The 281,713-nt window shown below is 39.9% G+C and overlaps 5 protein-coding genes and 1 long non-coding RNA gene across 8 annotated transcripts; 3 read left to right on the top strand and 3 right to left on the bottom strand.

The window, feature by feature from the left end:
- Positions 1–8,471: 8,471 nt before the first annotated feature.
- Positions 8,472–45,683, bottom strand: PPA2 (inorganic pyrophosphatase 2). 2 transcript variants are annotated; one of them, XM_080622277.1, is made up of 12 exons: positions 45,026–45,683; positions 42,679–42,743; positions 40,964–41,008; positions 31,683–31,736; positions 30,018–30,137; positions 27,564–27,650; positions 25,870–25,996; positions 18,159–18,286; positions 16,325–16,410; positions 14,715–14,784; positions 9,689–9,728; positions 8,472–8,659 (listed from the first exon to the last, which is right to left on the bottom strand). In XM_080622277.1, the coding sequence occupies exons 1-12, from the start codon at positions 45,165–45,167 to the stop codon at positions 8,631–8,633; spliced, it is 993 nt and encodes a 330-aa protein (XP_080478403.1). In that variant the 5' UTR covers positions 45,168–45,683; the 3' UTR covers positions 8,472–8,630. The 2 variants fall into 2 exon arrangements, with proteins under 2 accessions (XP_080478403.1, XP_080478402.1); XM_080622276.1 differs by lacking the exon at positions 8,472–8,659 and having other exon boundaries at positions 8,712–9,728.
- An 8,827-nt stretch (positions 45,684–54,510) lies between these two features.
- On the top strand, positions 54,511–93,904 carry ARHGEF38 (Rho guanine nucleotide exchange factor 38; the record flags this gene model as incomplete). The annotated part of the gene is made up of 14 exons (XM_080635576.1): positions 54,511–54,649; positions 64,673–64,863; positions 66,889–67,012; positions 71,883–72,030; positions 74,994–75,011; positions 79,328–79,527; positions 80,042–80,175; positions 81,841–81,945; positions 83,117–83,239; positions 89,001–89,321; positions 90,961–91,101; positions 92,323–92,521; positions 92,703–92,962; positions 93,719–93,904. Exons 1-14 carry the CDS (start codon positions 54,535–54,537, stop codon positions 93,902–93,904), a joined length of 2,265 nt encoding a protein of 754 aa, XP_080491702.1. The 5' UTR covers positions 54,511–54,534.
- LOC308230712 lies at positions 58,962–77,247 on the bottom strand. Its single transcript, XR_013958562.1, has 4 exons — positions 77,121–77,247; positions 76,243–76,367; positions 75,576–75,714; positions 58,962–61,967 (listed from the first exon to the last, which is right to left on the bottom strand). It is a non-coding gene; the product is annotated as an uncharacterized lncRNA (long non-coding RNA).
- A 16,707-nt stretch (positions 93,905–110,611) lies between the features above and the next one.
- On the bottom strand, positions 110,612–128,005 carry INTS12 (integrator complex subunit 12). 2 transcript variants are annotated; one of them, XM_080613523.1, is made up of 7 exons: positions 127,924–128,005; positions 122,003–122,166; positions 119,862–120,011; positions 119,138–119,325; positions 115,208–115,367; positions 113,683–113,835; positions 110,612–111,553 (listed from the first exon to the last, which is right to left on the bottom strand). In XM_080613523.1, the coding sequence occupies exons 2-7, from the start codon at positions 122,156–122,158 to the stop codon at positions 110,972–110,974; spliced, it is 1,389 nt and encodes a 462-aa protein (XP_080469649.1). In that variant the 5' UTR covers positions 122,159–122,166; positions 127,924–128,005; the 3' UTR covers positions 110,612–110,971. The 2 variants fall into 2 exon arrangements, with proteins under 2 accessions (XP_080469649.1, XP_080469650.1); XM_080613524.1 differs by lacking the exon at positions 127,924–128,005 and adding an exon at positions 125,703–125,838.
- Positions 128,006–130,078: 2,073 nt separating this feature from the next.
- Positions 130,079–186,533, top strand: GSTCD (glutathione S-transferase C-terminal domain containing). Its single transcript, XM_080619689.1, has 12 exons — positions 130,079–130,205; positions 132,205–132,636; positions 134,162–134,611; positions 140,014–140,268; positions 140,973–141,066; positions 173,374–173,489; positions 173,695–173,739; positions 174,149–174,277; positions 176,826–176,959; positions 178,575–178,605; positions 181,439–181,508; positions 185,649–186,533. The coding sequence occupies exons 1-12, from the start codon at positions 130,182–130,184 to the stop codon at positions 185,783–185,785; spliced, it is 1,917 nt and encodes a 638-aa protein (XP_080475815.1). The 5' UTR covers positions 130,079–130,181; the 3' UTR covers positions 185,786–186,533.
- An 18,544-nt stretch (positions 186,534–205,077) lies between these two features.
- NPNT (nephronectin) lies at positions 205,078–249,440 on the top strand (the record flags this gene model as incomplete). Its single annotated transcript, XM_080624181.1, has 13 exons — positions 205,078–205,148; positions 206,562–206,662; positions 214,689–214,739; positions 222,387–222,479; positions 227,253–227,372; positions 228,182–228,301; positions 233,438–233,572; positions 234,740–234,862; positions 236,644–237,213; positions 244,265–244,360; positions 244,744–244,842; positions 248,069–248,325; positions 249,345–249,440. 13 exons carry the CDS (start codon positions 205,078–205,080, stop codon positions 249,438–249,440), a joined length of 1,932 nt encoding a protein of 643 aa, XP_080480307.1.
- Positions 249,441–281,713: the final 32,273 nt, after the last annotated feature.

Genomic DNA, 281,713 nt, shown 5'->3' on the forward strand with positions numbered 1-281,713 from the left:
AGGGGTCTCTCTCATCTGCTCACAAGTATAAAATTAGAGCAGTAACACAATAGGTAGGAAAAAGATCCCTCAAAAGAATCCACTTACTTCTTTCATCTCCACAGTCATCTTGGAACCCTAATCTCTCATTTTCATATATCCCACCACCACAGTGCTATCACCTCCTCTCACCTCAAGCACCCAGACAACTCCAGTTCCAAAACCGTCTTACAAATCTGTGCTCTCCAAAAATGACTGCACAAGCCCCCACCTCACCTGAACACTCACCATCCCCAGCCTCAGAGACATCAGCTCAGCAAGGAGAAAACTGTCTACAGCCCTATTGCTGCCTAATCCCTTGTGGCAAATCAATTTTTCCTCTATGTGAGTTCCTCAACTTTTCATTCTCCACTGTGCGCCCCTTCTGCTGCCTTCTTGTCTGAACAAAAAGGCAGAACTTCTCTGAGGGCAGCCATATTGCATACAAAATACACACAGAGTGCCAAAGGTCCATCTTCTGCAGAAATCACTTATGGCTGGATCATACTATGATGCTAAGTCCCTGTCAGCTGTCTCCAAGATCATCTGGAATGAGCCTACTTAGAATTAACAACTTTGGAATGCGAAAGGGGAGGCAGGGGAAAAGAAAGAAGGGGGAGAAAATGGCCTAGTGTTTGCCAACGAGCAAGCCGTAAAAGTGTTGTTGCACTTCTCCTTTCTGTGCTCCTCAGATGGTTCTCTTTTTCAGATGGAAAGGGGAACTGCAAAAAGAAAGACTTCTCATCCTCTTTCCAAACTGGCACGATGAACATCCAGGGTTTGAGGTTGTTCTTAGGGGTTTGGTTGGGGGATTTTTTTGAAGGCTGAATGTTTATTCAAATTCTGAGCTTCATGGTCACATCATCCTATCATTAGCTGTGACTCCGCTAGGCAACAACTTGGCCTTTACTGTTTAAAACAAAGCACAGAAATTTTATTCCTGCATTGCAGTCCCAGTGCTGACACCATCTATGAACAGACCATTTCCCCTGGCTGCGGCAGAGCAGAGGAGATGTCCATCTCTTCTCACGCCATGCCTTGCTCAGAGTTACCACTTCCTCAAATCTGTTGACTTGTTTAGTCTGGTTATCCTTTGTCTCTATCAAACTGCCTTGGTTCAGTTATACAATCAAAACTGTAAATCTTTGCAAGCCTGATCTGAGAGGTGGAAAACTCATGGGGGCATTTGCTACAGTTAGATATCGTGCATGCACAGTATTTTGGGCACAATCTACTCAACTGCCTTAGTCCTACCTGTAAAATCTCTCTTCCAGAGCTACTGCTTAATTTAACATAGCTAAATTGTGCATTATTTAAAACAAAGCATGTAACGTTTTCTTGTCCCCTGACACCAGGGAGGAATTACGGAATAAAACCCTGGTTATGCTTACCTTCCTATCCCTCCCTCTCAACAGTTTCAGATCCAAGCAGAATGCCTCTTGAACCCTCTACTCGGCTGCACTAGGACTTAAGACAGTAATTACAGCACAACTTCCAACAAGGGCAGATCTGCCTCAGCCTGTTCAGAAAATTAGAGGAAAAAGAAGCAAGAGATCACTCAATTGATTATCACAGCTGGGTTTTGCTGATAATACTGTAATCCAATTAATAAATCTGCAATTGAGTTTAACTTGGCTCCATGTCCTTTAATGTAAATATTCTGCTGCTGGCATTAAACATATTAACATTTGAGCATATGGTAGAAACACTACACTTTTACTGAAACAAACATCATCAGCTTGAATAAAAAGTCAAATACACAGACTCCTACACCAGAATGTCTTATTAATGGAAAACTACTAACAAATACAGTTAATTACTGGGACTCTATGAATAGTTCAACTGCAGTCCCATCACACAAATATTTTCAGTCACTCCGCTAAAGGACTTGCCCTTAGTTTACACTTTCATCAGCATGACAAGATTGAAAGTAAAAAGAAAGATGAGATCTCAGTAGGTCTGCATTAAATGCAGAAGTTTCTTGATGCAATAAAAGATTTTAACCTCCTCCACCTGGTGTGAAGCGACAGTTCTCTGCCAATGCTGTAGAAGTGTTTTACAGTAACACAGCATAGGTCAATAATCTCTAAATGCCAGCTCGAAGCGCTTGTGAAAACCCTTTCAGGTGAGTATTAGCTTGATAACTCTTTACAGTTTGGTTGCACATTAGAGAAATACATATTGGTTGGTGTCGTTCAAGGAAGCTCTAGGATTCAGCTGGCAAAAGGACACAATAGACAGGTTTCAGTTCAAGGAAAAGTACTTCCTCAAGGCAAGTCGCACTTCATTTACTTTTATCTCCTTTGTGAACACAAGACTTTCTTTTCTGGGCCTCAGCAACATGTGGTACATAGGCCAGCAAGACACTGAGATACAACAGTGTGAATCTAAGGTCCCAACATCCTACATCTTTACTATTTAGGGTATGCTAAATTTATCACCTAAACTTTAGTCTTGCTTACATGACTGTTTTTTGTTACAAGCAGCCACTATCACTCAATACCATATATAAATGTTAAACAGTAACACCATGATATTACAGTATAGAGGTTGAGGGGTCAGGATAAGTCTCTGCAGAGTTCACTTCCTTCACATACACACTGCCCCTGACTATCCCCTAACATCCACTGCTCCACAAGTTCTCTCAAAAGCAGAACAGGAATAGAATTAAATCCTTCTACCAGTTCTTTTACATATATATACATATACATATATACATAAACACTCTATAGAATGCTCTTTGAAGTGCTGCGTATATATCGACATACCTACTAAAATGCTCTTTGATCATGATTACAAATTCTAACAGATGCAGCAATGGTTATGGCTGCAAAATGATGTTTTTTTCATTCACATTCTGGTAAATAGCATCTTTAAAATCAGAAAAAAATAGCTTTCTAGTTGTTACGCAGAATAAGCATTCCATTTTTGTGGATACTCTTTCGTTTGATGGGTCAGAAGATTTCAATACAACATTGTTTCAAGATGAAGAATTTTAAAATAGGCGTTTTTTAAAAAAGAAAATTTACAATTTGAACATTCAGAAAACAAAACCCAATTATTACAGAAGAGAATGAGTCAGCTACCTCTATTCACTATGCAACTAATCAACATAAAGAAACCATTTTGCTAAACTTATTTTAAAAATCCTGTATTTAGAAAGGGATTAGGCTCTTAAGTTAAAAGGAATAAAATCTGCAAATTTAGGAGCTGGTATGCACATGTTCATTAACAGCTGTAGTTTGCCTTGTCCCTTCCTGGTAAAGGGCACTTCCCCATACCCCTTTTTTATTCCTTTCTCTTAAAAAATCCCAACTTTTGTTTTTACATGAAATCACCAGATCACACACTCAACGAAAAATGATCACATGCTGTGCAACTTGCATACATTACACTTTCAGGCAGCCCATAAGCACACTGGTATGATTCAGATTAGCTGTACTACGTATCTAACAAAGAGCTTGCACGTCACAGAAACGTTATTGTGAAATTTTCAAGAATTGTGTCACTTCTTCCAAGAAGCGTGAGTTGAAGACACATGTTGGGCTGATTTGCATTTCAGCTGGAAGTCCCACAAACCATTCCAGCTCGAGAGCTAAGTGAGTCAGAGAGCTACTTTTACAAAGCAGATTATCATAATTGGGAGCAACACCATTACATGATTGGTAGGTAACAAAGATGTTCTGATGAAACTTAGGTTCACAGAAACATGAATCTCAAATCTCCTCTTGTATTAGGATAAGGCAATGCCATTTCCTTTCCCACATTTGTGTCCTCTTGCTCTCCCAATTAGTTTCATAACAAGCTACAATTTTCTTTCTTACATATGCACTTCACAATGACCCTTGCTCAGCTGCCCTGCTCTTACCCTGACTCCTTTTCTCTTGCAGGATTTCCCTTCCACATACACATAGCTATAGAACTTTGACAGGATTCCAAAACTCCTCATCTGAACACTCAGCTTTGTGCTGCCTAGAGAGATGTGTGTTAGTAATGAGGCTTCCCTGATGTATAAAGTTTTTGATCAACTAATGCCCACAACATTGCTGTAACATAAACATACTGTCCCTATTTATAGATACAAAAGAGGCAAGAGAGAGGTTTACGTGGTTTGTCCAAATCAGAAAACTGCCCAAATAAAGGCCTATGAATACCTGATTCCCAAATCATCACATACAAGGAATAAATAATCTAGTTAAAGCAAAGCAATAATGAGACAAAAGTGTATTTCAGTGAACAGCTGTCAGGGGAATTCTGTCCTCACCTGACTGTGCCTTTGCTCTCATAACCAGCTCTCCAGGAACAGCAGGCTGCCAAATACTGCTCAACTAGACATGATTTTTTAGCACATAGTAGGCTTTCTAAATAGCAAGAACTAGCAGGGTATTTTCACTTTGACTCTTAAACCAGCTTTGTTCCCAAACCTTGTATGATTTAGAGTTAAGATGCTCAGAACTCCCAGGTCATCATGAGTTATGCTTTGAAATTGGCTTTTCTGCACTCCAGAAACACCACACAAAGGCCATTAGGGGACCTAAAGACCTGCTTAAGAACTGAGTCTGTCTCCTGCAGAACCCACAAGGACGAAGATGCCAATTTACACCTTGAACTTTCACCACCACTGATGCTCTTTTCACTCGTAAGACAATTACACCATCAGACAACCCTCAGTCTGACTAGCAAGCCTGCATCTTCAGTCAAATCCTTCAGAAAGCCTGTCAGTATAGCTAACTTTCTTACTGTAACCAAAGCTGAATGTATCCTACATTTTCCTAGACACTGAAAGGAGCTCCCTTCTCAGTGTTGTGAAAGTGTCAGGTCTCTGGAAGAAATCAGACCACTCACAGAAGAAACTTTTCTACTCATTTTACAGGTAGCATAAAGAGTACACATGGCCCAAGCCTGCAAGGTACACTATGTGAAAGTAGAATTTAAAGTTAATTCTTTGTATTCCAACCTAGGGCTTTTGACACCAGGTAGATGTTTACTCTTCAGCATATTTGCAATGTTAAATACAAAATGTTTAAGGAAAACTCCGAGCATGTAGTTGTAATAGCAGCAGTCAGACATACAGAGTAGACAAACCAGTTTCATTAACATTCCAATATTGCTGTCCTGATATATCTAGCAATAAATGAGCATAAAGCTAGTAACAGCTATAAAGTGCAGCCTTTTAGGTGACTACACTTAAGCCTCTTCAGCCCAAGACAGATGCTTACAATTCCAACTGCTGTGTGGTAGATAAACATTTTTCCTTGGCAAATGCATTCCATTGACCTCTCTGGACACATGAAATCAGCATTGTTACATATTGCTGAAATATTTAGGCAACTTTGTGTTAAAGTATTTCAGACACTCCTATTTCATATTCTATTCATTATTTTTATTGGACTGGACCACCTAGATGTCTTCCATTCTTTCTTTTCTCTTCCAGCTAACTTTTCACGTTTTTGTTCTCTAAATCCCAGATCTCTTATCCTCAGGGGGTAGAAAGTACCCAGGTTACTAAACCTGGCTAAGAAATCACCTTCACAGCAAGGGCAGAAAAAACTGTGCACCCTACTGACTTAACATTAGTTTTGCCTTTTAACTTGACTAAAATTGAACTACAACACATTAAAAAGATTCAATCCCAGTAAAAGCAAAGAAAAGCATGATGAAATAATATGTTGGTCAGTTTACAACTGCTTCATGCCATAGTTCTCAAGTGTTAATAGAAGTGACGACCATAGGCAAGCTATCGTAAGGCACTCTCCTTGCATGACATCTATGAAGAATTCTCTCAAACACACTTCACAATTACTTTATATTCTTTTGGGGGTTTTCACAGGATGTCTGTTGTTACTAACAGCATGAAAATAACATCCTAACAGTGACAACAACATACTATTTTCACAGTCCTTTTATTTCCACCCTTGAAAGAATAATGAACATTATTTCCATGTAAGTAAAACTCAAACCCCAACTGGGGGACTGAAGTGCAGATTCCTTGTCAATAAAAGGTACTATTTTGAGCAGCAGCTAATGATTTATGCACGTAAAAATAGCCTTTACCATCACAATAGAGGGAGGAGGAAGAGGGAAGTAACCTCTCCTTTCACTCCAAAACAAAGAGGAAACAGAGATGCAAAGTTACCCCTGAAAGAAATGTGTATTACATATTCAACACAGCAAATACAGTTAAGATGGAATTCCTTCCTCGTCAGGGAAATAAAAATGTTTCTCTTCAAAACATCTTCCCAGGAAATATTAGTATCAGATATAAAAAAGTTCTTTTCAGAAACCTATTGAGAAGTGGACACTGGTACACTAAGCTTCCCACTAAAATGAAACCAATTTTAAAACCAATAACGGCATATAGTACAAACGGAAGAACTAGCCTGCGAAAAAAAAGCCAGAATAAAATAAAAAGCGTTTATTGCACAGACTTGTTTTTCCTGAGGAGATTTGAAAAATATATTCTACTCTCTCTGTCCTATCCCCCTAATCCTCTTATTTGCAGACATCCTCTCCACAGATATTTTATTATGCTTCATTTCTCAAATCCATGCCAGTCACATTCAGTATATTTTAGCAGCAAGGCTACGCACAGCAGTACATCTTTTTATTCCACTTAGAAGAAGTCTTTAGAAAATGTACATAAACACACGTTGAAAGTAGCTCTTGCCTGCTAAAGACGAGTCATCTGTTTAGGTACTCCATGAGGTGAGAAATATTTTCACATTTTTCAATTTATGACAGTAGTAGGCATTTCCAATCACTTTTCAGCTTTCCCAAGTACTATTTGTTGTTTTCTTGCACAAAGTCTCATCTGATCTGACCTGCTCATGATAGTTCAGCATGGGTTACGTTTGTAGTCAATACTTTTTCAAATGCATACAGCTTTTCATTCTATGCCCCCAAAAAAGAAAAATAGGACAGCAGTGACCACTGTATAGGGAAGATAATTTGATTTTACATAGTGCCCTTCATTGTGCAGCTGTCTCTAAGCACTCTACAAAACAGGAAGCCCCCTAGATGTACCACCATAGGGGTAAATACAGCAGCTGTTCTGCACTCCACAAGAGCTCAGCTCTAACCAAAGAAACCTCTTAGAGAGGCTGCACGTGAACCCAAGATGTCAGGGAAACATTTAGCCATTGTATCTGTAGGCATAATGCTGCATGTACTCAGATTTCTGAAGCATGGGAAATCAGTACTGTAAATGTATGGTGGATGTAATGTATCTCTTGACTTGAAAAAAAAAAAAAGGTAGTCCTTGACATCTGAGATTTATGTTGCATTTTTCATACCACACCTAAACTCTGCGTATAAAAGAATGCAAAACTCTATGCAGAGGGGAGTACTCCATCTAGTCCCAACTGCTGAGGCCCAAACTGAGACCTCTGAAGTGACTGGTGCTTCTACACTAGACAGTACACTACAGGAAAGTCTCTAAACCAGGAAAATCATTGCCTAAAAATCAAAGAAACATTCTCAAAGGCAAAAGCCTTCTTACTAATAACTTAATATTTGTAAGGAAAAGTTAGTCCTCTATTTTAAACCACAGCCTTTTTCAGTTCTCTACCCTCCATTTCCATCATGTGCCAGCAATATTAACCTTTTGTTTCAGTCACATACAAAGCAGATGGTGCTCACCTCTCGTCCCAGCAACAAGCTGAGATAAAGCTGTCTGTCTGTATTACCGTTTCCTCTCTTTTTACTTAACAGCTGGCTTTTTTTGGTTTTGTTTTTCATGAGCACCCTGAGTACAGCCAGGCCAGATACAATCCTGCAGTAGAAAAAAATGGCAGATTATTTTTACCATGAAAGCACGAAGTTCAGTTCTATACACTTTATTAATCTTGTCTCACTGAATGAGAACCTGTCAAAAATCTTCATGCATACACAATACTAAAAATGGAAGCTTTCCATAAGAAGAGTCTTTCCTGTGTGATGAAATACACAAGTTAACAAAACAGGATGTAGTACAGAAAGCACACGTACATCCTTAGTTCAATTGTTATGGCATCAGCCCTTCCTAGTTGAATTAGTCTTTGGGGTGAAGTTGTACTTGTTTTTCTAAAGCACATATGCTCTGCTCCTAACTCTACGAAGCATGCAGAGACAACTGGGCACAAAAGCGAATACAACTCAGGAAATGGCACAAAGTTGTATATTAAAGAACATGGTAAACTGCTAAGCCTATTACATAAAGATTATTGTCTACTTGAAATGGATTACAGTCAGGGCAGCCAAACAAGTTCTAAAATATAAATTAACAGGCTCCTATGCACCCTGATGGATTAACCAAAAATCTAAAGAAGAAGGCTGAAGACCATCTCATTTGATACTACACTTCCTGAGTGGGTAAGAGTAATTCTGGAGTTCTGAGATTCAGAAACAAACAAGCAAGTAAACCCTCCTCTTCCCTCTGCTCCACCCTGCACAAAGACAGACAGAGAAAGGAAACATTCATTTTATAATGTCAACATTTATTTACATGAGAGAAGGTTTACACATGTTGGAAAGTTGTTTCAACAGGAACCCAACAGTTAGTTAGTGCTTTTGCCAGTCTTCAAAAAAGGGACAACTTCAAGATTTGATGATGCAGCTTCAGAACACTTTGACAATCACTTGGGGAAAAAGTACCAGGAATCAACTAAGAAAAAAAACCCAAACACATCAAGAATGACATTAGTTCTATACAACTATCCATACCCAAACACTTGAAAAAGCAATATTCTGCCCTTTCAGCTATCTCCCCTCCCATAACAATACTTCCAGGTAAGATCCATCCCCAGCCCGTGCAAAGCATGGCCTCAAAATAGTATTTGTTCACTTTAACAGTTTGGCTGAACAATCCTGCAACAAGTTAGAACACTGATGTGACCATCCCTGGAAAACATCAAAGATCAGGCAGATCAGTTCCCTGTCAGAGGTCTGAGATGTAATACTTCAGTAAATAAATGCTATTTATTGGCATGCCATATAAGGGCAAATGGAATGCAATTTACTTTCCCATGACATGGATTACACAGATGTTACTTTGCAAACAATCTGGAACTTGATTCATGACTAAGTTTCCCTTAGTGTTTCTGTCACTCCCTCCATCTCAAAAAGCACGTATTATCTTCTCTAGTGCTCCTGCCAGTAGAAAAATATCTTCTTTTAGAAGCAGTTAACAAAAATGAAAATGCAGGATACATTCTTCTTGAAGAAAAACACATGTTCTGTTAACATGAAAAACAGTCGTAACAGTGAAAAGAGAATTCTGTCTTTAGAACTTACACTTGAAAAGTATAGTTATGTCAATTTTAGGAAAAGGAGCTGTTTATTTGATTAGTTAGCTACTGTGAGGAATGACAAAAACTTATGGCAAAGCAACATTTCTCCTTGAAAAAAGGATAAATGTCATGCATTTGCCTTCCATGATCAGTGACAGAAAAACTTAGTCTTCTCATCTTTTTATACAGTCTATGCTTTTGCTCCTACTCAAAAACAATCTTCTTCCACTAACCATCTATGAATTTCTATTCATGTTCTATTTAACAGGGGACAGGCACTGCAGTCTGACAGGAGGTAACTTATCATTCTCATGTGCACAAAATACCTTTTTACAACGACAGTTTTTATGTCAACTTTTAAAGCAAATGATTAGAAAAACTGTATTGTATTTGGGGAAAAATACCTTCTGGGGAAACAGAATCTCCATTCACATGCACTGGTGCCTAAAGAAAGGGAAAAAAAAAAAGAAAACCAATAGGAATAACATATCAGTATTCAGTTTCACAGAGAGCACCGAAACTCAAAGCTGTTTTACTGCTGAAGTCAAGAGACACTAAGAAAACCAAAACTTTCTGTTGCCCCTCAGGACAATATCCTACCTTACAGTTTCCCCTGCCAGCTACTGTGCAAATTTCTTTGATGCTCATAAATGACAAAACAATCACACTAATTATGAGTGACAGATTAACACCTTACCTAACATAAAGAGGATTTTCCTACTGTATCGTCTTTCAGGAAACAGGATCTGCTGTTTGCATACTAAAGAGTAAAAATGCCTTTACATTACTATACCTGTTTCAGTACAAGGCATGCATGTGAATATATATACACACACACACAATTTACATTACATATATGCATTTTTAAATCAATGTGGAATTATACTCTCTTACAATTACATTTTGACAGAGTAGGATTCAGTTCTGTGAAAAGTGACAAATTGTTTTAAAATGTAGGTCTGACACTTCAAAGCTGGATACACCATTATTCAATTGCAGTATTACACAGTATATCTTAAAGGACATGCTGTAACTTAAAGGACAAAAATTAAAGCCAGTTTTAACACCTGCTGGAAGCAACCTGCCTCATGATGAGGATGCTGGTTACTGCATAGTAACAATACTCCACTGCCCTTCCGACATTTCCAACTGACATAACCAATGAAAAAGAAACAGAGAGCATGTTGGCACAAGGAATCCTGCAACGCTCACCCACATGCACAAATCAAGTGCAAAAATCAGGTGGATGTTGGCCTTTGTTATGAGATAAGCCCACACCAACTATGCTTACCCAGCAGATAAACCCAGGAATAAATCACTTGGGTAACCCATGCAGAAAAGAAACAGCCTCAAAGGCAGGGTTTACAGCTGTTTGAAGCTTCAGGAGAACAAAACTGCACAGTGACCACATGAATGAAAACTTTGCAGTACCCTGCAGGCAGGCAGGCAGGCTGAGCCAGAAGCTGCACAGCCAGGCTTAGCACAGCAAAGCACAGCACTCAGACTGAGCTGCATTGGTGTGAAATTCCCTTGCTAGCCTCCCTGTGTCCAAGCAGGCATGGGGCTCAATCCACTCAAGAGCCAGTTGAAGCCTAGAAGGAAGGAAGAGAAAAACAGTATTCTTTTTCCCCAATTTACCCAGGATAACTACCTGCACAGGGGGGTTATGTGACTGGTCTGAAAGGATGTGCTAGCATGACAAACGTAACACAGGTCTTCCAGGCTTTACCACCAGAGCATTCCCTCTCTTTTCAGCAAAACCAAAGCTTTATCACGTAACGCAGGAAGAACCAGTGGTCACTGCATATAAGCAGATACTTGCCACTTCTGGGGTAACTGCTCCGAAAGTTTGAGATAAGGACTCAGCACCTTCCCACCAGGACCAGATCAAAACCTCATCCCACTGAACCAGGAGTCCCTTCACTGTGCAACCCTTCCATCTCGAACACTAGTTAAAAACCAAACAAACAAATAAAATATATAAAAACAACCCCCCAAAAACTAACCAAACAAAAACCACCAAAACAAACTGCAGCTTAAAACCCTATCAATCTTTTGTTTCACAACTGGCCACTGAAGAGAAAATTTTGCCTCTGCAAGTCCCAAATGGAAATGTCCTCACAGAAAACATGTAGGGAGAAAGGCAGTTAACTGACTTCCTTGCTTAGATCTGAATTATTTGATACACATTTGTAAATACACCGATTCAAATTTTGTTGCGCTTTTCTTTGAAATAGCAGGAAAAGCCAAGTATTTTCCCTTGTAAGAAATTGTTCTGCATTTTATCAAAAGAAATGTCACCTAGAAAAACTTTCCTAGTTCACTTTCCGGTCTTTCCAGTATTATAAGGGAAGAATTATGTGATAAGTCTGAGAAACACTGCTCTACTAACTATATATAGATTGTCCTGGAGATTTTCCAACTTGCAAAGTCCTCAGCAGCTTCTTCACAGAGCAAGTGAGCAAGCAGTTCTTAGGATTAATGTTAAACAAAGGTTTGGCTGTCCTGGACAATTTTACAGATGGCAATACTTAAAAGCCTGAAATAAAACAGTACATCTTAGCACTAACACATTGAGCTACAAAGCTGTATTCCTCCTGGGTTTAATTTTCAACATATACTAACACTGGAGCCAAGAAAGAGATGAAACAGTTTTCAGATGCTATAGAACACTAGAATTTTTCCCCACCTAGTGTTAAAACTTGACTAGGTTTGCAGGAGGCTGATGTAATTCTGGCTGGTTCAGATAGTCAGTACATAGATTATGTTCTATCTCTTTGGGACTGACTGGACATGGCAACTTGACCAGCAAATCATTCCTAGTTTGCCACCAATACAGATGACAGTACACGTGCCCACCATCTAGAAATTAACTCAGGGGAGTGGGAATTCCTCAACACAGCCAAGCCACTCTAATCCCACACCTGTAAAATAATGAAAGGTCAAATAATAGAACAATAAATCCTACTGAAATCAACAGGACTTTCTTGGGAATTCCCAATCAAAATCTATATGAAATTCTGATTAGTGCACAATTTGGTAAGCATTTGGTAAGGATTTATTTGGTTTCCATTTGGCTCTTACTTATAGGGAACTTGCTCACCATAAAAATTGTTTCATAACAACACTGAGTGTTGCCTTTTGGATTTTGGCGGGGGTTTTGCTGGTTTGGTTTGTTGGGGTTTTTTGAGAACTCAAGATACCCGATCTATGGCAATTATCACCCACTTAAAAATTCCGTAACTGGAGTCTGATCCAGGACACCAAATCGTGGGGAACCACTTCTCACTGCACAAGCAGCTCAGAAATTTTGCTGTAGCTGAAATATGTTTCTCGCTGTACTTGCACACAAAATCTCTACCTCAGCCTTCACTCTTCTGGTTTTACCCAGAAGTTAATAGATGGACATAAATCAGAAGAAAATGTATCTGCTTTTAGTTTAGAAACAAAAAACACTCAAACAAAACAAAACAAACTCCAGACACAGGCAGCTTTCATTTAAAATTACCACAGCCATTAAAATTCTAAGGCCAACACTCACGTACTTTCACTTCAGTTTGAAAGACATGAATGCCTGACAACCAAAGTGAGCAGAGTAGTGCACTAGACAAAAAGATACCTGCCTTAAATATAAGCATGGAGGTTGACTTGCACATTTAGAGCTTGACTGTCCACCATTCATATTTAAAAAACATTTTACTTTTTTTAGTTATTGTAGATTGGAAATTGCATGGAGTATGAACAGTATTTAGAAGAGTAATGCATCTTTTCCCTGTCTGAAAGGTGCCAAGAGACAGTACCCTTCAAGGACAGTGTTAAAACACTTAGGCTGAACTGAAACAGAATGAGAGAAATGAATACATGATGACAACTTCACAAAAAGAGTTATCACTTAAAATAAAACCACGTGAGGCACAAAAAAGCCAGGAAGCAGTAATATTGTTATTAAAGTGTTCACAATAAAATAGACATTAAAGTCTGATATAAGGTACCTATTTTATTAACCATTTTTACTAACCTTTCTCCCAGGAAAAAAATCTGGTTTGTTATTAAGAGACAGAACAGATACTGCTCATTTAAACAGATAATTATTGACCCTACATGCTTCAAAGTACAAACACCACATAACACAAAAGGAAATGTTTCTTTGCAGTTTTGTCACCATCCAACTACGTTTGACTTTAAATTTTAGTTGCATTCAAATACTCACTAAAAGTTATTGTAAATTTCAAAGTACGGAGGAAGTATTTGCTGACATGTCTAAAACCGTATTTGAATTCCAAAATGAGTTTTTCTTTCATTTAAATCTTACAGTCCCATTAATCAACATTCACAAGTGCAGTCATATAGGTACTTTTAAAGTAGCACTGAAAGCAAGAGACCGGAGTAAGAAAACCAGTTAAGTTTGATACTTCTTTATGACTTAAACCAACTTTTCTTTGAAACTGACAGTCTTATTTGTGATAAAACACCACTCAGGACAACACATTCTTACTAGAAATGCTGTTGGAATGTTAACTTCACAGACAGTGGATGGTGTCTTCTTTGATACCTGAACTTGCATAATTACTGTGACTAGTGAAGCAAAACACTGACTGCCCAGGCAGCCATGCACACATGCAAAACACCTGCCATGCTCATGTGGTCATGAGCACAGGCTTAGTCATGGCATATGTTTAAAAACAAAAAAAAGTAATACTTGGGGGTACTTTTCTCCATGTAATTTCTGGTAGCCTTGCTTAATTTCTGGCACCCAAACTAGCATATTTTAAAATGAAAGAAATTCTCCTCCAGTAGTATTTGCACATGAAAGCATCAGACCTGCAGGACATTTTTCTTGCCTGAACAGGAAACCTGCATGTTTTAATTTTATGTTAATTCTCACAATATGACAAGCATTCTTTAAGAAACATTCAAAAAAACCATCCCTCTCTCTTACAGCAATGTATTTAATTATGCAAGTAGACAAACAAAGGATCCCTTTAGTGATCAGGGACTACAGTCAGCTAGTCAATGAGCTCTAACACTGGGTGGTAACTCATGGCAACAGGGGAGACAGAGAAGACAGCCGGCGAGATACAAATAGCAGTCCATCTTGCTATTCAGGATCACAAGAAACAGCACTACAGAAGGGAAAAAAAGAAGAAAAAAGAAAACCCAAAGGAAAAAAAACAACAACAAAACAAAAAACCCCACCAGAACAGTAATGAACCTGCCAGAAAGCAACAATTGGACCACTGTAATGAAAGGTTTATATTATAAGACTTACATTTCCCCCACAAGGTTTGTGCTCTTTTACTTTATGCCTTAGATTTCTGTTTAAGGACCATTTCAGTTGAGCTACTTGATTTCAGTTTCGGAGCTCTGAATCTTCTTTTCCTATTCATTACTTTTTAAAAAAGGGTGGGACAAAAAAGTAAGTACCCTTACCGACTGCACAATTGATCGGGCATCCTCCTCGCTGCAACAAAATGGGCTGTCCCTCACCAAAACATTTGTGCTGAAAAATAGAATTAAAAACATGTTCTATCAATCACCAGAAGAGACACACACACAATTAAGTACCTATGGGGAAAAAACACCTTCACATAGAGCTCAAGTATGTGTATTTGCAATCACATAGAGCTCAAGTATGTGTATTTGCAAGAAATGTGTATCTGCAAAAACACAAAGTAACCAATGATGCTGGAAGGGAAGGGGGTGTGGAGGAGCAGTTTTTTGTTTCTATGGGTTTGAGGGGCTTCCTTAATATACATTCTATATTAATGCAAGCAGCGCTCACACTCAGCGCTTCTGGCAGCTAACTTGGGTAAATTTCAGAGGACTACAGTTAAGAAAGTAACCTCCACCAAAAAAGTTAGCAGAGATAAACTAGCACTTCTGAGGTAGTTCAAGACCTATACGGATGGCTATGACAGATGGTGCGAATATCCCCCTGTTTCTTGTGCCTTGCAGGATGGCCAGACTCTGTGGCAGATGCTGTGGTTTGCAGTAGCCTGCCTGCAGTATCTAACAAGAAGGAAAGAACCGGTCAAAATTCTGCTCTTACATACAGCAGCAGATACCTGTGCTGCTTTCAGAGAGCAGACAAACTCTGGGACCAAGTATTTTGCAGAAATGTTTCCCCATTAATACACACTGTTTCATACCAAAAGTGAGTTTGGTCACGAGTTTTTAAGGTCCTAAAGATTAAACAGCAAGAAATTCAATCCTCAAAGGAATGGTGCAATTTTAATTACTTTTTAATTTCATCAATGTGAAGCTCAAAGTGCCTCTGAAATGATCAAGACTGACATTTGATTATTATCATATAGTATTATTGCCATGCTAAAGTAGAATGACCACTCTGTCCAACTGGTAAGGTGTTTAATCAGTTCCAAGAAAGAGAAAGTCACATTTTCCCAATAAAGTAGAAGATGACAGTGACTCTCTGAGCACAGGTTCCCCCACAGCCTTTTCTCTCTGGTTTAGCTAATGGCAACTTACAGTCCTTGGAAAGCACCAGGCAAAGATACCCGCCTGTTCTTGAGGGCCTCTGGTGCCAGAACTGCCAGAAAGCAAACCAGTCCATACAGCTCAGTAAAGTCCACTTTGACCTGAATCAGGCCAAAGGCTAGTGAAGAACACTAATTCGGTTCTCTCATTCCAGAGAACAACTGAAAAATATGGAATGATAAGCTGCAAAAGAATTCTGCAAAACAGCAATGCAGCACTGAAGCACGGAATAAACAGTGACAAGAGGATCTCCATCGGATACCAAGGTTTTCCCAAAATGGTCCTGAATGAACACTGTGGGTCCATTTCTCAGAAGCTGAAGTAATCTGTATCACTTTATCAGCCTATTTTTGTAATCATTTACCGTAAGTCATTGTCATACAAGGTGCAATTAGCCAACTGGAGTCTATTATCAATTAAAACCATGAATATTCCTGTCACCTCAAAGTTAAAAAAAAAACAACTAAGCAGTTAATGCACATGTGCCATATACTGAACACCACTAGTACTAGCACAATAGAAAAAGGAAAAGACTAGATACTCACCATTTAACATTACCTCCATCAGCTTTTTTATGAAGCAAAGCTTTCCAGTATTCATGGGTGGATTTGATAATTTCAACAGCAAAATCCTAGTTTGCATCAAGGAAAAGTTTCATGAATTAAAAAGTTGTTAAACAGAAAAAAAGCCATATAACTAGTTTATTAAAAGAGAGTGTTTCATGTGTCATTTTAAGGAGCCTCCTTTGAGGCCTCATTAAATTTCTGGAAAATATAACACCTTTTCTGTGAGAAGAAACAAACTTCACTATCTGTCAAAGGCACTGGTAACACATTCAGGACTTTCCCTCAAACTGCAGCCAGAAAACACAAAGGCTGCATATAAAAATAACCTCAAGAAATCAGTACTAGATGCTACGCAGACACCTACAGTTGGAGAAAACTGTACCAAGTCCTAAATGGGACAAAGTGTGTGAACTATGACTCCTTGTTACACATGCACATCAGGGTCAGAGTTTAGGTTTCCCCTCTAGTGGCAAAATTTGCATTTACTTCATTAATTGCCCAATCATACACTTAAACATTTAGACCAACGTAACATGTCAGCTGCCTGGCAGTTTGTGTTCATTTGAAACAAAAATAATATTGGGAAGGGAGTGGCGATGAAAAAGCTTCAAAAAATACAGTAAAATAAGCCCTTGGTGTCCAGATGATATCTAGACTGGCTTGCAAAAAGCTGCCAAGAGAACATTCACATTTCCTAACAAGGAGTGAATTGGCAAAATGCCACTGGAACATTGTGAACTTCACCAGAGCTGCTGGAGCACAGCCATAGCCGCCTCACCACATCCTGGGTTTCTAGAAATGCTTGAGAATCACTCAAGTGCTCCAAACTAGCTATCTCAGAGGGCATTTAGTGCCTTCAAGCCTGAACTCCAATGGCCTGACAGGGATATACCCATTAAACTGTCACTACAGAGCAATGCACTGCTTTACATAGCAGGAAAATCTCTAAGAGCAGTTCCTGGGAGAACAGCGGAGAGATCAAGTTATCAAGCTTTACAACTCCACATTTGATTGATTTAAAAGACACGTTTAGTGCAGAGGGGAGTTCAGGACATCTCTTTAACCAGACAAAACATGTAAAGTTGCCTGTGCTGGTTAGAAGGCATTTTATAACTTTGATAGCACACTGCAAGGCCAAAGTAGCTGACACATGGACATCACTCATTGGGAACCTGTGATTCTTTGCCAAAAATAGTCTACAGAGAGTGTGCAATACACAGTTTTCAAAGCACTTCTACTCAAATCACACCCAATTTGCACTGGAAAAATCCAGGTGTTTTCTTCAGCAAGGTCTATTCTCAGGTCCCGCCTGGGTCTTTCTTGAAGGTTAGCCTTCAACACAAAACCAGCTCAAATGTTTTCACATAGAATTACCAGGAAAAAGTATACCTTGAACAAATACCAAATATGAAAAAATACGCAGCCCACTGTCTGCTTTAAACTGCACAGCCTTAAAAAAAGTCAGGATAAATTACCATTCAGGACTGAAAAAAATACCTGAAAAGACAATCTGTTCATTCCTCTGACAGGAAGAACAAAAATGCTGTGGGGGAAAAAAAACAACCTACAAACACACAGATGTGTGTGTAAGCCTTGTCAGGATTAGAACTTCCTTTAATAACCTATGCATTTTCTCCTGATAAAATGGAAGACAGCAAACGTTATTTATTCCTAGCCTAATAAATTGTATTCAAAGATTCCTCATAAAAATTCTTTTACTTAAACTTCCTCTTTTACAATTCCAAAGCCTCTAGAATGTATTAAAGAGACCACATGACAGAACGATGCATCTTTAATTTTGTATTATCTTCACCTTGTTTTTAAATTCTCCATTAAAAGCGAAGTGATTTTGTGGTTTACCATCAGGGACCTTATATGCTCGGAACCAGTCAACCGTAGCCTCGAGGTAACCTGGTTTGTGCTTCCTGACATCATCAATATCTGTAGGTTAAAAAGAAGAGGGGGGGGGGGGGAAAGAAGACCACTCATTTTTAGTCACAGTTTTGTGTAACATTCATTGTAACATTCATCTTTTAAAGTCTCATAAAGGATCTGCAAGCAATTTGATTTCACTGAGCACTTTCAAAGTCATCGGGGAACTTCATTTTATTACATTAGCTGCCCATAGTTGATATCTTATGATTTCACAACCACACAAACAGGTAAACCAGTTGCCTCCTGCCCTTCGTTAATTAAGACCCAAAGGGACAATGAATAAAAGGACCATACTTGATGACAGGAGAGGAAGAAAATTCCATATTTATAGGCTTTCATCTCAGTAGGTACCTCTTGCAATAATACTTATTCAGCGAGGTAATTTTTTTTCCCCAGCAACTGCAGGGACTACAAGCATTCATTTGATAATGAAAGACTACCTAGTAAAAACAATTTCAACACCTGGATTTTTAAACCAGCACCTCAAACCAAAATATAGGCTTGACTTCTCCAAGTTGTATTAAAGGCATCCCTTCCTCACATTACTTTCAAATTCAGCCCCTTAGATAGAAAACAGGTATGCGCCAGGAGCACTAAACACTAACTCTATTGATAAACTTGTGATATCCGCACACTCACAGTGATAAGCCAATTCTACCTTTACCTATATTATCTTACTATGTAAAGATGGAACAGGACACAAAAAGGAATGCATGCCATCTGCAGGACACCCCTGGGAGGCAGCGATGAACACTGCTACAGATCACTGCCACAGTGGGTACAGAGAGATTAAACAGCCACTCAGTAGTTCTGCTTGAGGGCTATACTGCTTTAGCAAAGACGCAGTTCAGGATCTTAAATGCTTACTTCTGTTATGCATATCCAATGTCACCCACTTGCCCTGTGCCACTACCATCACTCCTGTTACCTGCAATGAGTTGGTCCCATCAGCCCCTTGGTAAATTAACTCCCCAGCAGTATGTTGACAATTTTAACTGATTTTGATACAATAAAGGATTTTGTCCTTTCCAGAAGCCAAGTACTTTCTGTAGTTGGTGTAAGCCTTCTCTTTCGATCTCTGTCCCTCCTATAGTCACTTCTGATGAAAACAAAAGCCAACTTCTTATTGCTGTACTTTGCATGCAGTCTTCCAGCTGTTTAACCTCACTCTGTCCAGGCCACCTTCCATGGTGCTACTCTCCTCCAGTGTTTTGCAAGCCACTTGCTCACTCTCCCTTCCCAATTCCCTCTTGCTCTCTCTCAATACTGCTTGGCTACTTCATTCTCTTCTCCCATAGATATGCCTCACTGACATCTCCTGGTTGATAGCAATTCTTGCTGAAACTCTTCTGTCTATCCAGTCCTATAAAAGAGATTTTCAGAATCGCTTAGTCCACAGAATGGACATATAGTCATGTGCTTTCCATCTTTAGGTGCCTAAATGTCTTTCAAAAATCTAGTCTGTGAACCTCAAAGACAGTTGAATATCTTTAAAGAGAAGTGTTAAGAGAAGGGAAAAAGTCTTGTGCTACAGACCATTCAATTCTCTGTAGACCACCAAGACAGATGACAAGTGGACTGAACTGTGAAATCAAACCTATATGAGAACATAAGCTGAGCGTTCACAGACATCTGATAGATGCCACTCCCAAATTCCACTGGATCACACTCTACTCAAAGAATAAAACACAAAGCTTTGAAGAACCCTATGTAAATTTTTGCTTCAGCACACACTTAATAGGGTTACGTGTTTATGGACTCAGAGTAACACACATTTTGAACTTGGCTGCTGGCCATCTGCCTGTAGAAGATTAGGGAGTTTCATTGGCAGGATCCCAGAAAAAAGCACATAAGGCTGTGCTAGAGGCAGGTTTTCTAGCTGGAATGGATGTTTAAGAGTATAAGCCTTTCACTAGGGTAGGTAGGTGAGACCAAACAAGAAGGAATGATTTAGAAGAGGACACAGTCCTGGACAGAGATAGGATGCTTCATTTGGGCACTAATAAAACTGCAGCTCCAATTCAAATCAGTTTCAGTGTTCCAAGTGTATCATCCTGTTCTTTTAAGCAAGGGAACATCCCTCCTCCATCTTGAGCCCTTATCACCTCCTCCTCTTGTAAGGTTTGAACTCACATTTTCTACTACACGATGAAGACACAGTATCTCGCCAAGTCTGTAAAGCAAACCAGACTGCGACAGCAATTTCTTGGCTCCTAGTAGTGAATGAACATCAAATCTTCATCTCCAGACACTACTTAAATTCAAGCATACTTTCTCAGACTGCTGCTCCTTCCTTCTGGGTCCTGTTCCAGCAAACTTCTTCCCTAACTCTGCTTCTCCACCCTTCCTACTTGGTTATTTGCCTCCTATTCCCAATAAAAATTGTTCATCAGAAGTTCTTTGCTGTTTGCTAACTGACACTTGGGCCCTTCCCCATCTGTTGTTTATAGACTTTGTTTGTATTTCTCTAAAGGACTCAAATATTAGAAGAGGATTTGGGGCAGGCTTTCATTACCTGGATGGGATGACCATCTTTATGGACTTAATCTCTCTGAATTATCTCTCTGAATTTCACACTCTCTCTACTGGAAAATACCTTGTCTAGGTAAAATGACTACACATAATCAGGCTACGGCTTTTTTACATGGCCCCTAAAGTCCTGGCTCTTACATATTCTGGTTTTGAGGACTTAAGAAGGGGGACAGTGGCTGCTTTATTTCCTTGGTTCCTTGCAAGTTATTCTTCTTCATCCCCATGTTTCACTTCATTATTCTTTATTATGAAGGGCAGCTACTGAGCAGCAAATGAAGCTTAAATGGCTGAAGGAAAAAAAAGAAACCAACCAAAACACCTGCATTATGAGGGGAGCTGGCAGCAAGCAGCTAGAAACATGCAACAGTGTAACAAAAAAAAAAAAAAAAAAAAAAAAATCAATCCTGTTGCTGTGGAGTCAGCACATAGCACAAAATACAAGCTCTCGCATCACTCAACAGCTACCTCTCCAATTCATTAAAAGGCAGCATAGAAAAGCTTTAAATACAGCTAGCTTCTCCTCCTTTTTGAAACCCAAACAGCATATTTGGGATATCAGGGAAAGAAACAGAAATAACACTCAGAAAACAGAAGAATAAGCCAAGAAAGGTAAAAGAAAAGATCACACTGAGAAGCACAGTGACTTACTGCACTAATATCTATAGAGATTAGATGCATATTATGATTTAAAAAAAAATATTTTGATGTCTTTTCTGAAGCAGACACTGTTAGGCACTTTTATCTGACCCTGACTGCTTACCTTCCCTTAGAGCTATGTACTCACATTGATGTCAAAAGGGGCTAAGCAAGTATGGGAATAGCAAGCATGTACCTGGCTTAATGTGATTTCTCATCTGCAAGCAAGTCCTGCTCAGAGTGACACAGCAGAAAGGTCAGGCTCCTGCAGGTATATTATCAGCAAGTACCCACTGGGCTCTAGGCAGCAATTTCTTTACACTGCCTACATACCACCACAGGCCCCATTTTTCTTGGAAACAAAATTAAGCACCAAGTGTTAAAAAGAGATGGCTAATCACATTAAGGGTTGCAGTTTAGTCTCAATGAGGAAAACCTGTTGAGGATGGTAAAAACAACCGCTGTTAGGTCTCTGTGAAGGGAGTGCGCCAATGCAAACGTGGATCCCAATTCTATCTGGCTTTCCAAAAGAGAGCAACAAAAGCATTTGTACAAAACTACCATTTTTAGTACAACAGATGCTGCTTCTTGCAAGCAAAGCTAAAACAACAGCAAGCTTTCTAAACAAGGTCTGTGGGAAGAGAGGACATATGTTTTTAATAACATCTTATAAACATTTACAGGAAGCAGCAGCTATATTCCATATAAAGGCATTTGGTGTGTTTTTTGCAGCATGGTGTGAGTGAGTAAGAGAGGAGTCTCAGTACAGATAATTTCTTTATATTGAATGCTTACACAAATCCACAACAAAGGTTTTTCAGGGCCTCTGCTGCTTCTCTGCATATAAATACACTCACATGCAAGGGTCTATAACAATATATGGTACAAAGTATGCAATATGATTTGGTTTTGCCATTTAGGGTTTGATCACTTAAAAAAAGGGCAATCTTCAGTTGCACATCAGAAAAGAAGCGTGGCAACACAGCACAGTTAACTACACCAGTACCAGCAAACAGTAGTGCAACAAAGCCAGCAGACACCACCAACTGCTGTTGAATATATCCAGGCATCTTTTCAGTCAGCAACAGCAAAAAATTGTTGCTAAGTTTCCAGGCCAGTAAAACACCTCCATCCAGAATACATAATTTGCCCAATGTGCTCAAGGAAGGTAAAGATGACCTTTTGAGAGTCAGACTTTTCTTAAGCTGCTTCAAACACTTCCCGCTTCAACTGCAAGTGATTTTCAAAACCTCTTGTCCAACATGAAGATGACCAAATTCCAGCATGAAAATATCGCTCACCCTTTCTGAGACCAATCTTGTGAAGTACATCAGATATGTATGGAATTCCAACATACTAAGTTAAATCCCAATTATGAGATAAGCAGACAAGCAGCCTTTCTACTCCAAGAATTTGCTGCTTCTTCTGGCCAGGATTTTACAAAAAACAAACAAAAAGCAACAACAACAAAAGCAGCCAGGCCTATTATACCATCACGATTTAATGTTTCATTGATTTTAGGCCCTTTCCCAGACTTGCTCGATCTGGAGTTGCTTTGCTGGTCTGCTAATGGTCATCTGCCTAACAACTCCCTGAGCAGAAAGACAACACAGTGGTTTTCAGGTAGCCACAAGAATAGATTTTACTGAAATAGATAAATCTCAAGCTGTTCAGTTTTAGTCTAAAAGAAGCTTTCGCATACAGATACACGCATCTGAAGTAAAGCTTGTGTTTGGAGTGAGACTGTCCCCATATCCACCAGTACAAGTGCTGTAATTTCAAAAAAATTACCTTCCAAAGTTAGTCCAAAAAAACACTAAGTCCCCGCTATTCCCACTGATGAGACAGTTCCTGCTTGAATAGGTACAAAGGATTGCTTATCATTCCTGGGACTGTCGCTATAAATTAGTTTCTCATTTCGCTGTGTGAAAGACTGAGTTCTAGGCAGGGTTCCCAATTTAAACCAGTATTTATCAATAAATGCCTGCAGGACATAGTACAGTGGAGTGCTATGAATAAACAATGAGAACTGCTCAGAAGTTGGAACTGTTCAGTTTTAAGTTCTGTGAAGTCTCAGAAAAATTAACTGCACTTACAAGAACAATCACAATCCCAGAAGGAGAATATACAGAGTACCTGGGGTGTGCTTAAAGCAGCAAGAGGAGTTAACACACTGCGCGGGCTCAGGATGGGGTTTGCAAGTAATCACCACTCTGGTGTCTTGGAATTATCTTTTCCAAATGTTCACTGGGGGCTGTGCACATACTGAGCTGAAAGCAAATGTGATGATTCTTAGTCCAATTCGAAATGTTTAACAAATGACATAAAAAGACTGGACAGACTTAGAAGGCAACACTTAACCTCATCTCTTACTAGGAGGCCACCACTGTAACACAGCAGCATGTCAATTACTGAGGGAGATACTGGTTTTATCTGTAGCTGCAATCCCCTTATGCTGAAAAAAATAACATCTTTGGGAAGGGGAGAAAAGAAGTATAAAAGGACATATTGTACCGCCTACTCCAACAGATTTGTTTGTTTTCAGATTGAAGAAGGATTGCTGCTAAGCAGTGAAAGCTAGTCATGTTTTGTGAAAACAGAGGGGGGCTTTTTTTTTTCCCCCTTTTTCTTTCCTTTTGTAAATCCTGGACTGCAACCCTAATCCCCAAAAGGAAAACATATTAAACTGGATAAATATTTCTGTACTTCTTTGAACTTCAGGACAGTTCTCTTCTTGAAGGTTTGCACCTACTCACTGCTAAGAAAGGATACACACAGGAGCTACTAGGCAATAGCTTGCCCATTGTCCGCCTCCCCCTTTTGTTTTTTCTTTAAACAAGACTAAAACTCTGACTTCCGTTTCAAACAAACTGAAGCTGTAACAGAGCTAACAGAAATCAGTCATTACCTGAAAAAACAAAACAGAGACTTCTAAATAGAGCTACTTAACCTAGTGGCATAAACTGTCCCACTCTTGCCTTACTTAGTGGACTCCATTCAAATTCTCTCACCTGCTTTTCTGATTAAACTCTCACAGAAATTGTTAAGGACAAAAGGCAAAGAGTTAAACAGAACAGTGCATAGAAATAAAGTGCTCAATTACTTGTCTTTTAACTACTGATACATACCATTTCACTGCACATTACAGATATTACTGAGACCAACATTAACAGCAAACTATTACTTACTATTTCCTTAAGCTGAACTTCTTAATCTCTGTCGAAGTAGTTAGTCATAAACACTAGTTAGTAATTCATCTGCCCAATGATTTTAATCAGCATCAACCCCAGTTTCCTTTTCCTCATTTCCTCTTCTCCCTTTCTTTCCCCAGAAGCCAAGTATTCTTCATGTGAAAGCAACTTGCAAGAAAACTGAGAATGAAGGGCCAGACCAGTGATATATTTACTTTACATTCAGAAACCAGGAAAAAGACTCAATGGCTGAGAAACACAATTCCTCAAAACGCTACTGGATAGCCCTATTCCTACAGGAAGACCGCTCTGTGCCTTGCTAACAAAGAAGAGGCTCTGATTGCACATAACCTGATGGTATATATGTTTTTTTGTATCATAACAACCACTAACTTTCAGACAAACCTGCTCACTTAATTCTCACGTAACACTGCATTTCAGGAAGTGAACCTCCATTTACCCAGGGAAAAGCTGTACTTCACCTGTGCTGCAAAAACCTAACTCCCTGCAGCTTTAACACATCTGTATCATTGAACTGTCTGCAAGCAGAATTACACCTCATGTGCTAGTCACATATCCAAACAGAATTCAGGTACTAAAATGTGTCTACCAGAAGCATGGTGACAAAGAGTACAAGTCCAGATAAGCTATTTCCTCCTGCACAGCTAGTCATCATCAAATCTGATATTAGGTAAGCTGCATTAGCAGTTTACTTTGCGTATTTTCAAGCTAAAAGGTGAAACCTATTTAGGTTCATACTAGGCAACAAACCCTGGAAGCAACCCAGTTACAAGTGACAAAGCACTGGAAATGTACAGCCCTTTTCAGAATGCAACACAATGCCTGCAAATAAAAAAGGAACAAGCACTTTCAACAAGGAAAATAGCAGTGTGCCATGTAATCTGAGCGGGTAAATATGCACTATTACACAGCAGATAAGCCCGTCATTTTAAGAGTTCACTTTCTAAGGCAGTTGTGTTTCAGAAGTCAGAAGATTTTCTGCATGACAGGTCCTCTTGAAAATCCAAGTGAACCTTTTAAAAAGCTTAGCGTGAAAGCATATATGCCCTCCTTGAAAGAAGCACCTGTTTTAAACAACAAAAACACCCAGAAAAGTCTTTGCCTTTCTGCTATCTGTCTCCTCCTATCCTTAGTGGCCTAAACTCAGGTACCATTCTACTGTGCAAGTTGCTAACATAACTTACATTAAGAAAGACAAAAAATACTTGCCATGGATTTTGTGAGCATCTGGGTCATCCACACTGATAGCAATTATCTTCCAATCTGTCTCTCCTTCATCAACAAGAGCTAAAACACCCAAGACCTTCACCTGAACAATCTCACCAGAAGAACGAATCTGAAACAGAACAGTTCACAAAGACTTGGAAAATACTACATAGAACTTCTCTTTTACCTTACACACAAAACAGTTTTACTTTATTTTTGACCAGGTGCTAACAGAATTGCAAGACAGATCTGTAAAGCCAGTACACACCTATTTAACATTACTAGCTTTTCTTCCACCACTGCTATTCTTCAACCCTCAATTCTTCAATCAGTATTTAAGTAGACAAGCTAGAAATTTTTTCCTTCTGTTCTACCCTACTTCCTCAAAACTTTCTTGATCTTCACCCAAACTGCAAATCAAAAGTATCTCATACTCATTTTTCAACTCCTTCCTGCCCCTTGACTCTCTACTTTCTTAGCTCTTGGCCTTAATCTACCTGTCACTGTTTCTTCCTCTAGACTCCAAAATACGCATATAAACACACACTCTGTCCCCAGGAATATCAGCACAACTTTCTCTTATGTTTTCTTAGAATCATAGGATCATAGAATAGTTAGGGTTAGAAAGGATCTTAGGATCATCTAGTTCCAACCCCCCTGCCATGGGCAGGGACACCTCACAATAAACCATGCCACCCAAGGCCTCATCCAACCTGGCCCTGAACACCGCCAAGGATGGAGCATTCACAACCTCCCTGGGCAACCCATTCCAGTGCCTCACCACCCTAACAGTCAAGAATTTCGTCCTTATATTCAGTTTAAACTTCCCCTGTTTAAGTTTTAACCCATTACCCAAAGGTAACAGGTTCTTGGGAACCTTCTCCCTGCCAGCTAATATTCCCTTTGTAATTCATTCTGGAACCCCTGAGATTCAGCTTTATGCTCCTTTCTACAAATAGAGCCACCTTCACCAAGGTCACCAATTAAATTTCCCCTTACTCAAAATATCCCAAAAGACCCCTCTTCCAAACTCATCCATTTCATAGCCCCATCTTTGATACCACAGAGAACTGCTCCCTCCTTTGCTGCCTCCAGATATGTAGAATTTTCTTTCAGTGAGCTAAACCCTTCCCCTATACCTACTAATGGTGTTAGCTGCACCTCTTTTTCATCCACCCACTCCATGTATCATAACTTTGCAACAGTACAGTAGGTTCCTGTCTTCTCCTCTACAGAAATGGGATCTACTTCTGTTTGCACCCATGAGAAAACTCATCTACCTCCTTTGTGGGCCTGACCTTGTGACTTTATGTGCATGACGCTGACACACCTCCTCATCTTTCAGAAATTTACTTCTAGCTACAGTACTGCTAAGAGGAAAAAAAAAAAAAAAAAAGGAGAAATCTTTTTCTTCTCCAAAAATGTAACCCCTTTCTCCTTCACACAAAATTCACTGTCTGGCCATAGAACTTCAGGCCTCTTCTCTTTACCACGGAGACTTTACAGACTTTACCAAATCCTGTTTCTTTTCTCCTTTTTAAAAGTTCACCATTTTCTTACCTATCCCCTCCTCAGACTCTCTAATCCTACTTTTGTCATTCCCTGAGACTCTTACCATCTGTCCATCTCTTCCAAAAGTTGTTACCAGATTATTAAACTAACTTTGGTAAGTTAAACTCATGAGGATAAAGACAAACCTTTGAACCTATTTCACAAACATCAATAGGATCATTATCCCCACAGCATCCTGTATTGTTATCTGTATGGTTTGGATCTTCCCAGGTCTGTTAAAGGAAAGAGAATTATCAGTTACCAGCTGATCTGCAATTACAATTCATCTAACCACTAAATTATTAGACTAATAAAAACAACAATAAGAACATCAGTTTTCTGAGAACAGGCTTGCTCAACAGGAAAAGAAAAAACAAACAGGCAATGGATTGATGTTGAGAAATTCATCCTCATACTCAGGACAATGGGAATTACTGAGGACATGGTAAGAAACATTAACTGCATTCCTACTCAAGAGATACACTTTTCCAAATTGCAGTGATTAAGGCATCAGAGGACCCTGAATATGTATTTTTCTGGTTACAAGTGGTTGTGGGATTAAACTAAGACACCCTACAATTACAATCTTCTTATGCTCTTTAAATACCATGGCACTAACATAAGTTGCTTTCAAAAACATCCAGACTTTGAGCTAACCAAGCTCCTGGGTATGGATTTGTGAGCACTTAATTAGCTTTTTCAAGTTTTTAGATTAGGTACAAAATATTTCTGATTATTTTGAGATGTGCACATTCCCAAAAACAGCCAACATCTTAAAACCAAAGCAGTTTCTCCAGCAGGCAAGTTCAAATCCCAACTCCGAGCTCTGTACAACCAAGGAATCATGGCCAAGTTATACTAACTCAGTTACCAGACTAATACTTGCTTTGTCTCCTACTGGCTAGTAATGAGTAACTCATTCTCAAGTTGTGAAGCTCTCCTGGAGTCCAATGAAATTTTTTTGAAAAGGTGTTAGAAAACTTTTTCCAAGGAGCTGTACTGTTAGCTCCTGCTGTCCATAGTCACACCGCCACCTCAAACTTGTTCTTGAGAACTTGACTGCTACTAAAAAGGCAAACCAGTGAAACCTAAATTCTCAAGTGTTTAAGTAGTAGAATCATTACTAAAAAAACTGTTGAAATGGAGTCGAGAGAGTTTCAACTTAAAACCTATTTTTCCAATACTCTTCCAAAGTGCTTTTTATCTAAGGCTGCATTATACCAGTAGTACTCTCCTGCCAACTGCATCCTTCTACCTGCAGGTTAGCAGGAAAGCTCACTAGGAATGGTATGTTCTCTGGACAGTACTGCAACTCCTGCAATGAGAGTCCAACTGTCATTATTTTTCTTCTCTGTTCCACAGCATAAAAAAGAAGCCACAAACACGTATCTTTAAGCCATATACTAAGGTTGAACTTCTACCAATTGCTGATCCTCATGAAGAATCCTCTTGTGATAACGGAAACACTAAGTTGGATTTTGCTTGCTACAGTTGCTGGTCAGAACCTGGAGTATCATCTAGACTTCAACAACTGGAGTTGTAATGATCCAACTGGTATTTTAAAGTAATTACAGAAAATGAAAGTGACAACTATCTCCAGCCCTCTCTTACTCACAAGGTAACAAGTGGAGCTGAACATTTCTCCTGGGGAACTGTCACCAGTCCAAAATGATGCACTTTGTGCAGGCAAATACTCAATGTTTAATTTTGGCTTTATAGTAAGGCACACATGAATTTCAAAATATTAAATGGAATTTCAGGTTCCTGACTATACCTACTTGGAAACCTTGCCTACTGAGACTGCTGACTGGATAAGAACTTCACTGCTATACTCCAGCATCTGCCTGGTATCTCCTCTTCAGGGATCATACACATCAAAAGCACATTTTCAGGAGTAAACTCTCACTGCTTATGTAGTTAAGTGTGAAGAAAATAAAATACTCTTTTCTAACTCCATCACATTCATCAATACTAATCTAAGTCCAATGTGATATTCACAGAAATGAAAGAAAGTTCAAAACTTTTCATTATGCTCAAAATTTCAGCCATTACTTGGGTTTTTTCAAGGCTCAAAGTTTTAAATCTGTCATAATCAGTAAAATCTCACAGTTCAGAGAAAAGTCAACTAAGGCAGTTAATGCTTAATCTAAAAAAGAACAGCCCTTGCATTCCTCTTTGTTAAAGATACTAAGAAATCACAATTAAAATTTATGCTGCAATTCCTGAAACTCCTAAATTAGGTTTGGTTTTTTTTTTTAAATGCCCTTTTGAGCAGAAAAGGGCTACCTGACAACGTATTCTTCAATGGCAGAACAAGACAGCTCAGTTCTGTCACTGCAGTACAGGGATGCTAATTAATGATTTGAGATTTCTTGATCATTTAACTCCTTCCTGAAACACAGTACATATATAAACCCACACCTAAATACTGATCTGAATTTATGGACACAATAAAGCTCAACATAAAAAATCCTAATTTGCAAATGTATCGAAAAGAAACATCTCTCTTGCAACTGATTTGCATTCAGGCAGTACTCAAGATTTACAAGGCAATTTACACAGAAGACAGAAAACTTTCACCATTATAACAAAAATGTTACCTGTGGGAGGGCACCGTAATTCCATATATAACCCTTGTGAGGAAAGATATTTGCCACATATCGAAGCTTGCCTTTCTTTATATCTTGTTTAATGGGATTCAACGGCTCCTCAGTGGCAATCTAAGCAGATCGTGGCAAACAGAGAGAGAGAAGGAGAATGGTAAAATGGAAAGCAATTCATTCTGTACACAACCAGTTGGAAAGATCCATCTGGGAGCATGTACTTGTGGTTTGAGAAGTATTAAAAGTATGATGGCCTCACTCAAAATCTCAAGGGTCATGTTCAAAAAGCAGCTTATTAAAGTTTTAAATAACGTTGTGAAGTATGCAAGAAAAAATGAATCTCAAAGAGAAAGTCCTAAATTTGTAAAGAGACTGTCATGGTCAAACATAAATATTGAAAGGAACTTCAGTTAGAAGCTCTTGCATTTTATAGTACAAATTTAACAGATGTGCAAATGATGGCACAAGTTCTTCTGACAATAGGGGCTTTGACAGCAACCTTACCATAGTCTGGACTGCAGAACTGCCAGGACACAATAACAAGGCAACCTCCTTAATAAATAGGACATTTCAAGAATATTAAAACTTGCATATTAGAGAACTACATCTGGTCTCTTCTATCAAGCCAGAGAAGTCTAAACCCTCCAATTTCTGAACCTAACAGGACAGCAAACTTTTCTACCCTTGACGTAATGTGCTGAGAGAAGGGGCAGGAGAGCAATTTGAGCTTTATGCAGAGTTAAAATAGTGTTGTCAAAAAGAAAAGCTGCAAAAGAGAAAAAGAGAACTAAGCTTCTACAATTACGGTGTCATCTTAAAATACACAGTAAATATCCAAGGTAACCCTGTTTCCAGAGTGTGGTAAACAGTTCGAATTATTTCCTACCATCTGGGAAAGGAGAAAACAAAATTCTGAAATAAAATACTGGGGAGGTTCTTTGGTGTTATTTCTAATACTCAAAATAGTTAACAGCTCCACCACAAACTTCCTTGAAAGCATCCAGGAAGCATTCCTAAAATTAATACAAATGTTCAGGAAGACAGGACATATCTGGTGAGATCCCTTGTTTCACAAACACAACAGCTGACGCATTATTACTCAGCTTCTGCACTGTAACTGCAGAGGAACAACCCACTAGATTCTTTTAAAATATGCCCCTGCAGGAGCAGATACTTTCAATCAGTGAGGTCCCCAAGTTGTTTGTTTGGGTTTTTTTAACACAAGGAAATGCTTTTTCATTTGCAGCCCCATTTATCAGGGTTTGGCCTAGCACACTATACTACAGCACACTATAGCAGAAATGAGAAAAGTTAAATCCTCTGAGTGGAACGCTCTATGAGCAAGCAAAAGTAAGACTAAATGTTGGACAATGTTCTGCAAGGCACTACTTTAGACTCTGTTGCATGTATGCTGCACTCTGCAGTCGGAAGACTGTCAAGAAACAGTGCTCGCCTGTGGAAAGGAAACTAAATTAGAACCTCTACGTTTTTTGTAATAGCAAGGAAATTGTCTGTATGCACAACTTCAAATTCATTTTTTAACAGAGAAAAATTTACGTGCAAAGAGTAATTCACACTCTGATCAAACTCTGATGATTGGAAGCCACTGCACTGCCATAGCTTTCACAAATACTTATCTAATCATGGTATTTTCTCAATTACCTCCATTTTTGCATTTGTCCAACGAGGCACTTCTACAATCATGTTAAACATGACCTAAAACAAAAAACAGTGACAGACTGAAAATAAAACCCATTCTGCAATTAGTACTTTATAATTAGACAAATTCTCTTCTTTGTATTCAGCAGCAACGTACATCACATCTCTCTGCTTCAGCTGTTTTTACGTTAAGTACAATTTGTTTAGTTACACACAACGTTCAACCTCCTTGGTTCATCCTTTCCTCACCCCTTTGAGAATATGAACAACTGTAAGTAGTGGAAATCTACATGACATTATTTATTCCTCTATCAATATTACTCCTCACAAAATGTTCAGAAAGTCCAGGGAATGGTTTGCCACAAAGCAGTGGTTCAGTCTACCAGTCAAAGAGGATTGGACATTTCTACAGGATAGCATTAGCTTCCCTCAAGCATCGGAAAGGACAATCTTTTGGGGCTTTTTTTCCCCTGAGGATTTATTTCTTCAGGTCCTCCTCTTTTGCCTCATTCATTTTTTAAAACCCCATGCAAATATAACAACTGACACTTCTGATTCTCAGTCAAATCTGGTTGAAGTTAGACAAACTAAATCCAAAAGTGATGGCAGAGGAAGGACATGGACACAGATACTTCACGTTTGCATTAGCTTTCTTCCTAATAGAAATGAATTGAAAGTTGTTTCAAGAAAGAGGGTGTGAGAGGAATAAACCTAAAACATGTAACTTTCATGCATTTTTAGAAAAAGAAAGTAAGTAATCTATGCCCTTCTTAACGGAAGGTTAAAGTGACATTTTCCAAAGGAAAAAACCTGTACAACTGCCATAAGGTTTATTGTTATGAAGCTGTCAAGAGTTAAGCACTACCAAGGAGTATTTATGGAAATGAGTAACCAGACCAAACCACGCAGCAATGTCTACAACCTATCTTCTCCCTGATTACTAAAATAACCCCAAAATACCATGTTGCTTGGGATATCTCTTCATAGCCAAAGAAAACTTGCACTGATATTAAAAATCACAACAGTTCAGGAAGGACAAAATATGATACGTTTTTGCAGAGATTTGTTGGAGGAAAAAAGTTAAACCAACTGAAAACTTGCACTAATTCTTTAACTACAGTGCAATTAATGTTCTAGAGGACTCTTAAATACTTGTATTTTTGCTTCTTGTATCCTGCAGCTGCAACTAACAAATAACATTTCCAGGTTCAACACCACAGTCTGATTAAAGTGATTCCAAAGGTTCTATGATCTTCTCCTCCCAAACAAACCTGGAATGTGAAAAGCAAGAAAGCAAAGGAAAAATCCCAACTGCCACTCAGCATTTCTCCCATGAGATCACAAGCTCTGCACAATCCTGACAGCAAATTCCCAGTAAATTTAAATTATATTCACCATCCACAAGTACTGTGCCCATACTGCAATCAGTGGCATGTCAGATGGAATCACTTTTCCCAATCAGGTCATAACCAAACAAAACGTGGGGCAGATGGAGGGGGAAGTAAAAAGACAAAACTGCTTCAGATCAGTTTCATAAAGTATACCTTATATACAGAAGAACAGTTGAAACAGACAAGTAATGAGAAAGAGAACTCAAAGCTGTCAACGTTAAGGAAGCAGTCAGAACAAAGCAACATACGTGCAGCAGCAGGTAACGGAAGGGTTGGAAGACAGCCAAATAAAGTCTGCACATCCATCTGGGAAACACTTAGAAAAAAAGAAGTGCACAGCATGAAAACCAGTGCTGACAAGAAACTCTTCGGGAACTGCCAACCAGGTCAAAGAATTGTTCTGACTGGTAGCTACAGGTAGAAAAACTTACAAACTACTCTGGAGTTAGACACTCTCCAGCACCATCCTGTACTTTTTTTTGTTTAGATGTCACTGTACCTTTTCCTGACCAAGTCTATTACAATGGCTTCCACAGCTTATAAATCTTGGGTTTGTGCTTTAACTGGTCAAGGGTTATTCCAGGTCTTCACCAAAACAACTCACAGGGCTGGCCAACAACTGAACTGAAATACAATGTTGCTCTCAAAACAAAAAACCCACTTGGATTTAACACAGCTCTAAGCCCAGGCCTTCATAATTTGTGGTATCAATCAAATGTGAATTGTCAAGAGTCTTAAATGTGACAGCCTGACAGATTAATTTGTACGCAAAAAAATCCCCCAAAGTACTCTCTCTAATACTGAGCTGCCACAGGCACTTACAAGAGATTAATAACTTCATGCAGTGCTTACATTTTAAAATAAGAAGTTTTATTTATAGGGCAATCACATTTTCACAGTGCTGAGACCAGATTCACTGGTGTGGAAAGCAGAGCAAACGCTAGATAGTTTGACAGATAGAGAGCCAGAGGAGTATACTTCTTTTCTCTTTCTTTTTTTTTTTTCCTCCTCTTTCTTATCCCATTTCCTTCCTTACCTAAATGTCACCCTGGAATTTTTCCATCATTCTCATTTTCCCAGACCAAGCACCTACTCCTTTCGACCACTTGACTGTTCTCCCTCATCCCTTGCTGCAAAACTGTTCCTGCCTCAGCTGCAAACAGAAATGCAAGTGTCAGGCACCACCTGTCTTCACAGATTACCATCTGCATAAGCTATTCAGTGGTTAGTTCTGGGTGGTGAATGCATCTGGTAATTGATATTTTTATCTTTATTTTAGATCAGTAAAACAAAAAATTCCACATCACCAAACCCCTCAAGGAACAGTGAGACTTTCAACAGTCCATTTGACACACATTCCAGTGCTAGAAAAAAAGATCTCTCATAAAACAAAAAGTATTGCTTTGGAAAGTTTGCCATCTAACTGCCTTAGTATGACAGCAAACTGGTCTGCCTGTGAGACTGCTGCTTGCTGCAGTCCAGATTTAATCCAATTCTGCAAGTGCTTAATGTAGAAGGAACTCCGCTTCATGACAACAGACTGTACAACAGGCCAGATGGAGCAGTTCCTACAGGCTAGCCTCATGCCAACACTGCTGGCTGACAGCTTCTTCAGAAGGACAGCCTCCTGGAGCACACAAGAAAAGAAAAGGAAACAGTTTCCTAGATTCAGGAAAAGGGACAGAACCCATCTGCTAGGGGAAATGACCTGACAGAGCACGAGGGAATTTCAACCCAGGGTATTACGTAGCTTGTTTGACTTTGGGTTAATGTGAACACAAGTCAGACATTTGTACTTGCGATTTATTATACCTTGAGGAGGCAATAGGGAAGAAAAAATAATCCATTTGCTCAACACAGAGAAGTCAACACTGCATTTCCTAACCCCTAAAACTGAATATGAAAATCAGCATAAAATTACATCATAAAGAATAACCAGTATGTCTAAATTACAATCTTTATTTCCTAAGAACCACACACTAAGTACATTACATGGGAACTGACAGAGGATGTGTTTGCTTTATCGGGTGTTTCCTTTAACACTACTTGGCAACTTACTTCATTCCATTTCAGTTCAATGTCATTTGTAATGCATCATAACATTGGTTTTGATGAGACAAGCAAAACTGTCTTTCACACAGAGGACAGAAACAGTTTTTGGTTTTCTTAAATAAGAAAGCCATGGAAAGATAAAAAGATACACAAATATACTTCAACATATTCCTACAGTATGTATTGAGCAAAGCAAGGAAAATAGACTGCTGTACCCAGCTAAACTGTGAGTCAGTGTTCTTTCCACTAAGCCTGATGGCCAAAAATAACTGCTAGCTCAGGCTGTGCAGATTCTTACAGAAGCTAACTCATTTTGATCAGAGTTTGTTATTACAAACCTGAGTATTACCAGAAGGAAAACAAAATTAAGCACACTTCTGACACTATTTCTGCAACCTGCCCTTCTGGACTCCCATACGCCCTTCTCAGAAGCAATCCTTCCTTACCTAACTTTCCCTTTCTTGTTCAACTATTTCTTTATCCAGTCTTCCCAAGTTCCTTAGCTGGTGCATTTGAGGGATGGGTTTTGTATAGGTATGATTTTGCCCAGGGGCTGCCATACTTAATGCTCAACCCTGGAGGTTCAGCTAATTTGAAGCAGAAGTGGAGCAACCTATGCAGTGAGGAAAGTGACAAAACAAGAGAGATAAAGAGAGGAACAGAAAGTCAGTATAATTTCATAAAATGACAAACACCACCACTATTTATGGCCTGATTACCATTCACCATGACAGGAAGAAGAAAAATGCTAGCGCTTACAATTACTTTAGTGGTTTTTATAGTAGAGTGCTTAAAAATACAAATAAAAATCCAAATGCATTAGAGGCAGCATATGGAAGCTGCTGACCCTTCCTCACTGAGAAGCCTTGAGCTCACAAGACAGAGAGAAGAAAAAGCAGTTATAATTTCCATTTATTTTCTGTCTGTTCATTTGCAGTCTCGCAAGGATTCTCATCAGCCATCAACCAAACACGGCAGCATGCACCTGACGGCTAACATGAAAAGATGAGCTGCAATCCAGCAGCAGGGTGAACGAAGGGTGATGGCTAAAAGCTAAAAAGGAAGAAAACAAAAAAAAAAAGAAGAAGGAAAATAAGGACTGCCATGAAATGTACCCACAAATACTTGGAGAGGGGCTTGTTTATAAAATGAATACCTATGTTATAAGCATTTCGAATGTAACACTTGTTACAAGGTATTTGCCAATGCAAACAAGAAACCAGATGCCAACAACATCTGGAGACCAAATATACTGTATCTAAATGAGAAGTCAACGGAACTCTTCCAATATAAATTAACATGCCACACCGCAGAAAAGGAATATGCTGCGCCCAGTATAAATACAAAGTGCCTGTAGCCTCTTCATAGTGTACTTCCCTGATGTTAGAGTGAAAAAGGAACCACGCACACTGTTTTTACCCACAGGTGTCCCAAAAGTGGTGTCGGGGATACTCTGATAAACCAGACATCTGCAAAACTACTTAGTGCACAACCATTACGTGAATGAAAATGAAACACTGACTTTCTCAAGTTTAATGACTCGTTTATTTGAAGTTAAGCTTGATCAAATCACTGATGGAACTGTCTCAGTAAATTAACTCTACTCCCACAGACTTTAACTGGACTGCCGAGTGAAAATTACTTCTATTCTCAGTATTTGTTTAACTACAAGAACACTAAGCAAAGCTTACAGCTATTGGACCCATTCACAGAAAAAGGCTGGGCAAGTTCAAGCATCAGGATGAAAACTTCACTGATAATCAAAAATTTGGAACACACAAATCCCTGAACAGACATAACGAACACACTACAGCCCAAGTCAGATATACCAAAAAAAATACTTACCGTGACCAAAGAAGGTTACAGAGGCTGTTGTTAAGACAGAATACAAAGACATTGCAAAGGTTGTACCTGTGCTTCATGAGAAATGATGATAGCTCTTCCTTTCTTATGAAACATACCGACTTTACCATAAGACAACTCTGGCACCAGTTTTGAATACTGTTCCGAGCATGAGGCTCCCTATCAGATCATCCATTCAGATCGCATGACAACTCTGATGACCCCTTGTACCTCACCTAACTGGTTAATTTACCAGAAGTCTTTGCCTGACAGCAATTCAGCTGAAATCTGCAAGGGTATTCCAGCACTGTGCAACCCACAGGATGCAACAAAAGCTGTCCAGTTTCTTTGTTCAGGTTTTGAGATGAGGTTTTTTTGATTTTGCTTTGGTTGAGCTTTGCTGGTTTGGGGTTGTCTGGTTTTGGTTTTATTTTTTTGGTTGGTTGTTGTTTGTTTTTTTGTTTTTCCCAAATGCTCTTGTGGATGTCTGTAAATCAGAGGACTACAACAAGGGAGATTCCTTACCAATGCCAACATTTGGAATAAGGCTTCGTATTGAAGAACATCTGAGTCCTCTGAATGAGGTGACATGAATACTTTACAAAAGCCACACAATGACAAGTAGATTAGAAACCCTTTCGCTACAGCAGGAAAGCAACATGTCACATTTTTCTTGAAAAGAAAACTATGACTTCTTCAAACCTCCTTCCTGCTAGACATGTTAGACCATATTCAAAAATCAGCTTTTGACAGTTTTGACTCTTATCACAGTGGGAATATCCACTCTTCCAGACAGAGATGTGAAATTTTCGATACCTTTAACCAGAGGTTTACTTGAGCAGAAGTGGACTTCAAGTGCTTGCAATGCTTAAGACAAAGCAGAGGCTCAGACTGCAAGCTGGTAATAATTTTGAGACTGAAGCTGAATATGATTCCTTTCAGCAGAGTTTCTCCTTCAAAATAACTTCTCACTAGTCTTCAAATAGCCAAAACATCTGTGAAGGCAAAAGGGTCAGCTGCCAACAGTGGCTGCAGGTTTAAACTTAACTGAGATTTGGGAAGGTCTAAAACGTTGCGAGAAACAGTGGCACTACTGAGAACAGTTCATTCAGAAAAACCACAGCATTTCCCTTACAACTACAAGCCAAGACTGCAAACAACACACAGAGAGTTGTACACTGTGCATTCCCCTATCCCACAAATGCTGAAAGCTGAAGCTCCTCTATTTTCAGACCTTCTTTTCTGGCATCAGGAATGCCAAGAACAATTTGAAGTAGATTAGACAGATTGAAGAGAGTCATGCAGAATTATCTTAATTTTCCATAGCTAAACTGCCATCTGATGAACACCAGCTCAGCATAATTTAACGCACACTCTTAAGAGGGCTTGCCCTTGTCAAGAGTAACATATAACTGCCACCCTAAAAGCACAAGTTTTAAATATTTCACTGTGTTTCCAGGGCAAGAGGAGACTTTGAATTCTGGCCAAATTTAGTGCAAGGATCAACTGAACACCAGGTATAAAAAGTAGCCTTTTTGTCCCTACACAAGACTATGGAGTGCAGTGCTTCAAAGGTCTTCAGAAATCAGTACATAGCATTAAATTCCTCGTTTTCCTTTTATCCCCTGATTAACCTATGCTTTCCCTACATACAAGCACACAGGGATGCATTTTTCACAAGGCCAGCATGAGGAGAGCTGCTAAAGAGCCCAGCGTAAGAAGAAACTGCTTTCCTGAACACAAAGATCTATTTTCTCTCTTCTTCCCAGCTCTCACAGATCATGTTGAAAAAGGGTTTTCTAAATGATTTGCCCTCTCACATTTCACCATCTAAGTAAAGACCAAGCTTATTTGGGAAGCCTAGAGCTTACACATTTGTTTGCTTACATCAGAAGTCCATGAAGACTGGAGTGTACATTTGCCTTTGCTCATTTTCTCCAGTTCTATTAAACCACAATCCAGAGCTCTCTCACAGCAGGAGTTATGTGAAGCAGTTCTGAAGTCTACAGAGCAAGAGCTGCTCAGCCTCACTGGCATTTCCCACACACACACTCAACAGGCTGATCCAGAGATCAGAATAAAGGTACTAGAAACATGGTTTTCAACAAGCTATCATGCTTCCCACTACACAGAAAACGCAGTTTTGAACAGTTTTAGAGTCTGCATAAAACAGGCTTTGCATTTTCACAACTGGCAGGCATTTTCACAGTATTCATAAGCAGGTAAGAAACAGAGTATTTGGCTTCCAGAAAGCAGTAATTAAGAATTCATGTTGCACAACAATGATTTTTGAGAAAGGCTACTGGCACATAGCCTTTCTCCTCAACAATTCATCTTTCAGGCACGATTCCACATCTACTAAATAGTACTTCAATGGGCATCAAGCAATAGAAAATCTGAAAAGTGTTACCCAAGCACTGTAGCTTGAATGAATCCCAGGGCAGAGGGAGAGGAAATATATAGAGCACGATTGCCTGGGGACTGTTACAAAGTAGAACCACCAGTGTATCACAAACTAATTGCAAAACTATAAGAACCCAGACAGTTAGGGCAGTTCTTTCACATGGATGTGCAGTTAAGAGTTTTGCAGTATGACTGGTCAAACAGATACAACATAAAGGTTGGGATACACACATGCCCACACGTCATAGACTTAAAGCACAGTTTGTTTCACTTTGACTTTCTTCTACTAAGTTTTACTTTTTAAAGTTTTATTTTCCTATGCCAAGGAAAGTATTGCAAAAAATGCTACATTTTGGAAAAGACACTTGCATAAACAAATGCTGTTTCACAGCAAAAGCCTCAGCAGATCTTCCACATTTTTCTGGGCTTCCGTTAGGTTTAACTTCAGTGCTGGTTAATGCTGAACCATTAGCAGATGTGATTTTTCTCCTTGGGCTTTCCAAATGAGTATAGAAAAAAAAAATAAAAATGTATCTTCAGATCTAAAAAGCAGAGACGAAGTCTAATTCCTGCCCTACCATTCTTAAGATTTTTGAAGATTTGTAGATATACCAATACTCAGAGCATAATGAAAATTACATTAACAAAGGTTTTATTGCAAATGTTTCTGAGTGCAATAGCAAAAAAGTAACATATCTACACTGCAACAGTCATAAACTTTTCAAAGAGTGGTATGGAAGTGTTTTCCTTTGAGAACATATTGATGAACAAAAGAAAGCTGACATTTCTGGTCCATGCAAAGACAAGAGTATAAAATCATGACCAAGCAGTGTGCACTCACAGCCCAGAAAGCGAATCACATCCTGGGCTGCATCAAAAGAAGTGTGACCAAGAGGCTGATGGAGGTCATTCTCCCCCTCTACTCTGCTCTGGTGAGACCCCACTTGGAGTGTTGCATTCTGCTCTGGGGCCACCAACATAATAAGGATGTGAACCTGCTCTAGCAAGTCCAGACGTGGGCATGAAGATGATCAGAGGGCTGGAGCACCTCTCCTGTGAAGACAGGCTGAGAGAGCTGGGGTTATTCAGCCAGAAGAGAAGCTCCAGGGAGACCTTGGAACAGTCTTCCAGCTCCTAAAGAGGGCCTACAAAAAAGCTGGCGAGGGACTTTTTATAAGTGCATGAGGTGATAGGACAAGGGGTAATGGCTTTAAACTGAAAGGGGGTAGATTTAGATTAGACATTAGGAAGAAATTCTTCACTATGAGGGTAGTGAGGCACTGGCACAGGTTGCCCAGAGAAGCTCTGGCTGCCCCATCCCTGGCAGTGGCCAAGGCCAGGCTGGATGGGGCTTTGAGCAACCTGGTCTAGTGGAAGGTGTCCCTGTCCATGGCAGGGGGGTTAGAACTAGATAACTTTTAAGGTCCCTTCCAACTCAAACCATTCTGTGATTGCATGATTTCTTAACAATAGAAATAGAAGAATAGGGTTGGTTGTTTTTTGGTTTTTTTGGGTGGTTTTTGGTTGTTTTTTTTTTTTTGTGTGTGTGTGTTTTTGTTTTTTTTTTTAACAGTAAAAATAAACAATTAGCAGTACCTCAGATTCAGTAGTTCTTGACCTCTTTGCAGGAATCTCTTTATCCTAGAGAGAAAGAAAGAAGTAAAGAAGTATATATAAAGAACATTAGAGAACAATACTGTATTCACATACATACAGACAATGGTAGTTTTCAATGCAATTGAAACATCCCTTTGTGAGCGTAAAGACCTAAACTGTAAATTTTAAAAGCACTCAGTTCTGTTTTACTGTGAAATTATAACCTTCCAGATGTTAACAGAGGAAGATAAAAGTGTACAAGGACACATCCACTTCTCCTGGCTACTAAAAAAATTAAACGGCAATTTAGGCCTGTCCTCAACTGAACAAAAACACAGTTATACATCCAGTTGAAAGGGATAAAGAAACTAAAGAAGCAAATAAAACCAGCATGGAAAATAAGGCTGAAGTTATCCATCATAAAAGTCCACAAAGCTTAGACCAGGGTAGGGAGAGAACAAACAACTCTGTAAGTCATCCTCTTGCAAAGGCAAAATTAACAGAGATCTTCATAATGACTCTCTTTCTTGCTCTCCTGTTAGGCCCTTGTATCCTTGAATGCTCTCTGCTTGCTCACACACCTAAATAAAAGCCTCTCCACATTGACCAGACACTGTAATTTAGTCTACAGAAAAATCACAGACTATAATCCAAGCCTCCAAAGCTTAAACTCTAGATACAGGTACAGTAAGGCTCCCAGGGAACATGTGATAATACGGATTGCTTTTATAGTGACAGCACCCACTTAACAGAGCATCTTAGTGATGACTCTCTGACTGAGACCTCTTTGTTGACTAGCATGCTCAGGGGCTGCCAATCAAAAAGTTTAATGGATATTTTTAATCTCTCGGTTTAAATAATTCAAGAGATTGGTTCACTAGCTCAGAAGTCTCAATCTGAACATATTACAACTGTTGACCTTCCTCACCATTTCCATCATCCATAGAGATCCAGCAACAAATCAAGGAAACAGCCAAAACCCTCCCAAACTGTTTGTGTAACAAGCATACCATAATAAGCAAACCTAAGTCTAAACCAAAGACTGGCAGCTCCCACTGGTGACACACAAACCAGGCATTTCATTACTGGTATAATGAAACTCCAGGGAGTGTGGCTAACAAGACGTGAAAGTGCTCAGCCGCACCTCAAGCCTTGTAATTCTCCAAAGGTGCGATTACCACTTTTCTCTTGGGCATTATTGTTGGCTTCCAATTATAATACTTCTTTTGGGAACTACAGAAATACACTATAAGTTACGTAAGCATGTGTTGTACATCTCCTCCTGCAAGGAAATGTACTTTCAATTGCAGATGTAGGAATACGCTGATTTGAAAGGAATAATAGTAGGAAATGAATTCAAGAGCACATAAACATAAAAACACATAAACCTTAAAACACAGAAGAGAATTAACACACGATACAGTGAGGCTTTCCCCCAACCTGCAGTCACTAGGAGACTCCAATAGACTCTCAGGCTTGTTTACACATTCTGTTTCACTGCAAGTTACTGAACTCAGCAGAGAAAATTTAGTGTAGCTATTGTGCCTATACTACATAAGGAATCAGGCCCAGTTAAAGTGGTCCTTTCTGGTGTTAAACGTTTATCTGCTAATTGCTTAAAAAAAAGCTTCTACAAAACTGCATTTTTCCCTAACGAATGCCAACAAAACTATTCTTATTTTTAAATTAATAGTGCTTCAAGGCATAATACATACCTCTTTAGATCCAGCAAACAGTGGAATGTCATGAAATGGGGATATATATTTACCATCTGCATTCTCTGAAAAAAACAAAACAAAAAAGTAGCATTACAAATCTAAAGATATGACATGTTAGCATTGCTAGCTGTTATGCATTACAGAAATGTATGATATGCCACAATTATGCATCAGATGAACTTTTCCTGAAGTTTAATTCCAAGGACTAAAAAAATAACCTACATGCAGGACTAGGATTTTGACTGGTAAGAATTCATCAGAATCAAAATTATTGCTTTACTATTCAACACTTCTCTTCTGACTACCTGGCAATACAAGCTATGTGAAAATGAGATGCTTCCATTCTCTTTTCTCCTTTTCCCCACCAATACAAAACCATTAACAGAAGAAAACAACAACAACAAAAAAACTCAAACAAAACAAACAAACAAACAAAAAACACAAATGCACACACACACACAAAAAAAAAAAACAAAACAAAAACAGCAAGGGAACTTTCTTTCCGTAAGCGATCAAATAATTTATCTGGGTTTCTAGCAATGCTGCCCCTGGGACTTCTCATTTCTAATAAACTGAGTTTCACAACCACAAAGAGAATCATAGAATCATAGAATAGTTTGGGTTGGAAAGGACCTTAAGATCATCTAGTTCCAACCCCCCTGCCACGGGCAGGAATGCCTCACACTAGACCATGTTGTCCAAGGCTCTGTCCAACCTGGCCTTGAACACTGCCAGGAATGGAGCATTTACCACTTCTTTGGGCAACCTGCTCCACTGCCTCATCACCCTCACAGTAAAGAGCTTCTTCCTTATACCTAACCTGAACTTCCCCTGTTGAAGTTTAAACCCATTCCCCCTTGTCCTATCACTACAGTCCCTGACGAAGAGTCCCTCTCCAGCACCCTTGTAGGCCCTCTTCAGATACTGGAAGGCTGTTATGAGGTCTGTCTTCAAGTAGCCTTCTCTTCTCCAGGCTGCAGAGCCCTACCTTGCTCAACCTGTCTTCATACAGAAGGAAGGTACTCCAGCCCCAAAAGACTGACCAAAAGTGAGGGATGGGATAATTGCTCAGGCCTTAGACATGAAGCACCACACCTGGAAACCAGTTGACGTTAAACTCAATGGGGACCAAATCTGCACCTTAGCCTTGTTTACACTGTAGAAAGGAACAAAATTCACCAGAGTGGATGCTCAAGCTTTTCCATCTACTCAGAAATCTTTTAACATACTAAAAACCCAAGCAATGCATCAAAACAGAAATATCAACAACAATCCAAGGTGCTAACACAACTCCCAACGAAGTTTTCTGCTAGCACTCCTATTCACAGTAAAGGGAAAAGCAGATGAAGAACTTCATTTAGCTTTGGACTGTACTTGGATCACTTCAGAAAAGGGGAGTAAATGGTAGTTGGTTTTGCAACTCCTGGAAGCCTTCCAGATGCTCCTCCCAAATAAAACAAAGTTTAGTGGTAGGCTACTTATTTCCACTAAATAAAGGGAGTTTCTCTAGAGGAGCTCCTGCGCTGGCAGCCCCTGGGGACTGAGCACAAGGTAGCTTTGGCAGGGTACCGCTGACAGGGCACGCTACGCCTCCGCTTCTCTCACATCAGCAGACATTAGAATTAACTGCTTGTAACTCAATGGACTAAAACCATACACCACCACTGCTAGAGAAGTGGCATACAAATATACAACACTATTATGAAAACGTGTAACACCAAGACTGCACACCGCCAGCTATCACTGGGTTTTGCTGGAGCGCTCCTGGGAGCGCTGCCCATGCCCTCCTGCTTCCAGTTGGTGCTGCTGGCTCCACAGGCCCCATGTCTGGATGCCAGCCTCCCCTCACCCTGACGTTTGTGGCGGGAAGGCTGGCCTGGTCACTGGGGACAGCCAATGAATGCTACTACCGGGCTGTCACACTGAAAGGCGAGATGAGGCAAGGCCAGGCGATGCTCCCACAGCCAAAGCCGTCCTTGGGGTACCAAAGCACGCCATGGCCTTCCCACGCAGACTACTACAACACTGCACCATGGCGCTGCTTCACCCCGGCCTTCTCAGCACCTCTACAAGGGCCTTCGCAGGGCTGGGAAGGGCACGACTGTGCCATGTACATCACCCCCACCACTGAGCAAGGTCCAGCATCCCCTCCAAATGCAGATCTGCCAGGAAACCCCCACCCCACTCTCCACAATAACCTGCTTCCCGGAACTGGGGGGAAAGGGGAGGCTCAGGGGCGGCCGGCTCGAAAGGCCTCGGCGGCAGCAGTGAACCGCCGTTCTCGCCGTGCACCCTGGGATGCGGGGAAGGAAGGGGTTCGTAGAGCCCGGGGGCTGTTACTTACTAAAGTAGAGGCGATAATCGGCAGAGTTGGGCCGGCCCCGCTGCTCCGTAACGTACCGGGACATGGCGCCGAGACAGCAGCGCGGCGCTTGCCCCCAACCCCGCACCGCCAGCAGCCGCACCAGCCCCGGCGGCGCACGCATGATGGCGACGGCGGCCGCCTTCCCTCCCCTTCCTGCGGCTGCCGGGCCTGCGCTGCTCCGCTCCACTCCGCGCCAGCCCCGCCTGTCCCCGCCGGGAAGCCTCGCATGGCGGCGGGAGGTGCTGCCGGCCTCGGGGAGTGCTGCCTGTCCCGTCCTGCCTCACCGGCGGGGACGGAGAGCCACGGCTGTCACCTGAACACGGGCAAGACCACTACGTCCCGGAGGCCCAAAATGGCGGCATTGGCCTCTTTTTCCCTGGGGTCCGGAGGTGACTGCTTCCACGACTGAGGCCAGGATCGGCATCTGGGAGGAGGAGTCGCTGTAGGCTCTCCATGCAGCCTCATCCTGAAGAGAGGGGTCCACCGAGTTTAAAATAATAAAACCAAACGTGGTGTTCCCAAGCGGGAGCCAGGCTAGCCTGGGCAGGCAGTACCTCAGCTCTACCCACGCTGGGGTGCTTCCAGGCCACTGGCACTGCTGAAAGAGTGGATGCAAGATTAGGGGTGGTGGCGGCAGGGCTGTTACACATACCCAAGGCACATGTTGGTATGGAGACGCTAGCCTGCTGCACGGCTCCAGCCACCTGAGCCAGCCTGTGCCTGCACCGCTTACAGGCAAGCTATTTGCATGGGTTCCCAATGGTGGATGCATTTTTGTATTGAGCCCTGCTGATATTTAAATTCAGTTCTCATCTGTATTCAGGTGGTGCTGTTTTTAAAGCTTATTACCCCTATGTATGATCTGATTCCTTTGAATTCTCTTTTCATTGATTCTTGAGGAGTATTTCAAATAAATTTCATCTGTTGATACAGGTGGTAGTTTGGAGTAGTGCTTCTTATTCATGGATCTTTCAAAAACTACTGAAAAGGGGCGCATACCACTATTTGCATTTTACTGACGGAAAAACTGAGGCAGAACAGCTTTCATTGCTGTAGTCACTCTTAAATCCCAACCCAATCATCCTGTGTATCCACCTCTGAAGGTGGTAATATTAGCTTTGAATTTTAGCTCTGATTTGAATTACCCTGACAGATTTCTGCAGGGTAACTCCATGTTACCCTGATTATTTTATACAGTATTTTAAATGTTATTGAGAATGATTATTTACAACAGAAAGGCTAAGTCAAACTCTTCCGACAGATCAAAAAGAGTAGAGACATTTTTTATGTTATTAAAAAAAAAAAAAATCTATTCTGTTCTACCCTTTCCTAGAGTTGGCCTGCTGCTGAAAGAGGCGAGGTTAAGAACAAACATGTGCCATAAGCCTAGCCTTCCACCTGTGCTTAGTTCTGAGGAGTCTGGATTTCATTTATGAAAGGTCAGAGCCTTTGAAAATCACTTACTGAGCACACACACAGTATTTTTACACTTTGCAAAGTTGGCAGTTAGGTGTAAGGTTATTCTAGAAGGAGTCCAATGTGTATGTATTTCCCTGTACAAGCTGGCAAGTGAAATACACTGCTGTGGCCTGGAGTCCCTGTAAGATGCACAAAGTGAGCGCAGAGTTCTCCAATGCCTTGCGTTGTGAACGTGGTCTTATCTAAAGCTTCCTCACCTGCAATGGGAAATCAGCTGTGATACGCTTGGAATTTATGAAATATAAACAAGTTTCTGTGCAGGCACTTTTTAGATGTGTAAATAGATACCACTGTGTTACCTAGCAAGGGCGGATGGTGTAGCAGAGAAAATGGGTTAACACTGCCAAAGCAGAGAACATGATGTTTTAGTACTCTAAGGTACCCAAAATTTTCTTAATACTGCAGAAATAATAATAAAGCTTTAAATAGATTTTACGGATCTAATATGCGGAAGTATGCACCATAATCCTCAAGTCAGATTTGGGTAAAACCAGCTTCCTGGTTAGAATAAATTTACCTAGCATTCTTGAATCTTTGAAACAAATGAATGTTTTGGTCCCAGTATCTACTTTAGCAAATTCTCCAGAATTACCAAGGCTTTTATTACCAGGGTATTATTTCACCTCTTTTTATTCCCAAGCATTTACATCCAGCTCCTTGAGGTATCACTCTAATTGGGCCAACAAAAAGCATGTATAGGTCTGATCCCATTTATTGACCTTGAAACAGCTCCCACCGAAAGGCAATGAAAATATTGCTATTTATTTCAATGGAATTAGAACCAGGTCCTTAAGACTTAAGTAGGACTTACATGGTACTTAGGTTTTATGCTTGCCCTTTGTACAGAGGTCAATCTCATTCCAGCGGAATGCCACTGGAGTATAGCAAAAACTCAGCGGCAGTATAATCACCTAAGCCTGAAGGACATCTCTACTTTAAAAGTTTGTACTCTGCGTTGTACATTTACATTTATTTTATATATATTTATACACACACACAGTAAATATTTTTCCTATGAAAATGCTGTGCAAATTAAATGCAGAAAACATACTATAATTAAAAACAAATGAAAAAATAGCAGTTTCCCTTCCTCCTGGATGAAAATCATTTTCATTTTTTCAGCTAATAAGGCTTTGAAGAATTTCATTAGTACCACTATGTGCTGGTTTAGTACGTTTGCTCTTGACTGGTGATCACATCATTATCATTAAATTTTGCTCTAATATAACTTTTATCTCCATGGTTTATAAGACCATTAATCTGAAGGAATCAATTCTTGCCACCCTTCTGTTTTGCTGCTACCTGTGTGCAAAATCCCAGCAGTCACAGGACGGCTGTCCTCCCTGTCCAGCCGCCTCAGTGGAAAAGGTCACTGCCTGTGCTTGCTTAACAGTGCTCACTCGCTCAGCCATCACCATCTCACCAGAGTGCTGATGGATCAGCTCCTATCAGTGCTTCCTAGTTCAGACCTAGCCAAGCAAGGCTGGCTGAGGCAGTTCAGGGGTGTTAGGCTGTTAGTCAGGCTGCTTTTCAGCTGGAGCAAGTTAAGGAGCATGGGCAAGTCCTTCTGCAGGTCCTTGCACTGACAGTCTGCAGAGGATGATGAGTCATTAGAGTCAATAACCTCTTTCATTGGCACAGCTGGGTTTGGGAGAGGATGTCTACACGCAGCCTACTCACACATGTATTTGCATTTTACGCACTGATGAATGCCTGATGGCAGCAAAAGGCTACATCATGTAACTAAAAGGAACAAATTATGTATTCCAGTAACTAGAACTAGGTTTATCAGGTTATGTTACTGTGAATAATGACAGAGGCTCCTGTCCCAAAGAAGTATGTTGGGTCAGACTGTGAACCTTTTTTTTGTAGTGCTGAACTCACTTCAGTAACCTTGTTGCTTTAAAAAGACTGATCCTCTGTATTTATGCAAAATTCAGTTTTAGTTGCAATATTCACTATCACATATAGGACGATGTAAAGTTTACAGCCTGCTTTTTGTTTTCTGAATATATTATTTATCTGAGCTGTTAGTTTCAGTTTTAACCATGCTTTTTATTAGGCTCCCTGTAATGTATGTTAGGATTCACTTGCCTGATTAACTTCTCTAGACCCCTGCCTAGAAAGCCACAGAGACCTTGTGGCTGAGTCAAGCTTTGTAGGTTGTGCCAATTTCTTCTCTCCTGAGTATCTCTACCGAGTTAATTTTAAGCCCTGTGAACCAACCATAACTCCCACCAAAACTTGGTTGTATGAGCTGAAACTGTTATTTTTTTCTAGATTCTTATCTTTATTACTCCAAAGCAACTTCCCATTACAAACCAGAAGTTACCCAACAGTCGTCTTTCCTGTTCATTCATTCTTTCGTTTGTTCTTGCACATACATGACATACACAAAAAGAGAGAGAGAAAAAAAGGTTCCAGTTCAGCTATAAAAACACTGTCTGGAAGCATGAAGTTTTAGTGCGAAGTTACAAATATATAATCGTTCTAAATAGGGATCTAGAAGGAAAATCTTGCCTATTGCTCATGACAGTCTTTTTTAGGCTCCATTCCCCTCTTGATTTGTGAATTGCCAGACATAAGGTTCCAAAGAATCCCACAGAAAATAATTCCTTTTTGGTAATTTCTACACCCCTGCTATTTTACATTGAAATAACAATAACGAAGATTCATCTCCCCTTCCTTTTATCTGTGCCTCGCTCCCTTGCTTGTCTTTCCTCATTAGCTTTGATATCACAGTGCCATCTACTTGATCAACAGAGTCGGGTTATTTTCTTTAGAAAATAAGTGCACTGCTGTAACCCTGTAATCAAAGGGCTGCTCGCTTTCTTAGTAAGTTCCCCACTCCTCTGCACCTCCAAGCCCTTTCAAGGCAGCACTGCACTTAGATGCGTGCCTTTGGGAGCTGGATGGGTTCTGAGGCTGTTTTCACAGTCTGACACAAAGCCCTGGCTGGACAGTGGCAGATCCACTGGTGCTGCAAGGACAATTCAGGCGCTGCTGACCCTCTCTTAGCATCCCCTCTCCTCTCCAGTGGGTGCTTCATTTGAGAGCCTGGCCCCTCTCTGTAGGCAGAAAATACGTCAGCCTTTTTTGTATGTGTAAACTGGGGCAGGGGCTTTGTTCAGAGTAAGAAAGCAATACAGCAGCCAGAAAAGATGTATTGCATAGCCTGACAGGTTGAACCATCCCTTCTTAAAAAAATCCACAGCCTTGCCTGGGCCCCTGCAGTCATATGCTTTATTAATTTTGCCTACAAATATTTAGACAAGAAACACTATAGACATGGCTAAAAGGAATTATCACTGTGCACTTACTTCTAAAGACCTGCTTCTCTACAGGAATCACCAGTCTGGCAAGATCAACAGTAGGAGTGAAGGTGACACTGCCACACTAAGTAACTTTTTACCTGCAAGACAGGCTTTTTTCCTTTTTCCTATGGAAAGGTGTTTGAAGGGGTTTTTTTTTATGTATATTTCAAAGTAGTTTTCATTCATTCATTGTAAAAAATCAACGTGTAGACTCCAGTTTTACCTGTCCTATTGCTTTTATCCTCACCCATCACTTTGTACTTATCTTACCAGTATAGCTGCAAACAGGTAGTGTGTACATACTAGCAGCTTTCCAGTGCTCAAAGTCCTCAGTGGGCCTTATGCATGATTGTGCTTATCAAAGCCTCAACTCTGTCCCTCAGAAGACATCTTTGCTGTGACTTGTGCATGCAGGCAGAGTGACAAGAGATACGGGCTTACTATTACACGCACCTAGTCTTCTTTGTATGGAGGTGGGGAGTTGTAGAAACATCTACATTCTCTGCTGTCATGCTTCACCTGTGAGTAGGGTAGGACAGCTTTCTGCAGCAGTACCATGGCACCTTTCTGTTTCTCCACTGCCTGTCAAGTGTAATTGCTTTACATGGCCAAAATTGACGCTGGCTGTTTAAAGTCTCTCTGCAGTTGTGTATTGAGACTCTCTTTTAGGTTAGACACAAGATCCCTGGCAGTGTTCAAGGCCAGGTTGGACGGGGCTTTGAGCAATCTGGTCTAGTGAAAGGTGTCCCTGCCCATAGCAGAGTGGTTGGAACCGGGTGATCTTCAAGGTCTCTTACAACCCAAATCATTCTGTGATTCTGTGATTCTTTTACCTCTGTGGCAGTGCTGACCATTGCAGTGAACAAACTTGAAAATGGCAGTATGGTGTCATTGCCTCAGGACTCCAGCCTTCACTCAAAAGGAACACGCACGGTAGTCAGCCCACACCAGTATTTTTCATATATGCTCTCGGATACTAAGTTATAAAGAAATCTTCTGTAACAGCTGTGAGGTATTACAAGGAAGCAAATAACTGTTTGCTTACTTAATGGCCATCAGTCTTGATGGCGCTCCTGGTTCGTTTATGGCTGGGGACAGAGATAAAGGTTAGCATTGACCGTAAAACAATAAGCTGTTATATGTGTCTAATACAGTTGCTTGGGAACACAATGCCAATATTTTCCATGTTGACACCAGCACCTGTTCTGTCTCTTAAGCAGGGTGGCTTCCGTGCAAATAACTCTCATGTGAGTGCTCACATCAACTGGATTCCAGTTAGCTTTGTAGAATTAAATGAAAAGAACATAGAGTGGTTAAAGAGATTTTCACATTAATTGTGAAAAGAGGTGTTTTGTACACACAGATGCCAAATATTCCCTCTTGTCTTATGGATTAGTGACTTTGATACCACTTGACTGTCAGTTGTTACCAAGGCAGAAGGCAGCAGGAATAATTTGGAAATTGAGAGAAGGCTGCTGGTACCATGGCAAGTGGCAGCTGAACTCAAGTACTTCACATGCAGTTTTGACTGTGCTCTCTGTGACATTTGTTGGAGTCAAGGAGCCCAGTAATAAGAGTTTATAGGGGTATCTCACTCAAATACTCATCTGATTGTTTTTACCTACTCCTCCTACTGATTGCACTGGCACAGCCCACTAGTGTAAAACAATCACTGGATTTAACCTGATGATGGATAAACCAGGACATGGTTCAAACCTCCCTACTCCAGAGGGGATAGGGAGGCTGCTGGTCCTAAATGTGTCCCCTTCACTTGTAGTGTTACAGAAGACACGCTATTTTTAGCCTTTTTCATGCTGAGTGGCACAAAGGAGAAACTCTAAGATTGCAGGAAGTACTCGTGTACATTTCCAAACTGTGGTGTAAGCTAGCTCTGGGCTCCTGGCTGCCTCAGGAATAGTGCTGCCAGCTGAAGCCAGGTAAACCATAGCAAGTACAAAGGCAGCAGCAAACTGCAGTCAGCTTTCCCTGCAACTGTTCCCTTGCTGAACTAACACATACCTTTTCACACCCTGTGACCGAGTTGAGGAGGAAAAGGAAGACAAATTTTGTATGTGGGTAGATTGCTGTCGTAATAAGCACCTGAGCAAACTCTACAAATCCTATCTTGGCTGTAACTCTGCATATGTGGCGGAGTGCCTACAAAGCCAAGAATTTCATGAAGTTTGCTTGTCCACCTCCAAAATATATTCCCCAGTTCTCCCCCAAACCACCTTAATTTAAATAAATGTAATGAAGTCTCATATAAATGATGGGACCTGTGTCTTCTGAGAAGCATGACACAGTAAAATCCTGGCTGGGGGACACACTTTCCCTGGGCAATGCTGGCTTAAGCAACCACCAGCTTTACCCTCATCTGCTTACATGCTGCATGCATGCATGCTTACCCTGCATCATAGAATCATACAATCAACTAGGTTGGAAAAGACCTTTAAGATCATCAAGTCCAAAAAATCCATCATCCCCTGCCTCATGCTGCCACAACTGCTTGCATAGCTGGATGATGAACAGATCCAGATGGAAAATAGCCCAGGGAAAAGGCGGGAGGGAGGGATTTTCCAGCCAGATCAGTTCCTCCATCTCTTCTCAAATGCAGGTGTTTATACCCTGCAGCAATAGTGGGAACAAACGTATCTGGGGAAGGGGGGCAGTCAGGGCAGTGACTGTTTAAACCAGTTTTACCACCCTCGCTGAATGCCAAGCCATTGCTTTGGAAAAAAAAAAAACCAACCCCAAAACCCTCAGGAAGTCCCCAGTGTAAGGAAATGGGGTGGCTGATTTCCCTCAACTCCCACCTTCATCTGTGTAGTTGTTGCTGGGGCTTTGATGCTTGTCAAAAGGCCATCACTGCATCTGTCCCTGCCTCTGCCTCTCCCCACTGTCGCTGCTGCTGTGTCTTTCAAGGAACTTCTGTGGTCTGACTTGCAAAACAAAGAGTTTCTCAGGGAATATCAAAGAGAAGGCAAGATGTAACACATGAATTGCCTACGTAATATATGACTTCTCTGTGTGAGCACAAAGTCTTCCCAGTATTCCCCTCTCCCCTTTATTCCTCTGCCAGGCTGTGTTTGGGCTGGACACTTTGTGCAGCACTGGCATGGTGCTGCAGTTTGACCTAGTAAATTGCTAAACAGTTTCATAACCTTTTCCTTTCACTGCTGGGTAGAAACGATGGGCTTTGATCAGGAGCTTGCATCACAGGGAAAATAAAAGTTGGAAACAAGTTTGTGCTACTACGTTGCATCCCCGTTTGTTGTTTTTTACTACACGTCCTTCAGGGACAGAGCGTGGCAATGCTGAAGCAATACGGTCCGCCGGTGTATGTCAGAGGGACATTGGCTGTGTCCCCTAGCAGACGCTGTGGCAATGAGCGTGTATGAGGTTGACACCGATTAGGCTGCACCGCGGGGCTCCTGCCAGGCGTTTCCTAGGGCAGGGTGGGCCACAGCGGGTGCGTATCACAGCCGTGGCAGTGATTGCTACTGATGGCTGCTGGGGCTCTTCCCAGGATAAGTCCCGTCCAAGCTTAGATGCCAGCAGCTCCTGCTGTTTTAACATGAGCTTGATTAGACTGACGCTACAGAGGATCACTAGACAGTGCATGCGTGCCAGAGGCCTTTGTGACAGACAGGATAATGAGATCTCTTCCAGGGGCTGATCCAGAGGTGTTATGAGCAGGTGTTTTGGTGTCCACTTCGTCGGCCATCAGAGTGTGGTAATTTGTTCCAACAGCCTCCACAGGTTCTTGGCAGGCTTTCATGTAGCCTCTATGTGTGTAGTGTGAAGTAGGACTGAGACTGGCTTGAGATAAGCCTCAGCTCCACACTGCTTCCCATCTCCTGGAGGGGCTTTCATCTCCTTCTCAGCCCTTTTCTTCATTGTCCTGGGGTTTCCCTTCAAACCTGTAGATCAGGAGTTAATCTACAGTTGTAACCTAGAGGCTACGCCTCTCGCTGGGGTGGGAGCCTGGCAAATGCAATTCCATATGTGAGGAGTTGGGGTCCTGACCACGCTGCCAGTTAGGCACTAGCGTTTGGGAAGCGCAGAGTGTCAAGGGGGTGGCTGGCCTCCCCTTCCCACTGTCTTGCCCTCTGGTTCTCCACTGCCCCGGCAGTGCAGAGAGAGGTGGTGTCCAAAAGGGAAGGCATCAGGTGAAAGCATGTCATTGCTCTGCCGCACTCGGGCATCTCCCTGCCAGCTCACGGCCCAGGCAAAGCCGGAAGGATGCCTCCCCGCTTCAGGGTGCCGGTACGCACGGCCCCCGCGGCGGGGTGAGAAGCGTACCCTGGAGCAGGGAAAGGGGCTGTGAATGGCTGCGGTTTGGGGCTGGCTCTGAAACCGGCCCCGCCAGGCGTCCTTGCACACAAGGCAGGTGAATGCAAACACCGCCTGGGGCGTCAGCTTCCCGGAGGTGGAGCTGCTCCGCACAGGTGGCAAGGCTGAGCCCAGGGCCCTGAGGAGCCTGGGCAGCCCTGCTCCAAGACCAAGCCCAGAGCAGCCAGCCTTCACCTGGGCAGCGGGTTCACCAGCATAATAGTCAAGCTATTGACCCCCTGCCACCACCACCATCACCACCACCATCAAGCAAGGCTGGCTATGATGAGCATGGACTGTTCAGGGAAGGAAGGTGCAGGGAGCAGGAAGAGGAATTTAGCCTTGCTGAGGAGTAAGCTATACATGGGGGAGAGGAGGAAGACGGAGCCTGTGGTGGAGAGCACGGCCAGCACCGGAGACCATGGCACCTTGAGAAGGAGTCAGTCTGACAGGACAGAGTACAGCCAGAAATTACAAGGTACCAGGGAAGCGTGCTTGGTGCCTGGTTGTGAGGGATGCTGTGGGCTGGGGTGGTACCTCAGGGATGCTCTGGGCTGGGGTATCTTGATGCTGTCCAGGCTACAGCCTCCAGTTAAAGAAGGGAATGGCAGTCTCTGCCCCCATGCACTCACAGTGACAAATTGCCCCCTCTCACCCTTGCCCCTCACTTCCAGGGTGGAAATGTCTCCCCTATTTTTTTCTAAATAATGTTGAGTAGACAGGATGTAAAATGCAATTGAAGGGTTTGGGGTCTTACTGCGAAATGTGTACGCAACCCAGATCTTTCTCATTCATCATCAGAATGCATTTGCAACGCTAACAGTAACATGGAAATATGGTGGCTCTATCCTCTCTGTCTTTTTTTTGGCTGTCGTATCAAGTGGGGTATATGCTAAGTAATTAGAAGCACCGAGGGAAGTTTTTCTTTCAGTTAAAAATACCACGATCTATAATGTGTTTATCATTGCTCAGATTGTGCAAGCCTAAACTGAACTACGTCCAAATACATGTTTTGATGGATATGCTGATTGAAACTACACCACTATGGAGAGGGTTTCTTTCCAAATAACCAAATTGCATCTGGACCCCAAATTGGTAAAGTATGTCAGTACTGGGCCTCTCAGTGAAAATTTAAATGCGATGCCACAAATTGAGGAAAAGCATGAAGAGTGTGTATGGCTATTTCTGGGAGTGCTCTGGAGCACAAACTGACAAATTTCTGTGGGTTTCCAGGGTCTGGAACAACAGGGCCCCATCACAAATGGGGGGTTTGAGTATTGCTGTAATATAAACATTTATTGCTAATAGTGATGTAACTGCCCCGTGACAGTCACTCTTGTGGCAATAATCCTTTATGGGGAGATAAAACAGGAAGATACTTCGGGTTGCTATATTATGGTTTTGACACACTTAATTAGGAAGTAGCATTCCTTCAGAGAGATAATAAAAGCAGAAAATATAATAATAAACCTGAAAATAATGGGATTTCTGTGGGGGCTGAGAACAACAGAGTGGCCCATTGATTATGCTGTTCCCTCCTGTGATAGCTAATCAATGAGAAGGGAAAAAATTTTAGTTAAGTCAGGCACTCGCTGCAGGGATCTGGCTGGATTCTTCAGGGTACAAACACAGATTGCTATGGCTGGTCAGGCAAGCTCCTGGCACACGTCCCACCAAAACAGTTCTTTACTTGTGAAGGTGGTTGCCCAGGTGAGGTCAAGGTTATCAGAGCTGTATCTAGCAAAAAGACAGGTTTTCAGTCCTGTGTCAGCTGTATTCATGCCATTAACATCTCCTGTTTAAAATCTGGAGCAAAGAAGGCGGGGAAGCCTAGGTAGTCATGGCAGAGCATGAGGTTATGTTTATGGCAGCAGTCCAAGGAGACAGTAAATCCAGCTTTACAGCTCCTGCCACCAGCTGAGGCTGCCGTGGCCACCTATTGCAAAACATGGGTCTGGTATCAGCTTGCTCACGTTTGCTCAACACAAATGGTGATGGGTTAACAAGGTACCTGCAGGCTTTATATTGGATTAGAAGTTGCCTGTCCTCAGAGCGAAAAACAAAGTCAGTAGAAATTCCTGTGAAGTGTATTTACAGTCACAATGGAAAGAAATATGGTTGTGTGCCAAGGCCTGATCTGGATCAAGTTTTGGATCATGGATCCCAGACCTAATGTGCTACCTGCCAATAGTTTATGATGTACTATGGTTGTATGCCTTTATGTTCTTCATTTTTCTCACTAGCACTTGGATGTGAAGCAGCTGACTCCAAGGTGAGGGAAGTGGTTTTGTTGGCACAAAGCTTTTGATTCTCTGTTCTTGGTAAGAAAATCCGAACTGCTCTATTGGTGACATAAACAGTCCTGCCAGGTTAGGACTCCCTGATTACCCTGAAATGGTAAATGCTTGCAAAAAGATACACATGGTAATAATTTACACTTGCTTCCCATATGAATTGAAGGGAAAGCTCTGTGTTTAGGTGCCCCTCCATTCTCTAGTCCCCTGTTCATATGTTTTCTAACACACAGGCTGCGGTAGGTATTAGCACAGACATGGGTGTGTAAGACAAGGAGGTGCAACAAGAGCAAACTCCACTAAGAGGAATCTCCTGTGTGTGGGGCAGGTTTCCACAGCAAGAGTCAGAGGCTGCAGGGCCCCCATCTGTGGTAATGGCAAGCAACCCAGGCTGAGCATGGGAAAGAAGGTGTCTTTACGCCCCAGTGCCTATGTCAGCATTGCAGCATGTTTGTGCAAGGAGAAGCATGGTCCAAACATCTCTTGAGGGCCTTCCAGCCCTTTGTGTGCTTGAAAAGTTCTCTAAGTATAAACCAGGCTATTTCCGCACCCCCCCTCCCCCCCAGTCTACAAACATGAGCACAATAGCATTGTCAAAGGTGCAAACTTCTGTGACTGCTTTTCACTTCAAAATTAAGGATTCATTAAAAACACAAGAAAGCATTTTCATGGTTACTTATTATACTAGACACATCTATTCAATACCTTATCTGGTGTGAATGGTCATGCAACACCTCCTGGCTTTACTCTTCTTAAAAAGGAAATAAGATGCAAAGTAACTATTATATTCTCAGAGAGCTTGGCAAGCATTAGTTCATCCATTTCAACTCATCCTGTGAGATAACCAATTGCCTGCAGCCCCATTTTAGATAGGGGAAAATAAGGTGATTGCTAACGACTGGCAGGTTTGTGATACAACCATGCAGTTATCTACAACTCAGGTTGTAGTTGCAGTCCTGGATGAGTCCAGGAATACCTTGATCAAGCCATACATATATATTTTTCTTTCATAGTTCTCCATCAACTGGACAGAAGCATCACTTTTCTAAAGGGGGAAGAATGAGGTTAAGGGAGATATATTGATTAGCATTTGTGGTGGGTGCGGAAATAACATCAAGGGTCATTATAAGAGCTGAGACAGAGTTCCTGTGATATTTCTATGCAGTGCTCTGCTCTACATTGACTCGGAAATCCTGCACATGTCCTTTCAAGAGGAATGAAGAACTCACTACTATCCTTAAGCAATGGCATAAAATGGTATTTAGCAGGTCTGTTTTCTGAAGCTGTTTAGCTGGTAGGAATCACTCTCTTTTCTGCAGTGAAAATCCATCAGTAGCAGCTGTAAAAGTAACTGTAGTAATATCTACATATTGCATTAATGTTGGGATCAGTCTTCGAATTAACCTAAAGCTGCCATTCTGTAGATACTTATATATTTCATTAAGAGTTGTTTGATGTCATTTTTTGCACATAGATGTTTGCAAGATCAGGGCATGTTAAGATACAATGTTTCATGGGGATAGATGTTGTCAACCAAAAAGGGCAGACCATAGTTCCCAGGGACAGGTTGTTCCTATTTTCCAATGTAAGAAGGACGTAGGCCTTTTGGAGCAAGTCCAGAGGATGCTGTGAGGGCTGGAGCACCTCTCCTATGAGGACAGGGTGAGAGAGCTGGGCTTGTTCAGCCTGGAGAAGGGAAAGCTGTGAGGAGACCTTAGAGCATCCTTGCAGGATCTAAAGGGGGCTGGCAAGAATGTTGGGGAGGGACTTTTTAGGAGGGCATGAAGTGATAGGACAAGGGGTAATGGCTTTAAATAGAAAAAGGGTAGATTTAGATTAGATATAAGGAAAAAGTCCTTCCCTGTGAGGGTGGTGAGACACTGGCACAGGTTGTCCAGAGAAGCTCTGGCTGCCCTACCCTGGCAGTGTTCAAGGCCAGGCTGAATGGGGCTTTGAGCAACCCCGTCTAGGGGAAGGTGTCCCTTCCCATGGCAGGGGGGTTGGAACTCCATGAGCTTTAAGGTCCTTTCAAACCCAAACCATTCTGTAATGCTATAATTCTATGATTTTTTTAATAATCATATACCAAACTCGTGCTTGCTGTGAAAAATGAGCCACAGAAAATGGTGGGTTTCCAGAAGGAATCAGAGATCCCATTTGCATTGTTCAGTGAGACCATGCATACTTTGAAGATACTCCTTGTTTTACAAATCATATTAACTCCCTTATAACTTTAGCTGTGAATGGGCCAACTGTGCTGTTAAATGACTTGCACATGCTTCAATTTAAAATACATCAGTGACATATCTGTAATAGACTGATTCAAATCACACAGCTACCACAATAGCTCACAGCTTGTATCTGATCCTCAGATTTCACATTCTGCCTGTGTCTAATGTAGTTGCAAGAAATAACCAACACCAAAAATGGCACAAAAACCTGCAAGCTTATACAAATTCCTGGAAAGTTGCTATCCCTTGATATACTAAAGCCCAGTCAGAAGCAGCTCATCCCCCTTCAGTCCATCACGAGCAGGGCACCTTTCTTCATCCTCTCCTCCTCCCTGCCTGAAGAGCACACCACTTTTCTTGCATGGACTGCCAATGCACACAGCTCCTCGGCATCTCCCACCAGGAGTAAAGATCCTCCACACCTCTTCCCAGTTCCTTATTTGCTTTGTGCTGTACTTATTAACTTTCTATGGACCACAATGCAGATAGTATCCTATTTCGCTGCAAAATGTGAATTGATCTTTGGAGCGGTTGATTTGCTGGAGTACAGTAGGGAGCAAAAGTCCAGATTATTTCCTGAAGTGTAGGAGATGGCTTGATGAAAACACCTGCGTGTCCTGTGACGAGAAATCACAACCTAACCAATACCTTTTTCTCCTGTGCAAATTTAAGCTCAGAGGATCTAATTCTGTTAACTTGCACGGCAATAAAGCTGCAGTTACTCCTTGAACTTTTGCAGTGGCAGCCAGGCTGGGAAGCAAGCTCATCTTTTCAGAGCAGAATCCATTTTGTGCTGCTGTGTTTGCACAACGCTTAGCACAACCAAGTCCTTAGGCTTAGGGCTGTCAGGAGCTACTGCAGCATAACTAGTAACAGCAACTGGGATAAAAGAGTGAAGACTAGGACCCAAGGAGCTTTACAGATCCTCCTCTGATCATATTAACAAACATTATTAATTGGGATACTTTGGGTTGTGCCAGATCCTGAGGTGCATGTGTCCCAGGGGAAGTGGTTCAGATGCAGCCCTTCTTCAGTTCTTTATTAACATAAGCTCAATGCCACAGGAGTGGTATAGTTATGCTGGTATATGACACACTGGAAAGGTTTATTTGTAAGTACTGGCACTAACAATAAGGGCATTCTTCTGTCACCTGATGATAAGCTTTCTTCCTTTCCCGTGCGGTCACATGGGATCTCTCTGTAGTCCTGTCAGCACACATATAATTAAAGAGGTCTGCTGCCAAGGAATTGAAAACAGAACTTGTGCATTGAATGTAAATATTTTTCTGTGCCTTATGGAACAGAGAAGTGATCAAATATCGAATGACCTAATTGCAAAGAAGTCTCTGATGCAGGTTTTGCGAGCGAAACTGTGGCCTAGGAAGACTGGTGCAAGGTCAATCTGGTCCTGCAGTGTTCTCCTCCTGTGCTCAAAAAAGGGACTTTTTGCATGTGAAACTCACAGCCCCTGTGCAACAAACCCACTCCTGAACAATGCTGCTGTTACGTGCGGCTCTGAGTAAAAGAAAAAAATGTATTTTCCACAACCTTCTCACAATCCTTTTGTATTTCAATGCCCAACTTGGAATACAGTAGATCCGATTTGCACCATGTTTGCACTGTATTGTACTGTAACAACTCTGGTGTAAAACCGTAACAACACTCCTACAAAAGTGGTCCCTCACAAGGGGAGTGGGATCTGGAGTAAAACTCCTGGTGTGTTAACTCATGTGATAAACTTCTCCCACACACAGCAGGACACTCCATCCTTTCCCACTGCTTGTCCCATTTCTGTGTCTCTTACTTCAAGGATCCCAGTGTCCCTGTGCCTCGCTGCCTTCCTGAAAGCCACAGTGGAAGCAGGAGTGTAAGGGGCAGAGCTGAGGCCATGGTACAAGCAGATGTGTGGAAGGAGAGGGGAGCTGCCACAGCAGCAGTCTCTAAACTTGGCTGCCTGCATTTCCCAAATCCAGCTGATAAAAGCCACTGTATATTCCCATGAGTAATAGCTAGGTTATTTGAGGGTACAGGCTATCTGAGGACTTGCTTTCACGAAGGAGTAATTTTATCCAGGGTGGTATGAGGCTCAGGTTTCATACATGAAAACAGTAATGCTGTGATTTGTTTGTTATACCTTGATAACCTGTGCCTTCACGGCTCACTTGTGTCAGGCAAAATCCCTGTGTCCACACAGCGCAAGTGTAGAACTTGGTGTTTCTTTGGCGTCCTCCAAATGCTGCCTCAGTAGTGAAAAGGCCTGCTACTCACTCCATGCACTGACATCACTGTACTTGTTGCTATATTCTGCACCGGTATCTTCACTTCCAGAGGGAAACCATTGGATGAGGAGAGACCTGGGTTCCATACCCAGGGGTAAACATAATGTCTAACCTGAGCATTTTACCTGGAAGGAAGGATGGATAGAGCAGGCCTCTCAGAGCTGCTCACTCTCTAGGTGGGAAAGTCAGGTAAATTTGCACACATTGATCTTGCAGATCTGCTATGGCTGCTCATCTGGCCACTTGCTGTGGATCCGCCAATAGCCTAGAAGAGAGCTGCTGCATTTGCTCTGTTCAAGCTCTTTCCCTTTGGAGACATTGCTGGATGTCTCCATCTGGGGGATGTTTTTAGATTTCACACTTGCAAGAAACTTTTGTTAAGATGTGTGGCTGCTTTGTCCATGTCATCACATAGTGAACCTTTCGTTGAATGCAACTAGAGCCATGCACTTCAATACACAGCTGGAAAGCCAAAGTCATCACTTTCCAAAGCAAAGTCCTCCAGAGAGGCAGCTCCTGTAGGTAACTGACATTACAAAGCAACAATTGCAAACATTACCTTCTAAATGACATTTTTATACCCACTAAAAGTACCAGTTAGTTTTCTGTAAACTGGCCTTAAGAAACAGCTGTCTAATAAACCCTTCAGCAAACAGCTTTTTCTTTTTCCTAAACCTGGTATCTCTGAGGATGAATGAGTCAAATTCTTACCGTAACAGTTAATCCTCAGCAATGTCTCTTCCTGCTAATCCTCTCTCCCAAACCGTTCTGGGGCTGGTACATGTTACCAGGTAGAAACAAGTCTGCTTATATTCCAGATATGCACTTGCTGTTTGTACATTCATTAAACTTTCACTTATTCCAGAAGGATTTCTGCAGCTACTAATGTTCTCAAGCTGGTCAAAAGCAATCAGCTGAACATGAAATCACAGGTTTTGGCTGTAATCATCACTTCAGGTTCTTGCTGTTGCATTCTATAGAGACAGACATGCCTGAAATGAAAAAGTGAACATATTGAGTGAAAATGGAAAATTATATTACTTTTAACAAAAGAATACATTTATTAAAAAACATGTTTTCTACAAGGAAACAGCTTCTACCTGGTATTTCTCATGGTTATTTCTTCCTGTTGAGAATAGTTTTTCTTTCCTGGCATTATTATCTATCATGCAATAAGGATAATAGATGAACCCTGACATAATTGAGGAATCAGATTTGATCAGGGTGATCTAATGACATAAACTGAAAGAACAGCCTCTCAAGGGATTGTGACTTCAAGCCTGAAGTGGGATAGAGTGGCTTTATTTTGCTCATATAATGCCATCCCCTGCCACCAGTATAAAACATTACAAAGTTCTTTCACACATCATCTTGTGTTTACCTTAAAATTCCATCTGATATTGTAACAGTGCTGCATCTGAGATGAAATGACAGTTCTGAGGTCTTCCGGGACGTCTGGTCCTCTCTGCACTTTTTCAGGAGCCGCCCTGAACTCTCACAGTCACACACACACAAACATTTTCACACCCAGTCTTGAGAAAAATGCTAATTTTGGCGCAGAACTGGAATGGAACCGGATTGTTCATGTGGTTCCTTGTGAATTTATAAGTGTGGTTACGTACTGTAAGTTTCTAGAGGAACAAGTACCTGCCATTTTAGCACATAAGCAGCAGTCAAGGTGGTCTCATTCTGCATCCCTAGGAAAAATTGCTCAGAAAGAGCTGTGGAATTATACTGGTACCAGTTTTGCTCTGCTCCTCACTAAAATAAGGACAGAGTCTGATTTGTCTGGCACACTGCACCTTCGGTGCATGAGCTCTGCAGGACTGAGCTCCTGTGCATTACGTGCACACCAGCACAGACTCGCTAGGACAAGTTTCAGTTTAAAATTCATTTGATACTCAAGCTTTGCAGAGGGAAGATGTTTTCATTTTATTGTCTGTGTACAAACTTGAGGACAAAGTGTTCCTAGTGTTATACACAGACTTCAAGGCCAAAATGGTAAGAAGTACATCTAAATACCAAAAAAGCTGAAAAAACAGCCCCTCTCCCCCAGGTTTGTTTTGGCTTCTTTTCCTCGCTCTTTAAAACGATCAGTAAAGAGGCAGAGGTGCAGCCCCAAAAGCCGCTATTTAAAACAATAACTGTGGTCACATCAGTCTCACCAGAAAGGCTGATGGAGAAATACTAATAGCAAAACTATCCTTTCTGAGTATTAGCAGTCAGCATATCTGTAGAAGGGGCTGAGATGACAGTACACTGGATTTATAATATTTTACACCTCTTAGCTAAAGACGTCCCAAAGCTGTCTGTCTCCTGAAAGCTGCTTGGTTTTCCCACAAGTCCAGCTCCAGGTTATCATTTACAGCCTTGGCCGGTGTTGTCTGAGTGAGCTGCACACTGTTCAATGCTCACTTGAGTGCTCCTGACTTCACCCTTGACAATCAATTCAAACAACTACAGTATATTCAGTATTGGCTATCAGTGAGCAAAGCATCAGATACAGCTTGCTATTGCCCCATTATACAGTGTGCTCCCTGCAAGAAGTTGACATGAAGGCATAGCTGTCTGATCCTCAGCAGAGATTCCTGTCCTTTGCCACTAAGTGCAATAAAACCCGTGCTGTCAAAGCTCAACCTGGGTAATGCAGAGATGAGTACAGTAATGATATGTCCATCTTTGTTGGTGCTCTGCACCATCTTGTGGCTATCAGAAAAAAACCAGAATAACCTCTGAAATCTTTCACTTGATGTTATTTGTGTGTGTGTGTGTGTGTGTTTCCTAATGAAAAATACAGATTGTCAGTGTACACAGAAAAAATTCAGTGCCCTTTTAACAGCTGATGTGGATGTCTGCAGACTGGCTTATGAACCAGCAAAAGGGAAGACCATAATTACAGATAAGTAGGTTATGTGCAGGTCCTGTGTCATACATAAATTACCTGTCTGTAGAAGACTCACTTGCATTTCAATGTATTTGGAATAAATCAGATATTCTAGGTCTTAAGTATGGAAATAATTTCTGTTGTTCTAAGAGATGTTTTTATTGATTATTAAAGGTTTTCCATATTTTCCTGTAATTCCTTTGCCTCTTTCAACTAAATCTGTTTAAACAAAATTACAGGTTTCATCGTCATTGTTATTAACATTGTCTTCGTTTGAAAAGTTGTCTTCCCGTATCTGCAGCCCTCAGCTTCCCATGAACAGACTCAACATTACATTTTACAGAGCAAAGGTTATTCCAATGAAGCTTATTTACAGTAAACACAGTTTTTTTCTTCCACAGGAACATACTTTCTCCCATCCTCCAAATCATAATAGATGTCTGACCCAGACTGTGTTTTTCAAAGGAGTAGAAGGGCATCAGCTATCTTTGAGTTTCAGTATGATGAGAATCAGACTCTCCTGCGCTGGCAATGGAAATGGAAAATTTCTGCTGACATACATAACATCAAAGCCAAGAGAGCCAGTGATGGGTTATCCCCTTATTGTCAAACCTGTGTTTGGCATGAGGAGGGGGATGGAACAGCAATTGGTGTGATCCAAGATTGCAATTTCTTATGCTTCTTTTCCTGCTCCCCATGGTGATCGGAAACTTTTGAACAGGCACGGCTTACATTCCCCTACAGTTGTGCAGGGCAAGCTGGGTGAACACACGGGATTACAATGCTCCTCACAAACCTCCCTCTTTTAAACAGAAAAAATGGCCCCGCAGGCGGGGTCCGCAACCCCTGCTGCTTCGCTGCAGGAGGATGAAGAACAAGTCAGCAAACGCATGATGGCCAAGAGGGTGAAAATCATCACAGAACTCATGCAGACAGAGAAGGATTATATCAGCGACCTGGATCTCTGCATCAAGGAAGTGATTCAGCCCCTGAGAAACAAGCAGGTGAGCTGGGAGTGGTGGATGAGTTCATGATGTCAAGGTTTGAACTCACCCACATTCTGCTGGCAGATAATGTTAATGCAAGCACAAGTGTCAGCGTCAGAGTGATGTGGTACTGGGAGCTGTCCGGTGGTAGCTTTCCAGAAAGGGACACGCCAGGGCTCTAGCTGGGAATTCATAGAACCTTTTCCTCAGCAGTATTTACATCTGTAGATAAACTGTGCAGCTGAAAGCTGGGGATAGAAGAGGCTGTCCAGAGAAAGATTTGTGGGGCCTGCCACATAGCATTCACTGAGGCTGCACAAATGATATCTGCTGCTGATATAGAATAAAAAATATTTTAAGCATACCTTAAACCAAGTATTCTGTACCTAGGGTTTCTTATGAGATTGGTGAGAAAATACAGGTGCAGAAGCCAAAGTGTCTTTAGATGACATTGGCACTGTCTCTTCAGGGAACACTGTGGCCAGCTGAAGCCTGTGCTGTTTAAGCTCCTGCAAGATCTTTTTTCTTTCTTGAAACTCTGTCAGAGTTTGTTCCAACCCATTTTCAGAAGAGCTGACATCTGCTGACATACCTGTAAGACTTACTGCTTACTTGTTCATCCACTTAGAAGTAGTCACATCTTGACTCCCTCCCCAGCCTGGCCAGCACCAAACGAGAGTATTCCCTGTTGAACTTGCTGTATTCCTTTGCACTTTTCCAGCCAACTGAAAACATACATTTCAAATCTGTCCTTTGTCACTGTATTAACATGTGTAAGTGTCCATGCACAGCATAGTTCCAAATATCATGTAGGCATTGTGCTGGAGTGGAGGTCGGAAGTCCTGTGCTAGATGTATACAGGAAAAGTAATTTAGAGATTATAACAGTCTTAATTTAATAACCTCTGCATTTTTTAAAGGCTTTCAAGAATGTTGTATGGTTTTAAGGCTAGTTTTCAGATAAACTACCGTATTGAAAGTTTGTAATGTATTTAGAGAAGGATTGCATTTAGAAAATTGACCTAGTAACGAATCTGTTTCATATTTCCAAGCAGATAAAACCTCTTTTCGCCCCTATAATACTATAAAGAAATTAACTGCATTAGTAGTGAAAGTATATTTCTGATTCTGTTACAAGGCATGCAATTTGATCCTCCTGGCATCTGGTAAGCTGCTATGTAAGTCAGCAATTTGGTTTCTAATGGAGAGATACATTCAAAGGCTATCAGTGTAGATGGAAATCAGTCTTGCCTTTGTTCTCAGTATTAGCACATTACCACTGGCTATCTCCAGTTGTCCCTGAATATTAACTATTGCCCGGCCCTGCAAGATAATAACTGCTGCATGAAAAGTATGTGGCCTGGATATTTTTTACTTGCTCTAAAATGAGTAGGGACATGGAACCCAGTTTTCTACTGGAGTAAATGGATGCAGTTCACTGAAGTCAATGTTGTGTGCCCAGCCTCTGTAGGAAGCTCTTTAGGTTATACTAATAGAATTGTAAATGTGTTTGCTTTAGGGGAAGTTATATGATCTTGACTGTATTTTTGGGCTTACAGAACAACTAACTTAAAATGGTACCACCATCTGGAAGTTTTTGTACCTGGTAGCTGGCACCAAAGCGTCACAGTCTGAGTTTATGTGGTGGCCTCTATTAGCAACTGGGAATCAAGCCCATTGTCAACTATTCTGTTCCTCAGTGGGAAAGTAAATAAATATTTGAAAGCCAGCTAAGGATCTTTTCTGTATTCAGATGATAATATTTATTTCCTTCCTAGGTAAGCACTTTCAGATTAGGAATAGTTCAAAATAAGGTTAAAAGCACTTGATAACATGCCCTTTGTTAACTGCATCAACCATATTATACTAATCTGAAAACTGTGTGTGTGTCCTTGAAGTCACAGGGAGGATGTTTATATGAGGTTTTGCAGAAGTGGGCTTCCTGGAGTATTAAGCATTGAGGGCATAGCAAGAGTAAGTCTGTAATACACAATGTCCTTCTTTATCCTTCATCAGTAGCTGCTTAATATTTGTATTCCACTAGATTGCTCGCTTTGACGTGGATGGCTTGTTTAGCAACATTGAATTGGTCCATCAAGTATCAGCCAAACTGCTGTCATTGTTGGAAGAAGCCACGACAGATGTGGAACCACCCATGCAAATAATCGGTATGTTTACTGTCCTCTTGAGTTCTACAAAGCTATGTGAAAGAATAAACATAACACTCTCCTGTCCTCTGCCCTCATCAGACTTAACTAGTACCACTTCCAGAGGCTAACATGCTATAAAATACCATAGTGACATAGGAAAAATGGCATGTGAAACCTGTCCAGTTGTTCTATGATACTCCTATGATCATGATGCTCTTTTTCCATTCATCTGGATGTTGAGGAGGAGAGAATGAGTTTACCATGAGTAAAAACCTGCATCACTGAGTTATGCCACCTACTGATAATGTAATAGAACCACAGAATCATAGAATGTTTTTCATTGGAAGGGACCTTAAAGCTTATGTAATTCCAACCCCCCCTGCAATGGGAAGGGACACCTTCCACTAGACCAGGTTGCTCAAACCCCCATCTAATCTGGCCTTGAACACTTCCAGGGATGGGGCAGCCACAACTTCTCTGGGGAACCTGTTCCAGTGCCTCACCACCCTCACTGTAAGGCATTTTGTCCTAATGTCTAATCTAAATCTCCCCTCTTTCAGTTTAAAGGCATTCTCCCTTGTTGTATCACTACATGTCCTTGCAAAAAGTCCCTCTCCAGCTTTCTTGTAGGCCCCCTTTAGATCCTGAAAGGCTGCTCTAGGGTTTTCCCAAAGCCTTCTCTTCTGCAAGCTGAGCAAGCATCCAACTCTCTTAGCCTGTCTACATAGGAAAGGCGCCTCAGCTCTCTGATTATTGTTGTGACCTCCTCTAAACTTGCTCTTTCATCCAGGAAGGTCCACATCCTTCTTATATTGGGGCCCCAGAGCTGAACACAGTATCCTTCTCATCTAGTTTGATACTGTGTAGCTAACTCTGCTCACACTTAACACTGACTCTTAAATTGCATACTTGTAATTGTACTAGTCAAGAGAAACGCTAAAAATTATTTTGAATAATAAATATGTCATAAATGTTGTAAACATTGTAAACATGCATCTACTAGCAATACAATTTGTGTAAGATGTGGTTAAATGTGCTTAACAGGGACATGGTCAGTAAAGGCAAGAAAGCTATATGATAGGGTGTTTGTGGGAATCTGTGCAGGAATGTGTGCAGGAATTGTGGGTATTTTCAGCAAATGGGTATCTCATGACAGCCATACATTCTGCAGGTCAGGCCATGAATGTTAAGGCTGTGATCTGTCCACTTGACATTCTGGCACAGCTGGAGAGATTTAAGAAGTTACCACTCATGAGCTCCCCCATAACTGCTTCTTCAGTGCAGAGGCTGTAGGTGATTCACCTTAAGGGATCAAGTGAGAATTCTTAGCTTGCTTCAGTGCAAAGTCATCCAGTCTAGTTTAAAAAACTTCCAGCCATGATAAAGAGGTCAGAGAGGTTCTTTCTTCCCTAAGCTGACCACATGCAACAGGCAACATATTATAGAAAGGACCCCTATTCTTACAAATGTGGGGTAAAAAATTATTGGTTGCCGTTTGACTAAGAAACATGGTATTAAAGCATATGAGTCTTAGGAAAAGTATTAATCCTAGCACGTCTCAATCTGGTTTGCCAAGGCAACAGCTTAATGTAGTTTGATGCCACTGTGTTGTTTGGCTTTATTTCAGTAAAAGTGCATCATGATGACTCATACCCTTAATAAGCAATGTTCTATTCTAGCAGGAAGTGCCTTTCTCTCAGCCAAGAGAATCATCCTTTTAGGTTCCCTGCCACATCCAGAAGTAAAGACAACAATTTGATCCATCTATTGGGCTGTATTTCTCCAGAATCAGACAAAGAACTGTGAAAATGTATGGGATAATGGATCACAGAGTTGTCTAACTTATGGTAGGCAAAAAGATGGCAAGTAAGGTGTGAGACGTTCTTCCAAAAGCTGAGACAAAATCAGGGAGAATAGTTGCATCACTATAAGCAATAAGTTTCTCATCCTCTAAAAGTACATCAAGGTGATAATTTTTTTCTCAGGATTTTCATAATCAGCATAAAAGTCATTAAAGCCAGTCTGCAGAAAAAGCAGGCTGAGAATGTTTAACACACCCATCATACTCTATCGTGTTTATGTCATTTAAACATCTTGCATTGAAATACCTTAACTTTGGAAGGCAACCCAGGCATGGTGAGGTTGAGAAGAACTGCTAGTTCACTGGTTTGAAATTAAAACAATGGAGTTGCTCATATTCGCATCTTATTTTAGTCTGTGTTCTCCATACCCTATGCTATGTCCACACTGATGAGTAGTAATCTCCAATAGAAGCAGACTTGTAGAGTGAAACAGTTGCTGCAGAGGACCTGATATCCATACTACCTGTTTCAAGAGGTTGTACTTCAGATTGCCTGTAGCCTGTTTCTGTGGCTGGAGAGATGCCCTTTATAATTGGACTGCATAAGATGTGCCCTTGGAGTGCATCTTATGGTAATTACCATCCTCAAAGGGATCCAGTTTGTGTGTCTGTGGCTGCTCTACTACACGGCCAAGGATGGGAGATCAGGGGTCCTGAGAGACTGGCTTCAAAAGCCCTCTCCTAATCTGAGCTAAAATGCTAATGTAGACAGACCTTTTGAGGTGCTTGGTCTTCTGATGCTAAACACTGCCGAGTTAAAAGCCCTTTCTGGTTCTCTCCTATATTTTTTCTCCTCTCTGGTCTGGATACTGTATATGGAGGAGTATGAAGACTTAGTAACCTTACCCTGACTTTAGCTAGTAGACCCCTTCTTCCTCCACCTCCCAACGCTCTCCTCACAGCACCACTGAAAGCCACAGGGAGAAACTGTTTCTGTCACTCAAACCTTCCTCCTAGGATTTTCTCTTTGAGACTGATGATCACCACACTCAAGATGAGGCATCAGGCAGATCTGTGTCTGTCATAGTCTGCAAAAAAACTGTAGTTTTAAAGCTGTGCCCAAATACAATGTGGTTTTAGCCATAAAGCAAGTTTCCACAGTGATATGCCCAAAGCTCGTCTGATTTGGTCCATATGGCTCAGAACCAGGAAGAGCTTTAGGCTTAAGAAATCTGTCTGCTCTTAAAAAGCCCTATCCGTGAAATTAGCACATTATTTTTCTCATCATTGAGCATCAATGAAAATATCTGTCATTGTGGCACAATACATCACTGAAAGATCTTGCTCATTCCTTTCATTGTGGAGAACAGAATGATAATTTCCAGCCTTTAGTATATGCTGAAATGAGCTCTAAGTCTACAGTTTGCATTTTTGCTACTGAAAACATAACCTCACTTCATGGCTAGGCACAGTACGGGCTGTGCTAAGCACTTGGAGCTCTGCTTAAAGTTAGGGAAAAATGTTGAGAGCTCAGCATCTCTGAGAATCAGGCACCAAGGGAGCAGGATCAAGATAAAGCTTGTTAGGGTTTCCCCTTTTGCTGTAACATTGCCTGTATAGAGAGTTCATGGGAAAGTCAGGATGCAATGTACGTTGGTGGCCATGAGCATTAGCATTAAGCACAAGACAGAGAAGACAGACAGCTAAGGAGCAATTAACTATAGGATGCTGGTGCTTTTCTGACTGTGGCCTTACAGTAACTAAAATGAACTCGTGTGGTCTTAGCTCCAACATCGTTTCCTTATTCGCACCTTGAAACCAACATGTATTAGACAGCCCAGTTAACCTTTGCTGGTAGGGGAAAAAACCCAGAGCTGTGTTACTGTGGTAACTGAATCATTTTTCACTTTAAGAAGGAGCAGTTCAATGCAATGTATTATGAAACAGCCCACTCTGGTCAGGATGAAACATGCAGGATGCCTGACAGCTTGGTGCTTACTCTGTGAATGAATAGAGAGCTCCCAATTAATGTGGTGTTTGGCTTTTAACTTTAATAATCATTGCTGTAACACAACATGAATGTTTATAAAACATTGGACTGGTTGCCACATAGATGTAATTTTCAGTAAATGCCCAAGACAGGAGTTTTCACCGTTGCTGTTGTTTCTTATATGCATTTGTGAGGATGCTGATCAGGGCACTGCTACATAAGGATGTAAGAACTGAATGAATATCTCAGCAGAAGAGATGAAGCATAATATCTCCTACGTACACAGGAACTGACACAGGGTTTTTAGGCTGAGAGAATGAGGCACCGGAATTAAATGGGAAATGGATGCAGGACTACTTTAGTGCCTCTAAAATTCCCAACTGTTCTTTGGGGGGAAATGGTGGTGTGGAGGACTGGAAATGGAAATGTTTTCCCCCTTCAGTTGTATATAAACTTAGATGCTATATAAAAATGGCTGTAATCCACAGTTGTTTTATTCAGTTAGGGGAGGGGTGGAGGTTGTTCCTCTGCCATGTGAAGAAAAAATCTCTATTCTGGGCCATAACAATTTCCATTTCAGGATTTTGGAAAACAGATAAAAGTGGAATGGCTGATGGGAGATAGAGTCATTATTCCTGTTATAACCTATTTAAGTTCATATTCAGTTGGAAAAAAAAAAAGAAAAAAGTCAAAAGGAAAATTAACAGGCTTACATTCATCTCCCCTGCCAGCCCACGACACAAAAATGATCTCTCCTTAGCAGTCAAGCTCTCCTGTGTAGTTTCCACTGAAGGGGCATTAAGCTGGGGCAGTGAATTAGGGGGCTGTGTACAAAGGGTGCAAGGTATAGAGATTTCATGTCTTTTCCTGAGGGAATTTTTCTGCATTAATGCTGATATAATGGTGCCTGGCTATGACAAAGATGAGCAGCTGAGAAATACATGTAATAAATAATGCACATAAACACACAAGATCATTTCTAAGGGAAGTAAAGTGGAAGCCAGCCTTTTTAGCTCACGGCTAATGTGATGGAATAATAAAACTCCCTCTAAGATGCTGTTGTCTGGCTTGACATGCTTTGTTTTTCTCCTTAACAGGGGAAGTGTTCTTGCAGATTAAAGGCCCACTAGAAGACACATATAAAATCTACTGCTATCGCCACGATGATGCACACACCATGCTGGAATCCTATGAAAAGGATGAAGAACTGAAGCAGTATTTGAGAGACTGTGTACAGTCCTTAAAGTAAGATCTTTTCAAATGATGCTTTCCGTCCATAGTCAGTTGCCTGGCAGGGAACATTTTAAATGGATGTAGATGAAAGGTCCCCTGTAAATCCAGAGTTTTATGAGGCTTGCTGGGAGCTCTGGCTTATGCTGCTTTCATGAAAAGATGACAAGCCAGGGGCCATGATTAGATTTCTTTTTCTCTAAGACGGCCAAAAATAGCTCAGGAAAGGCTGCTCTTCCCTTAGCTTCAGTGCCCCATACTGGCAAAAGAAATGCTGCATCATATCATGGGCTATTTGTAACACCTTGCTCAGCTGCCAGGAAACTTGCTGCCTCTGTCTTCAGCAATTCTATCCCTTGGATTTAAGTACCCTGTAATGGAGATATTCACATGCATTGGTGTATCTGGGCCCCTATGGTAAGGCCCCAGGGATCTGGAGCAGCTGTGTGGTGCTGGACCCCTCATGATGGGGATATTTGAGAGTAATCAGTGTTTGACCAAGCTGCCAGGTCCCACCAGTGGAAAGTGCTTTGTGCCACCATCTGCAGTGCCAGCCCCTTGGGGAAATGTGTCAAGAACTGTGGATATTGCAGAATAACAGATCCATCCTCCTCCTGCAGCCAGCCACAGGAACCAGCTCGTACTCTCCATGGAGAGTGCTTCTCTTCCCACCCATACCTCCCCTTGCCTCCTCACTTTCCCAAAAGCATCACAGAGAGCTGTCAGGAGGGAATGTGCCATGGTCTTTGAGATCAGAGGTCTAATTCCATCCCCAGGAAAGTGTGCTTATAGGAGAGATGTAACACTACCACAAATAATGGAGTGTTCATCAGGAATAGATATTTCAATCACACCCCAGTTAGTGATCGGTCTGCAGAGATGTGTAAGGACCTAGGAGATGGGAAGTACGGCAAAGTGAAATCTAGGAAGAGTTGTAAAGTATTAACAACATTAAAAAAGAAATGTACACTTTGAAGGCAGGTTATATTGAAAATAAGGTTTATCCTGTGCAATATATCCAGTTATTAATTACATAATAAAGTGTATGTGCAGAGTACTTAGGTTTTAGTTACCCTGGAAGCTGAAGGAAATAGATTTTCATACAAACTCAGGCTTTCACCCTAATGGATGATCAGATATCTCCCCTAAAGGGGTGTTTTACTTGCTGATGCCTACAGTATTCTTTTCTGGCTAATCAAGAGAAACTGCTACTGTCATTCATTCATCCCTGCTGCTGAGGCAAGGGGACATGGAAGGAAATAAAGATAAAAGATAGCATTCCCCTACATCCTAGGGTGGATGGTGCTACCTGAATTCCAGAGCCAGCAAGAAGAGCTCCTGTTCCAATGTCACAGCTGGGATTTGTGAAGAGAAAGGATATTTTGTGCTGAGCCGTTATGGCCTTTGCTAGCAGGAAGTGCAAAGCCTTCTTTTCACAATGAAGCCTTGTTTTGTTTTGTTCTTTCATGATTAGCCTTTAAACAGGAACTAATGAAAAAAACACTGGTGTGTGCATACTACGCTGTGTTTTTTTCCTAGTGCCTAGAGATTGCATATGAAGACCTGAAAGTGCATACTCAAATGCAGAGCTGTGGTCATCTAAACCTTTACTACAGATTGGAGAATTCTTGCCCTAAGAAGAAAACTACACAACATTTTTACCAAAGAAGTTGTAGGCTGTCTTCCATTGTGAGACATAATGTATGCAGGGGCTGGCGACAACTGTTCTTGAACAATGTTTACTGAAACATTTCTTTTGTTCCTTGGAAAGAATATTGTTCCATTTAAAAAAAAAATAATTCTAATGGGCTAACGTCAGCAGGGGCTTCTGTTTCTCAGATGAGTAATATCTGCCATGTGAAAAACAACTTCTATATCGGGAGCAATTTGAGAGTGGCTCTCTGCACATCTGTACAGACAAATCAGATTCAATTAGCCATGCTGCGATGCCTATTCTTCCTGTTGACTGAAGAGGAGAAATTCCATCCCAAACTGTAGGTGTCTGCCTTGGAGTCATGCGCAAATCCCAGTTTTGTGAAGTCCTGTGTTTCAGCAGCAATTATGCAAACTGGGGATGTTGTTTGCTAGCTTAGCCAAAGAAATGCAGCTGGTAAAAATGAAAGGATGCTGGCAACTACCTGCTCTGCTTTCAGCCTGAGGTAGCGTGGTCAACTAGTACAGGGACAGAGGGATGTCATAAGCATGCAAAGTGCTGACAGCGCAGAATCAATGAAAGCACCAGCTTCCAGGTGCTCAGTTAGGCACCGGTGGGCAAGGAGGTAAGAGTGCAGGCAGTCAGAAGGCAGTGACTGATGATGTGATACCAAGGAAGCCTAAGGCACAGATGGAGTGACATTTTGGTTCATCCACATTTGAGCATATTCATACAATAAGCAAAATATTCTATATGCGTGCTTGCATGTTTCCAAACTTGAATTGGAAACATTGCTTGTTCCAGTATACGTATCAGCACCATCCTACTCTGAAGAGGTTTCAGCCTACAAAATACTTAACAGATTAATTGATTCTATATCCTGAAAATCTGAAATGTATTCTTTGACATTTAAAAATACATTTCTATTTAAAGAGAGTAGATGGAAATGTATGTAAAGTGTAAGAATTACTGTTTAATTTTACTTTTTATATTAAGGACTTGATGTTACTTACCATTGCTGGCACAGTGACCCAAACTTCCTAGCAGTGTTAGGACAAGGCTGGGTCTTGTAGCCAAAGCCAGGTTTCTGACAATCCTTTCTTATTTGGGGCTGTCCTTTCAAAAAGATATAGGGCCAGATTCACCAGTACCCTCTGGCTGTTTTGTGCAGGTCTGCTGACACACAGCAGCCATAAACCTGAGTTAATGGGGCCAGTTACAGCTGCTCTGTGTCACCAAAGTGTATCTGAGAATCTGGCCCCTGATCAGTACAAATCCTTTTGGGAGGAATCTAATATATGTTTTGTTTTCTTCTCTTTTCCAGGAAGATATATGAGGAAGAGTAAGTACCATGCCTTTTTTACATGAAAATAATCTTTAAAATATCGTTAATTTATCTTCAATATGCATAAAACTGTGCGTGTGGAAATTTTAAGAAGACAAGCCTTTTGTATGAGTATAAACCATAGATTTTTTTCCAGGACAGATGTGATAAAGAATCTCAGTTTTAATTTCCCTAAGCCTGTCTAGTTTTCTAATTACTACTACACTGAGTTGCAGTATCTTTGAAAACTTGCGGTTTATGAAGCTACTTAATTTGGTTGCCCTTTCTTATCACCTTGCTGTCTTATCCATGTGCTCAGAGAGCTCTGAGGTCTGCAAGAGTGCTTGTCAAAAACATATTATCATCTGTCTTTGAAATCCAAACACTCTGAAATCATTTTGCATAGGCCTCTGTAGACCTGGTGCAATACACATTAGGTTCACAGATAAAGCTATTTCTAAGGTGATGACCTCTCCGGTAGCCCTATATGAGATGTCCACCATAAGGTCTTCCCACTGACAGTGACTGGAAGAGCATCAGAAAAGGAACAAGCTTGTTGCAGCACTTTGCCAGAATACTCACCCAGCCACTGATAACTTGTGGTTAAGGAACTTCTGTGCCAAATGCAACATCTTTGAAAAGCTGTAGAGTTTATCACAGCTGCAGTTTCTGGGTATCCAGCAGGTTGGGATCATTGAAATGCAGCATCTCCTGACCATCCCTGCAGGGAGAGGTCAGAGGAGGGGTTAGCTGAACTGAAGAAGATGATTGCAATCCCAGATAGAAATGTTAAAAGAGAAAAGAGGAGCAAGCGTGCTCTGTATTGGTAGAGGAGGAACACCTGTCAAGTCAGTAAATTTGTTAGTCAATCACACATAATAAATAACATCAATGTAAAATACACTTTGAAGGATTTGCATGTTGAAATTCTACATCAGGGGGTTTCAAAGTTTAGTCTGTGACAGAAAATAGCTTTTCTTCCTTTTGTTTTGAGAAGGGACACTCTTGTATACTCCTGTGTCCCAAGGATTGGGGCTCCAAGAGGAACACAATATCCAGAGTCACAATAAGACCATGTGAGACAGCAATGCATATAGAACTGACTGCTCTGCTTTGCATGATGGATGCCTAGTTTTCTCCTTCAAAAAGTTTCCAGTGGTGTGTAGGATACAACTCACTTTCTGAGTTTAAACTGGCCTTTATAAAGCAGTGCAGAATGCCATAAGACAGGTTTAGATGTGGTACCCACCTTTGGCTTGGCTGCCTCCCATGGTGTGGTGGTGTTTGCCTTCCCCACTGACTGGCAGGGCACTCAGAAACACCATCTGCAACTCAGTCTAGAGGTTGCAGAGCCTCAGCAGCCCCTGGGCAGGACTGAGCCCAAAAATCTGGTTAATGTTGAACTGTAAAATACAGCATTAACTCACCCCAAATGGTCTGTGATGTTCCTGCTCCCAGATTGCTTTTCACTCAAGCATGATCAAGAAAACAATTCCATAAATATCAGACAGTGCTGCCCTCTGCTAGCAGCAAGATAGGTTAAATTCTGCTTGGCTTAACAACTGTGTCCCTGGGTTTGCATGGGAGTCTTACAGCACAGTGAATTATTTGCCCTACATGTCTTGTACTAAAACAAACTCACGCACAGTAAACCACGAAGCTTGAGACTTTTAAGTTGTGCTGCAGCCTATGATGCCTGCACACTGTTTCAGAACTGCCGAGCTCAATATGTCACCAGCCTCAGCCTTGCTGTACCACACTGGCTATCGTGTTTGCACTGGACCTAGTTGCTGTGTAATGACAGCAAATGAAACTAAATCCTGAATCGCCTGTCTTTGCAGAGCTCACCACCATGTGTGTTTTAAACAGGTGGGAATCTTTCTGCATTTGTGATTTCGTTTTGTTGGGAGGAGGGAGGAAGGGTATATGCTGTGAAGCTCACTGCAGCTAAGCCAGCTGCATGTACTGCAGAGCTACAGTAATAATTTACAACGAGATTAGTACAGCTATGTATGACCTAGAATACTTGCTAAATTCACAGTAACATGGGGGGACGGCTGAAGGAGCATCACAAATGAATTATCAACTTAATTTTCTGCACAATAGAAGCCACAAGCCGTTACTCACCTGTTTCGGTTGCGTGGCAAAGCCGTGTCCTACCCATGTCCAGGTGCGTCCGAACGAGGGGCATTGCGAATGGGGCCTGTCCAGGGACAGTGGCTATCATCAGCTAATCTTGCTAGGGAGAATTAGATGAGCTGAACTTTCTGGCATTGAGTGCCCTAGGGAGTCATTATCTTATAACAAACCAACTATCTCTCCAACCATATTGCAAGACTGTGTCATGCAGATACGCGAACAGAGGGCTGTTTATCACTTGGGCAGCTGTCCAAAGTGCAACTATAAAAAGAGAAGACACTTGAAGATTTTTCCATTCATGAGGCAGCTTTTATAGATTTGCATTCATGGGCCTTTTCAGAGAAAACAATAACAATTTAAGATATTTTTTTTTTCATTATTGCTGCCAGAAGCTGAAAGAAGGGAAAATAGCTCTCTATTTAATGTAGGATACAGGGGAAATGAGGGGGATTGAAATGATGAGAAGGTTTGAGGACATCAAGAAGCCTTAAAAGGCATCTACTGTTAATTTTTTTTCATGCAGAACTTTTTTACAGATAATGCCTGTGCGAGAGAGATGGTTTAAATATGCAGATGTCTCTTCTCAAAGGCATTCAAATTGTTATTTAATTCGTCAGCAGTAAGGATTGGCTCTTGTACTTTTTATACATATAAAAGTGGAAATGGAAGCTCTTTTTTTCTGCTCTCTCTTACTGTTTGTACTGCACAAAACAATAGATGTCAGCCCACAAAACCAAGTGGCTGTTCCCTGGCTTTTGTACTCTCCTACTACATTGTGTTATTCCATCTTTCCACATGCAGAAATCCTTCTTTCCTAGCATTAACTCTTGCATAATTAACACCAAACAACCTTTTCCCCTCCAAAGCAGCCCTTTTAGGCTTGCAAATGGAAGGCTTGCTCTGCTTTACTGCCCTTCATCCTGTTACCAACAGCTGACGCTCCATACCAGAAGGGAGGTCTGTGAGTCACAGGTAGTCCATGCCAGCACTGGTGCTAGAGCATTGCCTGGTTATGAGAAGAGACAATGAACATGTTAAGCAGGCATTGAGCCTGGAGCTGCAGAGCTGTGCCTGTGCTGGAAGCTGTAACTTTCCTACCCTCATCCTTCTGCCACCTATGGCAGCTGCCTGCTTTGCCTTTGTGTAAGTGGCTTTCAGCAGGTTGGATCAAGCCTGGGTGAACATCCTGTATGTTGAGTGTTTCCTGAGGGTAGATCTGGTACCTTTTGTAAGCCCGGGCATTATTAGGCATAACTAACAGCAGCCAAACCACAGGTAAAAGACAGTAAAGCTTAAGAGTCACTGCGGTGAGTCAAGAGATCGTACAATCGTAGAATAATTTGGGTTGGAAGGGACCCTCAGAGGACATCTAGTCCAACCTCCCTGCAATGAGCAGGAACATCTTCAGCTAGATCAGGTTGCCCAGAACCACATCCAATCTGAATGTGTCCAGGGATGGCGCATCCACCACCTCTATGGGCAACCTGCACCAGTGTTTCACCACACTCGTAAAAAATTTTCTCCCCTCTAGCCTGAATCTCCCCTCTTTTAGTTTAAAACTACTACACCTCATCCTATCACAACAGGTCCTGCTAAAAAGTCTTTCCCCATATTTCTTATAGGCCCCTTTTAAGTAATGAAAGGCTGCAATAAAGATGTGAGAATGGGTGAATGGGCATCCCAGCTACTCACACCAGGGAGATGTTGTGATTTCAACCCTGAGGGGCCAGGATGCAATAACCCCACTGAGATTCGTTTCTCAAACTTCCTGTTATTTGTTCTTCCACCTGCATCTCCCTTCCTGGGTGTTGTTGAGTGTAAGTTGTACCACACACACCCTCAGACTGAGTGAGACAGTTTCAGAGGTAATGTCTAAGCAATAGTCTGGTAGGTTGCTGAAAATACAGCAAACTCAGACCCCGTGTGTATTTCTTATTGAGGGGGTAAGAGGAGGGTTTTGTTTACAACTGCCCCTGTTCCTGACAGATGTATCTTATTTTTGACTTGAGTGGTAATGACTATGACTTGGTGCAGAGCAGTGCTCTGGTTTTGATATTTTCTGTGGTTGAAAGATCAGCTGAAGGATATAAAAGGCAGTGGCTTCAATGACTAGACAGAAATGATGAGAAATTTTTGTCTTCAATGAGTTTCCCATTATGTGTCAATTTTTTATTTTTTTTTTTAATAAATTGTAGAGGAAAGCCAAATCTAATGGACATGGGATCCCTGATGATCAAACCAGTGCAACGGGTGATGAAATACCCCTTGTTACTCTGTGAACTCTTGAATGCTACTCCTGCTTCTCACCCTGACCACAAGGTGCTACAAGATGCCCTTTCTGCTCTGAAAAACATAAATGTGAACATTAATGAACTTAAAAGGAGGAAAGACTTAGGTAAGAAAAAGGAACATCAAGTTCTTCTGTCTTTATAGGTTTGGGCTGGCGATTATGAGAGAGGTTTCAACTCCAGTCATATCACTACAACAGTTTTGGCTGGTGCTACCCAACTTGTGTAGTATGCTGGGTTTCAAGAGTGTAACAGATGCCTTAATGTTACTTGTCCTTAGCCAGCTATGTTATCTGACTAGTAACTTCAGAAGCATGAAAATGATTAAACAATTCATGTTATAGCCATGTTCATTGTCCAGAATACAATTGCAAACACTGGTAATAATTAAGATGCACTAATAGCAATGTCTTAAAGATTTGCAGTGTTGAAGCCCTAACTTCACTCTTCCCAAGGCTAGCATTGATAACAGAGTTTTCATCATCTCAAGCATTTTCACACAAGATTACAGCAAGTGACATCAAAGTGTCTGCTCTCAAATGGTTTCATATTTGTGTGCCTATCTCTGTGAAAAGACCTGTGAATACAGATTATTAGTGTCATGAAATCCTCTATCTGCAGTGCTGAAGTATAAGAGGAGTGATGATGATGAAACTCTTAAAGAAAAGTTTTCCCGACTGAATATCCACTCTATTAGCAAGAAATCCAAGAGGGTTACCAGCCACCTGAAAATACTGACGGGGGGAGAACCTCAGGTACTCATCCAACTGCAGATTTGCATTGACAGCTTCAGTTCTGCTTTTGCACTGGGCTTTTTTTAAAGAACATGTTGGAAATGGCGTTTGTGGTGTTGCTTTTTTTTTCTGCATCATTTATAAAGTCATTTTCTGATTGTCACAGAAGACAGGAAAGATCTTTGCAACTGAAATAGAAAATAACATAATGTGTTCCCCACCTTTTCCTTTTTTATCTCAGAGTTTCTCAGACTTCTGATCTTCAGCAGAGAGGAAGTGACTGGTAGTTTTGTGAAGCTCAGCCTGAGATCAGTGCTTTGCAGGATAGACTGGCAATCGTTATTGTTGGTGCTGAGACTGCATTCAGTCCACCTTGCTCTACGTTGTAACATTCAGGTTCTGAACCCACCAAAGAAGATGAGCAATACTTCTGATTAGGAAAGGCCCGGGTGTTTGCCTCTCTGTGTGTAAGGATATGGAACCATTGAAAACTACCAGAGGCAAAGAACTCTGTGATAAGACTGAGGGGTGCTGGTTGCCAAAAGTAAAATGCTCCTTCATAATTTTGAGGTTGTAATTCAAAACCTAGCAGGATAAACATTTTCAGGAAAGCTTAAATCTAAGTCGCAAAGAAAATCAATTACAACTGACCTTGAAAATGATATCCAGTGCACTTCGCTGCATGAGATGGCTGATTATACAAGATCAGTTGCCTTTCTAGATATGACTTTACAAGATGTGCTGTTTTTTCCTGTTTTGTTTTTTATCAGTGTTTTCCCCCCTTCTCTGATGCAAACTACCCACATATATATTTTCTGTTCATTTATTTGTACGGTGGGAATTTTTGTATTCAGAATGGGACATGAGCAAGGCTACAAAATCTGAGAAAAACGGGGAATTAAATTCAGTTAAGAGGAGCTGTGATTTTTCTTTCTTTCTTTCTTTTTCATGAGAAGCTTCTGTTTTATGCTTTGGGTTTTGTTTTGTTTTGTTTTGTTTTTAATTAAGCTTAAAACATTTGAGAATAATTTGTGAATCAGGATACATCTGTTAAATATTCAGCCCTCTGTCCTGCATAATTAGACTGAGAAAGTTCCCCATTCACATCTCTGAAACACACTGTGACCACTGAAAACAAGACTTGATATTTCTCAAATTCCCCAAATAAAAGGTAGGCAGAAATAAACGTATTTTCACGGTTTTTTCAGCTAGCATAAAAAAGTAGTACAAGCCCATTTCCAGCTGCTGAGGTTTCGTTGCTCTAGAGGTAACAGCTCCATCTACAGCGCGCCGGGGGGAAATCTCTCCATCACCCACACATAAGCACCCAGAGAAGCAATGCCATGACATAAAAATATCTGAAACAATTTTCACCATTCTTTCCTCAAATTGAGCAATAACATACAGAAAATGAGGAGTTTTATTAGTAAATGTAGGTGTGCTTTTAATAAAGCAACTCCCTGCTTCCACAAGGATTAAAAATAAAACTCTCAGTCATGTTGCCCTGTGCCTTTGGCTTTTCTTGGATTAAAATTGGAGCTTGGAAGAATTAGGGGCCAATCATTCTGTTTTCAAAAGGAGGAGTACAGGGAGGGTTTGGGTTTTTTCCAGCAGTGCTCTGGATGTTTCTTTCATTAGCCAGACTCTTTCGGGCTGCCAAAATAACAGTGCAAATATCTATTTTAGGTGAAAGATCAAACTTTTAATAAGGAAGAAAAGTTGTTCCGAAGTTTAGAGAAGACCGTGAAACTGTGTGTGAAGAACATGTCACTCTTCTCACAACATCTACAGGTAGGTACAGGCCTTTTTGAAATCTGTGGCAACAAGCCATGTCCGTGACCAGTTTAACACTGGTTAGGCGCCACCAAATTACAAGTAGGCATACCTACATAACAATGTTAAATAAATGAGCTGTGCTGCTGCTGCATTACTGACCCCATGGCAAAGAAGTTTTGAAGCCCACAGTTCTCCATTCTTCCTCTTAGAAAAGCAGGCTCTGTGGAGACCCATGGCTGCAGAGCAGAAAAGAAGATGCTGTCTGGTGGCAGTTATGGCTTTCAATCACTGTGAAGCTGTCATATGGGTCATGCACCTCTGCTGCAGTGGTGCACCAACTCCTCAGTAAAAATGGAAGAACTGAGATGCAGCCACATGAATTAAAATGTCCTAAAATACATGTTTCAGCTGTGAGGACTCCTTTTATTCTGTTGCTAGGTTGTGTTGAGGACTAGCATTAGATGTACAGAATTCTCAAGCCCAGTAAAAGTCTTTGCTTTTATCCTCTCCAAGAATGTGGGTTGGCTTCTAATTTAGCAACACTTCCCCTCTCGTGGAAAACTTACCAACTCTGTAGATGGCATGAGGCCCTTCAAAGTGTAAGTGTGCCCAAACTGGACATGCAGGTTGCTTGAGAGGTAGGTAAGATCAATAGCCAGCTGCCAGAGCTTATAGCAAATGCATGTTGTTTTGGTTCAGCAAACAGGGAAAGGCCAGTGAGGTTAGCCAACAAAGGTTGTTGCCTTGAACAGTGCTAACAGTTCCTTATTCAAACAGATGCATACTTCATTAAGATTAAAATTCAGAGTAAGTGAAATAAATACACCACTGTAGTCCTACTTAGTCCTCCAAAAGAGGCCTTTGAGGGTGCATGGTCTTGACCTAGATTCTTTCTGAGGAGTAGCCAAATTCCAGCAGGACATTTATGAGGTTGGGGCATATTTTTTTCAGTTGAACATTAACTACTTGATTCTTAAATAGTTTACATGAAAATAGACAAAACACAGGAAAATATTATCACAGTAAACAATTCCACAATGGCTGGAAACTGCACAGCAACTGCATGGGTGCCAGAGATGGAAAATATTTCTGATTCCATCAGTATTATGGCAGCATTTGCATGAGTGAATGAAGTATATTAAAACAGATCATAAGAGTTTCATCTTCCTACCACCTTCTTGATTAGGATTCTATACATCTGGCTGCACAGAATATAACTGGTCTTCAGGAAATCTTGCAAGACAAAGATGATGAAGTCAACAACTGCTTGAAAACAAGGAACAACAGTACAAATCTCTGCAAAGACCTGGTAAGTTTATGCAATGTCCAGCATTATCCAGCTATTTGTATGTGTGAGAAAACAGGTGGTCTATGTAAGGAAGACTAGGACAGAAAAGAGCAAAAAACCTTAGGTGTCCTTTGGAAAAGATGAGTGATTTTTTTGGCTGAGTTCCTGTAAGAAACAAGATAAAATTCAGTGCACTGGGTTTTCCTTTGAAGAAAACTTATCAAGCTAAATTCCTGAGTTTAAATGAAAATCTTTACGCTAAATTTGCATGTTTCACCTGAGCTTCAGACAAGAGCAGCAGATCTTTACTTTGCTACTTTTGTTACCAACAGTTGTAGTTTTAGATTGACATTTGTGATCTTTGTTGTGCTCATGAACAGGCTCCTGAAATCAGAGATCTGTGCAAATCTCAGCTTTATTACATTTTCAAGTAAGTTACTATCCTTCATGTAGGAAAACCATGAAAATTCTGAATATAGCCCATAAGAATTACATAGCAATTAAAAAAAACCCAACAAAGTAATAGTTTTTCCACTAGTCATTGCTTTCAGGGTTCAAATGAACTCTAATGCCTGGCTCTACTAAGATAGAATCATAGAATAGTTAGGGCTGGAAAGGACCTTAAGATCATCTAGTTCCAACCCTCCTGCCATGGGCAGGGACACCTCACACTAAACCATGTCACCCAAGGCTCTGTCCAACCTGGCCCTGAACACTGCCAAGGATGGAGCATTCACAACTTCCCTGGGCAACCCATTCCAGTGCCTCACCACCCTCACAGTAAAGAATTTCTTCCTTATATCCAATCTAAACTTCCCCTGTTTAAGTTTTAACCCGTTACCCCTTGTCCTATCACTACAGTCCCTGATGAATAGTCCCTCCCCAGCATCCTTGTAAGCCCCCCTTGAGATACTGGAAGGCTGCTATGAGGTCTCCACGCAGCCTTTTCTTCTCCAGGCTGAACAGCCCCAGGTTTCTCAGCCTGTCTCCATACAGGAGGTGTTCCAGTCCCCTGATCATCCTCGTGGCCCTCCTCTGGACTTGTTCCAACAGTTCCATGTCCTTTTTATGTTGAGGACACCAAAACTGCACACAATACTCCAAGTGAGGTCTCATGAGAGCAGAGTAGAGGGGCAGGATCACCTCCTTCGACCTGCTGGTCATGCTCCTTTTGATGCAGCCCAGGATACGGTTGGCTTTCTGTGCTGCGAGTGCACACTGAAGCCAGCTCATGTTCATTTTCCCATCGACCAACACCCCCAAGTCCTTCTCCGCAGGGCTGCTCTGAATCTCTTCTCTGCCCAGCCTGTAGCTGTGCCTGGGATTGCTCCAACCCAGGTGTAGGACCTTGCACTTGGCATGGTTAAACTTCCTAAGGTTGGCATCAGCCCACCTCACAAGCGTGTCAATATCCCTCTGGATGGCATCCCTTCCCTCTGGCTTATCAACGGAACCACACAGCTTGGTGTCATCAGCAAACATGCTGAGGGCGCACTCAATCCCACTGTCCATGTCACCGACAAAGATGTTGAACCAGACCGGTCCCAACACCGATCCCTGAGGGACACCACTCGTTACTGGTCTCCAGCTGGACATTGAGCCATTGACCACAACTCTTTGCGTGTGGCCATCCAGCCAGTTCTTTATCCACTGAGTGGTCCACCCATCAAATTGATGTCTCTCCAATTTAGAGACAAGGATGTCGTGTGGCACAGTGTCGAACGCTTTGCACAAGTCCAGGTAGATGACATCAACTGCTCTACCCCTGTCCGTCAGTTCTGTAGCCCCATCATAGAAGGCCACCATATTGGTCAGGCAGGATTTCCCCTTAGTGAAGCCATGATGGCTGTGTCCTGGGTTCAGCAGCAGCAGTCAGTTTTTCTCCTTCTTAGTAGCTGGTGCAGCACTGTGATTTTGACTTTCGGCCTGGGAATAATACTGATAAAGCCGATGTTTTCAGTTGCTGGTCAGAATGTTTACCCTGACCAAGGACTTTGTGAGTCTCATGCTCTGCCAGGAAGGAGGAGAAGCCGGGAGGAAGCGGGGACAGGACACCTGACCCAAACTAGCCAAAGAGGTATTCCATACCATAGCACGTCATGCCCGGGGATGTAACTGGGAGTTACCCGGAAGGGCACGTCCTCTTCTCTGTCGGGCTCATTTCTGGCGGGCGGTTTTGTATTCTCTTCTTGTTATTTCTCCTATCATTATTATTATTGGTGGCAGCAGTAGTGATTTGTGTTATACCTTAGTTACTGGACTGTTTTTATCTCAACCCGTGGGAGTTACATTCTTTCGATTCTCCTCCCCGTCCCTTCGGGCGGGGGGGGGAGGGGGGGGTAGAAACTGCGTGGCTGACTTGCCGACTGGCTTAAACCACAACAGGCTGTCACCAACCACCTCCTTGTTTTTCATGTGCCTTAGCATGCCTGCCAGGAGAATCTGCTCCAAGAGTTTGCCAGGCACAGAGGTGAGACTGACTGGTCTGTAATTCCCCGGGTCATCCATTTTCCCCTTCTTGAAAATGGGGGTTATATTTCCCTTTTTCCAGTCGTCAGGAACTTCACCTGACTGCCATGATCTTTCAAATATGATGGCCAGTGGCTTAGCAACTTCATTCGCCAGCTCCTTCAGGACCCACAGATGGATTTCATCAGGTTCCATGGACTTGTGTACGTTTAAGTTTTTAAGATGGTCTCGAACCAGATCCTCTCCTACAGTGGGCCTAAGTTCTTCATTCTCACAGTCCCTGTGTTCGCCTTCCAAGACTTGGGTGTTGCAGTCAGAGCCTTTGCCAGTGAAGACAGAGGCAAAGAAGTCATTAAGAACCTCAGCCTTCTCCAAATCCAGGGTAGCCAGTTCTCCTGATAGCTTCCGGAGAGGGCCCATGTTGTCCCTAATCTGTCTTTTATTTGCAATGTAACTATAGAATCTCTTTCTGTTATCTTTCACATCCCTAGCCAAGTTTAATTCTAACTGGGCCTTAGCTTTCCTAACCTGGTCCCTAACTTCCTGGACAACATCCCTGTATTCTTCCCAGGCCGCCTGTCCTTGCTTCCACCTTCTATAAGCCTCTTTTTTTCCTTCGAAGTTTCCTCAGCAGCTTCTTATCCATCCAAGGAGGTCTCCTGGCCCTCCTGCTGCACTTCCTTCTAGTTGGGATGCAACACTCCTGAGCTTGGAGCAGGTGATCCTTGAATAACAACCAACAGTCTTGGGCCCCCCTGCCCTCTAGGGCTGTATCCCATGGAACCTTACTAAGCAGGTTCCTGAAGAGGCCAAAGTCTGCTCTCTTGAAGCCCAGGGCAGTGAGCTTGCTGCACGCTCTTCTCACTGTCCTGAGGATCTCGAACTCGACCATCTCATGATCGCTGCATCCAAGGCTGCCCTGGAGCGTCCCATTTCCAACCAGCCCTTCCCTGTTGGTGAGCACAAGGTCAAGCGTGGCCCCTCTCCTTGTCAGCTCCTCTATTACTTGCAGAAGGGAGTTGTCTTCCACACAATCGAGGAACCTCCTGGATTGCTTGTGCTGGGCCGTACCATCCCTCCAACAGATGTCAGGGTGGTTGAAGTCCCCTAAAACATCTCTTCGATATGGGGCAGCTGCTCAAGCTGGAAAAATTCAGAGATGAAAGTTTTCTTACACTTTCCTAGTTTTTTTCAGAGTAAAAAGTAGCCATCCAGTCCTTTCCAAAATACTGGAAACGGAGTCTGCCAAGAAACTGAAGAATATTGTGTCCAGTTCTGGGCCCCTCAGTTCAAGAAGGACAGGGACCTGCTGGAGAGAGTCCAGCGCAGGGCGACAAAGATGATTAAGGGAGTGGAGCATCTCCCTTATGAGGAAAGGCTGAGGGAGCTGGGTCTCTATAGTTTGGAGAAGAGGAGACTGAGGGGTGACCTTATTAGTGTATATAAATATATAAAGGGGGAGTGTCACGAGGATGGAGCCAGGCTCTTCTCAATGGCAAACAATGATAAGACAAGGGGTAATGGGTATAAACTGGAACACAAGAGGTTCCACTTAAACTTGAGAAGAAACTTCTTCTCAGTGAGGGTGACAGAACATTGGAACAGGCTGCCCAGGGAGGTTGTGGAGTCTCCTTCTCTGGAGACATTCAAAACCCGCCTGGACACATTCCTGTGTAACCTTATCTAGGTGTTCCTGCTCTGGCAGGGGGATTGGACTAGATGATCTTTTGAGGTCCCTTCCAATCTCTAACATACTGTGATACTGTGATACTGTGATCTTTGACACGCCACATCCTCCCAGATAATGACAGGGAAGTAAGATGCTGTATTTCCTTTCCCTTGAAGTTTTCACAGATGAAAAGAATCTCAAAAAATAATCACAACAATCAGAAAGATATTTTCAATGTCTTTGCAATGAATGAGTGCATAAAGTACAGAATACTGCCCCTCTGTCATTGCAGTGGTGAATGTGTGTAGTATGGTTGATGCCCCCATGTTCAGAAACATCAAAGAAAAGCAGAGGTAATTCCACGTGCTATTAACCATGTTAATTCCTACTTATTATCTATTTATTTCTGTGTCTTAAGTTTACAAGATCACAAAGATTCTCTATCCTATGTATAAGAGTTTTTTTAAAAGAAGTTTTGTCCTGACATTGCACAATGAGTAGATGTTCTCACTGAATAACCCATAGTGTTCTTCACATGTTTTCCTGAAAGGCTATTATCAATGGAGATCTCAGCAGTGAGCTTAGGTTATTATTCTTTTTTCCCTTTGTGCATTTGTCAATAATGAATACCTTCCTCTCTCATTATATTTTAGTGAAAATTTTAGGACAGAAATCCACAATAGCCTCTTCTCTTCCAGAAATCAGCAGTCTGGAAAAACAGTTTTCTTAATGCATCAATCAAAAATTTGCTAAACACAGCCCAGTTTTTCAGGTAGAAATAAAGGGGCTATCTAGCAAGTATACATCATCTTGGCCTTGGGAGAGCAATTGTGGTGCCAAAATGGATCTGTCCTCAACAGTGCTGTGTTATGGAGGGTAGAGGGACAGACGCTCTTTTATTCTCACATTCCACCCATCAGCTTAATTCACATAGAATGTGCAAGAGCTTTAATATGATGATGAATTTTACTCGCTACAAGGCTGTGCTGTATTTGAACAAGTGACTTACAAAAATAAATTTTATTTCATGCAATATTAATCCCTTGAGACAATTAGAGACTAATGGAAAAGTCTGAGACTTTGTTTTTTTTACCAGGTGTCTAATTTTGTTGATTACTGGAGATAAAACCAACAAGCATAACATAATTTAATCAAATCAACTGATTGTTTGTGTTTGCTTAAACAGGAATTGAGTTACAGCTGTCTCCAGGAAAAAAAAAAAAGGGGAAAAAAAAGAAAGCTACTACATGACTGACATTTAACAAGACTCCATTGCCTCTAGACCGTACACTGGCATGGGCCTTCCACTTACAGAAAGCCCACTTTTATTGCACAACTTCACTTATACTTGCCCAGTTTTTCCTCAGTGGGAACACAATGAGGGCCACACCACAGGCTGCATGCTCCAAGGGACCATAATGATTACTAGACATTTTAAGCTACAAAACTGTTACCTCTCCTTTACAGTGTTATGAAGAAGATTCCAAGTCATGATAGATGGTGCTTGAAGCTGCCTCTAACAGCAGTGCTTTGTGAAGAGTAATTAACAGGTTGCTTGATAGGCTACCATTGGGCTTAACCTTTACTGGGCCTGAAGGAGTGTATGAATAAAGTAATAAGTAGGTGTGTTTTATACCTTTCCAGATGGCTCAGCTGGACAAGCTTGTTTTGACTCCTCTCTCAACACTGCGAGCCTTGTTTTCAGGCCCACAGAAGCTCATCCAAAAGCGCTATGACAAGTTGTTGGACTATAACAGCTACCTTCAGAGGTCAACAGGAGAAGAGCTGGACCTGGCAAAGAAAGACTATGAGGCTCTAAATGCACAGCTAGTGGAAGAACTTCAGGTATTTAACAGAGCAGCCAAAAAAATTGTGCTGAACTGCCTGCAGTGCTTCATCATCCTCCTCAGGAATATTATGTCTGCAGCACTTCAATCAAATTCTGCTGTGGTGGTGCCTGTTCCAGTAAGTAGCTTAGAAACAGGTGTAGCTCTGACTTCATTTGTCTTTTTTCTTTCTGTATGATTTGGCTAGAGTTATGTAGGACACATGCCTACAAACTACACTGATTTTGTTTGTTCTGCTGAGTATAGTTTTGGGGTGTTTTTCCCCTTGCAAGCTCAGCAGAGGTTAAGTTCTGACCTTAAGTTTTGTCAGGCCTGGACTTTTGAATGAGAATGATCCAAATGCAGCTGTTGCAGCTGTTACAGTGATAGTAATGACAAGAACATTACAGTAAGGCAAAAAAGGAGTCAGAGGCTAGCAGTTTAGTCTTTGTTTCTTAGCATCTACCCTGAGTAGCCTGGAAAACACAGGAAGAGAAATTCTAAGAAAGTACATGCACACTCCTGTTGCTGCTAGACCTGCAGAGTCACAGATTACTTCAAAAGCCAAACAAGTTAGCAGATCTGATTAAATAATTTCTATGAAAAGCAAGTTGCTTTTAAGCCCAGTATACTGCAGAAATCTCTAGGCAGTAAGGAATAGCTTTGTCTATGCTGGCATTTTTAAAAAGTTCAAATCATTTCACTTACGTAGCCAAAGGTATTGAAGATGCCTGTGTGAGCTACATAGAAGGGCAGTAGTTGTTCTTCCAGCCCACACTACTCTTTCTGGGCACTGTCATAGAATCATAGAATCAACTAAGTTGGAAAAGACCTTTAAGATCATCATGATAATATCCTGAAGAATGACGTTGAAAAATTATTCTTAATTTGTGTGAAAGTCATATGGTGTTTCGGTTTTGTTGTACTTTTGCCTAAAAGACTTGAACCGCTGGAGAAACGCAGCTGCAACAACACCTTGCGCACATCCAGATCCACTCACCTGAACCAGAGCAAGACTCCATATAGGAAACACATTGTAGTGAGGCAATTCTGGAGTATTGCTTTCCATCAGCCTTGAACACAGCACATTGCAGTCAGGACTAGCTGAAAAATTAAGCAAGCAAGGTCATGATCAAAACATAGAGCTGCACTGTTTAATGGGAAAATGAAGGCTTTTCCTGCATGAAGAAATCGCATCACTGTAATTTGACTATTTCATGTTTTGAAAGCTGTTGTATTGAGCATTGTTTTCTGTGAGGCTCTGCCTACAAAATTACCTTATTTTTCTTTTTTTTCTGTTTACATCAGCAAATACCTTTATGGTTAGCACAAACCAAAAGCACTTACACAGTGCCACAGACAGAGCTTCAGCTTTCCATACAATTTTTAACCTGATGGCAGCTTCCAGTAGCACAAACACACAGCTGTGATGTAAGCTACTCCAAGCCTTACAGCATATTGGCCACTCCTGAGAGCTGCTGAGATGCACATTTGCATCTGAAAGCAGGTGGCTCAGTAGCATAAGAGCAAGGCTGTTCATTTTCATCACTGTTTAGAATATTTTTTAATAATTTAACTTAAATTAGTATGTCTTTTAAATTCAATAATGACCTTTTTTATTTTCCATCTTGTACCTAGCATGCCATGGTCTCTGCAGAAAATAGAAGTAACTTGTCAGATATCCTGGCTCCTAGTGTTCAGCCCATTAAGCCAAATCTGCTCTCTCAAATCTGCTTACCATTTTGTTTGTGAGATCTAACCCACCTTTGTGTTTGCAGCTGTCTTCCACAAGCATCTGTGAAGTGCAGAATCAATTGATGGAAGAGGTTCACAAGCTGAATTTTGTAAAAGAAAACAGCAGTGCCACTTTTATTGAGAGAAAATTGAGCTTGGAAAAAAAGAAAGTTGTCCCTTCTCCAGTGAGTACCATACATCCAAACTGTGCATGATGCATCCTCTTTTGGTCACTTTCGAAACAAATCCATCTTTATGCCACCTAGAGGTCTGGGCTTGATGATTTCACTGGGACTCTGAATCAGCTTGTTGTAATTAAGCTGTTCCATTGACCGGTAACTTCTGAAGATCTTCCACTCTGTTTTCATGTTACTAACTTGAAAACCCACTTGAAATTATCTCTGATTATCCTTAGGTCTTCAAGAACATGTTAAAACAAATGTTCTACGTGTAAACTTTGATTATTTCTTTTATTAAATACTCTTACAGTGCATCTTATTCTTCTAATTCAGAACATTTTTTTGCCTCATCCTCAGCTGTGGTTATGTGTAGTGGTGTTTACACACATACTCACACACATACACTCCCATAGCAGAAGGTTCAGAAATTCACCAGGAAATCTGTGTCCCCCTGGTTCCCAATCTTACCAGACACTTCCAGAGCTTTTAGGAGTCTAGTTTGCAGTAAAATAAAAACTCAAGTGCAGTTTGAGTTTTTGGGAGAAGCTGAGGAAGCTGTAGGATTCCTTTTATCATCAGTAAGGCACAGGTGCTTTTGCTCCCATGATGCATTAAGGTCACATTGATGTGCAGCACTTCCCTCCCTCCTCTCTAACCAAAACCTGAGTGAATGTGCTACCAGCAGTTAATAGCACCTTGCCCTTATTTAGCGAGGTAGTTTCACACAAAAAGCAGACTGTTTGGGTACTACTGATTTTATTGTCTCATGCCTTACCATGTAAGGTGTTATGTGACCTTAGCACACCTCAGCTGATTTTTGCATTGTGCTTTTTTTGGCGCTATTACATAGATATTTGATAGGTATATTTTACATATATTACAAGATCATTGCTGCAGGAAAACAATGAAGCTAGTGACAGTTCACATACAGAACACCAGCTCTTTGAGAGCACAGGGCAGACTAAGAGGTCTTTAATTAGTGCAATTCCTATGTTTCTTTAAAATCTGCCCTTTATTGCTCACCTATTAATATAGCAGTTCCACAGGTCATTGCTACATATGCAAAGGAGATTTGGTTACATATAGCTGTGTAAGTAACTCCTTGATTTGCACTTAAAAATGTAGGGTCAGTTGCTGCATGCAACATACACTGTTTTTTATGCACCTGTATTGCTCTAGAAATGGCCTCAGCATTGTTTCCAGTGAATAACTTTCTTTGATTTTAAGCTCGAATCCCTGCGTCAAACAGAAGGCCACAGGTCCAAGCTGCTGTCTACATACAGCACAGAAGTGCTATACCAAGCTAAGCGTAAGTGCAATGCCACACAGGAATTTGATATTGATTTACATGAAGGAGAACTGGTGGCTGTTGTGGAGCAAAAGGACCCCTTCGGAAGTATGAGCAGATGGCTTGTTGACACAGGAAGTAAGTTCTTTGCACAAACATCCCAATAACAGCTTCCCTTTGGGATATTGTTTTCTTTTTATTCTGACCCCATCTGTTTGCCTCTGTCACACTGACAGCTGCATAAAATGGTTGGTTTTGAAATGCTTTTAGCAGTATTTTGCTGTTTGCTTATTTTCTCTCTTTTCATTCTGGTGTCTAGTCCTTAAAGGGTATGTGTATTCCTCCTTCCTGAGGCCTTACAATCCAGCCAAAGTGCAAAAGGACATGTCAGAAACCAGCTTTGGTGATGATGATTTTGATAATATCAGCCTCTTTGTCTCTTCACGGCCCTCTACTGACAGCAGCACAAAAAGTCCGGGGCATGAGAAGAGAGACAGCACCTCGTCTCTTCAATTCTGCAAAAATCCCACAATTAATGGCACAGGGACTGATGCTTTTCAGGATACAGATGATCAGCATGTATGTATGGTACACACTGTGCCTGTCTTCTTGTTCCTATTTCAAATCTAGAATTATAATTTAAATGTTTTCCTTTTACACCAGAAGAACTGGCACTAGTCTGTTAGTATGACATGGGAATTAATTATCCTCTGTTCTTTGCCTTTCTTAAATAGCTACAGGGTAGGAAAAGATAACCAGTTAAACTATGAATCGCAGTCCTTGCTCACAGAATACACACCCCACCTCATGTTCAACACCTCAAGGTTCTCCTATGGAGCAGGTACCTGCCGAATAGCTCAGTTTGGGGGATTTTTTTCACTTACTATTGACAAGAAAGCTGTGGAAATGCTGATCAGCAAGGCACAGAAGTCATAGACAGGTTTCACATTTGAGTACAGGAGCTTCCGGAAAGGTGGTTCGCCCTCAGAAAACCTTGCTGCAAAATTCTCCATCCAGTTCAAGGCTGCTTGGTGTGACAGAAACAGGCACCTGGTGTGAGCTGACAAGCTTACTAGTGTAGTAATGTGATGAGGTTTCAGAGCTTGGTTTGTTCCTCCCCATGCAGAATTTCCCAGATCCTTCAATTTTACTTTTGATTTTGGCCTTGTTCATTGTAGCCTGTCTAGCAACTGCAGACCACATAGTTCTGTACTGGTTTGTATACCTTATTACACATTTTCTGCATACGGAATTCATACTAATACACAATGACAAAGTAAGATGTGGCTACATTTCTGAATTCAGATTTTGGTTTTTGTGGCTTTCCTTTTTCAGACCTTCTATGCTGTTTATGCATTTCAAGCAAGAAATGATCAGGAACTCAGTCTTCAAGAGTACCAGAAAGTTAGGATACTTCAGTTTTCTGACCTGAGTGGCAATAAAGAATGGTGGCTAGCAGAAGCAAAAGGTCAAAAAGGGTATGTACCATCTAATTATCTTGGGAAGATGACATATGCTTAGGAACAGAAAGGCCCATTGAGCCACTTTCCTTGAAGTAGACAGAATAATAATCTATCGTGGTTTGCATCAAGCAAGACAAACTCACAAGTGATTGACAGAAGCCATAGTATCTGGTACAGCCCACAGGTGATACTGAGAACCTCCTTCCTCTAAAAGCCATCACCTTGTCAAGACCTGAGGGAGGAAACACTTCACAGGAAGACTGATTCTGATTAATATCCTGAAGAAGTTGCTTTTCTATTACCCCCTGAAGAAGTTGCTTTTCTATTACCCCATAATTTTCTCTTTTGTCAAAGCATCCTACGTCAAGAGTAAACCTGTAAGTACAAATCACAGCTAAAATTATGTTTTTCTTCCATGATATTTAGCAAACAATATTCAAGATGAAGAGAATTAACCTTGAAAAAGGACAAATTCAGACTTCAGGGATGCTGTAATTCTGCCTTAATTGTTCCTGAACCACTATATCAATGAACGCAGACACTTCTTAAATTTCATGCTTTTTGATTGTCTGTTTTTATCCTCAGCCACTTTTGTGATGAACTTTTTTCTCAGTGGAAATTATTGGAGTGGGTAAAGAAAATGGGCTTTATTTCTGTATGAAACATTTCAACTTAAAACATATGAAATGTAGTGTACCAGTGCCTGGTCCCAAGGCAGAAAGTATATTTAGTTAAATATGGGAATGGGGGCAGGGAAAGAGGGGGCACAAGAAACAGGTACTGTGAAACAAAATTTATAATTTTTAAAATAGTTACAGAACTACTTCGTATGGTAGGAAGCAGTTTGCAACAATATGGAAGTGCCTCAGGTTTGAAATTCCACGTATGTCTCCACACTAACTGCTTTATAGCAAGTAGTGAATTGAAATGTGTTATCAGACTTGGGAAATTTATTAAGATTAAAAAGAAGAAAAGTCAAGCAGTGCCTTTCAATGAATATATGCTGCCTATCTGATTCCTTAGGTCAGATACAGGGATCATAATGTCTGGTGAATAAGCTAGGACTTAAGATTCATTGTTAAGTTCTCTGCCAGAAGAATAAGAAAATCATTATTCCCAAAGTGTCTGACATTAGATTGAACAGTGAAGAATGTATCCACGAGCTGATTCACTGTTTACAGAATTCAGAATCAAAAGCCCTGTATTTTGCTAAAGTATCTTCAAAATGGTCAAGGCTGTTTTAACAAATTAATACAGTTCACATTGCATCCTCAATGAGCATAGAAAACAAAAAATCCCAAGGAAGGATCCGAATGCCAGGTTCATTAGGTTCACCAACTACAGCAATCCTTGAATCAGGACAGTGCCCTACACTTGAATTAGACTGAATAGTGATATAAAAACACCTAGTCATAGAACAACATCTCAGTGCTGTTACCCTCGATAACTGAGTGTTCATCACAGTTTATTTCAGTACAGCAGTGCCTAGGTCATCTTGTGCTAAGCGAGGACCTTCTTGTGCTAAGCATTGCAAAAAGGAAACAAAAAAAAATGACTATGCCTGCAGCAGGTAGTGTGATTGAAGGTAAACTCCTGTCAGGTATTTTCTGTATTGATGCATAATTGCTTATTACTGACTTTTAACATTAAGGAAGAAGAGGGGTGTGTGGTTGCTGATCAAGGGTGTTGTTCTAGATTGTTCTAAAGCCTTTGTGTAAGTTTCTACTTCCTGTAGTTGAAGTGTGGAGCATGAGGATGAAATGATTCAAAACACTTACTTAGATGTGATTGGAAATAACGTGTCAGCAAAGAAAGGATGAGAAAAGCTAGGGCAGTCAATGCAAACAATAGCTTTTGTTACACTAATGAACCCAGTTTCATTTTCTTTAGTGTCCCAAATTTTCATACTATTTTCCAAAGAATGTAAAGAAAGTTCTCAGCCTTGCTCAAAAGGTGAATGCAGTGGATCACAGAGATGAAAACCTGAAATTTGTGCTGGATTAAATCATATGATAGAGAAACCTTTTGCGTCCTCTGAGATGGACATCCAGCAACTGGTTTGTGAAACTCTGAACTATTGCAATCCAATGAGCAGTGACAATAGATAATGCATTATTTTGCCTAATTGTACATCTCTTAATGCACTTACATCTTGCTGTTTCCATAGCAAACAGAAAGGTTCTAATTCATCTTATTAATGGTGTATTCTCTTTTTAAGGAGAACTCTTCCTTTACTTAGATGAAGAAAATAAAACTTTGGAAAGGGAGCATCAGTTTGGAAAAGTGAACTGAAAGACTCTCCCCTCCCAAGCTTGCACTGTTTTGGCTTTTGTATTTTAAGATTACAGGGAAGATGCACATAAGAAACTTCAGTATGTCTTACAATTTAGCATATTTTATTTGGAGATGATCTATACTTTGCAATAGTTGAAACAGTTTTAGAAATGGCTGAATTGTACTTAATAGGCTTAGTGCCATCATGTAAGCACAATGATGACGTTTTGTATTTCATACTGTGAAATTAATTAAGGGTAAGAGTTGGAAAAAAGATTCATGAAGTCCTAAGCTCTGAGAACTCTGTTTGAGTCATAGGGAGAGCTCTGATTTTGAGTGTTTAGTATATTCCGTATGAAAAATCAGGCTCTGTGAAGGTGTCTCAAAGTGTACTCAAATGCTGCTCTCCAAAAGGTATCCTGAAGTAACAAGGAATGAAGGATTAAATAAACTGTAGCTGGCCACCTAAATTTCATTGAACTTTCGTGGGACTTGGGAACTCCTAGTAGGCCATATGAAACCCCAGTGTATGGTTAGGACCCATAATGATTTTTATATTGTGGAATAATTCGTATGACTTTATTATAGCCTCAAAAGTTGGGATCCAGAAAAAGTACTTTATTGCATTCCCATGTGGATTGATTTACTTCATTTCAGAAATTCAGTGCTTTAGCTGTTATTATTTGATATTACAGACATGCTGCAAACTTTTACTTTGGTTTAAAACAGATGAATGCAAACATCAGTTGCAAAAACTTAAGAGATTCTCTTTGAATCTAAAGCCTTCCTGTATTAAAGAGATTTGCAACAATTCATTTTAGACTTGCTCAAACACATTTTTGTAAAGTTAGTGCTTCAAGTATAAGAAACTAAGCTATGTTATGGGTCTCAGAAATTCCTAAGAATATGCAGTGGTTTTGCAGCTGTTTCTTTAATGTAGTGAATGTTACAGTATTCTACAAGTTTTCTGATTGTGATTAATGACAAAGCTAATTTATTTTGATTGAATCAGGGACACTCTGCAGTTTAATGGACCGATCTTGCATTTATTCAAGTGTGTGTTTTACTTACTGGAATTGTTGTGACAAGAAGAATGTCCAAGTACTTCCAAGATTGGGTCCACTCAAACTGAAGTGTTTCTCCGTTCAGGGAATATTTTTAAGTGTTGTCATTGATAACCTAGAATCCAGAAAATGTCCAAGCTGATGAACAGCACAGTGTCTCTGGCTCTGACCTCTGCCAGCTGCGTGCTTCACTATCTTCCCTCTGCTTGGACGGTGCTTGTGAACTTTAAGTAAGGATTCACTTTTTCAAAGCAAAAACAGATTGAAGAATCGTTCCTTGACTTTTCATCTTAGGAAGCTTTGCTGAGAAATTACGTTTTTCAGACACTAAAGCGTACTTTTGCTGTCATTTTAAGATAGCTTGTAAAAATGTGGATAAATGAAGCAGACCTAACACCAGCAATGGGAAACACAACCACGACAATTCTTGTGTCTGTAGATCTACTATTGATAATTCCTCTAGCAATATTGTTTGTCCAAAATAGTGGGGGGAAAAAATATCTTCTTTTAAATTATTATAATAATAAAAATCTATTTTTATAAAGTTGAAGTTGTCTTCCTTTTTTTGTTTTTTTTTAACAAGACCTTTTCCAGCAAGACCTTTTCCAGAAGCAAATTGCTTTATATGCTATCCAAGATCTGCCTTCTCTTGTGAACTATAAAAAGCATCACTGCAAAATTAGCAGAGGAAATAGACAGTTTCCTCAGGTAAAAAGTTGCATCCTAGTACACATCCCAGTTTATCTATCAATTTATTAGAACTTGTCAAACACTATCAAAATACTGAGCAAGTTTCAAAACACACTTCAAGTTTCCACATGTCAGTTTAGGTCTGTTCTGTCTTTTTCTAGCTGCTCCTGAGGTCGTGACCATTATTTACTGTGTGTCCAGCCAGAGGTCTTGGTGAGTTGTAACAGATAAAAGCTGGTGTTACTAAAATAACACAAAGTTAGATCTTTTCTCTTAGACATCACCAGCGTCCCCTTGTCCAATCAGAAGGAGGACTCATGGAACCAGAGTGAACTATCATTTCACACTACTAAGTGTGTCAGAATTAGAGCATCAATAAAAAAACATATTTAAGTGGAAGTTTAAGTATTACCATGCCAATTTATAAAATGGATAAGGAAACTCGCATTGCTATTTTTTATAGTAAATCACAGAGCAATTTGGTTTGGGGATAGGAAAATCACAGGACTATTTTCCAGGGTTTTTTTCTGAATACAAGGTATGCTCCTCAAAACACGGAAGGGCTTTTCTTCTTTCTGCCCTACACTAGATTCCTCAATCTGATGTGCAAATTCAAACAATCCTGTAGAACAGACTTCTTTCCTGAAAATATAGTTGTTAATTCCATCCTAACTAACTTCAAAGCAGAAAGCAACTGTTCCCTTCAATCTACTCTGGTTTTCAGCAGTGCTCATCTTACATATTCAAGCTAAACACTTGATTTAAAAGACCAGGTCTGTGATACAAATCCTACATGATACAATACTTCAAAGAACCACAATCCTAACTGACATTTTTATCCCAACAGAAGGAGACTTCATATTTCATTTACAAAGCTGGGAAAGTTAACCGTAGAAGAGTTTTTTGCTGAGAAAATTGCAGCTGTATTGCAGATTTTGCTAATACAGTCATATCAGCAAGACCAGCTAGACTTGGCCTTATTAAAGGGATAAGACAGACACACATAAAAGTTATAGCATAAAGTTATTTTATTCTAAATGAATAAGAGATAACTTACAGTCAGTGTTATAGATGTAGAAATGTCAGAATACACTTGAATGAGGTCTCAGCACTAGCTGCCACAACTTGCAAAACAAAGATCAATTTTTAATGCCTTTGTTCACTTCATACATGTACCTAAAGTAACCTGCACAGTTCATATTAAGCCCTTGGACTCCTACAGGCAAAACTCCACTGGGTTGTGGAGTCTCCTTCTCTGGAGACATTCAAAACCCGCCTGGACACATTCCTGTGTAACCTCATCTAGGTGTTCCTGCTCCGGCAGGGGGATTGGACTAGATGATCTTTTGAGGTCCCTTCCAATCTCTAGCATACTGTGATATTGTGATATGCAGAGGCAAGAAAGAGACAGATAATACCCTCACCCGTCCTGTGGGAGCACATTTTACTGCTAGAATGTACACTTTACATAGGAGCACTCTAACCATTAAAAAATCTACTCTCACACTCTTGATTCATAGTGCAGGCAACATTCTTCTGATTAACATTTAGGAAGAAAATATGTGTTCTGTTTGCTAATGGAAACTGCTTCAGTGTCTTTTCCTACTATACCACCATTAAAAACCTTTTCTGCTAGAGAGGAAGAAGGATGGGCTGATCGTAAAGCAATAGAAGTTCTGGATTCCTCCTCCTTCTGCTGTTATTTTTAAATTACCCTGGAAGCTGCAGGCACTACAAAGACAAAGCCTTTCTTTTTTTCCTCCTCAGGAAATAATAGTCAAAAAAGCATGCAAAGTCCCCAGGTAGATAAAGCAATCCTATGTAATTGAAAATATTCCTTTGGATATTTAAAGAACCTTAGCCTAAATCTTAATTGTGGAGAAGGGAAAAGAGGTATGAGAAATAGCTGTATGTATCAGCTTTATACATACTTAAAATACAGGATGGCTAAGATGCAGCTTTTACCTACCTACAAATATCTGTATGGGTTGACCTTGGCTGGATGGCCAGAGCCTTCCAAAGACACCCTACCACTCCCCTTCTTCAGCTGGACAGGGAGGGGAGAAAATAAGAGGGAAGGCTCGTGGGTCAAGATCAGGACAGGGAGAGATCACTCACCAGTTACCAGCATGGGCAAAACAGACTTGACTTGGGGAAATTAATTTATTACCAAACAAATCAGAACAGGATAATGAGAAATAAATCCATATCTTAAAAATACTTTTCCCCCACCTCTCCCTTCTTCCCAGGCTCCACTTTACTCCTGAACAGGGAATGGGGGTTGTGGTCAGTTAATCACATGTTGTCCCTGCCACTCCTTCCTCCTCAGGGGAGGACTCTTTACTCTCTCCCTGCTCCAGCGTGGGGTCCCTGCCACAGGAGACAGTCCTCCACCAACTTCTCTGACATGGGTCCTTCCCATGGACTGCAGTTCTTCATGAACTGTCCCATTGTGGGTCCCTTCTGTGGGGTGCAGTCCTTCAGGAAGAGACTGCTCCAGTGCAGGTCACAGGTCTGCAGCAAACCTGCTCCAGCTGGGCTCCTCTCCATAGGGCCACAGGTCCTGCCAGAAGCCTGCTCCAGTGCAGGGGTCACACAGTGTTACAGCCTCCTTTAGGCATCCCTCTGCTCTGGTGTGGGGTCCTGTCCAGGCTACACATGGATATCTGCTCCACCATGGACCTCCGTGAGCTGCAGGGGCAGAGCCTGCCTCACCATCACTGCACCATGGACTGCAGGGGAATCTCTCTGCTCAGTACCTGGAGCACCTCCTTCCCTCCTGCACTGACCTTGGTGTCTGCAGAGCTGTGCCTCTCGTGTTCTCACTCCTCTCTCCAGCTGTAGTTGTGCTGGAGTGCAGTTTTCTTTCCCACTCCCCACTTCTGAAACTCTTTATCCCAGAGATGGGCTCAGCCTTGGAAAGTGGCGGGTCCATCTTGGAGCCAGCTGGCATTGGCTCTATCAGACAAATTTCTCTTCCACCCCCCTTTCAAGTTTGTAGTATTATTAGCAGTTAGGCAGAGGACCCAAGATGCTGGTAGGATGCAAGTCAGCTTGGACACCAACAATGTCTGGATGGAAGTCTGCCTTGGCACAGCTTCTCTCCTGTACTAATCCCATGGCATTTACTTCATTTGCTCCTGGAACTGAGACACTTATGTCTCTAACCTGTCGTGGTCCTTCTGTCCAAATTGCATCTGTAAATTCAGCCCTTCTCCCTAGGCTTAAACCCATCTATATACAAACCTTGACAGACACAATGCCAACATCCAGTCCAAAGAAGTTCCACAACAAACACTTGCTAGTAAATTCAAATACAGGGTTTTCCAGATTTGGGAAAGCGTGCATGAGCACGGTGTTCCCTCTAAAACAGAAAACACTGAGGGGAAGGGGAAAGAAACTGAACTTTTAGATTACACAGAATCCATTTGCTACTTTAAGTGTCATGAATGAAGACATGCACTCGTATATATCTACTGTCTCCCACAGAAGTTGCTGGAAAAGGTTTTCCATCTGATTTCAAAACTCTGTAGTAAACATTTTTTAAAAGGCAACAAACAGCTACCTCCCCTTAGAAACTAGCTGACAGGAATACAAAAGGGATTTTACCTATCCGAACTGTTGAACAGTGACCAACACTGTCACTAACTACTAAAGAGATTTCTGCCTTTGCTCCTTCCTGGTATGTAATTTCAGTGCAGTAATTGCGGATAATAATCATACAGGCTGCATTAGAAAAGTTAAGAGACTAGAGTCTTTATTTTCTAAAATAGGCCGGCAGGCAATACTACTGTGACACATGCAAGGTTGTGAATATGATTGCAATACTTAACAGCATGGAATACCTAGGTAATCAAAAGGTCTTCTGTGTTCCTGTGTTCCTGTGTTCCTGTTCTGTTAGCCAGAAAGGAAGCTAACTTACTGAAACATAAGACAATTCCCTTAATTTTCCTCTATTCCCCCCTAACCCCTACATCATCAAAACAGTGTGGTTCAATTGGACTGGGTTTTAACTAAAATGTATACTGCCTGCCACTTGTTTTCCATCCATATTCAACAAAGACAGTATGAAGACTCTTTACAGATTAAGAAAGATTGAAAACACTTTCAGCTCTCTTCTGCACTTTTTGCACTTTAGAAGCCATTTATCTTCTGTCTATGCTCTCTCTTCCTCCCTCAAGGAATTAGAACAAGATGCAACATGAACTTTCTCATAGCCAAAGGCACAGCGTTTATTCCTGGGCAGTTTTCCCAAGTAGCCCTTCTCCCTGCAGTCAGGAAAAGCTGGGATATTTCACATTAAAACACCTCTGGGTTGTTGTCTACAGCAATCAGCAGGCAGAGCAAGCCCCTGATAGCAGAGTTGTTTCTCTGCTGACGGATGCAGCTCCCATCACCCAGGCCTAGAAGTGAAGATTTGACCCAGAGTGATGCAAAGAGCCCAAAAGAATTCCTGCCCTGGCATGCAAAGGGCACATGCTGAGTCTGCAGGGCCACAGTAAGTCTTCAAGAGTCCTACACCAAGGCTGCAAACACAACCTTATCTCTAATTCTGCTTTGCAGGTATCTTAAGGCCAGAGGCAGGGTGACAAGGTCAAGAATATTGACAAAGGTATGTAGGCCTTTTTTCCTGTTAAAATAATAGGAAATTGGACACAAATACCTTTGAGTATCTAGCCCTAGGTGGCTTAGCAGCCTGTTTTCCCTAGACTTGCAATGAGGTTAGGTTCACTTGTCCACATCTGGTTTGAAGATGAGTTACCTGGGGACCTTGGAAACCTCACTGCATCTATCTGTGCAAGTCCAGCTTGTCTCTGCTTTGAAAATGACAACACTGACCCTGTGCAAAGACTGAGCAGGACAGATTATTGCTCACACTGCACAAGCTAATGAGGGAATAACGATGCTTCGTGTTCCCTAATGCCCTTCCAAGGAGATCAGGGTTACTGCCCTCTTTTCTCTGTATGGGGCACAGGGTGACAGAGAGACCAGGCAATTTTCAGAGCCTGTATATTCCAGAACCCCTCTGCCACATGGTGCATTACAGAAGTTTTTTATCAGAGCCTGCTGAGGAAGCTGGGCAGATTTGGTGTCTACATCAACACCACCAGGGGAGCGCTGTTGGTGCACCAGATTTTGCAGCCAAAACTGATGGTCCTGCACAGGGTTTTGGTGGTGTGCTTCTCCTGGCAGAGGCAGCAGGCCGTTATCACTGGGGAGCTTGCTAAAGGGAAAAGGTTACTGGAGAACAAAACAGCATCTCAATCCACGTCTCCAAGTCCAACTTGTGTAACACACAGATAACAAACGCCAGCATGGTTTTGCTTCAATTTCTTCTATAGCTCTGGAAAACTTCCAGTGGATGATTATGTTCTCCTAATTTCTCAGAGAGGTTTCAAGTAGAAGGTAGGCTTTGTCATTGGCATCAAAATGTTGATTTAACCTTTGAAAGTGGAACTAGTCCCAAAATACAATTTGAAACATAAAAGCACCTCACCTTGATTTAAAACTTACCTTTGAAAAACCTGGAACATGTCATCAAAAAGGTTGAATTCTGTTTCTCAGCAGGGAATTTTGGGAGGTTCTTAAAAATAACCAGCTAACCCTAAGCTTACTGGGGCTATTCTGATTTAGTGACAGGCAGGTTTGTTCCCAAGCAGACCCCTTGTTTCAGCAGCTAGAGTTGCTGGCAACTGGGACCCTGCCCCTGCACTCTCACAGCATTTCCAATCTGCCCGTTGTCAGGAGGAGCATGAGCAACGTCTGCAAAGACGCAGGTCAAAGTGAATTTCCACTAGATCATCGCAAAATATTTCTGTGATCAGTGAGCTTTTCCTGTTTGCCAGGTGTCACAGAACCTAGCAATTGTTTAATTCTGTTTTATTGTCCAGGGTTTGTCCCTTATTGATGCTCAGTATCATCAGGTACTGCAACAGTTCTTGCTAGCCACCAAGCCCCTAAGAATTTAACATCTTGTCTGGGACCTTGGCATTTGGAGGGTGGAACATTTAGCTCATTTTTATTCACTAGAGTCCAGATGGCTCCAGCCTCTTGCCCCACTTGCCCTGTATTGTCTCCACCAATTAGGATATAAGCTATATATTGGTATATGTGGACCCCTGCTGGCACCTCTACCGTATGGAGGGACTTGGCTAAAACATTGTGGGTAATTGTGGGGGAATGTTTATACCCTTGCAGGAGTCAATTAAAAGTGTATCGCATCCCCTTCCAAGTGAAAGCAAACTCAGGTTTATCTTCATCCCCATAGAGGAGCCATAAAAACATAATATCTAGGGTGCCCATGTACTCCTGTGACTACAGAGGTTACGCTTGGGACAGCAGCAGTCAGTGGTGGAGTATTACTATTCAGTTTCTTATAATTAAATGTTAAACACCATTGGCCTTACACAGTCACCAGGCTGGATAGTTATAAGGGAAGTGCATAGACTGATAACGTATCAAAGATCTCTAGGTCTTTGATTACTTCAGAGATGCCCTGGTTGGCAGCAGTTTGCAGTGGATATTGAGAGACACAGGTTGTTATAGATTGTGGTAGTACAGGGGCAGTCTGCAAAAGCCTCACATTAGTGGCTTCTGCCTGTCCGCATCCAAAACTCCACACCCTTCCATTGGGTAAACACTATTGCTTGCCTGCTAGCATGTCAAATCTTCATATATTTTCCTTGTGAGGACTTAGAACCACTTCCACAGCTGTCATCCTCTTCTCTCAGGTAGCTAGAGTTGATTTTGAGCTATGGGGAATTTTTCCACTACAGCAGTTACCTCCACTATATTTATAGCTTTCCTTGTTGGTTTCATTCCTAACCTCTCGCCTTGCTGTTTATTTAAAACACTAATCTGGGCCCCATATAAATAAGAATTTCCAGACTTACTCGCTTTGGCCCCGCGGGGATATGTCCATCGGGCTCCCCATCGGCGGGCCATAGGCAGGTGTTCACCAAGCCAAGTGGGCGGCCTGAGACCTGAACTGTGGTTTCCAGCATTTTAACCCCTTCAGGTCCTCTCTCCAAGGTGCGAACGGTTAAAGGCACTGTTGCGGGGGGCGAGGTGTCGCCTTTGTGTCTTTCTGGCTGCGAACCGATCCTCCCGACAATGCCACCGGTTTCCAGACGTGATTGGTGGGTTGACCGTGAAGACCTGCTCAGGGTAGCCCTAGCAGGAATGCTCTTCGCCAAAGATAATGTCTTTCTGAATACTAACTCTGTCCCGCTCTATCTGTTGGAAGGTTTGAGATCCCGGTAGATGGTGGCGGCCGAGCCGAGCGGGGCCGGGGTTTGTGTCTGGCCTGTCGGACCTCTCTGCGCCCGCCCGCTCCACGCTCTGGATTAGCCCAGCCTGTCTCGTGTCCGCAGGTGACCATTTTGTGTGACATCTCCGCCCAAGTCAAAACCTGCACGGGGATCATAAGGGCTGGGCATGCTCAGTGGCTGAATTCTCCCCCCAAGAGCCTGAATGAATATTACCAGGGTGTCTGCTAATCCTTTAAGGAGGAGTCTGAGGTGGCTGGGCTCTCCCGGAGCAGCCACCAGTACTCCGTGTTGCTCTCATAATCACTCTCAGACCCCCAAACCCAGTCATTTCTCCACAATACACACTGTCCCCCCGTCAGGGTGACTCTCCACAAAGATGTCGTTGTCTGACTTGCGCCGTTTGCAATTCCCTGAGCTCAGGTCCTGACCAGCAGCCGCGCAGACCGTTGTTCTGGGGTTCCTGCCTGCGGACCCGTGCCCTTTTGGTTGCAGTAAGAGCTCTCACATTCCTTTCATTGAGCTCCTCCACCTCTTCAGAACTGCTCTCATGAGAATCTCCCCACGTCTCTCCTTCCCAGTCCTCCAGGTCTGTGTCTGCAGTTCTGAATTTGGACAACACTGGGGTCTTTTTTTGCTGTTGCCAGCATAATTTGAATTATTTGTTTCAATAAATGCATCCACTCACTTTCTCTTTTCAATTCCTCTTTTAAACAGTCCATCTCCAACTGCTTCTCCAGGTCATTCCTCGCAAAATAGTCCTGTGGCTGTAACCAAGCAGGAGCCCAAGATGGCGCACATGCTCTCTTTACCATATACCCCATAGCACAGCTCTGTTTCAGTCTCTCCAGGACCACCTGTGGGCGGAACTACTCCTACACCCACGTTACACTTAAGGGAGAAGGGACCCACCAGCACTCCATAACAATTCCTCTACGGACATCCTGCCGACTACACTAAGCTAAATGTCATAGAAGAGAAGGCTGCGTGATGGCCTTCTAGTATCTGAAGGGGGCCTACAAAGATGCTGGAGAGGGGCTCTTCCAAAGGTAATGGGTTTAAACTGAAACAGGGGAAGTTCAGGTTAGATATAAGGAAGAAGCTCTTTACTGTGTGGGTGGTGAGGCACTGGAGCAGGTTGCCCAAAGAGGTGGTAAATGCTCCATCCCTGGCAGTGTTCAAGGCCAGCTTGGACAGAGCCTTGTGCAACATGGTCTAGTGTGAGGTGTCCCTGCCCATGGCAGGGAGGTTGGACCTAGATGATCTGGAGGTCTTTTCCAACCCTAACTATTCTGTGATTCTACAGAACAAATAAACTGAGACTAAATTAAATTGATTATTCAAGCTCAATTAAAGCTCCACCAACATCAGCTACAGATTCAGGATGTCACATGAGTTCATCACTACACTGCTGGTTCTTAAAGTTTATGGCCAGTGATCCAAAATGTGAAATCACTCATCTGAAAACGGAGAGCTCTCAACCTCAAGGAGTTTCCTTGGCCAGCATCCCGACCCAAGGGGAGAGTCCCTGACTGCAGACCCACTGCTCCAAGGAGTACTGCCTTCCAGTGGCCCTCTGGCAGGGCTCCTTTTATACCCTGGTTGAATCTGAATTGTGGTCACATATGGTCATGTAGCCCCCCACAGGCTCAGGACTGAAATTCCTTGTCCCTGTACCTGCTGACCACCACCTTGTCCTCCTGGGTGGGACAAGAGCCATGCATGAGGGGAGCTGTTTGAGGGTTCTTGTCTGTGGCTGGAAGCTTTTGTGGGTTTTTGTTAGCGCTTTGTCAGGGCTTCGTCAGGGCTCTGTCAGAAATGCCACACCTGCATTTCTACCCTTTGAATATCAGGGAAGCCCAAGGGGAGCTGTGCCTGTTGGACCTGATTACAGTGGAATTAGATTGAAATCCCCTTTCCAGGCTCAAATCTACAGGGTGAGTGGTGTCAGGAGGTTTATGGTGGATAAGGATCCAGCTGACTTTTGCAGATGGCAGATGTGAATTTGGCTGAACAATTTATACTAAGCCTCCCCAAACAATTTCCTTCCATGTGGAGAGCAAATACAGGAAATTTCAGCCTGAAGACAAACAACTGACTCAGTGCTACACATGTGAGCAAGGGCCTGGGATGAAGGCTAGAGGCAGGACCAGATGCTGAAGGGCTGATTCACAAAATATATCAGGTCCAAATTAATCTCCTGATAAAAAAGCAAAAGTCCAGAAGGGCTTCTTCTGGAAAACACAATGTCTGTTTCTTTCATCCTCAGCTCATGCCTTCTCTTTGCTTCCCTGCACTAGGCCTTCAGTGTTATTTTGGAGTCTTACTTTCCATATTTTCTTACATTTCCACTGTCCATAAACTTTTACTCTTTTCCTGCATGCAGCCAGGCAAAGCTCTTGCCTACTTCTATAAGAACTGTCATTCATAATTCATTCTGTCACCTGTTTGGTGTATGGTGTGAGAAGCATTGCACTTTTCATGAGAGCAGGGAGACTGTGGGCTTTTCTTTATGGATATGAACCCTTGGTGGGGAGGACAGGCTGCTCACTCACTTCAGGTCTGGATGGAAACAGTGATCCTGTGCCTGGAAGGGCTTCTTTATAGAACCGACTATGGATTAAGTCACATTTTCTCAAGACACTGAAAGAAGAAAGATCCCTTCCTGTGGATGTTTTTGACACCCTTTACTTTTAAATGCAAATATTTCTGGATAGAAATCTGGGTCACACCCCATTGTCCTCCTCACCCTGCCTCTTCTTCCTGCAGCATTTCTTTCTTGTTCCCTGGGCTCCCATTGCTGCTGTTGAAACCTGCTGCTGGTGAAAGGAAGTAATGGAGAAGAGGCCAGGAAAAAGCTGCTTTCAGGCTGCAGACTCCTGGTAGACACCAGATGACATCTGTAGTAGGATTCAGTACTTTCCAGAGAGCAAATCTGCTCTTCCCTACTGTCACTGTGGAGTCTCACTCTCATCTACCTTTAGACCTTGTTATACTTGTAGCATCTGTAAAAACTGCATTGCATGCCATGCCTAGAAAATGTCATTCCAGATCTCTGTGATGGGATTTCCATCAAGGTTTCTGGGTAAAAAGATCACAGAAATTAATTGGGTCTCTCCTACAGGAAGCTGGAGCAAAGCAGTATTGCTTTGTAGGCATTATGAGAATCCAAGGTAAAACAGGGAGGAGACTGACGTTTTATCTGTTCCAGGGTACAGCAAGCCTTTGAGAAAAGGCTTCTATTATGGCTGTGTTTGGATAACCATGCTATGATCTCTCATCCTGTTGTGGGTCATGCAGCCGTGCACTGATCTCTTTAGCTCAGTAGGCCTTTTAGCAGGAGAAACTAAGTCATTGTTTCAAAACCAGGAAGATTTTCTAGCACAAAAAGGGTTCTAGATGCAAACAGACTTCACTAAATACACTAGAAAGAAACTTTTGTAACTCTATAAGCTTCAGAAAACAAAATGTCTCAAAAGCACATTCCTCAATCAACTGGATTTTATTGAAAGATAAATCCCTGTTAAAATGAGAGCACAAAATGTTAATGACATTTGTAGCGTCATGTTTACTTTCATTTGCTTTTACACTGACAGCACACATGTTACGTGGCTCTCACCTCATGTGGTGTTTCTGTCTGATATTAGCTTGCAGTCCTGTGTAACCTGTGATAGCACTCCTGACTGGAGGTGGCCTTCATCTTGGTCATTTTCTTCCTAGCTCTGATCCCACCAATTATTTAAGGGTTTGATTTTCCTCCCTGATAACAGAAATGATACTTTATGCAAGCACAGTCCAGCAGCTGAGGATACATTTGCATGGACCACACTGATATGTAAGCCTCTGGATGTGCCAGACATGCAACCTGCCTTCCCCTGGTGTCATGAGTAATTGGCTTGCTGAAGTCAAGTCAGAAAAGCCTGAAAAGCATCTCTTGTTTGAGGGCTCAGGGAGAGGTTGGTAACCACGAATGTGACCCAAATGGTTATTTTCTTCTTAATCCCTCTATCCTGCAGCACTTTTGGTGTCCCAGGAGTGGCCACCAGGAGTGAAAAGCCAAGGCAGGGAAGATGGAGGGGGTCTGCTTGGTCGGACTGTATGTGGTATTCACAAAATGGAGAAGGCCCAGTGGTGGGTGGCTGGAGGCAAGGCAGGCCAGGGCAGCATAGATGTAGTCCAGTCAATGCCACTGGCAGCAGCAGGGGCCTGGGTAGGGTCCCATGGGCTGCCCCAGGCAGGGAGCCATCGCCAACAGCAGCACCAGCAGGAGTGGGCCCGTGGTGGAACAGGCCTGGCCAGGGGTTGTCAGGCAGTGGGAGAGCAGCAGGGCTGGGGCCTGGCACAGGCCTTGCTACCATGATCCGTCACCTCATGCCTGAGAGTGGGATGTGGGGCCTCTGGTGACCCTGTCACTGAACAGAACACGTAATATAACACGTCATAATAGAATCTCCTTCAGAGAGCTTGCCAAATAACTCTAGATTCTGGAGCAGCCTAAACCGAGAGCAGCCCAAATCCGAAGCATCTTATCCATGTACTGCACCAGCCAGTCCTGTTGTAGCAGCAGGTCAAGAACTCTTTAGAGACAAAGCCCTGATTGATCCTCAGTGTTTCCGGAGTTCACAGACAATTGCATAGAAAAGGAAACTTTTCAGCACTTGTCCTATGGTTTCCTCTCTTTGAGTTGCAACACAGAAATGGGGCAGCACAGTGATTATTGACCTCTGGCTCTGCTGGGGGCACTGCTGGGGTTTTGAGGGGGAGCGAGGGCACATCTCAGTGACAGCAACGGCTGATGCGGACCACAGAGAGCCCTCCCCATCTCTGCCTCCTGCATGGGAGGTTCAGGCTCCTTGGAGAGCCTTTCCCCACCACCTCGTGCATATGTAACCCTGCAAAGAAGTGACACAACCTGCTCAAGACAAACTCAGGGTGCATGAGCTGAGTGTGGGACACCTAAGAGTTGGAGAAGCAAGCTGTGGGCACAGGGTGGCACTTCTCAGAGAAGAAGCATGGCTGTTTCAGCTGCAGGACTGCACCCAGTTTCTTGACATTGGCCACCCCAGTGTCCCCAGTCAGTCACAAGGGAGAGCGTGACAGCAGTGTCCTTATAAAGACTCATCCACATGCCCCATCCCTAGAAGTGTGCAAGGACAGACTGGACTGGGGTTCACCAGAATCATGGAAAGATGGAATAGAAAGGATTAACAATCCCTTGTTAATCCTCCTCCCTCAGAGAATTGCAACTAAGTGACACATGAAATTTCTCACTGTAAAAACCAAACCAGGCCACTTAAAATACTCAATTTAAACAGCTAATTGTTGAAATTGTTTAAAATAAAATACACTTTTCCCTAGGGAACTGTGTGATTTGCGGTAACTCTGCACAATATAGACAACTCTAAACAGCTGAAGCATTTTAAGTATTGGAAAACGAGATGAAAGAGAAGCAGCAATGATTTCAGAGGTTAACAGCACTTTTATTAGTAACATTTAAGAATGACAGTTTCAGTAAGTTCGATTTAGTAAGAGTCCACAGAGATCTTTCTTTCTTTTATACTCTGAAATACCCAACTTTTACAATGTCACATTTCAGTGCTTTGAGCTAAAAAACCAGGAGTGAATTCCTCCAATATATTCAATTCACAGATTTGCAAAGTCAGAAGGAATACTAGGATTTATCAAAGTTTGACCTCCTGTATAACACAGATTTTGGGTTTCCCTGATTTGACTACCATTTCAGTCCAGTAACCAGAGGATTTTCTTTAAGAAAAACACCAATGATACTGTTTCACAGAACACAACCAACAAAATTAGCAAGCAGCCATACTACTTCTTCAGCTTCTTTTGAGCAGCCTTCTTCTTGACCATTTGTAACCTTTTCATAGCATTGAGCTGAGATTCCTGAGAAGTTGGGCCTTTTAGGGAGGTTGACTGATTACCAGTGTCTGCTGAGGTTTTACTTGCGCTGCCCCCACTGCTACCTGCAGTCCCACTATTGCCATTCCCACTGCTCAGCTGGCTGCTGGAGCTTGGCACAGTACTGCTGGGACTAGGAAGACCTGCTTTGCTGACATTGTCGCTGCTTACCGAACGGCTGAGTGTGGTCTTCCCCAGTGTCAGAGGTGGAGGAGGTTTCAGCTGCCCAGGGTTTGTGCTGTTGTTGGCAGAAGCTATTTTTGACCCTAGTCCAGTTTTGGAAGTCGCTAACCCCGATAAACCCACAGGTTTCTGGTTATTTGAAGAAGCTGCAGGTTTCCCACCGGTGCTCTGTGCTGTTGATCCTAGTTTGGCAGTTGATGGATTGGCAGAGGAGGTTTTGGCTGCAAAAGCAGCCCATCCCGTAAGGCCACTGGTTGCTGAAGAGGAAACACTTGTACTGGCTGAGTTCCCCGAAATTGCTGCTGAGGTCTAGAATAAATAAAGCATTCTTTTTATAGTAGCATCTATTTGTGTAACACACCACAGCAGGAATAGATCAAGCCTCTGTTGCAGTTCTTTTCCAAGGAACACCCAGTGAATAATATTTCATCATTGATCATTACAGTTAAAAGTATTAACAAGAAAAGGAAGGGATGCCAGGCACAGCCAACTTCCAATTTTCCAGCCACATAAAGCCGGTATTACATTTTCTTCCCTTTCTTCTATACAGTTTGCAGGCTACCATATGGGTGATCCACCCAGAAATTCTGAAAGATGGTTTAACTGAAGTAACTACAAAAAGCTAAGATTTGTAAAGTGTAAAAAAGGGAGGCAAGCCATCACCTTTGATTTCTACTGTCATTACCTGCTGTCACTTTTTAATAAGATGGCAAATGCTCAGGCAAAATTCAGACACTGAGCAATTAAGTACAGCATTTATTAGTCTTTTGGTCAAAGTAGAAGTGTTTAAACTTTTTAATTTCCTTTCCTCCCCTCCTCTTGGTTCTTAGCAGCCTGTACCATAGATAGAATTAAAAAGGCACTAGACTTTTTTCCTGTAGTCTACCCATTCAGATATTGCAGATGACAAACTTATTGCGAACACTTTTTTCCTTCTGTGCAAAGATCTATACACATTAACTGCAGTTTCCACACTTTAAACCCTATAATCCTCAGTTTTCAGGTGGGGATAATACACAGTTGAAATACTACACCAGAGTTACACCAAACAACAGAGTCAAAGAGGAAATTAAATTCCTCTATTCAAGTAATACCCTTTCCATAATACATCCAGACAGCTTCTAAACAGTAAAGATGACAAATGAAACCGAGCCTCTTACAATCCCTTTAGGCACAGAAATAAGTACGGAGGTGAAAAAAGTTATTCAGAAGTGCAAGTGCTTAAACAACAGCCATCATACTATTCATGATGGTTTGCATCCAGGCAGAGCAATGGCAAACATAACATTGAGCACATGAATAACTTTAATTCTGAGTTAAAGATGTGTTTTCCTAGGTAAGAGTCATGCTTTGGTAGACTACTATGTTATTTATTACACTGCTTCTGGTTTACCAGCTTTGGCCAATTTGTGACTATTTATTAAATAACTTGGAGAAACAGAAACATGAGGCAACACGTAAGAAGCAGACATCTCTTAAATTAAATCTTGCAGAGTCAGCTGTTTCCCTATTATAGAGTCATCCATCTAGGCCGGAAAAGACCTTAAAGATCATTAAGTCCAACCATTAACCCAGCACTGCCAAGTTCACTGTTATCATGATGAGAAACCTTCAAACTATCAGAAAGTCCAACCATTAACCCAGCACTGCCAAGTTCTCTATTATCATGATGAGAAAACTTCAAACATATCAAAATATGCATATGTTATGTGACCACACAGAAAAATTCATGGAATCATGGAATTGCTTGGGTTGAAACGGACCTTAATGATCATCTAGTTCTGACCTCCCTGACACTCCTAAGAAACTAGACCAGGTTGCTCAAAGCCCTGTTCAACCTGGCCTTCTAGTATCCACAGGGGCATCCACAACTTCTCTGGGCAACCTGTTCCAGTGCCTCACCACGCTCATAGTAAAAAATTTCTTCCTAATATCTAATCTGAATCTACCCTCTGTCAGTTTAAAACCTTGTCCTATCTCTAGACCACCTGATAAAGAGCCCCTCCCCATCTTTCCAGCAGGCTCCCTTTAGGTACTGGAAGGCTGCCACAAGGTCTCTGTGAAGCCTTCTCTTCTCCAGGCTCAATAAGCCCAACTCTCTCAGCCTGTCTTCACGGTGGAGGTGCTCCAGCCCCCTGATCATCTTTGCAGCTCTCCTATGGACCAGCTTAAGCAGGTTCCTGTCCGTTATATGCTGGGGGCCCCAGAGCTGAATGCAGTACTGCAGCTGGAGTCTTATGAGAACGAAGCACAGGGAGAGAATCACCTCCCTTAACCTTCTGATGCAGTCCAGGACTGCATCCAAGACTGGCTTTCTGGGCTACTAGTACACATTTATTAAGATAAAATGTAATAAGAAGTAAATAATATAATTGAAAAAATTATAATACATGCAGTAAAATGTAAACTCTTCCTCTGGAAAATTTAAATGACATTACCTTGACTTCTGTTCTCTTAAATGCTAGAAAAGTTGTTGGGGTCTCAGGTTTTAACTTGATTTCTGGCTTCTTGACCAGTGGATCCTTCACAGCTGGTGCAACTGAAACCACTGCAGGGGCTGGTTTTTGAGGTGGCTTTTGTGTCTTCTGAGCCTGTATAAGTGGGAGGAAAAAACCAAAACAAACCCAAATTAGTTATAGGCCCAGTAACATTGACTGTTTGGTCAATGGTTAACATTGACACAAACAGTGGTTTGACTGTTAGCAAAAAGCACGAACATTATCAAATTGTAATCTAGCCTGTAAAATTTCAAGTTGAATGATGCCCGAGAAATAAGGGAACAGGGTATGTGGAGGTAGTCCTGATTATGGTACTGGGGATGGGGTCCATCCAAAAAAGGATATTGAATAGGACTTGCTATTTCAGCATGGAAAGAGAGGCAGTGTTGGCACTTAGGGAACAGGAAAGCACTTGGCCTTCACAGAAATAAGGTAAAGACAAGTGATCTTGAAGAAGACAGGCATAATCCAGCAGTACTGAGATGCAGGCTGCAAGAGTCTGCTAAGAAGTAGCAGGTAAAATGGTGGAATTTATGACAAAAAAAAAAAACCAGTAAAAGGCATATTGAAGGCAAATGTTGAATAGCTGTAATGGCTATCCTTTGCAGTAACTGACCTCAGGCAAACACTCCTCTGAGTTCAAAGGCCTGACAATCATCAGAATAATCATGTATTTCAGTCAGTGACGGTAACTCCCAGGCTAGGATCTTACATGGATGCCTCCTTCTCTTGTTTCTTAGTAGAGCCATTTCAATAGGTTACAATTTGCTAAGTTGTCATAGAACAGTTCCAAAATAGAACACACTTTCTGCTGTATAGAGGGCTTGTTTTTCAAGCGTCAAAACTAAAGTCATGTGAATTAATGGTTAATGTTTCCTGCAGCCAAAGAAGCTTTCTTACTCTGATGTTTTTTTCTCTTAATGAGTGGGATCCCTGTGGGATCAGGAATAATTAGTCTGTTTAGTCAAGAAATTAACACACAGATCAATCAAAATAAAGGAATTTATTTCCTGGAATGTGCTACCCCCAGCTTGTTGTTGAGCCTGTCAACACTTGTGTTGAGTGTTAGTAGTTGGACTGAAATTTGCAGTTTTGGCTTACAGGAAAACAACCATTCCTGTCCAAAGCTGAGAAGAAAACTAAACCTGTAGGGCTATTTGGTAGACATGTACTAAAACCTGAAATTAAAGAAAGTTTTAAACTGCTGCATAGCAGGCAGGAAATAATCCTATTTCACTCTTCTTCAGTTCTGCTTTTTAAAAAGCTTTGTTTAAGAAGCACATTACAGAATACTGTTTGAGATGCTACATTAAAAACCACAGCTGCAGCAAGGGAAACACTGCTGAGAAAAACTGCTCTCCAACATGCCTCCAAAGATTTCTGCAACCCATAGAATACTGTCATTGATCAGAAATAGCCTGCTGTATTCAAATACAGTCATGCAAGACAAAAAACTGACTCCTACCATTCTTTTCATCTGCCTGGTACAGCGGGCACAATACCATACAAGTCGAGGATCATTCGCTTCCTTGTCTGTCACCTGAGGTTTATGGCAATCCTGGTGGTAGAGATTATGGCACTCCTGACACTCCACTAGCTGATTCCCAGAAATAACTGTCATTTGCCTGCAGAGCAAATAGTTGAGAACAGATTATAGAAGAAAGCACTTAAAAGATTATCCAATTGTTGCAAATTTTGCAAGGCTTAAGATAAAACTAAAAAAATATTTGCTTTCACTTATATTTTCTACCTGTGAAAAATGAAACATTCCTTTCCTTCCCATGCGAGTTCTTCCCAACAAATATTTTAGAAATTTTATATTTTTTTAAGGTAATTTCTTTCAAGAAAATTTAGAACTTCTATACTATTAAACATGTGTAGATGACACTTTTGATTTCCCTGCTTGATTTTTGTATTACAAATGTCTCACCTGCTTTACTTCACCTGAGCATTTTATGGGTACCTCACTGTATACCAATTCTGACTTCCTCATTATGTTAGCATGTGCAGGCCTAGTCTACATTTGGATAATTTTGCTATAGGCTGTACAGCAGTACAGTTCGAGAACAAATAATTTCTCAATTACAAGCCTTTAAGTGCTTTCTGCTACAGGATTTAAAACCATCATCATCCGAGCTGTATAGTGCTTTAAAGATATTTTAGTAGCTATCCTTTTGGTCCCTACTACATAGACAGATACTTGAAATCTGAGATAATACCAGAATCATGGAAAGATGGAATAGAAAGGATTAACACTGCAGTCCTGCCTTGAAGCAAACATATAAGCTGGTGATGAGGACTTCATTTTGCGTGGGCTTCTGGTGAAAGTAATCATGCTGTATAAATGACAAATTAGTGAGATACATATGACTGGGAATATGTCTGTGAATAAGCCAAATACCATTTTCCTTATGATTTCTTCTTTCAGATGACAAATCAAGCTATTTAATTGCTAAGTTGCTTTTGCTCATATCCCCGAGGAGCAGGTATCCAGGTAACCATGGAAACTCTATTTGTACATGGGTGGGGAAAGGTAATCCCTTATTTCTTTACATAACAGGAAAATGAAGTCTGAAGGCATTGTCCATATGGATACTAGAGCATTTTCTAAGAAATATTTCTCTTTTAAATGGGTTATGTAAAAAGAGAGGGAGAAACCTTTCTGAAATTCCAGGACCCATTATTTTAGACACATGATATTTCAAAAAGCCATGTTTGTTTCTTATTCCTAAGTAAACTGGGTCAGAACAAAGCAGTCATGTTTCAACCCCAAGTTTCAAGGGGAGATACTCATCCTATTTTAAAATTACATAGAACAATCCCAGACTGACTGAAAAACCATGAACTCTTCATTCCCAGAAACAAGTTAAACTGGAGATACTTTAAAATTATATGATAACAGAGAAACGAACCTAATGATTTTTTACCTTCAGAAAACAAATAGACAAAAAGGTATTTACAAAAATTAAGGTTGTCCTTTCAAAACCAGGCTTTCTAAAAGACATTTTTGGTTTTTTTTGTAAGAGACAGAGTTCACTATCACCTGCAAATTGCATGTAGTATTTATAACTGAGCAGACATGTAACTGGCGAGTCTTGTTTTTCTAAGATCTGCAGGTATTAAGAGTTATTTTAATACTCACTCTCTCCTTATTCCTAACTTGGTATAAATGAAGAATAAAAACATCACAGGCATCAACATTTGACACTCCTAATCACTATGAAAATACATTTGACACTTGGCAAATCTTGAAGAAACATCTAATTTCTCTAGTTTTCACATCTACAAAAAAGGAATAGCTAATATTCAGATGCACTCTTTTTGCATTTGTGAACCCAGAGCTGGGTTCCTGTTAATTTGTCATCTTAAGCAACTTAAAATATAAACTCTTTGGCTGTGAACCTCACCTACTCTGCAATCAGACACAATGTTTTTATTCACAATTGACTGAATAATTTATTGAGTTACTAAACCATGCCATTTTCTAAATACTACTCATACTTGAGTTATTTTACAAAGTGCTTTTGTATTTCCTATTTACTGGGATGTTATAATTTCAGCTTAAGATTGCCAACCCCAAAAAGAGCCCACATGTTGACTGCCGAGCAGTAAATAGCGGAATACTGTCTAACTAGTGTGCTGGATTTGGAAAGTCTGAAGCGTATTTCAAAAACATCCTGTCCAGCAGGAGCTTGGAGACTGAAAACCACTTGACATCAGTTTCAGCAGGTTTCATGTAAAATGAAAACAAATACTGAGTGGTGGGTGGCTATTGCCAGCCCTCTATAATGGGTTGTTTCTTTCCATGCTGTGCTTCTTCCTTTTGCACCAGCTTAATGAGAGATATTTTAGTTAACCAGGATAGATGTGTCTTTTGCAAGAGCACTATGAATTTGTGACCATGACTAGCCAGAAGCAACACCTTCAGCTGCCTGGTTAAATGCTGAGTATGTAACAGCTAATGGAACCATACACCTTGCTGGTGCTTTTTAAAGCAAAGCCTTGGCTATGCTAGGCACAGTAGTTGCTTTTTCTTTTTGTACTTGGCAGGCATTTCTCCTTATGCCTGTATGTTTTCTTTTGCCAGGGAAGATGCAGAATTAATAATCCACAGCAGCTCCAGACTATCTAAACAAAACTTTTCTTTGTCCCCTCCTGCCAAATAGGTTCATAGCATGCTGTTTTAGTAGCATTTTAACATACTGCTGAACATGGCTTTGGGCCTTTAGGAGACAGCAAAAATGGAATTTGCAAGAATACTTAATACTTCAAATGTTGTAACTGTTCTTCCTTTTTCAATGTCTATAATAAGAAATTAAACATTTGTGCTAACACAAGGGAATAAGGGGACATGAAACATCATCAGTCCACAACTGGTTAACAGTATAACTAACTGTAATAATTCTTCCCCAAGCATTGGAGACACCTCCTTATCTGCAGAACACGAATGACCGTAGAAATGACTGAAGAACAAAGTTATGAAGTACAGTTTCCTAACTGACTTAAGCTGAACTAAAATACATACTGCTACCAAAAGCTCAGTCCAATGTTCATCTCTGTCCTGGCTCTCAATTCCTGCATCCACACATGTGCCAGCATAAACATTTATACACACTAAGCTGACTGAAACCTAAACCAACTGAAAAACCCAAGTGGACAGATGATCCAGAAGCTGATTCAGCTGATCACAAACCTATGTGGGTAATACATCCTCTAAACAGGAAAGAGAAGGAGGTACAACTGGGATAGCCAAACTGTTCCTTTTGGCAGCAGTGAGGACATACAAGGATAAATAATCTGTGAAACCAAAGACTACTGTGATTTGATCCCAGGGTGGATATTCAAAAGTGTATTTTATACTCCTCTTAACACTAAATGTATTGTTAGCAGAATGCTACTAAGATCCAATTTTAGAGCCCTTACTGAAAAGTAAAAAGAACCTGTCTTGACTGCAAGACGTATTTACACTATTAACTGAAAAACATTGCTATGTGTAAACTACTGTCAAATGATTACAAAGAGGACCAACACATACCGATCTTGTAATAATGCCTCTTAAAAGGTTTTAATTTCAACTGATTTGTTAAAAAATGCTTATCATTGCCATTAATACTTTAACTTGTTTTCCAATAATTAAAAATTAGTGTTTGTCATGATAGGTTTGCATCATGTCTAGCTATTTTATTTGTCACTTACCTTTTCCTGAAGAAGAAAAGCAGGTTTTCTCATTAAGAGTTCTATTTTCAAGAAATCATTCTTATTCATAAAGATTGCTTACATGTATTATCAATTTTGGATATGTGCTTAAGTGATTTCCAGAATAAAAACTACAGAAAGTATTAACGCACAACATGAACAGAAAAGTGACAATTTCAATGAAGCAACGTTGACTGACCTGCAAACAACACAGGCTAATCCCATTTCCATAGCAAAGTCATCAGCACTGGTTTCCTCAAAGCTAGACAAATCAGGCATGGACAAATCCTTGCTTGTCTGAACTGTAATAGGAGAAGAACGAGCCTCTGGCTTCTCTACTCTGGGCTTCTTTGGTGTATCAGCTCCTTCAGCGGAATCCCCTTTTATCTATTACACACACACACAGAATGTGAAAATGCAACAAGCTAATGGATATTATCAAAATGAAAAAACTACTGGGAAAATTAGGTTAGCAGTATAAGAAGATATACTTTACACAGCATACACAAAACGTTTTCCTTAGATATGCATTTTCTTCAAAATATTTATGAACTAGAAGCTCAAGTCCACTTTTTGTACTTCACCTCAACATCTCTAACAAAGTTTTGGGAATCCCACATTTCATTTTGCTATATACCAGTAACCTCTTATTACCAGGACATTTAAAACATAGGATCTCAGATTGGAAGGGACCTTTTAAAGCTCATATAATCCAAACCCCCTGCAATGATCAGGGAAAACATTCACAGAATAATTATGGCAAGACTTCTGTTGGATTGCGTAAATGGCAACGTGACCGGGTAACACAGCTCCCAGACTATGCACCATTAGGTAAGTCGACTTACACAGGTTAAAAAGGAGAGCTTTTGTCTAAAACACCTTCAAGTTTATTAAAGAAGTTATTTTGAACAAAAATTACTTACTTTATCAGCAGACCTTTTTTCTGCTTCTTTTTTCACCTTTTCTGATACAGTGGGCTTGCCATTGTTGTTGCCAGAAGGCAAACTAGAAGCTTTAGGCTCTTGCTTACTGGAAATAGGTTTGCTAACAGATACTTTTGGTTGCTCTACTTCCTAAAAACAGGAACAAAAATTGAAGGTAAACCCTACATTGCAATTAATTCCTAGTTTGCAATTAGTTAGATAACAGGATATACAGATAACATGTCATACAACATTGATCATTGATTTAACATTTCTTAAATGTCTTCATATCACATTGACAAATTAGTGTGTTTAAGTTGCAGTCAATTATTAAAACCTCCCCTTATCAGTCACCTTCCAAAGGAAAAGGACTCCTTTTCCAAAACCAGATGCTCTTTGGAACATTATTAAAAAGGAAAACCTTTCTGCTTTGAAAATTTAAAGAAATAATGAACATGAATATTCAAATTAATTCTGAGGTCAAAATTCCATATAAGCTGAAAACTTAAGTTGACATCTGACATCACTAGACATCTATACTTCATTCCCTCATGGAGAAAAACATTGACTTCTGCTTAATCTCAGTCCACATTCACCTATCAAATTAATAAATTTAGCTCTCAACAGAAACCAGTAGTTATTAATGATGCATTAGTGGCAGCAGTGGATAAGAACCAAGCGAGTCTGTAAATGAGTGATTAATCACACCGATATACATAACCCCCTCCACTTGGTAAGATGAGAGTAATTGCCCGCTGTTTACTGGGACAGGTCCTGACCCCTGAGCTTCAGCCCCATCCCCACCAAGTCTGCTGACTTCCTGTTGCATCCAGAGTCAGAAATAGATTTCCTCATCTACTCGACAGTGGTTATCCTGTGCTCCTTACTTTGTTCTTCGATTTCATGGTCAACCACAAATTAATCCTGCAACCTGAGAAGGCAAGGCAAGGAATTCTTGTACTTTTTTACCATTTCTGAGCTTTGCAGCCCAGCTGATACTGAAGACACACTGAAAAGAAGAGAACAAAAGATTTCTTCCTCTGGCATGAGCTTCAGTCTCACCTAAGGACAGGCAATTACCAGCCAAGCTGTTACCAGAAATGGCTCCCAAGCCTCTCTGCACTATGATTTGGCTCCCTGCTTCCTCTTTAAATGACAAACTAATGCTTCTTTGAGTTCTGACATAGAGGGCACCTGAGAGTTTTGAGACCCGTGTTAGAAGGAACTGCAGTTTAGGTTTCAGGGAGTTAACAATTTGAATAGAAAGGAGTTAGACCAAACAGTACAAGCATGATGTATGCTGCAACAGTAATAATGCCTTTTAGTTATTTGGAACCATGTACATGTAGAAATGAAATATTACTAATGTATCAGCATACAGACCATCATTTGCACATACCCGGCTGACTTCTAGGCATCCTAAGGGAGAACACTACCTCATTATCCATATGGCAATATGTAGCAATATGAGGATCTCCCTGCTTGGTTATTTCCATACACTAATCTCAGATTCAAATAGTCTCTCTAGCAGGTGTTTAGTGATTTCCAGGAGATGAAAAATAATGTTTATCCATTGGATGGCAACGGTTTCAGCCTGCAAATCACTTCTGCTTTGAACCATTTGGTGTTCTTCATTCTCATATGACTTCATCAGCAGAATTTCAAGAGAACAGATCCAGCTTTATCAGTAAATAGCTTGTTTTGCTGCATATTTATCTGTGGCATAAATAATCTGCATTTTAAAGACCTTTTAGCTCTGATTGTAACTGGAGAAATACATATTTCTGGGCTCACTTTAGTGTGTACGATGTCTTATATACAAAAATGACAAAACTGATATAAAAGTGAACACAAAAAGTACTATTACAAAATTATGACAACCACAATATAGTATGGAATATCTTTTACAGATCTTGGTACACTAAAAATGTAAAGAGGGGTTGGATTTTTTTCCCATTAACTTTAATTTAATGGATTACGTTGCATAAAAGGGGAATGATGAATATGAACATTCCATAATTATTGTTATATTTTCCTTCATTTCTGATTCTCTTTCAAGTTTTCAGCTATAGAAGACAGACCAGGAATAGTAGGAGCTTTAAAAAGGCATACAAAAAATACATGCTGTCTTATACCAATACCTTCTGAGATGGACGATAGCTTGAGTCAGTTCCTCTGGCCAAAGACTCATCAAGAAGTGCCTTCAGCTTTTCAGCAGAGTCCTTACTCTTCGAATGCAAGAAGCCCAGGGCTTTCAGAAAAATGGGATCAAGCTCCAAATTTACTGTAGCAGCCATAGTGTTACCTTTGGAGAAGAAAAATAATGACAACTTATATGGAGCATAACTCAAAGGGCATGTGGCTAACTATCTCACAGATTTTTGTTTTAATTGAAATTATATTAAATCACAGCAAGGATGATAGGTGAATTAATTATCATCATTAGAAAATAACAGACTGTGAACCTCAGAGCTGCAGAACTTGAATTTGGCTTTATATCCAAAATGCTGTCAAACTCATTCTTCGGCGTATCTGATGTTCAGAAACTAAACTCATCATACTTTCATAAATGGTACAAATATTCCATATTCTTAATATTTCGTAAGTACAGAATATTGAAAAGTATGTAAAGTAAGTGTAAACTTCAAAAAAAGCAGTTACTACCCTCCTCCGTAACATTATTTGTATATATGGTGATTTTTAGCTAGTTGGTCATTTAAGAATTACAAAGGAAAATCTTACTTGAAGAATACTTCTGAAAAGAACAGCTCATTGTAGCATACAATATAAGATACATAAACCAGCTAGTGTATGATTTTTATAATACTATTAAAAATCTGGGAAAAAAAATAGTCCATTTTTAAATTCAGCTGAAACAGTGAGAAAGTTTGTAAGTCAAAGTCCCCTTGTAACAGCCCAGGTTTTCATATCAAGTAATGATTATCCAGAGCTCTAAGATGCTTGCACTTTGGAGCCTTCTCTGTGGAAGCTCTAAGTAGTCCATTTACATCAATAATTGACCCTACAAAGATAGATAGTTCTCTAAGTCAATCAGGAATTAACAATTAATAATTTAAGAAATAACCTGGGAAGAAAAGTTTCCTGCTCTCTTCCAAAACGGTTGAGAAATGGTATTAATAATCCCTTCAAATCTCATGTGAAACATATCAGGACATTTCAGTGGTTTGTTGTTAGTGGGGGTTTTTTGTTTGTTTGTTTGTTTTTGTTTTAATACAGTAATCAAGAAGACATTCTTGAAAAGGCTTTTATCAGTTCTGCTCAAAAGCACTGCAAGGACAGCTTGTTCAGCTGGAGCTCCCAAGGTTTTGTCTGATGAATTCCTTTTCACATTCAAGGCAGTGAACTTTTACCTCTCTGGCCAAAACACCAGCAGTGGCAGCCTGCTCCCTCAGCACTTGCCTAGAAGTCTCCAGGAATCTTTATCTCATGCTGAGCTTCTACAAGACACCAGAGAATTGCTTGACTGAAAACATCAAGGAGTTTGAGATACAGTAGATTTCATAGGGATTTCATCAATGGACCCAGCAGAGAGCTAAGAATCTTCTTCAAGAGTCTCTTCTCTCTTCCTTAATCTTAACTACTTGTCAAATCACATTCTGATGGCCACAGAACTTCTAGTAAGTACCACACACCAGTGACCCTGCTTTTTCAGTGACCAAGCAGAGACTGTGGTGTGAGCCCCATGCAGATGCATGATGTTTATAAGAAGTGAATTCAATGTGCATGGAAAGCACAAATCCTCTTTTTTAATGCATCTACCTCTGATAAATTTTCAGGCTGCTCCTGAGTTCTGTGGGTAGGTTCTCTCTTCCATTTCTTAAATTAGGACTCTGCTAAACACTCTGCTGAATGAAAACAGTAGAATTAAAAAAACCTTCAGAAATGTGGAAAAATTCTCTGTTAAAAACCAAAAACCAAACAAGCTTTCAGGTTCCTTTCTGAGGCTTCTTCTAGGAATATATATTTGTGTATGTAAGGAACAGGTAACCTCAACAGTCATTAGCAGCCAATTCAGGATGCCTGTAGTATTTAGAAAGCAAGTGTAAGCAAATTAATTCCATTTTCATCTTTCTGAAGGTAACACTTCCCAGATTTATTTCTAGCTTTATCTTTTTAAAGACATATACTGTAAAGGAACTGCTAAAGCCCAAATTTCAAAAAGGTTCTCAGTATTTCTTGTTTTATTTGCATACCAAATTGCAGCAATTCTTTCTCTGTTCCTAACGGTGAATTATAATATCATAAGCTACTGCAGTTATAACTGGCATATCACAAGAAATTTCTCATGAAAAGGGAAGGAACTGGGCTTATTAAACAGCTGTTATTAAACAGTTCAAGTATGCTCAGTTTAGGCATATATTTTAAAATTAAAATCTACTGTAAGTTAAAGAAGGTAAATATATTTAATGGAAAGATGAACATATCAATTAAAATTGATGTGTTTTAAAATTGCCATAATCTGAAAAAAAGTAAATTGACACAAGGCTAATACCAATACCTGTCCGGGTACAAAAGGCAACTTATTGCTTTTGCTGTTGGAATTTTCCATGTTTACAGATCAGAACACTGGTTTGACACTTATAAACCTAAGATCCAATTGTATTCATTCATGTTTTCATTCAAAAACTGCTTCTCCGGTAGTGAAGTCTGCATATAGCAACTTGATAGCCTTGGAGCTGTACTACAGTGTTTTAACAATGCTGCCGTAAGTTATTCTGTGCAAGAGGGCTCCTTGACTTTCCTGTTGAAGTGGTATCTTTATACAGAAGAATTCAAATGTTGCCTAGGAAAAAAAGTGAGTAGGATGATTTTTTTTGTGTATCAGTTGGATAACGCAGCTCTAAGATTAGAGAGCTTTGTTATAATCCTTCAACCCAGAGGAGAACTGGTTTTGCACAAAGCAGTAATAGAAGTGAACACAAAGGCAACTCATGGAGCAGGGACAGGAACTCAAGCACACCCTCTTGCAACTAAGCATTAACCCATTAAGAGAAGGCTGCATGGAGATCTCATAGCAGCCTTCCAACATCCGAAGGGGGCCTATAAGGATGCTGAAGAGGGACTCTTCCTCAAGGGCTGTAGTGATAGGACAAGGGGTAACAGGTTTAAACTCCAGCAGAAGTTCAGGTTAGATATAAAAAAGAAGTTCTTTACTGTGAGGGTTGTGAGGCACTGGAACAGGCTGCACAAAGAAGTGGTAAATGCTCCATTCCTGGCAATGTTCAGAGCCAGCTTGGACAGAGCCTTGCGCAACATGATCTAGTGTGAGGCATCCTTGCCCATAGCAGGGGGGTTGGAACTAGATGATCTTAACATCCTTTCCAACCCTAACTATTCTATGATTCTATGCTCTTTCTTAACTTAGGTGTCTGTCTGACACTTCTTCACTACTGTATGAGAACTTTTTGATGATGGATAGACAAGACCAAGTATAAGGTAACAAAACCCTCTGAAGTATCTGAGATAACATGAAAAATCCTACAATGGACAATCATGGAGCAACCTCCCAGTGAGCAAACTACTCTAAGTGGTTTAAATCCCTGTGGGTGAAAAGTGTTAGTTAGTGGATTGTTATTCTTAAAACATCTATGAATTTTTTTGAGTCTCTCATTTCTTGAACATATTATTGTCTTCTGCCAAATACACATAAGCTTAATTGAGCACAATGCAGAATATGTGGCCTTCCAATTTAATAGACTTCTTAGATTTCCAGGGTGTGAGAGTCCCTTTTTTTTTAATTTATTTGACAGCTACTATTTTGCATGCCTACACATGTATTATCTTATTCATCATAACTTTCAGTTAAATGGATCTACTCACATTACATTTTCAGACATGACCATATTTTCATCTATTTCGGAGCTCCTATGGCTGAGACAGGTATACAGTTCCAAGATATTTTTCCAAGGAAGTACGCACCTTAAATTTATTGCTATGCTATTATCAAACTACACTGCAATGCTATTATCAAACCCATTCTTTATAAACTCAGCAATACTTTTTCTTTGACACTGAAGATTAAAAGGACTTTCACATATCCTCTTTAGCTACCTTCAACATCTGTAGCACTTAACTTAAAACCCAGTAACATGAATCAGTAGCACAAAATTTCTTCCAGTGCACTGAACAGTGTTCATCAATAATTAATTTCACTTATCACCATAGTATCAATTAATATTTTCTTTTTCTTTCTCCTTTGGATTCTTCTATTCCTCAAGATTTTCTCTCTTCCTCACCAATCTAATGTCTGTGACAGTGGCAGATTTTGCTTATTTACCAATAACACCTTTTCCAGATCACTTTCAGAGTTAAGTCTTAATAAAGTAGATCAAGAAAAATCTTAAAAGGAAAAAAAAACCTTCTATTTTCAGTTTTTGTTTTAGTACCTTTATCTTGATAACATAATTAATGATAACATAATTTCTCAGTTATCTCCCATGAAGGATATTTCAGAATCCACACACTTAAGTAGTCTGGACAATTGTATTAAGAAGCTCTTATTTATTTGACATCTTCTGAATCTTTTGAAAGGCTTTAGAAGACTGGACTAAATCTTCTGCTATTGAGTTACTAGTACTGCTGTCCATTTTACATTCTAATTTACTATATATTTTATACTGTACTTTTTAATAGTTCAATCAATATCATAGTAACTTTGTAAGACTGCACTAGTGCCCTGTATTTGCTATTTTCAACTCATCACAAACAGCACATTATTTAAGAATCACAGAATCATTAAGATTGGAAGGAAGCCCAAGTGGTCACCCTGTGCAACATCCTGCTCAAAGCAAAGTCAACACTGCATTCAGACCAGCTTGCCCAGGACTTTGTCCAGTTGGATCTTGAAAATCTTTAAATGCAGGAATGTGACAAACCTTCTGGGACACCTGTCCCAATGCTCGATTCTCCTAATTTCCTTACTTTGAATTGGAAGCTGCAACTTCTGCTATCTCTTGTTCTCCTGCAGTCAACATGAGTAGAAAGACTAGCTCTGTCTTCTCTTAGGTATACAAAGGATTCCATTAGGTCCCTCTAAGGCCATGGTAGATGACATCCAACACTCGCCCTTCACCTTCAGATCTAGTTATTTTGCCACAGAGGGCAAGCCAGGTAGTCTGGCATGATTTATCCTTGGTAGATCCCAAGCTGGCTATTCCAAGTCACCACCTTCTTATGCCTACAAATGCTTTCCTCATGCAGATGCAAGGAGTGAAGCTGACCAGCCTGTAGTTCTCTGTATTGTCCTTCTTGCAGATGAATGTAAGATTTGACTTTCTGCAGTTTTTAGGGTACCTACCCAATCTCATGGCCTTTCAAAGATGACAGTAGCTTTTGTTCCTATAGTTGTGTTGCCATAAATATCAATTTTATAAAAAAGCCTTTATTCAATTAAATGAGATAATCATCCCTACACAATTGAGATTTGCTAATTCCTGCTACCACCAAGCTTCATTATTCTGCAAAAAAAGGCCTAGAAGATGCTGTTCAAACAGTTGTCACTGCCCATTGGTTTAAGTTACTGGTAAATTGATTACATTGCCACTTTTGTTTTCACCTTTCCCTAATTCAACACCTACCAAAATTTATCAGGTTTATACATTCCCTAGATACCATTCTCCTAGCCATTTCTCGGTGGAAGAACCAAGCTTTACTTAAAGCTGAACTGTCGAAAAAGTGACAACAAAGCCACCACTCGATCCTTCGCAACATTCCTGCTGCAAATTTCTCACTGACTTTCCCCTTGAGAAAAACGGAAAGTAACTCCTTGAAGACAAAATGCTTAGAAGACCAAAACGCCGCCACCTTTAACACCAAAATATCCGCACAGTGCCGGACACGCCGCCCCGAGGCTCCGGCAGATCCCCGAGAGCGGGTCCGAGGACCCTTCCCCGCTCCCGTTACTGCCCGGCCCGCTCTTCCTTTCCAGAGCCGCGGCACCGAGAGAGACCGTCCCTTCAGCCGCCAACAAGAGGAGCGACAGCACGCACCAGAAACAACGAACTCCAAGTACAAACCACACTCATCCCAAATCCCCTCTTACCGAGCAGCAGGAAATACACACCCTCCCGGACCCGAGTCCGCCACCTCACCACTCCCCCCGCGCAACCAGAGCCCCAACACAGCGGTTCCGGGCGAGGCGGAGCACCGGCGAGGAGCGCGCGCAGGAAGGGGCGGAGTTAGGGCGGAGTTAAGGCGGAAGCGTCCGAGCCGGTGCGGTGTGCTCGGGACCGTGTGCGGGGGCTGGGAGTGCGCTGCGTGCGGGGCGGGGTAAGCGGCAGGTCGCGCCCGCCTCACGCGTGGGGGCCGGAGCGGGTCTTGTCTTGCTGCGGCGGGAAGGGGTCGGCGCTCCAGGGAGCTCCCTGGGGGGGGGGGGGAGCGGCCGGTGGGACTGCGGCGGCTCAGGGAGCAGCACCCCCGGGGAGAGCCTGAGCTCCTTCACAGAGCGGCCGAGGTTGTCCTCTTGGCTGCTGGGTCTCTACTCAGTAAAGAAAGGTTGGCTGGGAACTCCCTGCTGAGGTGCTTATGGGGGAAGACCAGTAATAGTAGCTGAGGGGAAAGAGATTTGCTGTCGTTCAGTGTTGTCCTCTTGGCTGCTGGGTCTCTGCTCAGTAAAGAAAGGTTGGCTGGGAACTCCCTCCTGAGGTGCTTATGAGGGAAGACCAGTAATAGTAGCTGAGGGGAAAGAGATTTGCTGTCGTTCAGTGTTCACTACCATGTCCGATTTTCCTGGGCTGACAAACTGCTGAGAGAAGTTTGGATGAGGGTTTGATGGAGTAGGTCTGCAAAGGAATTTCACCTCAGTAATATTCTGCAATAACTGTGTTTTAGTGTGGTGTTATTCTGAAGTTTGGCTTCTTTTCTTCATAGCCTGTATCTTACTTTCTTGACTCGTTAACAACTCTTACCTTATTGATACACCTGTCTGAAATGCTGGTTTGAAGCGCCCCATGAAAGCTTTTATGCTTTTCTTTGGTTTCACTTGAGGATAGAGTTGTAGAATCAGAATCCCAGGTTGGAAGGGACCTCGAGGATCATCTGTCAATGGTGGTCCTAAACTCATACAGCAAATTGATGGTCTGGTTATAAATATAACTCCAGAATCCAGGGTTTTGGCCTTAAAGCACATTGCTTTGTATTAAGTTAGATGCTTGTTGGAGGAAAACTACGTTTTCAGCTTACTTATTATGTTGAGAGTTTTTTAAATGTTCATTCAGCAGAAGTTCTGGTTTACCATCTAGTAATTAACTTGTTGGTTGCATGTAGTGATCAACAAGTAAATGAAATCTTTTTCAACAACTAAAAGGAAGAGGATGTTTATGTATTTATTTACTTTTTTTTTTTTTTTTTTTAAGTTTAATTTCCCTAGGAAACATTCGTTTTTAAACCAACAATCTTTTCAATTACATTGATAGCTCAGTGAAATTCATTCAACTGTTGCACAGTGCATCTTGAAAAGGAAAACGGTAGCAAGCAGTACAGTTAGTGAAAATTAAGTGATGTTTATTAGTTTTAAAAAGCCATAGTGATCTTTATACCAAAGGCAGACAACATAGTTTATCTTGTCTTTAAGTTACATTGCAATCTTGTGATGTTTGTTACTTCTACCTTTCCCTCTTCCAACAGTGGCTACTGTAAATAAGGCCATTATAGTATAAAAAGCATCTCTTCCCTCAGAATTTAGTCTAATTAGAGAAAAAAAAATCAGGAAAATTATTGTAAGTGAATAATGTAATAAGATCTTGTAGGTTTTGTTAGTTCTGTGTTCCGTGCTTTGTTTTATTGCATGTGTCTGTGGCTGCTTTTGTAAGACTAAAAGCATACTCTTTAGTGAGCTCCAAGGGATTCATAAATTTATCACATTTAATGGAAGGGTGGTAGTTATGTAAGAATGGGCCACCAGGAAGGCCGCTAAGTCTTTCAAGCTGTGCATAAATCCACAAGGCTGATGTACTCCTCAAAGCCAAAATAGTGCAATCAATAGTTAAGAGGCTTAAAAATACTTAGTTTGATAATTGGTCTTGAATTATTATGTATTTAAAGATACATAATCTAACATGTTTGTTTGGGCTCCCTTGGAATTTAGGTGCAAGTTCTTTGGCAGCTGTAAAGGAGATGTGTCCTTGGGCCACCATGGTGGGCATAGCAAAGGCAGAGAGAAATATCTGGAGGATGCAGACGGGAAATTCAAGTGCAACATTTCTTTTGTTTTCCTGCTGAGTGAAGCTCATCTTTTCATCCCTTGAAGGTTAGCTGCAGAAACAGAGAAATGTTATTGTCCCAAATGGACCCTGATTAAGAATGGACTTTGTTTCACTCCATGCAGTAAGTTTAATAACGCAGATCTAAATTGACCGTATCAATAGCAGAATAGGGAGTATGGTCCTGGGAAAGCAATTTCAGTGGCGTAGCACTGCAAATCTGAGAAGAGAAAGGGATTTTGATAGGAAAAATAGTAGTAATATATGAGAAGAATTTAGGGCTATATTTGGAAATAACAGGACAGTATATTGCAAAGACACCTTCAGGTCAGGTACCATGAGTACTTGCAGGATCAGGGCTCTTATTTGAGAGATCTGATTGCCTGTATGAACCAGAATGAATCACTGTCATATAAACCATGAAGTGACAGATGGGTTTGTCAGGGTCTGGAAGTCATTTGTGTGTTTAAGTACCTTTTCTCAGATTGAAGACCTGTTCTTGTGAAATGGGCAATGTTCCATGTTGAAGTAATTCATAAGGTGAATGTCTGAGTGGCTAGAGTGGCCAGGAAAAGATGGGGTTGTGTGCTTTACAGATTGCTGTGGAAAATAAAAACCACCCAAATGCATATGAGGGTACCATTTTATAATGAAAGAAGTACTGTAGTTGAGGATATGAGTTTAAATGCTAGTAACTGGATCTGGCAGATAAAAAACTCTTCTTGACTAATCTCCTCAACAGTACCTTCACTATATAATTTCTTCCACAGAGCTGTACTTAGGTCATTGAATCAGTCTTAATTTATATGCTGTCAAGATTTATCCAAATAAAATAGCTTTTAGGGAAGTAGGTATTTCATTATGTATTGTACTATTGTGTGGCAGATGTATTAATTAAAAAAGAAAGCAATAGTAGTACTGTTATGTTGAGCCACTGTTGTTCTGAGACAAAGCCATGTAATGGTTTAAAAATACTCCAGTATAAGAGTTGTTATTATGATCTTTACCTAATTTTAGGTGGACTTTACATATTCATTTAACTGTATGAAGTCCTTCTTAATCTAGACAGTTATTTGGAAGACTGGTGCTGTTCCAGTGTTACTTGTGAGTTTTTTTATATATATATGTGTGTGTATATATATATATATGCATCTAAAACCCCATAAATTTCTTTCTCTTATTATAATAAAGCTTTCTTCTATAATTTTTGTTTTAAGAGTGCCATCTAGTGTCTAAAGCTCTTCAATACCAGTTGTGATTTATCAGTTAATGGGCAATTGTATTGGCAGAAAAGAAAAATTATTGAATCACTGTTTAATAAAAAAATGGTATGGAATCGTTTAATAGGAAAAATGTAATTTTCAACCAAGTATAAGGAAAATGAATTTAAGTTTTTAATATAATGAGAAAACATTAATTTCAGCTGTGTTACTGTTGCATTTAACTGCTTAAAAGCAATTGTGTGTTTGAGGAGTTTGTGTAGCATTCTTGAAATGAATGGGCTTTTTCTTGGTATGTGTCCTCTTGACCTTAAATGAGTATGTTACCAGGCTCTAGATTAGTATCTAATATAGAAACCAATAATTATTTCCCATGGTCTAAATACCCTGTATATGTGAATTCTAACAATTACAAGAACAGAAAGGGAAATGTGTGTATTAGGAAACTGACCGTTGTAGGTATGTGCTCAGGGACATTTTTTCCAGTAACGGATGGTTAATGTTGTGGGAGATTGTTGATTTCAAAAAACAAAACAAAACAAAAACAAAAACAGCCTGGCTATAAAATATTTATACGCTAAAAAAAATAAAATAAACTGAAAGGTTTTCTTTTGGTTTTGAATGTTTGCTTAATGCCAGAAATGCTCTAAAATATAAAAAAGAAGTCTTACAAAGATCATTTCCCTATCAGTGACTTGTATGTGAAGAGGCAGTAAATATGTGAAGCCATTCTTTTCTCTTGGGAAGGGCCTGCAGTCCACTTGTTCAGGCAGAATGTCTTTAATAGTGCCTTATGTTAAAATCGGGTTTAGCAGATAGTGATAGGACCACTGTTTCAAACCTCTTTATTTGTTCTAAATTCTTTATTCGTTTATGAATATTGTATTTTGATTTCTGTTTCAGGAACTTCAGCTCAAGAGGAAGATGAAAGATAGTGTCATTGAAGAACACCTATATTTGGGGTTTTCTCATCAGTATAGAGATAGTATCTTTCCCCTTCATACATCTATTTCACTGTTTTTGCTATCCTACTGTGACTGCAAATTATTCAAAATTTTCTTAGTGCGGACTGGTGAAGATGTGGATGATCAGTTTGTGACAGAAAACCTCCTTGGTGATCTTGATGTCCATGTAATTTCCAGAAGTGAGCTTCCAGTGGTTGTGCAGAGCTGCTGTTTACCTGCTGTTGTTGTAAAAGATGGGAAGTTCTGCCGAGCTGGGCTTTCTGTTGTCTTAAGGCATGTAATACAGAAAACATATGAGACAGATCCATCTAAAAAGGATGTTTTGGAACTCTTAGGCTTTAAGCAGACCTGCTTAAAAGCCTGTGCGGAAGTAAGTGCGTCTCTCTTTTACATACATGAATAGGATTTTTAAAAAGCATTAATTATACTCTGAAGTGGACTTTTAATGTTGATGTAAACTAAGTTCTTTTAGTAAGAAACTTTAATTTGCTTAGAAGAGAATGGAGAATTATCTGTATTTTGGTGTAAAGAGGAAGAAGAATTCTTTTTAAAGTTACTACTTTTTAGCAGCACAAAAAGAACACTGAAATTAAAAAAAAAAAAATAGGTCAGATCCTTGCTTCATCTGCAGCGTAGTTTCAGTGAGTTGTAAAGCACAGCTTTTGCAGTTTGAAGGAAACTAGGAAGCACCTGATTTATTGTTAATTTTGTTTTCCAGGGCACCATATACTGTTAGCTTTCATCATTGCCAAGGTGCTAGCTTATGCTCACCAAGATATTCAGGATCTTTTCAGCAGAGCTGCTACATGGTCAAGTAGTCAGTCCCTAGCCTGTACCATTACAGGGATGTCCATCCTAGGTGCAGGGTGTGATTGGGTTTCGTGCTGGTTCGTATCAGCCTGTGCAGGTCCTTGTGGATGGCAGCTTGCTGTTGGAGTTTGGTGACTGCTCTGCTTAACTCACTGTTATCTTTGTGAGTGTATTCCATCTGCCCCTCAGGTCATTGGTAAAGAAAATTAAATAAGATGGGCCTCAGCACAGGTGCTTGAATAGCTCCACTTCTAAGTGACCTTCAGGTAGAGTGCGAGACATTAACCACTACTACCCTATGAGCTGATATTTGAGCCCATTTATCTGTAGCGTACTCATCTGGCAGTTCATCTATACTTGCCCTAGTAACTCCTCTCAGGAGGCTGAACACCATTATTTCATGATCGCTACATCCATGGTTGCCACTGATAAGTGTGTCGCCAACTCAGTTCATCCTTGTTGGCGTGTAGCAGGTGTGGGGAAGCATATCCCTGTGTTAGTCCATCCAGTACTTGAAACTGCTGGCAAATTTGATTCCATATTTCAGATGGCTGCAAAGTGAGTAAACTAAGTAAGAAAAGACAAGAATTTGAAAGTTCAAAGCCTTTAAGTAGAGATAATAAGAAAAATAGGACAAGAAACAATAACATGAAAACAAATTTTTTTAAGGTGCTATTTGGTTAGAATAAAATTTTTTGATGTTGCATGCTAAAAAAACTGTAATAATGCATTTCTGTAAAGTAAATGTGCTCAAAATCTGTTTGGTGCAATTTGGTTTTACTACTAGCACTTGGGAGAGATGACATGTGTAAGCTTTCCTTCTCATGAGTTACGCAGCCACTCTAATCTTACACCAATAATAAGGCATAAAAATATGCAATTCTGGATAAGTGTTCATTCTGTTATATGTAAAATTTAGCTTCCTAGTTCTGCTGTTGCAAAAATAATACAGAATATCTGAGTTTCTAAGATTATCAAAGAATGTATTTAAATATGGAATTTCTTTGCTTAAAATGGATAGAAAGGTACTTAGGATTTTGTGTCTCTTTCTGTAGAGGCATTAATTACATATATTTATCTGACAGGTTAGCCAGTGGACTAGGCTCTGTGAGATCAGCATACCTCTGGCTGTTGAAGAATTTTTGATGGCATCTCCTAATCACTGTCAGACTATTCCTCCTGCCATTTTACAGCTTGAAAGGAAGCTTGGCGAACCTGTCCGAGTACATAATGATGACAAAATTCGAAGGCAGAAACTTCAACAACAAAAGGCTGCAGTGCCTCTACTTGCTAAAGCAGTAGCAGAGGAAGGAAGGACCATGGAAAGGCATGAACATCCAGTCCCAAGTTTGGAACTGAGCATAGCTTTCTCCAAGCTGCTTGTCCAGGGAGCGTCAGATGCAGTCAACAGGGAGGCTGCTCACATCAGGAGAACAAAAACCTCAGACCTTCCACTTTTGGACCACGTTTTTGCAGAAGGGCTTTATTTTACCATTGCAGACATTGTGCTTTTTCCATGCATTCATCAGTTCTTGGTAAGATACAAGTTCTGCAAATATTAAGTTGTATATATGTGGGGTTTTTTTAAGTATTGTGAAGTTGTAAAATATGTTAATTTAAAATATATTGTGACATTCGCAGTGTGAACTTAACCCAAAAGAGAAGGTTTGTCTTTGTTTCTGTATGAGCAAAGAACAGGGATTGGTGAGATCACCAAAATTGCTTTTAAAAGCATAGCATATGAATGCTGGGGAAACACTGATAACTGTGAAAATACTATGCTGAAATATTTTAGTACCAAGTTGCCCAGTAAATTTCTCCAAGAAAATACTTAAAACTGACACTTAAAGTACATTCTAATGTTCATAAAGCAATAATAGATAAACATGAACCTATTTGTTGCTCAAATTTGGTGTACCAGATTTATGACCGTGGCTAAATGGCTATTTACTAAAATGAGACCATTTTATGCATGAGGAAGTTTTTGAGATTTGGAATTTTGATTCCATCATAAATTGCAAATTTTAAAAGGGGGAGGAGAGTTGAGAGTGGTATAATAATTTTAAAATACTAGAAGGGATGTACCTCATGAGAAATTTAAAATGAACATTTAAAGTATGTTGTAATATGCATAGAAAAAAAGTAGGAAAGCATGAACCTATTTTTGATTTTGGTTTCAGTAAATTTCTATCCAGTTTGTTGTACTTTTACTGCATGGCTTTATCTAAATTGAAATTCTTTTCAGCAAAGATTTGAAACTTTATGTGACTTTATTTGACTTCTGTTTTGACTTTTAAGCAGATGTGCCTAAAAGAAAGCAAGCATCTTCTAAGACAGTAAGAATCCCTTTTAGGGCGGCATGGAATAGAAAGAGATTCAGGGACTATGATGGCTTTTCATAGGTGTAAATCCTTGACTTTCCTTACCCGTACTAGAGCCAAAGAGGTACTCCTTTATTGACTAGGCAGAGACTTCCAAAAGCTCATTTGTTTATGCTACTATTATATAATCTCTTGAGAATCTTTTGTCTACAACTCTTTCCTTTAAAATACACTGGGCTATGACTTCCAATTTGCTCATTTCTCTTCGTAATAGGTTAATTATTCTTTATCTCTGCTGTTCTTTTCTTTTTGTTCCTAGGAATGACTTTTCTGTTTGGGGGGAAACATTCCTGTGTAGCCAACCCAGCTTTTTATCAAGCCCACCTACAAAATAAGGCAGTTTTGTAGCACATCTGTGGGTAAATTGGGTGCCTAAGGCAGCATAGTACCAATGTGTCAGCAAACCTCTTATTCTTTGTAGTTTTGTTTTTACAAAACTATCTGTATTCTTCTTCAAGCAAGCACTGATTACTGTGAGCCTGCTTGGAAATGAAATGGTGTGTCTAGGGAGCCAGCTTTATTGGGATGTGCTTCAGCCCCTGAAACTTCAGTAATCTGTAGTTCTGTCGTTCATAGTATTGTTGCTACTAAACTGTTTTCCACAGGTTATGGGAGGTCCTTTGTTTACTGCAGTGAAAGGAGAAGTCGCTTGGGAAAGGTTACTTCGCTAGAAGCTGTTGGAGTGAAGTTTCTAACTGGAAAGTTACAATTCTCCTTGCAGTCCTATGAGGTTCAGTGCTTAATTTTTTTAATTTCTAATAGAATCCTATGTTACCTGTATACTAATAGAAAGTCCACACTTTCCGTTGAACATCTGTATATGGAGGAATTGGAAACCTTCCAAGAGTTTCATGAAGATAAGACTGAAAAAGCATTGACACAGGTGTCCGTCAGGGCACCACACTGATTATAGAAAACCCGACAAGAAATCTTTGCTCCCAACACAGAACAGCATTACAGAAACACTCTCAGAAGTGGCAGTTCATGCACTCCAGTATGCAATTTGCCAGATGTTGGTCGTATTGACTGTTAGGTTGAATTAGTAAGGTCCTCATGTCTCTGCACCTTTAGATTAATAATCTGTTAAAAGTTTATTTCACCCCTGTTGTAGGGGAGAGCCATAGTCACTTGTTATTGAATGTTATATCTTTGTACAAAGCTTATCTGTGCCTTAGAAGGAGATTCTGTGTGTGTGTTGGTTGTTATTTTTTTTTTTTTTTGGTAAGACTTACTTAGTAAGTGCCAGTGTCTTGCAGATCCTGTTGTACAAATATCTTAACATGGTAACATGGGGAAATAGGAAAATATATCAAAATATGTATTTAGCTTAATAAAGCCATGCAGTTTTGTTTGGGTTTTTTTGTTTGTTTTTGTTTTGGGTCTTTTTTATTTATTTAAAAACAAAAGAAAATACCACAACACCGCCTGCATCCCTTCTCTCCCTGTACCCTTTTCTCACCTCTGGAAAGAGGTAGTACTTAGTAGTACAACTGATGTGAGCTCAGCTTCAAACTGAGTTTTACAGTGGGAAAAAATTCTGTGACAAGACTGAGAGTCTTGTTCAGCACAATCTGCATACTTAGTTTTATGAGGATGTATACACAGAAAAGAGTTAAGGAAATGACAACTGTGTCTTGATTTCCCATGACAATAAAATGATGCAAGCTTGCCTACTACCAGTATTCCTGCAGTTACTCTATGAGATTGATAGTTATGCTAGTGTCTGTTGCCAGGAAGAGTTCCCGAGTGAAGCTGGCATTTGCATTTTGATTTTGCAAGTTGGTTTGCCAAATTTGCCTTATGGTGTTTGAAAACAAATAGAAAACTTGGAGAAGATGCTGTCAGTCAGATTTAGAGAAACATTTTATTAAATCAAGATAATTCCTCGCTAACTCTGAAATGTGACAAATGTCTGATTTATCACTTCTTTAACCAAGATGATGTCCTCAGTGGATTTCTGTATGATGATAGCAATATGGGAGACCAGAGGTAGGTTAATACGGCTACCTTTGAACTGGGGTGCTTAATCTCTGCTTTGTTTGCTGCAAATCATGTAACAGCAGCTTCTGTGTGGATGATACTAAACAAAACCAGTAAGACAAAATACTTTCCTACTGTTTAACAACATTAATGTATTTCAGTTGTCTTTATTTTTCCAAAGCTGTTTTAGTAAGAAGAGCATATTCTGTACATGGAAGTGTTTAAACACTGTGTAGATGAGGCCCTTAGTGGCATGGTTTCATGGTGGACTTGGCAGTCCTGGGGTAAAGGTTGGACTTGATGATCTTAAAGGTCTTTGCCAATCTAGTTGATTCTGTGACTTTGCATACCATGAGCAGCTAAGAATACTGTATTTATTTGCTTTTCATGTGTGACCCTTGAGTCCTGGTGGTCTGCAACTTATGAGCTATATATTATACAATATATTTGTGTTACCTTGCACCAAGGATAGTCCTAAAAAATTTGGCCTTCAGTTTCATTTTAACCTAAATTATAAGAACTCTGGGATAATGGGACTTTATTTCTGTTCTCTGGTCAATTATTGTCTTCTGAGCAATTATACCCTGATTCCTCCAGTTATCATCAAAATTAGGTAACTTGCATCTGAAAGCTTCTTGCAGGCAGTGGATTGAAAATGCAACTGCTCTTGATGGAAGTACTGGAGTTTAATTCTGTATTAAAATGTTATTTGTCACTTACATAACAGAGCTTCCTTGATTGTTAAAATAAAATCATGGTAGTTGCACTTCCACTTTGCTTTAAGGGCATGAATAATAATGAATTCCTCGATGGGTATGTGTCTGGAAAGTATCATACAATAAATATGAGGAGACCTGTCTAGGAGATTGTAGTTGTAATTACCAAAAGTAAGATAATGAAGCTGAAGAGTTGTTTTTTATTACCTCATTCCATTTCTGTTATCTGTCTGAGGTTAGCTTTGTTACGCTTTCTATTAGTTGTAACTGTTTAAAATTAATGGAAGAATAACAAAAGCTGTGTTCTCCATCTGGGAGAAACCACCGTTCACTTTTTGAAATACAATTTAGAACACTTGTTATCAAGTGTAACGGTGTCTCGTAGAATTGCTTTCCAAAAGACTTCTTCCTTAACTGAATTAATGTATTTCTGCCTGTGTTACTATTAGGATATTGGATACTAAAATTACCAAGTTCATCTTCCTTTGGTTCCTGTAACTGTTACTAATTGCTTGTGATTACCCTAAGAACATTATAGACACAGCATGCAAGAAAGCTGCTTGAAATTTTACATCATTTCGAGTGTTCTTTACCAACTTCCACATTCACACTGAGGACAGATACGTGGAGGAGCACTGCTTCCTTATGGCCTTTTCTGCCTTTTCCTGTAATGGTGATATTTAATTTTCTGCTTAAAGCAGGCACAGCATCACAGAATAGTTGAGGTTGGAGGGTGCCTCTGGAGGTCATTTTATGTAACCTTCCTGTTCAGAGCAGAGTCAGTTAGAGCCACTTGCCCAGGGCCATGTCCAGTCAGGTTTTGGGTGACTTTAAGGATGGAAACTCCTGTACAAGGATGTTCTTCACCATTGCAAAACATTTGGGAACCTGAACAAAAATTGCTTAAGTTCATCACTTGCATCCTTTTTAAAATTAGCTGATCTTCATCTAAAAATATGATTTGGGTATCTTTTTGAAATATGTGCATTAGATTCTTAATTAAACAGGTTGGGGTTTTTTTTGCACTTAAAATTCTGTTTCTACTGAAGGCTGTTTCAACTCACCATCGTGTATACTTAATTCAGCAAAGAAGTCTCTTAGTTACCATTTTTGTGTATGAAGTTAAGATGGTAAAAAAGCTTGAGTAAGTATATGACCTAAATAAAAAGTTTTGGATTTGGTGCTAGTAAAAAAAAAAAAAGTCACAAACGTAGTGCAAGTGCAAAGACATCCATAAAGATCAGGGACAATGTGTGCCAGTGCCTGTTGTGCTGTTACCACATAGTCAAAGGTGTTTAAGGTTGGGTTGCCAGCAAAACAGCTGTCAGTGATGAGCTTTTAAGGGCTGTAGGGTGCCTGTGGGAAGCAGCAGCATTCAGGTACCGTAGTGTCTTGCATAGAGTTCAGTATTTGTTTCAAATTACTGCCTGGGGTTTTGTTTTGTTTGTTTTTGTGGGTTTTTTTGTGTTTGTTCTTTTCTTGGTTTTTTTGGGGGGTTTTTTTGTTTACCTTTTTATGATTACCAACAAAAATGAATTATTGCCTTGCTAAGAAATAGCAGATAATTAAGAATATTATTTAAGTAGTGTTTTCCTGTTACTGATTGAAATTATGATTAATATTAGTCATGTAAACCTTTGCGTCCTATTAAGCAAATGGCAATTGCAGGTAAAGTCTAAATAGCCAACTGGCAGTTCCACTGGCAGGACCGAGCTTTTAACTAGCTAGCTTTTTGCATTACCATTTTGCTATGGGTAAGCATGCTTGGCATGGAGCTGAGCTCACTTCTGTAGTTCATGCCTTCCTGTGCCTTGTAAGAAGTTTACAGTAGCAAGTAACCTTTCCATTTTATTTTTCTAGGTTTCCTGCAAAACCCAAGGTAAAAATCTTTTAAATTTGCCTCTGATATCCAGCTGGTATCAAAGAGTTCAAGAAGTACCTGGAGTAAAGACAGCTGCTGCCAAATGCAATATGGAGTTTCTCCAGCTTCCAGAGTTGATGTTTGCTTCAGAGGAACAGTTACAAGACTTCTCTTCAGTTCCTGATGAATTAGAAGAGGATAATGAAGACAGTCATTTTATAGGTGGTCCAAGGCCAACTATGACTAAGTTAATGGTAATCTTTGCTTTTTAATGAGTTATTTTTAATAGTAACAGTCTGCTTGATTTGGAATAGGTAAAATTTATTAGAATAGCAAAAGCAAAGTCTGACAGCCATGAACAGTTTAATACCTTTTGCCTATCTTCTGTCTGATATGCATTGACATAGAAGTGATTTTACATTTTTGTTTTGACAGTCGATTCAGGAATTGAGCAAAGATAGGACCGCTGGAAGCCTTTTCAATAATTCTGAATAATCAAAGTAAATTGTTGTTTGAATTGCAATATTATGTTCCTCTTTTAAAGTTATTTATATAGCAGATGACAAAACCCATTGCTTCTATGTTTGGCCTCATTATTCTATCATTTCCGTTGGGTTTTTGCTGTTTGATTAGAGCTTTGAACATCTGGAAACCATAGTAAGTTTTGTTAAAGAAAATTCTCTGTTGTGTTCCATAACTCTCAATATTTTAATTTTTTTCTTATAGAGGCTGACAGCATTTCCTAAAGAAAATTAACAGAGCTTTCTTGGGAAAATGAAAGAAATACATAATTTGAATCCAATAAGCTGTAGACTCAGATGTGTGTTCAGTTTCAGTTAGGCTGAAAGTTAGTTGCACAGTTTGATTCGATGCCATTAAATTCAGTAGGAATTTTGATACCAACTTTGGTGGGTAGAGGATCAGAGTCTTAAGTCCTGTCTCCTCTCTTTTCTTGTAGGAGAATGGTGTTGAAGCAAAGTTTGCTCCTCATCCATGCCCCACTTGGACCCTAGACTGGACCCATCTGCCATCTGCGGTCAGTCCTGGAGAAGGTAAGGGGTTTTATGTGTATGTTTACGTATTTAACAGTGCTGTCTTCTGGAAAAGCTACTTAACTGTTTCATGGGAAGATACATCACTTCTCAATGTATTCCAGAGCTAGGTAACACAGGTAAGCGGTTTTAAATCTGTTCTAAAATTCAGTCTCTTTGAGACACATGGTGAGATGACTTCCCTCAGGTCATCAACAGCTGGTGGCCAAACTGGGAGTAAAAGCTTGACCTTGTTTCTGAACCATATTTTTTCCCCACTGTTTCCTACTTTCCTGAACTTATCTTCATATATAGAACAGTAAATTCTGACTAAATTATGTTACTATAATTGTCATGAATATTGTACATGGACTGTGTCCCCCAAAGCAGCAGCAGCTGATTTATTCTGATGAAAATAATATTCATTAGCAAAGTTTGGTAGCTACATATGAGTGAGTCTTTCGTTTTGTCCTGTCCTTTAGTGTTTGTTTATTTTGCTGGATTGCAGGGCAGTTTGTTGCCTAGTGGCTATTGTTCTACAGAGAAAAAAAATGGTTTATCATAATGTTTGTTGTTTTCATTAGTATTGTGAATGTTGAATACCTCTTCTACTACACAGTAGAGTTTCATCTAAAAGTTCTTATAGCCGCTGTCAGACAGTAAGAAGTTAGTGGACAGTAACTCCTTCATACAGGGAAGAAAAAAGATGGTGTTCTTTGTGTAAATAGCATAAATTAGATACTGCAGTCATTCTAACCTCAGTGGCATAGTACTTCTGATTTAAAGAATACAGAAATATACATGCAACATACAGATACTCTTTGATGACTAATATGTTGTTTAATATCTGTCTGAATACAAGCATGTATTCCTACCTACAATACACAGGCTATAAAAATAAGATTAAATTTGAAGTTGGTTTCCTCTGGTTTGGATCCATCTAGTGCCCAAAAACCCTTATGTGTACCATGAGTAGACTTACAGTTTTATATAGTGTCCATCCTCCTAACATCAACTGTTTACCTCTGGTTTTGTCCTGAGAGAACACTTACTGGGAAGTTGCACACCCTGCTTCAATGATTGATCCTTTCTTTTGTTCTGCATGAAAGGAAAATAAAAAACCAAAACTTGGGTTTACGTCTGTCAGCATTATGTCATGCTTGTTTAGACCTTATGTGAATGTTTTGGATATGCTTCTTACGTTAAAATAGCTCTGTAGTCTGACTGCTGAAATGCTTAGGGAGGATTACGTGTGTTTAACTTCTGTGACGAGTTCCAGTATTTTGTTGGAAGTGAATAAACATTTTTGCTCGTTTCCAATGCTCAGGGTTTTGGCTGTAAATTTTAGTTCATACTTTTGGCAAGATACCTCTTCTATTTGAAAGAAAATTTTGAAGAAGATGCATAACATGCAAGTACACATTTTGAATATATATTTGGAAATTTTGTGCTGGAAGGACTAGATTTTACTAGAGGAACAATCATGTCCCACTGTTTCCTGCCTGTGTCCGTCCATGCTCGTTCTCTTTTCGCATTCGCTGAAATAGTTACTAATGATGTCGATATCTGAAGTTGGGTTTCAGTAAATTTTGGGGAAGGATTTGCTAGCTCAGCAAGTACTGAGAGGGAGATTTCTTTTTTCTCCACCCAAGATTAGAGTGATGCTGATGCCATTTTCTAATTTAGGGAACCTCCCAATCATTGTGGTTTTAGTCCAGGAGCAACAGAGTCACATAGGACAAAAACGAATTTCCTGATATGAGAATTGATTTTACTTTTCAGTTGGATACATCTGCATGCTTACCTCTGCTGTTCTAAGTGGTACCATTCTCACTTTCTTGATTCTTCCGCTAGTACAGCCTAATCGTTGTTGTATGAATTGAATTTCTAATATTTTACTATTAAATCCTACCTGGTATGATAAGAAAATAGTCACTGAATCTGACAAGGTTTTAAACTAGATTTAAGTAATGGAATTCAAGCTTTCAAATACATTACTCCTATAACTGGTAAATAAATTTCCTCTTATTTAATGTTCGTAGCAGCTGAGACAAAGTGGAGATGTTTCTGTTAAAACTCACTTTGGTTCTTTTATCCCCAGGGAATTTCATTTGCTGAGAAATCCTAATTTAATAGCATACGTGATGTACTTTATTTGCTTAGGTAACTCAGAATTTGTGTTATATGTATGTGGAAGTTCTGGGATTGATTCTACTGGAGTCACGTTTACATTTAGAAGTAAAGGTAGATAAGGTTGTGAATGTATACAGACAGTAGAAGAAGAGCGTGGCAGGTCAGAATATAAAAGTGTAGGTGGTCACAATGTGAGACTGAAGGGAAATGAGGTACTTGCATCAGTACTACAGGGAAATAATCATGTGGTATAAGTCAGTATAGAAAATGTTTTCATTTTTTCCCAGACAGGGTAGTGACTGAAGTTTTGGGAAGAGGGGCTTGCTGAAATAAGAATGCCGAGTGGAAATTGTGTGCTACTGCTGATTAAACCTGAGGCCTTGGAAAAGGGAGGTTATATATAATTAGATTTGTGGCCAACAAAGAAATGGGGCTGTGGTTTCATAGTTCAGGTTAGGCTGCAGTAGAAAAGGATTTTTTTTTTTTTTTTTTTTAATCCTTTTGGAACTTCAGTCAACCCTGGAGTTTTTACTTTTGTTCCTCATCTCGTGTATGTATGGAACTGTTCCTTGTCTTCGGGTTAATTTCCTATTCACTGCAAAGGCTTTGTGGATATCAAAATCAGTTTGATTTCTTATGATCAGAGATGCTTCCTTTGGCCTTACTCAAGGCACATTAAGGGGAGAGGGAAAGTGAATGTATGTGGGGATGGAGAGCGATAACTCTTGTTGCTGCTTTATTATTGTGACAAAATACGTGGATGTAAGCCTTTGGTACTGGCCTTTTTTCATCAAGCATTGTGTTCACGGTGACGCAAAGGGAGAAATATTTTTTTTAACAATAATCTATTTTTTTTTTCTTTAAAACAGCAACTGTGAAATTTGAGAATGGGAAATAACTGACCCACAGTCTCACAAACCCTTCTGTTCTCATCAGTTGAAATACTTGTTAAGCAGGAAGTACTTGAAAGTGCTTTGCTTGTCGTATCTTATTCTGAAATTACTAGCTAGTGTGACAAAGTGTGCATGGGATAGTATTTACTTAAAAAAGTAGTGTTTAACTTGCGCTTCTCTTTCCAAAGCGGGAAACTGCTCACAGAATGAATGTAGCAAGTAGTAAACTACATTCTGTAAGCTTATGAGTAATACCCTTTTCCTCATAATTTTTTTTTTTCTTAAATGAAGGAATTTTAGTAGACCAAAAAAGAGTGCCTTAGCTGTAATACAGCTACTGACAGGCGAATGTGGAGGGACCACTATAATAAAAACTAGGAGTGCGTGCACAGCAGGAGATACGAGTTTGAGGTGGAAGTTGTCAGTTTAAAACATGTAGGCAAATAAATAGGACTAGATCAAAATAAATGAATGCATTTTACAAGTGCAGCTTGCTTTTAACAATTAATAGAAGACACATAGCCCTTTAACATTGGAGATGGTCCTGTTCATAGGGCTGGTTTCTCCTAAATAAGTGCACTTTAATGGATTATGTATAAACATGACTCCCAGGGGAGCATGTCAAGTGTTTTAGATGCTTCATTATTCCTAGTGAAAAATTGATTCCTTGTATTGAATTGATTGGATCAAATGTTTCATTGAGGAGGTGAAATTTTCCATGTACAAATTTAAAATAGCTGGTAGGGAAAAAGAAAAGGACTTTAACATCTTTTGCTTCCAGCACTCAGGTGTAAGAATGGGTGTTGATCTCTTGCAAGGCAATGTATACCTGCCTAGCTGAAGACAGAATGACTCTGATTGAGTTTGATTTATGCTTGCTTTGTGATCAGTGGCAAGTTGATGACTATATAAAACTGCCATAGAAACTGCCTGAATAAAAGTAGACCCTGATTGATACTTGCCTCTTGTTTCCATTTAAGTCTTCATACTTATGAGATGAGAATGCTTGGCTTTTGAAATGAGACAAAATTTGGAAAGCTAAACATCCGCTGTTGTGACATAAGGCTGTCCTTTAAATGGTTGTTGAGATTTGTTACCTTGATTTATAAGGCACAGAAGAATTTCCTAATATATTGCAAATGGTTTCTTGGGGGGTTGTGGTGTGGCTTTTTTGTTGTTGTCGTTTGGGCTTTTTGCTTTTTTGGGGTGGGGGGTTTGAGTGGGTATGGGAGAGAAGCAGGAAATAGAAGTATATATTTGAAAAGTTGGCTTTATGTCTTCTTTTCCTAAATAATTTGTCACATGAGAATTTGGTCTTCAGTGTTTCTTTTCTTTTTTGAGAGGCTTGCTTTTATTAATAGGAGTATTTTAATATATGCATGAATATGAATCTTACTAAAGATGCCATCTTCAGTTATTTATGTATAAAGTACAAAACGTTGACATTAGAAATAGAGAGCTTGTCTGATTTGCAGAAATAATGGTGACATAAGGATGAAGCTGTTCTTACTGTGACACCTTTCTTTATGTTTGGTAGTGGTGGTAATTTTTCCCAAAAGGAGATGCTACATTTTTGGGGATTGGGATATTGTTTTATTTGGCAAAAGCATAGGTGCAACTGTTTGAGCATAATTTCTTATGACTGGTTATGTCAAATCATTGGAGTGTGATAAGAAATGATGAGTAAGTCTAGTATATGGCTTTGAGAACTGACATCACAATATGTATGGTGAGATGAAGTATAGAAAATTTCCCTTACATTATTTTTAAATAAACTGCTTATGAATTAAGAGCATGGAAAGATGGCAATTTTCACCATCTTTGCATTTCACTCTTGCTGGAATATGTCTGTAGAGGAGATGTTTGTCACAATGTATTCTCTTTCAAAATGTGTCATGAAACCACAAGGCACTGAAACTTGCTTCCGTGTAGGAGGAGGAACTTTGTGTTCCACAACTGTCACACAGAGCTAATGCTAATGTTTTCTTTGGAGCATTAATTATTTGCAAACCAGGTTTTGTTTTTTAACCTACTGACCAACATATATTAGGGTTATTGTAATAGAAATCTTTTCTAGCAGAAAGAAAAATGAGCTACAGATATTTTGCTGACACTGTTACATTGGAATTGTTAAAATACCTTAGGGTGGCAAGAGTGTTTTTCTACATTGGCAAAGATGAATCTGCTAAATAAAAATTCACTGGCATATGGACCTCAGATTTTTTTTACAGTTGGACAAGTGTTGATCTTGGAGATTCATTTATGTATATTATTGCAAAGCAATTTGGTTTGTGCTCTGGGGTCAGCTCTCAAGGACTGAGTTCGTTCATTGTAATTTTTGAGATACTGAGTACTGTGTCAGGAATTCACTACTCCATACCTGCTGTTCTTCCCTTCTCTGGCTTCCAACTGAGTTCCCTGTATTGTGGACATAATGTTGATTCCTCGGGTTTTACTCTTACACCAAATGACTATCAATAATTCTCTAAATTCATGGGATTAGAGATTATTGATGATTTAATGGTGGGTGTTTTGGTTTTTTGGTTTTTGTTTTTAACAACATTGAAGGAAAACAGCGTTAAGCAATGTAATTATCTTTTAACCAATTGTAAAGTTTGTGGACTTGAGTCCATGTTAAAATTGTTTGTAATTGCTAACGGAACTAACATAATAACTGTGGAATAAATGCTTTATGACATGCAGATTGATTTGATTTGAAGTTGTGATCAAGCTTGATTCAATATATCCAAGTTGCTTCTAGGATCATTTTGTGAAGACAGGCCACAGTTATTTTAGTTTGTTCTGCTTTTTGTATTGGTATTACCTTTTGGAGATGCTTTCTGAGATGAGAATATATGATGCTAAAAAATCAAAGCTGTTTTAGAGAATCTGGTATTTTATCAAAATCTTGCTAATTGAGAGATGCACATTATGTGTTTTACTTCAAATGTTAAGAGCAACAGTGTTTCTAAAATGAGATCCAGGCAGTCATTTATTCTATAAAACCAAAGAGTTAAAAGAAATGCTTTAAAGTTCTCTATTTCCCTTCCAAGGCTGTCAGAACTTTCTGAAATACTTTGAAGATTTTTTTTTTTTTAATAGTTTGTAGCCTATTTCAGTGTCTTTAGCATCCTGAAGCAGGAACTCATCCTTCTTCAACTGAGTTTTCTGTATCAAACAGCTCTTTGCCTGCAAGCCACATGGGTAACAGTCCAAGGCGAACTCAGCTGAAGCTGTTTCTCATTAACCTCTCCTTAAAGTTACAGTTTTTAAGCCACATTTATGATTGTATTGGATTGTATTTTGCAGTTCAAGACCTGGAAAACCTGCAGTGACAATGGAACCAGGTTGTCTCATACTCTATAAATACTTGTGAAGTAAATAATTTTCAGTTACAAAGGAAAAAGGGAAATACTCATGACTTGAATGTACGCAATATTGATAGCTAAGAGTGATAAGTGTAATAAAATTGAAGCCTATCATTGCAATTTCACTCTTCTTTTATGGGGCTTGTCTTAAAAAGAGGATTCTTGCAAATTTTAGATTTCACTTACATACGTGAGTTCTTTGGATTGTTTGGCTGTTCTGGGATACAGCATTGCATAGTTGGACTGAAGACAATTTTGAAGGGGGCTTGAGTGCAATTTTTTAAACAGAAATTCTTTATGTGTAGCTGGAAGTAATAAATTATACATGCCAACAAACCAGAGAAGTCTTCCATGGCAATATACACTGTTCCTATTCCTATTATTACTGTGCTACTGTGCTTTCCCTAAAATTTTTTGTCTGTGATTGGCTTTGTTTACCAAACTAAGCAAAAAAAGGGCTTGCAGTATTTTGTATTTTTAAGATGCCTGTTTGGAGACAGAAGGCAAAGCTATTATATGAATAAGTTAAATTAGTATGTAATGGTGTTTTTTAAGTACAATGTGCAACTGAAACTAACACTTCTGGAAACACAGAAGGTTTGTATGCCTCATTGAAACAATGCAACTGCATTATGAGGCATACAAGTTCAGTTTATTTATGTTTGCTCAAAGGCTGTTGTATTCTTAAAGTGAAGTTTTGGTCTAAATAACATGCTTAACCTCTGAAGTATTCAAAATCTTCAAAGAAAACCAGCAGTTGCTAGTGTATCTTAGTGAAAAATCATACAATAAAGAATAATATCAAGTTCTAACAGCTGTGTGTTGGTTCAGTTGGAACACATTCTTTGGTGTTTGGCCTGTTCTGTAAGAAATTACTATGGTGGGGGTGATTGATGGGCTTTCCATAGGGCTTATAATGATACTGAAAAGTGCCACCTTTATTTCAGGGCCTTGCCTTGTACAGTAGGTGTAAATCCTCAGAGAATTACTGAAGCCTTAGCCTTTCATACTGAATATGCCTATAACAGTTCAGTTTTTGTTGAAGTTTAATCGCTAGAGGTGTGGTTTTAAATTCACAAGCCCTGGTTAATTGTGAGTATATTAGGCTTCTGAGATTTGTTTTATAGAATGCAGTATATAAAGTTCAGTGGAGGCTTTTTTTTTAGTCCCATTGTGGTTTGTGTTTGTTTACTGATCAGATCTCTAGAATTAAAGTTAAATACTGCAATTTGCCAGTGGAAATGTTTTAGGGATTTATGAATTGGGAACTGAAAGCAATTCGTCATGATCTGTTTTTGTAAACTTACAAGTAGTCTTAGTTCTGACAGTTAAATTAAAGTATGTTCTTGATTAATCACTGAACTTTTACCAAGTGTCTGCATTTGACAGTCACTGGTTTAAGTTGGCTACATGCAGATCGAATTTGAGTGCGATCTGCCCTAGATAGAAAAAGTGGTTTCATTGATTAGACTGTGGGTTTTTCCCTTTTGTTGCTAAAGTTCTCACACAAACAGAAGGACATAAAAACCAGAACCCCTAAGTTATAGACAACTAGCAGGTTGGTTTGTTTTTTAATGGGAGTGTTAAATTAATTTTCTATGTCTTCCTGAAGAATCCTTAATGAATATTCAATAGCTTGCTAAGTAACTCTGGCCTTTGTTTCATTTAAACTATCTGGTCTTTCTTCTCCTACTGATATCATTGTAGTAGAGTTTACTTGTTTCTTTTCCCCTTTTTAATATTTCTGTGTTCCTTTTTCATGGAATAACAAAGCCCCAAAGTTGTATTATTTATTTCTTAAGCCAGAGGTTTAGAGAACAAGTTTCTGCTAAGTACTCCATAGCATGGATGTACAAGTAATTTTTTGCATAAGGTTTTGGAAAGGGCATGTCCTGTTTATAGTGTTGCCATTTTATAATATATGCTCTCCAATCTGAATTACAGAGATACCAACCGTGTGCAGTGCTGGCCCTTAGAAAGTCCTCATGGCAGCTGGATAACTAGTTGTCAGGAAAATCTGCCTGTTTTAGACCTTCAGCAAAAGTATATAAACAAATAATTAGATGGAGGAATGCTGGCTTTTTTGTTCATGTTCCATTTATTTTCCTTTGCTTGCTTCTGAATAGGTCAAAATAGACTGTCTACACTTGCGAGGAAGAACTGAAATCCTATTTCAGGAATTTCACTCTTTGCGCTAGCAGATGTGAACTTTACTGCAGACTATATATAGTGTTTGAACTTACAGCAGATTCATTCTTATACTTTGTCCAGTTTTAAATGTATATACCTGATTTTCAGCATGCTTTTGTAATGATGTGCCCACTTTTGGAATATGAGGACAGGGAGTTAATGCCTTTCTTTGTCTGTAAATATGATGAATATGCTATTGCATAAAATATTAAATTGTTGATGACATCAGTCTTTTTTCTTCCAGAATATGCCAGTAACTTAGTATTCCAGTTGCTGTACAATTTAAATTGATCTTTTGTAGCACCAGCATTGTCTTTATAAGAGAGACTTAATCTCCTTCAGTATTCTGTTTTTTCTTGGTGTAAAATGTCTTTACCGCTTATTTGAAGATTGTTTTTCAAGTTTTGTCACTAGGCTTAAATCCCAACTACATTGATGATAGAATGTGACCACTGCACAGTTTGCGTCCTTTAGCTGTTTTGAGTGTCATTCAGTTGCCGTATCTGAGTGCATGGAGATTCGTAATTCATATAGCTATGTAGCATAATCGACACAAGGATCTAAAGTTAAGTTTTTTCCCTTTTTTTCCAGTACTTTTATAGGTCACTTGCATTGATGTTTTCTACACGTTATAACTGAAGGACAGCTGAGTTGTAAGTTTGTCAACTCAACTGTAAGCATGACTGATCTCTCTGTTTCTGCTACAAAGCTTAAGCAGGCCTTTCAGGCAGAGGCATCAGGAGACTTTCGTTACCAACAGCTCTTTGGCTTTTTTACTTTCTTCAAAGTGTGATGTTGAGCTGTGCAATCAGTCTTTCAAGAAAAAAAGTCTGAACTGGTCGAGTGGAATAATTTTTTTGTAGCTGTTTGGCCAGTGCGGTGGGGGTGTGTGTGACTTTGAGAGCTTAAAATCTTCACAGGCCACAGGAGGGCAGCAAAATCTCTTTGGATAAGGATCCTGGATGGATGGAGCTGTGCCCTGCGATTATGAATCGCCCCAGAGAAAGCTGCTTTTTCTGAGGCAGTTCTCAGCTCAGTAATCCCTAATCCCAAAATCTGGGACCACCTGCTGGAAAAAGTGATTTAAAACGTTTTTTTTTTTCTTTGAATTACAGTTGATTTAGCAGTTGATGCATTCATTGAGTTGGAATAGGACCCAAAAGCATTAATTTCAGAGCCTATTGTACTAGGTGCTGTATAAGCAGATGGCAGAGTAATGCCTTCTGCCTTGAATGTTTTCAAAGACTTGTACCTCAAAAGAGGTAACAGTTGAGCAGGGTGTGATGGAGACTTGATCAGCCTGTTTCTTCAGCTGGAGTTTTATGTTCTTTGGGATAAAGGAGAATGCTGGGTATAAAGAGGTGAATTTTAAACAACTAACCAGTACTTTTTTTTTATTTTTTATATTTTTTATTTTTTTGAAGCAGCACTCTGACTACGTAACCCTCTTCATCAGGAGGGGAGGGCATTAGTCAGCATGTGAAAGAGCTGTCTAGCTAATGCTTCAAAATATTCCCCAGAAACAAGTCAGAAAAGATTCTTATTTGGACCCCTCACAACTTCTCTTCTGGTGTAATCCTGCTTTCAAAAAAGGAAATGTTGGCACTGGGAAATCACACAGAAGTTAAGATTGGAAGATTAACTGAATTTGAGAAGGAAAGCATAGTTTCAGTGCTTGGGCACAGTAAAGACTGCAGCCCACAGAATAGCTGAAACTGAGCCTGAGTGTGTCTCTTTCTCTTCTTCCTTGGTAACAAAATACTGCACATGTATAGAAAGAATTTACATGTCTTACTCAAGTTATTTGATATTCATTCATATTTTGTTCTGGGGATAGGTTCTTTAAAACAATTATTTGTTGCTGATCTGGGAGAGATGGAAGAGATGATCTGCTGGAAGTTGAAATCATTAATAGCTGATTTACGTTATCTTTATTGTAATGGTCTTTTGGAGAACCCATTAGATTATTTGTAGATTATTTGTTAACAATAATTCAACCTGTGTTCTTATTTTGCAGCTTCATATTTTACTGGATTAATGAAACTATTAAGCTCTCCTACTTGGTATTTAATATCCTTAAGAAGTCATTTCTAAGGCTACTGATTGCTTCCAGAATTCATGATTGCTTAGATTGTAAGTCAATTTATAAATGATCATAATAAATAAACCAGAACTTTGTTTTGTGGTTACTAAACTATATGGTTTCCTTCAGAAATGTAGACAAACATGTTTTGAACCTTATTTTGCAGTGTCAGTTTTGTACATTGTGAAGATGGGAATGCCTCCTTGTAATGTAAAATGCATATCACTGTTGAGGTGCAGTGAAGTTTTGTGCAGCATTAGTGAATTTCTGTAAGTCTAATGGACATTTTATAAGGAGTTTATGAATCAACAGCATTTCATCGAGGCAACACAATAGGCTTGTGTTTATAAAACATACTTTGAAGCTGATGTGTCTGCTTAGAAACACAGGTGTTGTGTGTACTTTTAAAAGTAGTAAGCATTGTGCAAGTGCCTGCGTATACCTTCTTCTTCTATCCCCCAATCTTTTATCTGTTGCAGATTTGAGGTACAGAATTCATTTCTAATCCATGCATCATTTGTGACAAAACATGAGATAAGGAGGAATTTTTCTGTCTGTTGAAGTTACTTGTGGTTTCTATCTGCACTTTCAGTGTTTTTAGAATTCCACGTAAAGAGCCATGAACACATTACTTGATTTAGTTATGATTTCACAATGGATGAGGTCAGGAGTTTCGTTTTTGCTTTTCCTGAAAGTGAATTTTTAGGCTACAATTGTGCATTTAAAGTTGTAATCAGCAACTTGAAGGAAGACAGCACAACTATGTTTAAGAAAAAAACCCCAAACCTAATAGTGTAAAAAAAACCCAAACCCAATAGAATTATTTTGTTTTAAGTGATTCATAATCTGGTCTGAGCAATCTGTTACTTTTAAAGCTTTTAATTGCACAAAGGAAAGGCCAGACTACTGTATGCTTAGTGTTTTAGTGAAGGTGGTATTAATTATTTTGTACTTGAAACGCATCTTCTCCAGATGGTCTGGAATAGCTTCTGAAAAGTTAATTTTTGGCACATGTCTCATGTCAAATTTCTGGCATCATACCATAGTAATATCAAAAGGAATTCATGTCCTTTAAAAACTTAGAAAGTATTGAAGAGCGAAGGCAAGTAGAAAATTCAGCTGTTTGTAGAATTATCTTGTAAGTGTAGAAGAATTGGAGAAGGATAATCCCAATATTAAGAACTGTCAAATCAATAAAACTTGTCCCTTGTTGTAGTGGACATTGACCTAAAATGCCAGAGATAACAGAGAGAGATATGATGCTTTTAATTGCACTTTGTGCCATGAAGTTACTTTAAAACTTTTGCAGATCTGTCACGGAGTTGTTGGTCTTTGTGTTGATGTTTAAATCTCTTGTGTAAGTATTGTGAGTAGGCCATTTGAGATAGTATTCATTTAGTCATTCTCTCAGCACACTCTACCTGGAATTTTCTAATATGTCTGATTGGTGAAATTCTCTTGAATCTCCTTAAATGCTTTTGAATATCCCATTTGCAAATCTTTTCTGTGTTCTTGCATTCTTAGTGACAAGAAGTAAGAAACAAAAAAGCATCTCTTTGACCTTGAAAGATTAAGATACCTCTTAACGCTAAACTGTTCTGAATGCTTCCATGAAGAAATGCTAAACAGGACAAAGCTCTCAGTTACATTGCATGTGTTCTGCAGTCTTTCCTTTGTTAGGAAAAGTATGCTGGAAAAAATAAATTACTCATTGCTGTTCTAGGCTTTGTACCTGATATTTTGAAGACTGCACTGAAAGTTAGCTCAGGTTGTAAATGGTACTGGGCTGTATACGTGATGTTCAGGACTGTGGAAACTGGCTTCCTAAAGATGTTGCGAAATACTGGTATATGTCATGGACTTTCATGAGTTATCATTTCCTGCTGCATCCTCAATGGGTTCACGTATTTTTCTGCAAGTTCAGTGGGACTTAACTAGCTAATATCTTTAGGAAAGAACACGGTGCTGTTACTTGCAGAGTGACAGGCTTATTTTATGCAAGAAATAAAGCAATTTGTAGATAAAATACCTTGAATCATGCCTCATATTTCCATTGTATTTTATTGTAGCATTTGTTACATGTTGCTTGAAGTATTATTTAGCTATACGTAGCATTCTTATGCTTTGGTATCACCAACAGAAGCTACTTGTACATGTGTTGCCTGTTTTCAAAATGCATGTTTCAGTAATGAGAGTAGGGATTTGCTGTTTGCAGCTCATTTTTCATCATACAGGGAAAAAGTGTAATTAAATCTTTTTTTCATAAGTAGTAGCTCGAAAAATGAACCATAGTATCGTATGTATATAGGTAGCTTGAGAAACCAGCGCTGTGAAGAGTGTCCTCCCTGGACGCTCCTGAAAAAAGATTACTTTTATATTTAGCAAACTGAAAAAAGGGATGAAGCAGCAAAGCTAACACTGAAAAACTGTTTGTTTAGTTCTATATTCTCTTTGTTCTTGTGCTACATGTCTTCTTGAGGGCATGGCTTTAAATTGTCCTCTCTTGAGCAAATAGCACTGTAACATACTTCTGCAGTGTAATGCTGCAGAACAGTCCAGGTAAATAAGAGAGACTGCCTCAGTCTTTCCTTATTGTGAGCTTTCCAATCGTAGTAGGCATCTGTTGGGTCTGCAGAGTTCTGAGGCCAGAGACTTTTCTGATTTTTGTATTCCTGTAGTTCTTAAGTTTCTCAACAGAAGCAATGGCTTCACTGCCAGATCTCTGTGCGATACAGCAGCATGCCAGCGTCTAATTCAGATCAGACTTGTATCTGTGATAAATTAGCACAGTTTGGAACTTATGTCTAGATACTGCTATGCTAGCTCTGAAAGGACACCTGAAACCTGACCTGGCTTGAAACCAGTGCTATAGATAATGTTATATACATTAAAGCTTTTCAGTACAAGCTAAATGTCAAAAAATGGGGCTTGGTGGTGGAATTAGATGCGTTATTTAAGCCCCCAGAGTGGTGTTGAATCAGTGTTTTGCAAAAGAGGAAGCTGCATTTTTGGTCTTGTAGTAGTAGGGTATGATCAGGTGTGATTCAGTAACTTGTTTAGCTTCCACCTGACCTAGAATCCTTTTTTCTGTTTAATACTGCATGTACCCATAATTAGAGCCCTTGTCCTAGAAGAGCTTGTTGCCTGGAAAAATCCTTTTCTTATTCTTCCTAGAAGAATCTGATTCTGCCACTTCCTCCATATATTGAATTGTTCTTTGATTTTTCTTGGCTTATTTCCAGAGTTATTTCCTAAGGAAGAAAAGATACGGATGTAGAACTCATCAGGGATCTATAGGTATCTCAGTTCTAATATCAAATCCTTCTTCATTTCCCATTCTGAACATCTGAAAGGATGTGTGACCAGTCTGTTCATTTCACCACCTCATTACTATCAAATTTGTTTCCCGCCAACTCTATAAAAACATTCTGAGCCCAACTCTGGACTAACACAAAACCAATGTAGTATTTTAGGTTTTTGACGATAATTCAGCAGAATGACTGGTTTTGAAATAATTTGGCTGAGATCACTGCATCTCTAATCGCTGTAAATCAGTAAATTAAGAAATCCAAGGTCATATTAAGGGGTTTCATGATTTAGTTTTGTGGAGGTTTTTTTGAACCAAATGTCTGTATTGTGGCATCAAGTCTTCATTCTGTCTTTATGCAGGTTATTGCAATTGTTTGCAATACAATTAATATATATCTGCGCATATTCAATTAATATAATCACAGGGATGTACATTTGTAACATTTCTAATTACTGACTTCTGATTTCCCAGAAAATCTTGGTTAGATTTGTCCTAGCACTAATTAGTGATTTTTAAGGGATGAAGGAGGAAGAGGTTGCAGAACAGAAGGAGGTGGATTAATGTGTTTAGTCTTTCAGCATACACTGAGAATAAAACTAAAATAAAAAATACCACAGGAAAGCATTCATAATGTTCATCTTAATCTCTTTTCCTGTTTACTTTGTTCAATCAAATTGTTGCATTTTTCCTCCTTGTTTGTGCAGCCTCTGAAATACTTCAATTGTCTGTACCTTAAAATCTTTTCTGATGAGTAGGTTGTTGCAGTGTGGTTGTTCCTTGATTGGTCTTTTCCAACATAGCTCTCTTTCACAAGTTTCTCCTGGAAGTGGTAACACTTAATTTTATCTTTTTATTGTACATGTCTACCACTGCTATTGCTGTGCTATATAGTTTACAGCTTCTCAGCTGTTAAAATTCAGACATGGGATAATAGCGATATGCACATAACATCTGAGGCACTGCGCTTAGCTGATGTGCCTGAGGAGGTTCACAAAAGAAATATGAAATAGCCAGAACCACATTTCCATGTTCACATAGTAGCTAATGACATATCTTTTTCTCCTCAAATGAAATTGAAACTTTATGATTTGTGGTAACGTAATAATGCCTATATTTTAATCATTCTAGGCTCTGAATACTGTGGTTGTGCTGGACTGTGGAATTTAACTGGTTTTAGAATAATTTTTTCCTCTCCCATTTTTTCACCTTTAAAGGTTAAGAGAAGGAGGAATATCCAGGAAAATATGGGCAAGCTCAGTAAATAGCTTAATCTGAAATGCACAACTGTTTAGTATTGGGATTTATAGATCTCTTTCTATAGTAACACAGCCTAAAAATTTAGGCCTTGCTTTTTGAAGACTCTATGGAATCCTGATAATAATTTAAATGGTTTCCAAAATAATTAGTTGGGGTTTTCAGGCCTAATTTACCTGTAATCCAGAAACTTGTTACTGACCAGTGTGGCTTTATATTAAGCAAGTAGGAAGAACTTACTTTTAGCATGAAAGTGTATCCTAAGATATTTATGACATTCTTTACAATAATTATGTTTATGGATCAGTGTGTATGTGTATGGATAAACGTTCTTATTAATAATGGAAGTACAAAACTGTAAGTAAATACTGTGAAAAGTCTTGTAGCCAGGGGTTTTAGAGTTATTTTTTTCACATGTAACATTTAGAATCAAGGCTTAAGAAAGAGTGTTTACTTTTGAACTGCTTCTGAATTTATTCTGGTAGCTCATTTGGCTCTTTAGCCATGAAGTAGCTGTGCAGTTTTTCTATGTATGCTAATCATGAAATTGTTTGCATTCTTTGGTGGTTTGGTGGTAGCAAAATAGAAGTAAGCAAAAATAAATGTCACTATGCTTGAAGTATAGGAAATGTGGAAGCACATCCCAAGTTTTACGTCCCGATCCTGTAGCTTCAGACTATTAGTTACCAAACAAGACATTTCATTTGTTAGTCACTTTAAACTTTGAATTTTATTTGCTCTGTCACACCACTCACCAAAAATCTGGCAAATCTGAAAATAAGTCTGGCACTTCAGATTGTGACAGCGTTTTATTCCATATTTTTTTCTCCAGGTTTGCAGAACCTCATTCTTGAAATAGACCGCGGGTGAGATAGTTTTGGACCGCTTTGTAAAACATTTGTTGATGGTGCTAGTTTTTGGGGGAGGCAGTTATACTTTGAACTAATAAGTAAATCAGGTAAATGTTTCATGCTTTCTTAAATTAGCCATTGTGGCTTCTAGTGATTTTTTTTCTTGTTAAGTATATAAATGTAAACACTAAAATTCTTTGTATGAAGACTTCATTGCTTGCCTGTTGCTAGACTCTCGTGCTTTTTAACTCAGGTTTCTCATTCCAAAACTTTGTCAGATTTATGTGAAGTAACCATATCCCTGCTAGGAAATGCCATATCAGTTTTGAAGAATTTGAACACTAGAAATTAATTTTGTTCATGCGGTTCCTCTCAGTTTACCTGATCTAAAATATGAAAGCCAATATTACATGGGTATATAGCCATCATTCTAAATTGTTAGTGTCCCCATATTCTGTAATGTGTTTTCTGAACACGACCTATTGCTGTAAAATTTTTGTGAGGCATTGCCATTATTTGTTTGGTATACTCTTATCTTTCTTGAAAGACTGGAAACGATTTCTTAATTAAAATAACCTGCTTCTCTAAAAACACCCAAAAAACAATTTGAGCTGAGACCAGAACACTTCTTAATCCTGTGTGCTGTGCTATTCAGAAAACATCTGCCAGATGGATTACTTTCCATCTTATCTGTAGCACGTATTCAACATTCCTCTGCTTGTACTTGTTACCGAACGCTTTGGCCCAGTTGTGATCTCACTTGATGTATACTGGAATTATAAATTCTCTTACTTTGGATGATGTTAACTAAGATGTGATGCAGAAAATAAGCAATACCTTCAATCAACCTTTCTTGACTTTTTGGATCTTAACTGCTTTGTAAACAAAGGTTAGATCATTCCTTCTTTATTTGTTTCCCCTTTTTTTTCTTGTTTCATGGTGAACACATACATTTTACATCTCTCTGTTTTTAATTGTGGCATAAAAATTACAACCACAGTTGATTCTCACTTGTAGGGAACAAGTAGAACATATGGAAGAGATTATGAATATTGAACTCCTATTTGAGCCCTCATGTCAGAAGTTTTGGTTTAAAGATTGGTTTGTAGCTGTTGCAATGGCAAACAGTAGGACTGAAAATCACTGCAGTAACTTTCTGCAGAACACACCAACTGTTTGTAGATGCAGCTTCACCTGGTTTGTGTCAAGTTCAAAATGTGCAGATCTGAATGAACTTATATGATCATGATTTTGTTATCAGAGAGATGAACCATAATTTTTCCTGACGTTCCTGCGAGAATAAATTAATCCCTAATAATTTGGTAGTATCTCATTTCTAGTTTGAGGCATTTTATGAATGTAGCACTTTTTTTGCAGAAGGTGTTCATCATTTTAATAAATACCATAGTGAAATATTTGCTTAAAACCAGTGATTTCTAAAGTTGGTAAAAAAGGATATAAAGGAAACTTCCTTTTGAGGTGGTTTTTGTTTCATTTTTTAAATTTAATTTTTACAGTGACTTGTAGAGCATATACTTGTCTACCCCAACGAATGGGTTACCCAGGGGCCTGCGGTATTGTCGTGGTTTAAGCCCAGCGCTGATAAGAATGTAACTCAAACGGGTTGAGCAAGAACAGTCCAGTAATTAAGGTATAACACAGACCCACTACTGCTACCACCACCAGTAATAATGATAACAGAAGTAACAAGAAGAGAATACAACCTCTCACCACCCGCAGACTGATACCCAGCCCGACCCGAGCAGTGATCTAGCCCTTCCGGGTAACTGCCCCCAGTTTATATACTGGCCATGACGTGCTGTGGTATGGAATACCTCTTTGGCTAGTTTGGGTCAGGTGTTCTGTCTCTGCTTCCTCCCGGCTTCCCCTCCTTCCTGGCAGAGCATGAGACTCACAAAGTCCTTGGTCAGAGTAAAACATCACTGAGCAACAACTGAAAACATCGGTGTTATCAGCGCTGTTCCCAGGCTGAAAGTCAAAAATGCAGCACTGCACCAGCTACTAAGGAGAAAAATGACTGCTACTGCTGAACCCAGGACAGATATTTGCATGCTTGGTGTTTTTAAAGACCCAGCTAGGCCTGACCAAGTCTTGATGGTAGCTGTAACCAGAGTAGGAGGTTGTACCAGAGTTACTCCAGAGGTCCTATCCAAAAAAACATTGCTGTGATGATTTGTTGTACTGTTTTCTTTGTGTGTTTTCCAGTTTTTGGCTCATTTGAGATTATACTGGCATACAAACTTCGTGTTAGAGACCATTTTCTACACAGCACCCTGCAAATATTTGTCTGTTGTTTAAACATCTTAGGTTTATGTTCTATAGAGCTTTCAAACTACCTCATGTTTTTACTGTTTTCTTGTGTTTAGTTGTGTATGTTTCCTTAAGGCAGATGTTTTGATGAACCTGCCTTCTGGCAATTAGTAGGAGGCTTAACTTCTTTTTAAGTTTCTGAAGACAGCTGTTTCTTAAGCCTGAGTCTTTGTTTAGTTGTGTGAGATAATTAATTTATGTTGGGAAAGTGTTCATTATTTTTCATTTCTAGTGGCTTCAGACCAATTTCTGAGATATTTATGGAAATTCAGCAAGCTGTTTGAATGAATTCACTCCATGCTAACCAATTTTTCTATCTTTCCATCCCCTCAAAACTGCCTCTCTGATTTTTTTAAAGAATAATAAAATAATTAAAGTATCTTGGGCAGAGCAGCAGGAGAAATGAGCTGATGTTTTCCCTTCTGCAAAGGGAGAATATTAAGAGCAGGAAGATACTATTGGACGTTTCCTTGTCTATATTAAGTAATACAGAGTTTTCATGTTGGATATAAGTTTATGAATGACCTTACTGTTTTCTTAGATGGCCTTAAGTATGCATATGCTTTGTATAGTAAACAGGAGTGATGTGTAAAGTTAAGCTGGAAGTGCTGCTATTTGTCCAGCAGCCAGCTGTTCAGAACTGCTTGCTATGGGAGGGCTGAATGAAATAATGTCTTTGCTTCCTACTGTTCTTTACATGTAAGGCCTAGGGGACTGGAGTACAGTTCTGGGCTAGTGCCCACAGTTTCATTAACTTTTTTTTTTACATTTAAATCCTGGTCTCTGTTTCAAAGGTGGTTGAAGGGATTTGCGGATTTTCCTGACTGTTTGCTTTTATAAAGCATGTAAAAATAATGCAAGAGGCCATCCAGCAAAAAGCTGTTTAAGACACAAGTAAAAGGAGCTTTTTGTTATTAGAACCATTGATTAGGCAACAAGTGCCAATTGTATTTATTCATTGTCTTGGAAACTAAAGTTTTGCCTCTGCTTTGGATTTCAGGAAGATAAGTTAACCTCTGACAAACTAATACTTGATAAGCTTGAATACTTATAATTTTGTCCGAGCCATGTGTGCTTGTAGTGAAGAACTGGGAGCTTTTCGGTAGTGTTTCTGAAGTTACCTTGCATGCTCTTAGCCAGAATTAAAATATTTTCTGTTGTTAGGCAGCTTTCTGAATTGATATATCCAGATTGCTTCTATTGTTATTTAATACTTGCTCTGCAAATCTTCTAGGATGTATTTAATTGTGAATCAGTGCTGTGTTATGTGAAGGGCATTTTCCCTTACGCATAGTCCTTCAGACACATATTAAAATGTTGAAATTTTATTATATTTCCTTTTTATAAGCTGTATAAAACAGGAATGTTTACATGCTGCATGTTTTTGACCTGTCATGAAAAATTTCTATTTATGGCAAGATTGTTTAGCTTCACAATCTTTCTGTCATAACGGGTGCAGTGAAATAGCATTTGCTCGTAATGGATGACTGTTGCTATGAAGTATGATCCAGATCATTATTTTTATTTATTAAAAGGAAAAAAGTAAGTATTCTTTGTTCATTCCATTGGTTTGTCTTCCACTGAAGTATAATTACCTTGTGCTGATTATAGTCAACTTGTGCTTTACCTAATTTGGAAGGGTTTGAATGGGTGGTTTGGATTACTGACAACAATAAAAAGGAGCAGTTTGAACAGGAGCATTCTGCAAGATGCCCTGATTCTATTAGTGTGGATAAACAATGTGTCTATTGCCTCTCTAAAGGTAGCAGGAGTACCAATGGACCGTCTTTGTGAACACGTTTGATATGAAGCCTGGTTGTTTAGCGTGGTTTTTTTTTTTTTTGTCATAATAGTAAATTATGACAAAGAAATATCAATTATATCAAAGTAGTAAGCCGGAGTTGCTTAGCAAGTGGTCTGGTTCTATATAGTTACAGCGCTCTTCAAAGCTGAGAATGCTGAGGTTTTGGTTCTGACCCAAATTGTTTATCCAGAGAACTACAGACATATCAAAAGACTACTTGGTAACTGTGCTTGGCTGTGGTATGCTACCTGCAAAATTGCGCAGCTGGCATTCAGTAACAGGAACTTAATAATGGCTAAAGGGCTGTCATCTCAGGCACTTGTTCCTTATTAATTTTGTGCTTGTAGTATGAGAAAGCACTGGAGGGAAAAGACTAAGGAAAGAGAAATGCAACTTGAAAATAACTTTTAAAAAAAAACCAAAACAACAACCCCAAACTGTCATATCTACTTTTAATTGAAGTTTATTTATTATTGAATGCAATTCTGCAGGTTATACAAACTTTAATGCTGATCATCAGCATTTATGGTGGCAGACACTTAACATGGCAGAAACAGATGCTGATCTTCAGCATCAGAGGTTAAAACAGTACGTACCCGAAGCTGGTGACTCACTTAAAAGCTATATAGGAGAACATCCTAGTTAGCTGGATATTCAAGGGAATTAATTGTTTACTGTCTAAACTGCAGTTCATTTTGGTTGCCTCCCACCCCAACTTTGGTAAGAAAGTTAATTAGAAAAAAAAAAAGGAAGGAAAACAGTTAATTGATGAAGCAGCTACTATGCCTGAATTAAAATCTTACAATGGTGTCATGTAATTTCTGTATTACCTATGAACTCTTGAATGGTTTGGGGTTTTTTTTTCCCTTTTAACTAGCATGAACGACGTGAATACCAAAGATGCTCATTTAATACAGTAAAATTGATTGAATTGGCTGAAATGTTCATAAATTTCAGATTTAACGGGCTCAAGCTGTAAGTGCTGTGATAACTGCAGTGTAGGTCAGGCAAACTACAGTTCTGTAGCCTGGATTTTTCCATGTGCTGTTGTTTGGAAGTCATACCTAGCCACTGTGAAACGATGTGGTTATTTGCATATTAAAATGTCAACAAATTATGACTCAGTCATCAAACACTTTGCAGTGTGGGATTTAATTTTTGTAATGACTCAAATGCAAGATGAAATTTCAAGGATAAAGTTCCTTTTCATCAGGGTAAGTGTTTTGGAGGGATTCCTGCAGCCATGAATCTTTGTACTGTAAACAGACACGGCATGTCACGTTAAGCAGAAAGAACTGCTGTTCATCCAGCAGCCAGCTGTTTGATTGCTTGACACATAAGGGCCAAATGAAGCGTGTCTGTCTTCTAAGCCAGCTTTTCCTGTTTCAGAATTATTAGTGAAGGCTGTCTCTTATTGATAAGCAAATTAGATACAAGAATCATCCAAATTGTTAATGTATCTAATATTTAAAATTGTTTTGGTTATTTAGAAGCTGTGGTTGGTATTAATGAGATTTTATAGATATGTATATATGTGTATATATATATCTCCATCTCTCAGAAGGTGTCCTTTGGTCTTTTCTTCAACTACTTGTGATTCACTACTTCTTACTACACAGAGGCACTTAGCTCTTACCTTTTCCTTTACGACCAGTTGTAGCTACTCAGCATAAGGAGCTCAGAAAGGGAAATCTGTGTTCTTGCATGCACTGTGAAAAGGCTGCCTTATAACTGCTGAGAGCTGATTCCCTGCAGGCAAGATCCTGCTGAGCAGCTGTGAGTGTGAATGGCAGGGGCTTCTGGCCCTTGTTCTGACCTCAGCAAGGAGCCTGCCTCTGGTTCCTGCTGGGGAAGGAGCTCTCCTGTTTCTGCTATTATCAACCTGCTTGTAACTGTTCTTTCTACTCTTTAACAACCACTCTCAGCCTCTGGTGAGCGCTGAATTCAGCAGGAATTAGCTGTTCCCCTTTCTCAGCAAGGCAGTAGCTGTCAATCAATATATTAAGCTTGTGAGAAGTAAAGAAACCATTTGATTCTTGTTTCGTTGTCAGGCAGTGACATCTGCGTCTGAAGATGAAGCCAGTCCTTACCTCACAAGCCTGAATGTTGCTGAGATTTGGCATAATATTGTGCATAGATAAACAAGCACTTCTTTAGGGGTTAGAGGCCTTTTTCACATCTAGTCCAGTAGGGTCAGTTATGAGGTCCTGCAGCTGCTCATGAATTCTGAATAGAATCAACCAAGTTGGAAAAGACCTGTAAGATACATTGACTACTCTTTGTGGCATCATTACCTTAAAGAAGTGAAGGTAAGGGAGAAAGCTGAAGGAAAAAAAGGAAGGGGGGAAAAAAGAGAAAGCAGTGCGGGAGAGGCGATAGATGAATAAATGTGAGAAGTGACAGAAAGGGTAAATGCAATTTTTATCTCACAGTTGTGTCATGACATATTTGATATATTCCTTGAAATCCCATGATTATATAATAATACTGCTTTCATTTTAAAACAAAACAGTTCCCTAATCTTTGGGATTCTGGAAAAATAGCTTGAAAATGTGAAGCTCAAGGGCTTCAGAATGAAAAAGAGGATGAACAGACATTGTCAGCTGAAATGTATGGTAGCTCAGAATTTTGGAACTAATCTAGTGTTTTAGGAGAGGTGCTGAGATACAAATTTTCTAAAGATCGCTGTTGGCAATCTTATGTGAAAAACTTAGTAGAGCATGACTGTAGCATACATACCAGTGTGGATAACACTCATTAATTTGAGTACATGTAAAGGCTTCATAATGTAGTGCAAAAATGTTCAAAAATCAGATAAATACTAGATAAGATGTGTAAAAATAATTCTAGCTGTTTGTGTCTGGATTGCTTTTTGTTGAGTATTCAGAAGATGGGTTGTGAAGATGAGCAATTGGAAGAAACCCAAAACCATTTATAAGTAGAACATAGTTACATTCAGGAGAGCCTAGCATTAATTTTAGTTTCTTTTTACTGGCACGTGTTGACCTTTTCTTTAAAAAAGGTGATTTATTCTTTTGTTGCTTAATATCCTCTAATACAGAAAAGGAAGCAGGCCAAATTCCTGCTTAGGTTGTCAAAGGTCAGTTTTCATAGCTGTCTGACCTTTTTAGACTACACCAGGATAGTGTATGTGGGATGAAGGATTTTCTATGCCTGAAGTGATGAAGCTATTTTGCAAAGCTTGCCTTAATAAAGAGCAGATTGGTTAGTAAGACCAGGAGGAACTCCTATCTAAAAGTGCAATAAAACACTCATTCAGTTGTCTTTCCTGTCCTTTCTATTATTGTCCTATATCTATATATTTTAAACCATGCATCATAGCTATCTCTTCTCCTACTCCCTTGACTGTAGCTAAAATTTGATCATAAAAGCATTTATATAGTAAAAATGATGTGTACTCTTGAGGTTTTCTTTTCTGGCCTTATCTGTTGACTAGAAGTGCATGCTATACATTCTCCAGAAGGATAGTTTATAGGCTTGTGATGTTTGGGGTTTGATATTTCTGGTTGGGTTTTTGTCCCTGTCCCATGTCCTCTCCCAGCCCCCTGAATGCTAAAATGTTATTTTACATGTGTGCACATTAGTAATTTCATGGATGCTGTTAGTTCTGTTAGGTTTGCAGGAACATTCAAGTATGCAAAGTCTGGTCTTTGCAGAGTGAAGACTGATGTATTCTGAATTGCGAAGTGCAGAGCGGCTATGTATTCCCAGCTGTATTGAGGCTCTGGGCACCAAATGTTGGCTTTTGTGAGTCCATTTGTTAGTCCCATCCTTCTCAGAGGATAGTTAAAAAGTTAAAAACCAGAATACCCCAAGCCAGCACAGCTTTCCTGAAAATCTAAAGCTTGTTATAATGAACTGGAAAAGTTAAGATAGAAAGTAACTATGAAAATATCCAGTGATCTTGTAGGAAAAGGTAAATCGACTCTGTGCCAAGACACCATACTAGCAATTTTCTTCATTTAGTAGGGGTTGTTGCTTTTAGTAATATATGTTGCGAGCAAATGTGTTACCTCCTTTAAAAATTAAGCATTTACATGCCCTTTTGCCAATAATTAAAGGCATGTGGGGTGTTTGCAGACCTCATAGTTCCTGAATATGTTTTGATAAGCATCCACTCAGGGGAAAAAAATGAACAAAAGAAGCAAACAAACAAAAAAAAAAAAATCAAACAAAATAATAATAAAAAATCCCCGCTCCTTTGTCTGAACTGTTTGGCTGAATGTGGCTGCTGATTACTTCAGTTCGTAAAACTGCACTCTGGGCAGCCAGGGTCTCCTTCTGTCTGCTTCAAACAGGCATATTATAAAAGAAGTTATTTTGTAAATGGTTAGTAGCAAAAATAGAGGAAAGTGAGCTTTTCTCTAATGCAGCCTGATCTGTAAAACAGTGTTTTCCTTTAATCTTTAACTCATGCTTTTGTTCTCCAAGAGTGAATTGAGAGAGAGCTTAATAATGGAAGGAGGTGGGTTGTAGAGAACAGCAATGAATGTACAGTTCATTCTTAAGATACAACCAGTGTTGCTGGTTTTTATTACTCACTTGCTCCATTTTACTTATGTCTGTGTAAAGTAGGATATTTCATGATAGGATTAGTGCATTAAAATTCTGATTCAGAAGGAAATATTTACACCATCATGCAATCAGAACTAGATTTTTTTATTATTATTATTTTTTATATTTGACCCAACTTTGTTACTTTTGAAATGAAATCAGATGGAAAACTCTCTTAAGAGGAAATCTAGTTAAACCAATGCAGGAAACCCAAGCTGAGAAGAAACGGACCACTGGCATTTTTCTAGTGTACCTATATTATATTAGCTAATGTTGAATATCTGCATTGTTTTTTCTTAAAATACTTTTCTATACAAGCATGTGCATATATATATGTAAGTATATATCTCTATATGTACATATCTCTGTATATCTCTCTATATACATTTTATAGGTGTATCTATGCATATATATACATCTATATATATAAAAATATAAATGCATTTTCATATCCAGTGTGTGGTAAGAAGGTTTAGAATAGCAATTTCCAGAAGTAAAGGAAAAGCAAATGAGTAAATAGTAATACCGAGATACCTAATCTTGTAGCCCATTGAACGAATGTTTTAACCTCTGTAAAGAAACATGACAATTTAAATGGAATAGAATGGGCTCCTGTTTCTCTGAGAACGAAAATGATGGATTGTCTTGAGTTACACGTGTAGGAGAGTTAGGAAGTAAGTGATTGCTCATCATAGGTGCTGTTCTGCTTTACTTACGATTTCTTTTGAGAATTGTTCGGTGAACTTACCTGAAAGCTCTTTTTTGTACCTTAGGATTCTTTTTATATTATATCCAGAATTACGGAAAAGGATGGTTAGTGTTGTTCCTTGGTGATACAAGTAGTAGAGCTTATCTTTTAGTCTGATTTTTGCATAGGAATTTATACCTGATTAAATAGAGAAAGTGAGTTACACTTTGAGGGCTTCAGTCATGGCCGTATGCATAAAAAAACCTACAGTAATTGTTATAAGCAGTCTTTGTAAGTCCAGAACAATTCTGTTCTGTCCTAAAATGCTGTTTTGTTTTCTGGGACAGCGTCACAGTGTCTAGAGAAAGCTGAGGAGGAAGCTGAAATGTGTGTATACCATGTAAATGTGGAGTACAGCACTAGGGCATACTTGAATCAACGCTGAGACATACTTCATGAGCACCTTACAGAGAAACAAGCTGAGGATCCCTAAAATGTGGTAGTAGAGACAAAGAAATAGTAGACAAAGTAGTAGCAGAGACAAAGAAATTTGAGTTTAACACTGCACTAACAGGGCTTTTACTGCTCAAAGAGCCAGTACTGTTGCCATCATCTTGTGTAACTGGACCATTTTGCCTTCCCTTGTAGATATGTCCCTTGAAAACGCTTGAGCATTTAGTTCTTCCAGTATGGAGATCTCTGGCCTCTCTGTCTTGATATCACATTGCAACTCTTTCAGATGGTCTGCGGAGCCACCTGCAAGCTGCCTTTTGGGTGTATATACATATCTTAGGATGAAGGTCTTGGAAAGGCAACAATATCAGTAGAAAAAAATGGGGGGAAAAAAAAGGTTTGGTGTAGTTTTCTTTACAATAAATTGTAAATTGTAGTGATTTCCAGCATAGAGCATTGGCTGCAGAAATACTTAATACTTCGTGATGCTTCAAAGGAGGTCTTTTTCGTTTCTGATGATTCTGTTCCCTAGCTTGCCAAAGTGTTAGATTCTTAGTCTTCATACATTGCTGTAGGTAGGACAACCCAGAAATATCTCCTCAATATGATGAAAATGCTAACGAAATAGCTGCTTAAAATTCTTTGAAGCTGTTCTGGGTTAAATGTAGCCATTAACTTTTCTAATAGAGTGATTTGAAATATTCACCTATTGCGCAAATTATATTAAATTTTAAAGGGAACTGATGTAGTGGAATATGAAAAACAGTGCCTTTTTTTTTTTTTTCTGTTTACTAATTTGACTGATGTTTTCCTTGTCATTGTTAATTCCAGCAGATTCAGTATCCCACATTGCAAGAAAGACTTTTATGACCAAATTCAGCACAGTTTGCATTTCTGTTTTTCAGCCTTGATTCATATCTATTTCGTATCTTCATAAGTTCATAAAATTTGATTTTAACATGTCAAATAATTTAGCATTGGGCTGGACCAGACTTAATTTTTTTGAGTGGACTTAAATTTCTTTTTCATATTTAGGTGTAACTTTAATACAAATGTTGGCAAAGGAAAGACAGAGAATTCTCAAGATGGAGAAGCAAGATTATTGCTTTGTCTTGTGTGTCAATATAAAATAGTAAAAAAAAATACACAAAATCCATTTTCAAACCTAGCTGCTGTTGAGAGCTTTTGAATGCTGCATTCGTGTCAGAACTCAAAGTGTGACCCTTAGACTTTATGCACTTAGTGAAGGAGTATATTCTTTGTAAATAAGAGGCAGACTTCCAGTGACAGACACTTTCTAGTCCAGCATCAGTGGTAACAGCCAGACTGAATTATTTCACAAAGCTATGCAACAATAAGGGAGTTGGACATAAAGAAAACAATTTCTACTAAGCCCAACAAGTGGAGGGCCAAGGTCAGTGTCGTTCTACAGTCTAGACTGCTGTGAGGAATCAGGGACATTTTGTGGTGTTCATCTTTTTACAGCTACTCCAGAGTAGGAGCCTGTTTCAGTAATGAAACCATACTCAAAGCAATGTAAGTTTTTGCTTTTAAATGGGCAGATGTTTATAAATAGGAGATACTCAGGTCCCAATGACAGGATGTGGTCAGTTTGCGGTTCCATTCTTGGGACGGGGAGGAAGGGAGACAGGTCAGTGCAGTGAAAAGGGGGAGGTGGAAAGTGGCCCCAGACTGGAGGAGGGGAGGGCAGGTCTTCAATTTTCAGCACTGGCTCACACAGATTGAATTCAAGCATCTGAAGATGAAGAAGAATATTGTTCAAGTAACCAAGGTGATCACTGGACTACAGCAAAGTTACTGTCCTTGCTAATTACATTTATTGCAAGATTTGGAAGAATTCTTTAAAAAAAGTATTATTATTTCTGACCAGTAAGAATATTTCTTTGTGACTGAATGCCAGCTGAGCTGGCATCCTTCATCTGTTTGAATTCTGCTTTTTCTACCAGTTGTATGGGAACCACTGTACAGCTGTATTAATCTGATGAGTACTATACGTAAAAAGAAAAAACTCACCTATAGCGCAAACCCACAACAACCACCCCTAAAACAAAGAAGCAAGCAACCTCTCTACCCTCCACTAGGTATCAAAAATAGTGTGGCAGGAGACAACACTATCAAGGTGAAGGAGATAGGAGATGAATGTTAAGAAATAATTAGAGTTTGATGAATTATCATGAAGAACTACCAGAAAAAACCCAAACCAACCAAACTTTGTTTTCAGAAAAACTTGTTCAGCTTAGTATAAAATAATAAAACTGTCACTTTTGCTTTATAGTTACTTCATCTTTTTGCGGTACTAAGATTAACTCTCCTTAATCAATATAGCTATAAATATACCCTACCTGAATTTCCATGAAAAGTAGATTCACTTTATCATTTGAATTATTCAGTTGAGGCTTATGGAAAACCTAGTAGAAAGATACTTGTGCTAAAATAGTACAAGCTTCATATAGCAATTCTGCTATATGGAACAGGTGAATGTATGTATTATGTGTTACATATAACGTGTTTTGGTAGTGGTGCATTTAGTCATACTTTGCTATGACTTAAAAGTTCAACAGGGTTAAAGTCTTAAAGGTGATACTTGGGGTTTGCTTATTTAAGGAAACTTTAATGACTTTTCATGTTTAACTTGAGATATACGGAAGTATTATTTGAGGACTAAACAATTGTATGAGCTTGAACACTGGCAAAAGGTAATATAAAAATAAAGGGCTTTTTGCCTTCTGAAAAGTTTCTTTGTGCCAAAATGAAGACTTCGAAGTGCTACAGAGACTTTAAAGCTCTGCTTGACAAGAGCTGAATTAACAGTAATGTTGGATTTGTGAAAACAAATAAAATATTTTTGTATGACCATTAATTCAAAATGAAAATGAATCTTTCTGGACTGTATGGCAATCTGTCAGTCAGGTTCCTAAGAAGAGAGCAAACCATTTTATGTGGGCCTTTCAGAGTGTTGTAGGAAAAGGTCACGTTCATTAAGGTTTTGCCTTGTAGGGCTAAATTTCAAGCTACTTTCTCCCTCATTGACCTTGGAGACCACAGTTGGCATTATTGATCATCACAGGGCTTAGAAATGCGAGATGAGTTGTAGCATTTTTAAATGCAGAAGTTTTAGTTATATTTATTGCCTGTTGCTCTAATGAAGGTCTAGTTAGCCCTGCTAACTAACACTATCTACAGGCTGCACCACAGCTTGCTGTGTTTCTGTAATTCTAGCTACCAAGCTCAAAATACAGAGGTAGAGCAGACAAAAGACATACTGAATCCAGCCTGGTTTTCTCAGTTTTTCAGGGGAATGTATGCTACTTACTTGTCTGCACAGTAAGGGAGGATGAGACCTTATTTGTTGGTGGCCATGAAGAGTTAATTTTCAGAGGGTTTTTAAAGGCTATAGGCTAATGTATTTTTTTTAATATTTTTTATTAATTTAATACTCAGGAGGTGGACTGAGCACTCAGGAGGTGGGTCTGTTGTTGCTGATGAAGCTGGTTACCATTTTACGTTTGGATTTTAATGATTGTAGGATCTCTTTGGTAACCTTGCACAGTATGAAAATTCGATGGCATTTTGCAGGAGTTGTACTTGGTATTAATAAATCCCAGACGTCACAGCAAAACCGTAGATTTTGAGAATAAGAACAGAGAAGTGGATAAGGAAGAAAGATCATTTGCATACGTGGATTTTTGTGCTGCTTGTGGCATGACAGGTGTGGTCTGTCCTTCCCTGTTGTACAGGAGAATGGCTCAGAGCATTTCTGCTAATTGCTGTTGAGGGGCAGGAATTGGAAACAAAATTGTCTACCTGGTCCCTCTCATAATTAGGAAAATGGAAGTTGAAATTGGATATAAGAGAGCAATTCAAAAGCTACCAGGGGAAAAAAGCTTTTACAACAATCCCATTAAATTAATTGTGGCTGTTACTTGAGCTTGGGAAGCCTTGCAACTTTATACTGTGAATGAGCTTTAAGTACTTTTATTACTTGTTTTCAACAAAGACAAAGAAAATTTATGAAGGCTGAAATTTGTTGTTGGTTGGTTGTTTTTATTAATTATATTTTTAAGGTAACGCTGTGAGAACCAACCCCTGTTAAAAATTAGTTACAGTATAAATGGAGCCACCTAAGTTTATTTGGCAGATTTTGTTTTACATTTTGGACAACAGAGCTCACTTTTTAACTTCACAGTGTATTTCTAACTAAGGGATTCTGTGTGCTTTGGCTGACTTGAGATTAAAAGGGGAAGTTCATACTGAATCTGGTAATAGATAAACTCTGTTTATGCTTTTATCATGCTTTCAGAAACCCTTTCCTGGTTTTAGCTGAACCTAAAATTTTATCCAGTACTGATCAAGAGTTATGTACACAGAGAACATCCTTGTGTGCTTTTTAGTACAGGATTTTCTAGGTATTAATATCACAATACCTGTTTACCTAACAAATTAGAGATTTGACCCCACAAGCTGAATTTCTAGCTCAAACACTGTGATAGCACACGGTTTTGTACATGCTGGAATGTTGCATCTTGCATTGACTGCAGTTAGAACTGTAGGTGTTGAGAATGTTTGGACATTAATCAAATAGAAGCATGAAAATTGGAGGTGAGCTATGGAGCACTTCAAATAGATATTTGGCACGCAAGGAATGAGGTTTTACAGCATAGTCTTTCATAGAAGGTTTTTCCAAGGATCTACTCATGTAAAGGAGATAATTCCTTAAAATGTATTTAATATTTTATATCATGTGGTGAAGGAGTCGTATCCACAGTCCTTGTATACATTTTTGTCTTTAGAAAGCTTAATTTTTGGAGACTCTTCTTTATGGTAACTTTCACAAAGTGTAAAAAATATTTGAAATGGAACAGTGATTTTATTTTTATAAAATGTACTATTTTATACTTACAAAGTTGCTAAGAAGTGAGGAGCTTGTGTTCCGTCTCTTAATTCCCATTAGATAGTAATACACGTTTTAAGATGTCATTGTGCAGTTACCTAGGAATATTTTGTTATGTCATTACTCTTTTTTAATTACTGTGCAGTAATTGTGCCGAATGAACTCTGCCCTACTTCCTTTGTCTTCTGTTGTCAGTTTTTCTCCTCTCTCTGAGTATATTCTCTCTTTTCCAGTATAGAATGTAACATCTTGAAAAGTGATTTTTTTTCTTATTCTACCCAGAGCAGTGTAGTGATGTTATCTGATGAGTTTTTTGAATTTGATGGATTATGTGTAAAGTGAAATGTTATTTACAGTAAAATACAATACAAACCATTGTATTTTCAGGGTAGGGATTTAAACAATAAACTGTATAATAAATGCAATTTATGATGATGATAATTGAACTGCTTTTGTAGTAACCAGAAAACTTCACTGATTTGTGGGTTTTATTCTAAACTGATCTTCAGTACTGGGAAAAATGTATTTTTAATAGGCAAAGTTAATTAATTTAATACAAAACTTGAGAGTGCCCATACTCAACTATAATGTGATGCTCCAAATAGGAAATATGTTCATATTTCAGAAAATATTAGGATTGTGTGGTACACTTAAACCTCCTCCTTCGTGAAAACTCATTCAAGATAGTTATTTCAGTACTTTTTTTCCAATTGTAAAGATGAGCTCCTGAATATTTTTACTGTCAATATCTATATCAAACTCTGCTTTCTGAACGAACAAAGAGTATTAAATAGGTCTGTCAGCATTCTGTTAGCCCCACTGAGACAAAATGCATCTTTACAAATATGTGAGTGCTGACTAAACAGATCTGTTGTATCTGAAGCACATTTGGAAGAAATCAATAGTTTTGCCATTTGTGGCTGTGTTACAGATGTGATGAAAAGCCAGACTTTGCTATGTAGGAGTAGTATCTTCTTGTACACACAGTAATTAAAGCAAACAAACCTGCTTATTACAAAAAGTGAAAATTGACAGCAGAAGGAGTAGAACTTTAAAAATCAAGATGCTTTAAGGATAGTGTATAGGTAAAGTAAATAGGAATTTATTCTGGCACCCTTACTGTGAATGTGCTTGAGCTCTGTTTCTGAGCATGATTCACAGGTTTGGAACATAATCAGGCTAGAGCTTACACTGAGTTGATTACTTTATATGAAACTTATATGCGTCTGTTCATAAGGATACATTAAAGCAACAACTAGAAAGTAAATTCTTAAATATGCCAAAGGTATAGAGAAAGATCTACCAAATATTTGTGAATTTAGCTAAAAGTGGATTTGAATGCCCAAGAGTTCCAGGCAGTTTTTAGTCTCAGTCATAATTTTCAATTGCAGTCCTTTGCCATTACCTATCACAATTACCATTTAAAATTATTAATGTTGAGAACTGCTGATCACTACCTAGGCATTTTATTTGTCATCCCCAGGAAAGATGTCCAAAGACCGGGCTCTAAGGAAGCAGCAGCAATTGAATAATTTGGCATCAGCAGTGACAAAGCTTGCTAAGCCTGGAGATGTGATTGTGGATTTTTGCAGTGGAGGGGTAATGTATATTTTTGTTTACATGATGCAGTTTCTTTCAGCTTTCATCTTTGCAGTTCCAGCTGGTTGCTGCTGCAAAGCAAAAGAACACATGCTGAAATTTTAGCTGCTTTCAAAGGTTCTGTCACTGGTTAGGAGATGTTTATCACGTATGAGTCAATAAGAGGAGACACTGAAAAGTGACTCGGATGTTTTTCTTTTCACAGGGCCATGTTGGAATTGTTCTTGCTCACATGATGCCATCATGTCAGGTAAATTCTGAATAAAAAATAAAGAGGGTATGAGCTTTGGGTCTCTGGTAATCATCTTAGAAAGACGTGCATGTAGAGAGAATAAATACAAAGATGTAGGTGTCTCAGCAGAGGACTTAGATTTGAAACATGCAAATTTTTAGCATGATCCCAAATGTGTGCTGTGCTTTCCTGAGAAAACAGAAGTTATAGGAAAATATAAAATATTTGCAAGCTGATTGATACCGGCAAGTATTAAATGCCTTCCACTGTTGTTGTGCTTCCTACTAATAATTTTGGAGATCTTGAGCTCTGCCACAAGTAATTTTGAGGTTTTCTCAACGAAACTACAAAGTTTTGTGCTAGTTGATGATGTACATTGATTTCTTAGTGTTATTTTGCCTTACTTTCTCCTGTTTATTTAATCTAGGTGGTGCTCATAGAAAATAAGGAGTTGTCTCTGATCCGTGCTAAAGACAGAAGTGATGAATTAGGTTTAAACAATGTTTGGTTCATTCAAGCAAATTTGGACTATTTTAGTGGGGCTTTTAACATTGGGGTAAGCGATTATAATTTTTCACTTCAAAACTTCAGTGTCTGATGAATTGTTCTTGAAACAACTAAAATATGTGGGAGAAGAAAATTCTGTATGTCCTTACAGACAGGTGGTTTTGACATTAGGAGAGGTACCATTGTTATATTAATGTGCATTAAATTAGTTTTATATTTTTTACCTGTTTCAAGTTAGCACTACTTCTATATCGTATGAGTGAAGAAAGAGGTAATGTTTGTATCTTGTTCCTTTGACATCAACTCTGCATTACTTGGCTGTTTTCTTATTTGTTATCTGGCAGGAGTTCAAAAGTAGGTTTTAAAAGTGTCGACCACTTCCTTGTTGCTCCACATAACGTTTCTGCCCTTATGAATTGTTAGGGTAGTGAAGACCAAGGTTCTGAAACAACCTGTTGGAGTGCCAAATGAACTGGTACATTGCACTGTTACATGTTGTAGTACAGCCATCAGCCACAATAAAGGATTTCGTTCTATAAGTGAAGGCTGCCAAATACTTGCATGCAATGCTCATTTACATGCTGTGACACCCAGAGGAGTCTGTGAAATCTTACTCTGTTTTAATACTTCCATAGTACTCACAGGATCTCAGCTAATTTGCGAGAACAAGTTGAAAAGTTTAAGGTTTGGTGGGGGTATATATTTTTGAACATGTTGAGTTCTTTCCTTTTTAAGATCACTAAAGTGAACCTGAGGTTTCATGAAACATTCTTTTGCCTTCACTTTTCTGTGTGCAGTGGGCTGTTCTGTGGAGTTGCAGCTCCAGAGGTGTAAGACAGGGCAATGGTCTCACACTGCATTAGCCATTAGCTCTGTTGCTGTCTTCAGGGTCTACTTTGTTTCTGTATGTCTACAGATGCATGGATTTGTGAATCAAATGAATTATCTGCATTAGGCCTCACTTTTATTTTGTTTCAGATGGTGAGTTCAATTTATAGGATATCCTGAGAAAGCTTTGTCTTAGATTTTATTTGTGATTTTTCGCTTATCTAAATTGATTCTGAGAAACCCAAAGAAGTAGTCAGTTAGTGTAAAAGTTCATAGAGGCTCAGCAAAGCTAGTGTTTTTATCTGCTGCTGTTTTAAGGTCTCTTCTCCAAATGTGCAAGTAAAGCAAAGCAGAGGTCTGTGTTTTCTGCTTGGATAGATGACCAAGTACTGTAATTATATTCTATGATAATTTAATAGCTGTGATATTAAGAATCTATTTCTGACATTAAACTAGTTTTATTTTTGTTGTTAAATTCATATGTACAGAAAACTTTTGTTGTGAGATTATTTTCTTATCAATGTTTTAATGTTCTGCTTGAGACAAGAATATTTGTTACCATCTGTATGCAGTTATAGTTCAGTTGATGATTAATGGTCTGCTCAGCTGAGCTTACATCAAGCAGTCTGCAAACAAAAAAGTCTTCGTTTTGATCTACATCTTAGAGCAAAGTTTTTATTTTCCAATTGCTGTACCTGGAAAAACAACTTTGAATCGTGAAACCTGAGCTTTGCAGCTTTAAACATTTTTCCTAAATTCATAGTGAACAAAGAAAACAATGCAGATTTACAAATCCACACCAGTGCACATAAAGGTAAAAACGTGCCTCAAAAATGTCCTTAGTTTAATGAAAACAGAGAGCAATGTGTATATGCCAGGCCTACTCTTTGAGCTACTGAGTACATTGGAGAAGGCAGAGAAAATAATGCTTTCATTTCACCTGGTCCATTTTGTATCACAGGTTTTACAAGAGACTACTGCTTGCCTTTTCTTGCACTATATTGAGTACATCAAGAACTTGCCTTTTTGTAGGAGGGCAAGAAGAATTTGGGTGCAACCTGTGCATTGCCCAAACATTCATCAATGTTTACAGGTATTCAGTTCTTGTGACTGAATGGCATTCTAGTTTTAGTTTGAGAGCCCATCACTGAGAAAAAGAAATGAAAGTATAAGAAAGAAAAAGAAAAGGAGGGCAAGTTGTATTTGATGCTTCATCCTGGCCAATGTTTAGTTTCTGAAGTTTTTACTCAATACCTTGCATTCAGATGATTAAAATTTATGCAAAAATGTTGTCCTTTAAATGTGACCTTCAGGTGTATCTTTTACTTCTCTTGCTGCTAAGTAGAAATCCAATTTTGAGAGAGTTCTTTATATTTCTTAGTAGTTTTTGCTTAACAAAAACTTCTAACTCATCATGACAGTAGTTGTTCTTTTAATACTTTTCTGGAGCTTTGCTTTTTATTTATTTGATATCACAATGCATTACACCTACCTTTTCAGTGCTTTTGGTGAGTGACTCTTGCTCAGTGTTGATGGTTCCCTTGTTAATGGAATACGCCTTAAATACACCTCAGCATAGATACAAAGGAGAGAAATGAAAAACTGAGGAATTGAGGAGCGGGCCTTTGTCATAATAGCTTTCATTGCAAAAACTTCCTTATATGTTTAAGTAACTCAATCAACAAAAAAACTACTGCAGTAGGGTTGTATTTAGAATATTACTGTAAACAATTTGCTTTTTTCTCTGTTTTTTGTTTTTAACGTTGTAGGTGGCTCTGCATGCATGTGGTGTGGCAACAGACATGGTGATCGAGCACTGTATCAAGGCACAGGCAGCCTTTGTCATCTCCCCGTGTTGTTACGGCTTCATTCAAAACACAGTGAAGTTTCAGTACCCACGAAGGTAAACTAGAGCTAACAAAATAAGCTTTAAAATGTCAAATTAAAAGAAGGAAAAAAATAATAAAAGAATATAGAATTAACCAACTGAAGATCATTGCAAGTATATAGGCAATGATAAATGATAATGCAGCTGTTCCCTCCTGTTTCTCTTTGCAAACCCATTCTGAAAGGGAGACAGATTGGTAATTCCTGGGTTATTTTTTCTGAATTTATCTATTCATAGTTCAGAAGACTTTTTACTACCAACATAATAAATGGAGTATGTGCGAATCTGTGTAATATTCAGACCTTTTACCTTAAAATAACAAAGTTAATATAAAACTCATGAAAATTGCTGTAAGAAGCGGAATTGACATTTTAATGTTGGAGAAAGATGTTAGCAATCAGCTTAAAGAAATGGATCTGCTTTATACCACAGTTTACTCCTTGTGAAACTCTACTGATTTATTCCCAAGTAGACAAGCTCTTCTGTATTTCAGTTCATAGTTTTAATACTTTTTCAATGGACATGTTATCTTGAAATCTGCCGTGTTAAAGATACTTAGGCTTGAGAATTTAGATGCCTTTGATATAAAGAAAAAATTAAATGATAAGCATAAAGTGGCAGAAGATAAGACACTAGCAGCTATCTGAGGTGGAACTAGATGGGGGAAGAAGTTTGTGGTTTCCTCAGAACAAGAAACTAAGGCTATCTTAAAAGGAATCAACAAAGGGAAAAAAAATATCTTATGCACCCATGTTAAATACTTTGCATATTTTATCTAAGTGTGCTGTCACAGAAGTGCACAGAGAGTAAATATAATGATTTTGTCAGTTTGATAAACTTTGCATTTAACAGTGTTTTCTTAGTCAGTTTGGTTCTTTCATCTCTTTGTGTGCCTCTTTTTATTTTCTCTTGTGACACAGTAAAGCAAGTAAGTATTGCTAAAGAAAAGGCAATAAAATTTTAAGCTTGCTACTGTTTAGCTTTTGACCAATTATGTTTTTAGATCATGAAGACTGGAAATGTTCACTATGTTAGAAAATTTTTGTTGCTGTAGATGCTGTGAGAATGTAAATTCTGTGTTTGTTTCCTGAATTCGAAATCTAATATTGTAAGCCTATGTAGAAAACTATCAGCCTTCACTTGACCTAGATTTTAGGGTTTGCTTTTTCTTCTTTCCTCATTTGATATGATCATAAAACCTGATAGCCTGCCCATGTCCCTGTATTGCGTGTGTTCTATACTCAGTTCTCTTGCAGAGGTACCTTTTGTGATATGAACAAAATATATGCATGTCTAGAGGTTGCATATGTGTAATGTAAAGTATTCATGTGACAATGTGGAAGCACCAGTAAATCTATATTAGCATTTATAATGATTTAAAGAGAGATTTTTTTCTGAACAATACAATGGGTGGGGAGGGTGAAGCTGAAGATAACACCAAATATGCTGCTTGTTTTCTAGTGAACTGTTAACTGTAATGGTTTCTGGGGGTTTTTTTATGCCTTTCTGTAGGATACAGATATTGCTGTTTTGTTTGAAATATGTTCAAGTATGTAATGATTGCTTCTGTTTTACACCTCTGCTTTTTTAGATATTAATTAAATTGGTCTATTTTTTTTTTTTTTTTCAGTCATCAGTTCAAAGACATTTTGTCCTATAAGGTATGTAAAAGGTGGTGGTGGTGGGGAGAAGGTTATGTGCAGTTTGTGCATTTCACTGGATCTCTTATCAAATAAAATATAAGTAGTTGTATCGTAATTGCAAGGAGGAGCATGTGTTATATGAAATGTTCATTAGCAGTGCAGATATCATTGTGTTGCATTCTCTCCACCATACTATTTTTTAAAGCTTTTTTCTTCAATAAAATTAAGTAGGTTCTCCACAAAAGATCTTTTTTATCATGAGGTATATGCAAGCCATTCCTAAGATGCTTCAACATGTATCAGTTAATTATAGGATACCAACTTTTTCAGGTCTTAAATACAACTGATTATACTGTGGAAATGTCTGATCATTTTTTAGGTAAAATTCCTGCTTTTATAGATACAGTTTTCTGATAAACATTAGATTTCTCCCTCTAATTTATGTCTGGAAGATTGGACAGAGTGAGTAGGAAGAGTTTATACTTATCAGCAAGAATTTTATTACAGTATTGTTTTAAAAATATTACTCAAAATTGTTTCAAAATTATTCAAATGTGTTTTGACCCTGGGGAGCCAGGGTCTTTGTGGAGATGGTTGGAGAGAAAAATGGGAGGAAAAATAAATGAGGCATGCAGATCTGGCAGAATGAAGATAACAGGTAGCAGGGGAGTGAAAAAGGACAAGAGCAGAGTGGTGGACAGCAGACCACTGGTACTGATCTGTTAAGCTTTGTCTGGTGCATTTAAACTAGTTAGTGAAGAGCAACCAAAAATTTGAAGGTTAAATGTGCTCAATGTGGAATGGAAAGAAAACATTGACATTTGGGAATAGTGGGGCTATACAGAAACTTCACTAGGTTTATATGTCAAATCCTAAACAAGAGTCTTGGTGTTTGCAATATAGAAATAAAATTTGGAGATGCAGAATAATAATTTGTAACAGAAATGTGAGACACATGTTATTTCTAATGTTCAAATGTTTTTTGGGACAGTGAGCCATAACAAAGATGCTCTTTGTAATAAATTATCCTTTTTAATCTCAATTAAGAAGGCATGTTAAAAATACAGAAAATTTCCAGCCATCTTATATAAGGAAGTTCAGTTATCTGGTGGTATGCTAATCTTATTTTCCTGACAGTCTGCTTTGTGTACAGTTTACACATGGAAATAAATGTTCATAGATGGAGATTATAAAAGTGAAACAGTGAATTTGGACCTGCCGTTATTTTTTTCCCTTGGTTAACATTCTTCCAGCACATTTATATGTTTCTAACACATAACCATGAAGAACTTGGGTTTCACTTCAGAGAAAAGTTTATTTACTTTTATTAAAACACAGTAAAAGCAGACCTGTTGACAAAGGGAAATGGTGGCAATTACGAAGTCAAGATGCCTAGATTAGGATGGTACGTATAACCTCATTAAAGCTCAGTGAATTCTTTTCTTAATCTGCTAATTCATGGAGGTTTAAATCACAGGGTTTGTCAACACCATAGAAGTTTCAGCATTTTATTATTTGTGTTGCAGAAGGGTACAGGGGCCAAGGACAAGGTTAAAAAATATTATTGCTCTTAGTAATCTAAGATTCTGTACAAATGGCCTGGGCTGGTTGGTGCCTTTAATAATCCTAGTTATAAATAACTTTTGTTATACAGCTAGCTATATGCATTTTTATGTTTCATATTAATAAATTGTTAAAGGTTATTGGCTAGTAGCCAAAGCTGCCATGTGTTAGCCAGACATTGTTTGTGTCACCTCCCTCCAGTTCCCATTTGAGATTCATTTCTCTTATCTTTCATTTTACTGAGATCTAAAAAGACATCCAGAAGTCTGGCAATTCCAAAACTTTTTTGATGAGAACTTTTTACTGTAATTCATTAGTTTATATCTGCAAGGAATAAGGTTATGATAGCTGTAGATTTCTACCATGATACATTTTGAGAGTTTATTTGTCAGACACTCTCCCTGTAGGAGAATTGGAAAGTAAAACTGCGTAACTTTGCACATACAGCTTTGAAAACTCAATAGGCATTGAAGGTGTGGGTGTTCTGGTAAGCAAGTTAACTGTTTATGCACACAGAAAGTTTGGGCAAGTTTTAATTATCTTTGTTATTTTAGAAGTACTTTCTTCTTTCTGCAGCAGGGAATGTGGCAATTTAATGACTGTCATGGGGAAATGATGTAGTCATAACTTAGGCTCTAGTTTAACTAGAACAGGGAGAGTTTGAAAGTGGATTGTTCTCATTTTGATGTAGGAAAATTTATTGTTCACAGCCAGGTATTTTCTGCCTTCAGGATCAGTTTTTCCTTCAGGATCTTTTAGGTTGATCCTGAATGGATGTATTTGGCAGGGCCGAGGAAGTTTGACCGACAAGGTGATTGATTCTTCTGGGAGTTAAAAATCACTGCTTGGGTGACGTGCAGTAGATCAAATCACCTATGGAAGTATTTTGTCTTGGCTGTTACCGATGCAGAGATGCTGCCACATGCTAGAAGAAGACTGTTGCTAATCAGTAATTGAAGGCAAAATTATTCTGCAGAATGTCTTTGAAGAATGCTATCTTTTCTGCATTGCATCTAATTCAACTGCTGCAGAGAATTAGAGAAAATTAGCAAGAATCAGATACTCATTAGTAGCCATGTGGTTGTGGTTACAAATGCTTGATTTACACATACACTAACAAGCCAAAGCAGTACCAAATCTGGGAGTTGTATACAGATAATTTTCCTATAAGAATAGTTATCAACATGATTTGAATCTTTGAACCGTTTAATTAGATTTTTCTTTCTTTATTTGGAAGAGGGAAATGTGACCGGAACAAATTTATTTACTTTTTCATTCTTTTTTCTAGGAGCACATGACCCTTTGCAGATTCGCAGATCAGACAGCTGTTCAGCTTCCACCTGAACGCAAGCTAATTGGTATGAATTTCTGCAGTTGTTGTGTAAACTAGCTCTGTAATCATTTTACCTTAATACACAAAGGAAGAAGTAGTACTTTTATAAACAGGACATTAAGTTGCTGTCTTCACACAACACCTGAAAAATCTGAGTTTCTTCACATTTCGCATCTTGCTGTTCTACTCTGTGGAGTAGAATGGTATAGAAACTCTTCTTTCAGAATGATCAATTCTGAAATGGATGGTTTGTCTTTTACTGGTTTTTAATTGTTTCACTTTACTTCCACCTGCCCATTCCCTTCTCCCACCATTCTCTGGCAAGAATGAGGTGTTTGTAAAGTTCACTGAAGTCTTGCTGTTGCCCACATATTTTACATTAAAAGCACAGATCCCTTTATCCTGCTTGTAGTCACTAATGATAACTCTCTTACAAGGGCAAACATCTAATACAAACAATGAGGCAGAGGTTGGGTTAGTTTTGGTCAGAAGGACAGCAAAATACATAACACTTAAAATATTTGGAGTAAGCAAAATCATTTATTCATTATGCAGAATATTCTAGTATTCTTTGACTTACAAAAGGGTATCATGTGCTCCTGTCTGGTATTAATGTTCTGACGGAAGCTATAAACTAGCTTTCAGGTCAGAAAAGACAGAAGAGAACTCTTGGGATATAACTGCATTCTTGGCTTACATGAAACACTGAAAAAATATATTAAAGCAGGAGTAGCAAGTAATCATAGTGTTTTAAAAAGCTTCCTTTGAAGAATTCAAAGTTTTTCTTACACTCAATGCATAAAAATAATATAGATTCTGAGATATAGATAAAAATACCAATTTTTTTTATAATGAATTTGTTCTTGCTTTTGCTATCATCACAGTATTTGAAAAAAATTAGTGTTCAATTACCAGTGTAGAACCCTACATTGTCTCCTGCTGAATACTGGAAAAGGACCCAACATAGTTTTGAAAGATTGTAATTTATCTGTTCTCTGTCTCAAATGTCAATTTTTTTCCCCACAAATGTAATTTTTATGTGCTTTGCCCTGAGCAAAGCCAAACAGAAATTTTATAATCTTATTTGTGTCCATTTCCCTATATCATTGCTTTTTCTGTTTTAAAGAAATTATATTTTTTTCTTTTAAGTTCCGTATAACACAGATCTGTTTCAGTGAAGATCATTCCCACTTCAGTGTTCTGTTTCAGCTTTGAAACTAGTTTTATGGGAATATTGTTGGGATACTTGCAAATAGTTGAAGATTTTTTTGTGTTTTGTGCAATGCATGATCAGGTATTGAGAAAACTGTGTAGACTTCATTTAATGAAAATATTCCTGAACAGGCAGAGACTTTTTCTACTGTATTGCAAATGGCAAAATTTTTTACTATTTTAGGATTGTATTGTAAACTGTATTTTAGCAATTACTACTGAATATATGCAGCTCCAATGAAGTGACAAATCATTTTGTTTCATTACATGTAAGTGCCTAAAGTGTTCAAATACAGCATTCTGTCTGTGTCTGTTATGGCTGAAACAACACATTTGTCAAAGGAGGTATCACCAACTTCTGTAGTATCTCTGAATGTAAAAATATGCAGTTGTGCCCAGTTCTGCTACACATGGCAATTCCCTCTTAGGTGAACAAAGTTCTCTTTCCCATTTTCACTGGACATGTGCGCTTTATCAACTCTATGCAGCAGTGGGATCTGAGTGCAAGCATGCTGAATGGTCTTGTGAACATCACTACGGCCCTCGTGATTTATTCTGTCTGATCACAGAACTGCTCCATGTACTTCACACAGACTTCCTGAGAGCACACAAGGAGCCAGGCCCCAGTTGTGGCAATCTCAGCTGCACCTTAGTGTGTACATTTTGGATAATAGTGATACTGCCGTCAGTGGCAGGAGCATGTACATGCTACTTTATTCAACCAAATGCAGAAGGTGATTTCCTGTAGAGCCACAAATATAGGAGAACACTGCCACAAGAAGTAATTTACAGAGATATAATAAACTGGTGTATCATAGAATCACAGAATAGTTAGGGTTGGAAAGGACCTTAAGATCATCTAGTTCTAACCCCCCTGCCATGGGCAGGGGCACCTCACACTAAACCATGCCACCCAAGGCTCTGTCCAACCTGGCCTTGAACACCGCCAGGGATGAAGCATTCACAACTTCCCTGGGTAACCCATTCCAGTGCCTCACCACCCTAACAGTAAAGAATTTCTTCCTTATATCCAATCTAAACTTCCCCTGTTTAAGTTTGAACCTGTTATCCCTTGTCCTATCACTACAGTCCCTGATGAATAGTCCCTCTCCAGCATCCTTATAAGCCCCCCTTGAGATACTGGAAGGCTGCTATGAGGTCTCCATGCAGCCTTCTCTTCTCCAGGCTGAACAGCCCCAACTTTCTCAGCCTGTCTTCATACAGGAGGTGTTCCAGTCCCATCATCATCCTTGTGGCCCTCTTCTGGGCTTGTTCCATCAGTTCCATGTCCTTTTTATGTTGAGGACACCAGAACTGCACACAATACTCCAAGTGAGATCTCACGAGAGCAGAGTTAGAGGGGCAGGATCACCTCCTTTGACCTGCTGGTCATGCTCCTTTTGATGCAGCCCAGGATACGGTTGACTGCAGGTGCACACTGCTGGCTCATGTTAAGTTTCTCATCAACCAACACCCCCAAGTCCTTCTCTGCAGGGCTGCTCTGAATCTATTCTAATGTATACATTATATATATGTATATATTACAGAGATATAATAAACATGTAAATCCATACAGTTGAAAAGTTCTTTTTCAGGCCTAGTCATATTATTGTATCTCTCACGTGTCTCCTACGCAGTTACAACTCCTCTCAAATTCCAAGCCACAAACAGAACCCAAACAGTCCAAATGTCAATGTTAGTGAAGTCAAACTAGGGAACTTCTTTTGTAACTAAGGAATTCAGCTGAGGAGGAGAAAATACTTCGGGCCATTGGCTCACTGTGTAAAGACTGAGTAGATTGGGCTGAGTACTGTAGAGTGTGATGTGCACCAGCTGTTCTGAAATGCAAGGATGCTGAGGAGCATATTTGTGCCACCTACTCAAAACTTCTGCGGGCACCACAGATGCATGTCAGGGCTTGTCATGGTACAGACACTCACACTCTGTATATATTCAGGGAGGAGAGATAGGCAGTTCCAGAAGGTAGTTTGGAATGACAGATTTGTATCCTGATGGTAAACAGAATGAGTACTCCTGTCTCCCGTCATCTCAGACCCCAAATATATTTAACTGTATGGTTCTGTCAGGAACAAGCAAAGAGGCAGGATCATAGGCTTTTGAGACTGAAGCCTTGTTTGTGATTTGAGACTGTATGACTGTTCGTGGTAAAACATTTCATGGAAGTGCTAAATCTTTCTTGCAAGAGAGTTTCAAACTGATGAAAATACAATCTGACAAATCAGTTCTGTATTTCAGAACATAATAATTGTAAGGATTAAATATGTAAAGACAGATGCCCTCATCAGCTTGTTATGGCTGTATCATTATACAAACTTTTAAGCAGAAAAAGCCCTGGAATTTATCCTTTTCATTTTTTCTGCAGGTAAATCTGAGACAAGTTTAGTTTTCGTTAGTAATTTAGTATTTTTTTTTATCAGCAGTTACATTCATATGTCTCAGTTACACTGGATCACTGCTTGGTATTTTAGCCTTTTGTTGGTCCTCAATAACCAGAGATTTTCAGATTTTAGAGGAAAGTGTGAGAGGAAAACAGTTATGGATATAAAGGGAGTACAAGTTTGGCAATTCAGAGGGCTAAGCTGTAAACCAGGCATATTTTTTCTTCTGTGGCTTTTACATTAATGCATCGATTTTTCTGTAAGCTTTGGGAACACTTAAAAATAATTGTGCCTGTAACATTTCTCCATATATAGAGTTAATATTTTTTCTCAAGAAACGCTAAAAATGAGGGTTACAAGTCACAGATGTGATTTAGAACTATTAATGATTGTCTATTTGAAGTAAACCAGATGAAGATAGTTTTTAAAGTAAATTTGGAACTTATTTTTTAGATAACTTACTGATGTGTTTTCCTAACATTGAATATTGAAGTGTATGTTTCTGATAGTTTCTACATTTTTGTTTTGCATGCTTTCCTTTGCTCTCTTTTTAGGAAAGCAGTGTATGGGGCTTGTGGATTTGGATCGGGCGTGGGCTGCAGAGGAACAGAACTACTCTGTCCAAGTTATATCTATGGAGCCAGAGAGTTGTTCTCCAAAGAACAATATGCTTGTGGGCATCCCTACTTAAGAGTGTGAAACTTGCATTTGATTTGAAGTTGAACATAAATCTTCAGTGCATAATGGCATCCAGCAGATACAAGCATAGCTGGGAACCAGACGTTGGACCCATTGCATTTGAAAAAGGAAGCAGCGTAGAAAGTCTTAAAAAGTGAACTGCATACAGAGCATCACAAATCACACTTGTAATGTGTCATTAAGCAACTTTTGGTTCTCTTCCTGAGAATCTTCTGGATCTAATGACTGGCGTGGAACCATATCCATCTGTAAAGGTTTAAAAAACAGTTGGTCTCATTGAAGAGAAGGTGATTTCCTTTTTAGTAAAGCTGTCTTGGCTGCTTCAAAATTACATCCGTGGTCAAAACTGCATTTGTGTTCCTAAGCAGGGCAGTTATTAGCCAATAATGCAGATCATTAGAGGAACAAAAAAGATCAAATGTATGGTGTCAGTGAAAAAGACTGTGCAACAGGAGGTGGCCTGACTTTGCTAAAGAATTCCATACTTCTATAGGAATATTATTTTTAATAAAAGTTCATCGGAATACTTTGGGCATTGTTCTGCTTATTGTATTCTAACTTACCAGTCTTTTTAAAAAGACTTAAAAATTATCTTTAAATATTACACATGGATTCTGTAACAAGGCATTGGAAAGTGTGTTTAATTAAAGAAAGCAAACCCATAATTATCTATTGATCTAACAGGAGCTAGTGAGGATGTCAGTGAATGGATACTTCACTGCCGCCTCTGCCAGCCGAAGTGTATAGCTTCCCGTTCTTAAGAACCTTGCTGTCAGAAGAAATTTTTAAGGACAGTTCATGTGTCTGTGTACATCACCTTCATTGATTTTATATTCAGTTTAAAATGTGAACAAAATTGCAGTTGTGCAACAATTTGAAAAGATCAAACAGTCATGGTACTGTACAGTAAAAATAAATGTTCTGTGCTCTGATTAGTAGGTGGTGTTCTACCCTAATTTAAAATCATCTGTTGACACTGGCACAGTGGAAAATAGCTCCTAATGAGATTTTACTGCATGTTTATGAATTTGATACATTTATGAATTCTGCTATGGTTTAATTTAAATATATCTGAACTTTGGTCATTGTGAACATACCTTCACTGCATGTGGCAAGCAGAATTACAAACAGTAGGTATTGGAAGAAGAGGAAGGGTTCCTGAAATAATTTATTCTTCATGAAGCTTACATCTCTAAAAGATCTAAATACTTGGGTGTGTTTTAATGCGAAGACTGAAGGAAACTGCAACTCACCTGGAAGCACGAATGTTAGCCGGTAGGTATGAATTAATACCTTTAGCCTGAGTTCTTTGGTAGATAATGATTGAGTACTTTTTCTGCAGCTTTCTATAGTTACAGGAATAACTGGAGGTTGGAAAAATATATAGCAAACACAAGAGACATGGCAATAAGAGTTGCCTCCAAGATTTTCTGGCATACTTGCCCAAAGATTTCAGTTTTTAGCAGTGTGTCATGTCTGAACATTATTCATGTTAAATTACTTTCTTTAAAACTCCAGATACTACATTTGGAGTGAGAAAATGTCTCTTTATTACCATTTTGTGCTGAAGAAAGAACCCATCAAGGTGAGACGTCTGATGCAAGCTTTGATACTGTTTACAGTAAGTATTTTCGCAATGTTATGCTCCAGACATATTTTGATGGCATCTCATAATATCTGTCATCTTGATACCTTATGGCATAGTGAGCCTGCATCCCATTTGTAATACTGCTTTGTGACTTTGTCACACATGGCATCTGTTTGCTCAGGTTCTTCTTGGGAGAACAGAATCTTCCTCTTGTCTAAGGGTAGAGTTACCTTACTATGAATAGTAAAGCCCGAACTATAAGTGAGGTGAACTGATGTTTGTTGAAAACTAAAGAAAAGGAGATGAAAAAAGCATAAAAAGGAGAAAGTATTTTCAACAGCTGATAATAGCTAAGTGACCGCAGATTAAATTGCCACTCCATGCCATATATTTCTCTCTAGAAATGTGAGCTCAATTATATTAATTTTTAGGTATGTTAATTTGTTAAATGTTTCCATATACATAAATGGCATGGAATTAATAGAGCCTGGAATTCCCTGAACAAGGTGGCTGGACATTGTGGTCCTGCTAGTAAACAACTGTTGTTTTTCTAGTAGCTTGTTATGCAAGGAGCTAGCTTAATGTCCCAGATGCAGACCTAAATCCTGTTATTGTTTTATGTGTTTGGCCCCACTGAACCAGCTGTATGGTAAACAAAATTTTGTCCTAACACAGTCATAATTTTGTGTGGTCTTGCCAGTCTGCCTTTGTATTACTCTTGTAGCCAGTAATACTGGAAAAAAGTAACAGGAAACAGATGACCAAACTGAACTGAGCTCCTCTGTGTGTTAGTCATCTGTGTGTACCATGTATCTTTATTTTTGCCTTTACCATGTTAATTATCTGCTTCCTCACGCCTATTTTAAGAGGTTTAAGTACTGCTGTATTTAGGAAGAGGTAGTAATCTACAAGGGAGGCTCCTAGTAGGTACATTGTTTCCTGATTTTCCTTTGGCTTGATCTTAATAGAAAAAGTTAGAAATGTTAGTATTACTCTGCTAAACCAATCTATTGATTGTTCTCACAAAGACACATATAAAATACCTCTTTCATAGAGATGCCATAAATCTTAGACTGGTGTTTTCTGTTTGTGATTATTGCTTGACTTTCAGCTACCTGGTGGATCTATCCTTTGAAAGGGCAAGGATAATAAGCAGAAATGTCTTTTCAAATAGCTGTCTTCCTAGGACAAGTACTACTTTCAGTGTTTTTGCCTGGGAGCATTTGCCTGTCATAACAAACTTCTGATGGACAATCTCAGCCCAAGTTCCTGTGATTTTATTACTAATTTTTTTTCTTTTTTTTAAGGGAAGATCTAGATATCATACAGGTACCTGCCTGTATGTCTGCTGTCAAAAATGTTACTTACCTGTCTCTTTAATAAAATGAAGAAAACCTCAGAACTTTCCATGCTCAGACTTGCACTGAAAACTACCTGGCTATCAGGGTTTCAGTTCAGTAGCTTGTCCTTAGCACGTTTCAGCTTATTACAACTATTATTAAAAGGCATTCAATTTCCTGAGTTAATAATATAAAGATTACATACAAATAGTAAAATTAGAACCAAACTAATTTTCTCTTTGCTTGTAGCTTTTATTTACTCAGAAATAAAATGATTAATGAAGTGTTCTGGTTTGCATTCTTCTCCTCAAAGTGAATTTAAGAAAATGGGAGGTTGTGAATGCTCCATCCTTGGCGGTGTTCAAGGCCAGGTTGGATGAGGCCTTAGGTGGCATGGTTTAGTGTGGGGTGTCCCTGCCCATGGCAGGGGGGTTGGAACTAGATGATCTTAAGGTCCTTTCCAACCCTAACTATTCTATGATTCTATGAAATGGCTGTATTCTCAAAATTCCCCAGATATGCCTTATGGGTAAGGAAGAGTGTTTAGGGTAGTTTTATAATAAGCCACTCTGGTAATTTCTGAGTGAAAACAGAACAGTTTTTAAACTTTTTATGTGTCAAGTGGTGTATTTCTTAACTTGTAATTTGAAATAATTTTACTTCCATGTTTGAATCCTTTGCATATTTTGAGTTGGTTTGGTTTGGTTTGTTTTTTTTAAGGTGCTAGCAGAAGTGTTCATTTTATGGAAAGTGAGTGGTAGTGTTTGAGTATTCTTGTTAACTAAGTAATCACAGATACTATGAATTAAATTATTGACTAATTGTATGCTTTCTCCCCTTCAGACTATATTTTATTCGATTGTTGCTGATCTTTCATAAGTTTACACAGCATCAGCTCTGATGGAGTCCTTGAAACAGGTTTGCTAAATGTTATGGTTTTGCTAATATTGAATATGATAACTAATTTTAGTGCTGATCTTTTATTAAAGGAAAACAAACAAAATCCACAAAACCCCCAAAGATGTGTTCCAATATGATTGAAAAATATGAACCTGTTATGTGAATTGAAATGTGCCTATATCACTTCATCAGCTTTAACGTCACATTCCTTGTGATAGATGGGTCAGTCTTCCTTGAGTGAAAGATTTGCCTTGAGCTTTATGAATTAGAAGAGTACTTATTCAGGATACGCTTATTCAGACTGCCCTTAAAATGGCAAGATCTCCATGATACTGAGGACAACAAGTTTTCATGCACTGACTTTCAAACACATGAAACATCATTTTTAGACTCCATTGCTTGTGGGTATTTGAAAAGTTTTAAGGGGCTTCTTTTTTAAAAACATCTGCATTAGCTTCAAATACTAATTTTTTGGGGGTGTTGAATTGACCTTTTGAGAGGTTGAGTAAGCTTTGGCTAATAGAAGCTGTAATACCATATTGGAGTTGTGACCTGATGAAAAGCTCTTGAACTGTTTTATATTGGACTTGAGCAACGGCAGAAATCTTCTGTAGCTCACTATGGTAGACATGCCTGCAGCAGAATGGAATATGGATATGCAATGCAGAGCTAGAAAAAGAAATACCGGGCGTGAGCTCTTTGTACTTTCCCAGAGGGGTACAGCTGGTAGTTGCTGAGTGGAGCACACATGGAAGCGAGACGAGTCATGGGGTATGTAAGTACTAAAGTGTAACAATGCAGTGGTAGCCCAGAAGGTGTGTCACGTGTGCCCAGTACAGTACAAAACACACAGATGCTTTCAGCTTTTTGGATCTGCTGTACCTAAACGCTTCTCTGCCACTCATGGCTTGGTTAGTTCACAGAGTACAGAAATAATTTATTGCTGATCATATTACTGCTAATACTGTTTGGTTTTTTTTTAATTACCCCCCTTTATTTTCAATGGATGTCTTTTTGAGTTTGGAAACCATTCATCAGCACCAGCACCCAGTGTGGTATTTATGTATTCGTGAGGATTGAGTTACATTTCTTGAAGCTTAGAAAATAAATCTCTGTTTTGACTGCCTTCAGAATCGGGGTACAAGTAAATGAATGTTGGAGTCAGAAAAAACTTCCATATGTGAGAACTAAAGTAATGTCAGCAATTGTATTATATAGTCATGACATTTGGGTAAACCATTTGCTAGTTGCGAAAGAATTAGAAATAGATACATCATACAGAAAAAAGGCATTTGTGCTTCTTAGCTGTGTTCCCTTAATATGACAAAGCCAAAGTCGAATTTCAGAAACTGTTTAAATATTTTTGTGCACTTTAATTCATCAAAAACATTAGTTCACATTAAAATTCTTGTATTTCTGTCAGTCCTAAGTAATTTTATGTAACTTTCTATTAGTGTGTTGTTATAGCTCCCATTTTTCTTGCTTTCCCTTCTCCCAGTGCTAGTTCTCCAACCCAGGTCAATGCTGTCCCAACACACCCAAAGTATTTCATGCATATTTTTAATTGTTAATGGCTTTTTCTGAGCGTTGTATCAATTTAAAATAACATGCCAATGTACTTATTGTTCCCTTCATTCTAATATGTCGTTGTAATTTTTAACATTTTCATTAGTATTTGGTTGCTTTTGCTGCATTTAGTGTTGTAACATTTCATTTAATGTTATACTTAGGATTTGAAGGTTTATGGAAGGACTGTATTTTTGAATGTATGAGGATAGAGTAAGTTACTGTGTTTTGAACTGTTACCTGTGCAACTGTGTTGTAGCTCAAACACCTTCAATTATAGCAATACAATTCTAAGTTATATTCAAGAGAAATGCAATTGTCCAGTCATGGATGCAAGAGACAAAGGGAAATCACCTCTGTTACATGAAAGTAATTAAAAGGAAAAGGCATATTTAAGGTAAACAATGCAATGGTAAACTCATCTGCACCATGGACCAGAAAACTCAAAACTTAACTTTCCTTTATCTCCAGTATTGCTTTGATGTCCAACTTCTGATGTGTTTCTTAGTCTTTTCTTTCTTTGGATTTCTGTAATTTTGTTCTTCCCCAAACAATAGCACATCAAAAGGCCTTGTCATGACTCCAGTTAGACAGGCATCATTTTGGAATGATTAGGAATTGATCTGCCAGAACAAATGTTCCTAAAATGTTGTGGGTAAGGAAAGGGAGAGAGAATTTTTTGCAGTTTTAAAGCTTGTGTGGGGAGGTGATACCTGCTTCTGAAGGATGCTGCAAAGTTAAATGGAAATCATAGATGTACTGGGTTGAAGGGCTTTCAGGAGGCCTTGATCTGTGATTTTCCCAGGGATGGAAGAGACCTGCATGTAGTTCCCTTTCTGAAATCATTGGGGAACTTCCCCAGGCTTCACAGCCTTTGAAAGACAATAAAGGACAGCTTCCTGATGTCAGCCACCTCTTCCAGCACTCTCAGATGTGTCCTAGCTGCTCCTATGGACTTCTATAAGGCAGAGAACTGCATCCAATGGGGGGATGTCCCATACTTGGATGAGGTAGAGAACTGTGGCCGAGAGAGAGTCCAAGTGAGGGCAACAGGTTGGGTCTATGGTATGATGGGAAATGTTAAGCATGGAGGAAATAGCTATATGCCTATAAAATAAACATGAACAAGTCTAAAATTAACTTTAAATTAACTTGTTTAAAAAAAAAAGCCACACTGACTACTTCACCAAGGAACATCTGACTTTTACCAGATGGTTTAGCCTAATATTTTCAAGACAGCTGGGGCACTTTCAGTGCAGGCATGTGGATGGGAGCAGTGGGGTGTAAATGTGGAGAGGGAAGGGTTAGTTGCGTGGAGGATGGTTATTTGAGATACTCCAGCTGCGGAACTCACTCCCTCTAGCAGTTTCCTTTCCTTGCCCCCCATATGTTTGTAGGGACATTTTTCATCTGGTATTTCCTGGACTGTGGACCAATTCTGGGTTATCTATGGCTATTTGAATTTATAAATGTAAAAGCTGCTTATATATTTTCTGGAAACAAGCTGACCTACTATTTGGTTGCATTCAGTCTATATAAAAATACATACCAAACCACAAACTTAAGGTGAAGAAAATTATGATTTTAATAGCTTGTATACAAAATATCCTGTTATTTTGCAGAGAAAATACAAAAGTGATGGCCTGGAATAACATAACTGACTTACAGTAGAACTCTGGGGGTACCAGTAAGTTTGCAAACTTAAAGGTAATTCATCCTGTTTATAATATGCATGTTTCTTTGTGGCATCTGTATTTAGCTAGTGCAATTCTGCATGACAGGCTATTACTCAGCCAGGTTTTAAACTGGGGTTTTAAAGAGAGGTTTTTAAATACAAGTTTTTAAAATAAGGGTAATGAAGTTATCTGTAGTTAAAATAGACAATCAGGAAGGATCATGGAGGCTGGAAGCCTCATGTTTTAGAACTTAGTCCAAGAACTTTGAGCCAACTCCTGTTCATTAAAACATTGCCTCTCCTTTCTCAGAGGCCTCCACTCTGGAGGGCTGTTGGCAACCAGGAGAATCAATGTTCTGATTCACTGTTGCAAATCCCGGATGCCTTCCTTTAATTGATGACTGCAGTGGCTGACTTAATAAAATTGAATAAGAGTTAATTTTAATCTTTGACTACTAAAAGGCTGTTCAGCTTCTGGTTATTACAGTTTTTGTCCAGCTAACATTATTTTCATGTACTTCAGCATAAACCATAGATTACTTTAGACACTCATTTTCATGCCCCTGCTGTGCTAAAGCTGCTAAACTATAATACATATATATTGCTGTGATTCAGTATAAGTTTGGATAATGACATAATGAACTGGTAATAACTACTGGTGTATTTTATTGGCATTGCTTTCTTAAACAAATTCACATCAGCTGTAGACTAGGGGTGTTGCCTGAGAGGCCAGTAGTTATAGTAGGTATGTGTAATTTTGCACATTGCTTTTGCATGCTTTTAGCTAATTCTGTAAAGTACCTAATATTTGGCACCCATGAAGGTTGTTTTTATTCATCTGGCATTTTCCCATGCAAATACCCATTTAATGTGGTCACCAACTATAGAAATAGTTAAACAATGCTGTAAATGGAGATGTTTTCTTTGTTGGGATGATTGCTGACACATTGAATTCTTTTCATTAAGTAATTTGACCACAAGAATCTCTTTACTTTGGAAGAAGTGGAGGAAAAAAGCTCTAGCAAATAGATTTTTCTCTCAGTTGTCATATTTGCAGGGCTTATATATAGGGCGATAGAATTCAGGATAAATTACACAAGGTATTGGATGAAAATCAAGACTAAAACAAACATTCAGTTCCTCTTTTTCGCATTTGACCGTTACACACAAACATTTGGTTATAAATAGATACCTTGTCCATACTGGAGTAACATTTCATGTTCAAAGGAGGATTCTGGAAAATGAAAATCCTTTTTAAAGTGATTTAAAGCAATTTGAAACCTTCAGTTAGTTTGTGAGTCTTTAGTACAATTGGATTACTTTTATATGTTTTGTAATAAATACCAAAAAGCCCTCTAAAGTAAAACACATTTGATCTGAATAATACTGAGAGAATTTGCAGCTGCAGTTGTTTTTAACTCTTGATAATCTTCCATTAGCAGAATATCTGTATGCTATGGGTATATACAATAGCTACTGTTACAAGAATAAATACTATTGACAAGTATATGTCAACCTGACAGACATAAATCATCTAATTAACTTGCTGTTAGCACCTACCTTGCTTAAAAGAAGTAGGAGCATTCAAGTTCTGAGGATAACACAGCACATTCTGTGTCTACCATCCTTTTCAAGATAGTCTTGTAGGTCTCATCCTGAAGTTAGTGTCTTTCTGAAGGTCATTTTCTAACCATGAAATATAGGCATACATGTACAGAATCGCTGTGACTTAATATCTGCCTTTGTCTACAGGGAAGAGTCAGTGCAGAAAGTTGCAAGACAAAGTTTTTAGCTGTTGCTCTCAAGCTGTGTTTGGACAGTAACACTTTATGCCTGGGTAATCAAGTCTACCTTATATGAAGGTTTTCTGAAAGTGCTGTCTGGCTGTCCTAATTGTATGCACCTTTTGCACATTGAGAAATAATAGAAAATACTTCTTTATTCCTTAATTTTTTGGTTTGAACCAAGAAAGTCAAAGCTGAAGTCAACATCCATGAAGCCAAACAGGAAGAAATGACTAAAAGCGGTAAATGCCAGGGGGGACTAGTTTAATTCTAAGCTATACTTCAGACTGTTGTGCTGTCACGGTGTGAAGAATGAGAAAATCAGTCAGGTTTTGACATACAGGAGGAATCTGTAGGAATTTCTATGACACATCTGCTTAATGAAATGCATCCCTAGTGCACACCGATGCAGTGTTTTTAGGGTTGCACATAATATAGAGAGTTGCCCTACATGAGTGCACACCTAACTTTTTATTCATTTTAGAAATTATGTTCATGTGAGGTAAATGATTCATAAACTAAATGAACTAACAAGTTCAGTACAGCTAGTTTTGGTTTCAGTTGGTTCTTGGATTGAATCCCAAAATCTTAAGCTTCTGGGAGCCAGGAACCAGAGATGAGCATCTTCAATGTCATTTACAATATAAATCTGACACTTCCAGTGGACTTTGTCTGATAGCTTCCTGTTTTAACGTATTTAAAGTGTATTCCTTTTTCATTATATGTTCATTACTTTTATCGTCCATGAAAGTAGAAACTGTGTACCATGCAAGCTCAACAGTGTAATTTTCTGATGGGCAGCTGACATTCTTTAACTGCACTCAAAGGAAAAATAACACCTCGTTTATCTGGATAGCTTCCCTCTGTCTTTTTGAGACCTGACAGTTTGTCAATTTAAAGGTGCGGTTTTTACACTATTCGAATTACTGCAAAATATTTTAGAGTAGTTCAGGCTGTAGTTCTTGAAAGATGACAGAGCTTTTTATAGACATTCCCGGTCTGTCTTTTTCAAATCAAATGCTTCCCCTACTTGACCAAGCATTAGTTATCAATCATGGTTATTTATGTGTTAGAACTAAAAAGAGAAGAATAAAATGTGCTTTCTGAAATGTGACATGAACCAACTTTTGTCTCTTTGCCCTAGTTGCATCTTCTGTTTGTCCATACAACTGTTTGTTAATTCTGCCATTAATTCTTTGACTTGTGGATTCTGCTATTTAAGGCTCTACAGAGCCCTTTAAAATTTAGACTGTTTTTCATTTGTCCTAGAACATTTTGATGCCTGCCAACTAGTTTTTTAGATTGTCAGCAGAGTTGCTCTGGTCTCATTCTTCAGTTTCCCCTCTCCTTTCATGCTAGATGTTACAGTTTGTTTTCTATTCCTGAAATTTTGTCACTTTTCCTTCTGCAGAGTATCTTCATTACTAATGGAAGAAGCTTCTAGTCTGGTGCTCCCACTCTATCTCAGCTAGAGCTATTGTATTTCTCTACATTATCAAAATTAGAGTTCAGGAGAATTCTGATTCATTTCAACAGTTCAGGCATGGGTTAAATTGCATTTTAAAGCAGAATCTCAAATTTCTTGTCTTCTCTCAAAAGGTAGCTATGAAAACCCACAGAAGTGTTTAGAAGTGTTGTTTGGATTTACTTACCGTATCTAAACGTACAGCTTCAAGAAGAGAATAGTACAAATTAAAATGGAATGTTGCTGCATTATTTTAGTAGAACATGGAAGAATCAGTAACTGTCTACCAAAACTGGTAGGTAATCCCAAAACTGCTTCATTTCCTTTCATGCTGAGCACTTAAACCCATCTTAAATCTTTTCCTTCCTCTTGTCTCTCACATATATTCTGAAGATGTGATTTTCATGCATGTTTCAGTCTCTCAGATCCTACCTAATGAAAAACCACAAATAAAATCTATAATGCTGAAAGGCACTGCAAGGCTCACAGGCAGCTACCTGTGCAATCGTACCACTTGGGTGCTCTATTTAACTGTTACTACATGACACTTCTATGAGATCTTTTTTGTGTTTGATGAAAACTTTGTTGGTATAAATTATTTCACACAGGTCAGTACTGGGTCCGGTTCTGTTTAACATCTTCGTTAGTGATCTGGGTGATGGTCCTAGTGTACCCTCAGCAAAGTTTACTGATGACACATGACTGGGAGGAGTGACTGATACGCCAGAGGGTCATGCTGCCATCCAGAAGGACTGTGACAGGCTGGAGCAATGAGCTGACAAGAACCTCACGCAGTTCAACAAAGTCCTACACCTGGGGAGGAGCAGCCCCATCCTGACATCTGCTTGGCTGGAAGGCAGCTGTGCAGAAAAGAGCCAGGGGGTCCTGGTAAACACCAAGTTAGATACGGACCAGCAATGTGCTCTTGCTGCAAAGGCAGGTGCTGGTATCCTGGGTTGCATTAGGAGGATTGTTGCCAGCAGGTAAAGGGAGGTAATCATTCCCCTCAGCACTGGTAAGACAATACTTGGAGTGCTGTGTCCAGTTCTGAGCTTCCCAGTGCAAGAGAGAAGGCTACTGGAGACAGTCAAGCAAAGGGCCACTAACGTAAATAAGGGGCAAGAGCATCTATTCTATGAAGAAAAGCTGCAACTTTTCAGCCTGAAGAAGGCTTGGAGAGAATTTCATCAGTGTGGACAAGTTTCTGATAGGAAGGTGCAGACAAGATGCAGCCAGGTGCTTTCAGTGGTGTCCAGTGACAAGAGGTAATGGACACAAACTGGAGATCCATCAGGAAACACTTTTTCACTGCGAAGGTGGCTGAGCACTGGTATGGATTGCCAAGAGAGTTTGTGGAGTCTCCTTGGAGCTATGCAGAAGCTGCCTGAACGAGGTCCTGGACAATGAGCTGTAGGCAACCCTGCTTGAAGAGGGGGTTGGACCACGTGACCTACAGAGATCCCTTACAACCTCAACCATTCTTTGATTCTGTGAAACAGTGACAGAAATAATCAGCTGTCCATACTCCATGTCCATGTTCTAAGTTCTGAAAGTTCTTTCAGAGACTGCAGTTATGTAGAATTGAACAGAGGAGCTGAGTCAACAATACCACAGCTATGTAAAAACTCTCCCTCAGACCATCCATAGTAGGTTTTTCTGCCCAGTAGTTCCCCTTGGCATCTCAGAACATACTAAGAATTTTCTATATGTGAAAACAAAATGGAAATTAAATAAGGAATTCAGTCAATTAGACATGCCCATTTTCCCCTTGAGAATAGCAATTTAAACTCATTTATATAAGTAGTTCTATGTCAATTTATCAACAACCAGTACTAGAGGATCCATCTCATTACACAGATGTAGCTCAGCTCAGGCAAGTAAAGTTACAGCACCTGAAACCAAAGGAAACAGGGAAAATCAGGACCCCGAGTGATTTATATATTTTGAGCTAATTTATTCCATCTTTGCCAGAATTTATGTAGCAATTCAGGTTCAGTATGAAAAAAGAATAATAATCTGCAGGATCAGGTTAAGGTAGTGCTTGATCATTTCTCTCTGGAAAGTCATAATTTATAAATTATAAGTTATGTAGGTAGTCTGAGCAGAATACCCACTCTTTTTTTTTTTTTTGTCTTGATATTGGCAATGAGCCCAAAGCATGAGGGAAAACAAAGTTACTGTGTGATAGTCAAGGCTGATAGCTTAGGCTACTGTAAATCATTTACTTCTGGTTCTGTATCTCCCAGGGTATTTCTTACTGTAAGGACTGTCTTTCATGAGCAGACACAATTGAATCCATGCTGCACCAGATTATTTGCTGCTTTTGTCTTAAAGACAACTCTGGTAACTTTTCAGGCTGATTTATGGCTGTTTCTTGCATGTTAAAATTCTTGCATAGCCCAAGAAGTCCTAGCTTTCAGTCTGGGCTCTTGAAAAAGAAAACTCATGTAAAGTTCATAATTATTTTCAGGTAATACACAAAAGAGCTGGCCTGCTTAATTCAAATCAGTTTACATTAGAACTGTGGTCAAGAACGTGTCTTCATGGAGATCTCCATTCATGTTGCCTTTTTCTTTTGTTGAAAGTTATAGCAGAAAGCATGAGGTTAAGTTTGGTTTCAGCTCACGTATTTGTGGTTTTTTGATTCTTAACAACTTTTTTTTATAGTTATTCTCTGTATGACATATGTGGCTTTTTTTTCCTGGTTTGTTTTCTTTGTGTTTTCTTTTACTTGTAGATAGTAGTCTGGTGATTTGATTTTTGCTTCATTTTTTTATAAAGAATCTGTCATCAGCCTTTAATACTGTTGAACAGAAGGTTTTTATGCATTTATTTTCTTTCCATGAAAGAGACAGTGCATTGTTGGTTTTGCGTGTTGCCAAGTTATGGGTATTTTCTTGCCATATAAGTAGTATTTCATTGGTAGTTTCCACTCAGGCTAAATGTCCTGCTTATGCCTCAGCTCTAGTCTGTTCACTCTGACTGCAAAGTGTGTGTGAGTGTAGCCCATGGAGATTATAATGATTTGGGTGACTTATATTGGTGATGCATAGAACAGTTTTCTTGTGTTCAAGTGTTTGGTTTCCTGAGGAAAGGAGACAGCCTCGGACATTTGCTGCATGATGTAAAACTGGACATGAAGAGCTGTAGTGCTATCTGCAAAACACGTGCCATAAAGCTATTGGAGTTGTACTGGACTTAGTATATTTTTAGAACAGTAGGACCTTACAAAGATGATGTGGGAAACACTGTTACAGAGGTATGACTAAGCCAGGCTCCTTAGGAAACTTAGGCCTGCTTTTCACCAAACTTAGCTGGTTTGTTGTGAAGCTTTCCCAAAGGCTTTCTGCACACTAGAGCAGTGAATGCTGAGAGCTAACTGGCTGGAACCTGGAGCAGATAACAAGGATGCTAATGTGTACTGGAGGCATTCTGTTCAGTGCTGACAATCTGATTGCATAAAATAGTTTGTCAGTCATATAATTCAAGAGGTTCCTAAAACTTTCTCCCTTTTTCAGGCAGAGTCAGAGGCCATATGTGCGTTTTTCTGCTCAATCTGTGAGAACAGATTTCACTCACATGAGGAACTCTTCCCAGTTCTACCCTGCTGCCAGCCTTCAAATGGGGATCAATGCAGTGTAGTTTCCCGTCCTGTCCACAAAGAAATTCCTTAAGCCTGTGTTTTCCAGCAGTTGGCATCTCTTTTGATGCTGGCATAATGGAAAGGTGCAGGATGTGCAAGGCTGGGATTAGTGCAGGCAGTTTAGCACTATTTTTTGAAGTTGGCTGTGCTGTCATCACCGTCTTTTACTGCATTCAGTGATTGTGTTGCAAGTGAGGCCAAGTAGACTTACTCCCTAATGTTAAATTTGGGGGTTATCATTCTGATCCCCTTTCTGATCCCCTTGATGCCATATATCTTTGTACAGAAATTGGTAGCCTGGACAGTTAGAAATCTGTTTAAAAGACGTATGCAGAAGGGAAATTTTACTGAGCTTTGAAAGGTAAATTATTACTTGTTTACAGAGGAAAATAAATTCTTTACAGTGTAATGAAATATAGGAAACTTCAACACAAATGCTAGTCACAGTTTTGAAAGAAGTATTAAGTATGTGTGGAAAAGAAATGTTGTAAAGGCAAATTAATTTGGAAGGCCTGATGCAGAAAAAACATTTGGAAGCTTTTGAGTTTGTATTTCCGCAGAACAATGTTTATCTGTGCAGAAGGTAATTTGATACTACGGTGTCTGATAGTTTTGATTACTTTCTTTCCCTTTCAGGTAGGTTTTCTAAGAGGAAAGTGGAGTACCAAGATTGATTTAGCTGATTAAATTGCTTGATTTTCTTGATGCCTCAGAGTTTTCTTGTTAGCATGGGACTGACAGAGATTATTACCTAACATATGACAGAGGTAATATTTACTCATTAAATACTACTTTTAAATGTGCCAGATATAAAGTTGGTTGAAAAGCAGAATTGAGTAGCTTCAGGGGAAAGGTAATGATATTGAAAGTTTTGAGGATAATTTGGACTTGGATTCTTCTGTTCCATTTTGCAAGAAGTATACATGTTACAGTAGCATCACTAATGCTAATGCAGAATAGAATCATGCATGCCATTAAGTATGAGTGTCTTTTACATACATCATAGTGTGATTTAGAGACTTGCAATTGTGTGGTATTTGTGGTTAACTTTCTTAGCCTCAGTGAGGGTGAAATACTCAGAAGAGAGGAAATATAAATTTGTGGTTTAAGTATGAAATTGGAAAATAGGAGATCTGTTTCTGATTTGATGAAAGATGATTTGACTTGTGGGAAAATCCTTTTCTCTTCCTTAATCTCTGCTTATGTAAATGAGAGAGTTACAAAAAGTATTGCCTGATTCTGCTGAATAGGGGACTTAATTCATTAATGTTTGTAATGTGTTTTAAGACCAGAAGGAGGAAGTTAACATCAAAAAATTGGACTTGGAAGAAGTTACTCATTTAATGCCTCTCTCAAAAGTTAAATGGCAGTAGATTGCCCTCACAGAAACATGTTTTACTGGTGTGATTATGTCCAGTTCATAGGTACCTGTAATGGTGAAGATAAATTTATAGTTGTTTCTGTGGGATTTCTGTCGTATCTGCCATATTTTATCATCTACCATCTCTACCATTATCTGCCAGCCTGACATATCTGCCACTTGTATCTTTTCAGCTCTTTTTTTCTTAATATTGCCTGTCCAGTTGATGCCAGGGAGTATTCCAGAAACTGGGTTTTTTTTCTGTTGCCTTTTTCCCCACAGGAATGGTTGTAGCCACAAAATGTTTATTACAAACCTGTATTTAGCCCTGCAGCTCAAGTTTTAAATCCTAAGACCACTGGGTACAGTCTACCGCAAGTGAAGTAAAAGTATTACTGTTAAAGAGGAACAGATCTCATGCATACACAAAAGGTTTATCTCACTGGAGTAAACAAGTAAGCTTCATTTCAACAGAACTGGGTGTCCTTTTCATGCTTTTTTAGTTGATGATACTTGTATCAACAGTTACATACAATGCTCATGGTACTGTTTTTTTAATTGAGTTTAGCACTGCTCTGTACTGTTCTTTTGAAAAAATACGAGTACTGTGCCGAGTGGTATGTTGAACTGAGCAGCATGTTGAACACATTCCTGTGTAACTGTACTGTGCCAGGCATCACTCTGTCACACTCCCCACCTCAGAAGCAGCTGTCGTCATCACAATCTTTATGTTCCTGCAGCAGAATTGGTAATCCCCACTCTTTAGAGCACTTCTTCACTGCCACCTTATCACCAAAATTCAGTTTTGTGTGTAGTCAGATGTGCCTTTATCACTTACAGGGCACGATATACCTAGGGCTTTGTGCCCTGGGAAATTCTAGATAATTCAGAACCTAATGGACTTTCCTAGTGACACAGGCAACTGCAAGTATTTTAGGCTCTTCCTCTGCTCTCAACACAGAATATCTTGACAAGTTTAAGGTCTTGCTTTTCTTTGAAGGGTTTCAACACAAGCTAAATATATCCATGAGACTGAAAGTCAGAGATGGCTAATGGTATGGCTTCTTTGGCACAAGGTATTATTGAAGGGATAGAAAAGAGTAAATAAGCATGGTGGAAAGGGTCACTATGCTTCCATAAAATAAACAACCTTTCAGGCAAAATTTACTTTCCTACCTGCAATTGCTGCATTCTTTTTGACTTTCATACACAAGGGTACAGCACTGTTCAAAATACTATGTCTTCCTCTGTGTTTCTGCTTCACTGTTGCTAATTTGCAGCTAAAAACCTGACTATCATGTCACACTCAACCAAATGTCTCACCAGTGTCTTTGAAAAAACTTTCTTGGATGCTTGTTTTTTTGCCCGTGCTCCACTCCATCCTCTGCTTGGGAGCTGCATACGTGGTAGTCATTCATCCGAGTGCTTGGTGCACAGCTGCTAGACTTTTATTACTAATGTCTTGCTGAACATCAGCTCAGCCCAGCTGTGGCTTCAACATGTGCCAGGTTTTCATACTGCTTCACAAAACATAAGGCACAAAAATGCTTCTAGTAGTATTTCCAACAACTTCTCCATCTCTGTCTTCTGTATGTTACCTTGATGCATACCCCCACAACACCGGGGTATGGAAGACAGCTTTATACCCCTTTAACTTGTCAAGAGATTTGGTTCTTTGCCAGCTTACTCAGTAATCCTTGTAGTGTCCTGGATATGAGAAACTACCTCGTTAAGAAAACACCGCTGGCATTGATAAACATTGTTAAAATAACTGATTTCAGAAATGACTGGATGGTCAATCCCATAGATGAGCATGGAAGTGCGATACATGATCTTTCAATGGCTGGTTAACTGTTTTTTTCAGGCTGATGTTCCAAAACAAATTGTAAAGGCAGAAGTTAACCAAGAGCAGACAATCAGAATCGGGGTAGGCACCACATCTGACCAGTGCACTAGTGTTAATGTACAAGAGTGCCAAACAGGCTGCTGAGGAAGTCTTAAATACTGAGTGCAGCCTGGAGAGATTAAACAATCTTACTAGCATTTATAAGTGTAGATGTTATGAAGGAGCAACGTATGCTTTAAAGTTGCTGTGTACATAAGTACCGCTGTGCAGCTTTGTGAAAGGAATTGATTTTATGACATGTCCTTTTGGACGTCAGAGAGTGTCGGGTTGCCCTAGACTTTAATTCACAGTGACATTCAAATGTTGCTTTTGGCACCTGTCCTGAACTTGGCTGAAGTATAATTTATGGACACTTTTTTTCCTGCAAGCTGGAGAGATGCAGGCAGGTGCTGTTATCAGAAAGAAACCCCTGTGGTTATCGCAAATAGGATTTCTCCCCTTTTGCCCATAAAATCTTGACAGTGATTTCATTCTGCATTGTCTGTTATCCCACATCACACACACCGGTAGAAAGAAAGTGATTAATCACTCAGGAGCTGGAAATTGGCTCTGTATTTCAGCAAGAATCTAACCTGAGCCAGGTGCTTTCCTGTCTTTCCCAAATACCACTTTGTGGTTGTCTTCACTGTTTGGCTATTGGCTTGTCATATGAATGAAGAGAACCAGATTTAGTCCTTCCTGCAAATGTCTGAGGGGGCTTTCTTGTTATCTAAGCATAGGTAATGAGCACCTTGCAGAATCAGCACCTTGTAGCTCTTAGCAGTTGTTTTTTCTCTCTCTCTGAAAAGTGCTGGGTTGAGGCTGTGGACAGAAAGCTTGGAGAATGCATGGTCCTGAGAAGATGACAAAAAGAAGGGAAGGAGAATTGGAGGGGTCTTTCTGCTGCAGAAAGTGGTAAAACCACTCTGGGAAGGGCTGTGATTTTCAAAAGCTCGCTGGCACAATTTGTATCTTGTGCAAAAAGCAGTTCCCTTTGAGTTGTGTTACTTGAATTATCTGTGAAGCATTTTGAAGGTGGAAAATGCTCTGTACAGAGCTACCAGCTTGAATCTAAAGCCTGAAGTTGTGTTTGGCATCCAGATGCTCCCTAAAGGCTTTGGCTTTGTGATACAGCACAACCCAGAAGATCTTTGTTTTCTGCTTCGAAGCTGCAGCTAGACCATTGTAAGTACAGCTGATGAGCTTTAGCCTTGATATAGGCACAAATCAAAACCAATGCTGCAGCCTAGTCCAAGTTATGGCCCCATCTGTCTGTAATCAGAGGGATCTCAAAGCAGTTCTGACACTAAATTGATGACAGGATGTTATTAGAAGTGTCCCTCAGTAAGTCCTGAGAGCCGTAGTTCATAGAAATAAAACAAAGGTAACTGCTATATGTTTGCATGTTGAGTACAGATGTGGTTGTCGCTATTGGCAGCGGTGTGAGGATGTTGTTACACACTGCATGTAGGTAATGTTTAAACTTGTTGATTCTTTCTTTTGGACAAAGGCTTGGGACACCTTTTGTCAGACATCTGAGAGCTATTAATAGGAGTATTTGAGCCAGAAAAAACACATACACCTTGTAATTATTTCTAAAAGCTTTTTTCTGGGAGAAGTTTGGTTGGCACAGGAAAGCCAAATCTTAATGCTCTTGGCTTTGGTTGTGGACTGCTCGCAGAGAGCAGTGGGTGGCCGCCCTACTTGATGAGAAGTCCCAGCTCGAAGTGCTTATAAGAACAAAGCCCACCCATCTTCGTGCCTTCAGACCGCAGGTCTGCTTCGCCTGGCCAGTGTCGGCAGGAGCGGGGGCTCATCCCCACTACCTCCTGTACCGGGAGTTCACCCGCGCCGCTGGGTGCCCCTCAGCGGGAAGGCGGGAGGGCCGACCGCGGGCGCCTCTGCTGGGGGCGGCCGGTGCTGCCGCTCCCCGTGCGGCGCCTCCTCCGCCCGGCAGCGCGGCGGACGGGCAGAGGGACGGGAGCTCGCCGCAGTCGCCGCTTCGGAGCTGTGCCAGAACAGCCGGACCCCGCGGCCCGCCTTGAGCGCGGCGGTGGGGAGCGCCTCCGCCACCGGCCATGGAGCTCTCTCTACGGCTGCTCCTGGCGTCCTGCCTCTCCCTGGGGGCGGCCGGAGAGTTTGACAGGAGGTAGGCGCCGGCTTCCGCGGGCGCTGGTCGCGGCTGGCAGCGCGCTTGGTGCTGCCTCGGGCAGGTCGGAGCCCCACGGGGCGAGCGGAGGGAGCCCGGGCTCACCCCCGGCTGAGCGAGGGGCGCCGTCGGTAGTGACGGCCCGCGGGCTCCTGACCGCCTCCACACCGCCGGGGCGCGAAATGGCGGCGGGGGGCTCGTTACCGGTCCCGGGACTCCCGTCCCCCCGCCCGGCCCAGGAGCGGTGCCCGCGGCACGGCCGGTTGGCTGAGGGGGCCCAGCCTCCCGGCCCCATCCCCGCGACCGGCCGCAGGTAGAGGCGAGGGTCCGGCGGGACCCGGAGCCGCCCCCGGGGCTCCTTGACGGGTTGTCTCGGCCCCGCGCCCCCCCGGCCGGTCCCCGCGCGTTACTCGGCAGCCTAAGTACGGGCTGAGGTACGGAGCGTTTAGTACTCCGGTGGGGTCGCGTCCTGCAAGGATTAAAACCGAAGCACTTTGCGTGCTGTGAAAATAAAATCAGTTTATTGACGCCTCGAGGCACTGAAACAGAATACAGTGAAGATCACAACTCAAGTTTTAACATGAAGCGAGGTGAAAATGGATGCTCGGAGACCGGGTGCCTCATGGGTCGTGCCGAGCTTGTCAGGTGTAGGGAGCGGCTGCGAGGCGGGCCGGGGAGCGAGCGGGCGAACCCCGCATGGTCCTGCGGGGAGGCGGCGCGGCGGCTCTGTCTGTGCGCGGACAGAACGGGCAGCGAGATCCCCCCTCCAGAGATTCCCTTTGGGCTTTGTTCTAAGGGAGTGGGTTTCAGCTTGCCGTTAAAAAACATTAACGATTTATGTCAATACTTTGTAATTGCTTGGGGCTGTGGTGTCTTTTCCTTGGAACAATGGAAGACTCAGCTCTTCTGTTGTATTTAATTTCTGTTCAACAGTTCAGAAAACTTTTGTTTTGATTTTTTTCCCCTTTAATGTTTCAGTGAGAAAAATTGGCCATATGTTGAGAAATAAACTAATGCTGAAACTTTCTGATGGTGGTTTATTCCAGTTAACAAATCCTTTCAGACTTCTGGAATTATTCAGTACCAGCCTGGAAGCGGCAGCAGTGAGCACACTGCAGAGCACATCAGTGATTTCAGGCTTTACAAAGTCACCCTAATTATCTTTTTCTCTCTTTTGCCTATCGTCGTTTACATTTTCTACACTAAACAAACTATTAATAATAGAAATATCATATGCTCAGCTTAAAGCAGTTTCTATTTTGTTTTGCTTTGGGCTTTTTTAAGATTTATGTATCTCCATGCAGGAGAGGTTTTTGCTGGTGTTTGTCTTTTGGTTGTTTTTTTTTTTATTCTAAAATTATTTTAGCTACTTTGAAAAAGTTTCACTAGACTGTTTTGAACTGTCTCGCTCAGGTGGCCCAGGCAAATAGTCTCCTCCACAGGACTGTGTCGGTTTGGGAGTAGAATTGACTGCTGCTGGGGCTGGGCCCGGTTGTCCTGGGGACAATGCCAACGTGAGTATCACTGCTGCTGGGGCTTCTAGTCACTTGTAGAGAAGGCTTGTACACACCTCATCACCTCTTTCACGTGTTCACACACATCCTTGCAACACATGGCTTAGGCTTTTGCACGTGTGAGCCTGACTGACTTAGAAGGATGTTGTCATGTTAAAATTCTGCCTATGATTAACAGCAGTACTGAAAATCATTGTGTTCGAGTAAGATAAACTTTAGCTGGGGCAATGAGAATTTAGGGGTTTCTGTTTGGTTTCTGCTTCATTTCGTGCTCTGGTCTAGTAGACTGACGTAACACTACACTGTGTCATGTTACAAGCACTGCAGGGCAAGAATATTTGCGTCCAAGAGGGAAACCAAGCTGTTGATATTTCACTTAGAAGGTCGATGGAAATGTTCCAGTTAGTGTTAAGTTCAAACATTCTTTCAGTTATTTATACCCTAAATTAAGGGAATAAATCCAACTGACAGCATCCTTTTACTGGGTCACACGTGAAGAGAAACATCTCTGAGATTCTCACATCTGTCTAGAACCTTTGATATGATTGCAGCATAACTAAGGAGATAAGTCTTCATCATTAACTGTATCTTCAGAAGGTATTCTGTGGTGGCAGCTAGCACTGTGTAGAACCTAAAGTTGTTAGGAGTGTCATAGAGATCTCAGCTTGTTAAAATTACAGCCTTTGATACCAGGAACACTTGCTCATGTGTTTAACAGTGCACATATGAGTGATATCCCCTAAGTTTTTGCAGGAGTGAACCTATAACTACTGGTCTTTTTTTATTTTATTGAGATGCAAATGTCTGAAAAGTAGATAATTTTCTGCCAAGTCATTTTTAAAATAAACCAGGTATTAAATACTGTCATTGCTTAATCTGCAGGGCAGTGACTATAGGTGCCAAATATTAGGCAAAAGATAGAAATAGCATTGGCAATTCAACTGTGGACTCTCAGCAAAGGTTTTGTTCAAATCTGTAAACAGCAAGACTGGCTTTTTTCTTCCCAAGTGTGTTAAAAGCCTACAATGTTTAATAGGTATATAAGATGACTGCTAGAAAAAGCTGTGTAAATAAAGTACTTCTGAAACATAATGTAGCTGATACTGGTTTGTGATGCAGAGTTCTCAGGTTGGTACCTCTCAGGCCATACCATGAATCGTTTTGATTTTTAGGGCTCTGATTGGTACCAAGTAGTCGGTTCCTTGGACTGAATGATTATAGAGAAGGAAGGAGAATGTGAAGTAGGTTTATTGAGGCTGCTCCAGAGCTGATAGCATGTATGTCCATCTTTTGTAATGCAGTTTTATTTGAAAATCATTGAGCATTTAAATGTTTGAGGCTACAAAAGCTGAATTGGCAAGTATCAAAAATTCACATTGTTTAAAAACAAGACCAAACCCAAAAAAAACCCCAAAACATTAAAAGGGTCTCCCTGTGGCCCTTTTGTTACACAAGTTGTTGCCTGTGTTTTGACCATAAATTGCAGCTGGAAGTCAATTTCTCGCTATTACCAAGTCTGATTTGAGGTTTCTTTTTTATGATCTTGGGAGACAGCAATAACAAAAGTGATAGGAGAAAAAGATTCATAATTAAAAGTTGAAAGCAAGACAAAAGTAATACTGCACCAAAAGTATATTTTATTCTTTGAATTTTGTCAATGGGGTCATTTCTAGTGCAAACTTTTTCAGATATCATAAATGTTCTTTTTGTTTTTTAAGGTTAAAGCTGGGTGAATTCTCACCTCCTTCCACTGCATTTTAGTCCATTATTCACAGTTTTACTCTCTATGCACATTTCCAAGAAGTGCAGAGATGGATTTTACATGGTTGTCTCCAGTAGCTGAGACCAGACTTTCAAAAGAATACAATTATCACTTAGGTGTCTGAATACATTTTTTTCCCCATCTTTTTTTCACATAATGGGTGCTGATCATTTTTGAATCACTAGTTCAGAAGAGTCTCAGGTATTTGGGCAAAGACCTTATCAAAAACTTAGAAGCTCCTTCTAGTTTTCAGATGGCAGCCAAAGTTGGCAAAATAAAGCAAGAAAATCTGCCCCAGTTGTGGGTGGTGAGAATTCCAGTCATATCACAAAGCGGGAGATTACACTAAATGAAAGTGAATCTCTCTAGTGCTTGAAGTGAATCTTTCTAGTGCTTGCAGCCAAACAGAAAATCTGTAGTCAACTCTCCACCTTGGGAATGTGGCATTCAGTATGAAAGATTAACCTGGCACGGAAGGCAGCATTCCTGGCCTCAAAGGAAAACTCGAGTGTTTTTACAAAGGGCCAAGTACACAATTATTTCTCCTATTTTCTCTATGGAGAAAGGCATACCTCCTAGTCCTGTCCCTGAATTGATGACATAAATGCATGTCAGACTTTCTTTACTAGATCTATCTTTTCTTTGCCATTTCTAGAGTAAACTGTACTTGCACAATGAAAGCATGTATAAAGTCAGATCTAAATATTAGCGATAAGACTCAGTTTACAAATGAGTCTAAAAGAGGAGCTGTAAATACTCAGGCAATAATGCTGAGCTCTTCATTAGTAAGCTTGAACTGCTTTTCTCAAACTAGTTTGAGACATCCTTGGTATGCCTGCAAGTGCTACAGCACCTTTGGACTCTCACCTGCTTACTCAAGCATAATTTACCATGTAGGCACTAATTACCTCTGAATTTATCTTTCTGACAACAAATGTAAGGTAAGAGCCATGCTGGAGCCAGAGTGTAGCAAGAATACAGGCTCTGGTACGTGATAGGGTTGTCCCAGTTTAGAACCACAATGAGCCATGGAGTGGTGATTGTTAACATACCTGGATACAGACTCTGCTATCTAGCTGAGATGCACCACTAAACATGTGTGGGCATGCCTTCTGCCCACCTTTATTGAGAAAAAGGTGTGTTAGTTTAAACCAACTGTGAGATTTAAGGTCTGTCGCAACTAAACCATTACATTTAAGCCTGTATATATCAGCTCTTAACAGGGTAGCAGTGTGGCACAGCTCACATGTGGTAACTCATCAAGTGTTGGTAATTCATTGCTCCTCATCCTCCATCCATAATCCATCCATGCAGTTGCAAATGGAAAATGAACTGTGTTATCTAAACTTGCTTTTGTGAAATGTGGAGCAATTCTTTCTATGTCCCTTTGACTGAAAAAGGAGTGCACTTAGAGCATGATCATGCTTACTGCTGCTTGGTAATGCAAGTCAGCATAACTCAGCTATCTTTTCACTCTAAACATGTAGGAAGAAGTTGAGATCAGGCTTCTCCTTTAATTTACACTCTTCCTTTAAAACATTCTCTGTCTCCTGTTAATAAATTACACCAAGACCTGTACATGTAAGGGAGTGCATATAGGTCTGATCTGTCTGTAAACTGTCAGTGTCAGCTGTAACATCTCAGCTAGTACAAATATTCTCTCTTCCGTGAGATGAAACTGCCTTCACAAATGCCCTTTCCAGTTCCACTAAATGCACTTAGGTGTCCTTCCGACTGAAGTAATCAAGAATTTTGAAGGAGGTTGGACGAAGCGGTTTTTTTTCTTCTTTATTTCTTGCATGTTATGAACACCAAAGTGGGATCCACGTTTTAGACAACTAAATCCACTCTGAGACTGATATAAAAATAGGCATATTTTCAAAGGGGCTGAACAGACCTAACTCAAATTGATTGGCATTTCTTAGTCCCTGTGGATGAAAATTCATCCACACTTATTTAATGGCCTAGTCTAGATTTAGAACTGTGAATATATCTCATCAGTAATATAACGAAGTAGCTTTTCTGAGGTTTTGATCTGGTGTGTAAAGCACGTTTATTTGTTAAACCCCGAGTGTAAAAAAACTAATTTGGAAGCAGCAGAAATGTTAATAGCAACAACTCTTAGTTTATGTAAAGTATCCTGCTCATTGGTAGAGGCTGATCCTTTACACTGGTGGACTCACAGCATCAGTGCTTTAAAGTTAGATATTAAATATCCCAGTTGAAATCAGTCCAAAAATCCCATGTTGTAGTCCAGCTTCTGGGATTTACTTGCACCTTAGTAAGTAGTGGTGGGAGTAATACCTGTAGGTGGGAGTAATCACACAAAAGCCTGCTTCTGTGAAAAATGTTATGTTGATAAAGTAGATGTGTATGTAAAAATAGGGCTGTTGACTTGCATTTTTTATGTGCTGTTGTTGTGCACACAGCAAGACTATAACCCAGAGCAGAAGTGAGGGTAGAAAGTTTCTTCTGGATTTCTTCTTTCTGAGTAGGGGGTTTTGACTTCTTATGACAGAACGTTTTTTGGTAAGAGCAGAATATCAATGGTGCTGTTTTAATTCGTAATTCTTTTTGCATTGTAAGGCAACTGCATCTGTGTACTGAGTGTGTTGTCCTAACCCAGTACCCATTCAATGGGTTTTAAAGCATACAGGGAAACCCAAGTTGGGGCACGCATCATTGCACACATCTTGCACAAATACACATTTCTGTGTGCCTTAGGAAGTTCATTCAACCATTTTTTTTTTTTAATATGTTATTCAGCATTAATTTTCACGATTTGACATCCCTTGGGGAAGAGGACTTCGTGCAGTGGTAGGGCTGGATGAGAAATGTCAACTGCAGAATAGAAAACAGTTGTGTCCATTCCTGTGTTCTAGCTACTGTAGTCTAGGAAACCTGCTGAAGCCTGTCATGTCCTCCCCCTAATGAGATGCCTGTGACAGCATTCCGCTGTCAGGGATGGCTGTTTTCTGGAGTGTTTCTCAAGGAAAGGATAATCTGGGCCTTGCTGTCCAAGTGTCTCTGCTTGGTCAGAGGTGGGCCAAGCAGTAGGGAAGTCCTTGGGACCGCTGCTGACCTACCCTCACTGATAATCCAGTGCACAGAAATGAGCTGTGAATATATACCCACATAGTGAGCTCTGGAACCTTGCTAGCCTATCAGAACACTAACATAGGGGATAAGAGATACACTCATTTCATGCAGAGACTTACGTGGGAATAATGTGATGGTTTTTATTCTTCAGCATGGAAGTGGAAGTTCTTCCTTCAGTTTCCAACAGACCATGCTAGGGGTTATCTGAAAAATGGGATTTTGTGGACATTTTTGCCGCTAATCCATCTTGGTTTCCTGAAAGGTGTTCTTAGAACTAATGGTCCACCTGCCTTGCTTTTGGCTGGTTTACAAATATCTCTGTAGTTTTTTCAAAAACTATAAAAATGGTTTCCACATGTTTGTCTTTCATATACAAAATACACCTGCTTTGCACTTGGCTGCATGTCTGTAACTGATTTGTATGCTAGTTATATGTCGAGGTACAAAGATGTAGGGTACCTTTTGCTTCAAAATTTTAGCTGCAGTTTAACAGCCAAGAACTGTAGAAAGAGATAGTAATTTAACATAGATTTAAAAGGTCAAGCAAAATTTTTTGCAGAAAAGCAATATAAGCCATCTTGAATTCTCATTCTGTGTTACAGTTTGGACAACTCCTTTGCTAGAGGTGATGGCAAAAAGGGTTCCTTTTGGTGTGTTCACGTATGTACAAAATACAAGGTTGGATCTGCAGCGGTTTTAAACGAATGCAGCTCTACTGTCAGATCCTCAGTCAGCAGAGAGTACTTTGAGGTATTGTCTGGTGGACAGAAAGTTCAACCAACAGCAGATGCTTAATGGGAATGAAATCCCACTAAACATGGATGTTACAAGTAGTGATGTTACTTGATTACTTCACTCATTTCAATATTGAATTCTCATTAAACAATAGCAAAGTCGATAAAGTCTATCTTGAGAGGGGATTATGAAGATGAGTGTGCTCTATCAAAGCATACATCTGTTGTAACTCCATCTGGTTATCTCCCCGTACTGAAGTTTGACCTAGGGGAGCAAAACCAGAGTAGGTCAGCTAAGTAGTTTCCTCGCAGCTTAAATGATGACAATTGGCTTAAAAGCCCAAGGATAGAGCATTCAAAAAGGTATACAATAAAATAGCCTATTAGTAAAAGCGGAAGTCAAGCCATCAGCTTACACCTCCTGTTGGCAGTGCATCATTAAAAAATGTAAATTGAAGGGTGTCAGGTTAACATTTAGATTTAGGTGAACCTGGTGGGAAGCACATGATTTCAGGAGGTTTGTAATAGGACTTACAAGAGGGACAGGGGAGCTTGTACAAGCTGATAAAGCAGATGCAGGCATAACCAAATGCTTTGCTGGGAACTGTGCATGCTGCTGCCTTCTTACAACACTTGTGAAGAAACTTACAGTGTCTATGCTGCTGCTCCTCTCCTAACAAACTTAAAGACTGTGTATCTGTACTGTGCAGAGCTGTTTACAGAGATGCAAAGTGGTGGGAGGGGGAGGAAGAGGTGGCTGTGCTCTCACTGATGCCTAGAAAAATATTTTGACCAATGTTGATGAGAGTTTACCCATATAAATCATCCCATACATCAATGGGAGGAGAGGCCATGAGCTGCTTAGGACTTCTGTTTCTTGCACATAACAATGCTTTCAGTGGAAATGGCAATTCTGTATAGTCCAAGATGCGCAAAAATAAACCCATTATTTTGTCAATGAGGAGCCATGAAAACACCAGCTATCACAAAAACCGGAGGCTGGCCCAGTAGCAGAAACCTCCTTAAAGTCATTAAGAGTTTGCTACTGAATGAGTTTTTGTTACTGAATTTGTGGTTTAAGAATGTAGTCTGTATTAATGCATTGTGTTGCCAGTGTTTAATTAATATTGATATACAGCATGTCTGCTTCTTTATCAAATGACCAAAATTTTTGTGCATCTTTTCAAAGAAAAGACATTTTATACAGAATTGCAATACTGCTATGCAAGAAAATGAGGTTTTGCTATTTTTATTCAGTTGTTTTTGTTTTCTTTCTTTTTTCAGTTTACAGCTTTATGCTTTTAAAGCAGTTATGACTTTACTACGTTAAAGATACAGTATCCTTTTTCACTTGTCTACTGCATCTCTCCTGCACTGCATACATAGAATAATAGTTTTGCAGTCCATTTTTTTCCAAAGAAATTTCAGCCGTAACATGCTTTGACTGTTTCCAACTGTAGTGTATTTGTATTTGATGCTTCTCTCAAAGCCCTGCAACAACCTGGGAAGCCTCCCTCCACTGTAACAAATGCTAATGGACTTCTGGTTAAAACTTATTTAAACCAATATAATTTGCAGTCATAGCAAACCGCTAAGTGTTGGTTACATACTACTTAAATTACAAAGCGATGCTGTTGCTTAAGTTCCAGTCTTTTATAATGAGGCTGTATAGCCTAATGAGCTATGCTGCTAACATTAATTTTATTGGCATATAAATTGATTGAAAATAAGCCCAAAACATAAATCTGTGTTTCCATCTTATTTAACTTTTGTAGCGTATCTAGTTTCATATGGTAATAAGAGCTGAAAAGGTCTCTAAGCATTAGTTACAATTTAGGTGACATTCACAATTTAAACATTATAAAAATGGCCAGTAAATTTATATGCCAGCATGTTTATTGGTTGCAGATGTTCAGATACTTATAAATGGGTGTAATTTTAATTACTCTCAAATTAGCATCCAGATGCCAACCCTTTATGTTTGCTATGTGGAGATGCAGCATTAATATATACCTGTATTTACACAAAAGGATACTGTCTCTTTAAGAAAAGCATTTATGTTTGGTTGATGGAAACATTGAACCTAAGCCATGAAATATGAGAATTTTTACAACTATGTACCAAATGAAACATGACAAAGTGTAGCTCCATAGTTAATTGAATAAGAATAGCATCACATCATTATATTTAATTTCTCTTCTGTATCCGAATGTGTTTGTTAAATCTCATGATGAAATACTGATGTAAGGTATTTCCATTTTTAAATGTGTATCAGAATTTTCTTTATTTCAGAAAAACTCTGAATGTTCAGTGTGTGTAAGTCTCCAGGAATGTAACAAGTTGATAAAACCCCCAGCCAAGTCCATCCTCCTTCCAGAATTAAAAAAAAAAAAAAAGCTGGAATTTCTTTTTTTGGATATTTGTTTTGCAGCGTTCTACGTCTTAAGGCAGAGAATAGCCAGCCTAAGGTGCCAGCCCAAAGGTTAGCTGAACATATTTCTTCAAATAATTTTGGCATGATTATGACTTGGAGTTATGGCCTCCAAGTCATAAGTTTACATGAGAACTATAATATGTGACAAGAAGATGTAGATGTTCTTTTGTTCTTTCTCTCTTTTTTTTTTTCCTTTTTTAAATATTTGATTTGGGGAAGATGAAGGGGGGAAGGAAATTAGCAGGGCTGTTTTATCCCAGTCACCTATCCAGTTAGATATTTACTTTCTAATCCACACTTTTTCCTTTTCACTCTCCTCCTTTTTCTTTATTTTACCCTCAAGCCCCAGGCAATATTTTTTCCTTCCTGAAAATTGTTTGTACTCCCATCATCATATTTACAACCTGTCACACTTAGGAGACCCAATATGCTTTCATAGGATTGGATCATATGCAGTGGGAGGCCACTGCACTTATTGCCCCCACTGCCTTTTTTGCACCTCCACTACAGGCTGTCATTTCCACAACAGAGAAACTTTACAGCCCCTGCTCTACAGCAGTGTACAACCTGCATGTTAAAGCAAAATGAAATCAGCACTAGCTTACATTGGTACCTAGGGCTGTAGTTTGCTGCTGCTTAGGAATTGTCCTATGTCTTGTTTACATACCCCTGTGGTGGGAGTACCAGTCGTCAGAAAGAGAGCAAAGCAATCAGCTGTTCAACTGTCCCTGAAAGTCAGCTTTGTTATTATGATACAGAAGTTGCTCTGCTGAAGCCAGTGGGTGTTGTATTCTAATAAACAAAAGAGCAGTAGCGCCCACTTTGTCTTCCACCACCGCACAGAGACATTCATGCCAGGCTGCTTCTACCTGTTGGAATTCAGTAGACACACAGAAAGATTCGGGTAACAAACAAGCATTTGAGATGATAGAGTACCATTCTTTAAGCAAATATCATGAAGCATTTGAAATGCAAACATTAAAAGATTGGCGAGGCATGAAATCCTACTTGCTTTTCTAATTTTGCATTCTGTTAGATCGAATTTTCCCTGATTTTTAAACAGTATTTAAGTGCATAAGCATCAGATTAACTTTCACTGGCTTCGTTAAGACCTATTGATTTCAGTATTACCCATGCTTAAGTTATGCATGCTTTCAAGTGCTGTTCTGAATAGCAAGGCATTCATGAACCATGGTCTGTGCAGTTTAGAAACACATTTGGCAGCAGTCATAGACAAGCAAAGAATTCACTGCACTGAATAGCCCGCACTGGCTGCAGTTTGTTGTGTTAAAGTGCTGTTCCAGAATCTTGTGCAAACTGAGTAACTGATTTACTCAGGCAAAGTTATGCGTGAAAAACGGAGAACCGCTTACTTAATGGAACTGTATCTTTTAGATGGAAGCTCAGGCATGCATTTTGACAACATTTGTTATCATGAATGTTACAAATAAGTAGAAGCAATTTATGAAGAAATGTACAGGCGTTAGATACTGCCATTTTATCTGATGATATTATCAGTCTCTAGTTACAGAAGTTGGTTAAGGACGTTTACTGTCTTTCAGAAAATAGAGTAAAGAATGTTTTGCATATGAAATTATCTGAAAATTAATACCCTGTTGCCCTAGTCAGGCTTGTGAAGCTCCACAGAGATGTGTGCTGTGACTGCTGGTACAATTATTTGGGAAGCAAAGTTATTTTTTCAAAAGTAATTCTGTAATGTGAGTTATGGGTATGACATGGTTTTACCACCTACCGATAACTGCGGTAGGTTAAGCTTTACGCATTCTCCTGTGTTTGTATGTAGTTGAACAAAAAGAAATATGTAACTCTGAAAGAGCTGCAATGATTTATTTTACAGATTAGCTCATACCTTTGGGATTGTAGATCAAAATCACTGTGAATAAGGCAGATTTACTTTCCTGAGTATGTTTATGCAATTGCATAATTTGCAAAGAATGGCAAAAAGTAAATAGAGACAGACATGAGCTGAAGGGAGCTGAGGAATAGAAGTATAGAACTGGAGGCTGTGATCTGTTAGCACCACAGGAAAAAGGAAGCCAGTTTCAGGTGAAAGAGGAAGCACAGAGGAAAGCTTGTTTCACCAACATGCAAATCTTGTTATAAAGTTGGCACTGGGGGAATGTAAGTAGTGAGCTTAGGACTGGAAGTCTGTTCTGCATTCAGCAGTGTAAGAGGATCCAGTAAATGTTTGTGAAGCTGAATAGTATGTAATCATCTCTGAGCTAACACATAAATTACTTTCTGTGTTTGGGCAAACTGAATTTTAAAGAGCTGAGATTTAGTGTCAGAATAAGTAAGGGGCTATATGTTACTTAGGAAGAGAGAGCAGAAGCAGGGCCATTCAGGCAGAGGGTCAGCATAGTTTTTTTAAGATATGGGTACTCATGCATATTTTTAGACTTCAGCGGGGTGAAAATGGAAATTCAGGGGCAGGTTGGATATCTGCAGTCTGGAATTTTGAGGCAGTTTTGAGTGGAAGGATGCAGAAAAAGCAATTAGACTTAGGAAAGCTTCTGTTAATGAAGCCCTCTTGAGGGCGTCATGCAAGAGGGAAAATGCAAGGAATAAGAAATAAGCAATTCTAATGGAATTGTGTGCAGGGAGAAAATACAGGTGAAATATAAAAACTCAGCATTATAGACCCGTAGTGAATTGATTGAATGTGTTTTTCATTTGTTGTATTTGTGCAACTCAACAGTTGAGTCATTCTCAGACACCACCAGCAGCTAGTAGCGGCTAGGAAGACTGGTGGCTTCTGGCTTTTACACAAGCACAATGTGTGCTAACAGCCAACATGTGTTTCACCAGAAGTTATTTCTCCCTCTCTCCCACACTTGAAAAAAAAAAAAACCAAAACCAACAACCCTAAACCCAAACTTCTCATTCATCTTTCAGTTCCTTGTGTAATTTTTACAGGAAGTTTAGTTTGTCCTGAAGCTTAAGTGAGACTTAAAATGGGGTATTCATCTTATTTTGGAGTAAAAAGGAACTCTGTTAGAATTATGGTCAGATAAAAGGCTTCAGGATACCTGCTTGACTCCGTTGAAGTTGGTGGGAACTGAGAGAGAGCAAGTCTTCACATCTGGCTCAAAAAAAGAATTTAAAATAATCAAACTGAAATGCGTAATTATGAGACCAGAGTTTATTTGCTGTTGTTTCTTGAATGAATTGGGCAACAAAACTAAATGGAAAGTTTAGTTGTAGTTTATTCTGTGGCCGAGATCAATAAGCAGCGGTTGACTAAAGATGAAGATAGTTGTGCTTAGGATTTCTTTCTGTTTATCTCAGTCTGCATTACTATCTGATGGGAGTGCCAGTTTAAATGCTTTCAGAGACAAACCCTTGGAGGAATCCTAGGTCTTTGTTGACACTGATTCAACAATAAATTAGCAATGCAGATTTTAATGGCACTTGTCTATACAAGTGTACTTTTAACTTTTGTTTAAAGCAGTTACTATTATAAAGAGTAGAATGGTTTTGCTTCTTTTTTGGTAGGCTTTTCAGACTCCTATCCTCTGGGCTTCATTGCCATAAGTGTGTAAGAAGGGTACTTTCTCAGCCTCATGTAACTCTCCACTGTCTACATTTCCTGCTTCTTTAAGTGAGTGTTACGTAGCAGACTCAAGTCCATGGACGTGGCTTATTTCAGTCATTGTAAATGCAGGTTGATCAGAGGGAAGTGATGTTCCACTGGTTGTTGTGGCTGGTTCTAGGGAAATATTTAAATTATCAAGATGCAGAGGATATTAGTTGAGAGACTTTTTTCTCCAACTACTTACGAGTCCAATTGTGTTAAAGAAATGGATAAACTCCATGTGAGCAGAGCAAATAAAATACTCTATCTGGAATTTTGCAACAAAATAAGTAAAGTGGAAAATTAAGAGAAAAAAACCCAGTCACATCAGCACACAGTGTATGCCGAGACTCATACCAAACAGCTGAAATAACTGCCTGCTATTAAAAGAAATGCCGAAAGTTGGGCTCTAGTTTATTTTTGTACCTGGATCTCATTGTTGACCATGTTCAAACTGAACCCTTCAGGAGTCAGTGAGTGTGTATATCTCTGCTGCCGTGCAGGGGCAACTCCTGTGGAGATGGGATTACTTGCAGATGGCAGAGCCTGGGCCAGCCCACCTCTCTGACCTGGTGGCTCTGGTAGAGGACAGCAGGAAGGGCATATCAGTGTTCCTGGTGGAACCCCAGCCAGGTGTGCAGACTTGTCTGAATGCATCTTAAGTCCCAAGTGCTCTGCAAAGCCCTGTACAAGTTGATGGGAAGATATACAGTTTGGTGAGGGTGGCTTGGTTCCTAATCAGAAAAGCCTGTGGTGTTGGCAGAGCTACAGGTGTTGCTAAGCTTACTGCAAAGTGCTTGTCTCTTGCGTATAGAAATCCTTCAGTTGTAACACTGTATTGCATTTCAGCAGCTGTGTATAAATAAGATGCCTAATGTTTAAGTAGCCAAAGTGTGCAGAATGTACACTAATAAACAGGATTTCTTCAAGTACGGTGTTTGGCAGCAAGCACAGGTTTCTGAATGCCTGTTTAATGTGAAAAAAAAAAAAGCATTTTGAGATGACTTTGGCTTTATGGATAGTGGTTGCCAATCATTAGGAAATTCTTCCTCGTGGTAGTGGATATTCTTGATCTGTAGACTGCTGAAGGGCTGAGATCTTTAATGGAGACTTTTAAACAGAAAAGAGAGACCTGTTATGATTTAAGTGCATTTCTTCATTACCTTTTGAGACCAGGAGGTAAACTAGATGAGGAGTTAGCCACCTATGTGTCATACATGACATTAAATACTGCAGTCTGGAGCTGTGTTGAGATGTATTGGACTAGATGATCTGTTGAAGATCCTGTAGATTGCTTGATTTAATAAAATGGCCTATATTACAAATTTTATATCTGTAGACAGTTGTATACTATTTAAACAAATGCTAATACATAGGTTTTTTTTCTGATACAGTATCTGACTTACTTGGTTAACCAAAGGAATTAAGGAAAACGTCAGATTCCCAATATAAGCCTATTTGACCTTCTGAATTAGAGGAACGTTTTCATTTCTAAATGAAATTAAAGTCTTATTTATTTCATTACTGAATTTTATAGGTTTTTCATCTTCAAGTGTGAGATCTTTTTCTCTCTGAACTGCTGCTAATTTACAATCTGTGCAATTGAGGGGGAGGGACCAAGATGTTGAAGTCAACTGAACTAAAATTGCCACGGGGTCAGCTACTGAATTGTAGCACTTCACACCAAGTTGATCCCATGGTGCTATGTGTTTTTGCAAAGAGTAATTATTACCTAACTGTATCCAGCTCTACAATATGTTTTTTTCTCTAAAGTGCAGTTGAAATATCATGGAAGCTTTCAAAAACATATTGTAGTAATTTCTGTTTCTCTGTACTTTAGATCACATCTTTTTCTTTTTCCCCCTGACTTCAAAGTCATGAAGTTGGGTCTTCACAGTCTTAATTTTGCTGCCATCAATTCTAATTAGACTTGAGTCTATGACGTGAGGAAGACATCCGTGATGATGAGCTCTTACACAAAGATCTTTTTTTTTCCGTTTATAACTATAGTGATTAAAAAAAGCAGTAATTGTTTCCAAGTACAATGTTTTAGAAGTTTTTCATGATGTATCAGTTGCTCTTCAGTCAAATCTGTGCATTACCCAAGGGGATACTTTTTGAAACATACATTTTACTAGTGTAAGCAGCCCCTTTTCCTAACCCTTTAACTGAGAGGTGTTTCTGAAACTGAATCCTGTTTCTTTGTTTCTGGACAGTGTTTATTGGGGAAAAATAAATTTCTTGCATTAACTAGAAACATCCCCCTCTATCTTTTAAGATATTCCCTTAAGATAGTTTTCAGAAAGAGACTGCACCATTGTGTTATGAAGATGTGTCAAGAGCAGTGCTATAGATTTAAAACAAGGTTTTCTTTTCTCAGGGGATAAACCTGGCCATATATATATATCTATCTATATATCTGTAATGCTTAAATAAAGAAATGCCCTGATAATAAAGGGCAAATGCAATCTGAAAACTGGGGCAAGCGCCTATGCTAATAGATGCTTCCGTTCATGTGTTTGTGGGAATCGCTGATTCTGAATGCTTTGAATTTTATGGGAAAGATTTTAGACCATAAGAGACATGTTTGCATAGTTCTTCCACAACCAGAACTAATTTCTTCTTTGTGTTTTAATTTTGTTTAATTCAACCCTGTTGAGCAACTTGGCTAGAATGCAAGCTACATTTTTGAGTGCCTTCTGGCAGTTTTCTGTTAAATTACATCCTTAATACATCCAGTTATATGATACAGCCTGTTGTCAGGTTAATTAATATTACAACTGGATCTAGTTAGTTCTTTGCAAATTTCAAATGATACTCTTAGTTTAGAAAATGAACTTGAAGCCAAGGTAAATAGTAAGTCCTGATTACAGAGTGTTCAGGTTATGCCACCCTCTGATTTCTGTCTAATTCGTGTCCATCTCGATAAAATAGTAAGCTCACCAGAATTTTGCATCTGTATTTTGTGATCTAGTGATAAATAACATTCTACAGCACATAAATACTTTCATTTTCCAGTGAGCTGAAACAGTACATTTAACAATAGAAAGATATTTCTCATAAAAAAGATTTGGAAATGTTGTTTCAAATTTTCAGCTGTAAAACAGTTTCCGGAGTCACGCAGGATTCGTTGCACTCTGAAATTATTCCTGTTAGCTAATCCTGCATCTATAAATACATTTGTGCATGAATTGTATTTATTTAAAAGCAATGTTTGATGTATCATTTAAGTTTTAGAAGTTTGGTTTGAATTTTTGTGTTCTATTGAAAGAGGTATCAAAAAGTGGCTTCCTAATTATTATTTGTTGGAGTTCTGTGTTTATGCTCCATTTGGGGAATTAGAAATTACCTGGCAAATTTGATTCTGGAAGCAGCATAGACCATAACTTCACAGTCTGAGACTAGGTCTCTACCGAAGATTGGGTAATAAATGCTTAAAATGTTCTGAGAAGTGACTTGGATGTGTGCTGTGATAAAGCAGCATATTACAGTCAGTGTTGCTTTCACTTTTACCCAGGCCTTTTTGACTCCAAAAGAAAAAAAGTCCTCCCCGTGCCAGAATCCAAAATTCAGGCAAAACTTGCTTAATAAGGGGGTAAAGAGTGTTGCCTTGTAGTCATAGAAGAAAACGGTGAATCCTGGAATCTGTGCTACTGCCTATCGGTGACTAAACAATGGCTTTGTTTGTATGTTGCCTGACATTGATATACACATTTTCTATATAGCTGGGGTGTATTCCAGGTTTACCAAATTTAATGGCATGACTCATAGTATATACATACAAGAGAGTGCAAGAGAAGGCACAGTGCCTGCTTGCTGATAAGATATTAAAAGGGTTTAATATCCCAGAAACAGCACGATGTAGTATTGTACAAAATAGACTACTAACAAATATCTCGCTCTTCCCATGTGTATTGAGGTAGTGATTATTTTTGAAAGAGCATCTGATGTTTGAACAGTGGTATTTAAAGATCATATAATGATGCTGAAGGGAGGAACATAAATGGTATGATTTGTTAGGTCATTGCCATTTGTTTCAAACGAAAGCACTGTCAGCCATGACTGGAGTGGAAGAATAGTGAGTCTTCCTCTATTCACAGCTATATGCCAGCCAGGATGCAAACATGGTGAATGTGTTGGGCCAAACAAGTGTAAGTGCCACCCGGGATACACTGGAAAAACATGCAACCAAGGTAAGAAAATGATGTCCAAGAAAGAGTTTTTAATATGTACTAATTATTTTAACAATATCAACAGGATGCTGTAAAAATTGCTGGAAGCTATGGTCTTGAACTAAACTATTTGCTTTCCACTAAACGATAAGGAGAGAAAAGAACATGGTGATAAATGATTAAAGGAAAACTTTTAGGCACTGTTGATCAAATATGCTTGCATGGTATTGGTGGCAGAGTTGCCCTAGTAGATGTGCATGAAGTTTCTGAGATGCCTGCTGACTGTGGTGTCCCAAATATTTATCAATTCAGGTGACTACAGCCTATAGCTATTCTATTATCTAGTGAGACCTTTGAGCTGTGCCTGGGGTCAGGGTATGTGTTCTTGCTGTGTGCCAGTTCCATGTTAGGATGAGAGCTGAAAGTGCAGTAGTGGATGGAGAATTTGCTTTTTCTGGGAGGAAGTTCAAATTGCATATGGTAAGCATGACCTATGTTGTTATGCCTTTTTTATATAGTACCCATTCTGTTCAGTCCATGGGCCACCTTTCTCATTTCTGTTCTAGAATAATAATTAGCAATAACAGAAAGTAATGGTGTTGGCAGAGGAAATGTTGGAGTTTCGCTGCAGAGATGTGAGGCTTTCTAAGCTGTGTGAATGGTGCTGGTCTGTGAAGTACGCTCAAGTTCTTGGTGAAACGCATTCACAGACTGCAAGCACTGATGAACAAGCTTTATATCTCATCTGCTCATGGGCCTCATGGATCAAGCCGTATTCCAGAGATCAATTCAAGAGAAGAGCCCGGCCTTGTAGGAGAACTGTTGAATCCTGACTGCGATGATGCTGCTGTGGCAATCTAGACCTCCCTTTAGGTCACTCGGAAGTTAGCACTTGAAATTTTTATATATACTTTTTTTTTTTTTGAGGGGGGTGTGAGGATTTGTTTGTTTGTTTGGGTTTTTTCCTTCTTAATGGTGAAGTACTGCGTATTACAAAGATCTGGTAATTTTGTTTTTATTATGGCTTCTTCCCATCCTGTGAAGATGAGCAGCTATATACAAGTCCACCTGGTCACAGCAGTGAAGCACTTCTGTTCCACCCCCTGGATCATCATGCGAGAAATATAGGATCAAGGGGTGAGATGGTGCTGTATTTCAGGTGGTGTGCTCCTTCTACCTGCACAGCTTGAAACACTAGTACAATTTCTTGCAAAGGGGTTGGAGGCTAATAGACTGATGGCTGTGATGCAGAAGCTGAACCTGTAGCATCATTGGCATGCAGAGCAAATAACTGACTGTATTTCCTTGATGCTGTGTGCCCGTGTTCTGCAAAGGCTTGACTCTCCACCATACTCGTGGTTGTAACTTGCTTTTGTTTCTTTCCTCTGCTCTTCTTTCAGGGGCTGTACTTTTTGTTTGTTTTTGAGTTCCTCTGTAAAGAGAGAGTGATGGAGATTGTTTATCAGGTTAGATAAACACAAAGCTGTGATTTACACAAAGCTGGAAGTTGAAGAAACAAGGGTTGTTAACCTCTGCATTTGGCAGCTGTTGATTAATCAGATTGAATGATGGGAACAAAACTCTCTCAGAGTGATACAAGTCTCTCATAAGTTTGACATGGTAGTGTTATGGTAGTTGCTGGAAATGAAAGCTGTACTGTTTATAGTACGGTGATAACAGTTCAATTTTTTAACTTGGTTTCTCATACCTGGTTTTCTATTTTCAAAGTCTGAGTGAATTTCGTATTGAATATTTGACTTCTGTGTTGCCTGATGCAAGTTAGCTAATAGGCAGAAAAAGGCAGAAAAGATCTGAGTGCTAGAGTCTTCTGCAGAAGCTAATTAAAGAAGATGGCAAAGTGTATTGCATCGTCCTAGGAATAAGCCCCCCATTGTTAGGTGTGCACTGAAGTCACTTATTATTAAAGATCATGTGTGGTGCCACACAGTAGTCAAAGAAGTTGCATTGAAATTTGCCAGCACAGCAGTCTTGCCCTTTCCCTGCATTCACATTTTCATTTAACTTCTTTAAACCTAAAATACGTGTGCTCAGCAGCATGCACTTATGCTGTAGACCTGCTTTCTGTAGTGCCCACAAGAGTCAGTTTACTTTTATGTGCTGTCTTACGCTATTTTGAAATTAAGAATGCTGGTTTTGCATTGACTGTAAACCTGTGGGCAACATGGGAATTTAAGTGGCTGAACGATGAAATTCTCAAGTGTGGTACAGTGAGTGGACATTCCTGCAAGGAAATTAAATGGTTTGGTTAAACTTCTAGTAGTGCTGGGCCTTGTATTTTAATTTCCAGTGTGAAGATAATAAGTGACTTAAAAAATTATATTTTATTTAAGAGAAAAATGATGTAAAAATGTTATTACCCTTTGAGTATATAAATTTTAGATTTCAGGGGGTTTTTTTGAGGCAACTTCTGCTGTTTTCTTATTTCCTCTTTTGGCACACAGACATTTATATTGAGATGTCTTTATAGACAATGCTTGAAATACTTAATCGATAAGTGAACAGTGTTCAAGAGGTTTGTTGCTACAGCTCATTTTTTAGACTGCTAACATTAGCCTGAACCTGTTCTTGAAAAAACAGACCTTACTTAAGGAATAGTAAACACACAAACTAATAGAGTATGTACATAGCAGGAAAGTTTCAGTACTCCCCCAGTCCACGTGCAGTGCATCCCGATTCTTCTTAGGGAAGCACGCTGTTAGAGATTATGGGTGCGTGGGGGTGGATCAGGAGAGCTGTCAGCATTTTCGTACAGGCCTTTACATAGAACCAGTAGGACCTAATCATACAATGTGCCTCCTAGGAAGCTGAGTGATACTTGTCATGCAGTTTCCGAGTGTGTGCCTATCTATGCTGGTGAAAAGAAGAAAAATTGCATTTTGGGGAAAATAAGATGGGCTGAGCAGTATGCTCTTAACACACCTATTTGCAGGCTGGCTTCTCCTTTAAGCAGCCACAGCACTGCCAGTATTTGTTTTCCTAAACAGTAGCATTCATTTGACTCTGTAAGGTTAAAACCAGCATTCTATCAATAGCTCATTTCAAAGGCAAAATTGAAACCCCATGACCCACGAGGTTTAGGTTTAAGTGGTGTTGTGCTAACAGCCTATTTCTGCTGCCTTGTGACCTCAGCTTTCTGTTACCTCAGCCAAGGTTAAAAATTTTTGACTTTTTCATGGCACAGGCATTTTATTTTCAGCATGTTTTTGAAGATGTGAATCAAAGGAGTCAAAAGCTGAGGTAACAGCAGTTGTTCACAGGCAGAAATAGAATGAAGCGAAGGCAATAGAAATAATTCAGTCAAAATTCCACAAACAGAAAGCATGTGATGTGATATCCTAATACTTTTTAATATCAGGTTATTCTCAGAGTATGTTACTAATAAGTGTCTATTTGTCAGTTCCAGAGCTTTCATTTCTGTACTAAGAATATTTCATAGCAGATGGTGGTGTAGTATCCAGAGTTCTATAGAAAGATCCAATTATTTAAGGCTCATAATGCAATCTATGCTATATGCAAGACAGCACATTGAGAACAGTCATAAATTCTTATCAGCGTCAACTCTGGATCTGTGATTGTGGCTCTGGAAATAAGCACAAGACAGTTCTTAAGGGTAAAGTCTTCAAGAGTCTCTAAACTTAGGAGCTGACGTGCAGTGGGATGTAAGCACTAGAAATTAGCCCAGGCCCTGTTAAATTCCTGCTCTGTCAGCTTAATTTCAGCATTCCCTTTCCTCACTCTGTCCCTGCTTTTAGTTAAGTATTTTATACTTAGCTCTGTTACACATTTAGTTTGTGAAGTATCACTTGGTGAGAAAGTGCTTAATAGTGGAGATAGCTCTCCGGAAAATTCCTGGAAGTAACAGAGACTCCCTTACTGTAACAGACCTCCAGACAGCATTGTGCAATATTGGAGATGAGGGTTGGTAATGCAGTTGTTTAAGTACTTCCTGGCTGGAATTATGAGCAGATTTATTATTTTCACCTTTATTGCCATCTTACTCATCAGCACACAAATAAGGAAGTAACAAATTATTCTGGTTTATTCAGAGAAACCCAACATGTATTCTTGGAAGAGAATTCTGAAGGAAATCCTCACTCAATCTTTACTTCTTGTTAGAAGCCTTGTCTACTAATATGAAAATTGTAGGCTGAATATTTTCAGTTTAAGTTGTGAACTCTGTATTAAATTGTAATAGCCTTCTTCGATTGTCCTTGACAAATAATCACTGATACCAGGTGGGTTTTTTCAGTATTTTCTTGATGGTAAGGAATAAATTTTTGCTGTAAGATCATTTAAAGTAGGTTAGCATCAGCTTTCCTACCTTCCTCTGCGACTAATTTTGAAGCATGATAGAGAATCACTGAATCACTATCAGAATCACTGATAGTGATTGCAGCAGTAACATTTGCTTTCTCCTTCCTCTTTCTCCACAGTTCTGGCTGGCCCTGAACATGGCATCAATTTGAATAGTGGCAAGATGTGGGCAGCCTGAGCTTGTGCGTTCCTTAATGACACTTCTGTTGGTGTTTAATCTAATGCATATACTGTCATTTTTGAAAGGATATCTGTGAAACAGAAAATACACCACTTAGCAGGAGGGCTGCAAAGTGCTTCTTGCAGGATGTTCTGGACACTTACTACCAGCTGGACTGCATATAAAAAGCTCATTGCCATGTTTTTAGTTCTTTCCTCAGGAACTTGAACTAGTAGTTTTGTCACACATACTTTGTATGTTTTCTTTTCCCACCCCTCCCCTTGTACCCTTCATTTTAGATCTAAATGAGTGTGGACTAAAGCCACGGCCGTGCAAACACCGGTGTATGAATACCTACGGCAGCTACAAGTGCTACTGTCTGAACGGCTACATGCTTATGCCAGATGGAACGTGCTCGAGTACGGCAAGGCTTGTTGCTTGCTTTTTTCCGAGCTCCTCAAGACCCCTGTTTGAGTTTCCCTGGGAAACTTTTATGAAATGAAGATGAGTAAAAGACTAATCTTGCTGGAAATTAGGCGGTTGCACAAGATGAACCTCTTTTTTTTTTTCTAATGAAATTAGGCTGAACAAAACAAGAGCAAATATTTTGATTTTATTGGTTTTATTACAAGTTTTCCCAGAAGCGTTCTTCCAGATGTAGTATTAGTGCTGTAAATCATGTTAATTGGCCTTCAGGGACAAGTGCTTGCAGTTTTCATTGCGGCAAGACATCTGCAGCTCTGCTGTATTATGCTCTTATGAATGTAAAATCATTAAAGCTGCAGATGTTGGTTGGTTGACTGGTATAAAATTGTACTATCATCTCGCTGGAGATCAGGTTCCTACTTGCTCCCATGGAAGTGGATATTTTGAGTGTCTGGACAGAGAGAAGGGGAGAGAAATTACTTTTAAGTAGGAATACTCCTATTTTAAAATGGCAGTATGGTCCAGGAGGCTTCATGTTCCTTATGGGGGCTGCATTCCATGATGAATATGCTACAATTGTGATGATTTTATTAATTTTATTTCTTCCCCCTAGAGATGCAATTTGTGGAAAGTAGAAATTTACTAAGTAAGTGTTTGCTCTTTAAAGCCTGAGTGGGTACCTGTCACATTCAACAAGCATGTTCCCACTTCTGTCGTAATTAAACAATGTCTTAATTCTCCCAAGTTTTCAGTAATTTCCTGGTACTGATCAGAGCCCTTATCTAAATACGTTTTCCCCTAGATGCTCTTTCTTGCTTGATGGCAAACTGTCAGTATGGCTGTGATGTGCTGAAAGGGGAAGTGCGCTGCCGCTGTCCGTCTCCAGGACTACAGCTAGGGCCTGATGGCAGGACTTGCATAGGTAGGTGATCAAATACAGGTTAATTTTCTTTTTTTCCCCAAAATGTTTTTATCCTTACACTGAATGCAGTTCAAGAGAGTTTATCAGATAGATATATTTAGCATGCATCATACATGCAGTTTAAAGATATTATTAATGAGAACTGGAACAGGTGTGTTGCTCAGGTGCTCTCAGGTGGTCTGTGTCAGAGATCACCAGTGCTTGCCTACAGTCCTGCAAGTTTCACTGACTGCTTAAAACCCACACAGGCTGCTTGGTATCCAGGCTGTTGGCCCTTACCACTCTTGTCACTGGGTCATTTTAAACTGTTCCTAACACAGACTCCAAAATACCAGCCTGCATAAAAAAAAAGAGGAATGGGAAGGTAATTTCTCCCTCATACCCAAGAGGGTGGTGCCTAGGCCCAGTGAGTGGAGAGATTTGTGTTAATCATTGAGATTATTCTTGGATAAGGTGGAGGTCCATGCACACTCCCAGTATTAATGGGATTGGAGCTACTATCTTTCTTCCATACTGTGAAAGCTCCAGATTAAAATAAACTCAGGAATTCAGACTGTCTGAAAGTGAAATGTTTTGTTCCCACATTCATGAACATGGAAAAGGTGCTTATGATTAATCAGAGTGTGTTGTGCCACACTCTACTGTGTCTGAAGAACAGTGTGACATGTGATTTCATTAGTCATTAACTATACATCCTGAGTGGATATGATGCTCCAGTGATTTTATTGTTTATATCTTATGCAGTGCTACAGTTCCATAGCCAGTAACAACATTTGGACTGAAAGAATATAAGAGAATGTGTATGCCCTAATCATCTATGTTGGTATCATGGCTGTCTATAGGGGAGGTGGTGGTTCGCCAAGTGGCTGACCCATGCTGACCAAGAATTTGTTGGCAGAGCAGGGAACAGATTCTAGATCTTCTGCTATTAGGAGCAGGCTGAGCTCTAAGTCAGAGGCTTTCTGAAGTGCATGTTTGGCTTGTCTGTCTGTGCCAAAGAAAGGGATGAACAGGAGGAAAAATCCGTCATTGCAACATGCTGAAGGGATTGAATTGTGATTAATCACTGTAGACATTATGGCAGAGATCTTTGAAGAGGCTTGTGCTGTGCCATAGTGAGCTGAATGATTTAACTACAAACTCAGGGAAATTATATCAAATACAGAAATTTACCAGAAAAATACTTGCAAAATCCTTTTTCTTATTTTTATATTCAGGCTAACTTCATACTTTAAAATAAAGTGCGCTTTCAGTGCTGAAGACTGGCACTCAAACCAGTTATATGAAGCTCTTTCAGTTCTTCAGTGTAGAGTTTTTAAATTACTTTTTTCCCCCAGAAAGGTGAAGAACCAGGGTATCCACATTTAGTTGGGTGTGCATCATTCAGATTGAGCTCAAAAACTAGTTTTTGGAAGTTCCCAAAAAAGCTTCAGAGCAGCCTTGTACAAGGCAGAGAAAGTAGTCACAGCAAGAGATGTCTGACTGTTCTTCATGGGTCATAACATGATCTACTCCCCTTTTTTGGTAAGAAGCCACTGTGACATGCACCCTTTTTGTTCTCTTTCAAGTTTGAGTTGTAGTAAATACCTCCAGGAGTTGAAGCTATCTGGGACTATTAACTGTGCCTTTTCCTTGCATGTGTACAAGCCCATCCCTGTTGGGGAGGTTGTCAGCTCCGGCGAGGGTCTGGACATTGCTGCAATACAAACAGAAGTGTAGATGATGGTAAAAAACCTGAAGTGTGCATTGTCTGCAGCTTATAAAATCCTTGTTTGAGGAGAGTCTGAAAGACAGCTGGGAATGTAATGCTTATTTTTAGCATAGGTGGAAATTCCTCTAGGCATTATTCTATCTTAGTTTAACCCATGCTGATCATTCTCTTGTTGACATGTTCCCTCGAGACAATCAGTAAAAAAACACAAAACAATATAACTGTGAAGGTAAATCATATAAACTAAGTAATGAATTGAAAAATAATCCAGCAAAGTACAGAGTTAAAAAATGGATTAACTGACTAATTGACTCTTGCATCGACAAATCAATCACTGTTGCCAGCTTTTTGGATTAGGATTTTCGTTTAATGAAATTAAGCTGTTTACACATTTTCAGAAGGTCTGAAGTTATTTGAGGACTGAAAATAATTATTTTTACTGTAAAATAAATTCTTACTAATTGTTTTGTTTGTGTAAGGACAAAAATATGGCTTTAAATTACTATATTAAAATCAATCTCATAGTTGTTTAATACTTGTGTATAAAACAAGTATATTATGGTCATAGTCACAGCAAAAGAGAAGCAAGACTTTGTAATTTGGCTTCTTTGTTGAACACTGACCATCACATTCATTAGGTGCTGCCTGTATTATGTGCCTTTGGAATGGTTCCCTGGCTCTAAGTCTGGGTGTGCACCTCTGTGATGGACCAGACTGAGATGATGAGAATACAAATCACTCCTTCATGCCCTGGTTTTCTTAGGAAGCAGGTATGAGCCACAACATGTTGCAGCAGACAAACAGCCTTACACCATTTGTGTCCAGGTGTGAACTGGCATGGGTCCATTGACTTGAAAGAAGCCACAGTCACTGTATCTGAGAGTATCTGAGTATCTGAGAACTGCAGGAGACCAATTTGTAAACACTTGAATACCATCTACTAGCTAATGATTGAAAAGTGTTTTTTCCACTAGTAACAAGCATCCACGCACCTCTCATAATAAATGCAAGTGGTAGACTGTTCTATTTTCCACTATTTTTGTGTCAGTTTTCAATAGTGTATTGGTTAGCAGTTCAGTCCTGTATCTTGAGGATGTGTAACTGCCGAGGAAATTAAACAGTACCGCTACAGTGCTGTTAGCATCTAACATACTTCTTGATCTATGGGAATTTGCAGAAGCGTGAGTATGTACAGAGGGAAGACAGACAAGCTACATTTGGTTTGAAAGAACATAATCCTTGCCATGAAGAGGTCTATTCAGAAGCTAATCTCATTCTTACTAGATTGTTTTTGAAGTTGTGGTTTAAAGAAAACAAAAGCCCCAACAGAGAACCCCAGCTAAACAGTAATCATGAGTCTGAAATTTGCAGCCTTGAAATAACATTTTAATAAAGGGTAGAAAATCGTAGCTTGTAAATCAAATGGCACTGAGAAACATAGTAGGATTTGTGCAACTGTTAATAATGTACTCAAAGACTAAAACGTTCATAATAAATTCAAATCAAGAGGCAGTTTTATAGGGACATTCAGGCATGTGGAGAGATGCCCAGTACTGGCCTTGTTTTCTTTCTCATTCAGGCCTCTACCACAGCATTGCAGAAGTACTCTCTATGGAGAGTAAAGGAGAGCTACTATGTCAAAGCACTCTGCTAGGCCTGGAGCATGGCAGCTCAGGGGATGAATCCTTGCTGTACTCAGTAATTCTTCATGCAAAGTGGGACAGTGCCAGCAGGAGCCACTGGGCAAGCCCATCTAGGCAGTGACTGATGGCTTTAGGTCACTTCTCTTGGCTGTGGGAAACACAGCGTTGGAAATTTTGAAGCTACATCTCCCCTGTCTTGAATAGCTACCCCTAAGCAACTGGCAAGTTTGTGGTAATGTTTTTTCTCTGCAGTGCAAGAAACTCAGGCTTCTCTCTGCCTTGTTCGGGCCTCTTAAACAAGTAGCAGGGCATCAATCACTCAGCTTTGTTTTGCACTCTTGACACCTGCAGCTGAAGTGCTCCTTTTGGGAAAAGAATTGCATGGAGAAAACCTTGCTTCCGCATAGATCAAGAGCCTGATAGAGCTGCAGAGCAAAGGCTTGAACTGTGCCCTGTAGATAACCAACAGACGTCAGGAATGGCATGCGTCAGAGGCAGCCATGCATGGCAGGTCTCTGCCTCGGTGAAGATTTAGGGTTTAAGCACTCAGCAGGCTTCAGCTCAACGTACAAGCACTACAAAGTGAGTGGTAGCTCAAGCAGCTTTTGTCTATCAGCCTGACCTCATCTGAGAGTTTCCCAGACAGTGAAAGCAGCACTTGGTGAGCATCAGCTGCTCCCTGGGCCTCTGCTTGGTTTGTTAGTCAGCATGAAGAGCAGCGGCTTCTGGGAGGTGAGGGACACCAAACTTTTACTGAGCATCACCTGTGTCTTCCCAATCCTCTGTCCTTGCCTGGATGTTGCTTGCTGAAGCACTGCTTCAGGTCCTGCTGGGACCCACTGACAGGGCAAAGGGGAGCTGTTTCTCAGCACCTCAGAGAGGTATAAAGGTCACTTAGCCAACTTCTCTGTGAGAGAGGGGTCTGCTACAGCGCTGGCACTGTGCAGGGTAAAAGATTGCAAAGAGCATGTACTCAAAAAGTATTTTGCCTGTGGCAGGTAATTGGTAGGAGACTCAGAAATACTGCACTCCTGGTGTTAGCTTGAACTCCCTTTGTTTAGAGCAAGTCCTGAGCAGATGAAGATTTCCTGATAGGCAGGTCATGGATTAGGGACACCTGAGATTTTAAAAACACAAACCACTTCCTGCTGCAGGGTGATGTACTTTGAATATGTCTGTATGATCTGTGCTACAGGAACAATATTCCAGTCATGTTTCAGAAAATGAATTATTGAGGCAGTTTTTATTATTATTGCTTGCCTGTAAATCCAGGTGCTGCCTTTATAACTGGGCAGGGCTTGGTGGGATAAAAGAAAGCTATAGAAATAACAAAAAATAGCTTTTCTTCAGACAAATGTCATTAAAGTTTCAAGGAAGAGTGTTTAGAGGCCTTGAAGAAGCTTTTGTGCATTCTGTGGGGAATTGGAGAACGTCTCCTCTCTTAAGGAGAAGGGTACCAAGATAGCAAGAGCATAGAGCAAGCATTCCAAATTCAGTAGCAATGCTCGTTATGCCAGTGCATCTCGTCACAGTATTTGTAAAGGCTTGTGGCACTGGAGGCATAAAAATTTGAGCATGTGACCAAGAGCTGAACTGAGATGGCACAGCCAGAGGAAGTGGTGAGATATCCCTGCTGGCTGGGCACCGTGTAGCCAAAAAGACCTTATAAAAAATACTTTGCCTATTCTTCAGGTTTTCATTATGTGAAACCAGTTTAATTTAGACAGTATAGATTGTATTTTAATTGCTATTAAAAATAATTCAGTTCCTTTCTTTCCACAGATATTGATGAATGTGCTACTGGAAGAGTCATCTGTCCACAATTTAGGCACTGTGTCAATACTTTCGGAAGCTACATTTGCAGGTGTTATAAAGGCTTTGATCTAATGTACATCGGAGGCAAATACCAATGTCATGGTACTAACAACTTATTATGTGCATGTAATACAGCTGCATATTCTCAACTGAAATACAATGTTTACTTACTATGTTTGAAATGTTGAAGCAGGTTGTTTTAGGTTGCATTGCACCTGATTTTAGGAATGGGTGGATTATAGAAATAGTCCATGGAAAAGAAAGTGTGTATTTGGCCTCCATTCTTGTAACTGGTTCTCCTGTGAAAGCTAGTGGGAGAGCAGAGCTGATGACCTCAGAAATTCCTTTCCAAAGCCTTTGTGCCCACAAGTTTCACTGTGCACAGGCAGTTCTGGGTTTGAAGCAGTGTATAAGCTTAGGCTATGTCTAACACAGGGGTACTCTGTAACATGCCCCAAGATCCAAGATAAGATGAGGTGGCTAGAACAGACCCCAGCTCCTTCCAAATCTGGCTGCCCAACTTTTGTTCCCCTGAAGACAGGTGGGAAAGAGGCAGGGGCTGGGAAATAACCTGTCTTTGGACATAAGACTGGAATGCAGCTGGTGTATGACCTTCAACAAAGATGTTCCCAAATCCCATTGGCTTAGTTTCCCAGTGCCTCAACTGGTTATGATCCTTTCCCTGAAAAAAAGATCATGTGGAGACAATGAGGCATTGCTTTATGTTTTTTTAAGTATATTTTTTCAAGAGAAATCTCTGTGCAGAGCACTGGAATTCGGGGATTTTGCTTTCATCACCAACAACAAACTTGGAGATGCCAGATGAGATGTTTCAAGCAGTTTCTACTTGATGTAGCGATGTCTGCGCAGATGTAGAATAGAGGAAGCATTTAATGAAAAAACGGTTTGATGCCTGTGTGATTAAGAACATACAAATTCCTATGCTCAGTTTTTCTTGTGTCAGCTGTAGATGTGTTTATTAAAATTGTGATCTTCATGATCTCAACTGCAATCTACCCACATAACTGAAACTGATGCTAAGATATAAGCTGAGCAATACCAGAGTTGCACAGTAGTCCCTTTTACCCTCACAATTGTATCACCACATTGATTTGTGACTATCTTCTTTTTCCCGCTGGCAATTCAGTTTTATTAAACTTTTCAAAAGTAATAATATTTTCCTAATGACCATACTACTGTCTGTGGTTTTGCAGGGGAAAGTCAAGTTTCTTTGATGTAGATGATTTTTTATGTAACTTTCCATTGCAGATATAGATGAATGTTCTCTTGGCCTCCATCAATGTGGCAGTTTTTCACGATGTTACAATATCCCAGGATCCTACAAATGCAAGTGTAAAGAAGGGTACAGAGACAATGGAACAGACTGCATACGTACGTAATGCTCCTTTGAAAAGAAAGGAATTCTGAGAGTAAATGTGTCCTATGTTGTAATTCTTGAGATACAGCACTATCAGGCTCAGTTTCTCTTAACTATTCTTAATGCTTAATAAGGGGCCAGGGAATGTAGTCAGGGTTTTCTGAATCTTAACTTCCCATGTTAAAAATACCTTTCCCTGAGTCATTTTCATAATTAGAAGGAAATTCACCTCTCCCTATTCACAGCTGGATTCTAGATATTGCTTCAGGATGAGAGCAACTGGGTAAACAGGGTAGGTCTGGTCAAACAGTGCGTATTACTCATCCTCTGTTGTTAGGTGCACTCTGCAACTGGCCCATTTCAGCTGCTCACCCCATCCACACCCCCATTGCTCCCCAGATGTGAGCAGAGCCAAGAGGGAGGATTTCTCTCGACAAATTCCCTGTTGAAAAATTCCCTTCCTCACTTTTCTCCTGGGAGAAGCAACCACCCTTTTTGTACAGAGTAGGCCATTGGAGCTCCCCCACATCTGACATCCCTCCAGACTGTGCAGCTCTATGATATCTGCTTAATCTTTTTGAGAACCCTGGGTTCATACCAGGGTTTTGATCTTTGGTGACTCACTGATCTCTTTGAGGAGCAGTACGACTGTGGACTTGTTTCTTTCAGCTGTAGCTGTGTTATGGTGATGTGTTCTGCCTAAGGTGATTTTTCCCAACCTGAGTGCTTGCAATTGTATGTGGAGACACTTCACATGTGTTACTGGATGCAGTTTCAAGGTGCATTTTATATTTTAATGTACCATAATGTAAAAACTGCAGGGTATTCAAAAGAACGGTAATAAACAGGTGGCCAGAGAGAAAACCTTTTAACCTGCTATCATCAAACAACTAATTGTTCACAAACAGTATTTCTTCATTTTAGCTGTGGGTTATACTTGAAACATTTGTACACAAAATATGTGACTGGAGTTCTTAATGAGGCTTTTAAGATCTCCAGTGAGGTATAAAGGCTTATAAACAAATAGAAAATGATAAATAACAAAACAGATGTTCTTGTGTTTCATGTCTGCAGAAACTGTTCTTGTGAAACCAAGTTAAAATTTGTTGTCCTTTCTTTATAAAACTCTGGTGAGATGGTACTTTAGGCACTGTCACTGCTGTGTAGGTTGTGTTCAGTTCACGTGTACTTCACGGAGGTTGAAAAAGTGCCGTTTACTTAGTTTCCTGGTGTTTGGCAAAGGGAAGGAGCTAAATGAAGGCTATTGGCTTAGGTTTAATCTCTGTAAAATGATTAATGCTTACTGACAAGGAGAAAAGTTTAGAAGAAGGGAGAAGGTCTGAAAGATAACTTTCTTAAGCCAAAGCTATATGCCCATCCGTGACTAAAGTAGTTGTAACACTGGAGTCTTACTAAACTTGCCTCTGCTCCTGAGTACAAACTTGTCCAGTGTAGAGGGCTGCCTAACACACATCTTCCTGTCCATGCGTTTTTACTAACAGTGCTTCTGGGTAAGTTTTGCCAACACTTGCAGAGAGCTGATGCTTGGGAGGACATGGGAATGGCTTTCAGCCATTCTAAATCATCCTAAACTGGTGTAATGAGAAGTGCTTTCTAAACAGATGTGATAATTCAGCAGTGGTGATGCCAAAGTATGTTTCTAAGTAGTGGAAACATTCAGAAGAAGAAAAATTATTTCAGCAAAGACTCTTGTGTCATAATGAAACATATTGCTAAGTTTCCAAAGCGAGAGACTCAGATGTCCATTTTGGTCCCATTTTGATTCTTTTTGCAGTTATTCCTAATGTTATGATTGAACCACTTGACCCATATCATATATTCAAGGGAAGCAGCACACTCCCTAAGGGAGACAATGGTATAACCAATAGGATTCCTGATGTTGGAGGCACAAGGCAACCCCTCAGACCACCATATGTGTCTGCTGTTGTTACAGAAAGACCAGTGATCAGACCAACGACTCAACCTACGCCCAGGCCAACAACTCGACCTACACCCAGGCCAACGACTCGACCTACACCCAGGCCAACGACTCGACCTACACCCAGGCCAACGACTCGACCTACACCCAGGCCAACGACTCGACCTACACCCAGGCCAACAACTCGACTGACAGCAAGGCCAACCACTAGGTATGTGCCGGTGACAACAAGGCCAGTGACAAGGCCTCCACCTCCAACACCACCTCAACCTACAACATTAAGACCTACACTACCACCACAAACAACTCCCCTGCTAACAACTGAAGAGCCTTCACACATTCCCATTGAAACTACATCTTCCCAAGGAATTACAGATGACAACAGGATCCAAGTAGATCCTCAGAAACCCCGAGGAGATGTGTTCAGTAAGTAATTTTACATATCCTTCCATTTATCAGAATTGTAGATGCAGTGAGGTGAAAGCATGCATATACTGTTTGAGGTTTTTGGAACACTTTATCAGTGAGAACAAAGACATGAAACTGAAAATGGTCATAAGGTAAAGCTGCACAAATGATTTCATTACCTACCAAAAATGTGGGGAGAAAGTTCTGAATCAGTTCAACCAAAACTTTAATTTTTCTTTTCTTCCTGTGATTATTTGTGTGTATATTGTCTTGTATAAGCAGTTAACCTGATTATGCCTGCAGACACAAGTTTTGGAGAAATTAAAGACATCTTACTGAAGAGTATTGAAATGCAACATAACTCATAAATGGTAAATGGATTAAAATTCAGGGAGCTGGGAGTCACTCTTGGCATATTTCCATACCTTTAAGAATGGTAAGAAGTAGGAGCATGTCTGATTACCTAAAGACTGTTATATCACCTGTAGTGTATAAATTCAAATAGGTTTGGATGTTTATGACTAGGCAATGGGAAAATTGTATAAAAATAGCAGAGGCTAATTTTATAGACCGCAGCTATGAAAACAGATACATGAAAAGCTGAAGATAGTAAAGCTTTTCATAGCATGAACACATATCATTTTAAGAGCTTCTCTGAAATCAGCAGCACCATTTCTACACCAGCTTCAGTGCATACCACAGAAGACATTACTGGCATATGCAGGAGTTACACATATCTGCCAAGAAATACTCAACACCCGATTTCTGCATCTAATTTTAGAGCCAGGGAGGGTGGTTGGATCAGTCCTTCTCCTTCAGCTTGTAGTACAATAAAGCTGCTGAAGCGATGTAGTAGGAGGAAAAGTTTGCTGTCTCAGAGCAGGTGTACAAGCAATGTGGGAGTGTTTTCCGGTTGTTTTGGCATCTGTGCCTGTGCAGTAACTTCTTGGGCTATGTTCTCATATGTTATTACACAGGGAGATTTTTTGTTCCTTGTGAGAAATGGTTTGTTTTCCCTGTTGACAATCTATTGCAGACAGTTCAGTAAATTTAAAATAGAGACAAAAGCTGATGTAGAATTTGGGAAAATAAATCCTGGTACTACTCATAGGAGTGTGCTTTTGGTTTTTTCAAGGTTATTTTTTAAACAATCTCTATTCAGTTAGAAGTATAAAAACATTTTTATGAAAGATTCTAAAAACAAATATAGTAAAGACTCCTAAAACTCAATGTAATGGGAACCAGTCATTCTGTGGCAATTATTCTAGACTCTAGCGTTACACTTCCCAGGTGTCTCATGTTGCAAGTGTTATCTTGAATTCTTAATCAGAGGGATAGTTTTAAGCTATTTTCGTGGCGTTATAACAATCCCCTGTATAAAGCTTATCATGTACAATTAGTCTTTCTGGATTGTCCCTAGAGGCTAGATTTTGAAGTTAATGCTTTCAGTACGTATGTTTCAGATATGGCGGTTTGGGAAGTAGGAAGGTGGAAGTGTTTTAAGTTTGGTTTCTGACTGTAAGCTTACATTATGGTACATATAACAAACATGGCAAAAAATAATCTTTGCAAAGTGTTTAGCAACTATTTAATTAGGTCAGCTGCCACCCTTTGAGGCTGGTGATATATAGCTTCAAAGCTTTCATGCACAATACAGCAGGATTTCATCAGGTCAAGCTCCAACAACTGTTACGGACCTCAGTAGGTAATAAAGGGACAGACAGCTCCTCAGATCAAGTCAATAGATACGTGTCATTAATCCCATATTATTTTTGCTATTCCCTGCTAAAGATATACTTGATACACACATGTGCATGACATAACCGTGTGACTAAAGGCATACTCCACTTGTGCTCTAGATTATAGGAGTTTGCATGATGCTAGTAATGTGATCCTTAATGAAGCTGATGCCTTTCCTCCTCTCTCTTTTATCTCTTATTCTCTCATTTCCACTCTTTTTTCCCCCTCTTTTAACTTCTGTCCACTTTGAAAGTATCATCTAGGTAGTCACTTAGTCCCCTCCCACCTTCTTGCCCTCCGGAGGCATTTATATAGTGAGTGCATAAAATCCTTTGTTTAGGATGTGAAACCTATAGCTGGGTGCAAACCAGTTCTGTTCCAGAAGAATGTGCTACCGTGTCAAGGAAAGCATTGCTTGTAGAGTAAGGTATTAATTCACCTACTGAATCCTGTTACTGTAGAAGTTTGTGGGGAAGAGAAGTAGGACTTCAGTTTTGTACAATATTCAGAAGAATTATGGCTGCTTCCTCATGTTGCCAAGGGCTGTTGTGTCCCAGAGATACAGAATTGTTGTATCACAAACAGTAGCATTTTATCACATAAGGATGGGCAAAACCCAGCACAGAGGGTACTGTAGCCAGCAACCACCAGCGATTCTGACCTTCCAGGTCTTAGTGTCTGCTGAGGACCTCAGTATTTGAAGTTGTGGTTTTAAACCAGGTTATCTTACAATGCATGGACTTCTTCCTTCCTTTTTTTCTCCCTCAGGCTCTAAACACTTAGACTTTGATAAAGCAGCAGGACAGTAAATGCTGCATTGTGTAGTGATCTGAATAGGTAGTACTTCTGTTAGGCAATCCATGGCAAAGGGGTTGTTGGTGTGCTGTGCACTAGCACAGGTGTACTAGCACAGTAAACCAAATCCTGCAAACATACTTGGTGGTCTAGGATTGATCCACATCAAATCTCTCAAATCTTAAGTTTTCATTATTTAACCTTTTTCTGAGCTTACCCTTGGTGACTCTTTATTTTCTCCATTGTTATCTGACCTGCAGTCCCACACGCTAAGTAGACTTGTCCTAAGCATTCATTTCAGAGCACTCTTGAATGTGCTGCTCAGCTGAAATCAGTTGAGGACCAGTGAAATTGGTCTGTTCAGTGGCTGCAGAGAGCACAAATTATAATAATGCTGATGTTATCTAAATGCCTTTGCAGTTTTTGAAAGCTACTGGGTTGTTGCTTTTCTTTAGATGCTTTACCCCTTTTCTAATGAAGCTGCAGTGACTTTAGGGAGCTCCTTTTTAGAGAACAAAAAAATGGGTATTTTTGAAAATTGAATTCCTACACTTGGCCTTTGAACCACTTAGTCAGATGCAGACAGTGGAATCTGGCACCAAGGATAATCTTCTCCTGATATGGATATGGGGGGAATGGCAATGAGGGAGGAATGCAGCAATAGCTTAATATTTAACTATTTCAGGGCTGACAGAAACTCCAGTGAGGTACAGAAGAATCTTTCCTGGTTACTCAGATGGGTAAAGTCTCTAACAAATAGAACAAACTGCTCAATAAGACTATGAATTTCTGCTGCCATCAGGATTTGTGTGAGAAGATGGAAAAGCATAAACTTAAAGCATAATATGAGATATCAGCAGACCAAGAACAAAACCCCTTATCATTGTTTGGCAGCTTTCCTTCTTAGCTCCTAAAAGCTAAGAAGGAGCTGAAAAGATTGGAATTAGGAGACTTTTATCATAACAGCTATTAAAAAATTAAAGATTGGATTAAAACTTGATTCTTTCTGATCCCCTTTCAGTAACTGAAAAGTCCTTAGTACAGTAAATGCAGTTACGTGATTCTTGAACCTGTTGAAAAAAAGGGAAATGCTAAAAGCAAAGAATGTGAAGAGGTTTTATTCCTTGATACCATTAGAGTAGCATGATTTTACAATAGTATTTTATTTGTCTTCTATTAAAGAAGACATTTATGAAATAAATAATGCATCAAATAAAATGTATTTGTCTTAATATTTAGACATTTAAGATGATAGATACTTTGTTCCTGTTTGTAATCTGGACCTAAACCATAGGATCTAGGAGTCATGCAAATGACACCTTCTGTCAATCTTGCACCTAGATCTGATACTCAAGCTTCTGTAGAGTACTTATTTTAGCTGTGTTACCTTGGAACTCGGCACTTTTGCACCTCCTGAATAGCTGCTCATAGAAAAGCACACAGGTTACTTTTCAGAAAATCTTCTGGAAAGATAAGTCATAAGATGTTTCGTTTAGGTAAAGGTAATCAGCCTTGTAACTGCCTGAGAAATGCTAAATTGGACTGCAGAGTGGTCACACACTAGCACATCTCTCCCCTTATGTGCAAATGGTACTGTAAAGGGTGAGTCAGTCCACAAAAGCCCTTCCTGAAATAATTCCCACTGCAGAATTAGAGGCTGTGGAGTTTTAGGCAACATATCCTGGACACTGCGGGTGTCCAGATAAAACGGGTGAAGTGTAACTCTGTTGCCCTTCTTTTTAGCCCAGCATATCTCAGTGTCTTCCCTGGAGGAACACAGGACGTATTCTTGTTTACCAAGTCTGACTGACCTCTGGACTACCCTTCCTTTTAGCTATTTTCTGCTAGTTCTGTGTGACATCTCATCACTTGTGGGTTTTTTTGGGGGAAGTGAAATTTAACAACTTTCAATGGTAACTATTCAGAAATCTTTGTCCTTTTTTTTGGTTTTTAACAAATGGGAAGCTTGGTCATGATTCTTGGGTGGAATGGAATTGCATAAGAACACAGTGATTGTTGTAAGGCAGAACACTGCATTCTTAATAGTTAATTGGTAATAATTATTACTAACATGAAGCTGTGCTGCACATTTTGGTCTGGGTTTGTAACACCAAAACAGTGCTTATTCTGCATTTACAAATAACCTGGCTTGTACACACTGTCTCTTATACCCCCAAACTGAGCAATTAGCAAGGAAATGAAACAAGAAAGTCCTACTGTTTTCCCAAAGGATTAAGAAACTGAGAAGAAAGCAGTCTTATGCAGTTATTAAATGTTCTCCCCCCACATTCATGTGTCTGTGAAGAACTTAGCTCATGAACTTTGAGAATATGGTAGTGTTGATGTATTGGCTCACTCAAAGCTTATAAAATTCTCCAAGAAAAAGAGGCCAAGTTTATATTTAACAAGCTTTATCAAACCATTGAAGTTAAGTGAAAAATACACTGATATGCTATATAAAGTACACAGAAAGGGCTTGGAAAGCTTGCAGAAAATAAATGAGCCAAATACTCTCTCCCACGATCGCCACTCAACATATTAGTTATTGCAGCAAAAAAGAAGTGTCCACATGAGTTGTATTTAGAGTCCTGCATCTCTCATGGTAATTCTTGTTTCGTATCGAGTGCACATTCCTTTAATTGGGTCTGAGCACTGAAGTGACCACTTTAAAGCTTTGCAACACGTTCTTCTAGAAGTTCATAACAACAGTGTTTGGGGAGGAATTTAGGGAAAAGTTTTAAAGAAATTTGTGGAGCTTTAATTATAGGCAAATATATCAACTTCCGTTTGGAGAATGCTTGTGTGTGTGCACAGATGTCTAAAATAGCAGTGCATTAGAAATGAAGATAGCATTTGTGCATGAATGTACTGCACACCTGTAAGGCTTCTTCACGTTGGTTTCAAAATTCTAATCATTTAAGCAAAAAAAAAAAAAAAAAAAAAAAATCACATTAAACAAAGCAGCAAAAAATACGATTGCGAGCAATTAACAGGCCATTACTGCCCAAGCCAGCCGGAAGTCCTTGAGGCTGTGTGAGCATTAATATCCTAGACTGCAAACAGACATAATCCAAAATCCACAAAGGATTAAAAAAGGAGATGTACTGATTCTTAAAATTACTGTAATATGAAGGTGTTAATCGGTTTCCTACAGACTTCAAGCATTTTATTTATTTAATTCTACAAAATTTCCATCCAAGCTCTGTAGCCTGTAGTATTGCTTTTAAAATACATTAGCATTTGGTCAACCTCTTTATCAGGCTGCTCATTTTGTCCTAATTCCAGAAAGCAAGAAGGTCCTCAATTCTTATTTTTTGTTTCCCTCTGTCTCCTACCTGTAGAAGAGCTCTTGCAGTGGTGCTATTTCATGTTCTCCTGGTGCAAAAGAAGTTCCTTCTTACCTTTGATCTGATTTCCTGAAAACAAGTCTTTTATTTCAGCTTGGAATTGTAAATCATCTCAATTCTTGTTCTCGCTTGCCTAAGGAGCCTATAAAGACATGAAGAGACTTAGTTTAGCAATGCAAATGGAAAATGTGTCAAGTTTTTAATATATATGTCACTTACAAATACTCTAGGTGCCAGAGGTGTTTGTAACATCTAAGGACATGCCTGAATTACTACGGTTGTTAATTATGCACCAGACCTGCCTCTAAAAGAGGAATTTCCAAGACAGCTCCATCCAGTGCTGTTTATCTCTAGTTGACAGCTGTCCATCAGGCATGACATCGATTTGTTGTTTCTGGAGACGTAGCCTGATACAGGGTCTTCAGAAGTAAGTGGAAGTCTTTGTAACCACCTGACTTTGGCAGCTATTGTTCCCAGAAAGACCTCTTAGATTTCAAGCTGTCCTCGCTGCTGAATGCTGGGCCTGTTAACCATGGAGAGGTTCCTTCTCCTAGAAGCTGAGAACAGCAGCTGAAGAGGCTGTACTGGAAAGCACAAAGTATGATTACAGTTGAATTCCAGCTTCCACTAGAGCCCCTCCTCCTCAGCTCTTGGTGCAATCCTGACCGGGATTTAGGGAGCTCTAATTCTTTGCAGCTAGATGGGTGTACCTTCAGTGGTGTACATGTGGGCCCCTCCAATTACAAACCTTTTGTTGAGATTCTCCTGTAAACATCTGTGGAAGGTGAGTGGCTCTGAACGTTTGAATAAGGCCTTTAGTATGGCTTTATTTTATTGAGAAATCACTATATTTAAAAGAGCATTTGGAGGGGAATAGTGTGCTTCAAGGTTAAAGCTTTTTCCTTTCTTTTTCTTTTTTCCCCGGTTAAAAAGGAGCTCTCATTTGAAAAGCCTTTAGCCGATTTGAAATTACCTTTTACAGTGCCCAGGTAAATGTTAGAATATAAATCATAAATCACATAGGCAGAAAGTTTATGAATCTTCATGTCAAATATAATTAAATATATTGACTTCTCCAAGAGAAGCACAATGCCCAGAGCTGCTCTGCTGTTTTTTATTGAAGATAAGGCAGTAGGTTACTAACCTCCTTTATCTCATTCATTTCTGAAAACCTACTTTTCTCACAGTTCCACGCCAGCCTGGAGTGAGCAATAATCTGTTTGAAATACTTGAAATTGAAAGAGGGATTACTGCCGATGAATTTGAAGCAAACGATGACCCAGGTAAAGATCATGTCTTGTGTTCAGGGCCTAGGGTTTAGGATTTGTTGAGATTTCTTGGGGGTTTATATGTTTTTACAGGACTCCTATGTCTTATGCCGCTTGTTTAAACTATGCTTTAATAAAAAGAAAAAACCCACCACATACATGAACCTTGTAGTTTTATTTCCTAACAGATTTAGCACAAAAATAGTGTGAATTGTTAATAACAACACTAGCATCCTTTTTATTGTTTTAGTTTTTCTTCTGCTGCATTTAATTTTTATTCTTAGTTGCTGGTGTCAGCCACAAGTGATATTGCTGTAGTTCCCCAAGCAAAATTATCCAAATCACTGCATTTTGGGGGTTTTTAGGGTGTTTTTGACCCATTTCTCTGTTGTGCCTAGGTGTGCTGCTACACAGCTGTAATTTTGACAGCGGACTGTGTGGATGGATCAGAGATAAAGAGGATGATTTGCACTGGGAGCCAGTGAGAGATGCGACAGGTAAGATACCTTTGTACAATCACATCCTGTAGTGAAGAACCGCCCAGGCTTGGGCTGGTGACAGTTCTCGCATTATGATGAGTTCACACAGCTTCTGTTCCCTTTAATTCTAGGACATATTTCACACTCTCACCTCTTCTGTGTGTGAAAATCAGAACTGAGGATTCCCAACATGAAAGAGCAATTGAGAATTTACACTTTTATCATACCTGGTATCTTCACAATAGGAATGCCTCTGAAGGAGTAGAAAATGTACTCAATAAGAGGTTATCTGTCTTAAAAGAATAAAAAAGAACAAAAAATGTGGACTAGAGAACAACTTTTATTTACGGTGAAACAAAGCTTATTTTTCAAACCACCACACAAACATAATTATTTCCATATTACTAACAAAATCACAGAATGTGCTGGGAATAGTCTCTGTTCTGCTGCCAAATATAATGTTCTGCTTTAACCTTGCAGTTTGATTTTATTGAATTCTACTCCAAGTTACAGCAACATGTATATAGGAAAACTGTTGAGTAACTGGAATGAAGACAAGTTAGGTGCTCACATGCAGAGATTGGGTATGTTTGGGATGGTAAAAAAGGGACCTTGCAATGAATATCAGAGGGAGTGCGTACTTGCCACTTGCAATATAGGTGAAGCCAAAGCACTTGTAATTGCTCACCTCTGCCACTGTAGCCCAGCAGAACTGCACATCTGCACTGCTGGAAGTTGGTTGTACTTTGTCCCCTGCTGATATTACTGTATGGCACTGAGAGGTTGGTTGTCCCTGCCTGTGAACCCTCCCCCCAGCAGAGCTTGCCCCACAGTGCTGGGGATTAGACACACATCTCTGGCTCCCCATAATGATGGGATTACTTCATACCCAGAAGAGCAGCCTTTGAAGTGCACAATGCTTACATTATGCGAGGGGATGGTGGACTTCGGAAGGAAACGTGCTGTCAGGCGGTAAAACATTACAGGTTAAGTTGAGGGAGGGTGAGGGCACTGAGAGCCATTTCCTTACGCACCACCTCATCACAGATGTCTGCTTTACAGTGCCATTGATGGCACAGTCATTTGCCACCGCAGCAGGTGACCTGGCACCTTTTCCAGGCTGTTTAGCTGGCTAAGTGGACGTGCTGTCTTCACTGACTGGGCAGGCCCCCTCCCCACCACAGGCATGCTCTAGTGTCTCCTGTGCTGCTTACAACACCTAGAAAGTCTCAGGAATGGCTCAGAGAGCAGAGCTCCTTCCTCCTGCAGATGAGAGAACAGGCAGCTGGCTCCTGCTTGCAGGCTTGCATTTGTAAAGATCACACATAATCCAAGCATCTTCTTGGTAAATGGATTTAAAACCACTTTGAGAAAGTCACTCAAAGCATCTTCATTACCTGTGCTCAAAAGTTGCTGTTAATACGTATTAAGTTCCAGAGCTATGATTTTTAACTGGCTTTTTTTTAGCCTTTTTTTTTTTTCCCCTCCTGTGCTGCTTCCCAGCCAGGGACAATCCCGGCTTTTCGTTTCCTGTGTATGTTCTGCTGCTGTTGACATAACCTGTTAAAACTAGTCCCTTGAAGTCACCCACCCACACCCTCCTGTCTGCAATACCTTGTTGCAAGGATTTATTTTCACAGCTTGCTCCCGAGTGTTTGCTTTCACCTTTCAAAGTTTGCTATTTATTGGTTTATCAGAATCTGCATTTTGAAAGGTGCCATGCTGAATGAAGCCTTACAAGCTTATCTTGCATGCAGAAAATGCTGATGTGAGGGGACCTTTTCCTGCAGGCATACATTGGCTTTGTGCTTACCTAAATCTGTTTCCCATTGATTGGATTCAGTCACTGTAACTATCTGAAACAGATGCAGTTAATGAGTCAAGGCAGTAGTTTTGTAGTGGTATAATTGTATCTACAACAAACAGGTACAGTTATTTAAACTCTATTATGCTTATTTTAGCAGTTAGTGACCTCGAGGCAAAACCAATGCATTAAAAATCCCCACAAAAAAAAACCCACCACCAAAAACTGTAACAGCTCCTTGGGCAAATGGATCCCACTTCATGTCCAAGTGCAGATCTGGGGGCTCAGACAGCACTGTAATACTTGGCTTTGTTAAATCTCATGGAGACTGAAGAACTTAAAACCCTATGTAGTAGTAGGGGACTGGAGACAAGGTTGGCTTTCCTTTTCAGTGTGCAACAAGCCCTGGTTCAGAGTCATTAAATCACACCTGAGGTGTGAGGTGGCTTTCAAAAAGAAGTTTTCAAAACCATAAAGCTCTGGTTGAGTAGTGGCAGGGTGACAATTTAAATGAAAAATATTTTTCTATCCTATAATAAAGACTGCGTATGGCAACACTATTACAGCCCTCCCAGGATTTCTATGTCATTAGTTTCAACTAAAGAGCCTAACTGCAAACTTTACCTTAAGTTCATTAACCTTAGGTTTGTTGGATGTTGCCGTACCTAGGATCTTCTAATTTTCATGTTCATGTTCTAGGTGTTTTTATGAAGGCACCTTTATTTCATACGTGATCAGAGATAATAATATGGTTTTGAATTAAGTGTGGAAGTTCAGTGACAAGTTACTGTTAGAGAAGACTTCAGGGAGTGCATCAAGTTAACAGCCATTTGGAAATCAATACTATTTCTAGCTTTCTGTATCTACTCCAGATTAGGAGTTTAAATTATAGTTAAACAAAAAAGCTATCTGTGTTTGCAAATGGATATGCTTTGAGACTTAACTTGTTAATACAGTTCCCAAAACAAGGAAAGGGACAGAACCATAGCTCAATTACATGGTATTGTTAATGCTGGCTGCCTCATTCATATGTCCCATAGCAAAAACCTGCAGTTTACAACGTGCATAAAAGTACACAGTAGCTTTAATGTCACTGTGGGTTTGAAACCATGCAGTCACCAAGTGGTTGTCAGAAATGAAATTTCCATTTTCAAAAGAGGTTTTACTTGCTTTGTAAAACAGAAATTAGATTGGCAAGACCTAACCTGATACTAATGTAAACAGAAGAGCAGCGCTGTAAAAGCCTTACCCCGCAGGAGGCAGGTGCATCAGTTCTGGTTCATGTTCCATAAACTCTCTGCCTGTTTAAGGCTCACTGGACCTTGTGGAGCCCTTTTTCAATGTTTTGCTTTTTTTAGTGACTCTTGTGCATTTGGTCCTGCAACACAGTAGCATTAAAACCCCCCCAACCACCACAGCTAACTGCTTTTTCTTTTGCAGGAGGGCAGTACCTTACCATCTCTGACCCCAAAGGCAAAGAAGGAAGAGTAGCGCGTCTTATCCTGCCGTTGGGCCACATGGCTCAGACCGGCGACTTGTGCCTGTCATTCCGGCATAAAGTGCCTGGGCTGCATTCTGGCACCCTCCAAGTCTTTGTAAGGAAAAACGGTGCTCACGGACCAGCTGTCTGGGGGAGGAATGGTGGCCATGGCTGGAGACAGACACACATAACTTTACGAGGACAAGGCATTAAGAGTGTGAGTACCAATACGGGAGCTGCCTTTTGATTTTTTACGTGAGACACTGAAGACGCCTAAGATGGGTGTAGCACTTGACTGTTTGTCTTCTGGATCCAATTTCAGCCTTTAATCCCAGCCAATGGAATCACATGAAGCATAAAAGAGTCATGCATTTTTTCAAATTAGTTTTATGCAGAAAAAAATGTCCCACCTGTAGCAGGAGACACACAGGAAATGACAAATTATCTGTATTGATCTACCTCATGAAGTTGGTGTTAAGGTAATCACCATGTAGTAAAGAGCAGTCTAAGGATAATGGCCTGGATCGAAGGTTCCTCATGAACAATGCTTCATGAATTATTCAATCATGAATAATGCAGCACCATGAAAGAGGAAGAATCATTCCCTGTGGATTCATAACTGGCCAAACCAGGGCAAAGATACTGAAAATGTCAATTTTGATAATGCTGGGAGGTTACATGTGCCATCTCCCACAATTTTTTGCTCTTTAGTATACCTGCAGCAATCAAACGAAGCTGTCTCTTGTGTGTCTCTTATATCATGGAGAATCTTTTAATACATGGAAAGCTTAGAAACACTGGGTGATAAACCAAAATCAAAACCTTAGCATTTTTCTTCAACCTCTGCTCAGTTTTGAAAGTAGTTTCTATTTCAGATCTGAAGAAGGGACTTGGGTGCTTCAGGACCTGGTTTGCTCTGAGTTATATATAAGCTGGTCTAAAAAGCTCACACATCATAATGTTCACTGTAGGAGCAGGCTACAACACACACACACTGTTTAGCTCCAAAATTTATATTAGAGCTGTAATTGCCACAGATAATTTTCTAAAAACTTCACCTTAGCAATAATAACAAAGAAACAGAAAAATCAGACATAATTCTAAGCAAAATGAATGGGCTTTTGTGTGAGTCAGTTCTGATAGCCTGGGCTTCCTTACTGTTGAAACTTATCTTGACCAAAGCTTCTTTCATTTTAATTTATTTTTGCATTCAAATCGTTCTATTTCTCTTCCCAGGTTATCTTCAAAGGGGAGAAAGGGGAAGGAAGAATTGGGGATATTGGACTAGATGATGTGATCTTGAGGAGAGGACGCTGCTCTGAAGATCATTAGCAAAGACAATGGACCAGTACAGTCATTCTCCTCTAGCCCTTCTCATGCTATTCCTGCCAGGCTTTGAAACAACTGCATGAAAGAGAAGAAAAAGTTGAAGAGTTGACAACTTCACAGTGGTCTGCTAAGTGCAGTCTCACTGAAAAACATGGAGGAGCATCTCCCAGTATTCAGGAACTCCATTCCCATGCTGGTTGTTTCTATTAATCCTTACCCCTAAATCATATTTTGTATGTAATAACTTTATCACCCGTTAAGCCTGGTAAGTGCTCATGCAAAGAGCACTTGTGAAAAAGGGAGAATTAAAAATGGTGGCAAAAGAAAGCTCCTGCTCAGCAAGTTTTAGTGTTAACTGATAGTCTTTATCTTCCCATTGTGCTACTCTTTCATTGCTTAGATTTGGCACAGTGGGATTGATCTAGCTTCAGAGTCACCTCAGATTAATCCTGGACCTGAACTTTGGCTTACTGCCACCATCCTTTGAAGAAGGGTTTGCTTCATATTCAATAGCATTTATTTTGGTGTTGCATCGGTATTAACAAGAAGCAGTTATAGAGCGTAGGCTCTGCCTCCTGTAATATTGCTACTGCTGTGTTTTGTGTATATGTGTATGGTTATAACATATTTATGGTTTTAATATTTACAGACTGTAGTTGCAAGGTAATTGGCAGCTATGCTTTCTTATTGTACAAGACAGGAGTTCAGCATGTTCTTTGATCCCGCTGGTCATGCCAATAGTTACATTACCAAAGTCAGTTAATGGTGCTCATTGAAAAACGCTGGTGCAGTTTTTCACGTTGTAATATGCTGAAGGCAAAAAGACCAAACCCTTAGATGTAAACCAGCTTCTGATTAATGCTGTACAGGTTTGCATTTAGCTCAGGAGCAAGTCCCAAAGGGCTCTCAGTCCTGCAAGAAACTCCTGGTTCAGTTGAAAACTGAGCAGCCTGGAGAAGAAAATGTGCTGCGTCTTGTAAGTCTGCGCCTGTTGACCCCATCAGAAATATTCCCTTCCCACAGGAGACACAAGCCGAAAGGGCAGCCACATTAACAAATACTCTGTGAACAATTCAGACCGTGAAATGCCTTCAGTGATCTTTGTTAAATGTCCGTATTCCACCCAACCCTTCTGTACATAATAAACACTTTAGAACTAGAATAGCTATTAGACCTAGCTGGGACTAAATATTTATCAGAACTTTGGACTAATTTTTTAGGTATGTATCATGCATGTGGTGTGCAGTTTCCCAGGGAATTCTGCTGTTTGGTTTGGGATATTTTTAAATGAGGGTCATCACCATCAGTCATTGCTGCTAACAATTGAAATTTGACAAAGTAATTGTAACATTGAATAAAACGACAAAAGATTGATAAAGTGTTGTTTAGTGGTGCAGCCTTAAAGCTTCAGAACTAGATGATCTTAAGGTCCTTCCCAACCCTAACTATTCTATGATTCATAATGTATATATAGAAGGAATGAGTCTCAAATCTTTTTAATACTTAAATACAATATAAAGGAAATACCACTTTCATATCATGTTTTAAAATCATAATGAATAAATATTCATGTTAAGCCTTGCACAAAGTCCACAGAGACAAAACTGCAAGACTGTTAGAGATTGTATTTCCAAACCCTAAGTACTGTTCTGAAAGGATTTCTGCAGTTTGTCCCCTAGGACAAAGTAGGGTATGTACAGCAGAAGTTTCTTTGACCAAACATCCTGCAAAAGTGTATCAGCAAACATTTTGAAAAGGAAAAAACCCAATACATTTGGAAACATTTTTGAACTGTTTTGCTTCAAATATGATTGATTGTGATCTTTTTCTTATGTTACTTTGTAAGATGTCAGAAATATTTGTGAATAGTTGAAATACCTTGTTCTTATTTTAAAGTAATCAGTAAAGGAGGCTGTTACTTGTTACTAATTGGCAATCTTGTTTTCATTTCTGGATCAAACCTCTCATTTTATTGCAGTGAAATGAACCAAGAGATGACAAGTAGCTCTTGTTATCCGGTTTAAAAATAAAAGTGTATGACACTGTTTTTGCTATAACAAAACAAGAGCATTATATGTATTATTATATGTATTATCCAAGAGGAAGAATGACAAATTTCAACCCACCCTTTTTTTAGGAACAGTCTGACAAGTAATTTGAAAGCTTCTGCAATACAAATTTTCCATTTTAGAAGAAGCAGCAGCTATCATAGCTGTTCCATTCTTTGGCACCTATCATGCTTAACAGTTTTTTGCTGCTTTAGAAATGGCCCTTAGAATCCCATATTTGAATGAATTCAGAAGTTGAACAGAAGTAAGTGCTCAGCTGACACGGGGAGGACTTGGGGTCTCTGTTCTACTTCATCCTTACACTCAAACAAGTAACACCGTAAAGCCTTGTGACTTCTGAAGCCTCTGCTGACAGTGACCAGCCTGAGTCCGGCTCTCCAGGAGCTGCTCTGGCTGTAAGTCACTCACCTCTGCAGCTGGTTGTGCCGTGGTGCTGTATGTGTCACCTTCTTTCAGTGTTTCTGAAGAGTCAAGGCGAGGTCGGGTCAGTGGTTCTGCTGTGATGATCCTTCTCCAGCTCCTGCTGCTCCTGCCCTTCCAGGCAGCTCTGTCCAGCCACACAGCTCAGCCAGGACAGAGCAGACAGACTGCTGTCTTTGTGTGAGCCCCAGGGAAGAGATGGAAATATGGCCGGGGGTCTTCCTGCAATGTGGGTTCTAACTGCCCTTCCTGCTTTGGGTTTTATAAATAGGTAACTGTGCCAAAATAAATTCCTGCTTAAATACTTAGGCAAGCAGAAGAAATTACAGTAAATTAGCATGAAAACACTTATGAAACGTACTGTATAACCTCTTGCTAGCTTAGAATTTAATGTTTTCAATGACATGTTAAAATTTAATCCCCCCAAAAAACTTAAAATAGCATTTCTTCATAAGTTACAAGTACCATGACCAGCAGCAGTGTGCGCGTTTACTGTATTTGCTGACATCAATGTGAGTACAATGGAAGGGACCGACACAAACTTTTGTTTCATTTTTTTTTGTTCCATTCTATATGGTCACCCCACCTATCACCACAGCCATGTCATTAAGTCTCCAGTGAGTACTTTCAATAGAGCCTGTTCATTCTGGAGAAAAGCTGCCCTAGGTTTCCTTCAATAAATTGCATTACACTTGGAGGCCAAAGCGTTCGTTTCAATGTAGTTGGAGACTGCAATAACCACCCTAATGAGAATCAGATTAATCATGAGAAGACAAGCCTAAGTAGAAGAATGCTCATGACAGCAGCCACCACCATCCTACACTATCCTGTGGAGAAAAGATGCAACAGCAGCACCTGCCTCTAACGCAAGTGCCGGGTCTCTCTATACACACCCCATTACAGGTTGAGCCTCCCTGAAAATGAGGCACAGTAACTGTCACAAAGACATCGCAAGATATGCAACAAGATCAACTACAGCTGTCTGTCTTCAGGATTTTAACTGTGACTGTGAGAGAGTCACTCATTCAACTGAGGCCCAGTTAAATCCTATTCCATTTTAGTTTATTTTGATCTATACCTCGAACACCAAATTATCAAAGGTGTTCTGGTAGTTTAAATACTTTCTTACTTGCTGTGCATCCTGGTGTCTTGTAGTCATGGAAGGTTCTGTGACTTCAGATTCTCCACACCAATAAAATGGAGATGTGATACATCGGTGTAAACCTGCAATTTCAGAACGAAATACGAGATATTCCAGTGGCAAGTTCCACTAGTGGTTTGAAAGAACACAGAAACCTCTTCAGGCTTTGAAAGTTAAAGCATTCTCAGAGTACACCTTCTACATCAAACTGACCTAGTGGTAAGTGAGGGAATGCTTTTGAAACGTCTGGAATGCATTATTTGGCTGAGAGGAAGAAGCCAACGGACTGAAGATCTTCACGGATCACAAAGACTACTTTAACAGCACAGCCTAAAGCACCTATGAGTTCAGACACCAGCTCCGTGTAGGTTTTCAAGACTGTAAATCCGAAATTATATCTAATCCCATTCTAGCTGCTCTGCTTTTACCAGTTCTCCTTATGCACTTGTATGACCTCTTCCAAGCCCAAACCTGTTTCCTTGTTTTGAAACAAATTGTCCTTTAGACAGTGCTCTTGCTGACTGCTTTGGACTGAGACAGCCTACTCTTTGGAAATCAAATGATTTCTTCTTTATTTCTCTCTCTTCTTAAACTTGACAATCAGCCTAGGTAGCATTACTTACATCAGAATAGTTGCTGCAATTACTGGATGTGAGTGCTCACTGGACTGTTCATGTTAGGTTGCCCTTTTTCTCCTAAGGAATCTCTAATTTAACTCCAGAGAGTCAAATGGGATATTATGCTTATATGCTCGATACACATCCAAAGTATAGATCTATCCACAGAAATAATTCCCTGCTCTATAGATCAGGTGCTCCATCACCATTTTTCTTCAGGTTACTTCTCAATAGCTCTTAAGAATCAATCAATCAGTTCTTTCTTCAGCTTCATTCTGTAGTACACGGGCAGATTTTTGCCACTTAACTGTTTTCCTGTAATCCAGCTGTTAAAGGACTCTACGAGACCAAGGAAAAAGCCTCATTGCTATCAAACCATTCTCTTGCAGGTATCTCAGACACCGCAACTCTAGAGCAAAAGGGCCATGTCTACAGCATCTCTGTACTCGGCACACCAGGAAACATAATATGTAAATGCATATACTGCCCATGTGTGCGCACACACATGTGTATCGTGCCCAATAGGCTGAGGCCAGTCTTAACGTGTTCGAGCAAGGAAGCCAAGTATTTATCCAGGACATGGAATAAGGATTCTTCTCTCTCTGTGACACAGACAAATCCTGCCTTCCTCTGACCACAAGATACTGCAGCACTTCTCCAGTAATATTTGTTAACCTACCTGATGACATTTTACCTTCTGGCCAGGCCAGGAATTATCATTCTCCACACTCCCTGGTTTTTCCTTGTACATTTCAACAGCCCACGTTCTCATTCCAGACTCTCGTCCAGAATCCTTTTGATACTCATTTTGAGTCTGACAAACGCCTGGAAAGACACAGTACAGTGTGTACTCAGAGAATGATTTCATTGAGTTTGCATGCAACACCAGTGCTGGAGTTTGAGATTGCCACTTATGTGGGATTTCAGGGAGACGCCATCATTGCTCTGGTACCCTGTCAGAAGTGGGGAACCCAGCCACAGCTCCATTTCACACATCCTGATTTAAGCCACGAGAGGAGCGCCCTCCCTGCCACATTGCAGTCCTAAACCACATTTTCCTCAGACCCTGTGTCTCAGGTTGTCACACAGCTGCTCCACGGTGGTTCTGCCAAAAAGAAGGAATCACTGCCAATTTGAAGTATGTTTTTACATGATTCTATTCCCAGATGAGCACATCAATACATGTGTAGCACAAGTGCTCAGAAAGACAAGCAGCCAGACGTATACCCTGATATATGATTGGTAACAGATCAAAGACAACATCCAAGGTTTGGATTGAGGAGAAAAAAGCTGGCTGACTTAAACGAACAAATCTCTTGCCTATTACTTCACTTATTGGATCTTGTTACCAGTATGTTGGGATGCCAGGTACAAGTAAATTTTCTCCCCTTCTCCAGATCTTTCCATGCGGATACAAATAGTGAGAATGGCACAGTGAAATGCACTCACATCCCTGGGTTCAGGTCTAGCACAAAAGCAAGACCTCCTCATCTGGGAGCTCACATAGCATGTGCCACCTCAGCTGGTGATGACAACAAGATGTCTTCAGCATAGAATCATAGAATAGTTAGGGTTGGAAAGGACCTTAAGATCATCTAGTTCCAACCCCCCTGCCATGGGCAGGGACACCTCACACTAAACCATGCCACCCAAGGCCTCATCCAACCTGGCCTTGAACACCGCCAAGGATGGAGCATTCACAACCTCCCTGGGCAACCCATTCCAGTGCCTCACCACCCTCACAGTAAAGAATTTCTTCCTCATATCTTGATGTCCGGCCCAATGTGAGTAGAGAACTAAACCCAAAACAGCACTGAGCAGTGCCAGTTATGCTGTTAAATGAGGAAAGCACCTAGAAGACTGTCTGAGGCAAGAGATTTGATTCAGAGGGGTGCCCAAGGGAGACACTTTGAATTCCATCCTTCTGAAGTTCTGAGTTAGCTCAGGAAATGTTGTCATCCTAACCTCAGCTTCTTGGACCAGTTGGAGGACAGAAGAAGTTGTGATCTCATGGGGCTCTTCAAAGTTTCCATGCTCAGATAGGACATTTTGTGTTCTCTCTTAAATATCAAATACACATGATTCTTGTTAATAGTCTAGGGGGATCCCTTTAGTTATTGTGCCTTGGAGTGTACAAACAGGTTGGGATGAAGACACTGAAACTGCTCACTAATATTAATCACATATGTACACAACCCAATAGCGTACATCAATTTACATAGAAACCAGGCACCTTTACTGCGTAGTTAGAGGTGTTATTAAACCGAGCATTCACTCACCCTCCTGTCATATGCCACTGGTTCTATCCTCATTATAAAAGGATAATGATTGGCTGAACTCCATTACTGAAGGCTGATTGCTAAAACTGAGTGATGTTTCATTACCCACAAGGTACATCAGGCAGTTTTGTGGGGGTGTTAGGAGACCTTGGCATCCTGGCAGCTTGTCTGTGTATCAGCAAGCAGCCCTGGCCCGCTCACACGCTCACTGGAGAACTCCCTGTGAGCTACTCTGCCAGCTTTTGTTGGAGCAATCTGTTTGCCAACTAAAGATGTGTGGCTGGGGCTTGAAAAAGAATATTTCATTAATATGAAAAATAGGCAGAGAAAGTATGTGGTAGATCAAGGGGTGCCTGCATCACCATATGGTCTTTGATCATGGTTTTGTCAGAGGCACGAGCTGTGCTGCTAAAGACACTGGGCAAATTCAAACTTTCATGTTCCCTGAGGTAGGTAAAGAGGAGATTTTCCTTCCCTGACAGGCAAATCTGCTTTCTTCCCAATGAGGGACCCTCAACAGAGAAGACCCATTCACTACCACCTTCTGCACCAGTTGCTCCAACTGAAATCCCGTGCTTACTGCAAATAGGTCCTAGCACTCAGGTAGCAAATTGCACAAAAAACCCAAATAGGGAAACACCCCAAACAGGTCTGAACTGTGACCTCCCAACAGGCGACTACAGGTGAAACCACAGGAGGCACAAATGGGAAACACAAGCAATCCTGCGACTGCACTCACCAGTATGGGACTGCAGAACAACTGTAATCCATTTCTGGCCCCGAAATGCACTGGCATCTCAACGGGTGAGCTTACCAATGTCCAGTCTGACAAGAACAGCCTGGGAACACAGCATCCGCAAACCACATGAGGCTGCCAACAGTGACAACAAGGTAATCTTGCAGCATGTAAAATATGGTGCAAGGGGGATTTTCAACCCTGGCTATGAAAAACGTCCTCAGAATGAAGACTGTGTCCCAACACCTAATACACACAATGCTGTGTACCTGTGCTTTATGTCTCGGCGATGGGCCACCAGCTCCCTTAAGGGATATGTATGGACTGCACAAACAAGCTCTATCCTTTGATGACTGCACTTTTAGGAAGATAAAAGTCTTGCATCCATAAGTGAACTGTACAGAGCTGCAGCAGAATGGGGCACAGGCTGCACCAGCCTTTCAATTGAGGGGTGAGGCTGCCCCGAAGCTCCGCTAACATACTGAAGCGACTGGTAGGAATTTTCTCAGCACACCTCTCCATCCCTATTTATAATGCTGTAAATAAGGAAAGTAAACTTACCCATGTGGCAGATAAGGGAAGTGGGCAACTGCTTATATCACGCACCCAGTGGTAGGTAAATGCCATTTACTTGAATCTCCTCACAAATCCTACTGCCATACACTGTCGTCTTTGGTAACACAACCAGACACACCAGTCAAGTAGCGTAACCTGCAAAAGCGGTTGGTTAAAAGCATCAGCACAATTAAAAGCCTCCATTATCCAGCATTATTGAAGGGAGGAGGGGGGGGGGGAAGCTTACAAACAAGTTTGTTTGGAACTTCCAGAAGCCTGGACCTCCAACTGGTCATTTTGCCACTGCCAGAGTCACAGTCAGGCAAGGGCATACTAAAGACACTTCAGACCCTGCTGCCATTGGCTTGTGTGGTACAAGATCAGGTCCTTCATTAACATCAAACAAAACACCTTGCTTCTGATTAAAATGAATCCTCTTTGCTGCTCAGAGAAACATATCTGACTTTCTCTCTGGAAGGAATGGCTGAACAGGGCATCTAGAATGCCAAGGAAACCGAAAACATGTTAAAAAGGAACTTGGGCAGCCATGGGACAAGCAAGCAGATCAGACACTGACAAAACCACCATGCTCTCCAAGCTGTTCATATGTGATTAATCTCATCTACTAGTTATTTTTTAACAGGCATTTCCCCTATTGCTTGCCAAGCAGTTGGCAAACTCACTGCAGAAGAGCTACATGTGCTCCAGTAACAAACATCCAAGCCACATTTCAAAGTGGATGTAGTAAATGGAGTTCATAGTCCAAGTAAGAAATGTTGTTTAAAGTCCCGTTTTCCTGTATCTGAAAACAAACAATCTCTTTTTCCTACATGAAAGAACTGAAATGCAATATCCCCCCCTTCACCATGTTTGTTTTGTGCTACAGCTGTTTTTCTTCCTAACTAGGTCCAACACGTCATTCCTCTCACACAGAGCACTCTACAAAGTAGATTCCTTAATTAAGCAACAGCTACTACCATTCAAAGTCTTTTACAAAGTGCGTTTGCATCCACAGCAAACCAGGGCAGCACCAGTGCAAGACAAAGGGAGAGAGAGCTCTTGCAGCCTCATGTTTCAGCACATTACAGTCTTGCTGCAGGGCTTCCAGTGTAGCCCACAGTGACACCAACCTGTCAGAAGCTCCCCAGCAGATCTACCAGCAATTTTGTAAGTACTATACTTGAAATACTGGCACTCTTACCTGCAAAATGCAAACCCTCAGGCTGTTTTCCCTGGTTCCAGTCATCAGAACCCTCTGGTGAAGAGGTTATTGTCCCATCTGAGGGCTCTAATCCCTGGGCAGGGTGCAAACGCAGTGCCTGCTGCCCAGCTGCAGCGCCACAGCCAGCAGTGCTTCTGCCAGCACCACTGTGGATGGGCCCTAGATGTGCCATTTTCCTCCAGTGGGATAAACCAGCATGGACATAGCCTGTGTTAACCCAGCTGTGCTGCCCTCTGCACACACACTGGCTCACTCAGGTGTCCCTGCATGGCATGGCAGCAGCCATGGGCATCACGACATGCTTTGCCACAGTGCGGGTTCTAACTCCTGGCGGGACCTGATCCTGCTGCCACTGCCCCTAGCTTCAGTAAGGGCTGGAGTCCCCAGTGTGAACAGACTCAAACCAAGCCTCTACAAATCAAACTGGAAGCCCCATTTGCCCCTGAGCCTTCATGGTTGGGAAGACCGCAAAGAACAACCCGCTGATTATATACAGCTCCTCAGGCCTGCATTACCCAGCCCACAGAGCTGAGGCAGCCCTCACAGCAGGATACTGATAAGTACCCTCAGCCAAATGCAGGAGAGGGCACTACTGTTGCTTCTAATCACGTCTTCAACTATACAGCAAGTAGCCAAGGCTGTGAATTCAGAACTGGAGTTCTGAATTCACCTTGCCCGTGGTAGATGCATGTGCACGTGCTTTGCAGCGGGATGCACCCGCTGCAGCACACACCATGTAGAGGTACAGCTCCCCATCCTCTGCATGGAGGGCGGCACATCTCCTCGCCCTCTCTCCTCCCTTTTCTCCTCCCCTTGCAGCTGTCAAAGGTTCCCAACTGCACTTTTTCTCTTACCTTCCTGTTTGTTACAGGACCCCAACTTTTTTCCCCTTCATCTTCCACTCTGTGCCACTGCTGCAGCCTTGAGCTTTTGATGAGAAACAGGCCATCAAAGCTTCTGTCCTCAGCTGCATACTTTTAAGTTTAGCCCCCACCATCTACCAGGAAGATTCACATTAGGTATAAAGCACTGCACCTGGCAGGGTTTGCCAGATCCTCCCCAGACAATAATAAAGTTTCACTGCCTCAGGGCCTGCTGAACCCAAAGACTGTTTTCCCTGGCACGAGAGGCCAATTTACTCCTCGAGATGAATATTAAACAAACAGGATTGCTTTGACTTCAGGAACTAAGAAGCCAGAACTTTTTCCTGCAGCCACAGTCACACCCCTTGTGCCTGCAACGCTGAGCTATTTTTAAAAGATTAATTCCTGTGGTGTTTTCCTAATAGCCATAAAGCAGCAGGGCATACTCATAGACACGCTTTGCTATTCTTGACTCCGTCTGTGCCTCATGACTGTGGTCTTCCAAATTAAGAAAGATTAACCAGCTGTCACAAGCAAAAAAGGAAAAGATAAAGAAGAAATCCTTCTCTTTGTAACCTTTCCTCTATTGCTTGTTTTCCCTGGGCAGCAGCTCAGACCTGGCAGGAAACCATCTTTTAGTTCCTGCCCCACGGCTCCGTTACATCTTGGACATGTCCAAGTCCTGAATGTTGCAACATGGACTTTCTGAGCGCTTAAAAAAGAAAAGAAAAACCTGTAACTCCTGCCAATGTTTTAACAAGCAAAACCAGTGATCCAACCCCAAGTGAAGTACTGTTGCCCATCCATGTAATAACACCACTTTCTATACCTGAAAAGGTAACATTGGTAACTTCAAATGACAGAGGGGCCCCAACATCAGCCATTCCAACAACCATTCTGTTCCCTCCATCTCAGCAGACGACAGCTAAATTGAGTTTGTGACTCTGCTAGTAATTCCAATAAAAGCATGAAGTCCATAGCAAATGATGATACAGACCCGTATCAGCTTAGCGGCCTCTTGTTAAAACAGCATTCAGAGGCACAGTGCGGTTTAGCTGTTTTCTCTCCTCTGTACTTGTTCCCTGGTTTAAAATACAGAACATTTTTTCTAAGACTGTGTAAAGATAAACGAAGATGAAAAGTAGGGCAAACATCTTTTTCCCCTGATTTCATTGTCTGAACCTTCATTAAACTCCCCAGTTAGCAAGGTCAGACCTCATCTATTTCTGTTGATACACACAATTTATTTCTGCTTGCCCACGGTCCATGCCTGGGGAGAGCGTTCCCAAGCAATCAACCTTTCACTCCCAGCTCCTGACCCCATTTCTTTTCTCCCATCCTTTTACATTTTCAGCTTTCTGGCCACCTCCTAATGGTAAAACAGGTTTTTTGCTGCATGAGCCAAGATAAGAGGCAGTGGCAACACACCCTTATGGTGAAGAAATTGTCTCTTGCCATGTTTTCTACCTGCCAGAGCAAGTCTGCAGCTGCCTGTCCTCCTCACCTTAAACCGCTCTGTTGCTGCTGCCCTCAGCAACACTTGTATGGCCACAAGATGTGGCAAGCTCTGGAGCAACCTCTCATGGCTCTAGTTTGCATCTTGTCACGCTCATCCTGCTCCTGCACTGCGAGCCAAAAGCCTCTTTCAAGTCAAAACCTAACTGACTGACTGACACACAATGAGCCCAGCAGCTGGCATCAGTGGATTTGGAAACTATAAGAATTTCCCCTGCATGTTAATGCTCTGTCCCCTCTTCTTGATGAGTCTGTCTTCAAACTCTGTTCTAGCAAGGTGGTGACAATAAGACAGTGTGAGATACATGCAGGTCAAAGCTTCACCCATTAGCACAGCCCAGCTGCACCACCTCCTTCCTGGAGCTCAGCTACTGACTTCAGAGGCTCAGCTTATACTAGTGCTATGCTATGAAAGTACATTTATATGAATTCAGGTGATAGCAAAATTATAATAAAGGTTTTAGTTCAAACTGTGCTAAGCTGTTATTTCATCAGCTGATTTTCTGGCCCATGAATTTCAGCATCATTCGTTTAATCAGAAATAATATTTAATTGTCATGCATGTCAGAATCACAAAATTTACTTTGCTTCTTCCACATCAAACTTAAGGAAAAAAATTAGGTGATGGGTTGCAGAGCTCTCTAAAGCTGAACACTAACAAATAATCACTGGCTGAAAAAACAACACCAAAGTTATCAACAACTTCTGGTGAATTTCAGAGGGCAGAAGGGAAGAATTTCATTCAACAAAAAGAAGAGCAAAATCCCATGAGAAAAACCTAAGCATTTTTTCCTCCAGTCGATATTGCTTACAATAACTCCAGGGGTTTATCTGCATTTCTAGGCTCTTTATTTGATCTCCCAAACATTGGAAATAAAAAGTAAAATCACCTTTCACCCGCTCTGAACAAGCTACACTGAAGCGCAACAGACAACAAGCTGAACGTGACTAGCAGGCAGCCATTTCCAACACTGCACCTTTATTTATATAGGAGAAACAGCACATATATACAGACATTTTTAATATGTATATTGCATAGAAATATAAAGATATACGCCCATTTATGCATTCAGGCATAATAACAAGGTTTGCTTGAGGAGCGCTGCCAAGGCTGGTCCACGATGGGCAGGCAGAACCTCCCAAAGCCGTCCCTGGGGCTTGCTGGGGGAGCGGGCACTACCTAAGAAGGAACAACCTCCCCTAACGCCAGTTTTAACTCATCTCACAAGTGCAAATCCTCGGCAGTTTGTCAGGCTCTGCTTGCTGTAAACCCCTTCAGCCTCCTGGCATTTCAAAAGGGTTCAAAGGAACATAACAGGAGCTAGTTAAAAATACACACCCACTCTGCTCGAAGCCAAAACCTCACAGAAAGCAAAGTGTATACAGCCTAACAGCTGCCTATATCCCCTCTCCTGCAGGATTCCTCTGAAACAACATCTGCTCTGTGCCCTTGCCTGGTGTGCTTTGACCTACCCAGGTGAGCCCCTCTTCACAGCAGCCTGCACCCCATGCTGTGCCTGGCACACAGAGGCCCTGAGCCGAGCCGGGCACTTCCAGCAGGTACCCGATGTAAACAGAGGCTGGAGAGCTCACGCTGCAGAACTCTGCCTGACCTCCAGACAGAATTTTTGCCACAGCTAATTTGAAACTCCCCCTCCTGGGAGGCCACCCAAAGCATCTCTGCGCAGTTCAGGTCGTGCCTTCAGCACCTGGACAAGATCGAGTCCGGCAGCGCTTTTGATCTTTCCCTGGTTAATAAACTTCTCGGTCGGTTTGCGCTTGTCGATGCTGCTCTCAGGATACTTCTCACATCTCCTCCTACTTCAGACAGAGGCAAGCAGCAGGGTAACTGCAGACAGTAGTGCATTCCCACAGCTCACAGCAAGGCTCAGACAGGCTTACCAGGGGAGCACAGGAGCCCATGCTGAGCTCCCTGTTGCAATTGCTAGACTACTTTTGAAATTGGAACGAGATAAGGTCTTTCTGTGCTGTGTTGCAGCATGGATGCACTGTTCTCTTACCAAATCCACTCCCTAACATCAGCTCACAGTTGTCTGCCTGCTTTGGTTGTGGCACAGACAACATCTCCCTGCAACTGCTTCTACAGCAACTTTCAGTGTCAGAGGGCTTAAGCATACCCAAAGCCCACTGCCAATCCATTCAGTTACAGCCATTGCTCCTCTTTCAGCCCAGCATGAATCTGTTTCCCACAGCCTGGGGGAATCAGACCCAGGGAATGCTACAGAGAGAAGAAAAAATTACTAAGAAAAACATGAAAAATAACAACACCCAGGTAATGCAGGTAAACCACCACCACCACCAGTATTCCGGCTGCTTGCTGGGCAAATTCCACATCCCAGATTTTCCCTAACACTGAACAGTTACACAGTGGCGGCTTATATAAAAAAATAATGTAAACTATCTCACCAGTAAAACAAGAGGAGGTTACAGACTGCAAACAGGCAGGGAATAAGGCTTCCTGTCATGCAGGAACTTTTGACACTGTGCCAAATCCTGACAGCAGCCGTGGATTACTGTCTCTCAGCAATGCCTCTAGGCTGCTCTTCCCACCAGGCAATTCATCACTGTCCTACTGTTAACATCAGTACGCTCTGAATGCCAAACGCCAAGTTTTGGGTCAGCGCGTGTTTCACGCTACCTTGGTGCTGATGCAGAAGTGAGGCCACAAAGTAGCAGGAAAGGAGGCAGCAGGCTCTCAGACTAGAAAACATGTAAAGAATTGACGAAGAAAATCTTGTGCCACTGTAATAGAAAGATTACTTTTGGAACATCGATAATACCCAAATAGGGGATGCTACAATAATTAATAACCTTTTATACTGTGCCACAGTAATCCATGAGAGATCTTACACTAAATGCTGTACAAAACCAGAGATTTCTATTCAGGGAATCCCACCTACTGTGTCATTTTCTTAAACAAGCCAAAAAACCACCCCAAAATGGTGTTTTTATCTCTTCTCTAGGATACTTTTCATCTGAACAGACTTCTTTCAGATAAAGTGTTCTATAAATAATGACTTAACCCTTGCAATACGCTCATGACAGTGGTACAGTGCAATAATCTCCCTCTTGGATGAACTCTGCATAGCCTGCTGACAGCACTTAAGGCATCGCTCTCTTCATTCAGCATTATAAAACTGATTGTCTTCTGAGTGTAAGAGTTTCGTTTTAGGTCCTGCCAAGGCTAATATGCAGGATAAATACTCCTTGCACTTATAGCCTAGTGGGAGCTCTCTTAAGCACCTCAAGTTTGCTGTGCAATACCTAGGAAAATATGATAATCAACATCTCATATGATAAATTATGTCAGACCCCAGAATGCAAGGAGGATTTTACTTCAGCTACCCTGTCCTTAAGCGCCTCAGATAATGAAAATAAGTGATCCTCTGTAAATCTGAGACACTTTGACTTACGACACGAGAAAAAGAAATCAGTATTTCTTATAAGGATTGCTGTGAGCAGAGCTTTAGCTGAACAAGAGCTGTCCCACCAACCTCCTCCATGAAAACTTAAGCGACAGGAACTGAGGAGAAGGAGAAAAAGGGAGAGAGAACACCACTACCCCCCGCCTCGCAACACATCCATTTAAAAATCATTTTCTCTTTCAAAATATCTTCCTTAAGAATCATTTTTTTCCCTGAAAAATGTATATATATTCAATAACAACATTATCAGTATTTTTTTTTTGTTATCACTTTGCCAGTGAAACCCTGGGCCACTTTGTATAGTTAATCTTTTCTCCAAACAAACCCATAAATGCTTGTAGTTTTTATGGTGGTTGGCCTGGAATAAATATGCGCCCTGATAAAGTGCAATGACATCTCAGAGAAATGTAAATACTGTACATTTCATCTGGCAAAAATGTAGAATCTCCTTCTGGAGACAGTTTATAATTCCGAAATCCTCATAGTCCTCAAAATGTCTTGGTTACGCAATTAAGTTCATAGAGAAAGAAAAGCCATTCATAGAAATAACCTGTTAAGCCCGGAAAACTCAGAGCAGAAAATTCATGCCAGAGGACACACACCAAGACCTGCATGAAAAGATGGTGTGAGTTTACCTACTCTATCTGTAGAGTATGCACCAATCTGCAGAGTTTCACTGTTAGCACGGCTACTGCTGTCTGCACTACCAAGCTAGAACAGACTAATTAAGTCTAGGTAACTCTGGATCCTGCCCCCAATGTGTTCAACAAACCTCCAGTTAAGGAAAAACTTGCCCATTTTCATTTTCAGCAACAGTATGAGCTATTACGACTTGTCAGAGATGCTGACATCTAAATATGCTGCACAAACTTCTGAGTTTTGACTGCTTCACTGTATTTGCTGTATGCATTATGCCTGCAATTTTCCCTCTCTGAATCACACAGCTCATCCATGTCAAAATAAATTTATCACCCATTAATTTCCATTCTTCTCCTCAGCTATTTCACACCTCCAGCAGACAAGGGCAATGCAATCACAGGGATCAGGTTTGGTAATCCAACATGACAGAGAAGGTTACAGCATTTCCCACCTCTGCAGTGTGCGTACTTGGCACTCTCTGACTGTAGGTTTCTGGCAAAATAGAAACCAGATATATTCCTTTCAGTTTTGAGAGAGCTCTTCCCTGAGTTCGTGGACTTGGGTGGCCACTTTACCTCTTCCAATTTAAAGAGAGATGCAGTTTTTCTTGTTCTGCAGTAATTAATGAAGGCTTTTTCCCAAAAAAACATTTCACAGGGAAGTTAATCCCTGCATAGAAAACATTTCATAAATGACAGAAAGCTGAAAGCAAAACAACAGAAAACAAGTATGTTCTAAAGGAGCAAGAGACAAAGGAAACTAAATCCATGGATCTGACGACAACGGTATAGCTGGCTAGAGCTCCACTTCTTAACCATCCACACCAAAAATAAAAAAACCCAATAAATCAAGACATTTTCTGGTGTGGAGTAACTCAGCCTCTCATAGGAAAGCTCTCCATTTGATTAAAACCACTGCATCCTCTCTCTCAGCCAAATTAAACTCAGTTTTGCTTTAACTCTGCTTCATGATGCCTCATTGTTACAATCAAGAGGGTGTATTTTTCCATGAGAAAGTACTGGCACAACTGCAAAGGAAAGGTACTTATCACCACACTTCCACCCTAATGCCTGGTTTAAGCAAAAGCTGAATAAATTAGTTGTTTTCATATGTGGGAAATTAGGTGGCCAGCACCAGCTCTCTCCCATCCGAACATCATTTGACACTGCTGCCACTTACCAGTGGGAAGCACAGCTGCTCGCTGAATGCTGCTCTGACAGCACAGCACTGCAGTTTCTCATTCAGAAGATGTTAATTCAATTAAGAATATTTTAAAACAGACAAAAGGCAATTGAAAAGCCTGTCAGTCATTGTATACAGTTTCCCAGCTCTGGTTCTTTGAACATATGACCTGCCACTGATACAACATGCAAGCTATCAGTCCTCTGTCCAAACAGTACAATGCCCGTACTGCACAATAAGCAATGTGTCCACCTCGTACATTTACTGAGCTCAGAGGCAGCATCTTCTCATCCCCAAACTAATTTAAAAAGGTGGTTGCTTTTCAGAAGTACCTTATAAAGTTTTTGGCTTACCAAGAAACTGTCCAAAAGACTTCAGACATTCAGACATGGTTATTTTTAAAAATATGCCTACAGGATTCCTTCTGTAGCATGAAAATGAAAGAGGGTTGAAATCTTGGATACATTGTGAAGACAAGTAAAATCTTCCTCCCGGAAATCCAAGTTAGCATTATATATATGAAGAGCTATGCTTTGTCTATACCTTTCATCCCTGAGCCTTGAAGGAAGGTGTTCCAGGGAAACACGCGCACAGGATCTAATGCTGTGACCATTACAATGGCAGCTACTGGGTTTATATTCTAAGTATTGTAACAAACAGGTAAATGTTTAGTTCTGGATTCCCATACACACCAAAGGGTGATTGAATTAGCAGTACTTTATCTCTCTGCATAGAAACCACAATGCTGACATAGTACTAAGGTAGACAGTCCTCCTATCCTTCATTTGCTGGAGATACTAGGTGTTAACACTGGCGGATCTGCCAACAGGGCTGGCCCAGCCCAGTCAGAACTTTTATGTACCGTGGAGGGGCATAAAGTTCCTGTGGTGCACATAAAGAATTTGCCTGGGAGACAGTCTGGGTTATTTCTGCTTCAGTGTTTATCCCAGAAAAATAATTTGATGAAAGCTTTTAAAGCATTGGTATTAATTACTTTGAAACTGTAATATATTCATCATTCGAACTACAATAGCAACCAGAAAAACAACTGCAGTAGGACCTTACGTAAGCGTATAGGAAAACACATCCATGTGCCAAATGGTATATGCTCTAAAGGGTCAGTCAGATCAGGCACACACTGGAAAAAACCCAAAGTTCTAATCACGTTAATTGAGCAGCCTCAACTGAGTGGCAGAAGCAAGAATAAACTTTCAGTCTTCCCAAAACAGTTTTGTATCCATGTGTTCATGTTGTCTCTCTGGTGGTTAAAAGAAACAGCAGTGAAGCATACCATTGCACAGCTTGAGCAATATGACTCTCACAGCTCACACACACATCAGTTAATAGCACATGAGGAAACTTAAACATTGTTCTTCAATGCCCAGCCTGTTAAAAGTTTCACGCTCAGATAACTCTACCGAAATCCTGGTATCAAATGACACGTTATCATATCATCCCATTGCCTTGCACTGGAATACACTCCCTGAAATGCATAAATGCACACGCCCAGAAGCTGCAAAAATAATAGCCCCGGGAAACAAAAAAAGGAGGTAACAATAGCAGAATTCATTGCAGGAGCAGCAGCGTATCAGAACAATGACACAAAATCAAGTCCTGACATGACATACAGAAGTCATGCAGATCAAATATGACTGCTATCACTGTATTAAAAAGCAGGAAGGACAGGCAAACACTGGAACACATAGTCAAGTTTCCTCCTGCAGTTCAGTATGGAAGTTTATGGCCAAAACAATGTAATTTACTACCAGCTTCAGTACCTCATCTCAGTGTTCATTCAGGAGCAGATCTGATAATTTTTTACTCACCGTAAATCCTAGCAAGAGACACAGGGAATGAGACACATCCAGAAAAAAAGCAGTCTGAGCTCCTTCATTTTACTTTCCTCCTTCTGGGTCCACATCTACATTGCTGCTCTCGGCAGATGCATTTACCAACAGGAGACAGTGACCAGCTTGGGTCTCAGCTAAAAACGTGTAATGATCTTTGCTGAGTATGACCATCAGATTTGCTCTACTGTTTCAAACTGAGCAAGCAAGCTGCTACTGTAAATGTAATAATTTTTTGCAGCTTTTTATTATCAAGCTTGCTGCATTAATGTCGGAAGATTTCCTGTGTTCAATTTTAACTATAAAGAAATCATTGGGCCTGATCACAGGCTGAGTGAGGATAACATTTATATCCTCAGAAATGGTAAAAGGAAAGAGAGGAGAGAAAATAACTGGCATGAAACAGAATATGTGTTACAGGCAAAACTGGACACTTGCATGCCCCTGGATTCTACTTAGCACCCTGCCTGTCAGCTCCAAGCTGAATGCATTGCCACTGGAAGATACTGCAGTCTTGGTCAGTAGTTGTATACAAATCCTGAAGACAACAGGGGAAACAGCAGGATATGAAAACTGGCTAAACCCAAAACCCCTAAGCATGAAGAAACAACACAATGCTGCCATCAAGGATAAATCTGGTAAATAATAACTGAAATAGCCAATGGTTGCAAAAAGGGCAGCAAAGAAATTGGAAGAGAGGATCTGCTCAATTGTATTAAATAAATCGCTTATTTCTCAGGAAATCTGTACGTCATGAGTGTGTTATGGTGCACTTCTCATGTTAAATGACTGTCCACAAGACATAAGTGTATATCTGATAATCTTTTCTTTTGCATGAAATGTTCTGCAGGTCACGTTTTGAATGTCCTCTGAGAATCTGAGCTGTTGGCTCACTGAATGAAAAGTGTACCTCATTCACGCATGATTGTGCCTGAGATTTCACAAAGAGGCCGGACCCACCTATGGGTCTCTGCAAAGCAAACACCAGCTTCAATAAAGGCAGTAAACACGTGAATACCTCTTAAACAAATAATTACACTAGTGCAGTACTGGGAGAACGGATGCATTCCAGACTTGCACTCAGTTGAGAGTTTCTGGATAACAAATTTGTTCAGCAACACTTGATATTAATCTCTTTGTTCTCTGTACATATTAAGTTGTTCCCATATGTTTTCTGTTGTTAACAGGACTCTGGGGAGCTGTCTGTTACCTGCAAGTACTCAAAATACTGAAGAAAAAGCACAATTTGTACTTTTTCTAATGGTAAAAAATCTTCTGTGCTGACAGTACATTATGAATGCCTACACAAACATTTTACTTGACTTCAGGTTTTCAAGGTTTCCCGTAGCCCTTCTTTCCCCTCTGAATGGCTCTGAAGTTCAGACTCTTTCAGCGACATGCAACTGTAACTCCCACCTGCACTGCCAGTATTCACCAGCTCTACTGATATCTCCAGAGGCCTATTGGGAGACTGAAGACTCTGGATCTTTTGGATCAAGCTAAAGCAAAATATTCCTTTTAATTAAGCATAATTTTATATAATTAATCTGCACAGAAAGCATTAATTTTTCTTGCTATCTCAGACTTCCCCAGAGAAAAAACTTTATAGTTCAGGCAATCCCCACATTTATCACTATAAATCATTGTACCTTAATAATGCAGCCTGCAAGTACAAAGAGCTTCCCACAAACTCATTTTAATCAAAATAGAAATGCTGCCTTACACAGCATGCACATGAATTCCAGCCTTCAGCAAAAACAAACCGTGCCACAAGACTCTCGTAGAGCAAATCTGTCAGCATCACTGAGGCTCTATCCATTCACAGCTCTGGTGTTTCACGTATGTCAGCAACCCGGGAATCAACAGTTTGAGCCAACTCAAACCACAACTCCAGTGACTAGGCAGTTTCGTCTCCCAGGCTTGCCCTCTTTGGAAGAACGTTCCCTAAAGTCCTGTTCTTATCTACCAAAATTGAGGCTGTCTTCCAATTTTTATTGATACTGCTCAGGATTTTGCCTCATGTAGTTAGAGATGTGCAGCCCAGTGTGTGCAGAGATGCCCATTAATCAGCTTTGTTAATTTGCCTTGGAGGAGGGAAGAAGTATTCCAACGTGATAGCAGCTTGGGGATTCATTTCATACAGGATCAATAGCCCTCACCCACCCTCTCAGTCCCACTGTTGTGTTGAGAATGATTACCCCAGAAACAGAGGACAGTTCAGAAGGAAGTATTTAAAACTGAAAGGAAGAACACATCTCAGGCCTTGAGCCCATACTGGGCAACCTACATTTTTAGGTTGTCTCTATTGTATGGTCAAAGCTGAGCAGATGCACACAAGATACCAGCATAGTGTCACAAGCAACTTTTCCCCAGCAGCTAATCTGTATGGGTTGTGGGCTGGACAGACACCTCAAAGAAAGATGCTTTTTTTTGGATAAATGGAAATGAACTTTGGTCTGTGCTGAAATGCTTCTTCCTTTGTACTTCTTGACTTATCAGTCACAAGTTCTGAATAACCTTATACCATCTTCCCACAAATAAGTCTAGTTTATCTTGTAGGGCAAAGTGGCATAATGAAATAACTATTCCCTGTAGAATTTGTACTCCAAAAAAGCATAGTAATTGCTTTTCATTTGGTAGTATTTACTAGTTGCCATTTGTATAGGCGAGAGCAGCATCTTTTGGCAGGACTTTGTGTGTAAGGCTCATCACTTTTGGAGAAGGGCAACAGCTTGTCTTCCACAGCTGTGCTGCTATAACACAGGGGCAGCTGCATTAGGAAAGGTACAGAAACAATTTTATGCACAGTTACCTGGTTTGGCAAGGACACCAGCATACCAGAGATCAGCAGGTTCATACCCTTCAGTTCCTCCAGGAAATGGAGTTCCAGCATTGAGGGAACAATCCTGAAGAAAAGCAGGGAAAAGGAAGTTCAGATTCTTCCTCTCATTCTCCTGCATGAAAGTTTCAAATTGTCATTTGATTTCAGAGAATTTATCATTTATTATTAATTGTTATGTCATTATGTCTGGAACTACCCACTTTAGAAAAAATAAGTTATCCATTTGGAATAACAGATAACACAATGGCCTACCCAGACTCTCTAAAAGCATTGCCTCTGCTTTCAGGAGCATATGCGCAGCTGGGAAACGAGGCAGGGGAAGTATGCAGGAAAAGACAGCCTATGTTCACATACAAGGAGAAGACTGGGAATGCGCAGGACAGGCCTGAGAAAGAGCCAGTTAGTAGCTGAGCACTTGGTGAATGATAATTCTTTTCCAAGTCACAAGATTTTTACTGACTGACTGACAAATCTGGGTAGAACATCTATTATGCTCAATATGCCTGTCCTCTGCACACTTACTTGTTTTCTCTGACATGAGCTTTCCAAACTTTCAATCACCTCAATGAAAACAACATAATTTCAACTTCCTGAATACTTCACTTTTAAAAGCTACCATAAAAAATAGCTTTTAGTCTAAATACTGTTTTCTTTTAAATATTCAAAAATGTGCTGGGATAATGTGTTTGGGATAATTGACTGCAAGCAAGAACAACCCTATATTGGATGTATCTATGCATGAGAAATTCCATGGTTTCCGAAGCCACATGGTTATCATTAAAAAAAATCCCACCCAAAACCACAAAACCCCCTAGCCACTCAAATAGGTGGTAATGAAAAAGAAAGAGTGAGGAGAAAAACACTTCTGAAATGCATTAAGTACATGTACACTCATACACAAAACCTATCTACGGTATGATCCTTCAGGAATTTCATTTATAGCTTTGGACAGTTGTGTATGACCAAAGATTATTTATGGGTCTGTCTCGCAGCAAAATTTGACTGCCTATTCTGTGAAGTTCACACTGAACTAGACTGGAGTTGGGGAAGGATGATTACTTACTGTTTTGCACTCTAGGTAGGGACTGACAGGCAGGCTTTCAACATCAGCCATAAAGCAATCAGCAATTACAAATAGTATTGTGTGACGAAGACCATGCTGTGCACATGTGGAGTGTTCTGGCTGCACACTGTCTCCCCGCCAAGAGTTAATGAGATAATTTCTCTCCTTGGAGGCTGTGCCACTGCTAAATCCATGAGTAAAGGCAGCCTTTGCACATTCTGCTCCCATTGAGCAGGCCCCTGAAACAAAACATTACCTAATTGTAGGCTGCAACTCAAAAGCAACAGCCAAGAAAGGCTCCTCCTGTCTCTGACAGTAACTGTTCTTAAGTGGGATGTATTATTTGAATGTGAGAAGCTGCAGGATCAGTGTGCATACTCTCAAGGATGTTTACATCCCTTCAACACATCTTTGGTGGGTGGCCTTTCTCTGTTTTGTTTTTGATTGTTTCTACCCCCTGCTCTTTTCCCTCAAAATTCCCTCATTATTATTATTCTAATTACTATTCCTTAGCCTGATTAAGGACTTCTCTGACTATAGGAGGCATTTTTAATTTTGGTTTAATAAAACAAAACAACACGGCAGAGAACCCTCAGGTCTTTCAGCAGATTCATGCAAAGCTTGACATTTTGATCATCCCTGCTAATTGTTTCTAGCCAGATCAGAATAAAGCATTTAAGGTATTTAAGTCTACACCTGACTTAAAGCTAGGAGTCATGACATTAGCTTCAACCTAACAGTGCATCTGATCATCTGCATAATATCTTGCTGAGTCAGTAAAACAGTCCAGGAAAGTAAACTGAATGCATGCTAGAATTTGAACTCCCTAAGATCTCTTAATAAAAAGCACTCCCCTGAAAATCAAATCTGAAACAAGGTCTTCAGATACTTTAGGAGGATTTTGTAGTCAGCCTAAGATTTCACAAGGAAAATAAATGCAAGAGAAAACTTTTTTTTTTAATTAACTAAATGAAATGAGTAAGTACAAATCTCAGCAATGAATGCCCCATTTAGGCTTGTTCTATTGCACAGGCAGAATGGGTGGTCTGCAAAACAGGTTAACAATAAACACTAGAAGGATGGCTCTGCCAGTGTTTCCCATTGAAACCATTCGTGTAAATCCTGATCCCTATGAGGACAAATTTTCCAAGCTCAAGGCCAAATTTTTAAGTGTGTAGCAGTGGGTGTGGGGGCCAGATTTGCAGGAACTTGGGTCCCATTTAGACACTTAACAAAGGGTTCAGATTTTTGCAAGTCCTTTGTGAAGTAACTGAAGACTTCTGAAAATTTGCTATGTGTTATAAGAAGCAGTTTCTGTTGCATGGAATAACCTCTACTTAACCTGGTTCATACTTAGTAGCACAGATATGTTTGCACTCAAAACAGTAAGAGTCCAATGCTGTAATAATCTATCAAGATGTCGTACATCATGAACAGGTGAGGCTCTACAACAGGACGACACATTACAGCAAGTGAACAGGTGTACAGAGGTGATTACTCTAACCCTTAATGTAGTGGAACAATGGAGTAAACATGCAATTATGCCCAGCAGCTGGTTGGGGCAAACATTCAGTCCTTTTCATCTGCTCTGTACATCAGTAATGACAGTCAGCTATGCAAAAATTTGCAATAAGGTGAAGTCCTCTGTGCAACTTAAGCAAATCTAGGCTTAAGCCTAGCTCAGCGTAACAGCCTGGGAACCATTACTTTCTCATCCCTGAACAGCTTATTTGATTCAAGTTTTAGATGTGAATTTATGCAGAGAGTAAAACAAACCCTGAACTCCCTCCCACGGAGTCAAAACTCCCAGCCCCTTTTGCCCACCTTCCCCTTCAAATTGGTGACCCATTCACTGCTGCACTTCTAAGTTGCTTGCTATGGATGACCAACCACCCTCAAAAACTGTGTACGACATAATGCTTAGGGGCTTCTCCAGCACAATTTTTTTCTACCAATACATGTTTTCCTGTGCTACGAAACCAAAACCCTGAAAACACAAAGCCAAACTCTGAGAAAGATTGCTGAGCGTGTTCTTTTGTAATTTGTTGACTTGGAACTATTAGATGCTTCTATTGCTTCAATTACAGTGGTAGTACAACTACAACTACAGTAGTACTGCTACAGCTACAGTAGTAGTTGGAGGTCTACTAAGAAATTAAGGTCCCACATGCTAGTAGCAAACGGTCAGGGAGAGTACACCCTAGCGGTATTATTCATAGATAAGAGCTTCTTAGCAGTGTATTATCCACCCATCATGTTTCCGCATTCATCTGTGTAAGCTCCTGACTGATGTTAACAATAGTTCTGAAAAACTCAGAAACTCTTACCTTTTTTATAGCCTGTTTAACAATGGACTTAAGCTTCAGTTCCTGCAATTATTCTGGGTTCCATCATCAGTTCCTTATAAATCCTTAAAACAAGCAAACAAACAATTAAAGGACTGCAATCTAAGGGACTAATGTCCTCACCTCATTCTTAGGGACTTCCCACTGACTATGTGCATGCATATAATATCTGTAGAGAAAGAGATAAATACGTGCGCTGCACTACATTTACCACCTAAAGGTGCTGATATGTGTCCTCTTGGAAAATTCAGTCCTGTCACCTTGGAGGATGAAAAGCCTGGTTGGGGACCACTGTCATAGAAACTGGAGAAGAAGGGTTGGAGCTGCAATGGAAAGCTGACTTCAGAAAGGCTCCAGGAGAGCCAGGCCTGCTGTCCCCACACTTCCCCAGAGGACAAGAGATACCCAATGCTGCTTCTAGAACAACCTCTCCATCCCTGGGAGAAAGGGCACTCCTGGCTTTCCAAAAATGGCAGAGGGGATGTGGTGAGTTTTCCTGGAAAATCACTTCTCTTTCTGTACTTCAGCATCCCTCTCCCTCCTTGGACACACACACATATAATGCAAGTAAGGTGTAAAAATGAGAAGTTTACATACCTATTTATATTTGCACAAGACCCAAAGGCAAAAACTTCCTAGGGCTCTGTAACCAACAGAATTACTGTTTGCCAAGGCATTAGAATTCCATTTTGTAACATGGCATGAGAGTGCCCAGTCTGTCACAGCCAGAGTACGTATGCATTCAGCCTTAAGTACCCCAAATTCTCAGCAAGTTTGTTGAGCACACAAGGTCTGTCCTACTGCACGCTTAACAGAATTCATCCAGTCCTGGTTTCATATGGAAGAGTATCACAGAGAAGAGATGAGACAAAATGAGAAGCAGCTTGAATAAAGTGGGAAGTGATGGAAGGCTGAGGTTCCTTCTTTCTTTTGGTATTCACCAGATGACCACTAGATATCTTCATGTTCAGTATAATAAATTCCTAATACTCATTTGTTTAGATTACTTGCCAGTGTGACCATTTATTGCACAACTTTTATGTGCAGCACACATAGTAAGGTTGCTTGGCTTTTTTCACTGCCTGTTTTTTTTTTTCCCTGCTGTTTCTCAAAAAAACCCGACAAACCCCCAAAAAGTTAAAAGAAAAGAAAAAAATAAAGGCAAGCCAGGTTGTCTTTGCAGCAACAGGAGGTGACAGTTCATGCCACTGTCTCAGGATGTGATAACCCAAGAGCAGCCCTAGTCCATGAGGTACATTGGTGCTCCTGTAACAAGCAATGAGCAAGAGGCAGTAGTTCGAAGCACAGTCCTAGGTGTCAGTTTTTACTACCTTGTCAGGAAAGAGTAATTAGAGAATGCCTCCCTGTTGCCTTCAACTGACTCCTGCCACCCCCACTGGTTTTCATCCATCATCAGGAAGACTTCACTCAGTGATACATTAAGAGAGGGCTGCCTTTTCAAGGGAGGCACTGAGGAATTTTCCACTTCTCCCTCCCCATGTGCACAGCAGCAATCTCATTTCGTTACAAGCCCAGGATCCTAATGTCTGTGGCTTTGGGCATCTGCTAATAAGGAACAAGCAGAAGACACAAAATGTGCATTAAGAAAATCTTCTGAGAAAGAAACCCCATTACATGTTTATGATAGGGAAGGTGAGCAAAAGGTAAGGGCCTGTGAAAAGCTGAATGAAATCCTGGATGGAGGATGGGAGGGCCTGTAAAATACACAGTAAAAGCACTATCAGGCGGGATGAAAGACAGCAAAGAAGCTTGGGCAAATACTGATTTACGTACAGGACTTTGAGAAGAAAAGAAGGTTAAACATATATTTGCACATATAGTACAAAGAGGCACAAAGCATTTCGAAAGCAGTAAGGATATTTGGAACAACTGAGCTCAGATAGATTGCAACAGCACTGGGTTCTAATCGCCCATTTTGCTGCTTTCTTCTTCAAAAGTAGTTGCAAAATTTCTCTCTGCATGAAGTGGCAAGAGGACTTATTTTAGTAAAGCATCAGATTCATGTTTATGTGCATGCACTACATTTACATGCAAATACTGCAAAGGAGGAATTGTTATTATTCCAACTCCTTTGAGCTGTTCTAGCTGGGTTCAGAGGATCTTCCAAACAGAGCTGGCACTTTTTAACAGCACTGTCAGTTTAAAAAATTCTGTTTGCCAACTATACTGTTATAGATGCATTTATTATACGTATATAGCGTAGAGTTACATACTAAACTAAAGTCTTGTTCATTCTTCCAGGTACATATTGTAACTAGGACATCTTTCTAGACCTGGAGTAGGAGTATCCCAGTTGATGAGCCGACATTAGAGAGCATTGAAAATTGGTTCTGCACTTAGGAAATGCAATACTCTAGAGAGCCACTAAGTTCCTCTCTTGAGGACATCATCCTACACCTGATGTTACCTATCGTGGAGGCTGGAGAAACAACATTTCTTGAAAAAAACAGCTTTACTTGAAATGAAAATTTAAAATCAGAGATATCAGCTCATTCGTGTCTTGAAGGGTTTGAGAAAAAAAATGCATTTAGGGTAGGAATGGAACCAAGGCAAATCAAATTAATTGACGCAACAGCAAGAGAGTCAACCCTTTTGTGGAAGCTGCATGTTGTGGGCTCACTAGAAGTATGTTTCTGAAACTCCAGGTTTGTTACAATACTTTTCAAGGAATTATAAGCATACAGCAGAACATAGACTGTGCTACTCCTTTGCTCACTGGTGCTGGAACTGCATGCTAAGCTCCCCAAAAGGATAAAGTTCTTTCTGTGGATGTAATTGAAAAAAAAAAAAAGTAAAAAGAACAGCTCTGACTTGTTTTTAGTCAACTTGCTATGAGAATGCCAAGTGAGAAATGTTTAAGGCTGAAAAACTGTCCTTCAAAGCTGCTAGAATAAGTCAGGAATACTCAGAGGATGAATGTGTTCAATTTGTATAAGAACACTGACAGCCTGAGACAATGGAAAACTGAGTAATGGCAGGATATCACATACTAATTTATCTAAAGTTATGATGACTAGCAAAGGCTAAGTATCATATGGTTGAGTCCATGACATTTAGTTCCAAATTCTGGTCTAAATTTATCTGTTAACATAAATTATTTGTTCCTTATTGAGTCCTTTTAATAGAGATCTGAAGTGAAGAAAAGGTGGATGGTATAGCAAGAAAGAGATCCATCCAAAAAGCTTGACACTTCCTAGCTTGTGATATTTTAGTGTAGCATATAAACACGTCAGTGAGATTAGACCCCCCTGCTATACCTACATGAAGGCCTCGGTGCCTATATTTCCCTATTGAGAAGCTGTGAGAAAACTATTAGCAAAAAGAATTTGCTGGTTTACTACTGCTGAGGCAGAGTTTTCATGCCTTAACAAGCCACAGAAGGACACAAAAGCACTATGCAAACTGATCTGCTTCTTCTCTTCTACACCTAACTTCTGTGCACACAACACAAACCCACTTAAATTGCTAAAAGAGAAAAAAGAAATGAAAATCAAAAATAAAACTACTTCCTTATTATGCTCTGACCTCTGCTTTATAAGGCAGGCTATGATTTTATTGCTGGTATTCTAGGGTTACAAAGCCTGGTATTCCATTAATTTTACAGAAGGTGCCAATCTTGATAAACATTAAAGAAAAATCTAAGTAGTGTAGTCATTGAAAACACATCATAATTTATTATGGCCTAACTGCACCAAAGTGTTTATTATACACTGTTAACATGATTGCTGGATCTAGCTAACCAAAATTTGTAACAAGCTTTGTAATACAAGCGCTTCTTCATCACTAGTACTATATACTTGATAGATGCTGTGAATTGTATGTGGGAATGCTGAAATTCATTCATTAATAGTACTCAAAGGATTGTTTACAAAATTAGTGATGGAGAACTCATGTTATCTATGTTTGGCTTCCCAAGAAAACAGCTTGTTCCTAGGAGAGAAGTAGTTAGTCTTTAGTGTCTACATTGTCCTCAAACTCACACATTTTAAGTGGTCACAGTACTCGCTACATTTTTTTTTCTACACTGAGTAAAATCAGGAAGTGTTATCAGCCTCGGAACTGAGCCACCCAGATTATACAAGACATACCAAAAGTTTGTAGCAAGGCAGGCAATAATAGCCTGGTAACTCAAGCTACTGCCATAAGCACTGGATCTCTTAAATCCCCCTAATTATTTCATTTACCTGTTTTGTACTCACAGGACTTTTACTTCTTTGGCCAGCTCAGCTGGCAAGAGCTGATACCACCAGATGCTATGACTCTAGAATGATGTAATGCCACATAACCCTAGATAGACAAAGAAGAGATTAATTTAAAACTGCTTCAGTTAGGAAATATTAATTAAAACAGCAGTCTACAACTTTTCTCCAGATTGTTCCCGTTGAATACAACGATTAACATATTGGTATCTGAGTTTCTCCACTGTATCTGGTTTTTCACACAGATTACTGTGTCTGGAAACTTGGTGCCTGTGCACTATAGAATATAGCTCCCAAAGCACATAAGGACCTATCACCAGCAAAGTAAAATATATGAATTAGAAGAGCGCATGCACCAGGGTCTCTTTACCTTTCTGTGCAAGACCACTATCTGAGGTTAATCTGAACATGGATTTACATTATGGTTAAACACATTTTGGGGAAAAAAAGTTTTACAAGAAATAATTACAAATTGATTCCATGGTAATGAAACTCTACTAATTCAATTTTGGTTTTTTTTGACCAGTTTCTTTAAACTCTACATAACATGGGTTTACTAAATGCTAATAGAAGACAACAGCCACACTGCAATATTGAATTATGTTTGAGCACATGCTTATGGTAGTACGAGATGCATCTGTCAACCTAAATTAGTGGAATACAGACTCTGTTGTCATAGGACACAAACTGTTGTCCAATAGGTATTTTAATATAACTATTTAAAAGGCACCACCAGCAGCAAACTTCCAGCTTCATGGTTACTTGAAAGGCAAATGAAACACTGTTTCTAAATCAGAAAGCAGTTTCTGGCATCAGCTCTCTACTGAGGCTGGGAATCTAAACTAAAGACAATATTAGCATTATAGTTTGGGATTCAAAGAAAAAGGCAAAACTGTAGTTTTGATGGTCTAATACACAAATCTGATGTTAGCTCAGTCAGCACAGATCAAGTTTCACTACTTGTCCTGGAAAGAAACACTCTTTTGGGAAGAATAACTCTTTTAGTGAATCTTCACAAGTTGGGCCCAGAAGAATTAAAAATAGCAAGATAATACTGATGGCAGTTGTTAAGTTTCTAATATAAAAGTGAGAGAGGCCAGTCTGACTCATCAGCAAAGATAACTGGAAATGGGAGATTAAAAGGGCACACTCATTCCCACACAATTCCCAGACCTCCTAGTAACTCAATCTGAATGCTATGAAATCTAAATAAAGTTTTTATATTAAATGAAGAAACTTGGTAAGATACCAAAACTGCAAATGTAAATTAAATCTCTGGAAGGGATATTCTGGACAACATTCACACTCTGTAAATAGGAATAGCAAGTACTTCTCAGGTCACAAAACTAACAGGCTTTCATAGTATCTCCCTATGAATAGTAACATGAACGATAGAGCTGTTGGAGAACTCATATTATTTGAGTTTGGGTTTGGGTTTTTTTTGTTGTTGAGTTTTGTTTGGTGCAGCTCTGAAGTCCAGCTCAGAGGTACTCCTATATCTTGGGGTATCTTCCTTAGCTGGCTAGAACAGAAAGGGAAGACTAGATAGTGATATCCAGAAGGTCGTAGAAAGAACATTGAATCACTGTATTATGCCCACACAGATAATGTCTACACAAAGGCATAGAGGGATAGCAAAAAGGAAGCGTAGCGGTCTTGTCAGTTAGCCTAATAGTAGATTAAAGCCTGGAAAAATAAACAAGGATGGTATTGAAACCCTTTACCCAGTCTGAAAAATTATTTAGCCCTTCACACTTCTAGAGATTATTCAGGAGACTGGAAAAATAAATCACCCAAGTGAAAGAATACATACCTGTCTCTGCAGAGCTGCTATGGTTACTGTTTCTATTTCAGAAATATCAGAAAGACTGACAACCAAATAACTTAGACTACCAGTGGGGAGAATATAAATCAAAAGCAAAAACTCATGCTAAATTAAAAAACAACAACAACAACGAACAAAACCCAAACAACAAACCAGAAGTACCTGAAGTGAACCAGATTAATGAAAGCTAAAGTGAACTCAACATCACAAATTCCTCCCTTCTGCTACACAAGGCAAGGTGTTCCCATCCTGAATTGGGAAGATACCATGGTCATAGATGTCCTGGATTTAGAGAAACCAGGATGACAAAGGGAAACAAGACAAGTCCAGGAAGGGAGTTTCCTAGGATAAGAACAGATAGTCTTTGCTCAAAAAAGCAGACCAAATAGGACAAATATCCACCTGCAACATTCCTACCCCCAAAACCAAACCAAACCCCAAGCAAATAAAAACTCAACCCAACAACCGTAAAACTTAGATGCAAAGTGTAATAAAAATCTCAAAGGACTATGTCTTGTCTAAAGGAGGACAGTCCACTGACCGTCTAAGACTGCCAAAAGGGGGATTTGCTCTTTTTACTCCTTTGCTGTTCTCCTTAGATGCCCACCTGGCATTCCTGTGGGGAATCTGCCTGTCCTGGCAGGAAGCTATCAGCCCCGGCTGCTGGGACAGATTCAGGATGTTTTTAAAATGGTAGGAAAAAAACAGACTAGAAGAGGCTTCCCTTTCCAGGCCAAACAGTGGGAAATAGTTACGACATTTTTCTGCCAGCAGTAGAAGACATCAGCATAGAACACATATATATACATTTTTCCCCTCTTACTAGACTTTATGGCATCCAGTTGCAGTTTAAACCAGGTAATGACAACGGTAGAGCTGGAATAAATATGGTGCTAGAAATGTACATGTTCAGAAAACCTGGCCTCCAGAAATCTTTCAAGAGCTCTACGAAACCTGACAACTGCTTGCTCCACCAGAGCAGTGCCAAAAATGGTGGGGTTGCAGAGCAAATACATTTTGATGCTTTTAAACTTGGTAAATACCTCAAAAACTAGATGAAATTCTTTAATGATAAATTTCCACAAAATGCAAGAATCTTCCTTCTCTGTTGAAAAGGAAATCAGAAGCTAATTTTGTGACCAAGTGCTTGTCCTGCATAATTGAATTAAAGTAAGTTGGCATACTACGCCTACTTAGAGGCACAGTTTCAAAAATGCTGACTAAAGTAGTAAGTGCAGGTACACCAGTAACTGGCAGCCATAACCAGCTGTTAGCTACAGAACTTGCCAGGCAGTCCTATTCTCTCAGCCTGTCTTAATCAACAGATCAGGAAAATCCCAAGTTGAATACTGTTTCTCAACCATTGTGGTTAACAGTGAGAAAGAGAGCTCTTCCATAAAGCTGCCTAATCCTTCTTTGTGGGTATTTTTATAAACTGTTTGCCTCTTCT

This window comes from Psittacula echo (genome assembly GCF_963264785.1).
Source record: "Psittacula echo genome assembly, chromosome: 1".
Lineage (NCBI taxonomy): Eukaryota > Metazoa > Chordata > Aves > Psittaciformes > Psittacidae > Psittacula > Psittacula echo.

Bases quoted from the DNA above. Each gene is read 5' to 3' on its own strand.
- PPA2 (XM_080622276.1), bottom strand. From the start codon at position 45,167: ATGCGTGCGCCGCCGGGGCTGGTGCGGCTGCTGGCGGTGCGGGGTTGG. The intron at 18,287-25,869 runs GCAAGTATTTTT...TTTAACCTACAG, and splicing joins AGATGCTCACAAAATCCATG to ATATTGATGATGTCAGGAAG. The intron at 14,785-16,324 runs GTGAGTATCTAG...TCTATTTTTCAG, and splicing joins GATGGAGGTAATGTTAAATG to CACAAATGTTTTGGTGAGGG.
- INTS12 (XM_080613523.1), bottom strand. From the start codon at position 122,158: ATGGCTGCTACAGTAAATTTGGAGCTTGATCCCATTTTTCTGAAAGCC. The intron at 119,326-119,861 runs GTAAGTAATTTT...TGTGTGTAATAG, and splicing joins AAAAAAGGTCTGCTGATAAA to ATAAAAGGGGATTCCGCTGA. The intron at 115,368-119,137 runs GTCAGTCAACGT...TTTGCTCTGCAG, and splicing joins TTAGCCTGTGTTGTTTGCAG to GCAAATGACAGTTATTTCTG.
- GSTCD (XM_080619689.1), top strand. From the start codon at position 130,182: ATGGACTTTGTTTCACTCCATGCA. The intron at 130,206-132,204 runs GTAAGTTTAATA...TTTCTGTTTCAG, and splicing joins ACTTTGTTTCACTCCATGCA to GAACTTCAGCTCAAGAGGAA. The intron at 173,490-173,694 runs GTAATGTATATT...TTCTTTTCACAG, and splicing joins TGGATTTTTGCAGTGGAGGG to GGCCATGTTGGAATTGTTCT.